Raw genomic sequence first — 284,520 nt, 5'->3', positions numbered from 1 at the left:
CATCGCCTCTCTCTTGATTCTTTCTTTTCTCTTTCTGAAATCAAACGTATTTCACGTATGGTTTAAATCATAATTTGGCCATGTGTCGTGGCACAAGGTGCATGCATTGCGACACATGACATAGCAAGTGCCATATGTTGTTTTGTCATCGCATTCAAGCCCGATTGATCCTTACACCATCTTAACTCATTTTTAAGGCTGTTCAAATATCTAATAACTTTATTAGTGTCCCAAAAAACACCATGAATTTATATATCACCTAATTTGACCAATTTATCATTTTGAAATTCTGAGAGCTTTAAGTTAAAAACTTAGAATGTTACAATATTAATTTCTATTATTTTTTAAACCCTGTAAAGCAAAATGTCATTATAACAATTCTTCCCTTCGATTAACTACTAACTGTTATTAATCAATTAGAAGTTTTTAATTATTATTTCTTTAATAAAAATAGCGTGCAATTTTTTTTCTTATGAACATTGATTGGCACCACGGTTTATTTATTTTGCATGATTGCAAATGTGATTTCTTTTTTCTTTTTTTTTTTCCTTTTTTGCATGAAGGATATCCCTTAACCGACAATCATAAACAAATTCCTTTTTGAGACGTGAAGATTTTGGAAGAGAATCTTGCTTCTTCCAACAAAGTCCATAATCAGAACTTCAAAACTTTTCACATATTTATAAGACCCTATATGTCATATATTCTCCATCTATAATACAATTAATAAGAGAATTTATGAAAAAATAATTTAATGCTATTGCTTTTGTTTTTTAACAAAAAGCCTTATGTTTTGAACAAATCTAACTAACAGAAAATGTTGTATGTTTTGGACCGGCGATGAAAACAAAATGAGGGGGGAAAATTGAAGTCATTATGTATAAAGCAAGACTTCTATCGTATCAATTTCACGGGACAACTTAGCATTGATTTTTCTTTTGGCCAAATAACTTAGCATTGATTATTATAACCAAGAAGCCATATTCTCCCGTGAATGGTACTATCAACGTGTATTATTTTTTCTTCATTAATTTTTTTTCTTATTGAGTGTTTCTAATAAAATTATAATAGAACACATTATTTATTTATTGACATTTATAATAGAGTGTTGTAAATGTTATTATATATTGTGGATCTCCATATCCTTAAAAGTTTTTTAAAGTAATTATATTTGCCTTGGAAATATTGTGAAAGAGCAAGTGACACCCTGGAGTGTAATAATGTTAAGCAATTAGTATGTTTCTTCACATATGGTACCATGTTAACCGGAAAATGTCTAGTTGATTTATTTTTTAAACTATCCATTGACCCATGACAACACTATTAATTGACAATTAGTACAGGTTGACCATCCTTTTTTTAACTAACAAATGCCAATTAGTAAGCCGAGTATCATTCATATTTTCCCTTCTTCTTCTTCTTTTTTTTTTTACCAAAGCATGCATGTGTTAATGACTTAATGTTGACCACTAATTTGAGATGAATTTTTTCCCCCAAAACCAACTTCAAACACTTCCATGAGATTTGGACCGTTTAGATTTAAAATGTTTAATTTATATTTATATTTTACATTTATTAAAATAAAAATTATAAAAATTAATGAATATGTTTATCATTAATGGGAAAAGTATAGACTATACTTGGTGAATCAAATTTAATATTAAAATTTTTTATAATTTTATAAATTGACTATCTAAATTTACTTTAGTCAATCCAAATTTAAACTTTGTAACTTACATGTTTTTTTTTAAATATTTATTTTGAAAGTGCCAGTTAAGATATTATTTTTAGTTTTAATATAATATTTATCAAAATAAAAATTTTAAAAATTATACAAAAATTTATTATTAAATCTGGATGTTCAAAGTATCTGAATAGTTAATTTATAAAAATTATAAAAAAATTAATATTAAATTAAATCTATATTGTTCAAATAGATAATAAACATATTTATTAAAAAAATTTTATTTTAATCATTGTAAAATAAAAATAAAAAATAAATTAAAATCTTTAAATTAAGATCTTCCAGATTCAATCTGGAGGGCCTATAAAATTTTGTTAGAGAACTACTTATCATTAAATCTAAACCGTACACATTTAACCTGGAGGGTCTAGTTTTTTTTTTTTTTTTGGGGGGTAAAATGAAATGTTGTGCAGCCTGATGAGCACGTTGTGCTGCCACCGAAGAAGACAAACCCTTTCTCCTTCCTGATTGATGAATTCGTAGTTAGCAAAACCGGGCAGACGCCTATAAATATATGATAGCACCGTGAGTCGTTTGATAGCACGGCTAGTCGACTTTTTGTTGACATAGTAAATTATATGGCATTCTAAGCATGACACCTAATGTTTCAATAAGGAAGAAAAATGTGGAAGTACCAGCGCACCTCAAACTTTCACCCAATCGTCTAAAGCTCTATAAGAATTGGAACACATTGCGCCATTTGTGAAACGTTGAAGAAACATATCTCCTTTCTATACTTGCGAATACCGATTACTTCCTCCGAAATACTTGAAGAACAAAAATATATCATTTACCACTCCATTTTGTGATCGCAATAATCTCTTATTTGTTTCAACTTTCTTTTCTCATTTTTCTTCAACCCATATCAGCTGCCCCACATGACAAAGCAGAGCATAGACATGATCACATCAGATTTACCCAACTGAATCCACGTAAACGCATGAGAAGAATGTTGAACTGACATATTGAACCACGCTTTCAATTCCATATTCCATAAAATGAAACTTGATCAGTTTACATATATCAAATGAAAAGTTGAAGCTCAAGACAAGAACCAAAACCTTGTTTCCTTGTCATCACTCAACATTCAAATTACAAGCATACACCTTCAAAGTTTATAAATGCAGTATCAGTGTATCACTCAAGCGCATGGCTCCGCGAAGTCTAAAACATCAAAAGTTTAAGACGAACAAGAATCACACAAATCTTCAAATTAACGTTCTCCCAAACAAGAAATGAACCCCTAAAAAAGGTCCGTGTTGTCAGCCTGTTCTCATAATAATGTGGACTCCACTATCAGTATCCACGATGTCACTAATCTCACCAACTTTAAGGCCATAAGTTGCTTCTTCAAAAGGCTTCTGCATCTGCCCGCGACCAAAAGGACCTGCAACCAAGAAACGCACGTATAGAATTTAGTTCGTGGAGTATTTCAAAGCTACGGAGACAATTGAGGATTTAGCTCACTTCGGAGATGAATGTGACATCTATCCGGGAATCCAATTCTTTAATATCATGGAAAAGTTGGACTAGAATAGAAATTTAAGATGTTCGGACAACTTCATTTTCGAAAGTACTGTTACTCCTCTAATTTTATTTATAAATCACTTCCAACATGCTTATCAGTACTTAAAAAAAAAAATCTTAAAACTTATTAACTCTATCTTAAAATTTAACAAGTTCTCAACTTTGACCCTATTAAATATACATATTTCAATAATATATTTTCTCTCTCCAACATTTAATAGAAAGTAAAAGAGGAAATTTATGATGAAATTTTAATTACGTGACTCATAAATAGGACTAAAAAAACTCTTCCCTCTCTACCCTATAAATAAGACTAGAGGGAGTAAATCTTAAGCACTATTGTTAGTTTTAAGCAAACTGAGATGTGTTTATTATCTTGGTAGGCATTTGAAACTAGAACTAAAGTAGTCAGCAGCCACCTAGCACCCATGTTAAAGCCTAATGGGTTATACCAATCACAGGTCTGTAAAAAAAAAAAATAAAAAAAAAGGCCCTTGCTTTTAAGCATTATCACCTGGCTTTAGTTCTTCCTGTTTGTATTTAAATACAGCAACATGAAATCGATCACTCGAGATCCTAGTTTATATTTAGTTCTTCCTTGAAGGGAGGATCAGAGGACAAACTCAAAAGTGCCGCATTGACTTTACACTCACTCAGTTACACATCTAAGCCGTGTAAGCATCGAACAGATCAAGTGATATGATGAAAGATTTAAATTCAAGACACTAGTTATCAGAGAAGTATTAAGTGAGGATGCCCTTGTCAGTGTGCATGGGAAATAGAGGTGGGAGGTAGTACAAAAACCATAGAAGTGAGCTTTTGAGTATTTCATGATTATGAAAAACTTGAAAACGTGCAAATGCTGCTATCTTAAATGTACCATCAATAAGTTACACTGATGTTCAAAAGCAATGCGAAACAATAGATGAATATGAATAATATATGTGCGTATTTAAAGTTCATAATGGAAGAAAAGGCCCAAGTTGAAAGAGTACATCATATATATAGATCGTTAATGTTCCTACAGCAACAGAAAGAGCGCACATTAGTAAGAATATCTTCGGGAGTTTAAGTCTGATGTTCTGTTAAACACTTGGAATTCTGTAAGTGACAATATACAAAGAAATTGCATCATTGAAAATGGTGCCAAAAGCAACACTGCTTGCTAAGCATTATCATAAGCAACCTATTCGTCTAACTCTTATCTCTCTGGGGTTGTGGAAGGAAATTCGACAGTAACAACAGAGAAGTTGCAACTTCCATGTCACCCACCTTTTCAAAGTTCCGTTGTTTCAATATTGGTCCAGGGCAAAATAAAAAAAAAATTAATACAGAAATATATTTATCTAGGTACCTGCAACTTATATTCAATTTCATTGAAGCAAATTGTCTAAAACACCACAGAACATACAGCTTCTCACTTCCAAATCCCTCGGTACAATACTCAAGGGATAATGAGTTAGGAATGACGTGTACAACCAAATGTGGTGTATGTTAATCAACAGCAAAAACAACTTAGGTTCATGGCATAAACTTTACGCTGTTTCCTTCAGTTAGCATTATACTGTAGGTTCAAGAAGAGAAAAAAACTCACTTTTCACTTCTCAAGTTATTGAACTCAGGGATCCTAACGAGTCTATGATCCTTAATCATGGTAAGATAATCAAACCCTAAAAGATTCTTCAGGGGATCCTAATCATGATTTGAATTTTTTATATGGATTGCCACTCTGCCCTTAACATCCTCAGAAAATTAATGATAATTACATATAAAAGATAACAAGTCACACAACTCACAGGAAAATTGCTTACTGAGATACTGTTTAAGCTCAAAAATTGATCAATAAGAGATACTAACGCTATGTGAACTTGTAAAAATGCAAGAATACTTCTTCAACGGCCTATACAATGCCAGGTCACTCTTGATTACTAACTGACAGATGTTTCTCTAGGGTTTACATAAAGCCCCTCTAACAAAGCTATGAGATCATATAACCCTGTGAGATGAAAAAAAAATAAGACCATATTCGAATCCTCAGAAATGATATCATTTCTTAAAACCTTGAAAAGCAATAAAAATTCCTGACATGATTTTAATATATTAAATTTTTGGCCAAATGAATATATGATTTTAATCGCCACCAGGAAGGTTAGCATAAATAGAAAAATTCGAAAAAACATGTACTAAATACCGTTAACGAAGTAAGTCTCTAGTCTTTGATCGAAATAACCACGTTTGTTAAAGGAACTAAACTGTGGTAAAAGATTAAAAGAACTAGTTTATTTCGTAGATCTTCCTAAGAGAAGGTCCAACGCAAAAGAAAGAGAGACAAATATCACTGACCAAGATCTCCGCCACGCTTGGCAGAGCTGCAATCGGAATAACGAGAGGCGACATCCTCGAACTTAGCCTTCCCAGAAAGGATGTCGTCACGGAGGGCCTTGAGCTGGGAAACCGCGGTATCTTTGGTCGTATTTTGGATAACACGGCCTTCGGGATCTTTCCAAGAAGCCTTTCGTCTAGAACCTTGGTGCTTGATCAATATGTGAGATGCCCTAACCTCACCACCCTGCCTGTTAGACGAGGACATTTTCGCAGCCTTCCTGTGCTTCTCCTTCTTCGTTCGATCTACCGCGGAGATCGAAGCTTTCTTTCTCTTCCGATCGGCCTCTATCTTCGCAGTTAGAATCACCGATAATTCAGAGAAGGGCGCGGTCAAGCGACTCAACCGGTTACGAGCTTTGGCAGAAGGGAGCTGCCTGCATATGGCGATAGTGGTGGCGGACTCAGAAAGTAAAAGATAATAATAATTAAAAAAGAAAAAGCAACTTGAAGAATTGGAATAGGATACTACGCAATCACCGGCACAAAACAATCACCCGCATCTCGAACGTTCACGATTTGGATTTTAGTTCAAGATCCACCATTTTTTTGAAATCTTGTTTAATAAATAAATTATTATCTTACACTGTTACAAAAAAAATGAAAATAAAATTTATCGAAATATATAAATAATAATTAAATTTTTTGAATATATCATAATTTCTTTAAAAATTTTGAATATTTTTCTAACATTAATAATTAGGTTAAATGATTAAATTATTTTTTGTTTAAAATAAAATAATTGGTTTAACTCTATTTTCTTAAAAATAATTTTTATTCTGTGAATCTTAAAAATTAAATAAAAACAAAATTTTTAAGTGAAATTTTTTTATGATTGATAAATAAATTCTAAAAATAATCATTTTCCGTCATAAATTTTATTTATTATTTATAACTTTGATTTTATGAATCGTAAAAATTGAATAAAAATTACAACTTTTCATACAAAATTTTTTTATTATTGAAGTTTAAGTTTTAAAAATAACTATTTATAATTTTTGTTTAAACAATCATAACTTTTATTATGTGAATTGTAAAAATTGAATAATAAATCAGAACTTTTCACCTGAAATTTTTTTATCATTGAAGTTCAAATATTAAAAATAATTAATTATAATTTTTGTTTAAGTAATCAAAATTTTTATTTTGTATAAATTGCAAACATTGAATAAGAAATTACAACTTTTTCCTTGAACCCATTAATTTTTTATTTTGAATAAAAGATAATTTAATTATTTAACCTAAAATCATTAATGTCATTAAGGTATCAAGAAACTTTAAAAAAATTATGACATTTTAAAGGACCTGATTGTTATTTATATATTTTAGTGAGATTTTATTATCATTTTCTTGTTACAAATTGCTATATTATATATTATACTACTTATTTTTATCTTCTTTTTTCTTTTGTAATTTATGTTTATGTTCTATTCGAGTCTTATTATACTACTTATTATCATTTGTTGCATGGAAGCAAACAATTCATGTTTTCCAATTGTTGAAAACACAACTACCTTCACATGTAAATTAATAAAATTAAAGACATTTCGATCACATACATTCTAAAATACAGTAAAAGATCACTCATTCCAAGTTTTGAAATATCTTATGATAAACTACATTTAATGTTATCCCCTTATAACTACTCTTACGGTCGTGTAGAAGTATCTTCAATTCATTAACTAATTTAATCATTGGTAATGCAACATAAAACTATCCATTATCATGTTGAATATGTGTATATGTATATATATAATATAATATACATATTGCTCCCCTTTCACTTGGGATGAAAGTATTAAACCATATAATAATTAATAATAAAAATTCTTCATTGTCGGCTTTCTTATGTTTTTAAAATTACTGATTTAATTTAATTTATCATTATTTTAAATTCTTAAAAATCATTTTTATAGTAAAATAATGTTCACATAAAACTTACATGTAATTAATAATTAAGAAGTAAATGCATTAATATGATCATTAATATATTATGCAATATATATAATTTATTCCCTTTATTAAAAAATACAAGACTTTTTTAATTGAATCTCACTCAATAAATTAGTTAACTATCTTTCAATTAATACAATCCTTTATATTTACTCTAATTTAATAAGATATTTCACTAACATTTAAATATCAAATTATTTCTTTATTAAGAGTATTTTTTGAAAAAAACACATTAATTATAGGAAAAATGACAATTAAGGACATTAATCCTAGTTGGGGATAATAAAATATAGAAATTTCAATTAAGGACCATGGGATAAAAAAATAGCCAATTTTATAAAATTTTCTCTTCACTGAACACTAAAAGGTAATAGCAAAATAACTTATCTCATGTTCTCTATTTTCTTGTTTTTGAGCGTGAAAAATTTGCCTCAATGGTACCAGGTTCAGCCTCAACTTTGTTATGTAGGAGAGGTTGGAGGATTGAACCTGGGGAGGCTCTCCGCAAGGGGAATAATCCTGCACACTACTGCGGGAAAGCCTTTGTCTCCTGATACTCACTGTAAGGGGTGGGGTCGCCCTGTTGTGGGGCCTGGGGGGAGAGTGTCTTGCGCTGGAAAAAGACCTCGGAGAGGCGGGTGACCCAAAGGGCTGTTACAAAATGCTCTTGCACCACTCCTTGAGGTTAATTTAGTAAAATGGAAGGATTTATTTATGGGTGTTGGCTAGACATTTGATGATGCAATTGTATTCAGAAAAGTATATAAATACAACCTTACTTATAAATTTGGTTACATATTTGTGAGAAATAGCCTTAAGAAGATTATTGTCAAATGCAATATTAATGGTTGTAAATGAAAAATTTCAGCTTATGCTCTTGGGAAGACAACCTCTATATTACATGTGAAAAAATTTCACAATGAACACATATATTTTACTCAAGATAACCTCCTATTAAAGTAAAAGGCTAGCTCAAGATTGACATAATCAATCATCATTGACATTATGAGGGGGAATATGGAGAAAACTTCAAATGATATTAGATAAGGCCTCTACAAAGAGTATGGGTTGAACCTCACATATTGACAAGTTTTGAGGGAAAAGATAGAGCATTGGAGGAAATATATGGGCTTCCACAACAATCATACATGTTGATCCTATGACTTTGTGAGAAATTGAAGGAGATAGACTTAGACACAGTTGTAAAGTGGGTTGCCTCGATAAATTACAGATTTGACAGACTTTTTATTGCATATCTATGCTGCATCAAAGGATTTCTCTAAGGTGCTCATCCAATTTTTGTTATTGATGGAAGTTATTTAAGTGGTCCATATAAGAAAACTTTGCTAGCAGTTTCTACAATTGATGCAAATAATGACTTATTCCTTTTGGTTTATGCAATAGTAGGTGGAGAAACATATGATGATTGAGCTTGGTTTCTTGAAAATATGAGAGAGATCACACATCAAGTTCAATTGTCCATAGTGTTAGATAGGCATAATACTATTATTGGTGCAGTATGTGCAATATTTGATGGCAATTGACATGCTTTTTGTTATCATTATGTCAAAGAAAATTACAGCTCTAAGTTTACAAAAATTAATAGTGGCATACGAAGGATTGATGGGAAGGCCAAGGAAGATGCACTTAAGTTGTTGCATAACATTGCATATGCAAGGTTGGAAATAGAATTTCATATTGCTATGAGTCATTTGATGGTTTTTTTCCCACAGTTGGCAAGATGGTTAAAAATAAATAGGAATATAGATCGTTGAGCCTTAGCAAGATTTTTATATAAAAGATGGGACAACATAATAATAAATCATGTTGAATCTTTTAATGCTTGACTAGTGAAAGAGAGAAAACATTATACATGTGCACTAATAAATGAGCACAGAGCAAAATTAGCGAGAAAACTATATAATAGCAAGATAGAAATGACAAATTGGTCAAATAAAGTTAGATCTCATGTTGAACCCAAGTTGAGGGAGAATGTATTGAGATTTGAAATTATAGTGGCTGAATATTATAGTGTGAATATGATACTAGTAAAGGTGGGAAACAATGACTTGAATGTGAATCTAACATTGTGAGAATACTCTTGTCAAGAATGGCAGATGATAGGAATTCCTTGTGCACATGCATATGCAGCAATAAAATTAGTTCATAGTAATGTGTATTTATATGTTAAAGAATGCTACACCATCTATGCACATGAAAAAATTTACAGCTCCATAATGACTTCGATAGAAACCATTGACATGCCTCAGTTGACCGAGCTGCATTATGAAGATTATGAAAACAAAACCTTTTTAGAACTGCCATTAACTGCACGTCCTCCAGGATTACCACCCATCAAGCGAAAAGAGTCACAGTTTCAGAACAAATAGGTGTACCATTGCTCAAGAGGAAGCGTATTATTAAACTATAGCTAGGTTGCATAGCATAATCATTTTGTTCCTAAATTTGATTAATTTTGCTAATCAAATGTGTTCACTAATCAATGAGTATAAATATAACATTTTTGAAGTGTATAATGGAGTGGTAAAAGGAAGTTTAGAATTAGTAAAGAAGAAAAGAGAGAGGAAGTATGATTAGCTTTTTCTTTGCTCCCCACCCCCCAAATTTTTTAAGGGCCGGGGCGAGGTGAGGGATATATAGGAATTCTGACCTTAAAGATAGAAAATGCATTTGAAGCGACATCAAAATTAGGTGACTCTATGAATTAAAGAACAACTCAAGGCTTAGAGACTCTAAAATGTATCTAGAAAGACAAAATATTAAACATATAAAAAATGTAGCTAGCTTACTTTTAGAAAGACTACATGAGAAGGCCCAGTCTTGAATGCATATTGACAATCATTTGTTAAACTTACTATCTACACATCCATGAAAAAGCTAAATACTTGGATTTTGGGAGATGATCGCCAGAGTTCTATTTCTTTAATCTTTTTTTAGTTAATCATATTTGGAAAATCCTTTTAAAGACCCAAGTTTGAGAGAGAGAAAAACATTAAATGTGAAACTAATACAGCATGCATTAAGTTCCCTCTCTTTAGTTGACAGCATTTTCTGAATATGTTTGTGAACGTTCTAAAGGAATAAATTTCACCACCCTTAAGCTAGAGGCCAAAAATTAATAAAAGGTAACAATTTCCCAATAACATAATTTTAGTGAATCGCATATGTGAAGGATATGGCAAAAAAGGAAGCTATTACCAAAATTGGGTTTATACTCAATACAATATTAAGAACCTAACCCATTCAACTTTTATGCCAGAACAAAATTTTTTAAGTTATAATTCAGAGAAAATCCTAGGCAGATGAAAATCCTCACCTTTGTAGCTGTGCAGAGTACAATAGACCTCAAATGCAAGTAATAACAGTTGGAGCTATGACAGAGAATGCGAGGGAACAATGGCAGAGGGTGTGATGAAAATATAGGGACCAACACTGGAGTAGACTTGTCACCGGCAATTGATGCAACTCTGGAGTTGATTTGGACACACCGAGGAACGACAAAGAATAAGAATGAACAAGAACAATAGCAGCAATGAGATGCCAAAACAAAGCAACAAGAACGAGAATGAAAGTAGTAGCGAGATGCTAAAACAGAGCAATAATAGGGCTGCACTGCACGGGTATTTTAATATTTTTCTCCAAGGGGTATTGTAGACAATTTATATTTTTTTAAATACATGGTCTTTAATTGAAATTTCTATATTTTGTGATTCTCAACTGGGATTAATATCACTGTTTTGAAAACCGGACCGGCCGGTCGAACCGGTTGAACCGTCGACCGGTCTGGTTTAAAAGAAAAAATCATTTTAAGAGTTGAGTTGGTTTGAGCCGTTTCGAACCGGCGGTCAGACTGGGAACCAGAATTAAGTCGGGAACCGGATCCAGTTTTCAAAAACCGGACTGTTAAAAAAACTCTTTTTTTTATTTTTTATCAAATTTTTTAAAAAATGACAAATTTTTTTAATCATTTAATATTATATTATATCATATGGCTTTTTAAGTCATGATAAATTTAAAATATTTGATTTTTTTTAAGTTAAATAGCAATTTCATATGTATTTCTTATATTTAAATTATTATATACATATATAATTTTTTTAATTTAATTATTACGTCACCGATTGGTCCAACCGGTTGAACCATGCGAACCGTAAACCGCTAACTTTTCCGGTTCAATGTCCGGTCCGGTTCTGAAAACATTGATTAATATCCTTAGAGGTCCTTAATTGTCATTTTTCCTTGATTATATTTTAAAATACTAAAAATTTATTATATTTTTAAGTATCTAACCTCTAAAAAATATCTTGTATTTTAGGAAGAAGTAATTTATAATAAATTATATTATTCAAAATCTGACTTATTTTTAAAATTTCGTGTAATTCATAAAAAAGATAAGTACGTCAACTATCTATAAAACAAGCGACGTGGCTTGTTAGAAAATAGGAAACCATCAAAACGTCACAGCTCTTCTTTATTACTTGTCCATCCTATAACCCTTCCCCATCATTTGACAAACCCACTGAATAATTTCTAGTTCGGAAGCCGCATGGACAATGAACCACCCTGTAGTCCCCACACAAAGCAACTCTGGAAAAAAGTTCATGACTGAAGAACCAATCTGTTTCTCCCTTCTTTCCAGCTATTCGAATTTTGAATATTACAATTAATATGATCTAGAAACAAGTTTTGCGAGTTTAATTTTCACTCATGAATGAGATATTTCTTGTATTTCAACTCTTCATATGACCACACTACACCTCCACGAAGAAGAAAAACACTCGAACGTGGATGACGATATTGTAAATGTTAAAAGATATCGCCATAAGAACAAAGCCACAACACAACAAATTCAAACTTGCTTCTGGTATGTTCTCTTTTTGAAGTATTCCCTCTGAACAAGTGGAGAAATAAACTACATAAATATGGACTTTGGATTGATTTATAAATGACATGATTTATGATCTATGAATGACACGACCTGATGTTATGCTAAAAAAAAAAAAAAATCCCATGAGAATACGGTTCTTATACGACTAGAACTCTTTGAGAATGATTTCGACGCATCATGTTGAAAGGTTGTCATCAACTATGTAGACAGAGACAAGATTGCACTGCATTCTATATTCCAAATGCCCAATACGACGGGCTACGGTTAAGTAGGCGCAAAATTTTTAAAAAAGGAAAGTGCAACAACTTCTATTTGGAAATCTTAATTTCAAATTCTTTATAACCCAACAGAAAAAAGGTATCAAGAACAATTAAAAGGAAGAATGATAAAACTGCACAGCCAGATGATCTGGTTCTTCCTCTAATGTGTAATTCCAAGTCTTTCAACAACCGGAGCTCTTCATCTAAGCACCCAACTGATGCGTGAAAACAAGCGCTTCTTCCAAAGATGCCAACTAGAATTCCCTCAACAGGGGCCAACCCTTTTTCATAATCTCATTGATCTTCGCATCAATTTGTTTTTGTAGTTTTGGAGAGCAAAGCTCCGCCACATACCCGTTCAATCTTGTTGCCATACTTGACCTCTCAAGTTCCTCTTCAGGCAGATTACCAATTAGCTGAAGAAGAAAGGGGTTTTGCTTGAGTTCAAATTTCTGCATATTTAGGATAAAGAACGTCAGGCAGCGATTACAAGGGTTAAGGGTATAAAAACATCCTTGTTACCAATTTTCTTTCAGCTACAAAAATAAACCTTCATTATGCGAGCGCACACATATATATATAGAGAGAGAGAAGGAGAAAGAGGAGGATGAACCCAAACGATATTTGCATAGAATTTACCATAGTTTAGCAGTAAATCTCTTCAAGAAAATGAGCATTAGCAGATAATAATCCGAGTAGTCATACTCTTGAAATACATAAGCCAAACAGACAGCAGCTTACACAGATCTCGGTCTCATACAACGGTTTCTGGAATGCAACTAAAATTTGCTCAAGCATCAACAGATCAGAAAAGTGAACAGTCGAAGGAGCGAATGTGTTTCTAGATAACATCAATTTGGTATCACAAACCTGATGCTCAGGCTCCGCAGGATAAAATTCTCCAAGTTCCTGAATTTGGGTGGTCACGATGCTGCTTCTTGAACTGGTTTGTTCATTCTCTTTACTGATGCTAGCCAGTCTTGATTCTTCAGTTCCATTAGTAAAAATAACAGATCTGGTATGGTTCAGTGGTTTGCATAAGGTTCAAATGAAGACCATAGGAAACTGATGCCAGCATCATGATTCGTACCTGTACTGATTACCAACGTCAGGACCTTGGCCAAATACTTGCCTGGGATCATGACTAGACCAGAACACATTCAAAAGCTCCTCATAACTAATTAGCCTGGGGTCATACTCGATCTGCATCATCATATTAACCCATAATTTTGTTTAAAAATTGAAACCGTCAAGACCAATACGTTTCTTGGTGATGTGAACAGTGGTAAATGACCTTCCATTCAGTGTTTCATAAACGCCAAGAGATTGATATGAATAGAACTATGTGATCGCGCATCAATTTTATTCAGCTGCTACCAAAGACTCTGTAGCCTCTAAATTACAAGAAACTGCTTGCTATATCTGATTTTTTTTCCTACAGCTAAATCTGGTACTTTGTATGGTAGAAATTCAACAATAAGAAAGGAACAGAACTTATTGGTTGAATTGAGACTGTCAAACTAGGGGAAATTTCCAAGGAAACAGGACCAGACAAATTTTCATCTAGCTTAGCTATGATCCATTTATTTCCTCAACTCCAAGAAACAGAAGTCGTTTGACATGCTTAATTAAAAAGATCATTTTAGAAAGTGGGAATACCTGGACGGCTTCGGCGTGGTCACCCAGGTTTCTGTATTCAGGGTTTCTCTTGGATCCGCCGGCATATCCAGCCCTGGTCCGAATGACGCCAGGCAAGCACCCGAAGACGGCCTCAGACCTCCAGAAGCTTCCCATAGCAAAAACTGCGATCTTCAAGTGTTGTTCCTGGTCTGGTAAGTCCTTGGTGGATTCAGAGCTCCGATCCGGATTTCTGATGCACAGAGCCTTATTAACGATAAACCCAATGATGACCGCAAGAATTAAGTGGCAGGGGATACGTGCATTTTTCTTTGAAACAGCCATTGTATTCAAGCAATAAAGCTATCCGAGTATGCGGAGATGAAGGATAATCCAGAATCAAAAGGGTTTTAGAACTGGAAATCACAGGGTGCTACTCATTCACGCACGGGAGAAATGTCAGTTGTCGTTTTAGAAGTGGAGTACGCGAACACCCGCCCCGCAACACGTCGTTTTAAAATACGGTATGCTTGCACGATGGATTTCTCCAACCGAAACGATTCGGAGCCCCCTTAGTGGCGACGACCCAAATAGCGTTAGCGTTTCTGCGTTTAACAATGACCGCTGGAATCTTTCGCTTGTGAGTGCTTCTTTAGAGGGTTCTCTATTCCGCAGATGCTGCCGTTTGGTAAACGATAATTATTTTACAATGATCAAATTTGACATTGTAATTCAAAATAAAAAAATTGCCGGAAAAATGAAAAATAAAAAATAAATTTAATCCAAATATCCTTTTCTTTTGGGGAAGGCCTCCCTTGCTTCCCCCTCTTTTGTCGGTCATTTCAAGTCCCTCGTGCCAAGTGCTTAACAACCATTGACCTACCTTTCTCATACTCTTTTATCTCAAGACCTAACAATAAATTTAGAGAAAATGATAATTAAGGATCCCCGATATTAATCCCAATTAAAAATTATAGAATATTAAAATCCCCTTAATTGGTATTTTTAAAAATATAAATTGTCATAAATGTCCCTGAAAAAAAAATCAAAAAATCTGCACGCACTATCCTAACCTTTCTTTCTCTATTTCACAAAGTCTCCTGCTTTTGCATTCCTCGACGTCTCCTTGTTAGCTCTAATGTTGCGTTAATCGTTGGTGACAACTGTGCTCCAATGTTGGTCCTCATATTTTCGTTGCACTCTTTGTCGCTATTCCCTTGCACTCCTTGCCATAGCTCCAATGGCCATTGCTTGCATATGACACACCTTCTGTACTTCGCACAGTTGTAAAGGTGAGGATTTTCATTTGTAAAGTATGAAACTTATAGTATTTTGTGGTTTTTAATTTCATATCCCCATAAATTCTATAATTAACATTACTTAGAATCACACTTTAAGTTCTCCTTGTGTATGCTAGACATTGGCTACGACAGTGAATTGCATATTTCACTATCATAGTCCTCACCAACTTTATATAGCTGGGGGGAATTTTAATTGCAAGAACTAATACTCAATAACTACACTTCTCCTGTTCTCTCTATCCCTCTTTCTCATGTCATATATCCCTCCCTCTCCCTCTCCCTTTCAGTGATTGTCAAGTGAGATAAGCATGCATATATTAACGCCCATGCATATTTATAAAAGAGGGATTTTATCTATAACATGCATGCTTAGCATGAATTGATTAAAGTCTGTATAATAGATTGAACTGTGAATCAAGATTTTGCATAGGTGACAAAACATTTATAGTTTTTATACTGAGAAGTTCTATAAGAGAATTTTAGATTTGATAAAATGTGAGTTTAATAGTTTCATCTTGTGTATTCATTAATGATGGTAGATATATTCAATAGTGTTTTGTTTTTTCTTTACCCATAATCTTTTTGTGTGCAGGACAATGTCTAGGATAAAAAGAAATTCATTAAGGTAGAAAAGTAGTTAAAGTAAGTTTAAAGAGGCTTACCTTAGAAAGTATACAAATCCAGGTAATGATTTAAAAAAAAAACTAAATGCAGAAGCTATAACAGCATGAAAAAAGTTGTTATCAAAAGAACAAGATTTATTTTAAATGAAGTAGTTTCACAGGTAATGACATTTATTTCAAATGTCAAGCACGGAGGACTACAAAAATTGAAAATATAGATTAAAAAATTGTGATATGAACTTCTACAAATTATATTTTAATTATATGTATGATGTAAATTAAAACTTTATGTACTTAATATTTTCTGTAACTCAATGTATATAATACAACAAATTAATCTAAAATATTTTTGACTAAATGTATAAGAAATTTGACAAGCTATTGATGAATTTTTTTGACTAACGTTAATCAATTCTCAAGTTATGTTAATAAATTTTCAAGTGGTATTAGTAAATTTCAATTTACATTTATAACATCCTAAAAATCTAAATATGATTAATTAAGCTTAATGAGAATAATTAGTGATTTGATGAATAATGTGGAGTATAATTTTAATTTCAGCCTAAGATGTAGGTTCAAAATGAAATGTCGAGTTTGGATCCATAGAAAGCAAATTCTACATAGAAATTGTTTTTAAAAGAGCTGCTCCCAGTTTGGTTTGTGGTTTCTTATAGTGCAGGAACTACTCTGCAACTACTCTATAAATTGTGAAAACCTACCTGCCCTGAAAGAAACGACTCACTGTAATTAGCCTCGGTTCCAAAATCGTTCACAAGGGCAGGCAAACGCGTCTGACCAGCTACAACAACCGGATAAGATTTTGGCCTAACACTTGAAATGGTTAAACACTTGAACCCCGAAAATGACACAGGATGAATATCACCAGTTTTCAACAATGCATGTGTTCCTACTCAACAGCTAAAACTTAAAACGATCATCCATACCCTAGTTACCATAACCAGATGCCAACCTTCTCTAGCGCTTGAATAGGATCACCAGATTCCGTAAAAATGCAACAAATTGATACTAGCAAAGGAGATAAACTGCTTAATTCTATTGCATATTAAACAAATATAACAGGCTGTCCATTCAAAACTCCATATTTTGGGGAAATATGTTCTCAAAACAGTGCCAAGGTTGGCAGACAAACTATCAAAGAGACAAGATCAAAAAACATGCAAATGAACAATAATCTAAGACACTCCTCAAGCAGTTTTATCAGCTTTAGCAGCAGTTGCAGCTGCTTGTCCCCTAAGACGACCAGTTCTCTTGGCAGCAATGAGACCGACCTTCTGGCCAGGAGGAGCATCACGCCTGACAGTACTTGCATGTCCAATGTGTTGGTGATTACCCCCTCCATGAGGATGCTCCACAGGGTTCATAGCCACACCACGCACCTTAGGCCAGCAATTTCTCTTCACCCTAAACTTGTGGTAAGCATTGCCAGCTTTAAGAAGGGGCTTCTCAGTTCTCCCTCCACCTGCAACCTGGCCAATCATGGCACGGCAGCCACTTGGAACAATCTTCTTTGCACCCGATGGCAGCTTGATCCTGTTAATAGGATCAAGTAAATTATAAAGTTATAATTCTCACCAGAAATATGCTTATTTCACAATAAAGAATAAATGACCTAAATTTTAGGTAACAGACTCAATTCTGATCCTTTTATTGTCGGTAGTTATTAATAGTGCACATAATAACATCGAGCGAAACAAATGAACTGATTTTGAAAATACTCCAAAAATCCATCTCAAACGTTCCAGTGAGGAGCAGCACACAACACTTGAAGCTATGATGTAGATCATTGTATATTTGCAAAGCCACAGTGGCAAAACAGAATACATCGATCAAACAGCAGAATATTTTTAAAAATACAAACTAAACGCTGGATAAATCCAAATTTACATGGATACTCATTAGGGCTCATCCTTTGTCAGAGATGAGCCATCCATATTTAGTTTCGATACACATCACAGTTTTTCAACTATGATTTTGAAGTTGAAATGTCTTTTTCTAAAAAATTGAAAGCCATCTTTATTCTATAGCCTTATCCTACCAAAACAAAACTAATAAAATTGTAAAACTACAGTGAACTAAAATCTACAATGTCCAGTTTTATTATAGACAGTCCAGTTTTATTATCATTGATCTAAATTTTTGATGAGCAAAACAAGCTCGCTCATGAAGGGCAGGTTTACAAACTAATCAACACGATTTCAACATGCAATTAAATCAACCCACTAAACCCATAAAAAACAATTCAGAATTAATATATAACATGAGCCGCAGCTGCAACATGAAATAAAGTAACAGAGGCATACCTAGAAGTGTCGTTATCTGGGTTGTGGCTGATAACGATGGCATAATCACCAGAAGACCTAGCAAATACGCCACGGTCACCGACGTGGTGCTCTACATTGCAAATAACAGCTCCTTCGGGAATGGATCTCAGGGGCAACACGTTACCGACGACAAGGGAGGCTTTCTTGCCGCAGTAGACGAACTGACCAGTATACACACCCTCGGCTGCAATGAAGAGCTCAGTCTGCTTCTTATACCTGAAGGGGTGGCGGAAAGTAACCTTGGCGAGAGGAGCTCCACGACCAGGGTCGTGAATGACATCGGTGACCACACCTTTCAGATAACCGTTTCGCTCACCGAAATCAAGGCTTCTGAACCTAGCCGCACCCTTACGGTGGTGCGTGTGAGACTTGAATACCGAACCAGCACCCTTCCTCTGAGCACGGATGACCCGCCCCATGGCGCCTCTCCTGGAACGAAAGCAAAGGCAACAGAGACTGGCGGTGACTGAATAACTAGGGTTTGCAGCACGATTTATATAGAAAACACATTCTGTTCTTTTTGGGCTAGCGTGGTTTTCTTGGTTTTTAAGACAAGCCCAATTATTCTCCGGAAGAATACAAGCCCAAGAAAATTTTTGGAAGATAGCCCAAATATGCTTTACGATCTAAACATGGAAATCTCATCATTTTTTTTTTATGAACATGGAAATCAGATTATCTTACTTGCCAAGAAAAAATCTCTTAATCAGTCGCCGGTCCAACTGTAATTGGAGTTGGCCCATGGCTGAAACCTTAATTTTGTAGCTGGAGTCTTGGAGACATCAAAGCAGAGGGGTAGGACATTATGGGAGAGTTTGTGTAAGATTAACAAATAAGTAATTTTTAGATAGTTTAAAGATTTTATAAAAAATAAATTTTTTCAAAAAGATTTTATAAAAAATAGATATTATTTTATATTTGGTTATAATAATAAAAAAGTGATTATTAGTTAGTTATTTTTAAATTTTATAATATTTTTCTTGATATTTATTTTATAAAAATAATTTACTATTATATTATTTAAAAATTTTATGATATCTTCATGTGTTTTACCTCTTTAAAGCACTCTCTCTTATTTACCGCACTAAATTATTTTCAAAAATTATTTAAAATAGCTTCTTAAAATAATTAAAAATATGATTTTTTTTATTTTGATTATTTTCAAAAGCTTAAAAAAATATTATAAAAACTCACAAAATAAAATTTTAAAAAAATAATTAACCTTATAAATCACTTAATGGATTTTCAGTCATTTTTTAATATTATTTTTATTTAAAATTATTAATTATGATGAAGAATGTAATGGTAATTTAAAAATTTTTATTTAAACATTAATAAAATAAAATATTTATTAATTTTTTAAAAAATTAATGATTTAATCGCTTCTTTTGATATTTGTTAGATAGTTAAATATATTTTATAATTTATGAAGTATAAAAAATTAGTTGACATATCATGGCATTGTATCCAATATTATAATATCACTATAGGCCGATACTTCTTCAATTGGTATGTATAAAATATTGGATAATTATTTTTTAATTTAAAAAAATTTAACTATTGATGCATGTTCGGCGCTCATAAATGGCGAGTCGATACTTCATCATTGGCACTTTGAAGAAAATTTTTTAATAAATTGTTTTATTAAAGATAGCCATATTAATCTTTTTATTCCTACTTTTTTTATTATTCGCTTTTAAAATTAAATATTAAAATTTCATAAAAAATAGGTCTATGATAACTTCAAAAATAAATATTTTATCCATTTGCTAGTATCTTTAACTATTTACTTATAAGTACACTATTTTAGGTTGTAATTTATGTCGTAGTCTCTTTACTTTATTTCAAAATCTCCTTTTTTCGGGGCCACTTTATTTCAAATCGTCTATAAAACGAGGAAAATAATATTTAAAATAAAATGATTACATTCAAATATATATACTTTTTTATTTTTTATGAGTATGTGTGTGCATATTGTATCGTACACTATACTTTTAAAAAATAAAACTGTTGATATATCATATATGTATCATATCTAGTGTTATAACTTATTAAGAAGTGAATGAGTATATTAAAGAACTGTGAATTTTAAAGTTTTAAAATCAAGAATCATTAACGTCTTTGGTGGGAAATAAAGTATTTTTTTTTAGTGGACAAAAGTGTCCACCGCTGGCAAAGCTACCATCACGGAGAGAGTCTGAGATATTGAGACCGTGTTTAATTTTGCAGTCCGTGCATTTAGTTTGTTTGTTTGTTTTTTTTTCCCCAAATATTCAATTGAAAATTTATAAAGTCAAAAGTTAATGCTGAAAAACAAAGATGACTTCAAATTGAAATCTGGTAAAAACTAATTATTCTAATAGGATTTGTGGTTGAAAACATTTTTTTTAAATTTGAAAGGGTGAAAATAGGTTGTTAAAAGTAAAGAGATACAAGAGCTAAGAAATGAGCCTGTTGAGCAAAAACAATGTCATCAAGAGACCTTTACGGTACAAACTAGAAAGAAAGGGAAGTGTTAGCTCCGACTGATGAGGACGAAGTGGAGTTGTAGAATGTCGAGGTTGGTGTTACTATCAGATTTGAATTGCAAATGTAAACTGTGAGAACCGGACAAGAGTTTTGCAGGTACAAGGGATGGCACCAAAGGAGGCAACACAAACACATGCATGGACGAGAAGGGGATGATGGGAGCATAGAAGTCAGAATTTTGGGAGACACAGCTGACATAAGGAGAAAGACGAATGGCTCAGAATCTCGGGGTTGGGTATGAGCGAGTGCGAGTGGCACGTTGGATGGTCCTCTTCTTTATTCGTCCACCTAGAAACTAACAAATCACAATTCTTCTGCCCTGCTTCTCCCATACCCATTATTAATGTTCCTCCACATCTTCATTTGCCTAACAACTCTAAATCTCAGGATCTTATTCATTCTCTTGTAATTTCAAAAACTCCAACTATTCACACCGCATGACCTCTTGATTATGGGTGATTTGATTGGATCAGGAGACAAATGATGAGACCTGCATAACCAATGGTCGTGGAATTTGAACCCGTGGATTCCCTTTCGCTTGTCCCGTGAAATGATCGGCTCATCCCATAATTACAACCAAATCACAACAAATGCCACCCTACGGATTATCATACACTCTCGGAGCCTTGGTCAGGAGCGTGTGCGGGGATTTCCAAAGCCCACTTATCCTCGCATAATGTCTTGACAAAGGATTTATCAACTTTCATTCTCCAGATTTGTTTTCCCCAACTTTTTGCATTTTTATGAGGTTCTAACAATGATTTGTTCATTTGAAAATATTCTTACGAATTTAGAAAATTAAATATGAATATATTTTTACAATTTTTTATTAAATAGATGACTAATAATCATATTTGATAAAAAAATTATATTAGGGGCATTATCATCATTTGATCATTTCTCCTATTCTTGTACTATTTTTATCCAGCCAAATATAATGTCATTATTTTTTGTGCTAACCTTGATTTGGATGGGAATAAGAAGAAGAAGGATATAATATTTTTATTATTCTTAAAAGCCCCCCCTTCAAAGTATGCTCTATTCTCGTCTCTCCCTTCATCTATACCAAGAGTACTTTTTTTTGGAATAAAGGAGAAATTATTTTAATCAAACCAGCAAAATACTAAGTGCATGAGGAGAAGTTTCTTTTTTCTTTTTGAGTAAATTACAATTACGTCCTCTCTATTTTTAAAATTTATATTTTAGTTTGTTAGAAATATTTCATTAAATATTATAAGATAATTTCATTTTTATTTTTAATTATGTTAAACAACTTAAAATTATTAATTTCCCTTACAATCTAATGTTATATCCTCTCCCCTCAATTTAGAGAACTTTAAATAATTATGAAATAGTTAAATAAATAATTTAAAAATATTATGTTTAAATTAAATAAATTTAAATAAAATAAATATTCTCTCCGTTTAAAAATATAAGGCATTTTTAACCGAATTTTACCTTCCAATAAAATAATTATTTACTTTTTAACTAACTATATCTTTTCATATTTACCTTTATTAAATATCCTACAATAAATATAAAATTATTATCAATAACGACACTTTTAAAAAAAAGGTAATAATTACATTTTAAAAGACTAAAAATGCCTTATACTTTTTAACATTAAATTCCTCAAAAAATATCTCACATTTTTTTACGGAGGAAGTATAAATTATATTGACTAATTATTAAACGTCACTATTTCATTATGTTTTTTTATATAAAATATTATTTTAAAAATTTTGTATTTAAATTTTTTAAAAATTACTGAATAAAAATTTATAAAATTAATTAAAAATTTTAAAATATGAATAAAATTTTAAAAACATAAACATTAATTTTTATATTTTAAATGATTTTTACATAATATTACAAAAAGGTAATTTAGTTTAATATACATGACTTAATGATTAATTAATGATTAAGTGAATGAAAATAAATTTTAAAAATATAAAGAAGGTTTGTATTTTAAAACTATTAAATCTAAGAAAGGTTCAAATAGAAGAAATATATCCTTAATTAAGATAAATTAAAAGGAAAGTAAATGTATTTTAATTTTTTTTTTTCCAACGCAAGAAATTTCGCCAAGTACATTTTTCATCATTCATCACCTGACAACAACAACGTGAATGACGATAAAATCCCAAGAAATTAGATCAGATTGATAAGAACCTCTTGCTCAAAAAACAAGTATTATTATTTCATTCCATAAATGCCCATCGCCATCTTCACTTTCATTTACGTTCTGACAAAAATAAAATATGCAACATCTTTATTGTAAGGGAGAACGGAAGTTGATTTAACCAGAACATTATTGAACTACTGAAGCATAAATCTCCGTGATTACCTCCAATAATTCATCAATCAATTCCGGAGGACAGAGAAAAAAGGGTCGCCCCAATAGTTTATGGCATTTCCTTGTTTGTACGTTCAGAAGTTTAGCATGTGAACTGAAGCGGTCATGTTATTTCCAGACAAGCACTATTGTTTTCATTTCACTTCGTTGTCTTTTCCTCTTAAAATGAAAAATCATCATCTTGAAAACCATTAGCGATTCTTATCTTGGTCATTACTTTTGCTGTGTCTTCATCACAATCAAACGGTGAACAATTCCTGATTGATTCTTCTCTCAATAGAAGTAGACACCTAAACGACATTATGAGGGAATACTAACATCCGAATCCAAGGTTCCGAACAATTCAAGATCTTTACACGACTATAGTTACACTTGTCACTTAAAGACACGGGACAACATAAAAGAATGCAAAAACATTTGAAGTGTTGTGTTGTATCTTACATAGATTTCTCACAAGAACGTGGCCCTCTTTTTAAAAAGTTTCTGTTTCATGGCACGTCACAAACCCACCCAACCATATATAGCAATAGAAGCCTAGCATTTTGAATGGAATAAAAGCGAATCATTTCGCTTTATTTCTGTGGCTAAGGTAATTGGACTATGTTATCTGATAAGCTAGAGGAAAAAAAAAAAAAGCATTAAGAGCTCAATCGAGCAGGGGACCCCATTTGAAGGACAATGAGACCCCATGCGCATGTGCACCAAATGGACAAAGCACAAAGCTAGAGGGAGATTAAGCTTGCGTTTGTCAGAGGATAATCTACATTTTGAATGTGATCAATTATGGATGAGTCTGCAAGTACCGAGTGGGCACCACGTCATACGCTTGAATTCTCATATAATGGAAAGGGAATTGCAAAAAGAAAAAGCAGAAAAAAGGGGTTTTGGTACTTGTAATTGTATGGACAAGTACTCTGTCCTCTGTGGGTGTGGAACCTCGGAAGGGTTAACAAAACATTGTCGATCGAGGATGTTCATTGTTGGATGATGACTCTCTAACTCGCAAGGTGAGATGAGATGTGTAGCAAAAACCGGCAAACTCTCCCATGCAAGACAAAACATGCATCTGAGTACTTCTTTCTCTGCTTGGGCTATTTGCTGACAATTTCTTCGGTGAAGGAAACTTCTGATTATTCAGCAAGAAAAAGGGAATCTGATAGAGCTGGTGATTCCCAAAAGATTTTCCTGTCATTTCCTAAGGCTTATAGTAGACAATCTAAGCAGGGAGGTGATTTAGAGAAGACTAAGATCCGTGGTCAAGAGGTTTATTTTAAGGTTTATAATTGTAAGATTCAAATGAAAAGTCAGGTTAAGTGTAGCCTAGGATTATGTACTTCCGTGATGAGGGATGGAGAGAATTGTTGGAGAATTATGGTCATGTGAGGAAAGTTCTAGCCTCTCGAATGCCAAATTAGGTGTGGAGAAGATCATCTTTTCTTCATCATTTTATCTTTCTATTTTAGTTTGTATTTGTGAGAGACCAGTGTTCGTGTTGCTGTTCGGAGGATGTAGTTTATGTTGTTTCATGCTCTGTAATTGCCATCTGAGTGTAGTTTCAGTCTTTATTTTGATTGTAATCCCACTCTATTGTTCAGCAATAGTAATTGTTAGCTACATTTACAGTGTATTTTCTGTTTTGCGTATTTTTAAGCTTAATAGAGTAGAGGGTTCCATCAGAATCTATCGCTCCCCATGATTGTAGCTTAAAGCGTGATGTTAGGGGATTGATATGACAGAATCATCAATTATACACAAGAGATGACTGATTGCGACGCATTGAACCAAGTCACCAACACCAAATTTCCCATCTGATCATCAGTAAAATATAGACCATGCAGTAACATTCCGCTTTTTTGGATGATGAAAAAATTCTGCAGTACGAGGATTCGCGAAAGAATACAAAAATGTTAATCTTTCATATTGAAGACCCTTCTAATGAAGTATCTGGAAACAATTATCAAACATTTTCAATTCCACTAACGGCTGTGTCAGTTTAGAATTAGCTCCTCCATGGCATCATCCTTTAACAACAAAATCCGTAACTGTCAAAAAATCACGGCTAGTTAATACATGAATATAGGTTGTTTTTGGCTCTTGAGAAACTGTGACATGTGAGATATAAAAAACCATTCTTATACTTTCTCATCTTCTCATTAACACAAAGCAGAAACTACTTTTGCTTGATTTGACTGTCGAAGACATAGCCTTTCAGTCAGTCGAATACTTCTCCAAGCCTTATAGTGATGTTAGCAACAGCAAATTAGTAATCATGTTCAAGTTACAGAAAAGAGGACTTGGAAAAGAAAGAAAGAAAGAAATTAAAGCGGATGAATGCCCAACCAATAAACATATCCTCAAATAAATCATTGCCCATGAAGTATACGAATGGCATTTCTGAGGAAAAGAAAACCTTCAGGGACGTCAATCTATATACAAATTACAATACCATATGGCAAATTGTTAACAATGTCCCGGTCAGAACCAGCACTAGAGAAGGAGATTCATGATGTAAAGCAACACCACATCCACGGTGTCGGAGAGTCCTTCCCACTTTATCTGATCATCGAGGTGAGGTTCTCAAAAGCAACTTCATCACAAGGGATGGTAAGACCAGTATCATGATTGAAGCCAAACTCCTCCTCAGCTCTCCGGAGCAGTGTTTGAAACTGCGGGTGAGCCAACCACGAAATGGGGATGATGTATCTGGTTCTGTTTTCCCCAACATAGACAGCAAAGTGGCCTTTTGGAACATCATCAGGAAGACCCACTTCATGATACCCCTGCTTCTTTCCAAAACTCGAGCATCTCTTGAGGATTTGCTTCAGCACAACTGGCTGCGGTAGCTTGTTGGCTTTTTTGATGGCCATGAATGGCAATTTCTTGAGCTTTGAATGTTCTTGGCGGGGAGGGAGATATATATATATATAGAGAGAGAGAGAGAGCGAGCGCGATTGAGGAGGGGGTAGAGAAGAGAGGTATTTATGATTGGGTGGATGAGGAAGAGAGGAAAGTGTAAGAAACAAAGGCATGTGGATGTGGGGGCAAGGAGCAGACCGCGAGTGTCTAAGTCTAACTGTTTATAGGAGAAACTATTGACAATGGAACGCAAGTTCCAACCCCACTGGACTTTCGCTTGTCTGCTGTTTTCTCCATAGACATTAGACAATGTGCAATGTGGGCCTCTTCTTTCTTCCACAAATTTTCTACCACTCAGTCTCCACTCATTCTTCTATTCACCCCCTGTCCTCGCCTCTCTCTCTCTCGTCTTTTCACTTTCCATCATTTCTGGCTCCTACTGTCTTACCCTCGTATCATCTTTTGCTTTTTCTTTACTCAACAAACACCCGATGCGTCACTGGAAATTTCTTAGCAGCTGAATCATAATTTTAAATGATTTATGTCTTTTGAATACTGTTGGCCGAAACTCGTGTCAAAACACAGGTTAAAAGGATGAAGTATCTGCCGTGTTCTATGATTAAATTTATAGAACGAGAACTGAAAATAATCATCTAGGCTTCAAAGATGAAGGATCCGAATTCATTACGTATTGACCAAGAAAGAAATTGAAATATGTCTATGTAAAGAAAAGTCTCAGATGGACGAAGTTGCTGGAGCGGTCCTAATGAAGGAAGAGCAGTTCTATTGTCCTCCTCTGCACAGTCTCCAAGCGGTAGTTTTGATAAGACCCCGAACCAAATCACCTCACAGTTTGGAACTTGAACGAGAGGTTCACATGACTGGCTCTTTCTATTTATTCTCTCCTCTTTATCATGTCATTCAAGATACCAAGGAATATAATTTTGAAAACAAAATTGTAAACAGCCCTAATTCATATGCGAGAAATTCATGGCCAATATCACTCTGAAAAGGAATCTAACTTGGACCAAAGTTCATTTTTGAAAAAAGGTGTAGCAGTGCCAAATTAGCTTGTAATTGAAAGCCCAAAAGAAAGTCGTAGAATTTTTATGATACACGCAAAATTCTTCTTTGGAGGTAAAACACGCTTGCTCTGGCTTGTCCATTTCTTATTTCTGTTCTCCCCTTCATTTCATCTTCAGTAATCCTTAATCTTTCCTCTACCAATGAAAATTTTCATGGTTTATGACAAGTTCCTTTCTTTCCTTTACAGATGAAAATTTTGAATTTGTTCTTATAATTATTGTTGCCCCCATACTCGTCACGACAAAATCTTCAAACCGTTTCACTGGATGACAGCATCATGGATTTTAACAATTGTCTCTACAATTTGCAGCACATCTATTTTAACGGTTCACTTGTTAGAGTCCCCCCACCAAAAAAAAAAAAACACGCAGAGAGAGAGAGAGAGAGAGAGTGAACTTCTTCGTTTAATCCTACAAGATCAATTCATCAAATAGTGGGGAAAATAACTCTCAAATTAATTTTTTTTTTCCATGTAAGTGTACATTCAACATTCTGCAAACAACTAACAGAGAAGTAAAAGGCAACCTGCAATTAAATTGAAGTTGATCTAATAATCAATGACAAAATACCAGATTTGGCATGTATTTAAAAAAATAAAAATTCAACCCTTTTAATCTTTTTGCATTTGTTTTTCTGTTATCTAATGGCTAAATCAGCTCTATCATGGTGTAAATTAGTTTAAAACTAAATTAATGAAATTGAAAAGCGACCTCAACTAGCTTAGACAAAATCATTACTAATCAATTGAACTGTGTGCCTATGTCCTTCCAAAAGAGATAAACTCTCATATGCATTAGAAATACCCAACCAAAAAAAGGAACGGTTACAGCGCCCTCCATTTTAGTATTGTTGGATTGAATGTTGCTCCTAATGCGAATTATTCAATGCAGTAGCTACTATATCCTGGGTCTGACATATTTGGTCAGTGTGTGACGAAGCAAAAGTTTGGAGATACACAATACTGACACTTTTTACTATCTCACTAGATTGTACCTGGTAGCTCAATAACCAATCTCAGTCCTAAACTTGTTATGGTGATTAAAAGCTCACTTGACATTCAATTTGCATCCACGTTTGGAAGTTTTCACTCCATGGTCCATCATTTCTATCACATTTCCTATATTCATTTCTTTGAATAGGTAGATTCTCTCAACTCACACAAACAATTAATCGAACATGTAGAGTAGTGCCATACTTAAACAGTAATAGTTAATACTTTTAGGTTTTTATTGAACCTAATTAAAACCGGATACTCCAGAAACTGGCACATGTGCATGGCTATGGGTTAGGGTTAAGCTCCATATTCTTCGGAGATTTTCACTGCAATTTTTCCTATAAAACCCACTTTATAGTAAATTCTGCTATTTTCTATGCTCACATTGAGTGCAATTGTTTTTTCGAGAATGTCTCACGTATACAAACTGCCCCATGTGATGCTGCTGAAAGACAGGAACATAAGAATTAAGTATGGAAAAAGGTTCTGAAGGAAGAAGACGACATAGTTTATAAAGTAAGAAGCGCTAGTATCTGTAGCCTTATCGATCATAACAGGGCTCATTGGCAATTTGGCTTGTTCCGAGGCCCTAAAAAGATGCATTCGACGACCACATCACGTGATCACCTCATCTCCTTGCATTGGTTTGTGCATGTCCAGGGCAACTTCCACTGTTACATGAACATTCAAGAACAAACTGGCAATTATCATCATTGTAAATATAAAATATAAAAAGGACAGGGAGCCACACTTCTTACAAAGATCATGAAAAATAGTTTGGCTTTTTTATAAACTCCCAGCCACATTCTACTCTAGTTTACACTATTACATTCACAGCTCTTCCAAGTTTCAGCTCTATATTCCTTTGCATTTCAGGGACCAAAAGGCATGCATGAATATATGTGTGTGTATATATATATATAACACTCTAGGATCCAAGAATATAAACTAATTTTGGAACTTTAAAACTACTTTAATTAGTTTTAAATTCGTTGACTGGCATATTCATTAGAATAATACTATACTTATATATGCATGTTTGTTAACATGTGATAGCAATTATGTCATGGAAAAAGGGATGAGTGAGGATATGGTCATCTTTGAATCTGATTATCAAGTACTTGTTCTGAGCATTCTTCAAGGCCGCTGTAATTTGGTGACTGGAGATGCAGTAGTATCATTGAAGATATTTTATTACGGATGGCAACCAAGGCCGGGTATTCTATTGTCTTTGCTTCGTACGAAGGTAACTGTGTAGCTGACTTTATCGCAGCGTCTTTTCTCAAGGAGGTGTGTCCAATCAGATGGGTTCCTTCACCAGCACCTTCTTTCTTGGGTCTTCTAGCTAAGGATGTAATCAGTGGTATGCAATCTTCGAGTGATACTGGAGCTTCTGGCAGCTTGGATGGCGGTGGCTAGTCTTTTTCTTGGGTATGGAAGGAATTAACTGAGTCATGGTTGAATCGTGTTGCTTAAGCATGACCAAGTAGAGGAAGAGAGAGCCTGACACTGATAATTATAATTTTTAACTTAATATTAAGCGTTTGACCAAGGAAGTGATGTCAAAATCAAAACTATATGGACATGTTTGATTTCTGGCGGGGCAATCCCATAATAATCTTACTGTCATTCTTATTTTGTCTCTCAAGTCACTAATTTTGACTGATAATTAACTATCTCATTTCTAAAACAATAACCATCTACGATTAGAAAATATATATTCATTAACGGGTTCTTTTTTGCCGAAACATATTCAAAGCTTTTAAAGTACATCTTTTCCACATAAAGGGAACCTAGAAATAATGCAAAATGGACAAATGTGATCAAGGTTTTGAAAAATAGGAGAACAAAATGAAACGCCCAGTTCTTTAAGTGAGTGCATGTGCAAAGTCTTTCTGGATTCTGATGACTCGCGGAAGAAACCTTCCGATTAGATGCTGCAACAAGGGGTTGGGTTGTGGGATAAAAGAAGAAGACGGTCTTGTAAAAAGAGTTTAGGTTTCAACATTCTTCAACCAACAAATGCAAGTCACTAACTAAAGTTGCACAAACATTATTCTTTTCTTTTTAAATTAATAGACAAGCAGAGAGAATAGACAGTTCATCATTGTCGAAAGCGGGGGCAGAATTTAATACCTAATCAAGAGAAGGCATGCTATAAGACAAATGCTTCGATTTAGACCAATCAAGGCCCTCTCGACTCACAAGCAATTCTGTCTGCATCAGTTATTGGGATGATCATTATAATCTCTCCTGGAAACTTGTCAAGGCTCTTCTTCAAGTGTATGGTGTTTCCGTAAGTATCTCAATTCATATAAGATAAATAAAAATGAGGTAAAATGAGGTGTGTACTTAAAGAATTTATAACTGATTATAGTATCTCGATTACTTCAAGTATAAGCAGACACCCAATTTAGTAGACCCTCGTAGCTTTTAGAGTGAGTACAGAAATAATACAAAAGACGGAAAAGAGTTGTATGTATTAGTTATCGACTGATTGCATCATATGGATCACATCAATAACCACTTTAATAATTAATTAATTAATTAAATCTCACGTTATCCTTAACTCAGTTAGTTAAAAGATAGAAAATAACTGACTACTATAGGATTGTAAGTCGGGCCTCTGCCCATTGAGCTTACTTGTGTGGTCCACATATTATAGCCCACACAAAATTATAAAAACCAATCTGTCTGGACTTAATATCTAATTAATGCAAATAATATATATATATATATAATAAATATTCCAACAATCTCTTATTTGGATTGCATTAATTAAGTAAATTGTATAAACAAGCCACAAACAAAATTCAAAAAATGAAACCTCACAAAATTATTGAATCTTACGGGAAAACAAGCAATATAATGTCTCATAATTTAAATAGAAGAAAATACAAAATTTTTATTTCAAACACAACTCAGTAAGATAACATAAGGTCACTAATTTCTATGAAAAAATAAGTGACATATATAGTATACTACAACAGAATCATTGAATTTTATAGGGATATAAATGATATAAACACATCTAATTGGATTGAACATAGAATGGATTCTTTGACTACAACTCGATAAAGAGACAACACAAAGTTACTAAATCCTATGGGGAAACAAATGATATAAACCACCATAATATCTCTGAACCAAAACTGAAACTAAGTAGAGAAACAATATAACATCACTGAGTCCTAGGAGAAAACAAGTGATACAAGATGCATAAACATGAATTATTGAATCCTATGAGAAAACAGATGATATAAAGCATCCCATTGTTTCTAAAACAAAATTGAGCATAATAGCAAAATGGCTTTAAACCATCAATTGTCCTTAAAAGGACACAACTCAAACTCTTACTGAACTAATACTATCTCAAAAAGATCAATAAAACCCACATGAGTAAGCCTTTGGTCATACAAATGCATAAACATACATTCACCATAAAAGTGAACTAAATAAGTCTGAGTGTAATATCCTCTAACAAAATCTTTAAGAAAAGCTCAAGGTAGACAAAATATCGCGTTCATAATTGTTGAAAACAAAACATATATGTCCAATAATGATTTTGTCAACTATATAACCTAATGAAAGGCTTTAATACAAGCAATATATATATTTTAAATTTTAAATTTTAAATTGAGGTAGTTGTGAGTGTCTTTAATACACTCATTTTTACAAGATAGCTCCTCTCTATATTATGGAATAATAGGATGCACATTCTAAATCCTCATAATCATAAATTTAAAAGAGGATCAAATTTTTAACAATCAACATTAGGTATCATATACCTTTCGGTTAAAATGGTTCTCCTCACCATTGATTTTGAAGATGTGAAAACTTAAGCAACCTTACACCCCTTAAACAAATATCAAACTAGGAATATGCATTAGATGTCTAAACATTCGATTAAAATAGGTTGCTTGAGACAAAATCCAAGTTGCACTTAGACATATTAAAATAGATATTAATCCTTGAATAAAATATGGCAGACGGAAGAATTTACATCAAAGTGGCATGATCACAAGTACGTTGTCTCATTTACTTGATCATAGCTAGTAATAGTTACTGACATAGAGCATAAGAGGCAAAAGACTGCTCTTCCCAACATTTAACAAATATATACAAATCTGAAGTATTTCAAGTAAAATTAAAGGAAGTTAATAGCCTCATCAAACTTTAGATATCACTACTTAGATATTTGCTTATTCCCATAGATGGTTTTAGATAGTTGCACATTAAATATTCTTAACTAAATTATACAAAACCATCTTATTAAGTTATTTCAAGTCTTCCCTCAAGTCTCTATTTGTTTGAGATAATTTAATGGCAAATTATGATGACATCTATGAGTAGTATGATAATGTCCTCACCATGTACAATAAGAAAGGTTTGTACCTTGTAATTGTCACCATTATTCATTTGGTCAATCATAAATGATTACTCTCAACTAGGTATTACATTTATATCAATTCTGTGAGATGATCTTAATAAAACCAACTCTTTAGTATATTTCATGGATTGTTTTAATTTAGTAAGTAGATTCTTGATAACCTCATCCTCATTAAATGAAGCTAATGAACAAACATGCTTAGGTAAAGGTACTCTTAACAAATAGGCCAATGGTCTAGCCTATGACTCTCACTATTTATTTGAAAGTAAGATTCAAATTTGATTAACTTGACAGTGAGAAACAAAGTTGGCACCTTCTTGATCCCATGCAACAATAAACAATGAATCCTTTAATAAATTTTAAAATTAAGCTTCTTTAACTGAAGATTTCATTTATGATTTCCAGCCTAATATAAATAATTTGTCTTATTATATATCAGATATTAGATTATAGGGCATTCAATTCAAATATGAATTAAGGACTTTATCAAAAAAAAAATTCCAACAAAATGTATTTAATGCCACCATAGCTATAAGGTAAAAGAAATATCAAAACATTAAAACCTTTATTTGCAAACTTGTCTAAGTAAATGCCTAACTACCAACAATAGCAATCTTTAATACCGACAATGTCCTTTACCAATATAGTATTTATAGATAATTCTAAAATTTAAAACATAAATTATATTGATAATGACATACATATGGGGTGGTAAAATTCATTTTCAATATAACATTTTGAAATATAATACACTGTCATGATTTGACACACTATAGGTGAGCACACAATCACTAAATGTAAATAACTCTTACAATATGATAGAAATATATCACTAATTTTTTTTTGTAAATGCCCTTAGTATATGGGTGGAAATGAAAATTTTAAATATCTATAATTTATTCATCCCTCTAATGAAGCTAGATTATTAATGGTAGAACATTATATACATGGTTTACAATATAATGGATTTTACATGCTCGAAGTATCAAGAGCTCATCATAAATTTAAAATTGTATAAGCTCATAAAAAGACAATAATCTAGCAACTCCACTTAAATGAGCCTTAACTTTCAAAATTGTTCCAAACTTGAAACACTTCACCCCTGGGATTGAAAGTTCTTATGGGCTTTTGTTGATATTATATGATCCATCAATCTCTCCCTTTTCTTACATGAAGAAGAAGCTGTTAAGAATTCATACTTAAGTTGTAACAATTTTATAAACCAAGAAATACTCTTAGGTCAACCCCATACAAGTTTAAGACATACCCCTTTTAATACTAAATGTCTCGTTATAACTGAGTGCTATCAAGCATTACATAATATATCTCACCAAAAAAATTATCCTTAATTCCTTTTTTTAATGGTGAATTCAATCATTGCCAAAGAGATTTGATTGGACTTATAACAATATTTATTATAGGCATTGTCTAAAGCATTAGAATGTAAAGAGAGATCCTCTGGTTCGGATTCTCTTAAAGCTAACTAATTTTTAAAGTTGTAAGGTATATACTTAAGGACTCTCACAAGTGATCATAATGAATCCCATAAAGAGCTTTTACAAAAATTAGTTGCTCAAAATAGAAACTAAAATTGCAAAACAGAATATGAAAAATAATAATTGCGCATGCAAAACATAATTATAGCATAGAATTTTCAACAAGGAAATTTCAATTATACAACTATTATCATGCACTAGTAAGTCCCATTAAAGGCCTTAACAAAAGATAGTTACTCAAAACACAAAAATTTAAATCGCAAAACAAAATATGAGAAAAAATAATTATACATGTATAACATAATTATAATACATAATTTCCAACAAATAAATTTTAATTATGTAACTATCATTATTATGCACCAGGAAGGCTCTCATATCACATAAATTTGACTCACACAAAAGTCTGTACCTAAAAAATGTATTAAATTTTTCATATTTATGGGGTATAACAAACATCTAATATATCAAAAAATACTATTTGCCTATTCTCAAAGACAACAATCAAAATCACATTAATAATATCACACCTATGGGGTATGTCTGTTACCAATACTACAAGATCTTAAGTATCACCAATAATTCACAAAATTACAAGCTTTATGATCTTAGGACAAAAAAGCAAAATAATTTCAAAAATCCTTAAGGTACTTTTAGGAAGTAGAGAACAAATTTGGGACTTAAGTAAAATTTTAAAAGATATCCAAGCATAAATTGGTAATTCTGGAAGAGACTTGGGGGCAAAATGTAATTCTAAAAGTTAAAGATCAACTTATAATTTCTAAAAATTTCATGAGGTCACGAAGTAAACTCTATAAATCTTGGGTTAATGAGGTAGTTTTAATCTAGTACATAAAATGCAATTTATGATTTTTTTTTAAATCGGGCACTATGAAATTGAATCCCCAGGACCTGATTTCTAACCCGGTTCCATCTCCTCTCCAAGCCATAAACCAAAAGCAAGAGGGAACGAATGTTACCAATGATGCACTAGCAGCCATCTCTAATAGTCCTAGAGCTCTCTCTACCGATAGCCATCTCCGACAAATCCACAACATTTTCTGATAATACAAACTAGACATTACTGCATGACCTATGAGGCTGGGAGACTAGCGTTGCAAACCAAAAGCTTTTGGTGATTGACAGTGGCAAATAGAATAGCAAAAAAACAAGAACCTTAACTCAATTATGCCAATTTCTGAAGACGCAATGGCAATGACAATAGAGACAGATGAAGCCAAAAAAGGAAGAGAGAGAGAGAGAGAGATAATATACTCATGTGGCCTAAAAAACTACAATAAGAGATCAAGATTACAGCAACAATAGGCATCAAGCTTATTTGTAAAGGATAATCGAATCTCTTATGAATTTAATTTTCATTGTCATATTTAATAATAATGGAAATGAGAACTAAAAATGCATAAATATGATAAATAAATCAACGAATTTCTATCTAGTTTCTTATAATCTCTATAAACATATTGAATTGAAATATTGCAAACAAACAAACAAATAAACAATATGTGTAACCTAGTTTTAATGCCACATGTTACCATAAGTGTCTCAATTCATATAAGACAAATAAGATTTAAATAAAGTGACGTGCGTACCTGAAAAATTCATGACTCATTATGGTACTTCGACTATTTTAAGTGTAGGCAGACACACAACCTAGTAAATTCCCATAGCTTTTAGAGTGAATATAGAGATAATAGAGAAGATGGAATAATCGCATTATATGGATCACATTAATAATTACTTTAATAATTAATTAATTAATCTCACATTATCATTGACTCAGTTAGTTACAAGATAGAAAATAACTGACTACTACAGGGTTATAGGTTAAGCCTCCACCCATTGGGTTATCTTGTATGGTCCACCTATCATGGTCCATACAAAATTATAAAGATCAATATATTTGGGCTTAATATCTAATCAATGCAAATCTATAACACACACACACACATTTTATAAATATTCCAACATATGGATTAGGAACAATCATCGCAAGTATGATACAAATGGATTTGTATTTGGTAACTATACTCAATATACGTATTGACTGAACCATTGAAATCTAAATCAATGGTTATAAATTTATACTTCACTTAAGATTAATGAATGATTGAGTTTATTCAACTGTTGATTCAGATTTTAATGATTTTTATTGTACAGGCACTCATTGCCTATACTAAATACAGTCATCAAATTCAAATCCTCGTACAAATCATGTTGCTCTAATAGAAAGTACATACTTTGATTTTTGCAATTAATAAAATTAACTCTCTTTCCAGAAAAAAAATTTTAAAAAAAACCAAAGAAAGAAGTAAGGAAGGAAAAGTAGTTTTCAGACAGTCTCTAATATGGTGTTACTCTTGCTTGTAGTTGAATAAACCACATATTGGATTATTTATGTATTATTAGAAAATAATATTAATCAGCGAAAGTAGAATTGAAAATAATGGTAAAGATAAAATATTCAAATATTTCTGATTTAACCAAAAAATATATATAAATCAATACATAAATGAGAAAATTATATATATACACACACACACATATTTATATAATTTATTAAAGATAATGTTTCATTAACATGTTTCGTTCATGGTTCATCAATGTTACTCCCTTTGTTCCTATTTGTAAGAAAAAAAAATTATATCCCACAGTTTAAGAAAATCAATTAATAATATTGATTGTGTTTGAAAATAAAAAAAATTGAATTACAATATCTTTTATTAATTGCATTAATCAAGCCTTCACTAATTTTTTATTTTGATTATGAATAACAAAATTATAAGAGGTAATTTATGAAGTTTGTAATAAATGCATATTGAAAAATGTAATTTTACTTATATAAAAAAACAAAGTAAAAGTGATAGTTTCTCCTATAAATAAAAATAGAGTAAGTATTACTTATTAGGACATTGCTCACAAATGGTGATCAAAGGTATGGTTTGGTTCGATTTTGATCAAAACATTAACCGAATCGAACCAATCGATTTGCACAAAGAATGAAACTTGATCGATATTTTATTAAGGTCGGTTTGGTTCATACATGAATCAAGTTTTAATATTTTCTTGAATCTTTTTTTTCCTTTCATATTTCAAGATCAAGTCACATTCTCAACTTTATTATTTATGAATGAAAATGAATATCATATCAAAAATAAAAATATTCAAATCTTATTATTAGTAAACATCAGAGTATATGCATTAATAACGTTAACACGAGTTAAATTTAATTAAAAATTATCTTAATGTCTATAATGAAAAAAATTGTTTTAAATCAATAAAAGAAAAATGTGTTCCAGTAGCATGTCGTGTTGTACTTCCTCCGTTTTATATATAAGAGAAAAAACTATATCATACGGTTTAATAAAATTAGTTAACTATAATAGTTATGTCTGAAAATAAAAAAATTAAACTAAAATACCCTATGTTAATCAACATAAACATGCATTAATTATTTCTTGTTAATATAAATTATGAGGGATGATTTAAGAAATGTGTAATAAATGCTTCTTGAAATATGTAATTTTGTTAATATAAAAAAAGTAAAAAGTGATAGTTTCTCTTACAAAGAGAAATGAAGTAGTATTTGATTTTTCCTAATCAACAACGGCAATACATATCTCCTTAGTTTGGACCATCTTTTACTCTAAAAGTAATTAGCAAAATTGAGAAAAGTAGGGTTAGTGATTCTATTAAAGTTTCTTGAATTTGGACTGAACTTTAACTAAGGTTAAAATTTAAAAATAATATATACTAATTAATAGTCTAATATTAATTATAAAAAAACACACTTAAAAATATAAAAATAAAAAAACATGGTTCAAGTTTGGTTAAGATTTCAAATGAACAAAATAAAAACTTGAACCAAATCATTTAATTTTTAAATTTATAAAACCAAACCTTACTAATGATCAGTTTTATTTAATTTTGATTGAATTGATTTGGTTTGATCAGTTTTATTTAGGTTTGCTCACCCTTGCAGCTTACCTAACTTTCTGTTATTTGTCAGCAACTTGCTTGAGAATTTGCACACATTTCGTTGCAGCAAGTGTGAATTCTGCTGTGATGAAATGCATGACCATCTACAAGTATCTAAACTGAATTTAATTTTATAGAATATTATTATTGTCATTGGCAAAATATTCCTATTCTGGAAATTCAAAAATAATAATAATAACTTGCATCTCATATAGTATTTCCTTTTATTGGCCATCATCCCTCATGGTATTGCCGATGCATAGTTATGCAGAATACCAAATCAAAAAAAAAAAAAGGATAATCTATTTTGCTACACAACTGCCACGTACCATATGCTTTGCTGAGAAATAACGAGGGCAATCTCTTGCCTTCTACAAATCGAAAGATTCGACTCAATCTACAGAGTCTTTCGTGTTGAGATGATATGCATATTAACAGAGATGATCATGTAGAACCAATATTCAATATTGTACATATTAAAAGATATTGACTCCACAAATTTTCAACAGAAATCATGTACATTCAGAAATCATAACCAGAGGCTGGTTTTGACAGCGGAGTCAACCCGTCCATCAAACTCAACTGTCTTCTCAGCTTAACAATGTGAGCTTGCACCTAGCACATTGGAAATATTACCAGCTCAGAAACCCCAACCATGTTTACAATTACAATATGGTCTTGCACGTGAGATATTGATTCAAGATGAAAGAGGGAATTTTCTTTTTTTTTTTAATGCAAAAAGGGAAAAATTGAATTTTCCCAATAGAAATAGAGGTCCACATGTGCCAATGCAACAGGAACAGAAAATGGGTCCTCATTTAGTGCCCAATCCCCGAAAGTGCAAGGCAGGGGAAAAAGCAAGAGCCACACACTTCACCAAATTCACCGTATGATAAAAGCCTCCTAAAATACTTGGGACAACATAATGCAGGCAATTCAATCATCTCAGAGTATAATAAAATAGCTTACGTTAAATACAAAAATAAATAAATAAAAGAGCTTATAAATAACAAGTAGTCTTACCAAACAAGTGAAGAATGGATCAGGGAATCGATGATGTTTTCAAATAAATATAATTACCATAACATAATGTTGCTCTAAGAAATGCTTTCTAACACAAAAAATGAGGTAGTTAGTAACTTCGACCTGCTGGCGTGCCGCTGCAAGCTTTAAAAGCTCATCAGCCTCTGAAAAATTCATGAACCACTGGCTCAGAGGATGGTCTTTGGTATCAGTTCCGTCGTTTTCACTGACCCTCTCAACTGGTACAGCAAGAGGGGGGGTGGGGGTGGGGAATCGATCAAATGAATACTTCTGGAAAATAAAATATTGCCACAGCACTACTCACAAACTCACCACGACTGGGTAGATTAACGCTGGCAGGAAGCCGAGGCACAATAACCGCAGGGTGATTCTGCGCACGTGCCAGAAAAGCTTCATTCGGGTCAGGAAAAACAATTTCATTGTAAGATTCAACTACAACAGGTTTCTTGGTGGACTGCGGACCCGATTCATCCTCTGGATATAATTTCAAATGGTGGTACCTAGGAAAAAAATCCAGTAATCCAGTAAACAATATATACCTATATATAAAATTTCAATCCGAGGTAACTGCGTAATTACTGTGCAATTATTCTTTAAATTTTATTGATGGTCGTGCTTTTTAAAGATTTTATTGATGTTCTAGTTACTTAAAATATGTTAAAAAATTAGTTCTCGGCTAATCAGCCAATCTAATATCGGAAATTCAGAGCAAATGACTCACAAATCCAACTGCTTATCGCAGACATCATTGTGAAAAAAGAGGGTGATGGCGATTTCAAATTCACCCCAGCCGCATTCCGATAGTTCGAATGGCGGTGATTCAACAGCCCTCGTAGGGTTGCTAAAACTAGGATGCAATTGAAATACAACCCGCTTAATGACCGCCCCAAGATCTTCGTTCGACGCCCCACGTACATAGACCATCCACTTATGCGATTGAGACCTGGAATCAGTGAGGCATTAGAGACAATTGCAAAATTCATAGACGCATAAAAAAAGAAGGGACCCAGACAATCAGCGATCGAACTTACTCGCTAGCCTTCCTGCCAAGATAGAAAGCTATAGTCCCATATACTATTGGAACACAAATTTCAACATCTTTAACTCTCTTATTTGCATTCTGCAACATCCAGAAATGATAACTATCTATAAAAAGAGAAATCAAATTTCCAAGAACAATAAACCAAACTTCTCGAGTCAATTCAAAACGAACATGAAGCGAAACAATAACGTAGGAGTGATAGGGTTGAGAAATTGTAAGCAAAAACTGGAGAGGGGGGGAGGGAATGATCACCTTCTTGTCAGCGTCATCAGAAGGTAATCCAATTTTGAGACGAGATAGCTTAGAGGCAGAGGAGCCATCATCGGGGACGTGATCAGCTTGTTTTCTGAGGGGCAAGGGGTGAGACATTATGCAGTAAAAATTGTGAGAAATACAGGCAAGGGATGATCGGAAGAAGGGTAGGAGTTAGGGTTTTGAGAGGTTAGAGAGGAGACAGTGGAGGTGGAGGGCGTACTGTGCTGCGTTTGCTGCGCCTGGCTTTCCTTTGCCGTCTTTCTGTTCTTGCTGACATTCTAATTTTCTGTAGCTTTTCATTTTTGTCCTCCATACCAAGTCAGCGCCCAAAAATTACTACCACTTCTACGTATGCGAAGGGACTCCTTCAATTCTCTTTATAAATTATTTTTATTAATTTTATTAATATTAATATAAAAAATTAAAAGTATATAAAATTTTAATTATATTATTATATAATAAATTTAAAAAATAATATCATATTATTTTTTATAAAAAAAATTTAAAAATAATTTTTAAATATTATTTAAAAAATCACACCATAATTTAAAAATAAAGTTAAATAAATTTTTTAAAATATTTTTTATAAATAAAATTAAAAGGAGTACGTTCAATCGCCCTCCAAGGCTTTCCTTTTTTATTATTTCTTATCTTTGTTCAACTGTTTAGACAAAGCCCCGTTTGATTATTAAAAAAAATTTATGATGAAATGGATTGAAAATGAAAAATAAAAATAATATGACTAAAACAATAAACCATATTTATATAGGAGAAAAGATAATTAATTTATGAAATTGAGAATCATGATTTATAAAATTTTTAAAAAGTGTGTTAATTTCACATTTATAATATATATTAATAAATTTTATTATACTTACTATGAGGACAAAGGAAATTTGGTTTATTTTTGTATTAATTTTTTTAATCTATTTTATTCCATTCCTTTCTACTAACCCAACATGATCTAAGCATGTTCAATCTTGCATTTGTTCCAACTAATCTGATTTTATCTCGATCATATCAAAATGAATCTTTTCTGACCTAAAAAAAGCAAGACAGGTTTTGTGGGACGAGATAAAATAAAGGATTACTTTGAAGACATCTCGTCTTGCCCCGAATAAGTTATATATATATATATATATATATCTATCTATGTATGTATGTATGTATGTATATTAAATATATATATTAAATATATTAATTATGTTAACAGAAATTATATTAATTATAATTTCAATATTTGCAATTCCTTTTAAAAAGTAGGAAAAACATAATTTCAAGTCTCTATACTTTATTCGTGTTTTGCTATTAATTCCTACACTTTTTTTTAGTATTTTTGGTTCTTGTACTTTTATTTTTTCATTATTTTAAGTCCTTTCAAGGTTTTAATATTTTATTCATGGAGGGACCTAAATAATAAAAAATAAAAATACAGAGATCAAAAATATTAAAAAAATATAGGGAATAATAACAAAATACAAGCAAAGTATAGGGATCAAAATTTATATTTTCCTAAAAACTATAAGTTTTTCATACTTAAAATTTTAATGAGATCGAGTATGCAGTACAAGGTAATCTCTCTTTTTTTTAACAATATATTAATTATATGAATATAATTTATTCTTATGCTCTTAAATATAATCTCTTTTACAATATAATTTTTTTTACAATATATAATTTTTATGCTCTTAAATCTTGGTGAGTCATTGCAAGCTTGCAATATTAATAATTAAAAAAAAAAGTGCTCTTGAAGAAAAAATTTCAAGATATTTTTGTCTTTTTAATTCATAATTTTATGCTCTTGAATCTTGATGTGTCATTGCAAGCTTGCAATATTAATAATTCAAAATTGAGAGGCAGCTTTCTCATCCAAATTAATAAGATTCTCAAAAATAATTGTCCAGTTCTAAGATTGAGTATTGTTCTGATTACATTATTACAGTAGACACTAGGCATTTGGGATCAGGGAATGAGGCGTGTGTAAACTTCGTTGTCAAGTCAAAATACCCTTGAAGACTTCGACAAAACCTCATCTTACATATGGAGAAAGAAAGCAAGATGACAAAAAACATTTTTGGCTGGGGCCGTGGTTCTACCATGACTCATGAGAATTGAGGGGATGAGATCAGAGTTGGCAAAAAAAGCTGAATCTATCAAACTAGTCCGTTTACATCCTAAAATAATTAAGATTGTGCTATTAAATTAGAGGGTATAAATAAATTTTGAGTTTGAAAAGAACTGGTCTTAGGTGTGATTATTTATTTTTTTTAAAACATTAAGTGTTTATCATACTTCAAGTCTCTTATCAATAACTACAATCACTTTTGATGATACATTTTATGTATATTTTAAATGCTTTGTCAATTAAAATTATTATTTTCTAATCTTATTTTATTTTATTAGCATTTAAGTAATATTTTTTTAATCTTTTACAAATTATAGTGTAGGATTATCAAAATAATTATGAGTATGTATGATTTTTTATGGATAAGTTTGAAGTAAAGAATTATTTGGGTAAATCAATATCAAGTCTCATAATTTGATATTGAACTAGTAAAAGAACAATCGACATCAATTTTCAATTCTTTCAATGATAATTATTGATATTTTTAATATTTTAATTATTACTATGGCTAATGAATTAGTTTTTAGTATTGGTTCATATATTTTGATAAAATATTAAAGTTCTTTTCTTTTAAATAATGTTGCCTATTGTTTATACTCATAATTGATCGCACAATTTTGATAATGTAGCTATGATATTGAATTTAAATGTTTAAACTTTATAGATTTGTTATGAATTTACTTAAATTTATTTTTTAGATTTAATTTTATGTCTAATGTCTTTTTTTTAGAATTATAAGTGTATTTATTAAGCTTTTTAAATTAAAAAAACATATTAGAGCTGAAGCCCATAACCCTACAACTTTAAAGGCTATGGATAAGCTTCAAAATTAAGAATCCTAAAGCAATTTCTTATTCAATCCTTTTAGATCCTAACTCTTTAAGAGCCAACTCTAATTGTTAACCCTAAATTATATTTATCTTGGTCAAGAAAATTGGAAAACACACCCTTGTTAGAAATGAACGGGACAAATGCTTGTGTTTGAAATGTTGGCATCAACATTAATCTCATCTTCAATATTTGTTTATATATTTCCCAAATCTGACAAAAAATACATATTTCTCAAATACTTTAACTTTACGTGTTAAATTTATCATTCACATCAGATAAGTTGCGTCCCCACCGCCCCCCGCCCCCTCAAAAAAACAAAAAACAAAAAAAAAAAACAAAAGAAAAACCAAAAACACCACCCTTCCATTTACGTTACCCCAAATGAATAGCTTCCTTGGTTCCTTCTCTAAAGACAACTTTTGCAGCGCAATGATTCACAAACATTGAGAACTCTCCTGATTCAAAATTTGATGCTACAAGGTATAACTGGATGAGCACAATTTTGATTTTAAATTATAACAAAAAAGTAATATTATAAGCTTGTTAAATTTAACACCTTCAACTCATTCTTCTAGAAGACCAATGCAAAATAAGAATTTCACTTTTAAATGTCAGTTAAAATTAGAACCCAACGATTCCTTTTTTGAACCTGAAACAAGATTGTTGGTTCACTCATGACTCACAATTATATCAACATGACCGCGATCTATGATGTGGTCTTCAACATTTGCTGCAAATATTGACAACTTAAATCTTTTTTCCCCTTATAAAAGAGCAAACCCAGTTTCCACTTCAAGTACAAATTGTCTTTGACGATTAATTTCAACAAAAGGCACAATCATGGCACCGGAGAGTGAAACAAAGGCACAAGTGATGAAAGTAGTCCTTCCTTGCTGCTCCTTAAGGACGAGAGGGCTTCAATCAAGTTGATAAGTGCAATACCCAGTGAAGCTCCCCTTGGATGCCTTCCGCGATAAGCCGGAGGCGCATATCATGCAAACAACCTGTAAGGTACAACAGCATCTACAAGTTTGAAGCGCTCAATGCCATTACCTTGCATTGTTCATTCAATGCCAGAAGTTGAGCCTCTTTCTTGTCAAGCAGAGAATTCAACCTCACATTCTCCTCCATGAGTTTCTGTACTTCGGCCTCTTTTTGCATTTTCTCACCCTCCAGTTGTGTAGTCTTTTCAACTAGCCTGATCCAGAGCAACGCCAAGCAGTAAGACAATACATATCTAGATAAAACAGAACTTCATGCAAGAGGCGCGAAACCAAATTTGTATATGAGAACAGATCAGTTAATGAACTGACATAGTAACAACTAACAAGCTTTAACCTGACATGAGAGCTTAAATTAACGTTTTAAACTGAGATAGTAACCACTGAATGTATTTTTAAAAATCAATTGTGCCTTTGTGACCAGAACTTGTTTCCATTTGAAAAACCCCAGGAAACGCCAACAAATTCAACCAACTTTGAAGAACGAAATTATTTAAAGAATCCATGAAAAGCAGCTTGAACAAAGGACTCACGTTCAAAGGCACGATACTAACATTGCAAATGCATGGATCAACATATTGAAACATTTTGTATCATACAAGAATAAATTCCATATATCATATATTACCAACGAAAAGTTAAGAACCCATGTTTTCAGTTGCTACTGCAGGCAGTAAGAAGCAGGACAAATGCAAGCTAAATTAATCCAAAGTCAAACATGGTAGACATGCCTAAGTACAAGGACAAAGATGGAAAGTTCCTAGAAGCTGATATATCATATATCTACAAATAAACATAGCAAATCCTGTAGGATGTTCATATGTTGCACTCAAAAATTGCATCATTCAGCAAAATGCAACAGGAACATTATAGCTCATTGGAGGATGAGATCTTCAAATAAAAGCAATAAACACAGCACATATAACAATGTTTCTCACTCCATCACAAACGATCTCTTGTTAAACAAATTGAAAATAAATGGAATGAAAAATAGAACAAGAAAAGTAACCTTGAAGGTAGAAAATGACTCCTGTGTCCCTACTTATGAAAAATATATATACATAGTTAAATAATGATTATGAAGATACAATGAACATTGCACAGAGGAGTTCCCATTTTCTAACTAAACAACCTGTGATGCTCCGAAAGTTTTGCCAAAAGAATAAACAATTTAACAAAATTTAAGCAATTAGTCCAAAAACATGGACATGCTGTCAAGCAAACAATAGTTAGCCACAGAAATCAAGCAAGAAGTTTACTCTGGCATCAATAGTTGATGCAGATCAAACACTTGAAAAGGCATAGAATGAAAGCATATTGTAAACAGCACATAGATACTCACCGTTCAAACAGCCTCTCAATAGTTTGAAATTGCTTTTCTGAAGAAAGTAAGGTTTCTCTTACAGATATTAAACTGCTGACATATGATTTCAGAGATTCAAAGTCTCGTTTCACTCTGCTGAGCTCCTGCTCATTTTCAGCAGCTCGCTGTCTCTGTCTGGTGGTTTCTTCCACCAAATCCTCAACCCTTTGCCGCATTTCATTCAAAATACTATTTGTTCCCACAGCAAATCGTTCCATCTCCTCTAATTTCATAGACATACTCTCTAACTGGGCAGACTTCCTCTTAATTTCCTCGTGACCTAAGGTTACTTTTTCCTTCTCAATTGCAGTTTCAGATTCCGCCAACAAAACCCTTTTAACAAGGGTTTCCATCACATCTGCAACCATCTGAACGGACTTAAGTATTTCACCTACATAAGCTGCATCTCGTTCATCCACTGAACCATGCTGCCTGTTCATTACTATCCAAGATTCTTCTTCTGGACTGTCAAATGAAGAAACATCAACATTCCTAGACCAACCTGATAATGGTATCCCATTTTTGTCCACAAGCCCTACCCCCTCTAGTTGTTTGATGCCACAAGATGTGTGGGCTAAATGAGGAACAGCCATGATTCTAGCCTTGGATTTTAAATAGGTCAATAATGTAGCAGTAGTTTTGACTCTCCGCCACAGAACATCTAACTCCTTTTTTGCATCTTCCTCTGAACCCTGTATGCAAGCCTTGACCTCCATAACTTTTTCTCGCAGGACATCCAGCTGAGATTGGTTTCTTTCCACCTCCTGCTTCCACAATTCATCAGTTTGGCTTGGCTCAGGCTTCGAAGCTGGCATGTCAATATCTTCATTTGCTGCCATGCCCTGTCTTAAGTTGGATAGAAATATGACAACTTGACATTTTAAATAGTCATGATAAAAATAGTTCTAGTCATGAAGTAAGTGTATCAGCACAAAGATAAGCCTAAAGAATCTATGGCGTGAAAAGATGTTATAAATTTACAATGATACCAAGACAAATGATGTATGACAGATTACCACGAAACACAAAGGAAGACATGCATAGCATAAGTATTAAACAGTTCCAGGACTAAAAGAAAGCAATGCAATATGATGAACAAATATTGGAATAAAACAAATCAAAGCACAGCCTATGGCATATCTATATTATTCTAAACTTTAATTATACATGCAATTTAACCGTATCAAACTCATCAATACACTTCAGATAGTCTAAAGCAAAAGTGTATCAAGCGTACATGCTGCTGTTTTGAAGCTTCAGAAAATTTACACCATCAAACTATATACGAACTCTGGAAAAGAACTTAATCGATATAAGACATTAAATGTTCAATAGACTTCAAATCAAATTGGCAGGACGTCTGTATCCATCATTTGTCCAGTTATCACTTCATAATGTCTTCACCATACAGCACATATACTATAATAGTCCTTCAGATACTGAACTTTATGATGTTCGCTAGCACAAGTATATCCGAGTACACCTATTGGTGAAACTAGATGTCACTGGGCAAAGTAAAGCCACGGAGTAACTGCTGTGTAGCTGCGCCTTTGTTGCCAAAAATTACTTCGTTTCTAATAATACAAAGCATAACATGAAAACACATTTGACATCGAAGTATTTTTCATTGATAGAACCATTTTTTTCCTATGGAAAGAAGCTAAAATTTGAAGCTGTTACAGTTCAGAGTTCCCTCAAAGCATTCCAAACAGCACCCATCATCAAAGCAATACATCAATCAAGTTATCTCAATACAATGAACTCACAGAACATAAAATAAAAAACTAAAAACCCTAATAACCACATTGACAGGAAAAGGAGAAACTGAGATACCACGAATTTGGGTCTTCGCTGCTTCAAAGTGATATAAACAAATGAAATTGAACCCTAATACAGAAAAATGAAACGGAGAGATCAGAAATTAAAATACCCATCAAGAGTAGCTAAAAAATGATATGGCAGGCTGAGAACGCTAAAACAAGGAAGGCGGGGGGAAGCAGAGAGAATTGAGAGGGAATCTTGCAAGGGGCAGCGTACCAATGGGATTGAAGAAGAGAGAATGGGAGGAAGGGAGATAGGGGGCGTGCTTGGATGAGAAGCGAGGATCGTCCTGGTCGGAGTTGGATCGTGCTCTTCCAAGCGGCACGCTTTTCTTCTTTCTTGTGGAAAAAAGAAGGCAATCTGAACCAAAAATCTGAAGATGACCAGTAGGTGCTTCCTTGCCCCCCCTCCCCTTTTGGCTTTTCAGTTTTTACCTCTCCCTCTCTCTCTCTCTCTCTCTCTCTAATCTCCGTTTCCCGGTTTTTAAATTAGAAGTGCCCATATGCGATGATTATTGAGAATATATAGACAGATATTGCCATACACAATGCCTTTGCCATCAATTTTGTATATCAATTCGTCTTTTACGTTAACTTTGACTTCAAAACATGGTAATTACTTCCAACAATTCAATTGCTTCCGTTCTCTTTTCGATATCATCCTTGTCAAGGAATCTTAACATTCCAAATTTAAAAATTTTAATTTATAATCCTTTAATTTTACTTATAAATCACATTTAAAAAAAATTAATTTCATTTATAAGTCAAAGTGATGCTTTTTATATAATATTTAACAAGTATTTTTAAAATTATCTTTCACAAAAAAAATAACATGGTATTATTTTTTAGATTTATTATATAAAGATATATTTAAAATTTTACACACTTTCATTCTTTATATATATTTTTTGCATTGATATTAACAAAATTAATAGAAATAATTTATAAAAATAATTGGAGAAGTAACATTTAAATAATAAATTTATTTTCTTTATTATCAGTTATATTTAAAAATATTATCTCTAGATTCAGTCAAATGTAAGACGAGTTGAGAAGGTCTGAAATTGTTTCCATTAATTTAAAAAACATGTTAGTCATCCATTGATATTCCAATGATAGTAAGATTTTCCTTTATATTTTTTGGGTGGAATAAGGGGAAGAGGGGATTAGAGTGCTGCCCATAAACCTTTTTTTTTTTTTTAAACTCATGACTTAATATTTAGAACTTCCCTGTGATATTTTGTTTGAAAAATTCAAGGTTCAACTCATAATTTAATTTGGACTCATAATAAATAAGGATATCGTGTATTACATAAATGAAATTTAAAATAAGTTGTGTCCTTCAAGATTTATTTTTAGATAATTGTCCTATAATATAGAGTCTTAATTCAATATATTATATGATTCATGAACAATGCAATTTGTACTATATAAGCAATGACATGGGAAATGGAAAACTAAAACCATGTACATCAAAACTCTTCTCTGGCTAGTAGCGGTAGAAAAAACTCTTCTCTAGTCAGTGAAGAAGAAACGAAAATTATCATCTTAATAAAACGTTAGCGGTTGAAAAAAACATTCAATATAAAAACTGGAATCTTTTTAACTCATTTCTCAAATTTCTACGAATTTTTTATTTAATGGTTATGATACGATGACATTGTTTTTTTTTTTTTGGAAGACTATGAAACTTTAAAAAAGAATAGAACAAGTAAAATATCATAGGTTAGGTGGAGAAAGTATAGCAACTAAATTATAAATCTACCAAACATGTAATGTAACTGACAAGAATGGCCATTGCAGCCGCAGCGGAGGGATTTTGGCGGAAGAGAATAACATATCCGTTTTGCCGCGTTCTCCACCCTGACTTCCCAAAATGCCAAAGCCAAATGCCCTCATTTTTATTGCTTCCCTCCCTCGCTCCGTACGCTTCGTTTATTCTGAAAGCGTGTCGTATTGATACGGATCAATGAGAAGAAGGACTGGGATTGCTGTGGCTTTGATATTAATAACTGAAACCATGCCTTTATGCGGTTCTGCTTCTGCGATCATTTTATGAAGCAATCCCGCCTTCTGTTGCTCTGGTCGGGAGTCTAACCAACCGCCCCCCCCCCCCCAACCGAAAAAAAAAAAACAAAAGAAAAGAAAAAATTGCCCCAGTTGACACTACAGAATGGAGATCGAACAAGCACAAATTAGGCCCTCGCTGTTTACTTTCCCCTCACTGTTTCGACGTTTCTCTTATACTTGACTTTGAATTTCCAGGGTTTTGAATCTCCCTCCACTCTGACCCCTTCTTTTTCCAGTTCTATGAAATTTTTTTAGTGTGCTAGTCATTTGTATGCAGTGGTCTGCTTATATGGGATCCCAGAGAGTAAATTTAAATGATGAGTTCAGTGACGGATTTAGGGGGGACAAGCAGGGGTGCCCCCCGGTACAAAAGTTGGGTTTAATTTGCATTGATTTTGTTCGTTAAAAATGCTAATATTAACTTTGGTCCCCCATTATAATATAGTCTTGCATTCCCCCCCCCCTTCAAATTTTGAATGGGTTCTGGATCCGTCCTTGGATGAGTTGATGTAGTGCTTGTGACTTAAAGTTGGCAGGCCTTTGATAAATTTGGCATGTATGCTAAGGTTCATGAGTCAGCATTCATTCCTTGTTTATGAGATGGCCTTCATACTAGCCATCTTTCTTGTTCCTATTTAAAGTATGGTTTTTCCTTTGAGGTTTAGGGGTGGTTGTAGGGCCATTAGATATCTGTTTGTGTAACCTCCTCCTTTTTGGTGTGAACTATGCGGAAAGGAGTTGGAATATATTGGCCTTTAGTCATCTCGTGGTGTATCATATGACCATATGAGAACGGTCTCTTTCATAATTTCACCGTGGCTTACATCCGGAACATTTATTAGCTTGGAACTAACAACTGAGCGCTGTTTTACAACATGGATAGATGCTAGTTAGTTGCATGCTATGAGTTTCGAGACAAAGATTTGCACGGTTAAAGCTTGGCTTGATTCAGATAGTTTGCTTTAAGCTGGCAAGCTGTTCGGCAACCATTTCTCTTGCCCACAGTGATATTAAATTCTAGAGTCGTATTCGGCATACTTTCCCCCTTCTCTTATTGTACTATACAGTATATCACTACAACAAAGTTATCTCGCTCAGCTCATTAATTTTCTGCTGCTGTTTAATTTTGCTTTAGAACCTTGTAACTCTTCAAGACAGTTCTAAGCATGCCACCAAGCATTAAGACATGCGCTTTTCATAAATTGCTGGCCTTTTCCATCAGCAATAAAACAATGCGCTGTATTAGTATGGCTGTTTGATATTTGATATCATGTGACAAATCGAGAAGAAGGGCTTGCTGTCAACTTGTTTGAGATTCCAGGTCAAAAACTTGTTTGACATCTTTTTGCTTTTTGTTTGTGCATTTGTTGGGCGTTCGACATGACGGTCAACATATGCACGGCATCCTTTTGTTCTGGCCGTGTTCTTAACATTACTGACGCTTCTGGGAGATTTGATGTATACAGATTGCAGGAAGGACAATTATCTTTTCGGATTACAGCCTTTACAGGTTGTTCTTTAATTTGACAATAAGGCTGATGCCATGATGCTAGTGGATGACGTATTTAATTGGCTCTATGTATATGTATATGAATTTAAGATTTCCCTCCTCCTGTCATTAAGCTCATTAAGAGATGGCTCTTTGAACTCAGAACTTTTCTTTTGCAGGCTTATCAGACTTGGGTGGATGGGATTGGTTATATTGTATTATAGTCGGTAATCAAAATTGAACTGAACAGAGATTGACCTTTATTTCCAGTTGTCAAACTCACCGCAAGGCACCCATGCAAGCAGTCAGTGTTGTGGTGGAACAATATTGGATTTCCAGCATTGAATTGTTTTTAAGTCTTTGAAAGATGTACACTCGCTACATTTATTTTCCATTTACTATAAACAAGATTTTGGTTGGGCTATTGAAGCTATAGGTTATCTTCCATTCTTCATTTGTTATGGGCCGCGGATTAAAGAATAGGATATTTGGACATGAAAATCATATATTCTATGCGACTTTAATCATGCAGAGAAAAAGGAATATTTGATCATGAGCTCCTGATCATTGTACTTCTACTTCTGTGAAGAGTAACATAATCTTGTTATGTGCATCAAGATGAAAAGCAAACCAATATGTTCGTCCGAGGAAGCAGTACTGAGAAGTCACAACTCTTGAGAGATCACGAAGATCCCTTGAATATAGAAGAAGGGGAGAGCGGAGGAGAATCCAGTTGGTAAAGATTAAGGGACGGCCCCACAAACCTGAACAAAATCCAAGCCCCTATCATTATGAAGATGGAAGCGTATGCAAACTTATTGAGCCAAAACAGTAAACCCTTCTCTCCCATGTACGACTCAATTGCCTTCTCTGTCAAGCTCATGTCCTCCCACTTCTTTGGGTTACTCCCTGAAACCTTCGCCTTGGCAGATTGCGCGGCGTTCGAGGCGGCTCCGTCACCCCTCTCTTGCCTGGCCTGCCTTCTTGACCTTCTTCTGAAGCGTACTTCCACAGCTCCTGGCGGTGGCATGGTCGGTGACTGAACCGAGTCCGGCACGCCGTTACCACCATCGTTAACGCTTGTGTCGCCACTATCAGGGGCACTACAAGCGATGGGATTGAGTTTGAGCAAACGTCGTCGCGGAGGGAAGAAGGCGCCAGAGTGCTTGGGCGTCGATAGGATGGTGAGGAAGGGTGAGATTGAAGAGATGGAGCCGGTGCTCGAGTGACATGTCCATGGCTTCATGGGATGGTAGGAAATGGTGAAGCAGATGAACGAGTGGTTGGACTTTGCTCGTCTCTTCTTTCTTATCCTACCTTTGGGTTGTTTTGGAATTTCACAACCTGTTGTTTCATCTCATCTCAGGGCTACTTTTGTTTGGGCTCAGGCTGGAAAATCAATCTACAACATGCTCGGGCTTCATTGCGGTCTCACAGGCCCAAACGCATGTCTTATATGTTTAAATCTCAATTTTTACGGCCCAAGACAAAACGAAATCAATCTGCAACACGCGCAGGCTTCGTTGCTGCCTCACACGCCCACACGCATGTATATATTTTTAAATGTTAATTTTTATTCACGCGCCGTCTCACCCTCGTCGTTTGATCATTGAGCTAATTTCTTCTTATATTTCTAAATCACTTCACATATCCCACTCAGTACTCACATGTATGGGTTTCTAACTTTATGGTTCTTGCTGTGAGCACGTCCTCTATGTTTCTTGGTACAATATCTTTTGCTTGAGGCATTTATATTTTGGGAGAATGATAAAAGAGAGCCCTTTTTTAAAAGAATTAATAGTGTTAAACTCTATAAGTTTATAATTATAACTCTCAATTTTACAATTTTATTATGATAAATTTACAACTTATTTTTTATATTTTAACATAATTAAAAAATAAATAAATTTATTTTTCTACTAAAATTTAGAACACAAATTGTAAAATTATTATAATGAAGTTGTAAAATTTAAAAATCAAACTTTTAAGTTCTTGAAGTTTAAAAATTAAGATTAAATTTAAATTAATTAATTAATTATTTTGAAACTTATTTATCATTTTCCTTTATATTATCTCCCTAAATAACCTCTGATTTGATATTTCCTAAAAAAAGAAAACTAAACGACGCCATCTAATTATCGAATTTTATTGAATATGGTTTTTTAAAAAAATACTAATGGGGATGAAGGAAAGAACAATTGAATCAACAACGGATGAGGACAAGATGAATAACAGATATCTAGAATTTTCAGCTCTGCGAGATGCCTGACTAGACTGCTCAAGGTTTTCATCAATCTGAAATCAAATCTTCAGGGGGCCCGACTCTGCTTTCTTGTTTCTTTTTAAAATAAAAAAATAAAACAGAGAAAAAAAAAAAAAAAAAAAGCTCAGATGCTCCGCTTTTGCTGATTGGAATCGCGCATTCCAATTTTCAAACTGCAAATATTAGTCACTTCCTGTATAATTTTAAAAGCATTATTCAAGTACGATCGAGTGTGCCAAATTTTTTACAAGTAAGAATACGCGCGCGCTAGAAAATTAACCAAACAAGACCGCACTGGTTAACTTTTGTTGGGTCAATTAGGTTGGGCTCCCTCCCATGCCTGGCTGTCTCGCCTAATAGGGACGAATATCAACAATTTTCTTAATTTTCAAGTTTGTTTCAGGTTTTTTTTTTTTTAACTTTACCAATACTTTTGAAAGATGTATTTTACATTAACTTCATCACTCGGTTAAAAAAATCCCTCCCTCTATTGTATTTTGCATCGAACCATCCGACCTCTTTTTTTTTTCTATATTCAATGAAAATAAAGGATTGTAACGCTTTATAACAAGGTGGGTATGGGCTCATAATGGAAAAAATGAGTAATGTCTATGAAACCAATATTAAAAAATATTTTTTTTCTAAATCACAATATATGACAATTTGTAAAAACCTTATTTAATTTAAAATGCAGGGTATTGAGTAATTTTTCTAATTATATAGATAAGTGTGGTTTAAATTTTGTAAGTAATTTTATTTACTTATTTCCTTTGCATTTTATCTATATTGAAAATTTAATCTTCCACTCATTTTAAGAAATCAAACTCATTAAAATCGTTTATCCCCTCCTGCTCTCCATTCCTTTATATTACAACTAAAAGTTAATATTATGCGCATTGCACGGGTATAAAATCAAGTTAAACTACTAATTTTGAAGAACAAGCCATCTATATTGGATCAGGATAAGAGCTTCTTTTGACAAAAGCTTCTGCATTTATGCTAGCTATGATTAATTAATAATCTGGACAAGACAAGATTATATATATGCCAGTTCTGTTTTTTTAGGGAGAATATCATTGGAGGACCTTTGAAATGATATAATATCAACATCTAACAAATAAGCATTAACAATTGACAAGTGAAGCTTCAAGTTTTAACAAGTATTCAATTTATTCTGATCATTTTAGTGGTTCTTCATTTCTATTATCCCTTTTTAGACCAGAGTCAAGCAATCTCTTTATTGGCTTCTTTTTTCTTGTTTCTATAAAAATCATTAAGGAAAAATTTCATTTAAGACCCATTGACCATAGTTAATAAAAAAGAATTCCAGAAACTTTGAAAATTCACTTCAATCCAAGGGTACTAAAATGAAATTAAAATGCTGTGGAAAATGACAAAACCCTATCATAAGTTAATAAAATAAAGTAGTAGTTAGTAGGAAAATAGACAACATTACATAAGTGAACAACTTGTCTAATTAACACAAAAGTAAACATCTAGAATAGAATTAAGTTAAAGTAATGCTATAAACAACTCCACTAGACCAATGTATAACAATTCATAGAGAAATAAGCAACAATACGTAGGCAAATGAATAACCTGTCTTAACGTAAAAGCAATGCTTAAAATAAAATCAAGTTAGAACAATATTATAAACAATTTTAGTAGGCCAATAAACAACAGTTTATAGAAAATGACAATAATTTGTAGAGAAATGAACAACAGTACGTGAGCAAATGAACAACTCGTCTTAACATGATCAACACTTGGAATAAAATCAACTGAAAGTAATATTATAAACAACTTTAGTAGGCCAATGAACAATAACTTGTAGGGAAATCAACAACAGTATGTATGCAAATGAACAACCCGTCTTAACATAAAAGCAACACTTGGAATAAGATTAAGTGAAAGTAACATTATAAACAACTCCTGTATACCAATGAACAACAATTTGTAGGGAAATAAAGAATGGTACGTACATAAATGAACAACTCATCTTAACATAGAAGCAACGTTTGGAATAAAATCAAGTGAAAGTAATGTTATAAACAACTTCAATAGGCCAATGAATAACAGTTCATAGAGAAATGAACAACGGTGCATATGCAAATGGACAACTTATCTTAACATGAAAACAACATTTGGTAGTGAAAGTAACATTATAAATAACTCTAATAGACTAATGAACAACAATTCATAGGGAAATGAATAATAGTACATATGCACATGAACAACTCTTTTTAATATGAGAGCAACATTTGAAATAAAATCAAGTGAAAGTAACATTATAAACAACTCTAATAAATTGATGAACAATGATTCGTAAGGAAATGAATAAAAGTATTATGCAAATGAATAACTCGCCTTAACATGATTTAAATAGAATAAAATAAACATTAAGTCATGGAACAAATAATGAAGGTAAGGCAATTAACATCATCTTGCATGGAGATGAACAATATTATGTAAGAAAATGAAAAACTTGTATTAATAAACTATCAGTTACATGAAAGTCAAATGATTTCATTTAGGTATGTTGTCTAATTTGTGAACAAGTATCCACATAAAATCTTTTCTTGTATAAATAAACCACTTTGCAAAAGGCATGCCATACCATATAACCCTATATATAAAGATCAACCATATCAGCAGTGGTGAGTAAACAACTTATGACCTACCAAACTCGCCTAGACCTAATTAAAAAGGGCAAGCTAAAACCTACCCATTAAAAAAATATAAGCAGGCTAAATTTACGGGCCAACCCAATTTTAACGTAAGTAGATGGGATAGGTTACAAGTTAACTCTTGGGCTGCTCATCCCTTCACATTTATAAATTAATACTAAAAAATAAAAAAAATATGGAACTGAAGTTTGAACGTTGCATTTATCAAGGGAGGGACAAGCAAACAAAAGAGAAAAACCCTTGAAGTGTCTTACTCAACCACCCTTTCTCTTCTCAATTACTCCTTAGCCACTTGGTGCTTGCAATCTTGTCTCTTAGTCCCAGTCGATCTCGTCTCCTTGTCCCACATTGAATTCACTCTTGCTCTTGTCTACCTGCTTCATCGTGCTCGTGCTACCCTCGTCATCTCATACTTGTTTATACTCTGTAGTCGTGACCATGTCTTGTTCTCTATGACTCCACCTTTTGTGATCATGACCATGACTGCCAGTGAAGTGGACCTCACCCCCGCTGCAATTTGACAGCTTATGGGTAGAGGTTACCTGATAAGATCACACGGAATAAATGGAAGAGATTGAAGATGAAATTTAGAAGGTCGTGCAGCGAAAAATGAGAGGAATCTAATAGCAATTTCAAATCTAGAATTTGGATGGAAGACAGAGGAGAAATGGAGGGGAGAGGGGGAGAGAGAGAGAGAGGAAGAATGTAGAGAGAAGGAGTGGAGTATACTTTCGCTAACTTATGACTTCTTCTTCTTCTTTGCTTTTTTTTTATACTCCTATTCAAGATTGGAGATCAAGATTTTGCCTTCTTCGTCTTTTTAACTTTCTTTTCATCATCTTCTTTCCTTTTTTCCTTGTCAATTTATTGATGTTTCTTACATTCATAAGAATGTTTTGTGATCTTATTAGTTTTTGATTTTATTAGGAATATGCTATACTGTTTATGTTTTTCATTTTTTTATTTTACCTCTGACTATTTAATGTTAGTTTTTTGTAGTTGGTTTTTATTTTGATTCTTAGATTTTTTTTTCTTTCTTGTTTTTTTTAATTTTATCTAGGATATGTTATACTTTTAAATTTTTTATTTGGGCATACACAAAATGGGTAAGCTAGCTCAACCAGTCCATACTTGTACAGGCATGAAAAGAGCCACATATGAGTACGAGATGACCCAATCAATTTTGTACATAACGTGACAGGCTACAAGCTACCCTTCAGGCCAGCCCATCCCACTCATTGTGCAACCCTACGTATCAATAAACCCTTTTTGCAAAAAGCAACCTTATACAGTAAATCCCTTTACATAAATCAACCAATGTGAGGATTGGTGTTGGCAAACTGTTTAGCAAAACTTTCTACATTGCAAGATCTTTGTATGCTTTAAATGCCTAAACCTAGTGGCACACTATGTAAGGGAGAAGGAGTGTTTGATGTCCACAATTCTTAACAACTTTAGTATGTTACATTAACAAGTGTAAGAAGGAAAATTAATAACTTAATGTATGTCAACTTACAAGTTTGTTGATCTGAATTTTAAAATTAGGGAAAAGCTAATTGACAATTTACTCTTCTTGAAAGTTAAATTTTGGTGTTTCTCCAACATACACATGAACATTGGTTTTGTTGTCAAAAATTAGTTGTTCAACTCTAGCATCATCTATAAGATATCCAATATCTCTCTAGTTAGAATCACTTTGTACTTCATGTTAAAATCCTTACATTTAGGCTATAGCTCATTTACTACCATATTTCTAAGTCCTTTGTTTGTCATCACTTTACTTATCCATCTTCCAACTATAATGCTGCCTTCATAAATCATATTTCCCCTTACACTTTTAAATTCTCCCCTTAAATACAAGATGCAGTATAGTTGGTCTCATAAGAATTATATTGCCTATTTATCATACATCTTTGTACATGTACACGTTGAAATTTAAATTACTAAGCAGCACTTTATAATTGGACATGTAAACAACTACGTTAGGTAAATTTATAACAACAGTTTGCAAATGAATTGCAACATTTGGCATATTTACAACTCATACCATCATTAATTTTACAAGTTAACAACTAAAGTAGGCAAATTTATAACAACAGTGGGCATATGAACAACAAAAGCAAATATAGCGAAAAGGGGGTGATAATGACAGTAAACAAAATCATTTTTCACTATCAGAGGGAAGAGAAGACAGGTCAAGGGGAAGAGAAGACAAGTGCATGAAGACCCAAAGCAACTCATTCAATCGATTATATATGCAAGAGAGTCAGAGGGGATTTTCAAAGTCCATTATAGAAGAGAATTATAAGTTAGAGAAGTTACCAGCTGCTCATGATGTTGGAAAAGGCAAAAGAGAGGGGGAATGAGAGGGAGAAAGCCTTCCTGTGCAATTTGGTCTCTTCCACCACTTTGCTTCACTTACATTAAGCTATTTTATTTTCTCTTTCAATAGGGACAATCACGTTATTTTATTCTGGATTATAATTTCAATTCAGTACCCTTGAATTGAAGTGAGTTTCAGAGTTTTTGAGATTTTTTTTTAATTAACAGTCATTAATAATTTTTGAAGAAATATCAGCAGGATGAATAATACTAATATATAGTACATCACTCAGAGACGTGACTTATATATATATATATATTTATTTTCACTGCCAAGGCATGCGTCAAGTAGAAACTTTAAAATATAATAAAAATTCATTCCCAACAGATATGATATCTTGCTTTTGCTGCCCCAACTGAAAACTATCAACGAAACTCAGATGTAACTCGACAAATATATTTGTCCCGTAAATCATGTACTTCTATACAATATACAATACCTCTCATTTAGTTAACTTATTTCCCTGCGACAAATAATTGGACAAGCTCAATGGATGGCGATTGAATGGAAATCAAACTGAGTACGTCTCTGAGGAAATCACAATAGGTTTCCAGGTGGAGTAAGGCAATTGTAAGTTTGTGCTTTGGAATATGCAATCCATGCTGCCTCTTCAGTTCTCAGCTCACCACTCTCCTATATGCCGCACACTTTTATTCTTTTACGCTGCTTCTTTCCCGTTTTGCTTTCCCCACGCATAATAATTCGCTGGCTCTAATATTTTTGGATGCAGCCAGGGATATCTTTCGCTGCCTCCAAAAAGACGGATTAGCATTTAGAGCCACAAATGAAACGGAGCTTCCAAACAGCTGTGGTCGGCGTGGTCCTACTCTAGCAGCTAATATATTCCGAGTTATAAGCCAAAGACTTAAATTGAATCATAATACGGGTCCACTCTACATTCCCTCTTGGTATCATAAAACGCATCACAATAAACTCACGAAAGTAACCTCCATCGGCCCTGGCAGCTCCAGAGCTCCTGCCCTGTATATACGCTGCGATAAATACACGTTATAATTATAATGAAAAACTGGAAGAGCCGAGAGAGAGAGAGTTGTGTGGCTAGGGTTTACTCTATATGGGTGCAAAGTCTCTATCTGGAACCGAGGGAGTAAGAAAGCAAAAAGAAAGCGAGACCAAGGATACAGAGAAGGCTAGAGAGAGAGAGAGAGATTGGAATGATCTTGGTGATGTATCATTTAGAGATACGGAGTGGAAAATGAGGGCAAGAGGATGATTACCCGTAAGACTAGGGGAGTGCGTGTGTACCCCGCGGCTGCCAATCTCTCTAGGGCTCTCTCTCCTTCACTGAGGTAAGCCGCTGAGCATTTTGGGTAAGAGACTGACTAATTTACTACTTTTCATCATTTATCATATATATATATATATATATAGCCGTAGATGGTAGGGGGGGGGGAGGGGGGGGGGAGAGAGAGAGCGTGTGGGTAAATGCATGAGAAGGAAATGTGATGATGATGGAATTGTCAAAATCAGAGTTAAAATGCAATAAAGAAAGTTGAAGGAGAGAGTATCAAATGGACGAGACTGTTGCAACAGAATGGTGTGGAGGGGGAAAGATTGAATAGTTCCATCCATCCCCACCCCGCCTGACTGCTTCTTTTTCATGTATATCTCGTACTTTTTACCCTCGTACACAAGAAATCATTATTCCCCCTCAAATTCTCTTTATTCATTTCATTCAATCTCCCCTTCTACTTATAATAACCAATAACCTTCATTAACTAGGAGCTTTCATTTTGTGAGATGATCCAGTTATATAATACTTTATTCCTGGTCATTTATTTCCTCTTCAAAGGAGACGTCATGGACACGTATAAAGTGGATATAGGAAATTCCAAGTACTTGTGCGGACAGAGGAGTGAGCGAGTGTGGAGAGGGCAAAAAATGATGAAGCTTTCAAGAGGTGAGATCAGGCAAGACACCGTAGAGTGGAAAACTCCACGAGCCATGACATCCGCCAAGCATTTAATTTTTGGGGCGCGTGCTTCCTCCTTTTTCTTTTCACGACTACGTTTCTACGTGCTGCTGCCCCCTCCTCCCGCTTCTTTCTTCTCTCCTCTCTATTAATTCACATCACCAGGGCACCAACCTTCGTTTATATCATTGCGCTTTCATTGCAGTCATATTCCATTAATTTCCCTAATATCTTTTTGCAACTCAAATGCTTTACCCTGATTCACGCCTCACATGTACTATTCTATACATTTACCTTCACCGTATTTTAGGCCTAGCCTGGGGAAATTAAATAAATGAGCTGCTCCTAAGAGCGTCCCTGCGTGCAAGATTTATACAATCAGAACTAATGTCCCTCTGTTAGTATTTCTTTTTATTTTTTTCCATGGATAAAATAAACGTAGGCACTTTATTACGATGATGACAATACGTAGGAAAATGTAGCATGTTTTTGAACCTCCCAAATGTTTGATAAGAATTCCCATTATATTTGCTTTTGAGGACACATACCAGATAGTTGTGAATTCAGTTTACTCTGTACGACATTTTTATGCAGAAAAAAAGGCAAGAACAGAAGGAAATTACGATAAGTTGATCTCGCCGGATAAACTATGACGAGAAGGGTGAAAACTGAGAACAGAAGAGAGCCTTGCAGTTTCTGTTTTCTCTCTTTTTTTTAAAAGACCTTATTTTCTATATTTGGACGTTGCCCCAGCTCTGGTCGAAAGCTTGTGCAGGTGATTAATACACCTACGAGTTCTCCCCTTCACTTCTAGAGACTGAATGCCAAAGTCATCATCATTTATTCTTTATTTCTTTTCTTTTATTTGGAAAACCTCTTATGTAGCCTGTACGTACCATCTCGCACAGTTGAGCAGTGTGTTTCCCTCGCGGCATATGTAAGCCCGGGCATTATATTATTCCCGCACCGCCCCACAAGTACAAGCTGAAAAGGCCCTAAACTTCAGAAATTCCTATACAAGATGCGAGCCAAACATACACATGGCTGCTCACCAAAATGCACAAACCCTAATGGAAGCACCTTGGACTCGTGTGTGCGGTATCATTGGTCTTGGGACCCATGAGCTAGGGATGGAGTCAATTTAGGAAGAATTCGGATTACATTTGTGCCCTTGACATCCCCCAGACAAGTACAAGAATATCTTCGTATCTCCTGATTCGAATTAATGAGAGTTTAGAAAAATATGTGAGGCCGGAGGGCCATATCTCCATCAAAAGAAGATCCCTATTGAACTCCACAAATCTTCAGTTCGCATCATTCTATTGCCATTCATTCATTCATTCAGAATAAGCCCTCTACTTTTTTTCTTCCTTCCATCAAATTGAATATACCATCTCACAATTTTTTTCTTTTGGGTTTTTCATCTCTCTCTCTCTTCCCCTCACCCCTCGGCGCAATAAAAGCGCTTCATCATTATTTTGATATACCTGGTGATACCTTTTGATCCAAGTAAATTCTACTGATACCCCTCACTTTTGTAAGCCCTCTTTTGTCCCTTCCCTTTTCGATGAACTCGTGTCTGTCAACTTCAGTCCTTCTCTCTCAGATATTTCTTTGATTTTCTCTCTTCATCACTCCATGTGCCTTCTATTATAACCCATCCCCTCCTCTCCCCTCCCTACCTCCATTCCATACACACCAACCCCTCCTTCTCTTCTATCTCTCTCTCTTCCCCCATCCAACAATTGTTTTGTTGTGTTTTGTTTGGTTGTCTTTGATTTTTGTTGCGAGTGAATCCAGTATGGAGCCTCAGCAGCAACAAGCAGCAAACGAGGATGCTGGGGGGAGTGGAAAAGGAGGGTATTTGTGCAGGCAAAGCAGTACAAGGTGGACTCCCACAAGTGACCAGATAAGGATACTGAAGGACCTTTATTACAACAATGGAGTTAGGTCCCCAAATGCAGAGCAGATTCAGAGGATCTCTGCAAGGCTGAGGCAGTACGGCAAGATTGAAGGCAAGAACGTCTTTTACTGGTTCCAGAACCACAAGGCTCGTGAGCGCCAGAAGAAGCGCTTCACTTCCACCTCTGACCATCTCCCCGGTCCCATGCATTTGCAAAGACCCCCTTCTTCTACTACTACCAACATTCCTCCACCTGCTAATTGGAAGCCTGATCACGATTCCATTCTTCACTCCAAGTATTCTAACATGCCACCATCTCACGGTACTATATATATAAATATCAACTAACCATCTCTCTCTGCATGTTTCCCTGTATATATATTTTTTTATATATATGCTCAACGTCATCTTCTGTATATCATTCTACGTATGTTTTGCTGTGCGATAGGCGTTTCTTCTGCATCATCTTCTACTGCTGGGATGGTTACTCTGGGCCAGATGGCGAACTATGGGTATGGATCTGTGACTATGGAGAAGTGTTTTAGGGTAAGTTGTATTGTATATATATGACTGAAAATATGGTTATGAAAGATTCATTCATACGATGAAGGTTTTTTTTTTTTTTTTTTAACTGCTCAATGGGTATGTATACCTACTGTAGTGATGCATTGAAATGGAAGCAACCATCACAGGTTGCATCGGTTTGAGGTTTGGGAGTGCAAGAAGGTGATAGTCTCCCACTATATCGACGACTAATATTTAACCACAAATACGATGGCTTCATTGATTCCTTGAAACTTCCAGAAAAGGAAGAACCTTGTAATGCGAACTAAAACGTTTCACGGGGCAAAAGCTTCATTTCGTCGACCTTGAGCTTTTAATTAATTCTTGTTTTCTTCTTCTTTTTTCTCAGGACTGCTCAATATCAGCAGGAGGAAGCAGTGGCACCATAAGCCACAATTTGGGATGGGTAGGTATGGATCCGTACTCAAACTACACTAACTTCTTGGACAAAGTAAGGCCTGGCGATCAAGAAACCCTGAAGGGAGAACAAGAAGGAGACGATGGAGCTCCTGAGATTGAAACCCTCCCTCTGTTCCCCATGCACGGCGAGGACATCCACGGCTACTGCAACCTCAGGTCTGATTCTGCTTACTATGGCGGTGGTTGGTATCACGCCGATGAATATGGCTTCAAGAACAATGGCTCTCACCGTACTTCTCTAGAGCTCACTCTCAACTCCTACACCCGCAGATCTCCAGACTCAACTTGAACCATCGATTACTTTCCATGTTCCACTTCTTAAGTTAGAGATGCTAGCTTGGCTTAGCTATGTTCCTATATTCAGGTTCTGTATGTGAATTACTGGTTAAGGTCCATTAACGAGCACATGAACCATTTAAGAAACATGTTCCATGTTAACAGTCTTGTTCCCGACTCGACACGTGTCGCGCAGGGAGCTTAATGGATATTAAAGTTTGTTACTTTTGTCCGTTTCCCAAAAACATTCCGTCATTATTTTGCTAATCGAAATGATTGCCTTAAAAAATGAGCATAATCATGCGAGTTTATACATCCCCGCAGAAAAAGAACCCAATTTTTCAGATTTTTAAAACCCCTCCATCTCTCTCAACTTCATTGTCATATTTGGCTTAGAATGGAAGATGCGTCGCTCTCTCCATTGCTAGAACCATTTTAGCCATTTCCCAAGATCAAAATCCAGAAAGAACGCAAATAAATAAATTATAGTTATTCGATCGTGTGAATGATCCGATTCTCTACTGGCAGCTGCGAACATCTTTTCCCCCAAAAGAGCAGAGAGATTTATGTGGCTTTGAACTCTAGACAGAGATTTGGGTAGGGACCACTGGAGAAACCCTGACAACTTGTACGGTAAGCTGGCTTCTTGTTTAATATTTATTTTAAAAATTGTACGGTTAGATATAAAGAATTTCATTTAAAAAAATAAATTCTCTAACTTAAAACTTAAATTGCACAACAAATCACTTGCTAAAGACGTTATTAAAAAATTCAAGATAATGTTTTTAATATATACTTTATCTATTAAAAAATATTTTTTAAAAATATAAAATACTTTAAATTTTTTAAAGTGTAATTATTATTTTTTAAAAAAAAATTATTGATAATAATTTTATATTTATTATAAAATATTTAATAAAAATAAATATAAAAAATAGAGTTAGTTTAGAAATAAATGATTATTTTATTAAAATAAAATTTAATTAAAAATATTTTATATTTTTAAATGGAATGAATATGAGTTATGTTATTGATTTTGTTTGAGTAAAGCGTTTGTTCCGGCGAGCATTTTATGGTGCTGCGGAGCGAGGGTGATGATGTAGGTGATAGCGACAGACCATAAGAAATGAAATGACTATAACTTTTTTGAAAAATAGGACTGCTCATATGAGTCCATAACTATTTACACGTGAAAACTAATGTTACAAAATAGAAAAAGTAACAATTTACAGGATGAGATATCCCAAGGGGGGGGGGGAGAGAGCATTGCAGGAGATCATTGGAAATGGAAATGCTAGGGCTAAGAACAGGCAAGAAGGGAGTTGAGAGAAGTATGATGAGGAGGGAGACTGAGGGCAGGAAGTCTGCAGGTATGAGAGTATATATTTTGAAGTTTGAGCCAAACTTCGTAAATGCTGCATAATTATTCTACTGCCCGTACCTACTCTATGATGAAATGGGCCACTCCCTCGGCCCAGTTCTTTTAATGCCAATTCCTGTTCTCACTTCAACATGCCTCCCAAATCACGCGATAACTGTCGAATATTTTGGACCTGAAAATCTATTTTAAAAATAATTTTTTATTCTTCAAAATAAAATAGTAAAAAAATTTATTTAATAACATGTTTTTAAAAATATTTTAAAAAATAAAAAAATAAAATATTATTCTGAAGAACAAAAAAATAAAAATAATTTTTAAATATTTTGTGATTATTATTCTAGAAAATAAGGGAGAATGAAAAAAATATATATTTTTATTATTTTTTATTCTCAAAATATGTTTTACAGAACACCAGTTCTCAAAATAATAAAATAAAAACAGTTTCAAACAACATCTCTATCCCCGGCAACTTGACCATTCTTCGAAACATTCTGACTCTTGATTTTCTACGTTCATTCCTTATTATATTTAGAGTTGGCGATTGTAAGCATTAAGTAATTATATTATTTGAATAGTTACAATTTATATTAATAATTTAGATAAATTCACTCCTTTAATAATTTAAAATGAAGTATAAATTTAAAATTATTAGTATGAATTTCAACAATTTATATGATAATGCTTGTATTAGGTACAACCATATGTACATGCATGCAAATTTTTCTTTTGAATTTTCACGCGTTAAACACAAATAATCATTCAAAAGAATAACATATATTTGACAATTTAATTTCCAATTCTATCACATCTTCTTCCTTTTTACTTTATACACGAAAAATGTCTCAACTCTCAACGTGGTGCGTGAGATGTTGGTGAACATTTTCCTTCTTTTATTTTCCCCCTTCTTTGTTTCTCTCTGGTGACAAAAACATTTTCCCGTTTTAGTTTGATGAAACGTCGCACTTTCGTGGCTCAGGACGGCGTTATGTGGAGTTGGGAGTAATAGCAAATTAGCAATCTAGAAGTAGGTGTGTGCACGAGGAAAACCTAAACAACTGCATTATTTTTGTTGGACAGGGGGGAGAGAGAGAGAGACAGAGACAGAGACAGAGAGATTTAGCTGTGAATCTTTGAAGCATTTTAAGGCCCGTTGGACGAAATGTCTAATATCAGCAGTCGTCATGCATGCATCAAACTCTCTATAACCATATCCATAACTTTTTTTTGGGGTGGGGCGGGGGGGTGCAGTGGTGCTGTTATCAAAGGTAAGTGAACAAGCTGTGAGCCTGATATTTATTGCATTCTGCAAACGTAAGTGAAAACGAGATACAAAATTGGTTAAGGAAAAGAAAAACAAATGTTGATCTTCGTTTGAATATGAAGAAGAGAGATAAAGTGAGGAGGCCTCCCGAAGACAGGCATAATAAGGATGAGAGGTAATAAAGACGCGAGAGTCATGAAGTTCATGGACGGGGTTTTGTTCTAGCAAAAAGCCATCGAGCGAGCGGCATTGACGGCCTCGTTTTGGGCTTGGATGGAGAAGGAGGCGCCTCTACGGGTTGAAGTGCAGCAGAAGGAGCAGCGAATTTCACGTATCTTTTCTTGTGCAAGTCCCCAGCGTCCTCCCGGGCAGGCGCATTGGCAATGAACTTGAGGTCCTCAATCTCCGGATCGTCCCTCTGTTTCAGTAACCTCAACTCCCTCCCCTTCACCTCCTGCAATTCTTTCCTGGCGTGCTGGAGCTCCTCTTTCAGGGACTTGATGCAGTGAGACATGAAGGTAGCCTCCTCTCTGGCTTTCTCCAGGCTCTGTCTTGCTTCTTGGATCTCAGCCCTCAATTGGGCTTCCCTGGACTGAACACTTCCGGTTTCAGTCTGGGCCGCTCGCATCTAGTGAGATGAGATGAAATGAAGGCAAATGAGGGGAGCAGAGGGACAGAAAGAAAAGGAGGAAGGGGGATGAGAGAGAACCTGTTGAAACTTGGGAGCGTAGATTTCGCCGACCAAAACTCTTTCTCCAAACAAGGAAACGGCTTCTTTGACGGACTTGAAGGGGGCTCGAGTGTCGATCTCAGAGGGCGCCATGATCACAGACAGGGGACCTTGGGAAGTTGATTAAATAATAGAAGAGAGCAGGGGAGAGTGATTTGGGGATATAGTTAGTGGGAGATGAGGCAGCTTTAATTAAATTTACTTGGCGTCCACTTCACTGGTCTTTTGTTGTCCTGAGGTTGGTTGAGGGAAGCCTATTGGTTCCGTTAGTTAGTTTTTGTTGTATCCTTTCGACAGGGACCTGCCTCCTTTCCCCATCCCCGGGTTCTTGAAGGTTTTCAACTCTTAGGTTGTTGTTGCTTTATTTATTAAAATCCCATCTCAATTATTAAAACCCATGCCCTTTCTTGATATTTGATTTAATAGTGTAAGATTTTATCATCATTTAAATGGTTTTAAAAATAAGATCATGAACTTTTTTATGATGTGAAATTCCCACAATAAAAAAATGAAAATGTAGTAAAATAAAGAATGACAATGGAATACAATAACTAAAAAAAATTTCAATTATTGGAATATTCGGACCACGCAATTTGTGGTCCCTATCAGAACTTGGGAGGCTCCCAAGAATTAAAGACAAAAAAAAAAAAAAAAGTAAATTCCAGAGACAAAAGCTCGGGTCACACAAGAAGAAAGACAACGAATTACAACCTCAGTACATGGATCACAAAGCGAGATCCGCTTTGTCTTCCGGTCCTGCTTCGTCCTCTTGAAAGCGCAGGTGCTTTCCTTTTGGGGTTGGCAAGCCCTTCAGGCGAAGCACGCTATCCGATGCTGCTTCCTTTTCTTGTTCTACTTCTTCTTCACCCACGAGCTCATCATCACTGTCGTAAACAAACCTCGTGTGCTTTCCCTCGAACTCGGGAGCTGCCCTTTCGTTCACCTTAATCTTGTTCAACCCTTCACACAGTTCATCAACGAATCCTCCGTCTTCGTATCCTTCATCTTCCTCTTCTTCATTCTCATCATAATACTCTTCCTCCTCTTCTTCAGCTATTTCGTCCTCGTCCTCGTCGTGCGTACTTGCATTGACCTGTATTGACCAGATAGATGCATCATCATCTTCGGTGGCGTGCTTGTCTTTACCTTCCACTGCTTCCTGATATGTCAGCTCAGAGGAGCACTCTGATAGATCAGAAATTTCAGATTTTTCTGAAAAGTCCATAAGCAGCGACCTGGTTATCTGGTTCTTTTCAGAGTCAGGGCTCCCTTGATTCACCACCTGCCAATATGAAACAAGATTCCCAATAGACAATTTCATCAAACAATCTTATTTCCATTGCAAATTTAATTAGTTTCCCGAGAATCAGCCGGACCTGAGAAACCGAATGTTCTTCGATAGCCTGAGGTGTGATTGAAGCCTCTCCTGAAAGATTGGAGATTTGGGGGGTATTAGCGGGAGTTGGGGCAGTTATTCCAGCGGGAGAGTTCACGAGTTGAAGAAAGGGACGGCTTTCCAGCGATATTCTCGAGAGCACGGCTTCTTCTTCCACCTTCTGCAAGAGGGTCTTGACCTGACCCCTGAGCAGAGCCTCTCCGGACCCCGGTGTCTTCTTGACCTTCTGCTTCGCCACGGAAGAAGATGGCGTCTTGAGATTGCCGCCCGCAAGCCCCACAATTGGAGAATCATTCGTTATGTCGACGAGGACCGATCGGTCTTGCTGCTTCCCATTTCTTTGCCTTGATTTTGACAGTGTCTTCTCAGAATCTTCCGTCTTTCCTGAAAGACAAGAAAAATACGTTAGCACAGCCTTTCAATGATAAATTGATAAGACCGATGAAAACTTGACAGAGAGAATAGGATCTAAAAATCTGGTTGTCAAGAAAGTGACTCACTCGAAACCGGGATGTTGTTGATGTGGCTGGTGCTGTTAGAATTATTGCTGAGAGCAGCCAGGGCTTGAGATCTGGTGACTCTTCTTGTCGATGAGGGGGTTTCCATTCCTGATATTGATTCAAAGATTGCACAAACTCTTGAAGCCTTGGCAATAACGCAAAGAGAGAAGAAAAGCAGAAAACTCGAGATTGGAAAAGGACGACGATTTTGGGAGAAGATAGTGGGGTTTATAGAGGAGATGGGAAAAATATGACCGTTGGTTAAGAAATGGACGTTATCGGCCAGAGAAACAAGAACTAGCCGTTAGTGCTCCTTTTTTGAATTATGCGTCTGGTTTGGGCCACATTGTCCATAGCCCAGCCCATTGGACATTGGTAATCCTAGCGCCGTCAACATTGAATTTTCCTTTTCCGTAAACTTTTCCATAAATTTAATCTAAATTATATAGAGGTCATGAATTTCACTCTTATGTAAATAATCTTTATGAATTTCGGCCAGAAAAATATAATCTTTTTGAAATTGTTTCAAAATCCTTCTAAAATCTAAACTTTCAATTTTTTTTTATAAATAACCACCTAACATCTCAAATTACAAATATATTAAGACTTTCTTTTGTATATATCCAGTATAAGGAGAAGCTCCACTAGCAATGGAGATTATCTCTCTTGAGATATAGAAGTTAAATAAAAAACCTCTTTCAACTAAGTTGCTAACTATATAAGACTGAAATTCAAATTTCTAATTATTTACTTAAGTGATGAGAGCCTTTATTAGTGCAGCAATTTTAGTTGGTCGCATTTAGACTTTCTTACATGCATTATTTAATTATTTTTTTGTCATTTTTTTCAGGTGTACTTTACTTTCATGTATTCAGTTGTTCTTTCTCTGATTATAGTTCTTTATTTCAAATAAACATAGCTATATTTTTAATCATATTTTATCATTTGGTGTGCAATTAATTGCGGTTAAATTGATATCAATTCTAGACTACCAATGGATAAATCTCTCAAAAGAAACTGAATTATATTCTCCTCATTCATGCACCTATTGAGTATAGAAATGAAATATCAGATATATTCATATATAAAAATTTGGAAACTGAATTGAACAGGCTTCCTAATGATCTTATGATATTGGTTTAAGGAGGGCAATATTTTTTTTTTTATTGCCATTCAAATGAGAGAGATGAAATTAATGGTTAGCACTAAATGTTGTGTGCAAAAGGACAGAATTAATTTCATATGCAAACTATATAATATATCACCGGTTTGGGGAGGGGGGGAGTTATTGTACAGAAAATAAAAAGTTTCGTTTGATATTCAATAATGCGTGTTATGTTGCCCCAGGAACTTAAAACTACTGGGTCGATTTGGCAAGGTTGGGTTATGGATCCAAGTTTACGGTTTGAACCCTCCTGATAATATAATTTAAAAAAAAAAAAAGGAACACAAAAATGTAGGAAGGGAAATAAATTTTCATTAGGTCGACCAAAAAAAAAATTACATCAGCACATTTTTTTTTTACCTGATTTACATCAGCACTTAGGAATATAGTGATTGAGGAGAACATAGAGAGAGACTCCATTGGAGACATCCAATCAAATTGGGACGAGGCAAATAAGATTAGCATAACCTTTATGCAAGGATAACACAAAGAGGAAGCACGCCAAGAAAAGGAACTGTCGCGACGAGAAAAAATGGAATTGAAATTTCTTTTAAAATCTCTTTCAACCTTGAGACATGCTCACACGAGCTCCCAGGATCATCACACCTAAATTTTTTTAATAAAAAAATCTTTTTTAAAATGAATCTCCCTAGGAAATGAATCAAAATTTGTTATTTTTTCCCAGCCCAAAACACAAATGAGAAAGTTCACTTGCGCATGGGAATTTCGTTTGGTCTCAATCACAAGCAAAAGCCACCCAAAACTGTCAAAGTTTTTCTTCGGGTGTTAATATTATAAGCAAAAGTTACCACCAATTTTTTGTCTGCATTGAGAGGGTTTGAGCTTTTGATTTCTACAGGCATGCATATCATCCCACTCTTATCACCTGAACTGGTTTCATGTAGCTAAAACTGAAAGCTATTCAATTTTAAGTGTAGTACTTTTTTCTAATTGTGCCTCTTATTCGAAATTAAAAAATAAAATAGTTGAAATTATTGTAATAAACTGCCATCATTACTAATAGGGGCATTTAATTTTTTTTTTAATAATCTATCCCATTTAAAATTCTGATTTACAATTTGAATCTTAATGCCTAGTAATATCCTTTCGAATATACAACTAGATTTTATACTCTGTGTATTAATCCTCAATTTTTATTTAAAATAAACAAAAAAAAGGAAAGATAATATTTTAATGAATTCATTTTTTTAAAAAATAGATAAATATGTTATAAAATTTTATTTGAAAGATGTAAAAGAAAAAAATAAAAAAAATCATTAAAAACTTTCTAACCGCAATTCTTCATTTTTTTTAAATTGAGGTCAGCAAAATTTAAAATCTGACCTCCCAATCATTTTCTTTGGTCCAGTCAAATTATAAAAATTGATATAATTTAATTATGAGTAAATATTAATTTGATATTTTTTTAAAAATAATAGTTTATAGAAAATGTGAAATAAAATTGTATTTGTGGTTATAGATAAATAATTATAATAATAAACATTAATTATATGTTTTTATTTCCCTACCATATTTGTGATTAAAAATAGAAATAAAAAATAACTTTTTTTTCATAAAATTTGTTATCCCATGTATAATCAAACATAGACAATAATTTATTTTAATATATGAATTATTATATCCATGTAAATTAATATTCTAAAACATATAATGATAAAAAAAATTTGAAACATATACCTTGTTTTAGAATATTTTTCTTTTTAAATTGTATGAATATCTTATTTGATTTTCGCATTGGATATGTATAACAAACGAAGAATAAAAATTATTTTTTATTGAGAGAGATATCCACATTTAATATTCAATTTTATCTCAAATAAAATTGCTTCTAATAGGAAAGTACTTATTTGCAATAAAAAATTGATAAAATTTTATTTTATTCTTACACAAATTATTTTAAAATATCATATCATGTGCATATAAAAAGTATAAACTTTTTAATATGTGACCTAGACATAAATTAAAATTTAAAAAATATATTCTAGTTAAAAATTTATTACTTGTAAATACAAATAACCACATACTTTATTTAAGAATTTGTTATATTTATGCATATAAAAAAAATGCAAATAACACACTTTTTTTATATAATTATCTAACCAAGTCAAATTCAAGTATTGTTCGACGCAATTTAAAATGGAACAATAGCAATGAAGGACTGATACAAAAATTTTATATCAATCAAGAATTAGTTGTTATCAAAATTTAAATAAAAAAGCTTGAATGAACTGTTGTTAATTTATAATTAGTTATTGTTAAAATCTAAATCAATACTTGTTAAAAGACTAATTTAAACTAACAAGTATCCATTCTAATTTTGATAACAAATAATTACTGATTGATATAAATTTTTTTCAATGGTCATCGATTGATATTTTTTTATTTAAAATAGCTCTTTTAAAAATAATGTTTGTATTCACACAATTTTTTATTATAGAATTTTTCACCTTTTCATCATCTTATTTTTTATAGATTAAAAACACAAACAACATTTTATAAACAAAATTTATTACCCGTGCACTTTGTTCTTAAAATTTTTAAAAATAAAATTATAATGTACACAAACAAATAGTATGTTAAAAATGTTATCATTCAATATAAATTATAACTCATTCTAGTTTATAATTTGTTATCCAATGCATATTTAAAAAGGAATGATAAAATTTACTTCAATAATAATTTAGTCTTTCAAGTTTACCTCAATAACAATTTAATTTTTTAAGTTTTCTTTAATAATAATTTAATCTTTTAAGATTATTATTAAAAGAAGAGATAACATAAAAATCTCTCCTCCCTTTCTTTTCCTTTTTCTTTGGACTAAACAAAGTTTAAAGAGGCAGTGGTGCCAGCGAGATTTCGAATTAAACAGGTTCAGGGGGAAGAAAGGGGAACGGTCAGGTCCATCAAGGCGGGCTTGGAGGGTGAAGCCCAGTTATTGAATGAATGGCAATGCACACCTGGCCCCTATCCCCTCATCCCCTCATCCCTCATCCCTCATCCATCAGCTTCGCTCTGCTCAATATTCCGATTCCGTGCCCCCTCTGACTTGGCTTCTCCCTCATCATAACCTTCTGAAATTCGCCACCTCAGGAACGTTCAATTGCACATCCACTGCTCCCCGTCTTTCCTGCATCTCATGTCATCCGTTATCTTTTTCTCGCGTTTCCCCGGTCACCCCCGCTTACTTGCGATGCTGGGCATGCAGCTACATACTTAATTACGTGAGCCCACTACTCCTTTGTTTAAAAATATAAAATATTTTTAATTTTTTTAAAATGTAATTATTTCTTTTTTCCCCTCAAAAATACTCAAATTAAATAAATAACTATATTTATTTTAAATAAAATATTTTATTAAATAGAAGTAAATATAAAAAGTGATGATTAATTTAAAGATAAATAAATAAAAGTAAATTTTGATTGAAAGTTCTTAAACGGTGGAGGAAATATATGTTAGATGTCATGATGTCATCCGGGATACAACTTTCGGGTTAAACAATTCGTAAACGCCACCATTTGACTCCTTTCATGCATGTGATGCCACTGCACTGCCTTATCATCAGCTATCTCCCCCTCTACCTTTGAACGTTAGGTCATCCTATTACTGTATCTCTCTTCTCATCTTCAAATTAGCTCTCCTCTCCAAATTTCTTACCAATGCCCCTAACAACACTTCATCTCACGCCTTCATTTGAATCGCCTTTTTCAAGTATATATACTGAATCTAATATTGCGACTAATTGAGAGGTTGGATTTGGATCGATCCAATCAATAGTGATCTCCTTTTGATTAAATATAAAATTTAAATTGCTCCCATTTAACATATAGATTAATTGATGGTTGAGGTTCAACTGTTGGGTCTGGAAAAGAAATTTAAAATATATAAGAAATTAGAAAAAATTAAAACGATCAATGGGGCTGGCTGATGGGGAGGTAAAAAGGGGGAGCACGTATTGTACCATTTTGTATCGTATCGTCCACAAGAAATAGGGGAGCACCGGGCAGCATTAATGATAAAATTAGGCTTCTAGAAAGAACGTGGAGAGAGGGCCGGTAGCTAGATGTGTGATTTTATGAACACAAACTCATGGCCTCTCCCGTGGTAGTTAGAGCTGTCCATCCCGAGCCCCTCCATATATAGTCATTACCTTCCCTTCCTCCCCCCACATCCACTCTCAGACTCACCCCCATCACTCTTCCTCAATTTCTTCCCTCACAGCCTCGCAACTTTCCCCCATGGCGCCCGCCAAGACTCTCACTTCACTTTCTGACGAGAACACCTTCGAGTCTCGCTTCCTCCGCGACGAGGACGAGCGCCCCAAGGTCGCCTACAACCAATTCAGCAGTGACATCCCCATCATTTCTCTCGCCGGCATAGACGACCTCCACGGTCGCAGGGCCCAAATTTGCGACCAGATCGTCGCCGCTTGTGAGGATTGGGGAATCTTCCAGGTTGTCGACCACGGCGTCGACTCTAAACTCATCTCCGACATGACCCGTCTCGCCAAGGAGTTCTTCGCCCTGCCCCCCGAAGAGAAGCTCCGGTTCGATATGTCCGGCGGCAAGAAGGGCGGTTTTATCGTCTCCAGCCATCTCCAGGTAATTCATCCTCTCCTTCTATACCTATATCTTATAATATCGTGCATTCATTCCTTATTCTCGTGCACAGTATATTAATGAGGTCGGCATTCACTATTTTGATTGTGCCGTGGCTGCAGGGGGAGACTGTGCAGGATTGGAGAGAGATCGTGACTTACTTTTCATACCCGATCAGGAACAGGGACTACTCCAGGTGGCCGGACAATCCGGGAGCCTGGAGGGAGGTGACGGAGCAATACAGCGACAAGCTGATGGGATTGGCTTGCAAGCTGCTGGAAGTTTTGTCGGAGGCCATGGGTCTGGAGAAGGAAGCCCTGACGAAGGCCTGCGTCGACATGGACCAGAAGGTGGTGGTGAATTACTACCCCAAATGCCCGCAACCGGACCTCACCCTTGGCCTCAAGCGTCACACTGACCCGGGCACCATCACCCTCCTCCTCCAGGACCAGGTCGGCGGGCTCCAGGCCACCAGGGACAACGGCAAGACATGGATCACGGTCCAGCCGGTGGAAGGTGCTTTCGTCGTCAACCTCGGGGATCACGGCCATGTGAGTACACCGGACACGACACTACTAATAACTTTTCCATGATTGCGTCTCTCATAAATGCGACAGTGCCGTTCACCCACCAGGGGTGTTCCCTAATGGCTCGGCATTATTAGCTAACAATTACGGTGTGGTGACAGTTTCTGAGCAATGGGAGGTTCAGGAACGCGGATCACCAGGCGGTGGTGAACTCGGAGCACAGCCGCCTGTCGATAGCGACGTTCCAGAACCCGGCTCCGGAAGCGATAGTGTACCCGCTGAAGATCAGGGAGGGCGAGAAGTCGGTGATGGAGGAGCCGATCACGTTCGCTGAGATGTACAGGAGGAAGATGAGCAAGGACCTGGAGCTGGCGAGGTTGAAGAAGATGGCAAGAGAGGAGAAGCAATTCCAGGAGATGGAGAAGGCTAAATTGGAAGGGAAGCCCATCGAGCAGATACTGGCCTGATTCAACTGCGCAACCCATTTTGGAAAGAAATCACCGGCATGAATTTCGATCTCTTTCATTTAGTATGTGGGTTGTGCTATGTGAACAACAAGATATATATAGATATATATATATATATATCTCTCTCTCTCTCTCGTTGCCGTTGGTGTTTTGCTGGATTTATTTCTGGGTCATGTGACAAGTGTTGTCACCTCCCACGCACCTCTCTCTTCGTCTCAGCTTTAATTTTCCCTGTAAACCACATTACTTAGTCTTAAACATGAGCAAAATAAGTTGTGCCCCCTAGTCTGTTACATTTGATCTTTCCAAGTACAAGGCATTTGAGTATACACAAGTATATTCTAAGTAAATAATCATGGTAAACCTAGATCATGTAAGAAGCTAATTCTATTAGTGTAATATAGTTATTTAAAGGAATAAAAAGAGACTCGCTCCCATATCATGAGCAGATTATGTGTGAAGAGAGGCAAATGGTGGTGAGTTAACAATGTACTATAGCGAGGACAGAAGCATTTCATTGGATGCGGCGTCGCTTTTAGGATCGAGCCCCTTCCTGTGGTCGGACAGGATTGGCGGAAGAGCTGAGACCACAGAAATCTTCGAGGGACATTGGGATTGGGATATATTGAGACGTTCCTGCTATGACGTCTCCGTGGGAAAAAGTGCGGTGACTTCTTCTCTCTTTCGATCTATTTCCTTTTTTCTTCAAAAAAAAAATAAAAAATAACATGTTTATTGAAGTATTGGCTCTAATTAAAGCGAAAGAAGCCAGTTCCGTGAATCATTTTTAATATATTTTATTGATAAAATTTTTTTAAATCTAATTAATTTTATTTAAAAATTAAACAAGTTTTTAATTTTATAAAATAAAAAAATTTATTATAAAAATTTAATAATGTAACTTATAAATGAAATGAAGTTTTTCATTCTATAATATCTCAACAAACTATATGCCTAAGCATCTTTTGTGGAAAAATTGCCACCACGTTATTAGATGGAATTGTTTTTTTTTCCCTTTAATAAGACGGAATCGGTAACTTTAGTAACTATAGAATGGTGTTAACAATGCCATCGTCAAAAAAAAAAAGAAGAAAAGAAAAGAAAAGAAAAGAAAGAATGGTGCTAACAATGAGTGACATATATATCGAACTCAATCTTTACCAAAAAGAAGGTATCAATCTAAAATAAAAAATATTTAAATTAATCTTGATTAATTTACTTTATTCCGAAATTACAAATCCTTGAGTATGACTGTAAACAAGGAATGCAGCAAGTATGCATGGGTCAATATGGCATCCCATATTCAATGCTTGATATTCCATTCCATATCCAGATCATATTTCTTTTAACAAATGAATGTTAATAATGATGTAAATAAATCATACACTGCATTCATGGTGAATATTGGTATTTCGTGAGATGAATGTTGTTCATACATCTCCAGTTCGGTCTCGCAAGTTTACGGTTTATGCAGACTGGACGCGGAGCTTACGCGACTTACTAGTTCCTTCCTAAATATAAAACTTTTTTCTAAAAATCTTACATCTTAATGTGCAATGCATTTCACATAATTTGATTTCTTCCTCAAACGCCACCTTTCAGTTCGTTCCAGTGAAGCCGAGAGTGACCCATTTCGTGGTTCCATACTTCCATCCAACCTTCATTCTCATCCATCAATGGGATGATTTTTCCTGCACTCCCCATGGGACTCGCTTTTCTGGACAGTCTACATTCTAGAATGCTCATTCTAACCTTCACGGACAGGGATAAGCTTCAAATGCCCCAAAATTAAGAAGCAGCCTGAACTGCTGGAGCTCTAGATTCCCGAAAACAACTACATAAAAAATTAGAGGGGATGAAGAAAGAAGAAGAATCCTCGTGACGATAAAAATCTTGATGTCACCCATACTCAGATTTTACCAAGAGATCGAAGGAATGGAGAGAAGAAGCAACCATAAATCCCTTGATCTTCGCATTCTAGAAAAAGAAAGGGCCAAAGGAAGAAGAAGAAGCAAGCTCGTCGTTGATACTGAACAAAAAAAGACCCAAAAAAAAGCCAAGTTAGAAAAAGCTGAATATCTGTTCTTGAATATGGGGAAAAAGGTGAATCTTGTGTTGCATTGATCTGGTGGCAGAAAATGTTTGATTTAATCAAATTCTTAAAGTCGAGATACACTGGTTCATTATTTTTTCTTCCTCAAACGCCACCTTTCAGTTCGTTCAAGTGAAGCCGAGAGTGACCCATTTCGTGGTTCCATACTTCCATCCAACCTTCATTCTCATCCATTAATGGGATGATTTTTCCTGCATTCCCCAAGGGACTCGCTTTTCTGGACACTCTACATTCTAGAATGCTCATTCTAATCTTCACGGACAGGGATAAGCTTCAAACGCCCCAGAATGAAGAAGCAGCCTGAACTGCTGGAGCTCTAGATTCCCGAAAACAACTAGATAAAGAATTAGAGGGGATGAAGAAAGAGGAAGAATCCTCGTGACGATAAAAATCTTGATGTCACCCATACTCAGATTTTACCAAGAGATCGAAGGAATGAAGAGAAGAAGCAACCATAAATCCCTTGATCTTCGCATTCTAGAAAAAGAAAGGGCCAAAGGAAGAATAAGCAAGCTCGTCGTTGATACTGAACCAAAAAGGACCCCAAAAAAAAGCCCGATTAGAAAAAGCTGAATATGTCCATGTTTGGTGACATTGAATTGATAAGGTAAAAATGGAATTAAAGATGAAATTTTAATTTAAGCATGATTGGTATGTAAGAGTTGCAATTCTTAAAAATACTAATTTCACCAAAAATATTAAAATTCAATTTCATTATATTGATCATGGAATTGCTTCAATTCCCTTGAATTCAATTTGTGAACCCCACTATCCTCATTTTTTTATCCATTTATAATAAGATAGGTCTTTTTAATTTTTAAAAAAAGGGCAATTTAATCTTTTTCTATTTTAAGTACATATATAAATTAATGTTATATTATAATTTTATTTTCATGCTAAACACATTTTTAAAATTTAATTTTATTCTAATTCTAATTTCATTATAAATTTTTTCATCACATCAAATGAGGCCTATTTGTTCTTGAATACGGGGAAAAAGGTGAATCTTGTGTTGCATTGATCTGGTGGCAGAAAATGTTTGATTTAATCAATTCTTCAAGTCCCTCCATGTGTCGCCAGACATTGCGGATCCTCGTACCAAATCCAGATCCACCTCCCACCTAACAAATATGTGAAATTGTGAATAATGATTGATGGTTTTAAAGTTGGAAAAAGTTTTGAGATTTTAATTATCTCACATTTTCTTTTGGATGGATGTGCACTGAGTAAAATACCTTATTTTTGGAACGAAGGTGGTATATTACAAAGAGAATTACATCCAGCATCCTTTCAAATAAATTAATCACAAATAAAAATCAATAACAAATTCTATTAAAAAAAAATCATGTTCCTATTTTAATAAAAACTCAGTCCGTATTGGTTGTTATTTATGATTAATCCTCTTAGAAGGAGGTTGAATGTGATTTTCCTTATGTTATATGGAGTTTGAGGTAAATTATGTCCTCTGTGATTCATAAATAACATGAATCATTATAAATTATATGTATTGATATATTGATATCGAGATGGGTCTGGGTCTTTAAACGAGTGCCCTTCAGAATTGGGTCATTACTGGAAAGCTACACCACAGAGCTCAAATTGGTTCCTCATCTGTTTCCATTTCCAATTGAACTTTTTCTTTGGGATAAGATTTCCAAACGAATGGTAGCCCAAAAACTAACAACATGTTGGGCTTCTAGGCCCATTCAAATGAAACAAAATCATGGAGCGCAGATTTGCGTCAACGTAGCAGTATTAATTCAGATTAGGGCCTTGGAATTAATAATCAAGAATTTAATATATTCTGTGTGACGGCATCCCTCGACTATATATTACTCATTATCGACTGTATATTACTTATTATTCACATTGCAGTCGAAGCGAAGAAAGCAAGCAGTTGACCCGTTATAGCATAATTAGAGTTTGGAAATTCACAGCAATCATGTCGGCCCACCTCAGCGCGAGGACGAATTCTTTTGCTTTTGTTCTCTCTCCCTCTTTGCCCTCAGGCTTCAGCGTAATGTTATTATTCGCGATTCTGAACCAGAACAAGCATGTCAAAGACGCGGTATCTCAATGTCAACAAGGATCTTCCAGCTTCCTTACCACAATTTTGTTTAGATGTAAAGATGCAAAAATAATTGTAAAAAAAAAAAAGCCTTTAATTGATAGTGTAAAAGTTATAGAATTACAAAAAAAAAATTAAAGAAGAATTAAATTCTAAATATAAAGCAAAAATAAAAGATAATTTGAGCAATGAAATATTTGTGAGTCATTTGTTATTCATAGTCCGTTGCCTCCTCTTTTCTGTTTTATAATGTTGGTTTGAGGTTGTTATATCTGCAAAACCAAAAGCCCAAATGTTTCATGCCAAAATATCTGCTCTTGTTAGGCATGGTCTTGTGAGACTCGAGGCACGTTCAAGTAACAATCCTCTTAGTTCAATCATTTTAAGTTTTAAGAGTTATGTTTTTTTCATGATTCAATGCTTGCTTAGTCCAAAAGTCTTTTCTCAAAAAAATAGATTGAGTCTGTCTTTGTGGATGAATTATTGGGTCTAATGTTTTCTCTTTATACTTTTGAACTATAATCAAACATTACTTCATTTTAAGTCCAAACAATTATCATAGTATTTTTATCGATTTATCCATGTCATTCTTACATAAGAGCTATGCTAATCTTGGCCCAATTTTGTATTCAATGGTCCCAAATTTTCTTGGTTGTGAAATTGAGGTGAACAAATCCATATATTTCCACCCTTAACTGAGGGTATCTCAAGAACAAGTTAGCTTACACGGCGGTGTTTGATATATCTTATAAGGATGTTCATGAGTTTGGTTTGGTTTGATTTTGAGAAAAAATCAAATTGAACCAAACTAATTAGTTTAATATAGTTTATAACCTCTTTGATTTTTTTCATCTTATATGTTTGATTTGGTTTTTGAGTGGTTTGAATTGATTTCAAGTTTAAGCTTTTTCATGAGATATTATTCATAATCACTAGTATATGTTCATATTCACTGATAATTGTTAACTATTAAATTTTTCTTTGCAGTGAAAAAATCTCTTGAGCATGAAAAGATATTTTTTAACAATTAATTAGCATATTCAACTATTAATAATTAATACATTATCCTTAAAAACTTGATTATAAAATTAAAAAATTATTAAAAACAATAATAGATAATATCTAGCTAATTGTAACATATTTTTATCAATGATTTGTAAATAACTAAATTCAGAAAAATGAAAAAAAAAAACTTAGGCAAATTTATGAAAAAAAAATATAATAAATATAACAAGATTTTATCCCTTTTGGTTTAAGTTTTCAAAAGCAAAAACTTTAATCGAACCAAATAAATCGGTTTTGCTAAAAGAAAGCCAAACCAACATAAACAAATCAAAATCAATTATCTTTGAACACCTTTAGTATCTCATATTTAATTCGGATCTTCACCAAAGCATCTCATTATTGTTTCCCAATATAAGAAGCCTGGATTTTCATGACGCCAACATTTTATCCAGACGTTAAAAATGGTATTTTGTCTAATTCTATCCCAACCTCAATAACTGGTCTCCTTTGGCATGTATACTGAAAAAGGATTTAGTACAGAAATATCAAAGTCAAGGAAAGTGTGATTCTCGGGAGATAGAGGGACCATGGCTTTAATACAGACTATGGTCATTGTTAATTGCTAATACCCTCCCATTCTCTTATTTTCTAATCCAAATATAATCTTATGGGAAAATTTTAGTTAACCCACTAAAATTCTGAAATTTCATTACACATGTGAAGGATTTAAATAATCTTATTATTCTTGATGGAATTAAATGTGTGAATAATTTGTGTAAACAAAATGAATAATGGATGTGTGAGAAATAAACAACACACGTATGTAAAATTTATAATTCTCATTAACAGCATAATATTATTATAAATTTATAACTTTCATTTCACTTGCATCAATTGTTCATTTTTTATTAATTAGTTGTTCATTTTTTTAAAATGAGTTAATTATGTGTCTAACTTCACTTGTTTATATTTATAGGGGTGGGTTATCTCCTTTGCTTCTTTTTTTTCCTCTACCGTTTCTCCACTGCAAATCCAAACTGTTCAAATTAAATTTATATTTTTAAAAATTATCAAATATAAATTTTTAAATTCAATTATCCAAATCTGCACTTGCCTCTCCTTTGTTATCTTTTGTGGAGGAGAAAATTCAATTCCATATTTATAGTAGTATTATATTATTAATAAGAGTTAAGAATTTTACTTTTATCAATTCTTCATTATTCACACATCATTTATTTATTTTTTATATATTAGTTGTTCATTTCGTTAGAGACAATAAAATTATTTGAGTTAACTTTTTAATTTTATTTTAATTTTCTATATATACAATAAAATTTTAAAATTTTAGGAGAGTCGATTGAAATTAAGTTAAGTAAAGGGGTTGATTGAAAATTGTCCTAATCTTAGTCCTTGGCCAACGTAAACTGAAAAAAAAAAAATAGATATGATAATTAATTATGTAGTGTGTGTCCTCACTCATACGTCGTGAAATTTCTTCGGGGAGTGCAGTGGACTCGGAGTCCCATCATCAGTCGCTGACCAGGTCTTCCCTCCAGTTGTGACACGTGTCCTTGGTTTGTTGGCAGAGATTGACATCACGTGCTGTATCATTACAAAAAAAAAAAAAAATCAACTTGGAAAAGAAAACCCTTCCGACGTTGCCACCCCACCTCGAACTTTCTTCCTTCTCGTTCTTCTTCTTTTTTTAATTTTATTAATCAAAACCCAGAGGTTATTATTAATTCAATTTCTTGAGCAGAGCAATGATGCTTGTGTGAAATACGGGTGGGAATTTTGGGGAGAGGGAAGCCCTCCTCCGCTGAAGAGGTTCGAAATTTGAACCATTCAAATTACTCAACAATTCAGATTTAATATTTTTTATTTAAAATTTTTTAAAATAAAATATAAATTTTAAAATTTTTAATAAACTTGTTTACCTATTTGTACCATTCAAATTTAATATAAATAATTTATATTTAATATTAAATAAATTAAATTTTTAGATATATTTAATGTCAAAATTTTTAATAAATTTGTTTACCTATATGTATAGTCTAAATTTAATATAAATGGTCCATAGTTAATATCAAATATTTTATAAATTAAATTTTTAGATATATTTAAAAAATTTTAATAATTTGTTTACCTGTTTGTACAGTCTAGATTTAATATAAATGATTCATATTTAATATCAGATATTTTATAAATAAACTTTTTAGATGTATTTTGAACAGTATAATTTTAATATTAAATTTTTGGAAAAACATACCATTTGTTCCTGCACTTTACTTGTGTTTTGTTACAGATTTTTGCACTTTTTTTGATATTTTAAGTCTCTATACTTTTATTTTTTAGTGTTTTACATTCATTCAAGGTCCCTACACTTTTTTTATTTAGGAATCTATAACACCAAAAAATAAAAGTATAAGTATCTATAACAAAATATGAGCAAAATGCAGGATCAAAAGATATGTCTTTTTTAAATTTTTTAAAATTTTTATAAATTAAATATGGACTATTTATATTAAATTTGAATTATTCAGACTGATAAATTTATTAAAATTTATATATTTTTTTATTTTTAAATATAAAAATAAAAAAAATAAAAACAACAAATCTGGTGGGAAGGGCGAGCAAACCAACTAGAAGACTGAGGCATATGCATAATTAATTAGTGTAATTTGTATGTCAGATATCTGAGACATGTCTAGCTCACTTTTTCTGTTTGATTTGCTCCTGTCCGATTCGTACTATGTCTTAATTTATTTTATTAACCTGTTTTCAGCATATTTGGACATTTGCTTTAAATATTTTATGAATATTTATTCTTCATGTTAAAAAATATAATTTAAACAATTGAATATTTAAAAATATAATATATTTTTATTTTTTAAAATATAATTATTGTTTTTTAAAGCACTTTTATTAAATAAATAACTTTATATTTTTTTAAGATGAAATACTTTATAAAATAAGAATAAATATAAAAATATAAATAATTATTTATTGAGGTGGTATTAAATGAAAAGAGTATTTTATTCCCACTCCTTTTTTCTTTTCCTTTTGAATTTGGATATTGAATGCTTATATTATCTAAACTATTGTAATTTAAATTAATAATTTTAAATTTATATTTTACTTAAAATTAATAAATGAATAAATTTATTTAAAATATTGATCTATATTTCAACGATTTACACAGCACAAGCATTGAATACCTGTAACACGTAGAGTTCTTTTCCCAGGCAATCGAATATTTTCGATCTCCCTAACAATTATATACCAGTTACCACAGTTCAAATCCTTTGTCCACCAGCGCAAGCAAGATTAACTAGTGCTCTCGCAGAATTTTTCTTAGTATGGCACCGAGTTCATCCTGATGAGAACCCGTGATTTGATTGGGTAAAATTTGTTGGCCAGGAATATTTTAAATTTGACGTGATTTTCTTAAAAGATACCGTGGAATAAAATATTATAAACTTTAATGTGTTTTCTTCTATTTCTATGAACCAATCCAAACAAGTGTTTCATTTAGAGAGTGCATGGTTATAAAGCGGGGGGTTTTATTTTAGTTATGGCCGAATCATTGCTCGCGATTGGGTTGCTTTAAAAATTCGCTCACGTGGATTTATAATTAACCACCGACATTGCCAGATCGTCCACTTTTCACACAAAACGTGCAAATTTGTTTATCCTGATGCGTATGAAGCGTAGCCCATTTCACACTTCTTATATTGACAATGACAATGAACGTTATGATAATTTCATAAAAAAGGACGGACGCATTCTTGCGAAAACAAACGCATCTCAATACCCATTTCTCGGTCTTCTTATAATTAATATAATCCCTCCGTTTTGTTTAATAGAATTAAAATTACACAACAATTCTCTTGTATTAAGTTTGGATATATCTGAATTTGAATCTGTGCCAAATCTATTATTTGCATAATTAAAAAAATGTGTGGATTTGGATTTAAGTCTTATTGCTCTTCATAATTTTAATTTTTTTTAAATCCTTATTATTTTAAATTTGCATGGTAGCTTTTCTTTTTCTTTGTTGATGGTAGATAGGAAAGTGAAAGCAACTTGAGACATGTTAAAAACCACTGTCCTTAAAAACTATTTAGTACACTGGTATGGCAGATTGGCAATTCCTCAAAATTAAATAAGCATGTCTTGCAAGTAAGTAAGGGTACAAAATAGCACAGACTAACAAGAACAAATACTCAAATAGCATAGCATACAACACACAAGGAGGAGGAAAGAAGGCAAGCAAAGTGTTCTATATGCATGCATGCCTATATATAGGCTAAGATCTTGGACGTGAACATTGGGTCTTTAATCACCGAAATAAACCACCATTAGACCCTAGTTACACACATAAACCACAATTAAACCTCGGTTACATGTATATTATTTTTGAAGCCATGGGGGGACAAGACGATAATAAAAATAGATTAGTAAAATCCATTTAAAAAATTGCTTAAAGCCCAGAAATGGTTAAGCTTCAAATTCAAATTTCAATCAACCAAAAAATAAGGTTTTCTAGTAAGCTAATTTAAATAAATAACTATTTATTTTTTACAAAAATAATTCGATAAAAGAAACCCAATGCCTGTTTAACTTGTGTGCAAGGGAGATGAATTGGTTGTTTTCAACTAAGATTGTCCCAAGTTGGCCTGTTCAGTGTGCTTAAGCCCACTTTCCCTTGAAGTTTATTTTACTAGTCAATTTCATTTCTTAGTATTTATACATGAGGAGTTCTCTTCATGTGAGCAGCGTGAAACTTCTTCTTTTGACACACACACAATAACTACAACATTCACTTGTCGACTTTGATTATCAGCGTTGTCTAATACCATATTTTCGATACCAATCGAGATTAGATTGTTGGCACCCTCGAGATAGGACTGTCAATGTTGACTTGGACTAAATGACCAATTTTGACAGGTACTTGATGTAACATCCCAATTTAAATTTTAATAATTGATTTAGGTTAATAGAAATTTTAAAAAAATATTTAGAGGTAAGCAAATTAGTAGAAAATGATTATTAAATCTAACTTAGGATATAATTCTAAATTAAATTTTTTTAAAAAAAATTATTAATTAATTAATTAAAAAATAATATTATTAAATTATTATTACTATTATAAAAAAAAGAAAAGGTATGAATAAAAAAAAAGAGGAGAACAAAAGACTTTCGGCTGCCGCATGCATGATGTGTATAAAATAATAAAAAAAAAGAAGAAGAAGAGAGAGGAAAGAAGAAATAATAAAAAAAATGTGTGGGACCCACTAAATTTTTATAAAAACTCACCCGTTTCCTTTCGTTTCTTCAATTCTTTTCCTGTGCGCGAGCTGAGGCGGAGAGAACGCGAGTCGCTGGTGCGAAATATCTAAATTTTTAAGGTAAGAGTTTTTAATAGGATATTTAGGGTGTGATTTTAAACTTTTCAAGATTAAGTAAGTGTTCTAAAAATTTTTCTTAGTCATCCTTCTTCTTTGATTTCTGAGTTTGTAGTGGTAGAAAATTTAAGATCTGGAAGAGGGATGAATTTATGTTGAATAAATATAATTTTTGAGGTTGTCAGTAGTATAATAAATGTTCTAGAGTATAAATTTGTTGATGATCTTTGAATTTGTGACTTATGGATCAAATTCTAAACTAGATTTGAAAATATATGTTAATTTATCAAGGTTTAGATGATCATTTGGGATGAGAAATAAATTATTATGGTTATAGGATTATGATTCTAAGCTAGAGACTCAATTTTTAATTTTTGGGTATTTTAGGTACGAATTTATGAAATAAAAAGAAAATTTTGATAATAGAAATTAGTTTAGAAGTTAATTTTTAGATTATTAATGTTTATTGATAATTAAAAGAGGAGTTAAAAAATTTTACGTAATAGTATTAACTCTAGATTTGTATTAAGATTGAGATTAAAAATTATGTTATATTTTTAATTCTATTATTAGAATTATTTTATTAGTTTCAAAAATTGAAACTAATATTTATAAATAATATGTTATTTGTAGATTGTATTACTGGTGAAGATTGTGGTGAGAGAGAAATTTTAAAAAATAATTTATTGAAAAAGTCACAAGGTAACCATGCTTTTAATTTGTGATTAGTGTTACTTCATGTTAATTGGGTGATTATTGAGAAAATTATGAATTTGTTTGATTATTGTGGGAGGTATTGGGAGACTTGCTATTGTTGTTATATTTATGTGCCACGTGGTACGCTCCTATTGGAGCTCAATAGGTGACTTGTAAGGGCTCGGGCTAATCTACCTTTGGCCGGGTAATTTAGCACCGAGTGAGGGCTACGGCTCGAGGTTAATGGAGGGATATAAGGATGGTTATTTGTGTGTATTGTAATATTTCTTATATTTGTTGGAATTATATTATTTTTAATTCTCACTTAGTAAGCACACACTTAACTGTTTGTATACACTATCATAAATTAGCTTTGGTTACTGGGACTTTTGAGTCTCATTATGTGGTTAACAATTTTCAGGAGAAGAGCCACGAGTGACACGTGAAGGAGTCCCAGAGGCTTAGTGGTATAGATCCACTGTCTCTTTTGGGTATTTAATTTATGATTTATAATGTGTTATATTGCCAATATTAGGGCTTTTTGTTTATTGTCAATTATATGAATATATAAATGTAATCATGCCTTTCAAACTATTTCTATTTTTGGTACAATTTGGATGACTGTAATTTTAATATTTGATTTACTTTGGATTGATTAAAATGGCATGATTATAAAGTCAAATAACTGGCTTGTGTTGAAAATTAACTAAATTGCTTATTTTACTTGTTGGGAGTATAAGGATGGACAAATGTGATTTAGTTTACTTGTTGGGAGTATAAGGATGGACAAATGTGATTTAGCCTAATAGCATGTGGGAGGTAAAAATTTATCTGAAATGTTATAGTGTGTGAGTTGAAGGCAATTATAAAATATTTTATATTGAAATTATTGATATAAAAATGTGTTGGATGATTGTAACCCAACTATGGTTGAGTTAAATTATTTAAAAAAAAATTTTGGTGTGTTACACTTGACCTTCGCCATCGACTAGGAACGAACCATCGGTGTCGACTGGGACCTGACCATTGACGTCAATAAGGAACGGATGATAAGTGCTGACCAGGATCGGACAACTAACTTCGATCGAGAATTGACTGCTAATGTTGACCAGGATCAAATTGCTAATACTAATAGGGACCAGATCACAAGTCTCAGCATGGAACGGATTGCTAATGCCTATTGGAATTAGACTGTCGGTATTGATCGGGACCATACCACATGCGACGATTAAGGATTGGAATGTTGATGCCACCCAAATTGGACGGTTGATGCCAACTTGGAACCAACGGTTGATTTCTATCGAAACTAAACTGTTCGCATCGATTGGATGAATTGCAAATGTCATTTCACTTTCAACCACCCTCCTTTGCTACCCAGTGCCATTTGCTGTCGACATCGTCATTCGATGCTGGTCCAATACCATCATCCAGTGTTAGTCCATTACCACCATTCAATGCTTGTCTGTCACATCTAATCGATGTTGGTCCACAGCCGCTATAGCCGTTTGGGACCTATAGGTGATCACCATATTCAATATGTCCTAACACTGCTATTAATAGGGAATGGTCTAGTGTTGTCATCTAGGTCAAATCCACCTCTTTCAAACTGTTGTAATTGTCTCGTGCTAATTTGTAAGCATTGTTTGGAATTGAACGACCAATGTTGACTAGGATCGGGATGTCACTACTGATCAAGATTGGACCGTTGATGTCGTACGGGTTCAGACAACCAAAATCAACCAAGATCGAGTTGCGACCCTTGATTTGAATTAGACTACTGACTCTGATTAGGACCAGACCATCAATTCCATCTAAGTGACTTTTAAATTCAAACATAAAATTTAAAATTTAGAGTTTTATTTGAGATTCAAATAAATAATTTTAATATTATAATTTAAAATTTTTTATATCATCTAAATAAAGAATTTAGAATATACATATTCCAAATATGAGATTTTAAATATAAAATTTTAAATTTAAATTTCTAACCTAAATTTAAATGTAATCTTAATTTACTTTGCCGTATGCATTGGGGATGCGGATATATAGTCAGTCATACAAGGCCCCAGCATGAGGGCTCCGGCATGGTCTTTGGATACAAAATCCCAAAAAGATGAAGGGGTGGGGGGCCCTGAACTGTGAAGTCAAAGTGTGTGTTCATTTTCAGTAAAATGATTATAGAAGTTGGGGTATATTCCAACGGCGAGGTATATACCGGGCCAGACCTACGCTCTTTCCTGAAAGGACTAATTATAAAATCAACGACAGGAATTTGAACATGCATGGTTATGGGTGGATTGATCAAATGGTGAGTTTGTCAATAAATTTGGTTGCAGCTATATGCACCTAAAATAGTTGGTGCTCCAACGTTGATCATGTCATTAGATGTAACCAAGGTACGTAAAACCGGATCGGTCATTGAACCGGTTATGGCACTGGGTCACGGGTTAGTGGTTCAATCAGGGTTGAACCGGGGGTTGAACCGGTGGCAAACCGGTCATGATTAAAATAATACAATCTAAATAAAAAGACATTAATTATAAAAATATTCAACTAAATTCAACCACTCAAAAGTCTAACAGTAATAAAATACAATATTTTAAATATCTATCATTACACTTACAACTCTTCAATCTCAAAAGTCTAGAGAAGAGATGGAAATAGAGTTGGAGAAGAGACGGAGATTGAGCTAAAAAAAGACGAAGAGTCAGAGACTAAGCTGGAGAAGAGATGAAGATAGCAAAGACAGAGATAGAGTTGGAGAAGAGATGGAGATAGAGCTGGAGCCTGAAAAAGAGACGGAGACTAAGCTAAAGAAGAGACAATGATTAGGTTAGGGTGAGAGAGGAGAGACACAGATGAAACGCCGAAATAAATGCTATCTGAAAATCTGAATTGGACTTAGCGTGCTCTATCTCTAATTTTTTATTTTTTAACTTTAGTTTTACTTTTTATTTGTTATCTTATTTCTAAATTTAGCACTCTAAAAAATAAAAAATGAAAAAAAAATTTCAAAAAAAATAACCCAGTTAACCCAGTCAATCCATCGGGTTAACCGGGTTATATCGGGTTGAACCCGGGTTGACCGGGTTACACCGGTTTATTTCGTCACCGGTTTAGGAGTAAACCCAGACCGGACAAGGGACCGGGTCACCGGTTTCTGGAATGACCTGGCCGGTCCGGTTCGGGTTTCAATACTATGGATGTAACCTTATCCAACTTTGTTTTTGTGTTGATCTTTGATTAGCCATTCACCCTTTGTGTATGTATGCCAAGGCCATATGTAGACAGCGGTTCACCATCCAATTCGTTTACTCGAGTGTCTATACCCTGTTTATAGATGACAACACGCTCATGTTGTGCATCTGCGCCCAGCTAGGGTATCCTCGCAGTGACTGACATATACTTTAAACAGAAGAATGCGATGGTCAAATGAAGTAGGTTTTTTAACTGGCGGGATATTCAAAACTGGGTTTCTTTTTCTTCCATTCGGGCAGACTTTTCTAATCAAGTAGCAAGAGTCGAAAAGCATGTTAGTGAAAGAGCGATTTTTATTTTATTTTATTTTTTTAAAAAAATTAAAAAGAGGGAGGATCTGACATCCATTTGTTGACTTGGTAGCTTAATTTGAACATTGTAGTAATGGTGAATGGATAATTAAATAATGGAAATATAAATAGATTAAGGGGGCGCGTGAAGGGGAAGACCGGGTCAACATATTCACTCCATTTGGCATTTCTGAATCTCCGTGGGATTCAAAGCAATAAATCAATCAGGGAAGGGAGTTGGTAGTTTCGTGACATGACTTCATCACTCCATCAAACTCCCTGGTCCCGACCCTGGCCCCCACTAGGCACTAGCCTTTGGCGCGTCCTGGCCCCTCATCTTCCAAACATTACACTGTCTTATGTTCTAAAAATTATCTATTTAGCCCTAAGCTTACCTTCTTGAAACATAGTCCTTTAATTTTCTTTCAAGCAGTCCCTCTATTTTTACAAATGTTCAAAGGTCAATCCTTGCCCTGCGGTAAGAGTAAAAATCTTAATCCTTCACCTTCAAAGATGTGATTGACTAAATCATTTAAATACCATTCTTCTATTGAATAACCAGATGCTCATCAATTATCTTAAATTTTTTATTGGATTAGGATTCTTCATATGAAAAATATTACACACACACACAAAATAACATCCTAATAGTTCAAGTAAAAGTTCCAACTATATGCTTCAAAATGTATATGTATACAACTAAAACATATAATTATAAGCAACATTACAAGCATCCTGTAAATCTGCCCAAAGTGCAAATTTTAACTTTCATAGTCCTGCTTAAATTTAAAATACAGTAATGCGTGGAAGTATTGGAAATATATGTGCGCCTTGTGATATACATTATTTTTCTCAATAGAAAAATGTATAGGGAAATTTATGATTGTCCTCTCTTGTGCCTCAAACATTATTTTTCCATACTCCCTTACATCCTTTTCTTTGATATATTTTCTGTCCTGAATTTCAATTTCAAATGCTTGTAAAATATAGGGATTGATTTTTTTTTTAAAATAATCTATAGGGACTGAAATGACAACCTTGCCAAATTACAAGGAACAATCACCAAACGATGATTTTTCCCATAAAACCATAAATCTAATTCATCTTTATATTTTACTAGTAACAAAAAACGAAGTGTTTATATTTATAGCCGTTTCTCATTCATTAAATGCATATATTTTTACAAATATAAAAAAAGTTAAATGATATAATGTACTCCTGCCCATGCTGACGAGTTATTATAATAAGATGATATCAATTTTTGGATCAATTGAAATTATATGTTCTGAGAGCATATCTAAAATATTACAGCGCGAAACACTTAAATTTAGAAGTCCATGGGTTAGCCACTCAGCCTTGGATATAAATATATTAACAGAAAAACGAACCCTGAAAAGAAAAGAAATAGGACGAAAAATAGAAAAGAGAGACTGGAAAGACAGGTGCTCTCCACTGTTCGGCTAATCAATATGTATTAATGTTAGTTTGTTTTAGACTTGTAATTCTAAATTACTAGTTTAAGATATGAACGTGAATTAGCCGTGTTCACATTGTATCACATTGTCTGAAACCAAACCAATCTCGACCGTAAAATCACCCTCCGACAACATTTTGATTTTTTTATTTCTATCTGTCAATCGCCTTCGTCTTCGTGGGAGCTATCGCAACTAGCATTATATATTGAAAATTTCCAATGCAATTGCTCTGTCAATAGCGATCATGGGCACCTGCTTCTCTTCCACGAAAGTGAGTGGCTCCAACAGCAATACCACAGCGAACGGCGCTACCGCCGCCGTCCACCACAATCGCAAAGAGACCGCCAAGCCTCAATCCCGCACAACCGCGATTAAATCTCAAGCGACAAACGATCAACGGCCTAAAGCACCGAAAGAGATCCGCAGCGCTCAGCCGAACAAGAATCCCCAGCAGCCCAAGCCCAAAGACAAGCAAAATCCCAAACGCCAGCCGTGCGGGAAACGGACCGATTTTGGCTATGACAAAGATTTCGATGCGCGTTACTCGCTCGGAAAATTGCTGGGACATGGTCAATTTGGTTACACATATGTTGGAGTAGACCTAGCAAATGGGGATCGGGTGGCGGTGAAAAGAATTGACAAGAGCAAGGTATGAATTCTTTGCATTTGTGAGTTGGGCTGGTCATTTTTGGGTTGATTTTTCTGCTTCTTCTTTCACCTGTATCCATTTGACTATTTATGAAAGAGTTTGCATTCGTCGTTAAATTGAGAACAAGTTAGTTTTTCCTTTAATCATTGTATCTCTAGTTGCAGCTTCGTCACGGTCAATGGATTAGGTAGAATTCTGGGACTGAGTGCTAAGTGCATAATTCGTTTTGGTGTTGAAGATTATGATCGTTATTTGGACAATCCGATAATGATAACTTTGTTTTAATTAGCTCTCAACGGCTGTGCACTGTTTCCCTGTTAGCTGTTACGTCTATATCGTTCAATTCCCATGTTGATCTCAGTTTGCTTGAATTTCCAGTGTTGAAGTCACTTAGATGTTTGGTCTCCTCTGTATCGATTTCCTAGATTCTTATTCCATATACATTTTTGTTGTTATTCGCGCTAAAATAATCTTTTATATCCGTTGTAGTTATTCTTCGACTTCTTGAGGATCCGCATTTCTGGTTTTTGAGGCTGATGAATTTAGTAAATTTTCTTACCAGGAATGTAGTGCTTGTGTGGTATGGTTGTATTGCTAATTCTGTTGCTTATATGCCAAGCCATTCCTCGTGCGCTTGTCTGAGAGTGAGTGAACTTGAAAGTATGGTCGAGCATTATATATTCCTTCAAGTTTTGTAGATGCTAGCATTTGTCCTGAAATAAATGTAATTTGGATTTGAAACTTATAATATGTTTGTAATTATTCCTAGTTGCTATTGGCTTGTTGCCGTTGTCTCTATCTAATCCTGAAATATGTGGCAGATGATTCTCCCTATTGCTGTTGAGGATGTTAAGCGAGAGGTAAAGATTTTGAAAGAACTCACAGGCCATGAGAATGTGGTTCAGTTCTATAATGCTTTTGAGGATGATTCATATGTATACATAGTTATGGAGTAAGTTTCCTTTTTCCCCCTTAGTTTTTATTTTTTAGCTTCTTAAATGATGTTTTATTATATTTCATCTGATCTTGACCAACGGTTGACTGCTATTTTTTTCCCTTGATATTTTGAGAGAGGGACTTATTTTTTGAGAACAGATTTATCAAATGACTTGTAATGTATTTGCTTTCATATTCTTTCTTTTTTTCACTTGTCCACGTGTTCGCATGCATGCATGCATTTATGTACCTTGAATGAAGAAATGCATCTATGTTATCAAAAAATTAACCTTCATGTTATGACATATAATTCTCAGGTTATGCGAGGGTGGTGAACTATTAGATCGTATACTGGCCAAGTAAGTAACGTTTGAGCTCTTAGATATGATTTACTTTTCCTGGCTAATTGGCTCCTCATAATGTCTACTTCTGCTCAAATTTCAGAACTGCAATGACTAAATGACCTTAAAACTTATCTATTCTGTCAGATTTCTGCATCAAGTGGAAATTTTTGGTATTAAAAATTACTCCTTCTTGCTTTGTTTTAATCAGGAAGGACAGCCGATATACAGAAAAAGATGCGGCAGTGGTTGTAAGGCAGATGCTCAAAGTTGCAGCTGAGTGTCATTTACATGGTTTGGTCCACCGGGACATGAAACCGGAGGTATGGTTAGCATGTCTGGCATGTTTAAACTATATGGAGTTGTGTTATTGACAATGGATTCTTTTTTAAACTTTCATGCAGAATTTTCTTTTCAAATCAGCTAGAGCAGATTCGCCTTTGAAGGCTACTGATTTTGGCTTGTCAGATTTTATTAAACCTGGTGAGGACACATTGTTATCGTAATCGTTGAAGTGTTCATTTTATCTTTGTACCAGTCACTTTCTTGCAATGTTCATTTTGGATTCATATTCCTCTTTTATTTGAAAATTTGCAGGAAAGAAGTTTCATGATATTGTTGGCAGCGCTTACTATGTTGCACCTGAAGTGTTGAAGCGTAAGTCAGGCCCAGAATCAGATGTATGGAGTATTGGTGTAATTACATACATATTACTTTGTGGGAGGCGCCCGTTTTGGGATAAGACAGAGGATGGTATTTTTAAGGAGGTATTGCACATTATTATGTCATGCTGAGTTTCTTGTTGATTATTTGGGATGTTTTTCATTTTATTTTCCTCTATTCACTGATAATATTGCATCTTCGGTCTCGTTTTCATCCTCTGCATGGAGGTGTGAAAAAGAAAATGTTTTTCTTTTTTATTCATATTACCTTCTGATGTTTTAATTCTAGATCTAATATATGCAGGTATTACGTAACAAGCCTGATTTCCGGCGGAAACCATGGCCATCTATAAGTAATGCTGCAAAAGATTTTGTAAAGAAATTGCTCGTAAAGGATCCTCGGGCTAGATTAACTGCAGCCCAGGCTCTATGTATGCATCCAATTATTTCTTTCTATATAGGAGGGCTGTATGCTTGTCCTGTTTTAGCCCTTCCAAATCATTTATCTAATAGTCACCGCCTGAATTTTTGTCTAGCTGTGTAGATTTTCGTTTCCTTTTAAGACAAAAGCTTCCCAGACATTGAATTGTTTTAATGAATTTCCATATTTTCAGCTCATCCATGGGTTAGAGAAGGAGGAGAGGCATCAGAAATTCCTATCGATATATCTGTCCTAAGCAACATGCGGCAATTTGTGAAATTCAGTCGGTTGAAACAATTTGCACTCAGGGTAGGACATTTGATTGAGGTCTTTGCATGTTAAACGGCATAAAGCCTATTGCTTCACCGTCTTATTTGATTACCTTGCAGGCACTAGCTAGCACGCTTAATGAAGAAGAGTTGGCTGATCTCAGAGATCAATTTGATGCAATAGATGTGGACAAAAGTGGTGCTATTAGTCTAGAAGAGATGAGACATGTAACCCATAAACTTTCTTTTTGACTAACTTGAATCTGAGCACATATCACTTGCTTATTAGTAATTAATAACCCCTTGCATATCAAGTTATTATCCTCCTGGTCTAAAGGGCAGATTTCTTGCAGGCTCTTGCTAAGGATATCCCTTGGAAGTTGAAAGATTCCGGCGTTCTTGAGATATTACAAGCGGTGAGTAGATGTGATCTTTTGCAGTTTCTATCCTTGTACTTTTTTGGGTTAACATTAGTGCTTATTTACCATGTTTAAATTTAAATTTTAGAAGACATGGATTTTCTCTAGATACAAACCTCACCAGTGAGATAAGACTTGTTAATTAACATTTAACTATATTATTTGTGCAGCTGCTATTAGAATAGATTTATTTTGCCTAATGATGACTGCTCTATCCTACTCTGCCATCAGCATCTTTTATAAGATTCACTGTCTTTTGTGCCTGTAGATAGATAGCAACACAGATGGGCTTGTGGATTTCTCCGAGTTTGTGGCTGCTACATTACATGTACATCAGTTGGAGGAGCATGACTCTGAAAAGTGGCTTCACCGGTCACAAGCTGCTTTTGAGAAATTTGATATAGACAAGGATGGCTATATTACTTCAGAAGAACTTAGATTGGTTGGTTAAGCTTTCCATTCATTTTCTATGAAAAATTCTCTCAACAATTAGAAGTGGTCCAGTGGTATATACGATTTTTTTTTTTTTTTTGGTGGTGGCGAATAGGGGAGTGGGAATGGAGGTGGCAACTGGCTAGAAAATCTTCTTCCCCTTCAGCTCTGCATATATTTGTTAACTTTTTTCCAAAATCATAAACTTTAACGGCAACTAATGTTGCTTTTTGGCTTTACAGCATACGGGCTTACGAGGATCCATTGATTCGCTACTGGAGGAAGCTGATATTGACAAGGATGGAAAAATCAGCCTCCCCGAGTTTCGTAAACTCCTAAGAACTGCAAGCATGAGTTCACATAGTGTGACAATCCCACGGAGGATGCTAGATTAGAAGTTTTTCAGAGGAAAAGTAAGTACGCAAGGGTGGCGCTGTGGTGAAGTTCTTTGGTGCAGATTCTCCTCAAGCCTTCATATCTTTCTCTGACCATTCAATGACACTCTCAAGCTGCACTTAGTGGATGTTGAGTCCCACGGATTCCATGGACACGAGGACATCAGGAAGACTATCGTCAAGACTCAAGAGGTGTTTGGCAGAGTTTGTGTAGGTACAGTTTATTTGGGCCTTCGTGGATTGGCTTTTGTACCAATCTCACCTGTGTACATTTTGAAATTAGAGGGCTTCCTTGGTTGTGCCATTGAGTGATGCATTAAGTGTAACTATAAATGAACAAACGAAAGTTTTAGTTGAGAGCTCAGTTGTCTTCCTATTGTCCAGCCCTTAATTTTAGGGAGAATTGAGAATTATGTTGAATTCTTACACAATAAAATTAATTACTGTAAGATTTATTTTTATTTCAATTGTTAATGAACTTTGCAGTAATTAATTTTTTGTGTGTGGGATTTGGATTTAATTATCTCTTAATTTTATGATATTCCTCAATCCCTTCCTGAGACTTCTTTCCCCCTTAAAAAAATTGTAAATACTATGAAATTAGTTGTATGCATTTTTGATTTTTGGAACCTTAATTTCTTCCAAAAGAAATATAATTTTCAAAAATATTTTCCATTTAGTAAGGGGAAAAGAGATATTTAAGGAGTGTAAAAACGACAAGTATTTTTAGAACAAGCTTAATTAATGAATTTTTTTTTTCTTATAACATCTTATACTACAAAATATTAAATTAATCTAAAATAAATAAATGGGAGATTTTTATTAATTTCGTCACCATGATCCCGAGCATTAATCAATTGAATCAGTTTTTCCCCCCAACAATTCGAATTTGTTAATTTATGACAGATGTTTAGATTGAAAAGATAAAAATAAGTACATTGGTTAAAAGACACTGGATAATGAGGAATCTAATGCGGTTTGAAAATTCAAGGGGATCTAAGGCCCAAAGTTGGTGTGATTGATTTACTTGACCTGGCACTGTTTACAAATGAGCACTACTTTAAGTCCTTGATCATAGCAGCACAAGTGCAGATTATCTTCGAACAAAAGGACAAGACAAAATCTGCACACTTCTTACTCCGCAGTCTCTATGTCGAAGAAAAACAGGCAAGAAAACAACCAGCGTTCTCAATTCCAAGTTCCGGGGGTCTTTAAAATGAGTCATCAAGGTGCCAAGAAGAAAAGTCAGTCCCAGAAAATGACATAAATTAATTGTGATGCGCATGGCTAAAGGCAAATCATCTTGGTAATTTACGATAACCGCTTGCTTATCTATTTACACATAAGGCCAGGATAGTTAATAATGATCTAGTACACAAAGAAGGCTGTAACGCATCTGTAATCTATTCCAGGAAAAGAACTCTTCCATGAATCATTTTGCTTATTTTTGGTGGGGAGAACCATGTACATTTTCATTTATCAGACTTCGGGTTGTCACCCACGCTGTTAGAGCTATCTTGAGGTCCTTGAGACGAAGAATGCCTGCTTGAAGTACTCCCATCGGTGATGTTTCTCGCCCTCCTTAATGAATGCTTGCCCTTCCTCGCTCCACAAGATGATTCCTGCAGAAACTCAATTAGAGATTCGATTATTTGAGTGCTGCTACGAGTTTGCTTTTAAACTACGATTAACTCACCTGTTGCGATGATGATCCAGGAATCTTAAGTTCAAGCTTGGTAGCAACATCGTTAGACTCACGACATCTTTCAGCATTGCCAGTCCTTTCATGATCTGGCGACTTACTTCTGGAATCTTGTTTGCTTGAAGTGTTGGACGTCGAAGCATACTGGCCAGTTGGCTGCTCGACTGGGGGATTAACTGGAGCAGAAAAGGGGACATATGTGGAACAAGGATTGGGAATCGGACCTGGACTTTGGTTTCCAAAGAAAGGAAAAGGTTGAAGTGATGGATGGAGGGAAATTGGACCGGAAGAAATGGGTATAGGAACTGGATATGAATACGGTGGAGCCATGACAACTGAATGATCAATTGCAGTCCACGGGAACGTGACTCTGACTCTCTGCTGATACTGTGAATTAAGATTTTCAATGTCAGATTTTAGAGATATCTTCTCTTCTCTGAGTTCATTTTTCTCCTGCATTAGCTGCAAACACAAAATAAACAGACGCAGTAAGCAGCTGACAAGCTTTGTAATCTCGAAGGTAAAATTTAAATAAAAACAACCTTACTTCATGTGATTCTTCAGAAAGTGCTGCATGCTCAGCTTTTAGTCTATCGACTTCAGCAGATAAATCTTTTAGCACCTGAATTGTGTCTGTAAGGATAGTGGCCTTGTCATTCTTTGGCCTATCTGGATCTGCGATGTTTAGTTCCACAAGAATATCTCAATCGCTTTTTTAACAAACTGATAATGCATCTAAAGATGGAAAAAGAAGCAGCAGATGTGTTCATCCGGTACACAGAAAATCGCAAAAGGTTGGTGTTTCATCCCATCATCACTCACATCAGAAATATACATCTTTCTCAAAAGGAAAACAATCCGTCATCAATGAAAAAGTAAACAAGCTAAACATAGAGGGCGCATCATTTCAGTTCCCTGTGCTGACAATACTACCCATCATTTAAGACACTATTGTTTACTTAAATAACAATGATTTTCTTCATATGAGATGACTACTAGCAATGCTTCATCTAATCAATATCGATTTATCTTTCAAATTATAATCTCTATAACATGGTCATTGCTCTGAAAATGATAAAAAGTAACGAAATCTAGAACAGGCCTCTTTAGACATCACTTTTTTGTAATAATAGTTTTTTGGTGCATGCACAGTAACAGTTTCCTGTCGTTAGGCAGAGATGAAAAGTCTCCCAGTGTGATGCTTAGTGGATTTTCTTTGCTTACTTCTGTTCTGTTCCCCTCGACCTAACCCCTGCTAAGTCCTCTGACCCCTCTCATATAAATATATATATATATATTTGGCCAGACTGACCTCCCTTATAATCAAGAGAAAGTAGGCTCAGGTAAAAAAGTAAGAATCAATTCTTAGAATCATCACGTGAAGATAGCATGTTCACTATTGTGAAAGCTGCTTGGGTAAGTGGCTGGAAAGGAAGTTTGAAAACGGAGAGCATATTTTTGATGAAGGGAAGGCTTTACATAAACAGTTTTGACCATCAAGGTGCAATCAAGTGTGTTTTCAGGCTACCAAGAAGAGATTGCCTTAACCTTGGAATTCTAGGCACAGGAAGAAACTGCACCAAAACGAGTTTCTTAACATCAATTGTTAAGTAACGAAGACCAAAGACATAAAATTTACTCAATAGGAAGAATGCATTTGTAAGCAAAGGTCAACGACATAGTCAATGAATGAAGTGCGCAACGTCGCATGACAGATATAAGCAGACAAGATTCCCATCTTGTGAAATCAATTAGTAATATCACTATCAATTACATATGACCCATCTAATAAGTAAATATATTTTTTTAATCACTTCTCCTATTTTCTCCCTTCCTTTTCCTGTTTTCCACACGAGAGAAATTGTGGTTAAAAAGCAGCCTGCAGCCCTGCACCTGTGTGGGCGGGCTCAAAAGTTATTTTGACTAAAGAATGCTTTCCTAAAAATTAATTATTTCAACTATTTAGAAAAAGATAAAAGTAGTATTTTAAGTGTTTTTTTTTTCCCAGAAACTAAAAGTATTATCATCTTTGAAAATGCTCTTTTCTTAAGCCAAAAAATTGCTAATCCCACTTCATATTTATTTACCCAGAACATACAGCAGAACGACAAACAAATCACATGACATTACGAGTGAGGTTACTCTAAGCAAAAAAGCAATCTCAGTAAAAATAAAGTTTCAGAAAGAGTTCTAAGTTCTAATCAACAGTATTTGCCACCCTATTACAAAATTATTGGGTTAACGATAAATAAGGACCTTGTAAGAACATTAATGTCAGATTAGAATTTTTTAACATTGACGTTTCTAAATTTCAATACTCCTTTCACCATGTTTCAGTACTAAAGTTCTCAATTTGGCATTAATATTCTCACAAGGTCCTTACTTGACATTCTCCCAAAGTTATTCATGCATGTACAAGTATCAACAATAGGTTTCATATTTCAAGGCGCTTGAAATCAGCTAATCTGAGAAATGGATGTATGATGGGCCTATGATTCATGAAGCAGGAATTGATTGTTCATCACCAAAAGAGTGCTGCAGTTAACCTAATGTGTTTCCCAGCTCTAGGAAATGCTCATTTAGTCGATCCCTCCTCAGTTTCTCGCGGTCCGCCTTTTGAAGTTTTCTTGCAGCAACTGGATCCTGTGCTTCAGCTTCAGGCCTGTGCCTACAGAGAAGTAACCCCACAGTGGATATAAATCATCAGACACTCACATTTTTGGGAAGGCTGCAAATGCGACTATAACAATCTGAAGCACCAACACAAAAATCTTGATTCACTCTCAATCCGATATTCTCAAATTTCTAAAACGTATTCCATAAGAGGGCACTTTAACATCACACAACTTTCAATTAACAATTATTATTATCTTAATAATTTGTTCGATGGTTAGTCTGTCGTAAACCTTAAAAGCAGTCGACGGTGATAAAAAATTATAGCAAAAGAGGAGGAAAAACAAAAAAAAGAACCTGGATTCGGTATGCGAATTCTGCAAGCGGTTAGAGGTGACAGTAACAAGTTGAGACTGAGGCTGAAGCGAAGAAGGCGCTAAATCTGCTGCAACAGATGCGAATTTAGACAAATCTTCAGGTTTCCACCGATCCATTTCAAAAAAAAATTCAACCTTTTCTTATTTTTCTAAAGTTTCTCTTTGACATAAGATACATTCAGCTCTCTACGGCGAGCCCTTCATGATAATCTCATCCAAAAATTTTCGGCAAAACTGCGAGAAAGTGGCCCAGACAAGGACACTCCAACCCTTCAAACTTGTGCTCTCCACGAGCCACTCGGGGATAACGACGAAGACATCTGGAATTTTCATTTTTTGCTTGTTCAAGAAACAATTTTGGGAGGAAAATGAAAATTGGAATGACACTTAAGGACCACAACAGTAAGCAAGGTCGAAAAGCCAAGAACAGTAAATTGTACCCTGACTCCGAGATGTTTGTTTTGTTTATTCTTATTATTTTTTTTTTGGGGGCAAAGTATTTGAGATTAATATTAAGATTTTAACTTTAACCAGAAACACTATTAAGATTTTATATAAATAAAAAACATATCATGAAATATCAAATCACTCAAAAACATATTAAATAAAAATAAAATTGGGGAGGAGGGAGTATAATGGTCAAGTAAGTTTTGGCCGATGCTGGGTGAGTTTGGATTCCAATTTCCGGACTCTGGAACCGAAACAAGCTCAGAAAGAGGGACAATGAAGATAGTAACTTACAACGTGAATGGCTTAAGACAGCGCATAGCGCAGTTCGGCTCTCTTCGGAATCTGCTGAATTCGTTCGACGCTGATATTATCTGCCTTCAGGTGCTTTATCTAGTATCTACTCTGTTGTAGCCCCCGCTGTCTCTGATATTCTTCGCATCCTTAATACATTTTCGAGCCATCGCAGGAAACAAAGCTGAGGAGGCAGGAAGTGACAGCGGATTTGGTCATGGCTGACGGATACGAATCATTCTTTTCGTGCACCCGTACCTCTGATAGAGGTCGAACTGGATATTCCGGTGAGTTGAATTTGTTCCCTGCCTCAACCACAGCCATATTATATGTTCAGGAAACTTTGTCCCCCGTAGTTTCTACAGCTTGTTACTTTACCATGGTTGATATAGTTTTCTGGGGTTCTTTTGCTTTTGCCTATCAATTTTACAGAGGTTAAGGTCAAGTAGCACCCATGTGGTGGCATTTTAGAGCTCCTATTATGGTTACCTATAATGAAAAGAACTAATTACCCTTGATCCCACTGCTTGTCTCTAATCTCGAGTGCATTTGAAAATCATTAATTTAAGCACGAACTTCCTCTGGGTATACAGGCGTTGCCACGTTTTGTCGCGTAAAATCGGCGTTTTCAAGTGACGAAGTAGCGTTGCCCTTAGCGGCTGAGGAAGGATTCACAGGTCTTAATGGAAACTCTCTCCCTGGGAAAAATGAATTGCCTTTCTTCATGGAAGGCCTACTAGGGTTTTCCAATGAGGAGCTTCTTAGTGTTGATAGTGAGGGACGTTGCATCATCACCGATCATGGTCACTTTGGTGAGTTTTTTGCCCATTACTGATAAATTTCAACTGGAATCAATCAATTATAAAGCCTGGTTCTTTATTTATTGAATTTCCTTTTTGTGCGTGGCCAAGTTATATGACATTAAAGCTTCTATAAGTTTGACTGTAAGGATGGATTTATTGTTCATGCTAAGTCTTGTGCACTATCTGTTTTCTATTTTCATAACAAATGTAGTAGTTTTGATAAAATTTCGCTTCCATCTGGCCAGTTCTTTTCAATTTGTATGGGCCTCGAGCTGAAAGTGATGACTCAGAGAGGATTCAGTTTAAGCATAACTTTTTCAAAATATTGCAGGTATTTTTTTTTAATGTATATATGGTCTTAAACCAATAGAATTGTAACTAAGTTTTTGCAGTGCTGAATTTTGTAGTTGCCTTGAATGGGGCATTTTGTTATATGTGCTGAAACATTTGGCGTGTTGAAATGTAGTTTTATGTGTGCTTTAGTTGCCTACCTTACCTCTTTACAGATGTTCTTCCACCTTTCAGTTTTCATTTATTTACCTGGTATTGTTGGATTGATTCTGATAATTTTCTTTAGTAGAAAAGATGGGAGTCTCTCCTGCTTCAAGGAAGGAGAATATTTGTTGTTGGTGATCTCAACATTGCACCACAAGCAATAGATCGCTGTGAAGCAGGACCTGATTTTGAGGATAATGAGTAAATTGCTTACTGAATTTCTGTGAAGTATTATTTGTTGGTGTCTAATATGATTGTCAATTTCTCAAATGCTTACCACCTTACCGATCTTTTCTTGTGTAGATTTAGAAGATGGTTCAGGTCTATGCTACTTGAAAATGGTGGCCAATTTTTTGATGTTTTCAGAGCAAAGCATCCTGATAGGTTTGGACTTATAGCCGCCTGAAATGTTGAGTGTTGAATGCCTGATGTGTTTGTATACCTAGAAGTCTAATCCCTGATACATGATAAACATTGCCTTCTTGCAAAGTAGAGAATGTTTCACTCTGTCTCTTTGAATATATTTTCATTATTCCCATATTGGATTTTTATTGCTTTCAAATAGAAGGGCCTTTTCAATTTGCTAAATTCACTCCCGTTATTGGTTTATTTCAGAAAAAAAGATTTTTTAAATAAGTGATTCATTGATTATTTGTTTAAATATTTTATTTTTAACCTTCAATTTGGCACATTATTGCTGGTAGTATATGCATTATCCTCCATAATTGTTTCCTTTTCAAATTTAAGCAGTGATTTTCACTATGTGATTAAACATTGGTGCATGTTGAGATTTAATGCAGAAAGGAAGCATATACTTGTTGGCCCCAAAATACAGGGGCTGAAGTATTTAACTTTGGGACAAGAATTGACCATATTCTGTGTGCGGGATCATGCTTGCATGAAGCAGATGACCTGGGAGGCCATAATTTTATAAGATGCCATGTTAAGGAGTGTGACATTTTGTCACAGTATAAACGATGCAAACCTGGAAGCAGCCTGAGGTAAAGAACCTAACAACGCTATCAAATAGACGTATCATGTGTATGTCTTTAAGCTATTTTCTCTATCCTGGACAAGTGACTCACATCAGAAATATTTTATGATGCTAGATTATTGTTTTCGCCCTTTTGCTAGACTAGATTATTGATTGTATTATAAGATGTTTTATGCTTTCAGGTTTTCTGTTTTGCCCTTTTTGTATTGTGTATATCATATTTATCATGCAAATTCTCATGTTCTTTGAAGCAAGAGAGACCAGTTAAGTATCATGACATAACCTCCATACATACAAAAAGAACTCATCTGATTGTTTACCATTCCTCATTAATGTTGCTTATCAGATTCATATTTGTATTCTCTCTCTCTCTCTCTCTCTCTAATTCTTTTTGAGGTTCTTTAATGGAGCAGTGGCATACTGCATTCCATGGTTTAAGATTTGCAATTGCATCCGTCTCTGCTGCATGTCTCTCCTTGGAATCAAGGATTTAACTTTGGTCCTCTTATATGTTCAGTGCCCAGAGGTGGAAAGGTCGAAGCATTAAACTTGAAGGATCTGATCATGCTCCAGTTTATGTTACTTTACATGAAATACCTAATCTCTCTCTGCATAGTACTCCCTCCTTATCTGCCAGATATGATCCCATGGTTCGTGGTTTGCAGCAAACACTAGGTACTAAATGTTGGTTTTTTTTTTTTTTAATTATAATTTCTGCACCTTCTATGATTAAATTGCCTCAGAGCTTTTGTGTTGCAGTGTCTGTGTTGACAAGAAGACAAGTTTCTGAACAAATGAAATCTTGCAAGACGTCAGGCTTGATTTCAGGTGAAGACATTGTCAGTTGGAGAAGTTGTGAAAGAGTAAAAGAATCATTCGACAGCAGGGGTTTGTCTGTCATGACCACCAGTGAATGTGATGTGCCTTCAAGCCAAGATTCAGAAACTAGTCTTGAATCAAACAAGCAGTCTGGTGGTTCTTCTCAGGAGGCTGTTTGTAACAATTTAGTTTCATTGGGCATTGAATATGATAAAGCAATGCCTGGAAAAGGTACTCAACCTAAGAAAAAAGCGAGAAGTAGTGTAGGGTCCCAACTTTCATTGATGTCCTTTTTCAAAAAAAGTGCAAACGTTGACAGTGCAGAATCCTCACAACTTGACCATCACCCAAATGAAGCGTCTGCAGTGGTTGATCAGAGTGGCGGTTCCAAGCAACATGAGTTGTGTACGGACGTCTGTGAAGATGTATCTAAATTTACTGATGATTCTGCGAGGAAAGAAACTAGTAATGTGGCTTTATTGGAGTGGCAGAGAATACAACAGTTGATGCAAAATAGCATACCGCTTTGCAAGGGTCATAAGGAACCTTGTATTGCTCGAGTGGTGAAGAAACAAGGTCCTAATTTTGGTCGCAGATTCTATGTTTGTGCTCGTGCTGAGGTAATTTGTTTCATTGGATGATCTTTCGGACTGTCCTAGATTTCTTGTATGAACATTGTCTAGCAAGCTTAATTCCAAACACTGAAATTCTGCTGCTTTATGAGGGTGGCAAATTTCAGATTGAAAAATCTAAGTCTTGGGGCTTTAATCATTAAATAAGGTGTGCTCAGACTATGCCCATCCAAGAATCACGTAATTCTGGAACTCTCAAGTCAACCTCTTCATTTGTTTCGAGAGGGGGGGCGGGCTGTTTCAGTTCTGCCCTTAGATACACGTTAACCTCGGCCCGTATTAACATGGCCAAACCGTCTTCGGTTCTGTTTAGGTTAATTGACCATGTTATTCTGCGAAATAAATGCGATTTCTGGGAGCTAAGACTCATTTTTTCCTCTCTGCAGGGACCTGCATCCAATCCCGAAGCAAACTGTGGTTATTTTAAATGGGCTACATCAAAATCCAGGAACTGATTCTCAATTTGATGTTCTGATTGAAGGGATGAGAACCTAACTATTGCCCTCTTCCTAACTGATTTGTAGCTGACATCCCAGTTTTGCAAAATTGCGGTCAAATTTGTGTAGTTTCTTTCTGCGATTTCTGACATTTTATTATTCAATATTCACAAAATGGTTTTGTAAACTTTATTCATTCGAACTAGCACACGCAGCTTGTGCATAAGGCCATGTGTGGTTATTAATTTAAAAGTGAAACTCTGAGGTCTCAAAATAAGGGTCATTTTACAGTTCTAGTAAGTTTAACGGTTTAATGTTCGTCGATGGTAATAAGGGTATGCCGGGATATTTGCCGACGTTTTCTGTTCTATGAGAGGAATTCAAAGTTCTTTGCTCACTTGCAGAGTTCTATTGATGTTCATATTATTCGAGTAGATTTATTTTATTTTGGAGCATTAATTTCTTGCCTGCAGCCATACAAATGGCAGTGGTGTGTAATCCCGTCGCCGGGTGAAGAGACGTGCGCAGCCATATCATTAGCAGTAGCCAAAACCTAACGGCTCACTTGGTATTTTGAAAATGTTTTTAATAAAAATAAAAATGAATATAAAAATGAAAATGAAGGTGGAAATGAGTTTTAAAAGTATGTTCGGTTTGTATATGAAATTATGATATATTTTTTATTTAATATATGCATTTATCTAATCAATATATTAAAATATTCCTGTTAATTTTTTTAATTATGATATATTTTTTATTTAATATATGCATTTATATAATCAATTTATTAAAATACACCTATTTATTTTTTAAATTATGATATATTTTTTAATTAATATATGCATTTATATAATCAATTTACTAAAATGCCTCTATCTAATTTTTTAATTATGATATACTTTTTTATTTAATATGTGCATCTATATAATCAATTTACTAAAATATCTCTGTCAATTTTTTTAATTATGATATATTTTTATTTAATATATGCACTTATATAATCAATTTACTAAAATACCCTGTCTATTTTTTTAAATTATGATATACTTTTTTATTTAATATATGTATCTATATAATTAATTTACTAAAATACCCCTACTAATTTTTTTTAATTATGATATATTTTTTATTTAATATATGCATATTTACTAAAAAAACTTTTGATTTGCTTCAATGATTGATGAAGGGGCAAATCTGTCAAACAATTTCATAATTGAGGTTATTTTTGTCCAAAAAAATTCACTTCCATAAAACCTATCTTATTTTCATGGGTCTTATTATGGAATCCAATTCAATTTATTTTGATAGATTTCATTTCAACATGGAAATCCATTTCATGCATATCAAACAAAAAAAAAATGAATTGTAATTCCATTTTCATTTTTATATCTCCATTTCCATGGGCATAAGTTTGTAATGGGTGGCCTCTTAGGCAAATTTTTTATATTCTAATGAAAACTGTCCTATAAGTAACATTGTTTACAAGGGAGAATAACATTCAAGGCCCTTAGGATGAAAGAAAATATTTGTAGGGAGGGTTTAATAGATTCTAAATATTTTTTTACAGGTTTAAGATTTTCATTTGCAATTATGTTTATTGCTAAAATGACCAAGTTACCCCTCGCATAATTAGCAATGCTTGACTCTGATTTTTCCCCCTTTGCTTCTTCCGCGACGACAGAGAGTATGTTAAGAGGGACAGAGGGAGAATGACTTGTATTAGGGACACGCAAGGGTACATCCAAAGGAGGGAATTCATGGGTTTGACACCGATACTTGTTCTTTTATCAAGTAAGGATTCGTGCAACATTAGCTGTGTTGTTGTGAGGTCAAGAATGGTAGTCCAACAAATTGAGCAAGCCCTGGGTCCTATTCAACTGAAAGCTTCTTATACTTGATTTTGAATCTTCAGCTTTGGAGAGTTCGGAGTTTTTGAGGTACAGCATAGGTTCAATAACTAAAATGCACTCTAGCCCATATTGCGTGTGGATTCATGGCCAAAATAAATCATATGATACTCAGTTAAGTAGTCTCATTGGAATTCATCCGGTTCTATCTGCTCACTATCCTCATTATTAATGCATAATTTTATTTCTAACAATTTGTGTGCTTGTATGCCTAAAGTTTTCTTGATTGTATGAGATGAATTTTTTGTTGTAAAAAATGCAATGTAATAGTATTAAAATTGAAATTATGACTGTGACTTGGTTGTTGATATAATCCAACTTGATTGCTAATATAATTTAATTTGTTTACTGATATAATCTAAGTTGGCAGTGGATTATTTATTGTGAAATTATCATAGTTTAGTTGTTCATATTGAATATTAACATGTAAATTGGGAAATTCATAACTTATCGTGAAAATGCTCTATTAGAAATATTAGATTATATGTTGTGAAAATATGAATGTTATCTTATTTATATTGAATATTTGGTTGTGAAAAATAAAAGTTAGGTTTTTATATGTAAACAATTTCTTAAATTAATTCGTTCGTTGTAGGTTCATACAAGAAATGGCATGGTAGGTGACAGGACTACCATGTTTTCTTGCATGTGCTACTATAAAGCTTTCACATGGCAATGTATATCGAGAAAAATAAAAGATTGTACAAGAAATTAACAGACTCAAATGATATGTTAGCTAAAATTTGAAACAAGATGAGTAAAGAGGAGAGGGAGCCTTACAGTAACTGCTAAAAGAAAACAAAGACAAGTAGATGACCTGATTAATAGAAGCATTAGAATGTAAATGCAATTAGGATTATTCTAGGATTGTGTATGTGCTATCTTAAGTTGCTTTTTTGTAAATGAATGTAGGACAAATATTGTGGTGTATGTTTGGAGAACATTTATTTTGGTGTGATGATTAAATTATTTTTAATGAAATATACAAGTTACTCAGGTTGAATTTGTAATAAAACATCCACAAATAATATGATAATGTCCATATATTAACAATGCATGGTCTACACTTTATACATTATCTATGTGGTTTGGTATAGCTCAAGAATGTACAAGTTACCTAGGTAGAATTTACAATAGAACATCTATAAATAACATCAAAAGGTTCATATATTAGCAACAAAATGTTCATACTTTATATATTGTCTGTGTGGTTTACTAGAATAAGAATATACAAGTTACCTTGATGGAATTTACAACAAAACATCTACAAATAATAGCAAAAGATTTAAATATTAATAACACAATGTTCATGTGGTTTAGTAAAACTAGAATATACAAGTTACTTTTGTAGAATTTACAACAAAACAATCTTAAGTAATATAACAAGGTCCATATATTAACAACATAAGATTCATCTATATAGCACAATTATTTAGCTGTCAAAATCACATGTGTCTAATAAATGGACATTTTGTTAAAAATAATTGAATTTTATTCATTATTTACGAATAATCTATTGTCAATTTTCTTTAGCTAACTTGTAAATTTTCTGGATTCAAGTAAATAATTAGACTTTTCTTCTTGTTTATAGACTTTCTATTATTAATTTTTTTTGTTAACTTGTAAATTTTTCCTGTTTAAGTGAAACACCAATGAATTCTTGTAAATAAATGAAACTTTCATTGTAAATAATTAAACTTTTATTATTATTATTTATGAACCATCTATTATGAATTTTATTTGATGAATTTGTAAATATTTTGTTTCAACGTAAACCCCCACGGACTCTTTTGAATAAACAGGCTTTTTATTAAAAATAATTACTTTTCTTAATAGTTACATACTTCCTAATATTAATCTCTTATGGTTAGCTTGTACAACACACATGTTCAACTATCAAAATCACATTTATTCTAATAAATGGACATTTCATTGAAAGTTAATGGACTTTGCTTGATTATCTAGATTTGATGTACTTGTTCTTGCTAATTCAATGAAAGCATGTTGTTATTTATGGAGTTTATGTTATATAAATTTTACAATTAACTTGTGCTGATATTCATATGTGCTATATAGACAGACTTTCTCTTGTTGATAAATAGACTTTCTCATGTTATTTAAGGATGTTTTGTTGTGCATTCAACTTGGGTATACATTTATTTGAAAATAATTTAACCATCACACCACAGCAAGTGTTCTCCAAAATAATCAATCGCTTATATGAACTTGCAACGAACAAATTAATAAAAGAAAAAGTCCACATGTACATAAACTCAACATTTATTTTCACAATTGAACATTTAATGTAGACAAAATGACATTTATGTTTTCACAACATATAATCTAATATTTTTGATAGAGCATTTTCATGATAATGTACAGGTTATGAATTCCTTAATTCACATGTGAACACCCAGTATGAACAAGTAAATCATCATGATTTCATAAAAAATAATTCACTCCAAAATATCTACTACCAACTCAGAGTTCAACAAAAAAGTCAAATTATGTTAGCAACAAAATCACAACTATGGAATTTAGAGGAAAATCCTACCATTATAAATATATATATATATATATATATATATTATAATTGAATACATGTATTAACAAGACAACTTTCATGTTTTCATAACACTACATTATAGTTTTCACAATTGCAAAATATTTGAGATCATAGGCAATATCAAATCCAAAGAATTTAACTTTCACCATGTGTAAAACAAAAATTGCAAATTCATCATTCTTCACCTTGATATGTTCTTTTGAGTGTTACAATCTATTGTCTAGGTATCAATAATTTCAAAGGAAAAATCACTTGGTACGTCTTCAACCTGTCTCCGAAAGGGAAAATTAGGGTTGTAACCAAGCAATCCATTTAAAATGCAATATTGCATAGTAGATAAATATTGATTCTCAATGAACTATATCAAAGTATGTCACGGTAACAAAATTGACAGTTCTATAAAGATAAAAAGTAATATATGTATGGGCTAAAATCTAATTTTAACCTTTAGACTATATTTGGCCTAAGCCTATATGAGTCTTCCAGGAGAAAGGTGGTTGCTTGTTGAGAAAATGAATTGACGCACCACTTTGGAAATGCCAAAGAGTAGGGAAAGTTATAGGAAAAACTATAACTAATAGCCCTAAAACAGTAAAGCATGGAGCCATAAAAAAACTACCACCTCATGCCTATAAAAGGACAGCCGCCACAACATACGAATGTCTCTTCAACTCTTTACCTTAACACATAATCGCTCTAAATACTTCAACAACTCAATAATAAAATCTACTTGCCCAGTATAAAAACATTGACCTCATGTCATCCCTTACTTTTCATAGCATGACTTATTTTATTCTTTAGCAAATTCAATTATAACAGTGGGCTTATGCTTTTCCTTTTAGTTTTTCATCTTTTATTTCTAGCAATTTCCTTTTCACCATTATCAACATCATGTCTACTTTCACCATGCAAGTCTCACATATTTCTCCATCTTTGTTTCTTCATTCCCTTCACTTTTAAGTACTTATATCTAGGGAAATTATTGTAAAGGACCTCAGGAACTTACCGTTTGATTTTAGAAGTTAGGAACATTACACTTTTTGAAGACACTCTCCTTTGCTACCTTGCACAAAAAATCACTGAAAACAATTTTGGCATGCCTGGTAGGACTCATGCATGTACACTAATAGCATCATCATGAGTCATATTTTCAATACGAGGATGACTTTTTTAAACCTGATGACTTAGAGGATTATCCTGAGTATTGGATTCTTTAAGATCTAGCAATTTGGGAACTAAAATACCTAAAGAGCCACTCATAAATCACCATATATGGAGATCTAATAATCTATGCTTTAATAGAGTCATGGATTAATGCACCCTCAAAATTAGAGTATTGGGCTCCCTAAGAGCCAGTGATCTAAGAACTAAAGTACCTAGAGATCTACTTACAGATCAACACCTATGGAGAGCCAGAGATCTACATTCCAACAAAGTCATGAATCAATACACTTACCGAACTGGAGTATTAGGCTCCCTAAGAACTAATGATCTTAGAGCTAGAGTACTAAGATTTCCACTCATGAATCATCACCTATAGAGAGCCAGAGATGGAACCACATCCTTGTGGAACCAACATGGAACCTCAACTTTAAATAGAAATATAATGATAAAAATTATGTCAAATTTTAGGTTCTAGAATGTGATATTATAAGCACAGTATACCAGTTAACTCTATTACAATCCAAGAATGAGTATGATGAGTAGAGCTTTAAGGTGTAGGCTAACTTCGTAGCTGCATATTGGAATCTTGAATAGACATTGGCAACTTTGCATCACAACACAGAGTATCAAGAAGTGATCCAATAGGCTCTATGGAAATTTATCACAACTATAGAAGAGCACAGTAAATGTTTCGAGCAAGAGATAAAACATAAAGCTAAGATCAATAAGTTAAAGACCTAGCTATGTCAAGAACGCTTCAAGGAAGAAATACTTCTAATAAAATAAAGGGCTTAATAAAGAGATAAAGCTCATAGGAGTTATAATGAATCCCTCAAGAGTACTTGAAAAGCTCGGGGGTACTCTTTTTATAACTCTGAGGATGAGCTCTACAAGGATGATGAAATAGAGGCTGACTTTTGGCCTTTAGAACTAAGCATATTTGAAGAGCCTAGGGGCACTCCTTTTATAGCTCTGAGGATGAGCTCTATGAGTGCAATGAGCTTAAGGTTGACTCTTAACCTTTAGAACTAAGCCTTTTCGAAGAGCTCGGGAGGCATTCTTCTAATGATTTAGAGGATGAGTCCTGTGAGGATGATGAGCTAAAGGCTAGCTCTTAACTTTCAAAATCAATTATAGATGAAGAGCTCGAGGGAAACTTTCTAAGAATACCTAACTATCATGGGCTAATAAACTAAAAGGGAAGTCCATACCTTTGGGATCAAATAGAGAGTAAGATCCACACCCAAAACCTTTCAGTGAGCTAGTTCCTTAAGCCGATTTGCCACTTGAAATGTGGATTAAAAAGGGCTAGCACCCCAAGTTTCACACTATGTACAACAAGAATGTATAGAGGATAGAACAATTTAAATATTTATACAAACTCAATCTACAACGAAGTCAGCCAAATTTGTATGTAAGGAACATTATTTAGGCTAAAATCTAATTTTGGCCCCAAGCCCAACTATTTAGGCTAAAAATAATAATTTTAACCTAAGACATGTGTCTTCTAGAATTAAGATGGTTGCTTGTTATGAAAATGAAACAATGTACCACTTTAAAAATGGAAAAGAGTATAGAAAGTTTAAGGAGAATGTTAGTAAGTAGCCTTAAAAAAATTAGAACATAGAGCCACAGGGAAAATGCCACGTTGTGTCTATAAAAGGAGAAGTAACCAAATACACAAGAGCCTTCTTTAACCCTACAGAAAACTCTACACATATCTCTATAGACATCTTTTCAACAAATCAATCTACTTGCCCAGTGCAAAACTCAAACATTGACTCTACGACATCTTTTACTTTGCTCAATGCCACTTCTTTTATCCTTTAGCACATTCAACATAGCACCCTTAACTGCACATCCAATAAAGAGAAATGAGTTCTCTAGCCACTATCTAGTAGAGTGCCAGCTCCTAGTAGAATAGCAGTAATAGCCTGCTGATACTTTTTCTTTTTTCAATCTTTTATTTCTTATAATTTATCTTTTACCATTATCGATATCATGTATACTCCTACCATGTAATTCATCTTTGTTTCTTCATTCCCTTTACTTTTAAGCACTTGCATTTAGAAAAATTATGATAAAAGATCCCAGGAACTCACTGTTTGATTTTATAAGTCAAGAACATTGCACTTTTTAAGGACAAGCTCCTCTGGCATGTCCACACAAAAAACCACCAAAAACAATACCAATAGAAGCATGTTAGACGAAGTACAATTTTCCAATGGCAAACTAAATAGTCTATGAACTAAGAGGGGAAAAAGTTATAGAGAAGTCAACAACCCTTTTTTACTAAAGAAAACAAAGGAAAATGATCAATATGATTGCTTGGAAAGGAAACATAAAATAGAACCTAGACCAATGCCCTTTTCTCTCTTAGCATCAAAGCAAAGTCTTACCCAGATACCCTGGGTTCACCATCTTCACAATTTTAGGCTAAACCATCCTCTATCCTAAGATTGAATACAAGATCTGAAGTGAGAGAGAAGGAAGAGTGAGGAAGAAGAATGGTGATCTAAGACTCACACATCTTTTGCTTTTGCCACCATCAACCCAATTAGTGATCAATGCAAGACAAGAGGAAGAGAGAGAAGGAAGAGTAAGGAAGAAGAAGAGAGTCGTCGAATAGTAGCTGATTATGGGATGGGTGAATGTGTAATTTCAATAGAAAACATAATTACAAATAAGACCTTTGGCCCGTTAGAATAATTTGAGATTTCATTGGACCTTGTTTTCAAATTTCTTGCTTTTGGATGCCTTGAATGGGATTCTCCCTCGTTGTTATCAGTATATCCACGATCTTAAGCTAGAGGCAAACATTAAGGCTTATACTTCAAGACAAAGAGACCTCTACTCCAGATGGATTGCTCCTCACAATGGTTGGGTCAACCCTGATACAGATGGATTCGTGAATGAAAGAAATTAAAGGAGCTACAACTTGTGCTGGATTTATTTGAAATGAACATGACAATTGGATAAAAGAATTTATTGTATATTTTGGCCTTTTCTCTAGCAAAGAAGCGACATTATTGAGTATTCTTGAAGGGTTAAATCTTAGTTGAAATGAGAATTTTACCAAAATAAATATTCATCGTGACCCTATTAAAGCTTTTTATATCACATCCAAGATCCAACATGAATATTTCCAGAATCACTCTCTTTATAGTACCATCATTAAAATTAGAGACCTTAAAATGGATAAACTGGATCATGATCTTTGATCATATTTTTATGGAAGCTAAGAAGCGGACGGATTTAGGGTGGCTTGCCCTACTGTGTCACAAATTTTTTGTAAAAATTACCTAGTTTTGACTTGTAAAAAATGCTAAAATTAATTAGTTTTGACTTGTAATGTTGTTGATGCTAGTAGCAGAAACACCAAGAACAGCCGGAAAGGGCACCCATTGCCATGGGTTGTGCAGTGTGTTTGAGCTATGTCCAGTCACGTTATCCCATGGGCGGTAACTAAATCGTTAACACATTTTCGTCTTACAAGGAAATCGATAGTTGTTTTGTCAACGTTTACGCTGCATTGAAATTTTGGAGAGATTCCAAGGCAGATAGACAAACAAGACGAGCAATGGTTGCAACTGTATGTTGGCAACATTAATTAGCTAAAGTAGGAAGGTGACGTCAAGTCTAGGATGCAACCAACCATCCTAATAATGATTGAGCTGGAATTATATTGAAGATTGATTCTTTTGCCTCGTTCTTTACCTATTTTCAACTGCGGTGTTGTTTATTTCATGAAAATATATAAAACTAGAGGGAGATGATAAACTATCATCATTATGATAATTGGAGCCACAATTCTTTATAAGCAATAGTACAAAAAGTCATTAGTTGCATAAACAACGAGTCAATCAAGGAGGAGTCCAACAACACGTAATTAATGCTAACGGTGTTAGTTTTAATTATTTTCGTAAGGTACTGTAATATTCGTTTTGGGTCAATATTGCAAGACTCGTCATGATAAAAAGGAAACAGTTGCGGCGTCAGTATTTATTTGAATTTAAATTTTCTATAGTTGAGATTCTGCTCACAAGTTAGAAATTAACTGACCGATGGGGAGTAAAGGTGTGGAGTTGGAGGGGGTGGGAAGGGAATCACCTAGCATGCTCTGCTAGAACATATACGTCTTGTCATCATATCAGATCGAACCGGAAGGAGGACCCTATAGATTACAGACGTGAGCAGCATCCCACTAGTCGAGTTCAATTCATGCATGCTCTTTCGCTCTTCTTAAATAAGGAGCAAGTTCTGGCCGATGATGTACCGATCGAAAGAGACATCATTTCATAATTGATTGGAGAGTAATGGATGAACCTGAGTGTTTTGTGGTGGTGGGATGCTGCTAAGATATTTTTGGTAGAGAAGGAACACATAAGAATCAGAAAAGAATACATAAACGAATGGTACAGACTAGAGTATGTGAAAATTGAAAAGAATGGTAACAACGCCGTGGTGGGGCCTGCCTCATCAATCTTTGAGAGAACTCAAGTTGGGTTTGGGTTTTATTGGATATTTATAGGAATGGGCGAGCAAAAAGAGAGGTCTGCTGTTGCCTTTTCTTCATTATTCTATTTCATCTCTGGACTCTCAGTTCTGAGAATCTCTCTTGAAACTCAGTCCTAGTTATTTTTTTTCCCGTTAAATTTTATCAAATTAATAATATCTGTTTGAATGAAAACTGATAGCGAGCAATTTCAAAAAGATGTGATGTGACCCTACAACGTATAAGATGGATTGGATGGATGGAATATCTAATGAAGTCGTGCAACAGTAAGATAAAATATATGTGAAGCAAGGAGGTTGTAGCATGTTGGTTACTTAGAGAGGGAACAAGGTGTGTGGTGCAAGAAAGAGAGGCAAGGAAGTGCATAGCAACGAGAAGCACTTTATAAGGAACGAGAAAGTGTGGGCGTGATATGATGGTAGAGTGCAGTGAACAGAGTCAAGATTCAGGAAACAAGAGGAGGGCGAGACACGTAAAGTGTGTAGACACACCATGTGCCATTTGGTGGGGTGGCCACCTCCCTCTTCCAACCCTGTTCTACATCAGTCATTACACGCTCCAGCTTTCGCCTCCGGATTTTTTTTCCAATTTATTTATTATTTATTCGATGCCATTTTCGTGATCTAAGCTGCTCTTATATGCTTCTTGGGATCTTCTTTGATAGGCAAGGGCACTTCTAACAGGGATAAAGCCAGTCGCGTGCTGAGTCAGCTCCTAGGAAAATGCTCATTGAATAGGTCTTATTTTACTCCCGCACAGCTCCACCGCACTTCACCTGGGCCCCATTCCTCCATCCCGCATCCCCACCTCCTTTATAAATACCGCCCGATTCCTCTTCTGCCTTCGCCCGAGTCTTGGCTTACGCGTACGGCATCGCGTTGTTCCGGAACATGCTTCCTTTTTCTCGCCCTCCCCCGCTTCCCGCCACCTGTTTCTCCGGCAAGTCTGTTTCCCCTTCGCCGCCGACCTCTCCTCATCCCACCCCAATCCGTCTGATCGCCGCCTCCGCCACTGCGACGGAATCTCGCTCTGCCTGGACGGAGCAACCGAAATCCAGATCCTCCTATCTGAGCTCCAGCTGTGTGTCTTCGTGCACGTCGCTGTATGAGATTCTGGGAATTCCGGCGGGAGCGTCTCTTCAGGAGATTAAGGCGGCCTACAGGCGGTTAGCCAGAGTGTGCCATCCGGACGTGGCGGCGGTGGATCGGAAGGATTCGTCGGCGGACGAGTTTATGAAGATTCACGCTGCCTACTCCACCCTGTCGGACCCCGAAAAGCGCGCCACCTACGACAGGAGCCTCTTCGTCCGTCGACAGAGGCCTTTGTCCGCCTCGTCGGCATACTCCGGTTACAGCGGCCGGAACTGGGAAACGGACCAGTGTTGGTAGTGACGCGGCTGGTCAATGCAGATATTTCATATTAGACGTATAGGTTAGTTGGTGCGCAGTTATTGGAGCGCTTTGCATGTGGTATATATAGAAATTACTGATTAGTGAGTGATAATAGATGGCTTGTAATTACACTGTACATATTTTTTGCCCTCTCTCTGAGCTTGTTCTTTAGATTCTGCTTCTACATGGTATATAGTTTTCCCCGAGCACACTGATCAAAATTTACAAGGGAAAATTTGGATTCGTGGGTGTCGTGCAATCAAGGAATTAATAAAAAGAAAGGGCGATTAAGAATAGAATAGAATAGAATAGAATAGAATGCGTTGTTAGTCTGAAGTTGTGTGGTATGGCATCGATTTGTTTGTCGGGAGTTAATGGAAAGTGCAAGCCAAGTTTAATTGGGTTTCTTGGAAAGGAATTTGGGCAACTCAACGTGTGAGCGGATGAATCTTCGTTGCCATCAAAGTCAACTTTTGTAACGAATTTCTAGAAGCTCGTTTTCGTAGTAACTAATTCATCAAGGGAAAAATGTTAATCCAGGTTACAATATAAAACATTTTAAAATTTTATTTGTAAGGTACTATATAAATTTTATATTTATTTTTTTTAACTATATTCTTACTTCATTTATTTTTTTTAAAAAAATTATGTATTAAAATTTTATTATTATTATATTAAAATTTTAATTATTATTATCAAGTTTTTTATATAGGATATTTAATTTAATAAGGATATAAACGGAAAAATGTTTGCGCTTATAAGAATTAAAAATTAAAAACTTCAACTAATATTTAAATCATAAATTATTTAACTATAATTTATATTATAATCAGGAGTATAAGGCTTACCATCGGTTACCTTGGCGGTTGATTATCCCTCCTTAATTAAATTAATTAATCAAGCCCGTTGGTTTGATCAAGGGCGGATCAAGACAGCGGACAAATCTCAATGTGAAATAACCTGACGTATGTAATGTGAAATAAACATCGGGGTATTCCGGGGAGTGTAATTCTTGGAAAGAAATTAACATCAAAATACTCCTTCCAGTCACTTGAATTTCAGACACTATTTATTAAAAATATTATTAGATTGCTTTACCTTTTATATATAAAAATACACAAATTTTAATTTTACCTTGATGAATTAAAGAAAACATTATTATGCCTTGATCATGTTTTTTTAAAAAAAAAAGATCCTAAGATTACAGGACCAACCGATCGAACTACTACAAAACGATCGAACTTGGTAAGCAATGGATTAGAAAAAATTGCCCCTTTGACTTTGTCATGGAAGCCAGATGTGATATTGTTTAACGGCGTAAAATGAGAATGAAGCTACGCAGTACAGTCACACTAAAGCCGTAGCATATATTTCTTATATTTTCATTGCATCCAAAGGGCGTTTACAAAATCAAAGCCCATGAGTCAATGATCTTGCGTCTTCTATGTAACCCTTTTCCAAAGTTGTATCTCATCGACTTTTTATCGGTCTCTGTCTCCTTCTAATATTTTACTTTAACTTTTCGCCGACGGTTGGTTCAAATTTGCGTTGGCTGCTTTAAACAATTACAGTTTCAAGATTTATTTAATTTTTCCGATCATCTGATAAAACTTTTTTCATTCATCAGAAATTTTTTTACATGAACAGTACATTTTTTTTTGGAATAATGACAATTAAGGACTTATAGGACTATTAATTACAATTAAGACATCAAAATTATTAAAATCTCAATAATGGATCATAGTCCTATCTGAAATTAAAAACATATATAGATCTACAAAATTACACTCAGTTGAAAAATAAAAAAAATTATTAAAATTACTATGATGGATAGAGACTATTGTTAACTTTATTTGAGAAAATAAAGATCCACAATTGGGAATGAATTGTTTCCCAATATATAATTAAAATTCACTTGTGAAACTTTCGATAGGTATTTATGAATATATGATAGTTACTTAAAAATTTATCAAAGTCACTTTTGAAAATCACTTGTGAGTTTTTATACTTGTTAATAGATAAGTAAATTACTTGAAAAATTAATAAAAGATACAACTAAAATTACTATCATCAATTGGGACTATTGTTAGCCTCAATTGAAAAAACCATGATCCCTATTTATGAATATATGATAGTTACTTGAAAATTTATCAAAGTCACTTTTGAAAATCACTTGTGAGTTTTTATACTTATTAATAGATAAGTAAATTACTTGAAAAATTAATAAAAGATACAACTAAAATTACTATCATCAATTGGGACTATTGTTAGCCTCAATTGAAAAAACCATGATCCCTATGTTATGGGTTTGGACTATTGAAATTACTATTATGGGTTAGGACTATTGTGATCTTATTCTCAAGTATAGATTTTGATTTTCTCAACTGAGATTAATTAACAATAATTCAAACTCATCATATTAATTTCAGCACTCAAAGATAATTTTGTAAATTCATATATGTATTTAATTTTAAGTAACGAGCATGATTCATTATTTGGATTTCAATATTTTAGATCCCAAATCATAATCAATTGTCTTATGGGATCCTTAATTATCAATTTCTTTTTTTTTTTACTTGACGTTAGCACGCATAACCTTTCTTGTTGATCTAGCCTGGTCCCTCTTTTTTTATTGTGATTTTTTTAAAAGAAGCAATTTCTTAAAACCTTGAAGCATACAAGAAAATGTTCAAGTTATAGAATAAACATCACAAAACCAAGGAGAAAAATTAAACAGAGAAAAGAAAAAGCCCTCCTGAACAGCCTGAAGGATTAGGGGTTGAAATGAGGCAAATAGTACACGAAGATCTTCAATCACAACATCCCTATTTTTCCTGCTTGAGGGGATATTCTTGAGGTAATTCCTTTCAAAGAAAAAAATCTTCAAACTCAAACTGACTGATCCATAATTTTTTAGCGTAAATTACGAACCCACCATATAGCAACACAAAGACAAAGGAAGAAAAAGATTTGAATTGTGATTTTGCTTTCTAACCATAACCCATGCAAGAATTGATCATGGAGGAAGATCCTAATTTGATAAAGAACAAATCCATGAGATTTGGATTTGTTAATCCTAAATATCTTGTTCATGGTTGTATACTTCCAGATGTGCTAGAGACATAGTGTCTCAATACAGACAGGGGTTCCCAAATTTTCTTACCATAGATTACCCAAATGCAAAGATGTAGTAGACGTTTGAAGGAAAATAATTTGATTAAAGGCATAAAGTTACATAAAGTTGCAGAAGTTCAAGAAAGTGAAGAAGAAGAAGAGCTAAAATCCTAAGTGCAAAGCAATGTAAAAGGTACAGTGATGAAGTTTTAGTGTTTGTGTTTATTGTCTACCCTCTTTTTCTTTGGTTGAACCCTATTTATAATGCTCCTTTGATGACATTATATCTGCCAAACAAGGATCTTGGATACTCATGCTAAAATATCCACTTCCATTGGCATGGGCTCACAATATTCAGGGCACATCAAGTAATGGTCCCATGCCTAGATAACTATCTTTATGATTTAGTCATTCTGAGTCTTATAAGTTATATCTTTTTCACGACTCAACACTCACTTAGTCAAGGAGGTTTCCTTTAGACTAGCTAGGATTTGCTTTATTTGAAGACTTATTGGGTCTAACTTTTCATTTGTACAGGCCTAACGCTTTGTTTCTCATTATTTTGGGCTCTAATTAAACATCACCTCATTTTGGGTCCAAATATATCCATCCTGAATAATCATCATTGATAGAGGTAAAAGACTCAGTTTGGGGAGCTATTCCAAAATGATAATTAACATTCCAAGAGAAAACACATTTTCTAACACAAAACACTGTTTGTGAAAAAATCTAAGAAACCGACAGAGCATTGAGGGATTCCTTGGTGAATAAGCTGATTTCTAACGTGCCTTAGCTAGTAAGTTCAAGAAAACAATAATATAAGTAAGCTGTTCAATTGAGTTACTAACATATAATTGTTGAAAAATATGTAGTAAGCAATTTTTAAGATCACCACACGAAAATGAAGATGTCCTAAGAAGCAAAAAGATGGTCTAGAGTTTCAGCTGCAGAGCAACTAAAAGGACACTATACGTTGCAAGAGATATGATATTCAACCAACATATTGCCAACTGGAAGTGCTCTATGAATAAGTTTCCAAATGAAGAGAACATATTTGAAAGGCAAATTTAATTTCTACGTGAACTTCCAAATAGCATTTGTTAGTGGGGAAGTTGCACACTACTTGAAGATGAAAGAACTTTGAAACCTTGTTGAGTAGTATACTCTCCATGACTTGAACCAGTCCAAATGAGTTTATCCTCTTGATAAGTAAGAGGAAGAGGAATGTGCAAAGAAATTGATGATTCCCCTCATGATATTGCCTACCAAAAGAATGAGGTTGCATTAAATCCACATTTGAGAGAATTGACATCTAAAGCATGATTTGGCATTCTGAACAAGATACCAAAGTGGATTCTTAAGAGGGATTCTTGTACCGGATCGAACTTTCCATTTCAACTTTGAAACTAAAATATCGACACATGAGGAAATGCCTTTCCAAAATCAACAAGAATTGTAAGTCTTCTTGAGCAAAGGAGATGAATTCATGTTGATGAGTTTGACCTTGAGAGTATTAGCTAACATTGAATGAGGTTCAGCATCTAAGATTCTACAAAGTTGTTCAATTAACAATGACTTGTTAACAATGGCAGATGACTTGATACCTAGACCTCCTTGAGACATAGGAGCAAAAAAGTAATCCTTGTTTTCAAGATGCATTCTTTTCTTATCATTAGAATCACTCAAAAAAATTAGCATAGCCTAAATCAGTAGCATTGCAAGCCCAAGCAGGGAGAATTGTTTAATTGTGATTGATCATCTTCTGACTCAATCATCTACACTGTGTAGTGTTGAAGATGAATTTCAAAGAGAAACCTTCTAAAATAATTACTTCATACAGGGGCTTTTAGATATATACCTATCGAGTAGAGTATTGAAATTAATAGCAAATATGTTTCGTTTTATACTTTGACCTCTCAATATTTGAAGGGTAAATGGGTAAAAATACTTACCAAGTGATCGACCAAAAACATCCAATAACTTAAAGTGAAAAAAAAGGTAAAAATATTCATGATGTTATCAAAATTGGTGTAAAAGTAACCAACCATTAACTTTCTCTAACGTGCGTTGGTTTTGAGTGTTAAATGTTGATTGTGCTTACCACATGTTAATATTTACTGACAGAGTAAAAAAAGGATAAAAATACCTATAAAAGTATCGCCCAAAAACATCCAATAGTCTTAAAAGAGAAAAAAGGTATGAATACTTATAATTTTATTTTAGTAGATACAATGGTAACCAATCTATCAAATCTCTTAACTGTTGATCGTTTAGCTAATACCTAAGTAGAAGTTGATCATTTTTTACTAGTGTGGATAAAAAATATTTTCAGATAAAATTCTATAAAAGTTGATGAATTAAGGGTACGTGAAATGTTTGCTCAGAAAAAAAAAAAAAAAGGGGTACGTGAAATTGTACAAAAGACAAGTGAATGAAAAGGACTCAGAGGAGACTACCACGTGGCTTGCTCATTACAGTACTCGGACTCGCATGTCAGATCAGCTCCAGTTTCCAAACATGCATGAATATTTGGTGTAGGATTATTGCTTCCCATGGCATCATGCAACGTTGCACGTTGGCGATGCAGTGCCGGAAGATGAGATAATTAATTTTAAAAGATGTCCCTCCACCTTCTACCCCACCTAGCCATCAAATGAAGCCACGACGTACGACAGAAAGAAAGAGACTCGGAAACAATGGCACGGGCACGCACTTGATGGATTCGCAGAGAGTCATTCAGGAGGCGTGGGGCCCGGCCGGGGCATGAATAAAGTCAGAAATTGATGAGAGAAAAGGACGAAAGAAATTAAATAGCATTCGAAGAACAGTTGGGGAGGGGGCTTGGACAGTGATTTGGAGGAAAGACAAATATAAATGAAACCAACTCCTTAATTTCTGTAACACACACACAGTAGCAAGACTCGACTTGCGGGGGCAAACAAGTGGGCCAAGCATGCCCCTTGATTCCTCTTTTCAATTGGCAGTCAAAGGAAACGAAGGCATTGTTTTCAAAATCTTTTCGAAATACTGAGTTACTGACTATGTGTATTACATTTTTTTTAATAGTGAGTTACTGACTATGTGTATTACATTTTTTTTTTTTAACTCAATTCAACATTTCGTAAAAAAAATGTTAGTGCATAAAATCCTACAAACTAAAATGTTAAAAATTTAAAACACGCAGGACAGTAGTAATAATAATAGTAGTAGGGAGAAAACAAGACTCGTGGACCTGATGAACAGTTGAGTAACAATCCCCACAAAAAGGGCACACATTAATCCAACCACATGACCATCACGAATCAGCTATGAAGAGACTTGAAAAAGGAGGTGGTGGAACGATGGAGTTGTGCCATCGGGAGCGTGATGGCCATGCATGCATTTGCAGGGTTTTCAAGTGATCGCCTCTTAATTTTCCAATTCAGCTTTCATCCTCTTCCCAGCTTCTCCCTCACACTCAAGTTGTTCTACTTCTGGTTTTCTACACACTTGGGTCTTTTTGTCAATTTGCTTCCTTTAATTTTATGGGACGGAATGGTTGTGTTTCAGCCCCAAAAAGATCTCATAACCTCGTTCGTTAAATTATTACCATTATTAATAATTAGTACTCCATCTGGCCTAGGATGTTATTTATTAGAGGTGAAATATAGAAATCAAAGCCAATTTTAGACAATTTCAATAATGTAATGTGATTAATTGATTTGTGTGAGTTACTTATTACAGTTTTCTTTATAACACACTTTCTAGAAATACTTCATCATTTTTCTCATAAGCCACTTTACATTAAAAGATAAATTATTAAGTGCTTTTTTCTAATTTTACCATTTCACAATTTTTGATAAATAGAGAGTACTTCAATTAGTCCAAATTATAAGCAACTTTAAACTATAATTCACAAACCACAATGAAATTCAATTATATCCATTGTTTTCTTTTTTTTTTTTAATCTTGAGTCTCAACTGCCAATGATGAATTTAATTAGAATGGAAGTATTTATATCAATAAATTTTTAATCAGGGATGTCATATGAAATAAGGGTGTTTAAAGTTTTGATTTGGTTTTGATTCTGAGGAAAAACAAAACCAAATGATTTGCCAAAGTGTGGGATCTGTTCAGTTTTTTTAAAAAAAAAAAATTGGCTCAGTTCGGTTTTTAAGCTGTTTGATTCTGTTTGGTATATATTTGAGTTAATTTTGAGTTTTTATTTTTGGAAAAATTTTTCATAACCAATATATATGAATATTTACTATTGATTTTTAACCATTAATTACTATTTTCAATGAAAAAAATCTCTTAAGAACAAAAGAATATTTTTAAAAATTTATTTAGCACATTTAATTATTAAAAACTAATTTTTTATCTTTAAAACACTTGATTATGAAATTAAGAAATTATCATAAAAAATTATAAACGACATTTAAGTAATTGTAATATATTTTTCACTAATGATCTATATATAACAAAATTTGGGAAAGTGAAAAAAAATTAATAAAAACGCCTTAAAATTTGAATCAGAGGGATAAAAAGTTACCAGAGAGATAAAGTCTTTTAAAAAACGATATATTTAATAAAATAAATTAAAAAATATTTTTTAAAATAATATCAAAACTAAATGGAGTGTACTAGAGAGAGAGAGAGAGAGAAGAGGCCCGAGGGGGTTGAAGGATGACGGTGAACTGGGGTTGCACGTGGCGGTGACTTTTCTGCAGCTCTGAAAGTGAGGAAGGATGCCATTCTTCTAGAAGAAGATGGCTGCGTAACACACGCTGATTACTTGGCAGCAGCGCTGCGACTTGCGGGCCTTGAAATATTTAAAAAAGGGGAGGGCTTCACGGATTCGTTAAAACACTGTTAATTAATAAGTTAAAAAATGATTAAAATAATCGAAGGACGCAATCATAGATGAGAGAGAAATTGCGCTATCTTCTCAAAAGCAGATCAGTTACACCCGCCGTCATAACCCTTCCTCATGAAAAAGGCGACGCGCCTAGAGTCAGATTAATCTGATCTGTTAAACCGATATTTTGATTAAATTTAATAAAATATTGTATTTACGAACAGCCTCACAATATTTGGACGGGTTTGGTCCCACAATCTCCCATATTCAAGAGGAATGATGGTGACAAGTGGGCAGTTAGTTATGGATGAGGCGTCCCATCAGTTTCTAGAAGCTAATAATTGACGTGGGTACCATCCTCTCCCTAATTAATCGCATTTATCTCCTCAAATCTGAACAGCCTTGATTCAATTAAGACGGATTGTACAGATGTTGCGGGGAGCCGGAGATATCTTAACTGATCAGCGGTGATGAAGGCGTGTGTGCTTAATTAATCAGATATTAAAGTGGATGTCAATTTGCTTAATTGGATAGCACAAGTAGCAAAGTGGGGAATATAATAGTCGCATTATTAAAGCCCCCGGACCACCACTTCTTCCTTTTTTTTTTTTTTTTTTGATAAAGACCACCACTTCTTCTTCTTTCCACGCATTCCTTCTTCAATCCAATTTCCTGATTCTGGGCCTTTCTCTTTCTTGTAGCTTGACCCAGGAGGAAGTGATTGCGTACTTTTTTGTGCCCGCTAAGAATTTGTTGAGCACCTGTGTCAAAAAGAAAAGATGGAGGGGCATCTCAAAAGTGCTGGCGTAAAGGGCAATTTATCGTTTATCTGTTTCGGGTTTCAGGTACTAGACTCCCAGTAAACAGCACGTCAGTTTTTTTTTTTTGACATTTTTTTTAAACAAACAAAAATGGGCTGTTTCGCATCGTATCATTAGTCCTGAGCATGAAGACGGTACTTGGACAAAACATTAGAGGGGTACGAAGGACGAAGCTTGTAAAGCAGAGGTCAATGACATTCTCCCAACGAGTCCTTAAAAATCTCTACCCGCTTCAAAAGGACACCACCCATTTTCGCCCAGAGAAACAGGCACTCCTTACATGAATTACCGCTCGTTTATTATAATGTGAAGTTAAAAAAAAAATCACAAACGACTTACATCCGTTAAAAATGTAACATTCCAAAATTTAATTGAAAATTAAATCAATTAATTAGACAATTTAATTAATTAGTTATATTGACTTGTAGTTGACTCTTGCGCCCAGGTGGTTATTTGGACCCATAGAACTCTTTAGGAAAGTCAAAATAGGAATTTTGGGCCATTCTAGGTCCAATGTTGTGAACTTAAGTGGATCTGTCCGCTTCGAACTGTTCACTGAGGCAAGTGTGATAAAATTTTAAAATTAATGAATTTAAAGTATGTTGAGAAAGTAATCAAAAAAGGCGGTGTCTAAGCTCCGTTAGGATTTATTTATGGTGAAGTTTTAGAAGTATTTTAAAGATCCTGCATCTTGAGTAAGCTTCCTACTTCAACATCCTTTCTCCTTCCTAATCTTTTTTAGTAGTTTTTGGGGTTGTTGGGGGGTGGGGTGCTTGAAATTGATTATATTAATGAGGCATTTGATGACTTTGAAAGAGCTTGAGGGTGCTCATAAATACCATCAATGAATGGGTTTCGGTAGTTGCTAGCATTAAGTGTCATTATTAGATGTTAAAGTGTTGACCCTAATATTAAATAATTAAGTTAAAAGTTATGAATGTAGCTAGATGTGATAGTTGAGTTTAGTAAGAGTGATAGAAATTAGTTTTGGGGTTCAAAAGGCTTAATCATGATTGACAAAGAGTTTAGACTTCAATCACAATTAAGGATTAATTAATGATGATTAACCATTAATGAATGACTTGTTAGCCTCTACATGTAGATTTAAATTGTAACTTATTAGATGGATGAAAAGCTCCTTTGGGGGTCGAACTTTTTGCTCTTGGAAATGATTAAGACTTGAGTTTTAAGGTAACCAAGCATAACATTTCATTATAGTGAATAAATGGAAATAATTGTAAAATAACCATGTATCAAGTTTTGATTAACTATTGTGGAGAGCCTCGAGGAAAAAGGCAAGGTGGAATGTGGAAGATATGAATTTCGTGCTTAGACTAATTATGTTTATGGCTTATGGAGCCAAATAGGTATGTTGATGTATTTAAGTATAACCTCGACACATTTAGAGTTGCTTTACATGAATGTTGTAGCGAGGGGAAAGATTCAATTGTAGAAATTGTCTTTGGTTGAATTAGAAAGTATGACATTTTCTAAGATACTTGAGGCGGAGAGATTTGGTGTTTATTTGGTTGAAAATTATATGATCATAGTCATTGTCGTATTGTTAATTGAACTAGGACTGCATAAAGATTGTTCTGTATTCGGGAATTTAATTATTGCATATCATTGTATCTGCAATTGTGCTTATCTGCTATATAATAAATGACTTAAAATGAGTAGCATGGTTTTGATATAGGACAGTGAACTTGAGATTATTGCTAAATGATAAGTATGCCTGGACTGGCTATAGCTGTTGATGTAATTATGAAATGTGAGTTGTGAGCCTATATTGGCTTGTGTCATTGATGATATTTATATGATGGATTGTATGCTTAGACTGGCTATATTGCTAATGTGATCATAAGGTGTTGTAGTGATTAAGCAATTGCGTGAACTGTAATAGTGTGCAAGTTCTGCTGTTTATATGAGGTATGCATGAATAGATTTGCATAAGTTGTTTTGAGCTGGCATGACTATGATGGTGGGAGTTTACTCTAGAATGGTATAAGGCTATTTATTAAAAAAATCCACGTGGTGTGGCCTCTACTGAATTGTGCATAATGGCTAGCATATTTTATTACTAATGTATTTAGTATTGTCAATAACCTATGGGTATGGCATGGATCGGGCATGATGCTTAGTACCACTAATCCTATATTGGACAGTGTGGGTCGGATACTTATGACATCCTAAATTCAAGAGAAACTCATAGTTTGAGAGTGGGCGTGGGAGCCTTTAGCCAGATAACTCCTCGTACTTGGAGAGTAGAGCCCTAACTCTTACCTTATTGCCTCTTTATACTAAACCTCTTTACACCGAACGAGACTAAGATTCTCTTGTAAAACTTTTCTTTCCTGGAGTCCCAAAGTTGCTGAAGCCATAACCAAACTTCTTCAAAGTTCTACTTATAAGGCCCAATTGAGATGAAAATCTTACCAAATTGTCTCTTCTCCTCTTAGCTTTTGCCTCAACCCCTTCTAGCAACCACTCTCAAATTGTGACACATCTTGTGACATCCTAAAAAATTTAATTTAAGGTTAATCAGTTAATTAAGGATAAATTAGATAATTGAGAGTTAACTTAGATTAAAAGACAATATACAGAAGGCTAATAGGTTTATTATACCCTTATTAAGGATTAGAATTAGACCTTAAAAAATATTAGGCCACATTTAGGCCTAATTAAATGGATAGTGTTTGAAATATGAAATTTTGATCTTTGGTCATAGCCAAAATTCGATTTTTAAGCCTTCAGAACCATATTCCAGCTCCAAAAATTAAGGAGTAAGTGGGAGTCTGAAAGTGAATAAGGAGAGCTCTGCTAGGGTTTGTTGTGGGTGTCCAATTAAGTCTATTTGAAGCTTCTAATCACTTGAGTAAATGCTTACAACCTATTCTCTTCTTCTTTTGTGCATTTTCATCATGGTTTTTGGGAATTTGCAAATGAGTTGTGAGTTTGCCTAAAATTCTGACTTCAATGAGATTAATGAAAATTTATTTAAGTGTCTAACCTTTAGGTTACGATGCTATCAATGTTTTAGGATTTCAAAGTGGGGTTTGGAGTAAACTCTAGAGCTAATTAGTTGAGCCAAGGAGGTCATGAGTTATTAATGGTATTAATTAAATTAATGAGAGTCTAAGTGAACTAAGGGAACTTAAAAATGGATTTGGCTGTAGGTAGATTACCACATTGGAATTTTTAAATTTAGGCTTTAATTAGAGTTAATTAAAGATAATTATTCATTAATGACTATTTATGTGTTTGATTGTAAATTGACCATTATTGGTGGTATTGAGCTTCTTAGATGTTCCATTAAATATATACGGGTACTCTTAGTTGGTAAACCAAGAGTTGAGGTAACCAAAAATTTAAGGATAGTATATCATTGTATTTGCATTTACACTTTAAGCATTATTATGGATGGCTTGAAATGAGCTTATGGATGAATATGTTGATTTTAAACTATTATTCAAACATGAAATATGACTTATTGTGATGAAGTGTATGGTGATCATATTTATATAGATGTTATTTGGAATTTGAAATATGGACTGGGCTTTGATTGGTTGTGAGTTCATTATACAATGAGCCATTGTAAACTATAGTATGGTGTAAACTACAATAAGCATATAAGTTCTAGAAATTATGATGATAATGAATCACTATGATATGCATGAGTTTAAATTCACATATGTTGACTAAACTTGTATGATCATAATGGGTAAGAGATCACCCTAGCATAATAGAGGGATTATAATAGAAAATTCATATAGTGTAGCCTCTACTGAATTTACGCACAGTAGTTGGCATACTTCATTATTATATATGCTTAGTATTATTGACAAACTACGATTGCGGCAGGGTCAAGCACAATGCTTAGTATTATCGATCCTGAATTGGACGATGTGGGTCGAGCACTCATGACACCTCAAAATTCAAGTAAGGAGAATCCATGGTCCAAAAGTGAGCATGGGAGCCTTTGGTCGGGTGACCCTTCATAATTGGAGAGTAGGCCTAGTCCAGTCACATGAGCTAGACCTATATGAGATAATTTTCATGTCACAACACGACCTCTGATACCTTAACAGTACCAAGGTTGGCCATAATTTCACTAAGGTAGGAGAGGTTGAGGGCTCGATCTCGAAAAAGGTTCCAAAAGATCTCTTTGGTAGGGTGAGGAATAATTCATGCACTACCATGGGGAAAGTCGCATGTGGGCTCGTAAGAGGACAAATGTAGCACCACATTCACCAATGTAACGGGCTAGGGGTTGTGCTATTGCATATCCTTTCATAAGTGGTCACATCAAATAAAGCAATCTGCTAATGGTACTCTTAGTGCATTTTCTCCAACAACCTCTCAGCCTTCCACCTTGTGTAACTACTATGCTGAAAATAAGTAGAATAGGCTGATAACTCATTAAACTTCTTGATAAATTCTTCCTTGTCTAGATCTTCCTATCTAAAAGCATGAAACTCCTCCTCTTTCTCATCTCTAAAGGAGACTGGAAAGTGGTGGTTGAAGAAAACCCACTTGTATTCTTCCCAATTTAGCTATGTACCATTTGATGGCTTAATTTGTGATGGGAAATATAAGTATAAAGGGAGGTACAAAGGAGGAGGCAAGGAGTAGTATATAAAACTCACTGAATGAATAAAGCATCGTAGTTACTAGCTTCTTACTCATGTCTTATAATTTCCTTATTCTTTATGAAAATCACATCCATCAACGCCAATTAATCTTCCAAAGCTTTCTCTGTATATTCATGTCATCAAAATTACCTATACAATTAACTAAAAATGAATTCTTTACACAAGGGATACCATAATTTAATAAATGACTGAGTCAGGCTGATGGGGATTGTAAATTACAAAATTACATGACTCTGTGAAACAAATAGACATGTAAATGGAAGGCAGGTAGATGGAAAATTGAAGGTGAGTGGATACACAATTTGCTTCACGGCTTTTGGTTGAAAAACAACAAAATGGAAGAATACATGGCCCCTTTCAACTTCCATATTTCTCGCTGGAGACATTATCCCTTCCTCACCATAGATCGCCTCTCTTCCTTATCTATCACTCTTATTGTAATATTCTAATTTTTAATTTCCTGATTTACTAAGATTAATAAGAATAATTAAGTAAATTGATGTGGTGTGTGATTAGAGGAGAATAATAAGTGTTTTTAGTTAGATTTTCAGGCATAATTTAGGTCCAAAATTAAAATTGGGTCACTTAGAGACTAAGTAGAGAAAAACAAGTTAAATAGCCTCTATGCTATATGCCACAGCGCGTGCTCAGTGTGTTATGGCACATGAGACCATCAGGCAAGAATTTCTTTCTCTGTACCATATGTCACGGCGTATGAGGACAGGCACCACGGTGCACGGATGCAAAAAACAGAGAGAAAGAAGAGAGAAAACAGAAAAGACGTACTAAGCTCTATTAGGGTTTTCTTGTGAATGACATTGGGAGTATTTTAGAGGCTACAAACACCCAAGGTAAATATTACACTCATTAATCTCTCCATTTTTTTCACATTTATGAGTTTATAGTTAGGGTTTGATAGTGAAAGTGAATTTTCAATCCATATGAGTTATGGGTCCGAATTTATTGACTCAAATGAAATTAATGGGAATAGATTAAAGTATCTAAAACTAGTATAATGAATTTTCAGTGTCTTGAGTTGTTGGGCACCATTAATATCTAAAAATCTCATTTATCATGGGTGGTTGGAAGATTGTAATGCCATTAATGAAAATTTAATGGTTCATTAATATTATTGGGGATTAAAGTTAATTAATAAACCTAAGGGATAAGCTCAAATTCTTGTGGAGTAAATGTTTGGCAATTTAAACGTGAAAATTGAGGGTTTAATGCTTGAGATGGTAATGTTGATGAAATTTAACTTGGTTGACTGTAGTGTTTGGCTCTTGGTCACCTATTGGATTGGAAAATTCAAGCTTGAAAGCTAGTAGATTGAGGGGTAACCATTTGACCTCTCAAAAGTTTGAGGTAATAGAGGGAACCCTAATTTGAGTAGTTACATGTTAATTGATTGTTAATTAATTGTTAACTGTGAATTGTGAATGTTACGTACATGGGTTTGATTGTTAATGTGAAAGCATGTATTAGTTCAATGAGTGTATGAAAATTTAATGTGCATAATGTTATTGTGGTTTAAAATCCAAATGTCAAATCAAGATGTTTTTGAACTATGAATATGCATATGTTTTTAGAAAGATGAATGTGATGATATGTAGTAAATGAGTAGTAATTGATTGATTTGATAAAGGTGAGCAATTGTGATTGAAAAATAGGTGTATGTGATATAAGTGAATGATAAAAATCAATGTACACTTAGGCAGTGCTTGGTTGTGAGCCCAATGTGTTAATTTTGATAATGAGTAAAGGATAAAGTGAAAAAAGTGAGTGTTGTCTATGGTATGATCAGTGGGCAAGAGTTCGCCTAGGGATTGGAAGTAGAGAAAAACATCCACATGGTATTTAAGCTGCTCTCCGATGCACGGAGCTATAGCCTTGTCCTACAGTTTGTCGAGGAAGTGTCCCATAGTTTGTCGAGGGACTAAAACCTAGCTATCTTTGCTAGTTTAACAAGGAGAATAGTTTAGGGTATGAGATACCCTAGAGATTTGAGAATGGGAGAAGCCGTGGTTCGAGTGAGTCATTTGATCTTTAGCCAGGTCATACCTTATGATTAGTGAGTTTGGGTAGTCCAATCACACAAACGAAGCCCTATTCAGTGTTATAGCCTACGGTTCCAGTCTGAGGAAATAAGAAGAATATAAGGTTGGTTGATCATTGCTAAAGTACATATATGACATGTCACACATGTTAAGTTATGATAAGTCGTGTGAAAAATGGGTCATGATCTCATATATGAGAATATGATGACAATATACCTAGTATATGTGAGATAAAGAAATTATTAAATGATAAATGATAAATGACAAGTTATGATATGTGTGAGCATATTTTACTTACTTGATTTCTTATGCATATGCCTAGTTTATGATTGATATATAATTACATATGATATGTTCTACCTTGGTTACTGAGTGGCTAGACTCATTCCTTTTATTTAATACTTTTCAAGCTCTAGCTCTTTTGTAGAGAGGAATAAGGCTCAAGAGGTTAGGAATTATCACATTTCTACTGTATGCCTCAGGCTTAGATTTATTTTGTGTAATAATAAATAAATGTCAATTTTAGGATGTATGCCATTACACTTATACTATTTTGTTATTGCAAATGTTAGATTTGTATTTTGAACCCTGAATATTTGTGTATATTGAGATATATATGTTTATAAGGCCAAAATATTAGTGCAAGTATAGAAATGATGATTTGAACACGTTTTGATTGATTTGGGCAAAATGTAATGCCAATTTACCTCCCCCTCTATTTTTTGTGAAAAGATGTTGAGGAGTGAGTTTTTGTTATATTGAGATTTTAGTACTTGTACATGTTATACTGGTAGTCTTGAGTCTAATGAATATAGTTCAGGTGTTAAGAAAGGTTTTTGATATATGTTGAGGGTTTTGGACACCCATTTTTGTGTAAAAGTTGTGAAATGGTTAAAATATGTTTAGGTGTCCAACTTTCTAGTGTGACTAGTTTTGAAAGTGAAATCCATGCCATTAGTTAGTTCATGTAAAGAGCTTTTCATAGACACCTAGATCACGTCATTCGAATGTCGACGGAAAATCAAGGCATATCAGAAGTCCCCCGATTCTACTGTTAAATGATAGTAAAATCTGTTGAATTTTCGTGCAACATGCTGCAGCGTATGGCGCTTGAGCCATCACATGTGGCACAGAGAGCAACACACCGCAGCGCAGTGTGTACGAGTTGCAGCGCATTGCCCTGTATCACAGCATATGTTTTGTTTTTCAACCATTTTTGACTTCTTTCACTCCTTTGAGGCATCTCATGCTTTCAAATTTTATTTTTACTTTGATATAAAAGATTTTGATTAATTTAAATTCATTGTTATTTAGAAAACTTGAGATCCCTTACTTTTAAACTAAACCTTGATAATAACTCTTTGAGTTAATCCTTTGATTGTCATGAGTTTTATTAGTTAATTGGATTTAGTGGAGTGAGAATATTACACCCATCCACTTTTAGCGCTTCTTTTTTTTTTTCCTTCATTTTTTTCTTAAAATAATTTTTCAATAGGTAGTCTTTTGCCTTTAATATTTTGAAATATTTTTTAACAATCCAATCCATATTATTATTATTTTGTTTTACCAAAAGCACATTGAAATACATTCTAAAATGGATGATAAGGCAGGGGGGGAGAGAGAGAGTTGTTCTTTAATCCTATTTATAAGTGATTTTCAATATATTTTTATCAAAAAACTTAAATCTCATTTAATCTATTATTAAGTTTCTACCTCTAACCCTTAATAAGGACAAAATGAAGTAATATTTTTAATAATGTTTCTCAAAATTTAACAAGGACAGCAAGATAAAGATATAAAATATAAACATAAAAAATAATTAAGTAACTTATAGATTGGATTAAAATTAATTTTTTCTTTTTGTCTTATAAATAAAATCAAGCAGGGCGTGTATCATTTTTTTTTTATGTATTTTAAAATGTAACCATTAAGATTTCAATACTTAATGTTTTCTTTTTGATTGCTTTCTATCTGCATCCACTATTACTTAAAGGGATACCTGTCAAGTATTATCATTACTGTGCAGAGATATAATTTTGAACAATTTCTAGTATTGCCCTCTGGCCTAATTAATCAGCCTCACTAGAATTGTTCATGACTTCATATTGAGACCAGTGGAGGTAGAGAAACGTTAACATACATTGAAGGCTAAAAAGGCATCTTTGCAGGAAAGCATTGTTATGAATTATCATATCATTCGTTTTCCCCCATTCTCATTCTTATTTGTATTTTATACCAAATGGAGTCTTAATTTATACTATACACATGTAAATTAAAAGTACACACTGGTAGTGGTGGAAACGAGCATCCATTGAAATCTTTTGACGAATAGAAGGGGGAGCAAAAGCAGAAAGTGAAAAGCAATGGAGAATCGAGTATTCGCATTTTTACGCAAATAAACATGCGTTGTACGATTCAACTACTTTCAAAGTCGTCAAAATTTCAACCACGGCAAGTTGGGTCTAGGTTATTAGACGACGAAGGAAGCGCGTTTGACCTTGTAAATTCCGTCCGCCGTGACAGACTCGTTCTGCAGTTGCAACTTAGTGCTCGGACGCTCCAGCCCCACCATCCCCTCCATCATCTCATTCTCCCAATCTTCTCTTTTCACAGACAACACCGCGCCCATCATCTCCCTTCATCACCGCCAAATTTGAAGGCCTAGAAACACCCACCCTTCTCCTTCCGTTCCTTTTTTATATCCCATCGTTCTCTCAATCAAAACCCAGAACTCGGGGCCCTGTTTGCTGCCATGGCGGACTCTCTGAAGCAAATCTTGGCAAAACCAATCCAGCTAGCCGACCAAGTAATCAAAGCAGCCGATGAGGCGAGCGCTTCCTTCAGGCACGAATGCGCGGAGCTCAAATACAAATCCGAGAGACTCGCGGGGCTTCTCCGGCAGGCCGCGAGAGCCAGCTCCGATCTCTACGAACGTCCTACGAGGCGGATCATCGATGAAACTGAACAGGTCCTCACCAAAGCCCACTCCTTGATTCTTAAATGCCGCGCTAATGGCCTAGTGAAGCGCGTGTTCAGCATCATACCCGCCGCCGCCTTTCGTAAGATGTCTACCCAGCTCGAGAACTCAATCGGAGACGTGTCCTGGCTCCTTCGCGTGTCCGCTCCGGCGGGGGATCGCGGTGACGAGTATCTGGGTCTTCCTCCGATCGCGGCAAACGAACCGAATCTGTATCTCATATGGGAGCAGGTGGCGACTCTTTACACGGGTTCTCTGGAGGAGCGATCTGATGCGGCGGCTTCGCTGGTGTCACTTGCTCGGGACAACGATCGATACGGGAAGTTGATAATCGAGGAAGGTGGGGTTGGACCGCTGCTGAAATTGCTCAAAGAGGGTAAGATAGAAGGTCAAGAGAATGCTGCGAGAGCAATGGGCCTTCTGGGTCGTGACCCCGAGAGCGTCGAGCACCTGCTCCACGCCGGAATATGCTCTGTGTTTGCCAAAATCCTTAAAGATGGTCCCATGAAAGTGCAAGCTGTGGTGGCCTGGGCTGTGTCGGAGCTGGCGGCGAATTATCCCAAATGCCAAGATCTCTTTGCTCAGCACAATATAATCCGATTACTCGTCAGCCATCTTGCATTTGAAACCGTTCAAGAACACAGTAAGTATGCCATTGATCGCATCAAACCTACGTCAATCCACGCCGTTGTGATGGCAAGTAGTAATTCTAACTCTAATAACACCAATACCAAAAAGTCCAACGAGGAAGACGAGAATCAGGTTAAGAGTCGGATGCTGCATCCATTACATCCATTGGGTAATGGAACAGCTTCTGAGCTGCATCGAGTGATCACAAGTACCATGGCAATGAATGCTACTTCCAAGTCTGATGAAGGAATTCAGAATCAGAACTCCCAAACCAATCAACCCAAGAGCAATGGTCTGAGTAACGGGAAACAAACTCATCAACCGCATCACCAGCCTAGCTACTCACATTCGGGTATTAACATGAAGGGAAGGGAACTGGAGAACCCTGAGACTAAGGCCAATATGAAAGCAATGGCGGCGAGAGCGCTGTGGCACCTAGCCAAGGGTAACTCACCCATTTGTCGTAGCATCACAGAATCAAGGGCTCTCCTGTGCTTTGCAGTTCTCCTTGAGAAAGGACGTCAAGATGTGCAGTTCAATTCTGCTATGGCGGTGATGGAGATCACTGCAATGGCAGAGGAAGATGCGGATCTGAGAAGATCTGCGTTCAAGCCTAACTCTCCTGCATGCAAAGCAGTGGTTGATCAAGTGCTTAAGGTCATAGAGAAGGCAGATTCAGACCTGTTGATTCCTTGCATGAAGGCTGTTGGGAATTTAGCGAGGACATTTAGAGCAACGGAGACAGGGATGATTGCTCCCTTAGTGCGACTCTTGGATGAAAGAGAAGCAGAGGTATCAAGAGAGGCATGTATAGCCCTCACCAAATTTGCCTGCTCGGAGAACTACCTTCACCTGGATCACTCCAAGGCGATAATAAGTGCTGGTGGGGCAAAACATTTGGTACAGCTTGTGTATTTTGGAGAACAGATCGTTCAGATTTCAGCACTAGTTTTGCTCTGCTACATAGCACTGCATGTCCCAGACAGTGAAGAACTCGCCAAGGCTGAGGTGCTCACGGTGCTGGAATGGGCATCCAAGCAATCCTCCATGACGCAGGAGGAAACAATCGAGGCGTTGTTGCAAGAAGCCAGGAGTAGGTTGGAGCTTTACCAGTCTAGAGGTTCAAGAGGATTCCATTGATTTCATCAATACAAGAGTTTGTTGTTGGCCGTGTAGAGGTTTTCATTCATTCGTTTCTTTTCCATCATTCTCGGGGGTGTATATACAGTCAAATGCATTCTTCAATTCTTCGTGTGTATTTTCAACTGTCATAACAACATGTCGTAATTTATTATTTGTTCCGCTCCTTGAAGACTTGAGTAGTTCAGTGTAATCAGTAACCATTTTTGTTTTGGTTACCACCTGGTAACTATTTGTTATTATAATGACAATGACCTTGACATCAGGTGATAATTTCTAGCTAAAACAAAACGATAGCACCTATTAGACATAGCACTTTGTTGTGATAACATGCGACTAAAGGGGATTTTATAGGTCAAAAACTCAAGGGATTTGTTACCATTGATGAATGATGACTAGCAACATGTAACCAACAACGGTTAGTTTATTTCGAATTGGTTATCAGCACGATGAAGCATTATTACTGATTGCTCCATTGGTACTCTTGATTTTAGAATTCGCCTGGAATAGAATACTGTAGTTTTGAGCATAAGAAGTGTTGAACCTGAAAGCTCTTTTTGAAGGTAATGAGGAATTGGCCCTGCGACAGACTGTAGACCCCAACTGTCCTGCTCATCAAAGACCCCACTTTTATCTCGAGTGTAGAAGACATTTCCCAAGGGTGAACCATGAGTTGACGGCTCTGGTGTCTCAACTTTTGGTTCCTGAACTCTTGAATGTTATTCTGCGCTGCGCCAGAGACGAGTGTGTTCAGAATGAAGGTACAAGTTTTGTTGACCGGAGGCTTGGTTCTGGATTATGGTCATCCCTAACCAAAGTTTCAAACGTTTTTCAAACTTCTTGAGGATCTGCATGAGGTTGATGAATAATGAATTTAGTAAATTTTCTTACCAGGAACTAGGAACAGAAATAGATTAAGTCGAGTTGGATTTTAATTAAATAGGTTTGAATTTGTGTAATAAGTTTGAGGGTTAAATCTAACCTGAGATTTTAAGCCTAAACCTATCTAAAGTCTAGCTTAATTTAAAAGTTTAAAAGTAAGTCTTTTAAATAGACTTACATTTTAATTTTAAACATCTCAAATATACTTTAAAACTATTAATATATAATATATAACTTAATTTATTGGTTATAATGTATAATAATTAAAAGGATTTACCAACTATAATACAATACAATAATAAAGTAATAACATTAAAATTAATATATAATTAGAAATAAAAAATAATAGATTGATTAAACATTAAATAGTGAAATTGATGTGTGTATGGTATACTCCTTTTGTTCAAACATATAAGACATTTTTTAAGGAGTTGGATGTTAAAAAATATAAGATATTTTTGATCTTTTGAGATATAATCATTGACTTTTTTTCAAAAATGTCCCTATTGATAGTGACTTTATATTTATTATAGGGTGTTCAATAAGGATAAATATAAAAATATAAGATTATTTTAAAAGTAGATAATTATTTTATTGGGAAGTAAAATTTAGTTAAAAATACTTTATATTTTTTAATGAACGGAGTATTATATAATGTGTGTGTATAAATATGTCGACTTGTTGGACTTATAAACAAGACCTTGAAAAAATAGATTTAATCAATTTAGTTAAATAGATCTAATTAAAAGTATGAATTTAACCTAAGTCTATCGTAACATAAAAAAACAAAACTACTTAAGCCAATGAGTTACACGGCTTCATCAATCATCATAGCTCTTCTCACAAAACACTGTTTCACATGAACAGTGCCATCTTCACTTGATTCGATAGCTAATGAGTGGGGCTCCGTGCATGCTCATTTGACTGGATTTTATCCAAAGCTGCGTGTGATTTAAATTTTTGATCTGCTGCATATATGGCCTAAGAAAAAGTTCCCGCTTTTTTTTTTTTTTTTTCAAGTTTCAAAACTCCCTCCAAAGTCTCTAATTTCAAGGGAAAAAAAGCTGATCACTCTCTGGCTCTCTGCAACTACTGCCCCTGTTCTTTCTTCTTTTCCCTTTTCTCTCTTCCTTCCACCTCCTTTCTTTTCTGGTTCGAGATCCGCTTTAGCATCCCACCCTTTCTCCGTTCAACTCTCGCGTCTGTGGGTTACCAAGGGACAGGGCTTGGGAATATGAGTTCTCACGGTGGCTGCCGCAGAGCGACGAGTTCACGCTTTGGGTGTTTTCGGATTTATTTGCATTGCTCTTTGTGTCTCTCCTTACCGCTTCCTCCGTTTGGATCTAGATGGGGAGGCCGTCGCACCCTCCATTTTTCATGTTTGTCGACCATCTTTTAGTGAGTAGATGGAGCTTCAGGTGAATAAAAGGCAGTAAAAACATCGAAGCTCATAAGAGATGGATTAATTCGTGAACCTTGGTGGGTTTCTTTTTTCTTTTCTTCTATTCATCTTTTTTGTTGCGATTTTGACTCTTTTTCTTTGAGAAATGGTTGAATCATCAGGTTGGAGAAGTTGTTTGAAGCGGAGCATGATGTTCTCAAGGCTCTCAGGGGAATTGGGATTCAAATCATGGTTGGACTCCCCAACGAGATGTTGTCTCTCTTAAGATCTTCCCCCTTTGCTGCTAATTGTGGGTTCTCCAGAATGTTTAGTCGTTTATATGAAGCTGGTGCGGATATCAGGTTTATCTCTATGGTTCTTGATTCTCATTATAGTTTTCATTTTGTTTCCTGAGAAAGCAAAAATTCCATTCTCTCTTTGTTCAATATGCTTAACTGCTTCATCTAAGATTAACTTCTGAAATAATAGTAGTTACTATTGAGATCATAGAAGCGCCAGATTATATTTTCATTGCTTAACTACTTTATCTAAGACCTCTATTATTGGGTTTTCTTTGCTTAGCTGCTTTATCCCACAATGATCCAGAGCTCTACATCTACCAAGACCACTGGTGAGATGTCGTTGGCAATCAATTACCTCGTTGGGCCTCAAATAAGAAGGGAAAGATGAATATCTATCTCTCAGAGCAGGAGACTTTGGAGAAATCAGGTTCCCATAAAAGGTATTCATCACTGTTGTTCTTTCCATTTTTCTTGCTCTATCATGATATATTAATTAATAGTACATTCGTAACTCGCAAAGCTTATGATGAAACTGAATAATAGAGCTATATCCTTTGAAATTACTTTCGCATGCATTGACACACACACACACACACACACACACGAGTTCTAGGCTATGTATCTTAATGTGCCAATTTGCCCTGTCAATCAATCATAAAGCAGTAAAAAACTGCTTATTCTTTCCCACCTGCCATTTTCTCTCCCCATTCTATGAACCAAACTTTCAATTTATGATCTGCCTTAAGCATATGCCTTTTCAATGCATCATAAGTGAACAACAAAAGGAAGTGAATTTAAAATACAACAACAACAACAACAACAAGCCTTTATCCCACTAGGTGGGGTCGGCTACATGGATTGCAAGACGCCATTGTGCTCTATCATTTATTAAGCTTTTAGGAATATTATTAATTAAGAGATCACGTTCAACAACTTCCAAGAGTGTTCTCTTAGGCCTTCCTCTACCTCTCTTAATCGGACTCAAAGTTATATGTTCCACTCTTCTCACTGGTGCCTCCCTTGGTCTTCTTTGTACATGCCCAAACCATTTCAACCGATTTTCTACCATTTTTTCCTCAATAGGTGCCACCCTCACTTTTTCGCGTATGTGCTCATTTCGAATTTTATCTTTACGTGTATGTCCGCACATCCATCGTAACATTCTCATCTCTGCTACTCCAACTTTATGCTCTTGCTGTCCCGTTAAAGCCCAGCATTCACTACTATATAACATTGCCTGTCTGATAGCAGTGCGATAAAACTTTCCTTTAAGTTTATTAGGCACCTTACGGTCACAAATAACTCCTTTAGCTTTTCTCCAATTAAATCACCCAGCTTGAATTCTATGTGAAATATCTCCATTGATTTTGCCATCATTTTGAATAATGGCTCCCAAATATCTAAACTTTTTCATTTGAGGTATAATTTGATCTCCCAATTTCACTTCCAAATTATTTTCGAATAGTCCTTTACCAAATTTACAATATAAATATTCCGTCTTACTTTTACTAAGACGAAAACCTTTCGACTCCAATGTCCTCCTCCATAACTCAAGTTTGCAGTTAACCTCTTCTCTTGTCTCAGCTATAAGAACTATATCATCCGCGAAGAGCATACATTTCGGGATTTCCTCTTGAATAGGTTCCGTCAAAACATTTAAAATTAAGTTGAACAAATAAGGACTCAGAGATGATCCCTGATGTAGTCCAATCTTTATAGGAAAATCCTTTGTTTGACCACTAAGCGTTCTTATACTAGTTTTTACCCCCTCATACATATCTTGTATGGCTTTAATATAAGCAATCCGTACTCCCTTTTTTTCCAACGCTTTCCAAAGCACTTCTCTTGGTATACGGTCATAAGCTTTTTCTAAATCAATAAAAATCATGTGTAGATCTTTATCTTTACAACGATACTTTTCCATTAATCCCCTTAATAGATAAATCGCTTCTGTAGTTGATCTACCTGGCATAAAACCAAATTGATTCTCAGAAATACTTGTCTCCAATCTCAACCTGTGCTCAATTACTTTCTCCCACAATTTCATTGTGTGGCTCATGAGTTTAATCCCTCTATAGTTAGTACAATTCTGAATATCTCCTTTATTTTTGTAAATAGGAATTAATGTACTTCTCCTCCACTCATCAGGCATTTTCTTGGACCGTAAAATCACATTAAATAATTTAGTTAACCATCTTACCCCTTCTTCACCTAAACATTTTCACGCTTCGATAGATATACAATCAGGTCCGTTGGCTCTACCATTTGTCATTTTCTTAAGAGCTTCCTTTACCTCCTTATCACGTATTATTCGATAAAAAGACAAATTTTGTTCTCCTTCACCAGTTACTAAATCCTCTAAGTTACTAGATGAATTCTCTCCATCATTGAAAAGTTTAGAAAAATAAGTCTCTCATCTGTTTTTAATTTCATCATCTGTAACTAAAATTCTTCCCTCTTCATCCTTAATACATCTTACTTGTTCTAGATCTCTTGATTTTCTTTTCCTACTCTTGGCAATCTTATAAATATTTTGCTCTCCTTCCTTCGTCTCAAGGTTCTTATACAATTCTTCAAAAGCTTTAGAACGAGCTTCACCCACAGCTCTCTTAGTTTCCTTCTTAGCCATACGATACCTCTCCCAATTTTCCTCATTGTTACACAAATGTATGGCTTTAAAACAGTTCTTCTTATACTTGATTTTATCCTGTACACTATTATTCCACCATCAAGACTCCTTATCTCTCGGACCAGAACCTTTCGATTCTCTCAAAACTACTTTTGCAACCTTCCGTATCTTTTTAGCCATATCCTCCCATATGATGTTAGCACTTCCCTGAGAATCCCTAATTCCTTTATCCAAAAGATTTCGCTTGAAAATATCTTGCTTCTCACCTTTTAATTGCCACCACCTAATCCTTGGTGTTACTACTTGTCGACGTTTTTGGGTTTTACTCATAATACACACATCAAGGATTAGGACCCTATGTTGTGTCGTTACAACATCTCCGGGGATCACCTTACAATTTTTACAAAGTTTTCTATCTGTGTTCCTAACCAAAAGAAAATCAATCTGTGACCTTGAGGCTCTACTTTTGTAAGTGATGAGATGCTCATCTCTCTTCTTGAAACAAGTGTTGGCAATCTTAAAATCATACGCCAATGAGAAATCAAGAAGAGTTTGTCCTTCATTGTTTAGCTCTCCAAAACTAAAACCACCATGCACCCTCGCATACTGACCAACTTCTCTCCCGACATGCTCATTAAAGTCTCCTCCAATAAAAATCTTTTCACTTTGTGGTATGTGTCGAATCAACCCCTCCAGATCTTCCCAAAATAATTCCTTAAGACTGGCTTCTGTCCCGACTTGCGGCGCATAAGCGCTAACAATATTAACAGTCTCACGTCCAATTATCATTTTTAAAGAAATAATTCTGTCTCCAATTCTGCTAACTTCTACAACATTCTTCTTTCACTCCTTATCTATAATGATGCCTACTCCATTGCGTGCCCTTACTTTTCCTGTATACTAAAGTTTGAAACCTTGAATATCCTTAGCTTCTTCTCCACACCATTTTGTTTCTTGCAAGCAAAGGATATTGATTTTCCTTTGAATCATAACCCCTACAACTTCTACAGATTTACAATTTAATGTCCCAACATTCCAAGTACTAAATCTAATTTTGCTCTTATGGACTAACTTCTTTAGCCGCGTGCGTCCAGAATGATGCGGTAGCCTTTGCTCATTTAACACTACATCCGGGCGCCAATGTAGCGGCTCTAACTCACTTATCACTGTACTCGAGCCATGCAGCGCGTTACTTACGGGCAACGACCTAGCATTAACATTATAACGTCTATTGTCCATGTTCATGATAAATTCAACAAATTTTTACATTGGCTGTTGATAGCCTAACACAACCCTCCTCCTTTACCCGGGCTTGGGACCGGCTATAAACATAGGCGGAGTTTGAATTTAAAATACAACATCCCTACTAAATATGTGTGTGGTATTTCTAAAAGTATCTTTTCTTGATGCAATTTCTATGCTTCATGTTTAATTTTTATTTTTGATGACTTGAGAGCTGATGGTGGCCATCCTCATGAAGAAAGTTGCTTTGATTGTTGGAAATCCTCAAAATCACACGGTCTTCTAAGGAAAATGTTGTTTTATGCTAAAACATATTAATGACTAGTCTTAAACTTGCTATTAGCCTTAATTAGTGAATAGTGTTTGCTACTCTGTTTCTTGGATTCTGTCTTGAGCTTGCTCAATTTCCCTGTAAGGATGATAGGTATTTTTTGTAGAGCACAAGGTTGTTGATTATTGCATCTGATCATTATTCATTCAGTGTGGAAAGTCATTGTCCAATCACCATCTCTCACTATCATGACAGTGCCTATAGTTGTTTTTGTGCTTGGGGTAGGTGCAGAACTTGAGGTAATGAGCTACATGATGCTTGCAATCATGTCAGTGATTAGTTTATGGTGTTTTAGTGGCATCCTTTGGGGAGATAAATATAAACTGGGTTGGAGTAATTAACCAAATGGGTGTTGTTGTTGAAGCTGTAAGACCTATCTTCATGGAAATTTTCATGAAGAGGAAGGGGCTGAAGTTGAATACTAGCTCTGTTATGTATTACATTAGTCCTTGCCTGTAAGTGTTGCACTTGAAAGATTTTTTCTATAAGAGTGCTACTCCTAAAAATTTATCTGTTATAAACTCATCTTTTCTCAATCGAATGTGCAAAAAACCTAATGCATGTGAATATGTTGACAACATAGCAACTTTTGCTTCTATCTCATCAAGGGGATCTGTAGTACAAACTCCAAAGTACCAAAGTTGAGATGTTGGTCTGAACTTTGGACCCTAAACTATGAAGTTTGAATCACTTATTGGAGTTCAATTCTATGTGAGGGCTTCTTAGCATGGCCTGTGCTTTGGCATAACATAAACCGCACTTTCCTTTTTGGGTCTTGCTCAGGCATTAGAGATGTTTATGCGTTGCCTTTTTATATACTACTGTTGCTTTTTAATGTGTTTTACAGACTGTCATGACAATGGATGCCATGCTTGGGCTTTAGTTTTCATGGTTTCTTTTCAAAAAGAGTAGTTTCTTTGTACTCATGGATGTAAATAGTTAGGCAGGTGGTCATACTGCTAAAAAAAGTTTTAGTTAATTCCATTAATTTATTTAAAGAATGCTTTAGAGTCTCTTTTTCTTTAATTTATAATTCAATAATTCTTGCAAGAAAACTGATTTCTCTCTTGGATTCTGCCATGAGCTTGCTCAGTTTTCCTTTAAGGATGAACGGTATTGTTTCTTGAGTACATGGTTGTTGATTATTGCATCTGATTATTATTCCTTCAGTGTGGAAATTATCTGTATAATCACCCTCTATATCTGTCATTGGGCAAAAAATAAAAAAGGCTGTTTCCTTAGTTTCCCTTCAGAATTAATATTTTGTGAAGCAACGTTTTCTTTTGAACACTTTCTAATGGTTATTGTCAAATCCTATGATACAGCTTTGCAAGAGGCAGCTTGAAGTAACACATGTCATATGGTCTAAAATATGGAAGTTACTGGCATAAAGGGTCAAAACATTCATCTGGCTCATGGTTAAAGGACGCCTACAGACTAATGCTGAGAGAGCTCCAAGGAAAATGACACTTGGCCAATGGTGCTCACTTTGTCATGCTTCGGTTGTGAGCATAGATCACATACTTAAAGAATGCCAATTTGCAGCGAGTGTTTAGAGGAAAAAACTCCCTACTAGCATGTGCACTAATTTGTATGGGATTGATATCATTACTTGGCTTACTCTATGCTCATAAAAGCTTCATCTTGACACCTCATGGAAGATTGGGGTAAGCATAGCGTCCTGGAAGTTATGGGGAGGGAGGAAGATGCATTTTCTATGATGAATCCTCTGCTAACGGCATCTTATTTCAAATTTTCAAGTTATGGCTATTGTTAATCATACACTTAGATCTTTTTCTAGCTTTAAAGCTTTGATCTAAATTCCCAATTGTGTTCTCTTATATAGTTTTCTTATAATAATGAAACCTTCCTTTTTACTAAAATTTAAAAGAGGGGGAAGTATAGTAGATGTAGATTATAAATATTTTAGATTTATTTCTCTTTTAATGATGTTAGTAAAGTTTAATTTTTATTGGTGTTAATTTTGATATTATTTGATATTTGACTTAGATGTTTAAGTTTTAAATATTTGTTGTGATGTGAATTTATTAGATTTATTTTTCTAAATTATAATCTTATGTGTAATTTTCTTTAGGATTATAAATTTTTTTATATTTTTAAATTTAAAAGAATGGATTGAGGCCATGAGGGCTAAGCTAGGCTTTGCAAAATAGTGTCATAAGGTATAGTTGAGTTTATTAAAGGTAGTGTGTTTAGGTTTTGGCCATTCAAAGGCCATCTTAATTAATAGTTCTAAAAAATTTAATTTGTTGGATTTTGTGTAAATTATTATTTTCAATTAAATATTCAAACAATTTTAAGTTATGTACATCATACTTAATATTAAATATTATACCTAATAAGTGTTGGTATGATGAAAGAGTTTTTAATGGAATTAAAATTGGAATTGGAATTGGAATCAGAATCGGAATAGAATTAAGTTTTAAAAGTGTGTTTGGTATGAAGATGGAATTTTAATATAATATTAATTTATATGTATTTAAAATAGGAAAAGACTAAATTGTCCTTTTTTTAAATTAAAAAGATTTATCTTGTTATAAATAGACAAAAAAAATGAGGATAGTGAAGTCTACAAATTGAATTTAAGAGAATTGAAGCAATTCCATAGTCAATATGATGGAATTGAATTCTAACATTTTTAGTAGAATTAGTATTCTTAAAAATTACAACTCTTGCATACCAATCATACTTAAATTAGGATTTCATCTTTAATTCTATTTTCACCTTGCTAATTCAATGCTACCAAACATGACCAAAGTATTACATTAAAAAAAGTTTGCATGAGAATAAATGGCATCTCTTTTTATCAAGCAAGATATAAGTATCACACAAGAGAGTAAACCCTGGAAGATACACGGAGCTTAGGGGACTTAATTTTTTGCTCAAAATATTTTGTCAGTCGTGATGTTAAGTTTAATGTATTTAAATAAAAATAGTTTTGTTTTTGTTTTTTGGAAATTCATGTGAACTTTTTACATCTATGACAATCTTTTTTTACTTTTGATTTTTATATGAGCAAAATGTATACGCCAATTGCCACATCAAAGCAATTCTTATAGTTTTTTGCATGGTTACTCATTTCATTTAATATAAGTAGTCATAATTTCGGCTTTCCTGGAGCAATATTGTGTAATTGGACAAGTTAAGTTGTTATTAAACAAGGTTCGGTGATTAGATAAGTTAATTTAGTGTTATTTTTTTGTAATATCATTTTTATTGATAATCTATTTTTTAATAAAAAGTTATTTTTACCTTTTTGTAATATTTATTTGTAAAATTCCGATGATTGAATATAAGCATATGCTTCTTGTGTATCACAAAGGAGGAGTAAATGCTAGCTGTTGTTTATCGAGAGATCTTTTATAATTTGGAAGCGCCATACCTGTCATGCCCATAATTGATATAGAAAATAAATGTTATGTTATTTATTAAACTTATGAATTGTGAGTCAATTTAAATTTCTTTGCAATATTTTTCTCTATTCTACAAAGTTTGTCACGTCTTTTCAAGTTATCCTTCTTTGGATAGTACTTCCTCATTTCATCCTTTTCCTCTAATCATGTATTTGGATAATAATCATGCTCATTATAATATATTATATTTTGTTTTGTTTTGATGTAATGAACACTTGAGATGTTATTTGAACAAGCAATATTGTTATCATGTAATAATAATATGTAGTTGATGTAATTGCACGAGGCTAAATACTAGTTTAGTAAATAGGTTGGGTTAGGCCTAAAGTAAACCAAAATATAAATCCCTGATAAGGACTTGGCTTATTTTCACTCCTATCAAGAAAGTAGTGTTTGTCTAGCATGGTTGTATTGTTAATTTTGTTGCGTATCTGCCAAGCCATTCCTCATGTACTTGTTTGAGTGTGAGTGAACTTGAAAGCATAGCCGAGTATTATATATCCCTACAAGTTTTGCAGAAGCTACCATTGGCTCTGAAAGCAATGTTTGTAATTTGGATTTGAAACTTTAATATGTCAGTAATTAGTCATAGTTGTCATTGGCATGTCTCTATCTAATCCTAAAATATGTGGCAGATGACTCTTTGGATTGCTGTTGAGGATGTTAAGCGAAAAGTAGAGATTTTGAAAGATCTCACAGGCTACAGGAATGTGGTTTAGCTCTATAATGCTTTTGAGGACGATTCATATGCATAAAGATTATGGAGTAAGTTGTCATTTTATTTTTTTACAAGTTTTTATTTTTGAGCTTCTTTATCATGTTGTTTTATTACACTTCATCTGATTTTGACCAACAGTTGACTGCTATTTTTTTTCTTTGATATTTTGAGAGAGGGACTTATTTTTTGAGAACAGATTTATTAGATGACTTGTTCAGTTAGATTTCTGTATCAAGTGGAAATATTTGGTATTAAAATTCACCGCTTCTTGCTTTGTTTTAATCAGGAAGGACAGCCGATATACGGAAAAAGATGCGGCAGTGGTGGTAAGGCAGATGCTCGAAGTTGCAACTGAGTGTCATTTACATGGTTTGGTCCACCGGGACATGCAACGGAAGTAGATGGGAGTTATGTTATTGACAAGGGATAAATAATGAAGGGAACAGAAACTGCCTCAAGTGACCACCGTGAAAAGCACTACCAACCTAAATCCTGTACTTAAAGGAGTCAAGGGAGCAGAAACTGGCATGACATTGGAGGCAGTCTAACCTTGTTGATTAGGAAGGAACGGAACAATAGAAAGACATTCTGACAGAAAATCAACATCCTATCCACTCCGAGTTATATAGTTTAGGAGAGTGGGATGGGAAGAGAAGGTGGAAGAACAAGCATGAAGCATGATGTTAAGCTGGGCCTCTTTTTGTGGCAAAGATATGACCGTGAATGGCAACTGGGCAATTGTAGAATCTCCCAGACAGCGGCTGTAACTCCCTCTCGTTGTTCAAACTTCGAAGCCTCAATTTGTTCAACCTCGTCTGAGCTTGCTACATGAACCTCACCGTTTTAGGATCATCCTCTCTCTTCCCTTTTCTTTGTTTTTTTTATTTATTATGCAATTGTATTTTCATATTAGAAGTAATTCTGTGTGAAGCCATGTGGGCATATTTTCCGACTCGTTCTCTATGTTTTTGGTGAACGGTTTACGGTTAGCACTTAGCATTCTCTTTCTGCGACAGGGCCTCCCATGTAGTGTTGAAGTTCTGAGCCCATTTTTTTTTTTATTTTGGACTGGGCTTCACTCCTGGTCATCGTTTGTACAGCTCATTCTTCAGCGCCACAGAAGGTTCATAACTAATTGCCATGAATTATCAAAGTTCTTTTCCCACTGTGTTTTCCGGGCCTAGCCCTCTCTTTGTACCCAACAAAGAAAAAAAAGAGCAGTTATTCCCCTTTTAATCTTTTATAATATTATTTGTTTTCACATAATCCCGCGAAGAAAAAAAAATTGATCTTTCAACGAAATGATGTTGGAAATTTCAGATATAAGCAAAACGTCTTGAAAATGTATAATTTGTTTTGTTTCCAGAAAAAATCACTAGTTCTGGCAGAAATGAAGAGTGGGGTAGCTTTCTTTAATCCCTATGTATTGCCCGAGCGTGGGATTGGGATGGAATAGATGAAGAGACAAGTTGAATTGCGAATGTAGTGGCACCTATTGACAAGAGAATCTCTCGACAAAATGGCCGTCTCTCACTCCCGTTGAAGTCAATGATATTTACGATTTGAGGATTACATACATCCTCAATACCCCAATGCCACAGAGAACTACTATACTACAGCAAAGAGAATCCTTAAAATCTAATAATAAACCCCAAAATATACATTTTCTGAAAAAGAAAAAAAGAAAAATAAACAGGGAGGTGTCCTGGAAGAGCTGAGAGTCATACATCGCTCAACACCTTATCCTCACATCAACCACTGCATTCCCTTCCAAATCTCATCCACCCAATCTTATAATCCTCTGATCGCATCTGCATCCAGACAAAACATACTCCCTTCCTTCGCTTCTCCCTCTTTTTACATATTTCACCAACTCAGCAAAATATCATCTCCTTCATCTATCGTTTTTTTTCTTTCTAAAACATGGCTTCTGGAGTAACTGCTTCGCTCTCCTTTCCTTCCTCCAAGTCCGCCTCTCTCTCGACCAGAACCTCCATCGTTTCCCCTGACAAACTAGTATTCAAGAGGGTATATCATATGTTACTGTGATAGTCTAATTTTAGCATCATGTATGTTTTCCCCTTAATTATGGGATGAATTATGAATCTAATGATGTGCTTTGTGGTCTCTCAGGTTGCATTCCAATACAGGGATGGGTATAGCAGCGGGAGGGTAGTTTCTATCAGAGCCCAAGTGACCACCACCGAGACAGAGGCGCCTGCTGCTAAGGTAGAGAAGGAATCCAAGAAACAGGAAGAAGGAGTGGTGGTGAACAAGTTCAAACCCAAGAATCCTTACACGGGGAGATGCTTGCTCAACACTAAGATCACTGGGGATGATGCTCCTGGAGAGACGTGGCACATGGTTTTCAGCACCGAGGGTTCTGCTCTTTACCTTCCTCATTCCTATTATTAATCTACCGAGCTCATGCTCATGTTGTCCGTGTGTAATTATGTCCCAGGAGAGGTTCCCTACAGAGAAGGACAGTCAATCGGAGTGATACCGGATGGGATTGACAAGAATGGCAAGCCTCACAAGCTCAGACTGTATTCCATTGCCAGCAGTGCCCTCGGTGACTTTGGTGACTCCAAAACTGTGAGTTTTGAATTTCGCCTTGGGCTAATCGTGTTATTCCTTCACACTGTTGTTGTTGTGGTTCTGATTTCAGTCTGACCTTACATTCCAACATTTTATTTATGGCCTGCGTGACGCTTCAAATTCATTAATTTACTGTGTGATATGATCTCATGCAGGTTTCTCTGTGTGTGAAACGGCTTGTATACACAAATGAAAATGGAGAACTCGTCAAAGGGGTGTGCTCAAATTTCTTGTGTAAGGATGGAATAGTTCTAGTTCTTATGTAGTTTGGAAGGAATTTTAGCTATATGTCTGGTCTTAAAGAGATCTCTATGAGTAGGTGATTTGAAGCCTGGAGCTGAAGTGAAGATCACAGGCCCTGTAGGGAAAGAAATGCTGATGCCTAAAGATCCTAATGCCACCATCATAATGGTATGTAATCTAATATTTATTTCAGTAAATGGATACGTTTGGATCCTTTGGGCAGTTATCGTTGTTTTTTTTTTTTTTTTTTGATTTGACTGGAGATACTTTCTTTGTAGTTGGCAACTGGAACTGGAATTGCTCCATTCCGCTCATTTTTATGGAAAATGTTCTTCGAGAAGCATGATGATTACAAAGTAAGTGTACCAAAGAAAGAGTAATTGCATCCTTCTTGAACAAGGCGCCTTTCTTATAACTACAGTGTAGCAATTTTGTGTAGTTGTATCGCAACAAGAACTAGGCAACAGTAACGTCATTTCACATGATTTTGCAAAGACTACTGCTAGAGATTCATTAGATCCATCTTTGCAGAATCACTATTGAATTATTTATGTAGTTTCATTATAATTACAATAAATGATATTTCTCATCGGCTGTTATAAGACAATAGTTGGTGGAACAAATGAGATCACCAGAAGACAAAATGAATGCTAGATCAGAAATTAGAATAGCTATAATACTTTAGATTGGTGAATTGTACAAGTGACTTCTTTTATCCTAACTGAGTTTTGCACGTATTTGCAGTTCAATGGTTTGGCATGGCTCTTTTTGGGGGTCCCCACTAGCAGCTCGCTGCTTTACAAGGAGGTGATGCTATGAAAACCTTCCCTCTTGTGGTCTCAGGAACCGAGGGGATTGATAACATTTCCCACTGACTTATATGATACTGTCTGCGTGGGACAGGAATTTGAGAAGATGAAGGAGAAAGCTCCAGAGAACTTCAGGCTTGACTTTGCCGTGAGCAGAGAGCAAACAAATGAGAAAGGGGAGAAGATGTACATCCAGACCAGAATGGCTCAATATGCAGAAGAGTTATGGGAATTGCTCAAGAAAGACAATACTTTCGTCTATATGTGTGGGTTGAAAGGAATGGAAAAGGGGATTGATGACATCATGGTCTCATTGGCTGCAAGGGATGGTAAGAAACATTTTCCTTTATTCACATTAGACTCCCAATTTGGCTTTTGCCTAATTTTTTATTGAAACCCCTGCCTGGTACCTACTCTGGCAATCTGCTGCTTGACATTTGGATAGAAACTTTGCTAATCGAGTTGTGCTACTCATAATGTGCAGGTATTGACTGGGTTGAGTACAAGAGGCAGTTGAAGAAAGCAGAGCAATGGAACGTGGAAGTCTATTAATTTCCCTGTTCAGTTAGATGTATGGTCATATTCGTGAAGCAGCCATTCGATCATTTCTCGTGCATTCTGTAGATAAATGAGCCCTCAGTGATTTTTCTTCGATGGTATTCTGACTTCCAATAGTGAATCAACCTCATTTCAATACATTGAGTAATACTTTTTGAGGGATCTATGCAATCTAGATGAAGCCAGCTTCCTTTACCAAACATTAAATAAGTTCATATATCATATTCCACTGAAGTTAAACTTGTATGTATATTCAATAGGGAATTTGTAGCGTTCGCTACTTTTTTTCTTTTATCTTTTTTTCTGAATTGTTAAGTTTAGCAAAGGATCATGCATGACCTTGACCGAGTAGCCGGAAAGCTTCTTTTGTCTCCCTGAATTGTGAAAGGTTCAATTCAACATGGCATAGTTTAAATTCTTGTCAAGTGCTATCATGGAAGTAGAGGTCATGGTCGTAATTACTTGATAAGCAAACGGTAAGAACATCACATCCCCCTTCTAAATTAAGTGAAAAAAATAATTAGTTTGTATATGGTATCATCAAAGGAAGCCTTTGAGTTTAATTGAGCATTTCAGTTGGGACTCCGTGTCAATACAGGATCGTTTTGATCTTTGAGATGTGAACTTTTTTTAAAAAAAAAAATGCATTAAAATATTAAGTGGGTTGAACTATGCACCTCTGCCTATACCCCATTCTTTTTAGCAAACCACCTGGTCTTTTATATCGTTGGTTTTCAAAAATAAAAGCTAATGCGAATTATAAAGTATACAGTCAAAATATTTAATGATATTTTATGTTTATCCCTGTAACTTTGATAGCTTGCTTGTAACTTCGAACAATACAATGATAAGGCATCAAGGGAGTATATGTTACAGTTACTGCACATACAAGGGATTTCATGTGTTAATGTGCGTGAGAGGGAGAGGAGATAATAGAGAGTTTTGGTATGACTTTTGATTTACGGTTGATTATTTTTAGTTGAGAGAATCATTGAATATAGTGAAACACATTGAAATTCTTTTTTTTTTTTTTTTGAGGGGGGGTGGGGTTAGGGGACAAATCTAAGCACATACAACTATAACACTAAGACACAAAACGAGGGACCAAATCCCTCATGGAATCTCGATATAGCAAAGAAACAAGTTTTTTCGGAGGCATTTCAAGAGTAAAACAATTATCAATTTGATCCACACTTTTCTTAGCAAGCACGATCTCTTACCCTCTTTAAGTGGCTAGCCTTTTTAAAATAAAAGGAGGAGGTGGAATACTACAATTACTCAATAGTTAATCTGGAAAATCTAAGAGAACAGGATAGAGGTCAATTTTCAAAATAATTATGCACTCAAGAGATAGATTTCAAAAAAGCATCAACTGGCATCCACTATCTGTATCATGGGCATATTTCGCCAATATCTTCTGTGACGCCAAAAGCTAGATGTGTTCTATCTTGGATTTTTAAGATAATGGCCATAGCTTCCATTGATTCCGTAAACACTACATACAACTAGTCCTAATATATTGAAAGCATATAATCTTTCACATACATGTGCTGTGATATTTACCTGAAGAATGGCAATGTAGAAAAAATTACTAGTTTGATGACAAAATATAAAGGTCTGGATTTACATAAAGATTAAATTTTAAGATCAAATAGTTTGACAAATTTAAGAGACAAAATTTTTTACTATTCCTACAAAAGTTCCCATTATTTTTATTATTATTTATAGGTATTCTTTGTTGGAAGCAATCTATTCGAAATAAAATTAAGTATTAAATACAAGTATTTTTTTAAATAAAAATTTAAATATTGGTTCGCTACATTTTTGAGAACTAACTTTTTTTACTGGACCCATCTTGTTGGTAAAAAAAAAATTTCATTATTATTTGGCTTTGTTATTTTTTTTTTGTCTTTTTTAATTTGTTGTTGTTCATTTGTAGTCTGGATGTATTCCTTACTTTTGCTAATCCATCACAATTTGTTAAATTCAATTATATTTGCAGACAGTTTTTATTTCTAAATTTACAAAAGTTTTAGCATTCATCCCTTCTCTTTTCTTTTCTTTTTTGAAATGGTAACATATATATTTATTTTCCAATTTTTTGGCCAACATATTTATTTTATAATTTATATATGCTAAAATTTTAAATCAATTAGTTTTGTTTACTACGAAAATCATGCTTACAAAATTACCCTACTCAAATAAATAATGCCAGCAAAATATTTTTAAGTTTGGTTTGATTTATTTGGATTTTTTTCATTATAAATCGATTTAATCTGATTTGCGAAAATTTTCTCTTTGATTATTTCCATTTCCATTTTAACCGGTTTGAAACCAATACATAATATACTCATTCGGTCATTCCTAACTCTCCTTCGTACGTGATTTTTTTTAAAATGTTATACACACACACAAACACGTACATAACTATCCCTCTTATTATTAAAAAAAACTCCTTATTATTTTTTTGGAAAAATTAACAAAAAAGACTTCAGCAAATTTCATTTTGCTAAGAAAAACTTGAGAGAGATTTAATATTGAGGCCCTTCACCAGCATTAATTCGCTAGACTAATGACCATATTGCTCCTACTAAAATCTCACTCCCTCAAAAATTCTCTCCTCTCATGAGAGCTTCTCTAGCCCTTGGTAAGTGTTTGCCTTAATGGCATCTCCCCAACAACTACCAAGGAGAGTGAGCCTATGTCTGAGTGCTGTTTTGGTATGTGAATCGTGCCACCATTGTTGATGCTGTGTTTCAGTGTTGTTTATGAAAGGTGAGAAAACTATTAAATGGCAAAAAAGCAGTAAAGTGATCAAACTCCACTGTTGCCATGCCATCCTTCTTCAGGGTGGTGCTTCCACAATCTTCTTATGTTTTCCATACTTTTTTGAGCCTCAGGATCTGTGGCTTTTGTTCAAGTTTGTTATTAAAAATATGGTTTCCATGAAGTTCATCGAAGGACCACAAACATCTTGGTAATTAGTTTTCATTTTATGATTATATTGATTTTTATCAAGTACATGACTTAATTGAGTTGAATTTGGGTTTGATGTGGTATTCAAAGGAATACTTTTTGTTTATTTAGTTAAATTACGTAAAAAAAATTAAGTTTATGGAAGAAAGTTGCAATGGATTATTCAACTTGTGATTTCTCTTCCGATTGATTAAAAGATAATGGTCTTTGTGTTTTATTTAGGAGCTTGTACATATCCAAAGTTATTGTTAATTTAAGTGAAAGACTTTTTATAAAAGGTTAAGATCTAATTTTACTCATGTTCTTATTTTCAAGGAATGCTGGTACTCTATACTTTTAAGTAGGATAATTCTTCCCTTGAATTATTTTTGTCAAGCAAAAATGTCCTTCTATTAGTGTATTGTGAAGTCATCCATTTTCTACTTATCTATCATTCTATAAGGTTTGATATCTTCTAATTTGGCACCTAACTTGGCTTTGACCCTTTGATGTGGCATCCTATGACGAGTCACATGGCTCTCCACTAATACATTACACGTGCATGTGAGACTTGAAGAAATTAGAAAATGAGATATTTTTCTGTCACCATTACTAAAATATTCATCTTATCTTTGTATATGATGGTTTATTGCCTTCATTTCTAAAAAAAAAAGCTTCAACTAAGATATGATTGATTCCCCAAGAACACGTGCTAAAGAGCAACTCAACAAAGGTGATCAAGTTGACGGCTTGTTATGGAGTAAGAAGACCCACCACACTCTTGAGGACTCTTAGCCAAAGATCGTCAACCTTCCTTATGATGCTCCCCAGAGCTTCCATCTTTGCCAAAACTAAAAAGTTACTTGTAACATTACCTAGGTGAGAGAAAGATTGGGAAAAGAAGGAGGAAGAGTTTGAGGTTCAAGGAAGTTATGGGGTTGACTTGAAAAAATGAAAAATTATGGTATTGCATTATAACTGATTGACTCATTAGAATTGAGAGAGGGTGAGATCACTGGTATCAATACTTGTTAGAACTGAGAGGTGGATGAGATCATTGGCACCAATGTCAAAGAAGACTTAGTGTAGACGAGGTGGAAGGTGAAGGTGGGATGCCAGCTGATGACCTAATGGAGAGAGCATTCAAGGGTTAAAAAATAGAGATTTCCCTTTCAACGTGGGCTAAGGGATATCATGTTGACTAAGTTTGTAGGAGGAGGAGGAGGAAGATTCAACAAGAGCTAGCATAAAGGAAGAATTGTTATGAATAAAGCTTTCTGAAATGTCACATACTGGATAATAGAAGAATCCACGACACATTAATAGAAGGGCATTTTTGCTCTCATAAAAAATTGTTTAAAGGGAGAATTGCCCTACTTAAGAGTATAAAGTGCCCAACACTCCTAAAAAATAAGTATATGAATAAAATTATACTTTAAGTCTTTTATAAAGGACTTTTGATATAACTATATCAGGTGCTTGCTCGGTCCTTACAAGTAGGAAATTTACTTAGTTATTTTAAAAGCTTCTTGTTCAAGTAGGAAATTTGTTTGATTATGATGGCAAGATGTGATTTTTCATCTCGGAGCTTATGTTGTTGCTGAAAAACCCTTCATTAAGAAATATTTTCATGAACATGTTTGGCACTTATTTTTCTTATCCTATATTTCAATTCAAAAGAAACCTCTAATTTATATCGGTATTTGTTGCAAATGATGCCTAAGACTAAAATTGGTGTCATGTAAACTATTTACTCATGCAAGTGTGCATATGTATCAATGTAGAATTCTAGTAGATTTGTTTCTGCCTATATTAAGGTCCTAGCTAATTGTAACACTCTAAATTTCACACTTATTTTTTTGCAATTTATGTAATTTCCCAAACAACTTGATCAATTAAACATATATTTTGGTAGAAAAGAGTCTACCATGGTAATAAAAGGTAAAATTTACTTTTCAAAACACTACCATGGTAAAAAAAACTTTAAATAATATTTTAAAATCCTGCTATAGTGAAAAAAAAAGCTACCATGATAACTAAGAGTCAAAATTATTTTTTTACAAAAAGCATATCATGCTTGAAAGAGTTTTTCTTACAGATAAAATATTTTTCAAATTAGACTACTATAATCGAAAAGGATATATTATGGTAGAAAAGATTAAATATAATAAAATAGAACTACCATGGTAAATAAGAAAGTAAATAAATTAAATAAATAATTGATGAAGAAAATCTAAAATAAATAAAGTGTACCTTATAAGATCCCATTAAAAAAAGCATTTAAATCTAATAAAATTATAGAAAAGGTAATTAAAAGTTAAGCATGGTTTCTAGGAGGTTAAATTATCCAAAAATAAGTTTATTATAAGTAAAAAAGTCTAAAGGAACCATTTCAAAAGTTAAAGACTTAGCATGGGTAATTTTAAAAAATTTTATGTTACATGCCGAGGCATATAGCACAAAGAGAAAAATTCACCCTCTCTATTGTATGCTGCGGTACACGTTGTTGCATCAACACAATAACAACATGAACAGTGACAATGAACTTCAAACGGACATAACTTTCTATACACATATCCAAATTAAGTCATTCACACGAAACTTATTAAAAGATCTTGCTAATGGATTTGTTTGGTATAGAAATTCCTCCAAATGAGGATTTTATCCATAAAATTTTCTTTAGGAACAAAACACACTTTTACACTTTACATACCTAAAATGAAAGCCAATGGCTAATGTGTAAGACACTTGATCAACTCAATCAAATTCCAAATAATGATTTCATATCAATAAATTGATACATGCATATACAACTCCTATAGTTAGGTTATAGCCACCTAACACACTATGTGTGTGGTATAATGCTATAACATGTGGCATAGAAAATTTTATTTCATTAAAAACACCTAAAGAAGCTTTTAAGCATATCAAAGCCATGAATGTCGCCAAAAATACTCCATGGCAATCACATAGGGAGTTATCAAAAGTATGAGAGTTACATATTCATTTACAAAACAAATGCCTTAAGGTTGGAAATTATCCATAATTTACCAAAAGAAGGATGACTAAGTCTAATGGTGTCTACTGATACCAAGTTACACTTCCAGTACTCCTCCGACTAAAATCTTTCCTATAAAAATGTTAACCACGGGAAGTGAAATACAAAATTCCTAGTAACTAAAATTAACATGCAATTATGCATGCAATATAACTAACCGTGCAATCGCTAAGTGGACATACAAGAATGATTTCTTAACAATGGTTATCTGAACAATTCCAAACAAGTTATACTTTGCATAACAATACTTTATATCCCTCTAAACATCATGCATAAAACCAAATCACTTAACCAAAGGTAGGTTGATCCAAACTAATAACTACCATTAATCTAATAAGGGCTTACTGCGTGGTAGAATACAACTCTAGAAAAAAATTTCAACAATACATTTTTTCAAACAAGTCCCAACATGTCATGCTTATTTCCAAACAATTTAGACAAAAACACAACTAAATAATTTTCATGCTTTTGAACAAATTTTGATTCCAAACATAACATACATATATTATTCATCCCACTTAGAAATTATGTTTCAAACAATAAAAACATGCTTCTCAAACAGAACTTGCTTCTAAACAACATAAAGCACACATAGCCAACCATAATGCACACACAATCACACATTAATAATAGTTACCTTCTCTTAAAGCTCCCCTATAACATCCTAAATCTAAATTAAAAATCAAATTGATTAATTAGATAAATTAATTAAGTAATTAGGGTAATTAAGAGCTTACTTTTGGGCTCGAGTAGTTAGTTGGATCTATGAAGCCCTTTAAGAGAGTCAAATGAGATAAAAAAGAGGGTTTTGGGTTGTTTTAAGCTTACAATGATGGGCTTTAGTGAAACTACTTGTTTTAACCTATGTGTTACAACAAATGACATAGCTTACCTTAGTAAGCATGATAGAATTTTAAAACCCAATTCTACCATTATAGATGATAGGTCTAAGGTGTCCTTGAAAGAGATCTAAGGGGAAGCATCTAAGCTCTGTTAGGATTTAACTATAATGAAGTTTTGGAGACATTTTAAGGTTTTATATGCCTTGAATAAGCTTTCTACTGCAATATTCTCGCTTCTTCCTAAATCCTTAGCTAGTTTTTTGTTTTTGGGATATGATAGGGCTATCTTAAAATTACCATAATAATGGAGCATTTAACAATTTTGATGGAGCCTTAGGATGCTCATAAATGTTATCAATGAATGGATTATAATTGTCGCTATCATTAAGTGTCATTATTAAGGGTTAAAGTGTTAATCCTAATAATAATTAATTAAAGTAAAATTTATAAAGGAAACCAAAAATTATGGTTGAGTCTAGTGAGAGTTAAATAAACCAACTCGCCTTAGTAGGCCTTTACTCGCTTAACGAGACACTTATATAACTATTCTCTAAACATACTTTGAAATCAAATTGAATAATCACAATTAAATGAGCCAAAACCTAGCTCCAATTCTTAAATCTTTAAACATTAATCTAGGCCTCTTTTGAACTAGTTTAAGTCAAAATGCCACAAGGTTTTAAACATAAATTTCACACGCAACACAATCCTGAATCTATATGCCCTTATAGTTGGCAAATAATAATAATCATGATGATGATGATGATGCATTATAGAGAAGTTCACCTGAAGCCTTAGCAACTTTAGTGTTTTGTTCCCTAGACTTCGCCTTTATCCCTGCCCTTATTATCTCCTAGAAATAGTGAAAGTAACAGGGTGAGATTTCATACAAAATTTTAGTAACTAGGATATTTAAATTAATATAAAACAGTGGTAACATACAACTTATACAATTTATATATTCAACTTAAAACCACATGCAAGATATATTTTAGAGTTTATATTAGTCATTTAATTTCATGATGATTCACAGGAAAATATGTATTAAATGATGCATGCTTAAATCCCCCTTATCACCTCTGACTAAACTCATGGGCAACTCACTATAGCTCTAGTTTATATTACTAGGCTAGTTTTGCTCTCTAAATCAGGACGGGTTACCCAACCAAAGGCCTCCTTACTCCATTTTAGACCACAATTCTCCTTACTCAACCTTCAAGGTGTCATAATATGATTGACCATCACTACCAATCCAAGCAGTAAACCTGAGCAAGTGCTTGACCAACACTACCAATTTAAGCACTGAAACTAAGCACATATACATTCATATAAATCACTACTAAGGGGCGACCTCAATAGAGTAGACTATAGATTTTTCATATTATTTACAACTCTCCTGTAGGTGAACTCCCACCCTTATGCATGTATCCAAATCAATAAATTCATATATATACAGATAATTTAGAGCAGTTTCTCAATTCAAAAGTAATATATATAATCCAATACTCAATATATAGCAATTCATCACATATATTATTACTTATTAATACACCAAATAACAAATAAGCATGCTACACATACTCAGATCAATTTCATAGCATCTCACAAAATTAATATGTCTCATTCAAATTTAAATTTCATCGCTCGAATGCAATACATAGTTTAGCAAGTGAAATAGCATAAATAATTCCTCAAGTAGTGTTACATAATATATATTAATTACAACTTAAATTCTTAGTTACCTTAAAGCTTTGAGAGATTAAGGGTTCAATCTCTCACTCCTGAGTTTTATTGTACTCGAATCCCAATAGTTTCTAGGATAAACTTATACCATAGATAGGTTTTATATCAATAATTGAACTAGTCAAAACTCATTTTGAGATTTAGATGGATAAACTCTAAGAATTTATATCTAAGATCCAAGCCCAGGGCAAGATCTCAAACATTAGATCTATAAAATAGAGATGTAAAAGATGCAAATCGGTCCTAGAATACTTACCTTGGTAAAATCCGACTTGATTAGGGCTCTTTAGGTTACTAAAGGCTAACTTTAATATAGAGAACTTAGAAACCACACCTTTAAAATGTTTAAAATGAGTTTTTGACTTCTACTTTTAGCTAAATCATGTATTTATAATTTTTTTTGAAATGTGCTGCTCGTCTTGGCAAGCTGCTCCACTTGCCCCAGCAAGAATATCACTTCTCACCCCAATGAATACTCCCACTCACTTAGGTGAGTAACATAGTGAAGCTCTTCTACTCCTAGCTACTCCACCTCTCATTCAGCCCCAAACCTAATGTCATTACCCCATTTTAGGGATACTCAAACCAAAATTCAACCCCCTTAACCTTTAAAATTATGGTTATCACTTGGCTCTCCTTTCTCGAGATGTTACATATTGGCTGTGGTGAGTTGGCCATTATGACTTATGTCACAATGAATATGTCTTTAGTCGTAGTGAGTGGGTCAATGTACAATTAGCCATGACTAGAGCTGGGAATACGGGTGGGCCCGGCCCTTAAGGGCCTGAGCCCTAAAGCCCGGTTTCCCATTTTGACCCCCATTTCTCAAGCCCGACCCTTATACTCAGGGCTCAGGGCCAGGCCCGTAAGCCCTTTCTTAAAAAATAAAAAAATTAAAATAAAATTAAACATTATAAATAAATTAAAATATTTTAAAATTAAAAAAATTAAAATCATTATAATTTTTTAAAAATTAAATAACATACATTAGAAGTCTAGTAATAAAATTTAAATCTTCATTTAAAAAATAGTTCATTTTTTTTATAAATATACAAACATAATAATTATAGAAAAATAAAAAATATCATAAATTTTATACTATACACTGATATTTATTAAATTAGATTAAATTAATTTTAGAATAAATTAAAATTAATAATAATATAATGTGTGTAGGATCAGGTGAGCAGGTCATTGATTTCAAACACGTGCTTTACTAAAAATAATAATAATAAAAATAATATAACAGGGCTTGAAGGGCAGCCCGGGCCCGAGCCCTATTTTACAGGGCTTATCAGGGCCAAGCCCTCAAGCCCTATTACTTTTAAAAAAAATTATTTTCAAAGCCTGAACCATTATTTAAACAGGGCTTTCAGGCCCGGCCCTTATTCCCGGCTCTAGCCATGACGAGCTAGTACAGTCTTCTAAAATGACTATTTTATCCTCTTCGTTCCTTTTTAATGCTATGTTTTATATTTCCATATTGCTGCATATTTTCAAATACTCTAACCTTATAAAAGCATTCTATTTAATCTTTAATGATTCCTCAAGAATCAAGATCCTAATTTCTGCTATCATTTAATAATTATTTTCAACTTTAAAGTCATGGTTGATCCTTTCATTTAAAGATATTTGTTAGTGGAGTTATTTAAAGGTTAATGATGGAGATCATTACATCCCCGAACAAGTGAACTTTCACCTTTAACGATGTTTCTACCATAATCTACATACAATGTAATACTAATTATAATTAATAAAGTGCTAATTAACACTAATTATGATATCTACACATTAATAATACCCTAATCTTAGGAATAGGTTCATTAACCTAATTAAACCATAGCTGTCCAAACCATTCAAACCTTTAAAAACCCTTAAAATCATCATCATTATACTCTCTTAACACTTATTTAACCGTTATATACCCAAATCATTACTATAATCACCCAATAAGACATAAGATTTCGAATCCAACCTACTATAACCATAAACAATAAAATAATTCAAACTACACTTATTTAATCTCAAAACGCCTATAAAATTTGAACCTAAGGGTTGGTTAGCATAATGAGACCCTAACAACACACATGAAGACATTTACTTTAAAAATGAACAAAGGAGGTCAAAGAAGAGGTTAGGATTATTACCTTAGGGTTTTTAAAGTTCAAATTCATGCACAATAATAGCTCTTAACTAGAGCTTAACAAAAGAATAAATTTTTGCACTTAGCCTCACCCAAGACTTATCTTTCTATCTGATTTTGAGCCGAAGCAATAAGTGTTAAAAATGGGTAGTATGCTACAGCATACGTGCACACACTGCAACATATGGCACAATGCCAAGAAAACTCACTTAAGCCCAATAACTTGGGCCCAAACAAGCCTAATACCTATTTTGAACCCCAAATAACTTTATATATGATTTTAAGCCCAATTTAAATCATAATTAAGAGTCTAAATAATTGATTAACATCCATAAACCTCAATCAATATAAATCCTCAAAATATAATTTTGGATATCCTGAAAATGTAATTTAGCTTTTATTTATTTGAGTAACTATTTTGGATATCTTAAAAATTTACAATTAGTGTCATGTTTTAGAACCACGGGCTAGTATCTTCAATTATATCTGACTCTTCTTTCACAATATGCAACCACTCTTCAAGGAAATGCAATTTTTCTTTTGTGATATCACAATGCATATTCAAATAAACAAAAGAAAATTTGCATTTCGTTGAAGATCAATTGTATATCGTGGAAGAAACATTGCATATGTATTCAAAAATATTCACAAAGGATTTTAACAAGGTATATTCAAATATGCAAAATTAATATTTTAATATATAAAAGAAAATTACATTTCATGAAAGAAATATCACGTGTACATCTAAAGGTGTCTATAAGCAATTTTAATAAATGATATTTGAATATGCAAAAGTAATATTTCAAATATATTGAAGAAAATTGTATTTCATTAAAACGCAGTCGTATATTGTAGAAGAAGCATTACGTATGCATCTGAAGGTGTCTGTAAGGAATTTTAACAAGGAATATTTATGTAAGCAAAAGTGATATTTTAATATATGGAAGAAACATCACATATGCTTCAAATGTATTTCATAGCTCACTAAATTGACACCAAAGAACTTTATTTGACATATTAACACTAAATGACTATGTTACATATTGACATTTAATTATTGACAGCAAAAAACTTGTGACGTATTAACAGAGAAGGACTTTATGTAATATATTAACAACAAAAGATCTTCCTCAATTTTTTTTTTAATCATGGAGGGCATTTATGTTATTTAACTTTCACCAATTATTGATAAGGAATGACCTTATTTATAAAACATTCATAAGCCTCTTCTTAACAATTAGATTTATAGTGAAGTTTTCTTAGCATTTTTCTTTTTTTGACCCCACAAAACTTCCCCTATTGAAAAATCAAATAACAAAGCCGCGCAGATCGATCAGTGGTTAACCAGATATATTATTATTATTATTATTATTATTATTTTTGGTTGCCCGAATTTATTATTTTTGGTTGCCCGAATTAATTAGGGTTTTTTTACTAGCTGATCTTTTTGGGCTTCACGAATAAAGATCTGATTATTCGTGTTATATATAAAGCTACCTGTCGCTGTTCCCAGACCTCAGTTCTCACACATTCCCCAATCTAAATTCTCTCTCTTTACTGTCTAGGGTTCTACTCTAATGGCGGAGGAGAGATCAACTGGTGTGGTTCAGTGGTTCAGCGATTCTAAGGGCTTTGGCTTTATCAAGCCCGACGATGGAGGAGAAGATCTCTTCGTTCATCAATCTTCCATCAGATCCGAAGGATATCGTAGTCTCTTAGAAGGCGATCGTGTCGAGTTCGTGATTGCCTCTGGTGACAATGACAAAACAAAAGCCATTGATGTTACTGGCCCCAATGGAGCTCCTCTACAATCCAAGAAAGATAATTACGGTGGTCGCGATGGGGGCTATGGCTTTAGCGGTGGATGGAGAGGCGGGGATAGGCGTAACAGCGGCGGAGCTAGCGGCGCTGGCTGCTACCAGTGCGGCGATGTCGGCCACTTAGCCAGAGATTGCAACCGGGGCAATAATGCTGGTGGCCCTTGTTTTAAATGTGGTGAAGTTGGGCATTTGGCTAGGGACTGTTCAATTAGAAATAGCGGCGGCGGCGGCGGCGGGGGGGCTTGCTTTAGGTGTCATGAGTATGGGCACATGGCGAGGGACTGCATCAGGGGAAGCGGTGGGGGCGGTGGAGGTTGCTTCACGTGTGGTGAAGTGGGTCACTTGGCCAGGGATTGCAGTAAAGACAGCGGAAGGCATGGCAGCGGCGGCGTCGGTACCCAAGGAAATACATGCTTTAATTGCGGGAGGCGAGGGCATTTTGCGCGAGAGTGCCCTGAAGCCTCTGCATGAGATAAACTTTGGTAGAAAGAGAAGGAGAACTTATTCTCGCTCTTTTTTTTTTTTGACAGTTTATCTACTTCTTGGCTCCTTTTAAAATTTATACATAGGTTGTTCGTGCAAAGGATTATGACTTTGTTTCTGGTATCAGCTATAAGCTAATTTGTTACTGCTTGACAGGCAATTTTCCGTAAATTGCTCGGTTAGAGGAGGAATAGAATCCCTCTGTTACTTTCTTTTGTTCATCAATGACTATGAGATAAATTTCTAATTTAGCAGTTGTTTTTCCCCCTTATTGCTTTCATTGTTTGACATTTCCATTATTTTACCCCTTTAGAAAGTAATGCAGTGAATGTAGCCATATAACTATAATGGACCTACCAGACCTTGCATCACGTATTCAAGTGTATTATTTACCATTGTCGCCCGAGAGCTGCTAAAATGCCGTGTGCGGTACTGAAATGTTCATGTGATCTTAATTTTAATGTTGCGTGAAACTAGAATGCAGTCCATTGAAGATCGTAAAGTATTACCCTTTTTTCTTGTTTCCTTGTCTTTAATCATTATAAAGATAAGAAATAAATAGAAATGCTGTTTCTCTGGAAATTTTCTCCGGTATATTAATTTGTGAGTCAACAATCTAAACTCTAAAGCTTTATTCCTTAGCTGTCTGGTCATATGCCTCTTTGAAGCTGTATTGGAGGGACTTGGACCCAATATTTGTTTCTTATGACAATTTTTGGATTGTGTCTTCAACATATTTGCTGTTGGCAACAGAACTTTGATTAAAGTGTTTAATGTTGATAAATTGAGGAAGGTATTAAACAAATATAATAGAAGAGTAACTATGACAATGGTTCCGTGTCATGTCAAGAGATTGCTTCTTGAAAGCATGAAAAATAATGGCAATAGTTCTTGCTCATTGTCCTGTAATTGACTTCTCTCCCAACTCCTTGTCTTTTATGTGAAGCTCACTTTTTATTTGTTAAGGCCCTTTTATGTAGTACTATTGAATGGATGTATTCGTATGATAATTCTTGCTTCGGCATATCTCCAATTGATCTAATTCCGGAACATATTTCATGTCCCTTCTAATTTAGTCTTGCATTCATTCCTTAATGCTGCTTTATATATATCTCTATATTATTCCTTTGTTTTCATTTTGGGTTTTTTGCATTGGAAACTCACTGTTCCTGTCACCCTGTGTTCCTGGAGACTGGTTTTTAGAGTCTGTCTTGTTGATGCTAAATGTTTCATAGCAAGTTAAGCCACTTGATTTTCAGGTGAATTGCGAGCATGTGATATGTTTTAGGTTGATTTACAAATTTAGTCGCAAGCGGGAGAGTTTCTCTCTTCTCTCTCTACCATTGGAAACTATATTGCTGTCTTATGCTATTTAGCTTTGTAACAGTGTTATGGCACTCTTTTAAGAATGCTCATCAATGTTCGGCTTGTGCTCTCAATTTATTTGTTGTGGGGGTCTGAATCGACTTGCCCACAATTGAGGGTTACTTCTGCGTTTACTCCATCTTGAGGTTTACTTACTTTGTGGGCTATGATAGGGGCTGATGAGGAAGATCTTTGTTGTTCAAAAACTCTTAGATACATGGACCCCGATATAAATTACTGGCGCTTTTGTATGAGACTATTGTCTAAGAAATTGTACAAGAGAAGCTTGTAGATTGGTTTCTGGTTATAATTTTACAGGAGGCCAAGATTTTTTATTAATGGGTAAATGTTCATTGAATTTATAAGATATATATGCATCTGTGGAGGGGGATTATTTCTCAGGTTACATTGAGATACATGGACCCCGAAGCACTTTAAAGCTTAGACAGTGAAGTCTGTTCTCAGATCTCTCAAATCTTTCATGCACTCGGATTCCGGGGAGGCGGCTTCTATTAAGATTTACCATTTTGATGCTTTCTTTCCCTCTGCCTCTTCTGTGTGGAGCATCTGGTTTATACAGTCCACATCAAGTGGATGGTACTTAATGGAAGTCTAGACTAATTCAAATAAAGTCCTGATGGAACCCTTTCAGGCAGAAGCTACACCACCACCAACGATGTCGGGGCAAAACCAAACGGTCACTGTTTCGAGCGCTAACTCTTTCGCTGGTCATCTTTGTTCCATAAGTAGCGGGGATACTAGCATTCACGCTCTTGACACAATAATATGAGCACTCAGCACTTATGCTGTCAGGTTATTTAAATGTAAATGAATTATGGATTTTGATTGATGTTTGAATATATTGGATAGAGTTAGGGCTCACAGTAAATATATAACAAAGAGGGAGTGTTACCTTGATTACAGGAACAGGGAGCAGGGACTTCGTATTTGAACGTAACCTTATTGTGTAAGTGGATTTGAGGCAATTAAAAAAGTATAATTGTCCAAATGTGAATAGGTTTTAGTCAATGTAGAAAGTCTGACATTGAAGAAAATTCAATTTAATAACTAATATAATATCTCTTTTGATTTTATTTAGAAGTCATTTTTAGTATTTTCACCAAAGTCAAAAAAGAACATTAAATTTCATCGATTTTGTTTAAATATTCAACAAGTTTTTAATTTTATTCTATTAAATATATATATATATATATATATGAAAACAAAACACTCTTAACATTTAATAAAGACGAGATTAAAAATGGATACAATGATTATTATGATATCTTATGAATAGAATCAAGGTAAATGTTATTTCTCTACCCTATAAATAGAATCAGAGGAACAAAGAGAAATAACTTGTAAACTTAAACTTTAAATTTTTTAGTAAGATATGGCACTTTATTGCTACTCTTGTCTCATTTGTTCTCTCCCCCATTTTTGAGCAATTGCTCTTTATTTATAACAAGTGATATTAAAGCTTGATTTGGCTTGGGACTTGAAAGTTTGTTACCTATAAAATCGAGCTAGCCCTTATTAGAAGCATAACAGAGACTTGATGTTTGGAGTGTTTTTGATATGGGGAACTTCCAAACTTATACTTGATGAGGGATTATTAAGTTGTATAAATGTGAGTAGATTTGAATCAATGTGAAATATTGAATAAAATTAAATTTAATAATTAATATAAAATAGAAAATATTGTAATAATGATCTTTGGAGCAAGTTTTCACAAAAAGAGACCAATATATTTTGATTTTACACTATAAGTCATGGTTGGTGCTGACAATTATTGGATTAACTTTTTTTCAAAAGAAAAAGTATTATTATGATTTTACATTTAAATTTATTTACATTTAAGGGTGCGTTTGGGTAATCAAGGTTTGGCATTTGAAATCAAATTTTATACCTTTGGAATGTTAAATGTTGTTTGCATAATTTTTAAGTGAGCAAAATGACTTTCTAAATATAGGTTAAGATATGATTGAAATGTAGATTTGCCAGTTCTATTTTTTGATAGATTTGAAATTGTAAATGGGAGTTGGGTTGTACTACTTCTATAAATGACCATGATACCCGTATTATGTTTTAATTTTTTTCTAATATTAAACCATATACTCCCTCCGTTAAAAAATATAAGACATTTTTAATCAAATCTCACTTTAATAAAGTAATTATCTATTCTTTAACTAATCCTATCTTTTCATATTTATCAAACACTCTACAATAAATATAAATTCATTATTAAATATGGGCACTTTTGAAAAAATAATAATAATTACACCTCGAAAAATTAAAAATGTATTACATTTTTTAACATCTAATTCCTCAAAAAATGTCTTACATTTTTGAACGAATAGAGTATTTTCTATTCTTATTATTTAACATATTAAATTTTATGTTATTTTGAATTATTTTACATTTTTAAACATTCTTAATATATTATATTTGTATAACAAAAATTATTAATTATCATGAATCAATGTCCTTTTTGATCATTACATATTTTAAAGTATATTTCAAAAGTACAAATAATTATTAATCTAAACAACTTACATTTTACTAAACTAACTTTTAAAAAATATATCCAAACATGAATTTTGTTGCGATTGATTTTTGCAAATAAATTTTCAACAAATAGACTTTTGATAAATTAAAAACCAAACACACGCTCAATACTCAAGTTTTATAACTCAAAATCAAAATGTGTTAGTCCTGTTTGTGAAAAACTTACTTGAGATTTTGGATTGGGATTCTTTTTATAAAATAAAGGAAAAAAATACATAAACTTGAACATTGAAATTTTGAACTAAGATATTATGTCTTTCTGTTACTCTTGCTCGTTAGTCCTTGCCTTTCTTGCCTTTCATTTTTGGACGGTTGGTTCCCGTTCTAAATATACATAAATTGAGAAAACTTAATCTTTGCTCTTTATAGTTTTATTGAATTTTGCCTTTGGTCCTTGTAGTTTATTTCAGTATTTTTAATTTCTATAATTTTAATAAAATTGGGTGACATTTGTTACTTAAATCTCTATAATTTTAGTGTTTTTTCTCATTGAAAATACTGAAAGAAAATTTTAAAAATTAAAAATAAAATTTGATAAAATTATAAAGATTAACGAATATGTTTTTTTTTTAAAAAATGGTTTGATGAAAGGACTGACGTGCAGTTTAGCTGCAAAACATGAAAGGCAATTTTCTTCCGGTTAGGGGTTGTTATCATCATGGTTGTGCGTGATTGAGTTGGGCTGTCGTGTCCAAAGTATATGACCTGATCTTCTTAATGCCCCAGACCCAATATGGGCTCCTGGCCATCTTCCCAGGTCGAAGAATCTCGTCTGATGATATTTTTAGGGCTTTTTTTTTTCTTCAATTTAATACTGTTTTTTAGGGCATTCATCCCCACCTGTTGATGTTTCCTAGTGTTTTGACAAACCGAGAAATTTTAGACAGATAGGATACGCTACATCATTTATTATTTATTCAATTAAATTACATTAAATCGTTTCAATAAAATTTTATACAATATTATTTTAATTAATTTTACTTTCATAACAAAATACATATTTAATTTTTTATCTTTTCTCTCCTTACTATCATTAATCTCAAAATTAATTTATATTAAATTTTATCTAAATGTCATATTTTTATTAGATAGATTATAAATGATATGGCACATCTAATCTACTTAAGAATTTCTCTAATAAAACTGATACAATAAGTTGTAGTAAATATGAGATATATTTATTTTACCTTGTCTTTCCTTCTTTTATTTTTTTGACCTTTTTATCTAGGGCTAAACAAAAAACTGGACGGGATTGGATTTTAGCCTAATTCAAAGTTTGGTCTCTTTTATGAAAAAAAATTGAGTTAAACAATCCATAATTCAGTTTGATCCAGTGATAATTCAAAAATTAACAAGACTAGGCTTAGTCTATAGGATTGGGAGACTAATCCTGTTAATCTCATACTCACTTAACTTTTTTTTTCTTTATGAGAAGCGATAATCTATTTCAATCTACTAAACTCAATTATAGTAATAAAAACAGTTATAATTATAATAAATCTATGATAATTTCTAACAAGAAAAAATTTCAGTTACAACTAAGTTGTCCAAATTATTAAATTATTAGCACGAACATGCAACCGTGTGAGAAACCAGGCTTGTTAAATTATTAATGGTCTTAATATGTTATTATAAATAATTAATAAATTAATTATAATTATATTAAATAAATTTAATAGGATCAGACTAAATCAAGTGGTCCAAATGCTCAGTTTCCTATCCAACCAATCCGAAGAAACAATTTGATCTATTTAATCTTTTAAATCTTAAAGGATTAGTTTTTAATAAGATCGGACAATACTGAATCTTTTTAGGTCAAGCTAGATCAAACAGAATTGGAGGTTCTGCATAATCCTAGTTTTATCTATCTGCACAAACAAACAAACAAACAAAAAACAAGGTGGAGTGATGAAGGATGATGATGCATTACCAACTTGGTTGGTTTCGTCCTTCAGTAGAAAGCAACATAATATTTCATCTATATACATTACTCTCTCTATCTCTCTCTCCCCAGATATGGGAGGGACGGACAATTCACACAATTTTAAAAAATTGATTAAGTATAATAATTATATTTTAAATTTATGAAGTTGATTAAATTGTCTTTATAATTAATGAAACAAATGTGTTTGATAAAATCAAAGATTGATTTTATGAGAGGCAATTTAAAAAATATGTATAATAAATGCTTCTTAAAATTTGTAATTCTATTTATAAATAAAAACAAAGATAGATATATATATATATATATATATATGATAGTTTCTCATATTCGAAAATAAAGGGAGTACATTATTATTTTTTATGTTTGGTTAAATTGACGTTGTGGTTGTCAATATAAAAGAAGACGTGCACGTGCTTCTTTTGCTTTAAAAACAAGGTTGGCCTCTTTGCAATTTTTTTCCATATCTTTTTTCAACTAAATGAGTAATACTTTTTATCTGTTGATTTTGTTCTCTATATCGACTGTTTTTAGAGGGTAAAATGTAGCTTTACAGAGGTGTGTCTAAATTTTTGTGCTCACTAAAATTATATGTTTTGAGTCCAACACTAAGCCATACCCTGGCCAGCATAGAAAGTAAATGGATTTAAGATAGTTTATAAATTTAATGAACAGTGATTTCTGTTAAAAAAAATTATGAAAAACAGAGACTATTTTGGATTAAGTTACCATAATGAAAATTGATATATTATTAGTAACCTTGAGAACTTTTTTTAGGGAAGTTGAAAGAAAGAATTTATGAAAATATGTAAATAACAATGAAATTTTATGAAATGCTATAATTTTTTAAAATACTTGAAAACTTTTCTGACATTACTGATTTTTGATGAAGTGATTGAAATAAACTTAGTTTAAAATTAAAAACAGTAACAGTTACGGGTTTAAAAAAGTAAATATTAATAATTATTTTAATTTAAATAATAGTTACTTTTTTTAGTAATAATTAAAAGAAAACAACTAATTATAATTCCCCTATTCAAATTTGTTATTCACTACAACGGAACAAGTAATCATAACTTTTTTTGTGTAACTTTTTCTATTCAATAAAATCTAAATGGGGTAAATATCAATGACTATTTTAGTTTAACAAATGATTTTTTTTAGTAATGACTAAAATAAAATAAGTAATTACAACTTTTCTCATACAAATATTTGTCTTGTTAAAGTCAAAGTGTTGTGAATATTCACGACTATTTTAATTTAAACAGTAACTATTTTTTTTTAGCAATGACTAAAACCAGATAAATAATTTTTCTAATATAATTTTTTGCTTCATTAAAGAAATTTGTATTGGTAAAGCTTTAATTGGTTATCCCTTTGTAATTGATTAATCTAAAATAGCTGTTAGTATTTACTTTTTTGGATTAGAGCTGTAAATTTTTTGATTTTGAACTGAAAATATTTTAGTCATTTCTCAAAAATTATTAATGTAAAAAAGGTTCATAGAAATTTGAGAATAATTAAAATGTTTTGCAAGTACTTTTTGTCATTGTATATTTCATGGGATTTTTTCTATCATTTTCTCTTTTCTTTTTCCTGTTTATCTCTATCTATAAAAATAATGTTTTATTACACCTTGTCCTTGGATTTAGCTCAGTCAAGGTTGAGTCCGCTTGCATTATGGAGAGAGTTCGAATCTTGGGTTGGTCGAGGTGCTGGAGGAAGCATACCAATCCTAGAGGGCAACGGGTAACACCTGAGGGTAATACATGACTCGCCCTGCCCGGCATTAGTATTTCCGTGAACTTTGGGGATTGCTCTCTGCTCTTGGATCGTGGGCGAACCCAACACCTTTCCTAAAATTACTCTATAAAAAAAATTTAATAATTTTAAATTTTGTGATATCCTTTCACGTCAGTGTATTTGCATCTTTATGAGTACTATTTTTCATTTATTATATTATTGAATTATTTTAAAAAACTATTACAAAATAATTAAAATATTGCAAAATAATTAGAAATAAGTTTTATCAAATTCTCATTATTTTACAAGTTTGAATAACGTTCCTAAAATTTCTCAAAAATAGTTTTGTTTTTTTGTTTTTGGAAAAATGTTTCCTTCATTAGAAAAACTCAAGGAAATCTACGTTAAATCCAATTTGGCAAAAGCTTAGCTCTTGCGCAGCCTTCTTTATTTCTCTGCCCCACCCCCGCCCCCCTCCCTCTTTAACCGCAGATGATTAAAAATATGATCTGGCTAACCAAATTATGTCCAATGGTAAGTTTAGTTGTGCAATAGTCACCCGTTACTTCTATTAAAAATCATTATACATTTCTCATATAGAGATATATTTCCTCCATCTTAAATTATGAGATATTTTTGAAAGATGTGTAATGTTTCAAAATATAAGGCACTTTAATAAAAATAAAATTTTATTAATAATGTTTTTTTAATATTATGGTTTTTCATCATATTCTCTTTCTTTAATATTCTTTTATGAATTGGATATTAAATGAAGAATATTTTTAAAAATTTATATTTCTATTTTGAATAAATAAAATTGTAAAGTTTATTTGTATTTATGCTTTTGTCTAACCCATATTTAGTTGGAGAGGAGGGAAATTGTTTGGATGAGAGCCCCCCATTTGTTTGGCATTATTATAGTAGAGGGGGTAAATTTTCCTTCTTTCCCCTCCAAATTGGAGAGATTTAGAGGAATTCTCTTCCCTCCCTTTCTCTCCCATTCCTTCCATTAAATTCATCATCTCCAATTTATCAAATACTATAATGTAAAGGTATTTTATAATTTGATAGAGAAGAAATACAACTTTTCAAATTTACTTTTATTAAAAATCATTATTCATTCCCACACAGAAAGGTAAAACAGGGGAGAATATTAAATACCCATGCCACTAGGAGAGGCATGAAGGCGTGTGGGACTTGGAGCAAGGAAGAGGCGTCAGCCATGGCCTGGGAAACGTATTGCACATTCAGGCAAGCGTGAAGCATGTGATGATTGCAACGGTAGCAAGCGTCTTGAGGCAAAAATCACGTGCAAATGGAATGCTGTGCAGACAATTGTACTCCACACCATATATAGAGGTTGACCCGTCATCCCCCAGTCCAAGACTTCTTTTTTATTTTTATATTTATAAATTATTTTTAATATATTTTATTAATATTAAAAAAAATTAAATTTTATTAATTCTATTTAAAAATTTAATGAATTTAAAATTTTTATTTATTAAATACGTTGACGCATAAAAAAATATTTTCTTATTTTATAAATAGAACAGGAGAAGTAAATACATGCTCCTCTGGTACAGGTTCATGTGTCGGCTTGGCCTTCATTTCAAATAGAGCATCTTATTGTTCATTCCCACCCTCTCTTCGCCGTCCAAACTCCCACCCCACCGCTTGTGACCCTGTCCGTTAGTGTCGGCCTTCTCTCGATTTGTTCAATAAGCCTGTCTCTCCCCTTGTTATTCTCTATCTATTCATTGTATTTCCTCGCTCTTTTCCATCTCAAACTAGTATATCGTCTTACCATCGCTACGTTTCATTTATATATTTTATACCGAATAATCTATTCGTTATGACCGATGAACAATCAGACACGTCGCCGACCTCCTAGTCTTCAGTGCCAGTGATCCGTGCGTATCTGTTATCAATGGACCCTTCCGACCACATGGCACATGACCCCCACCCCTCGCCAATGGGCTCTTCCCTCCATTTTCTTCCATTTCTCTTTTATCACTTTTAGATTAAATTTTTTTAATAATTTAGATTTAATTTTTTAAAAAACTGTTATTTTAATTTTATATAAACTATATAAACAAAATATTATAATTTTAAATAATTTAGATTAAACTTAAATAATTTAAATTTATTTATATATCTTTTTATAAAATAAAATAATAATTTTATCAAAACCTCAATTTAAACTGTTAAATTTTTGATCTAAAGTTGGGAGGGAAATGGAGGGAAAGAAAATGGAGAAACCCTCTTCCCCTCTCGAATCTATATATAAAAATATTCCCTCCTCACTTATGAGTTATGACCTTATTCCAATCCTCGTATCTCTCAACCATGGCCACTTCTACTCCCTTCGCCACCACCTTCTTCTCTCTTCTTCTCCTCCAATTCCTAATAGGTAAACATGCTCTTCAACTTCAAGATCATCATTCTCACCAAATGCTACTCCTCACTACTCACTTCCTCTTCTTAGTCCAGCACTGCACATGCATCCCACCAAATGCATGTGCTGTATGCTTCCAGAACAACATCTCCAAGTAACGAATTAATCCGTCTCTCCTTTCATTAATCAGAGATCGTCTTGTTTGTGATGTGCAGGTTCCTATTCCGCAACATTCACCATCGTAAACGAGTGCAGCTACCCTGTATGGCCCGGCATTCTGTCCAACGCCGGAACTCCGCAGCTCTCCACGACAGGTTTCGCCCTCCAGCCGGGGGAATCCAACCCCATCACAGCCCCCGCCGGCTGGTCAGGCCGCTTTTGGGGTCGCACCCTCTGCTCCCAGGACTCCGAAGGGAAGTTCTCCTGCGCGACCGGGGACTGTGGGTCCTCCGGCGTGGAATGCGCGGGTGGCGGTGCCGCCCCTCCAGCCACGCTGGCGGAGTTCAAGTTGAACGGAGCCGGGGGAACGGACTTCTACGACGTGAGCCTGGTGGACGGGTACAACCTTCCGATGACTGTGGAGCCGCGAGGGGGAGCCGGGGGAGGGAACTGCACGGCGACGGGGTGCACGGTGGATCTGAACGGGGCGTGCCCGACGGAGCTGAAGGTGACGTACGGGGCGAACGGGTGGGACGAGGGGGTGGCGTGCAAGAGCGCGTGCGAAGCATTCGGGGAGGCAGAGTACTGCTGCAGCGGAGCGTACGCGACGCCGGATACGTGCAAGCCGAGCAGGTACTCGGAATTCTTTAAGGAGGCATGCCCACGCGCCTACAGTTACGCGTACGACGACGGGACAAGCACGTTCACGTGTGCGTCGGCCGATTACGAGATCACATTCTGCCCTGGCTCCAGCACAAGGTAAAGACAAGGGCGACACATGACGTACTATATGAGTAATGCTTGTGTTGTGATATTTGGTAGTAGTATCGTAATATATATGAGAGAGAGAGAGAGAGAGTAATGTGGAGTGTTTGAATATTGATGCAGTTTGATGGAGTCAGGGAAGGAGAAATACGCGGACGCGGTGGAAGCGTCGGGGGAGCATGGCAGCGGAGGAGGTAGGTGGAGGCTGCTGTGGGTGTTACTTGAGTTGATGGCATTTCGGGTGCTGAGTTAGCATCATTCTCTCACCTGTGCCCTTCCTGCTTCGTCCTGCCTTCCACTGCTAACCTCCTCTTCATTATTTGCATTAATTACAGAGTGATGCGTGGGACCTTTTTAACTCCACTTATTATGGTTTCCAGTTCCCATACTCACTCTCCTTCTGTAATTGTGTGTGTGTGTGTGTGTATTCTCACTCTAATCCAATAAAACCATGCACTCCAATTTTGCTCTCTCTTCTCTTCTGCTTGTTTTTTTTAAGATCATTAATATCAGTGACAATGTTTATTTAGTATTCATTTAGTTTAGTGACCCTCTTCAAAATAAATATAATTTGCGTTGGTGAGCTGCGCTGTTGGTGAAGTTGGGGTTTACAGTCTGGCTGTCCCGCAAGCTTTGGCCCTGACGGTGGAATCAGATATTAATGAAAGGCGAGTTGTTCGTTCCTAATATTCCTGACGCGATGTTGGGTGGATATCGGCCGCCAAACCTTATATTCTTTCATATTTTGAATCCAATCCCAAAAGACCGCTTTTCCCTAATGGCCTTCCGCACAACTCCTTCGTGACCCCATTCCTCCTTTTCTTTGCTTTTTTATTATTCGCCTGCTGTGTTTTACCTGCGAGTATTCCTCCCATGTATTTCTTATTACGTTGAAACCATCAATTTTCACCCTCACCGTTCCTCAAATTAAATATATGCATGGCCCAATGCTTCCCCCGATATCATAAATCTCATGGTTGCACCGCATTCCATTTTTAATATTATTTATTATTTCATTAAAAAAAAATATTGATGCCATCGCTTTTATAGGATGACTTTCACTATGTCATCTTAATTTTCACTAGCGTGTATTTGTCTCGTATACCACCATGGGTCTACAGCGCTCTAGTGTATTAAGCAGACGAAATGAGACTAATATACACTCCCAGGTGGCTATTTCTCCTCATAATTTTGTATTGAAAAAGAAAGATATGATTTTGTGTTGTGAAATAGGTGTTATTTCAACCAAAAATTGATCTTGAATTGACCGAATGCATAACTTTTGTCAAATTTCAAATGATGCTCCGTCCAGTATAATAAAAAAAAATGAAGCGTGAAATAAAGAACGCTGGGAATGAATTCAGCATCCAAATACCTTTTCTTATGCTTTTATCAATGGAGAATAGTTTTACCAAAAAAGCATGACTTTGAAAGGCATGAAAGGCTGGTATTTATGTTGGGTGCGTATTACCAATTTACCAGTGTGTTTCCTTCTTCTTCTTCTTCGTTTTTTTTTTTTTTTTACAAGCCAATTTATCAGTGAGGTTGACGGATGCAATTATTTGAGCTTTTTTTTTTTGGGGTGACATAAAGGGGCCGAAGCCCAATAGAAGTACAATTATAAGAGCTTTAGAATACGAATAGATTCCTCGCGCATGTGAGAATCTGTGCTTGTCTTTTGTTGTGAGCCCCAGATGCAGTTCCGTCACGGCTCGTCACAGCCTTTAGTAACATTTTAAATTAAATTTGATGGCTGTATTTAATATCATTTAAATTATTAAAATTAATATTAATAATTTTAAATTTATATTTTATTTAAAATTAATAAATAAATGAATTCATTTAAATTATGTTGATATATATATTTTAATAATTTAAAGAATAGAGGTATCTAGTACCTGCAGTCAACCAATCCAAATCTGCCTTCAATACGTCACCGCCCCCGTTCACTGATTAGGGATTATTATTAATCCATGTCATTACCCGCACCCGATACCACCGCAATTTGCGGACTGAAGAACACTAGGAAAAATACTAATTTAAAAAACAAAACAAGCAGAAAGCCACACCCTGAGGAATTTTATGCTAGATTTAAGTTAGGTAGGATTTCAATTAAGGATTATAGAGATTTAATTTTAAGTAGGCTTAAATTTTTTTTAAAATTTTAATTCAGTTCAACAAAAAAAGTTAAAATTATTTTCACGGTGAAAAGACTGAATACCTTTTACTTGTTATGTATAATCTTTTTTTTAACGAAATTGTTATGTATAATTTTTAGTTGTCAATTTTTTTATCACACTTATTAATTTAGTAATATTACTTATAAATTATATTCGTTTTTAAAACAATCAATGATATTAGTTGTTAATTTATTAATTTTACTTGTTAATTTACTAACACCAATTGTAAATTACTAATAATTTATAATTTATGTTAATAAATTACAAGACATATCAGTAATTTATAATTGATGTTAGTAAATTAATAAATAAAATTAAAAATTTAATAATTGATGTTGCTGTTTATAATTAAACAACTAATGTCAAGTTTTATATAATTACTAACATGTCAATTTATGTAATTTACAACTCATATTCATAAATTAATAAATAGAGTAAGAAAATTAATAATTAGTGATTCTACATAGTAAATGAAGAGTATTTTAATTTTTTTACCATCAAAATTATTTTGATTTTTTTAAACTAAATTAAAATTTTAAAATTTTTTTAAACTCACAAATAACTATATTTTTACTGCAGTATTTAACTAAAATTCTCTCTTTAAGATAACTTTATTGGATTTGAGATTTCAAGGAAGATGCATTTATTTCCGTGAAAAAAAATAAAAGAAAGAAAAAGCCTAAATTGGAGTTGACAAAATTTATCTTCCAAGAATTAGTTGAGTCTTTTTAGTGACCGATATTGCCAAAAGGGACGCACTTTCATGCGGACCTCAAATAATTTAACCTCAATAGTTATTTATTAACCATCCGTAGAGCATGTGTTATTTATTAACCTAAATTTTTAAAAGTATTTACATTTTTTATTTATATTCTTATTAAACGTTTTATATAAAAGTCTTGATAATAGTAATTAAAATTTTAATGTATAATTTTTTTAAAAAAAGTAATGAATGAAATAGGAATAGAATTGAAAAAATAAATATACAAATTATTTAATACTCTATATTTTGTGCCAGATAAACGTAACTTAGCACTATCATTTGATGCGACGTATTTCAAGTGAGAATAAATATATACAATTTTTTAACCAAAAAAAAAAAGAATTAATGTATACAAATAACAAGGGGGAGTTAATAGTTGAAATTTGCAAACACATACAAGAATACAAGGAAGCAAGGACAGTTCCAATTTGACTTGGGGCAAAAGTGGGGTGCAGATTGAAGAAGGACGATCAAAATTTGAGAGCTCTTGTGAATGGATAAGATAGTTAATTAACTTTAATTTAACGTAATGGCCTCCGTGTCGGGTCAAATTAGAACTGATCGAGCTTCGCACGTCAAAGTGGCGGAGATTGATGTTGGTGGGCTTGCAGCATTTCATTCAGAATCAGTGGGCTCTTGATTGCTGCTGTGCATCCAGCCATCCACCCTGTGTAATCTTCCCTCCGCTCGCGTTGCTTTTATGAGCACGTGATAATATGAAAGAGAGACACGCATTGATCATGTGTGTGTGTGTGTGTGTGTCATGAAAGGCAGCTTTAAATAAATTAACGATAAGCCGAGTTATTGATCAAGCAACCTTTCCTACTTTTCCCCATATCCTTCCTTTCATCTTTCTTTCCTTTCGCTTGACTCCTTTAATTTTCATCCTGTGACCATCTTGTTCCTCTTTTTTTTTTTTTTCCCTGCTCTAAAAAAAATTAAAATAAATGACAAATTTCTCCTCACTCACGTCCACATTCTGAGTATCAGATCGCCCCCTTTGCATACACAAACTCATGTATTATTGGATCACATATTTTATCTCTGGTGACAAACATTAAATAAAATGGCCGGAGACGTGGTCTGCGAAGCCAAATATTTCACAAGAGGTACTCTCTCTGGAAAGCGAAGATCAACTCGGCCAACATTAGCTGACGGGAAACTTTAAAAAAGAAGGGACAGTGCATATGCGAAGAGAGAAAAGAAAATAGGAAAAGGGCCCCTGTGATTTTTCAAAGGTAAGACATAGAAAAGGAAACAAATCTTATCGGCACTGTCTGCCATCGCTGCTTTCCACGGACGACATCGATGGAGGACCAAACCTTAGATTCTTCCATATGTTTTCTTTTTTTGTTTTTGACTTTTCCCAAGGTTGCTGTAGGAAGATCAATGCCGAGAGTGTTGGCTTGGTGGTGATGCATTCCCAGATCCCAGTAGGACTGAGTGGCGCGAACATGATCGTGGATAAATTTGTCACTTTTGGGCTCACTCTCTGACATACCTAAAATTCAGTGCCATGCCCTGCCTACACCGAAAAACAAAACAAGTGATGGGTTAGGTTAAAAAAAACAAAAAAGAAAAGTTCAGAGACAGTTTTGACTTATATAATATAATTTGAACCCACGACAAATTAATTAACCTGTAAGATGACAGGTTAGCTCACAACTTTTTTTTTTTTAATGTCTCAGTCTCATTTTAAAATAATTTACTTTTTCATGTGGTTTGAGCTTAAAAAAAAATTCTTATTCTTAAAAAAACATACACATATGGTAGTAAAATATTTAAAAACAAGTTGATAGAGAGCTTATTGTGTGGTCTTTGGTTTTATGCTCTAAATTCAATATCTTTTTGGGTCATCATTATTTTTTCCCCTTTTGACCATATAATTTATTACAAAATTCAGTGCCATGCCTTGCCAATCCCCAAAAAAAGTGATAGGTTAGATTAAAAATGGTTCATTTAAAAACAGTTTTGATCTATATCATATAATTTGAACCCATGCAAGTTAATCTGTAGGTTGACAGGTTAGTTCACAATTTTTTTTTTAAATGTTTCAATCCTACTTTAAAATAATTTGCTCTTCCATGTGGCTTAACAAGGAATTTGCATTCTTAAAAAGAACATATATGTATGGTAGTAAAATACCTGAAAATAAGTTGATAACGAGCTTTTTGTGTTTTCTTTGGTTTTATGCTCTAAATTCAATATCCACCTGGGTCATCATTATTTTTTTCCTCTTTTGATCATATAATTCATTACAAAATTTATCTTTCTTCCCCCCTTTTTTTGTTTTTGTTATCATCTTGGCATTTCATTATGGAGTGTGATGGAGCTTCCTTTGTTATTAATTTTTTCATTGCAAAGTTTATCTTTAAGCTTTGAATTGTAATTTCAACCTCTTACTATATTTGTTTGTGATGGAGTATATAATTATGTTGGATTGTATTAATGTATTTTAAATTGATATTGGTGTTTTTTAATGATTTAGAATGAGTTTTATTATTGTTTGGATAACTAGTTTTTAAGAGAAAAATATAATTTTCTTTACCGCAAAAAAATGAAAAAAAAAGGAGAATCTGTAATTTTTAAAATTGGAAAAGTTATTAAAAAAAATATTTTGCTAGTGTGTTGGCAACTGTTGTGAGTTAAAAGAAATATAACCTGTTATGATATGAGTTATGCTAATTCATCGCGCCAATCTCACAATCCATTGTGAGGTAATCCACAACTTATTAGAGATGTTCGTTGGAAAGCGTTGAAGGAGAAGCCACTCTCACGTCACAATTCACAAGCACATGCACCCCTTACTTAAATAATTAAACAGATTGTTGATTCTGGCTACTGCTGGCTACTTAAATAATTCACCCTTACATAAAAAGCATAAACGATGGTGTCTTTCGTAAATGACCAAACCATTGTCATGGATATAGAAGTTAGCTAAAGACAGTTTAATTTATTATTCTGAAAAGATCATGCCAGAGAATTTAGCAGAATGACTTATATTTTGAACCACACTAGGGCTACAATAAAAGACTCGCGTTCAGGAGTCGAGAGATCAATGATATGCCTAGTCAGCACTACTGACACGACAGGGTATTGAAATTAAGATCTGTAAATTAAATGTTTACAAGCAAATGCTAGGCTGAGAGGCGAATGAAGGGAACAAGGGCGGCAAGAGTACGGGTGCGTGGGACGTGGAAAGGCTTGGCAGTGACTGTGAGGCGACGTCGATTGCAACTGCTGCATCACCCCCCACATGATTCGGCCACCTTTCCCTTTCCCCTCCTCCCAGCTTCAATCCTTTGAATTGACTTTGGTTACTCATTGTTGAACTCCCTGTTCGTCTTCGGCCTGCTGTCGTCAATTGATTAACAAGCATAATCTCCCAGATCCGACAAGACACAGGGAGTGGCTCTGCAAGGTTGATTGCAATGGCTTGATAAGTCCGCAACCTTCGCCCCTAACATGTGGCGGTGCCGCTTCTCGGGCTTCTATTCAAGCCACGTCATCGCGTCCCCCTCCCACAATCTCATTTGGTGCTTTTTCATGCATTCATAATAATCCTATTTCCAGCCAGCCACACAAAGGCTTACCTCTTAACTTCACCGCACACATGGAGCCTCCTGACGCCGCTATTCTCTTCTTTCATCTCTCCCCGCCACTCCTTCCTCTTCCTTCTTGCATCTCCTCCTTCTCGTTCTTTGTTTCCTTTTCTGTTCTAAGAAACCAGAAGAAGGTCCTCTAAGGCGCGCTCACATTTCAATATAACTAAACTAAGGAGGACCAATACAGCATCACCTTCCCAACACCCGATGCCAAGGAGTCTGCTAATCGTCACTTTGAAATTTTTTCTTCTTTTTTTTCCCTTTTATCTTAATGGAATTACTCACCCCGTACAACAAGCGGACATGATATCTTTCAATGCCCCCAAGCAAGAATTGATCATTAGAGTTTGTTCGTGGTCGAGGCATGTGCCAATTAACTCGTCCATTTTATTAGTATACTCCAATCTTCTCTCCGGAGCCATCCCAGTTTGATAGTAGGAAGGAAAAAAGAAAAATTGAGCTTCGGTGAAGATCAACTTCCGATCGATTTAACCGACTCGTAATCGCCATGGTACATTCATCAGTCATCACTCTGTTAGTGATGACGACGAGTCGACGGCTGTGTGCCGTGGCATCGAGAAAAATGTGCATCTTTCGTGGACTAATTATAGTTTCCCACCAAGCCTAAGATAGTACCGTCAGAATTATGTAGCAAGCTATGACAGCAACTAAACGAAAAAACTTTATATACTTAATATATTTATATTTAATTAAATTATGATAAGTAAATTTTAATACATTAATAAAATTAATAACAAAAATTAATTATAGAATGTGTAATTTATAAAAAATATATGTCTTAATTTAATTAAAAATTAAATATTAAATATATAAAATTAAGTATATAGAATTTTTCTTTTCAAAAAAATATTTATATACAGTATTAAGTCATATGAAAACCTCTAAAATTAAAAACTAAGTGCTCAACTCTAAATTTAAAACTCCTTTTAAAAACATTAATAAAAAAATACTACTCCCCACATCTTTAATATAAGACAAACTTGTTTAACCTGTGCTTATTAAAAAAGTCGTAGTTATGTTGTTAAAATTATTAAAAAATATATTATTCTTTACAATTAGAAATTACATTAAATTATTATTTAAGAATTCAAACTATAGTAAATAAAAAAGAGTATTGAAAAACTAATTTTGGCTTACATTAGAAAAAAATCCTTTAAAGTTTGTACTATGTTAAAGACACGAAGAAGAATTGATACAGTGAAATGATTGTGTAATATATATATATATATATATATAATGATAATTATTCTTTTAACCTCTCATCAGTTATTGAATTGAATATACTAGTACATTTTTTTAATCAACAACTGAAATTCATTCAAAACAGTGAATAACAATAGTACAAAGAAATGAATACAAAACTAAAGAAAATAATCTCAATCATCATTCACCTGCTAATATAAGTGAGGAATGATAAAAATGCAAAAAGAACTTTTCATAAAGTAAGCTTCCTAACAAGAAAGTGAGTATGACTATTAACTTACTAAAAACAAAATTAATAAAAATATATCAATCTCTTTAGAAAAGATTGCAAGCACATTAATAGAAACAGATCAGGCATTTTGGATGACAAATGGTAAGGGTATTCTTCATGAGTACATTTTTTTTAAAAAAACATTTATGTTTTCTCAAGCTAAAAGAGTTGGGACTCCTTTGAACTTCTGGTGGGCAGGCAATAAGATAGAAACTTCGCACCTTCTTCTTGCCCTTTATCTGAGCCATAGCTAATTAGCTACAGTGGATAAGTGTGGCGGTTGTCACAGGTCTAACCTTTTTCTGTCTATAAAAATGATGCACACCGCGACCCCAAAACTCCCCTTGCCACTTCCTCTTCCTCTTCTTCCTCTTCCTCTTCACTCTTTTTCTCGGCAGAAAGAGAGTGAAAACATATGTAGTAGCAGAGGATCATTGGCACTTCAATACCGACCTCTGCTTCTTTATCCATTCACTCTTGTATCTGAGCCGCAACTCTAGCACGCCAGTTCAACTCAAACATCGGAGGAAAGCCATCATGGATCTGTTACCATACTCTCCGCATTCTCCTCCTCAATTGTTGTTCGGTTTCTTCCTTTTTCTCTTTTTCAAAGGTAAATTCCTTAACTTGCAAAATCTGGGGAGTCTAACCTAAAGACACAAGTTAATGAAACTGATTCCCTTTCTTGCTCTGCTCTACAATATTCATTCAGGAATTTCAGGGGCTACATTTACGTTTGTGAATAAGTGTGATTACACGGTGTGGCCTGGAATTCTAGGAAAACCAGACATCGGCAGCACGGGATTCGAGCTGGCACGTGGGGGCTCTAAGAGCTTCCAAGCACCCACGGGCTGGTCCGGAAGATTCTGGGCCAGAACCGACTGCAAATTCGACGAGTCCGGCCGCGGAACTTGTGCCACCGGCGACTGCGGCTCTAGCCAAATCCAGTGCAACGGCGCTGGCGCCACGCCTCCGGCGACACTAGCCGAGTTCACACTCGGCTCATCCGGCTCCCAGGACTATTATGACGTCAGCCTCGTCGACGGCTTCAATCTGCCGATGGCAGTGGAGGCGAGCAGCGGCTCGGGATCCTGCTCGAGTACGGGCTGCGTGGCGGATCTGAACCGGCGGTGTCCGTCAGAGCTGAGGGTGGAGGGCGGCGACGCGTGTAACAGCGCATGCGGGGCGTTTGGGAAGCCGGAGTATTGCTGCAACGGGGAGTTCGGGTCTCCGGCGACGTGCAAACCGTCGATGTACTCGGTGATGTTCAAGTCGGCGTGTCCGAAATCGTATAGTTATGCCTACGACGATGCTACCAGTACCTTTACTTGCACGGCTGCCGACTATACCGTCACATTCTGCCCTTCTTCCCCTAGGTCGGTGCTCCCTTTCGCTTTCCCCCATTCACTTTCACCTCTCTGTTTTTATTGTTATTCTACCGTCACACTTCTATCCCGGCCACCGTCATTATCATTAAAAACTTCATCTTTTTATTAATTTAACTTATTCTAATAAAGCATCAACACACGCGTGACCAGTATAGAACATCGCATGATGCAATACATTTAGAATTATATTTAAATAATTGATATAAGCATATGCTTTCATAGTATGATATATTCTGTAATACAACTTGTGTGGTTTGTAATTAAGGAGTAGGGTTTGTGTTTATGTGTTGCAGTCTTAAGACGGGTTCGTCGCCAATAGGAACAGATTCGTCTTCGGGATCGTCAGTGGAAGAAGGTGCACTGGCTTCGACTTCATGGCTAGCTAACATGGCGACGGGGGCTTCTATGAGAAATCTTCATCATGGAGCTCCACTATCTGCTTTTTTTGCGGCTCTTACTTTCATTCTTTCTTTTTTTGTGTTGTAGTCTCTAGAAAAAATGTCCTTTCTCACATCACTTGTCATCGTCTTTACTTTATCGACCTTTCTGAGACACAGCAATAGAATCGACCACCACGTCACTGTGGGGTTGAACAATATTACCAAGATCACTTGCATTTTCTATTTATTTTCTTGCTTTGTGATCCCCTGAAGTGATTATAATGTAATAAATAGCAAATTTATCTTGTGCATTAACGGGGACTGAGAGATCAGTGGGTGTTGACTCTGAGCAAAAAACTGAAGAAGACGACTTAAAAGAATAGAAGTAATCAGGAAAGGCTCTTATCTTCCCTTCTTTATCTTTTGCGGGTTTTGCAGATTATGTCACTCTCTGACGGCAACCGCCGGCACCAGTTTCTGTCGCTTTCTGAGAGTAACAGCCAGCGCGGCAACTGTTAGATTTAATTAAATGGAGATAGATATGTATTGTTTTTCTTTTAAAAGAAAAATCTGAAGCCAAATATCTTGCAAGTGAAATGTTTCTGATGTGATTATACATTTCTGTTTAATTAGTATATAGTCTAGATCTGTCTGATCAATTTATCCATAATATTTTTGTGATGTAAATGTTTCGCGGTAGTAGATATTTCTCGGATTTTTAAGCTATTACAGGCAAAATGGTAGCTCTTTTGAATTATGGTTTGATGAAGAAACAGATAAGGCAAATTAATTGGCCAACAAGGAGAGGACGCCTGCAGACAGAGACGTGTGCTAGAAACTTGTAGTGTTTTCAAAGGCCTTTTTATGAAATGTCATCATGAAGGAACCATTTAATTCTATCCGCGCACTCGGCAGAAATTATAGTTAAAAAGGCTTAAAATAAATAAATCGCTACTACTAACTTTTTCTTTTGGGCCAAACAATTGATTGGTACTTATGTAAATTTTTTTTTAATTTGAATTTGGAGTATCCTTTTTCATTGTATTTGTAAAATAAATTATCTGATCTACAAATTTCCAAGTTTTGTCTTCCAATTGAAATCACCCCTAATTTTATGATATATTTCTTCCTCCTAATTCTCGCTTTCTGTACATATTTATGTCTATTGGCTAAGCAACACCAAGACATCTTTAAATGAGAAAGATCATGAGTTTAAACTAGATAAGTTTAAGTAGATAGTGAAGAGGGTACATGCGAATTTCTCCATAAGAGAAGTGGAAGGTGTGCAAGTGAATAAGAAACAAAATGATCTGGAGATTTTCACTATCAAACCCAAACATGACAAATGATGACGAAGGAATTCTGGTTTCTTGCGCACTTCGGGCGTACGAATCAAATAATGGCAACGATAATAATTTTCCATTGCACTCATCATGAAAGATGGACCGACTAAGACAGGCTCCCAAAAATCATTAACAGTACAGCACAACAACATGCATATATGTAATTTTTGTGTTTGAATTTCATTTGAAGCACTTCATGTTGCTCCAAACTTTCTGCTATCACATTCTAAAAGTGAAAGTTACAGTGACCTCACTGGGATGCTAGAGAAAGGCTTTTGCTTTTGCCTTCAGGGAAGAGATTACGAAGGTGATGTCAAGTCCAGTTTGCAGACACAAGGAATGCGAGTAATTGTGGGGAAGTGGAACGGCTTGAACGGAGCAAAGAAACCAACCCACTTTTGGGCCATTCCTCAGTGCTTGTTTACTTTCCATCTTCAACTTTTGCTCCCTTGTGTGTTCCTTAACCGAAGGGGAATGTGAAAAGGGAAGCGACACCCACCACTGGTTATTTTGTTATTTAGGAATAAAGCAACAATATCTCAACTTGGGCGGAATATTTACTGCTTCACGAAGATCAATAACCAAGTATTTTCGACAAAATAAGCGTAAAATTACCTGAAAAGTGGGTCTACTACTAGGGAGAGAATAGATCAACTTAAAAATTATAATGGAAGCTTGAGGCATTGGTTTACTTTGCCTAATAGGAATACGTTGCAGGTTTTTGTGTACCTACTCAACTACCACCATACCAATTGGCAACCGCAGAATCTCCAGCTCAAGATCACATTCCCATAATTGGAGATTCTTTACTTTCTTATTTTGATAACAAGAGATTCTCTACTTTCCACCCCATTGTGATGTTATGAATACATAACATAAACACACGAGATTGTGATCATCATGTGCTGCATCCATTACAGATCCGAGAATGGCATATGCATGGTAGTTGAATCAGTTACTTTCGGGTGGAAACTTTGCCATGACCAGTCATTTTAAGGTGAATTTTCTATGCTCCCCTATTTGATATGAAATAAAGGCGCCAATTAGACAAAATCCAACCAAATGTCATTGGAAGAGCCTCTTGCAAATAAAACAAGCGCATAGACCATAGCATAGATTAGTTAATTTGGTAAAGTTCTAGAGACAATGAGCAAAGTAGCTTGTATTGCACTAAATAAAACCCAACAAGCGCTGTCCTATCGCTGTTTTTAGCTCCCTCATACTTGGCAGCAATACTAACGCAACCAAGAAATCTTTCAATCTCAGATAAGTAAATGAGAAAATTGGCAAGTGTATACGGAAACAACTTCAATCAACAGAGCAACAAACGGTTGCTTCCGTAATAGCTAAGAATTCCCAGTTCCATAGAACATGGTCACCCTCCGAAGACAAAGCACGTTCCTCGCAGTTACACTAATACAATAGAGGAGGGGGGGGGGGAAGCAACCTGCACTTGGATTAAAATTCTAGTTTAATTGAACCAATAATGTATCTGCTAGCTTTTGACACAGTTTCAGCTCCATCCCACTGGTGGGGCTGCTTTATTTACTCATGGACAGCCATTCGAAAAGCTTCTTTCTAGTTATTTCGACGCCTAAATGAAGATAACAAAGCTTTTTCAGCCAAAAAGTTTCGGTGCAGGAACCAATGCAAATCCCAAACACTATCACCGGGAAAGGGGGAAAAAACCACATGCATGATTCATCTGAACAACCATTAATAAAAGGATGCACAATAATAATGGTAGGAGTTTTGTCACAATAACACACTACCATCTACCAACTACAGATTTTCTTAATATTGGCAGACAAAGAACAAGTGCAAAAGTTTATAATGAACTATTGAACTCAATATATGCCTTTGGTCCTTTTGGGGCCAAAAATTCTTGACCAGATCAAGGGAACCGTCGAATATTCTTAATATTCATTATGCTGATGATACGAGCCCAACAATAGATTTATCCAACGATGCTTTGTTATTGGCAAGTATCTGTACTAGCAGATTTTATGTATCGGAGGAATGCATTTGCATGTGATCCTCGTCAAACATGGCTCAGACAGAAATGGAAAAGAGGTCACAGGCAAAGCATTTGAATCAAAGAAGTGGCTTCTAAAAGTTCATGGCGACATTCTGATTAATAGTGGATAGCAGTGATCTTTCTCATAGCTGGGCCAAGAGTCTCTATCCTTGCCATCCATGAATTTCTTATGACGGTTCCAAACTTCTGCCTCATAGTTCTCAGTTACAGTGAATTGCAAGCCATATTCTTTGAGAGTCTCCAAAAACATGTCTAGTGAATTCCCTCTTTTAGGGCTTAAAAAAATTGCTTCAGAGGATCCCGTTTTTGATAGAAGGAGTTTGACAATCCGGGCCAGGTCTCCATGGAAATCCTTAAAGAAAGTGCTGTCAAATGACCAATCAAAGTCATGAAAATAGTAGAAGATAAGTAGAGATTAGAAGACTACTGTAAAGATCACAAAAAAGCAAGTCAAGTTGCATGCATGTGAATGTGCTCAAGCTTTACGTACTATGTACAACACCCTTTTGTCAACTAGTGAATAACTTTAGACATCTAGACGTATCCAACATTTTGCCACTAAAGCAAAAAAGAGAAAAAGAAAAGCAATCCCATTTATCAACCATGCCAGGAATGAAAAGGTCTATTCATCACAAGACAAGAGAACATAACTTACAGCCTTCCACCAGATAATCAAGAGATTTGGGGCTTCATGACTGCCACCTCATTCTAAAATCACGTTCATGCATCAAATTTATCCAATAGAATAATAAGGACAAATGCAATTCAAGGAACATCAAATTTATCTAATATGACAAGTATTGGGATGGCAGTTACTCCAACTACCATTAACCATTTTTTTTTTAAAAATGACATGATGGTGTAAAGCATCATAAGCAAGAAGAACATGTTTATTGTCTAAGGCTGTCCATTGACCCTGTATTGAAGATAACCTTACCAATCACTTGCAACAATGATATCAAAAGTATTGGCAATATCAAAAGGTTCTTCCTGATTCCAGTGAAGCATCATAGGCTTCACTGTTGTTTCTCCAAATGCTCCTGAATTAACCTCAATGTTGCGCTGAATATCTGATTGTTGAAAGCTCAGTCAAAGTTAAGCGGAAAACATTTTATGGAAAACAATATTTTGCACTGGGGGCATTGCCTCATAGTTTGCAGAATCAAACCAAAATTGACCCTTTATTGTTGTGTTAATATTGTGTGAGCATAAATAATCGGAAGAAAGATTGCACATTTAGAGCATCAAAACCTTATACTCTCATATTCAATAAAAATCAACGATCCAATTGACAAAGCTTTATGATTCAATATTAGCTGGCATTTAAGCATATATGCATAAAATAAAAAATAAAAAATAGGAACCCAAATTAGGAACATTAATGGTGAATTGGGATAAGGGAGCATTTGAATTTACTACATGCAACCTTCTTTTGCCAAATTTTTGTACATTTAGCAAACACATTTTATCCAGGCAGTTGATAAAATAGATTTTTATTTGTATATCTTTTTTCAAGTTCTAAGCAGCTATTCCTTTCTCAAGAACAGTTTGAGGGTTGAGATAGAGAAAACTATCCACTCTTTATACAATTGCTGTTGTTTTAGCAATAGTAAGACACGTACATCTAAACATAGTTGGACAAAAACATCACAAAGTTGCTGCTAAACTTAAATGAATTCGTTAAATTCTACTATCTTGGTAAACGTCTAAAATTTCTTGTAAATGTTGTTACTGTAACTCATAATTTCATCGATCCCTGCCATTGGCATTTGGCAGACACCAAATAGCACTGCAAGAGAATTTTTGAAATTGAATTCAACAAGACTTATACACAACTTGCAATGCAATCAAAGAGTATCCTCAAATTAGACTTTGGACATTGAGTCTCATGGGCCTCCCTTCCTTTAAAAACAAATTTTGAAAAAAAGATAATTGAACAAAAATATAGAAGTCTGCTGATGCGTCATATTGCCACTACTTCAAAATTTAGAGTCATCATCATCTTGAAACATAAAAAATGTGAGCAAACAAAAAAAAAAAACCAAAAGGATACAATTGACTACTACAGGATTTCCATCTGAGATTACAACCTCTGACGCCTCCGTAACAGCTGCAATAACAAAGCCAGCCAAGCCATAGCCAGACCCAAGCTCAACAACTTTTTTATGCCTGATAATATAAAGGTAATACCAAAAAAAAAAATCACAAATGCAGAAGAGTTGAAGAACATAGAAAAATAGCACAGAGTAAGAGAAATGGAAGCACCAAAACACCAAAGAATTAAGAGAAGTGACGATTAATAATGAATTAAATTGTCAGGAAAGCAACAAGGAATCATTCTCTAAACCTGAAAAGATCTGCATGTGACAAGCAATAGTAAGCAAGAACATCTTCTGATGGCCAGCTACCTGCAGAGGAAATGCTAAATTTATAAACAAACTGGGGAATGAAAGAACAAAATCATGTTGAGACAAGTGTGAACTGATAATTTCTTTAATTTCTAAAAGTAACCACTGATTCCTGTAGATTTCTCCAAGGGCAACTTAAATCCGATTGACTAGCACTGAAGTGCACTACAAATAGTACTTGATAAAAGCAACCTATCTGTATTAACACTTTCTGAAAGAATGGCGATAAAAATTTGAGGGCAAAACACATCCTGCAAGACTGGCCATTCACTTAATAAAGGCTAAAGGCTGGTTTCGAAGATCTAATACCAGAATCTTACTTCACCTTGTCATTCAAACTTTATTGATCCATCTTGTGAAAGAAATAGTTCCTTTCATTGATTCCAGTAACTTAGCACTTCTTTACATGATCATAAATGTTTTTATGGAAAAAAGTTCATTCATTTTCATGAACTGGGCAGAGATTTTTCCAGATAGCCATCTAAGTCTGATAATTAAATAAGATTAAATGATGAATGCAACGAGCATGCATATATACATTAATGAACAAAATAATATGTATTTTAGACCCCTTGGAAAAAACACTTCTTGTGGTTTTATCATATTATATAACCATCTTAGCATAGAAGTCATGACAAATGCAACTTAAAAGAAGCACTATTGGGTCTTTGACGTTGAAATTCAGGAGAAAAAGGAACTATCGAAAAAAAAAAAGAGGGGGTGAGAGCAATTTCATATGATTACTTAAATTTGAGAGATGATTTTAATTTTGCGCTTACAGTGAGATCTGATGCAAGTAGTTTCAGTCCCTGTAAAGTTGGAATATAAAATCTTCCTTGAGTAAGATAACAGCAACTTACAAACAACTCCTGTGTTGTCAATGTTGTATCTGTTGCAGATCTCAAAATCACTGAGCTGAGCACGGTCGACTACTCTTTGTCTGCATAAATTGTTCACAACAATGGACAGTTTTGCAAAGAATTTAAAATTTAAAATTCAATGATTATATAACACTGGTCCTGTAAAGTCTGGCATGGCATGGATATCATGCACGAGCCCACAATATTCCCATTTCCCAAAAAAAAAAAAAAGTCCACCAACTATTGTTTTCGAGGTCTAAGAGTACTTTTTATATATGTATTTATCTCACTGCAAAATAGAAATCCAAATAGTTTCATATATTTTAAAGGAACATAGGAGATGATCTACCTATACACATCTAGTGAAAGAAGAGATAATGACTAACTCAGTTATTTTACTAGTGGCTACATTAACTAAACACAGGGTGATGTGATACGGAAAAGACACACGCACACACAATCTCTTAACCAAATCTAACTGTAAAGTCAATTTCCAAAAGAAAAAAGAAGCGAAAAGAAAAGTAGAGAATGAAATAAACCCACATCAAAAGTATTCTCGGAGAGCCATGGATGGGTATGGTGTAACAAAGGCACGCATCCCTCGAAGTCGACTCATCGCAGTCATCAGTTTCACATTTGTCGAGTAGACGAGAGGGAATTAAGTTGAAGCCATAAATGGTCCTTCTTGAAATGCGCTTGATGTCCATTTGGGCTTGATTATCTGCAAAGCCATGACCTGAATCAATTTGCTACCAAAATTTTGCAATCTAAAGAAAGGCGCGGCTGATGACGGCCAAGAACATCTCATACTCAGGGGATAGAAAGTGAGAAGCTAAAGAGCGCAAACCTGGATTTGGCGGAGAAGCTCGAGGGAGAAGGGCCTGGCGAAGGATTTTCCATCTCAAAGATGAAGCCTTCTCATTCGTTCTGTTTTCCATCACTAACTTCTCACCATCGTCTTTCACCTGAGGACTGTGAAGTCTGAAGTAGTTTGCTTTCTTTGTTCAGTCGCCGAGCGGAGCTAGAGCAAAGTGGCATTGTGGGTTGCTAGTACATTTCAGTTTGAGAATTTCTGAATGGACTGTTGGGCATGGCAACACAGCCATCGAGTTAGAGGGCCCAACGCGAACTGGCTCTAGGCGTAAGACCATGAGAGGAGCCCATTGTCCGCATTCACGGCCGGTAAATGACGAAATATAATCAGGAAAACTTTAGAAAATGCTCTATATTTGACCTTATTTTAAAAAACGGGTTATGATTAAATTATTGGCTGAATTAAGCATTTAATGATCAATTTATTCTTTTTTTTCTTTTTAGACAATCTTATTCAAAACACTGAATAGTACTTTTTTCATTACGGTGGACTAACTCTTGTAGTAATTTCATTGACATTAATTTATCTTTCTTTAACAAAATTCCTCGATTTAGAATGTGCCCTAATGTAAAAGAAGACTTCTTAAATTTCTCAACCTTCTTTTTTTTTTCCTTTTCTTGACAATTTTCCATTTCTTTTTTTTTCAGCTTTCTTTCTTTCACAATTGCACTGTTTTTTAATTCTGTCTCTATTTTTAATTGTTATTTCTTCTCCAATTTAATATTAAATATTTTTCTTTGGTGGCTTGAGCAGCAATCTATTGCCGCCCCACTTGTGCCTCTAAACTTACAAAACTCAGCAAATTATACCTATAAATAATTACAGGTAGACTTAATTTATGGAAATGCTGAAGTCATGCTGGTTATAGAGTAATGCAACTTTTCACAAAAATTATTCATGTTCATATTGGTAATGATAATGACACGTTACTGTTACTATAAAGAGAAGGTAAGGCGTCGTGCAATCAAGCGCATGTATATTACTTGTAATGCGAAAAGCCTCTCAAATTCCTCCATCATTTTAGTCGCTTGGCATTCCAATTCTTGATCATGTACTCTCTTGGAAGGTTTGACCCTCTTCATCGTTTTTTCCCTTCGCAGGCAGCTCAGGAGCAGAGATTATCACTGTTGACGACTTGACGTGCACAGGGCCAGGGCTCTGACCCATGCTGGCCATGTTTATCTCGATGTCAGGTAGAAATCTTCCTGTCCTCTGTTTGGTCATTTTCTTTAAGAAAATGGGACAAACAATTTCTGATTTTTTGGGGGCAACTTAATAATTTTGATGCCGAGAAATTGAACCCAATCGTGAAACAGGACGTCGGAAGAGTTCGAGAAAGGGCATCCGGCTATGGACAGGATCATAAACATTCCTCGCATGTTCAACAAGCCAGAGGGTAATGGAATTTTAATTTCTTCTCTCAGGACACCTTGTCTTTATTCCTTAGTTGAATCTCTGCTGTTGTGCAACAGGAAGGATGAAGAATCCAGAGTTTCTGAGCAAGGTTTGGTCAGTCTGCAACAAGGAAGATCATTTGGTAGTGGTAAATATTTCTTTTTCTTGGGAATTCTATTTTCAGAATGAAGAAATACAAGTGGCTAGTTAAGGGCAAAATAGCTGATGAGGTGTGTGCAATGAGCAGGGGTGCCAGAGCGGGGTGAGGTCTGTGCATGCGACGAGGGAGCTTGTGGGTGACGTAAGTGAAATCGCTTGATATACTTGAAGATCACTTTATTTATGTAGGAACATGAGAATAGTAATGATGAATGAAGATTGAAATGGCACTGGCAGGGATACAAGAATGTGAGGAACGTGTGGGGAGGGTATCTGGAATGGGTCAAGAACCAGCTACCCGTGCAAGCAGCAGTGGCCACGAATCAGCTTATCTGATCTGAACTGCCAAACTTATAATGCCTTCTCTGTAGTTACTATTTAGCTTTGCCTCGTCACTTCATATATCCACATCCAGGGGCGGAACCAGCCTTGATGTTGGGGGAGGGGGGCAATTTTTGTAAAAAAAAAAAAAAAAATACTGCTTCCATATTTAACTGAATCATTCGTCCAAGAATTTAATTAATTATTTTTAAATTGATATCATCTTTTCATATTTATTCTTATATAATACGATATCTCTCTTGAAGGTAAATGATTGGGTGGTTTATTTATTAAAGGTATTTTTAGAAAAAAAAAAACTCATTAAGTACACATTAACAAATAAAAATATCTTGTATTTTTCAAGATCTACCCTAAAAAAGTGTCTTATATTTTTAAATGAAAGGAGTATGTACATGTATAAATTGCTAATGAGGGATAAAAGACAAAATGTATTATCAAAATTTTAATAACACAACTTATAAATAAGATAAAAAATTATTCTCCCTCTATCTTATAAGTAGAATAGAGAGGAATATTACATAAATATATGTATATATTGCATCTAGGTAATCCATAAAAATATATGGGAAGAGATGGAGAGTTTTGGGGGGGGGGGGATGGCCCCCCTCACCACATAGGTAGTTCTAACCTTATCTACATCCTCCAACTCTCTTCATATCTATGTTAAATTTAAATTTGATGATTGTATTTAGTATGAGTATTGAATACCCGTATCATTTAAATCATTAAAATTTGAATGAATAGTTCTAAATTTATATTCCACTTTAAATTAATGAATGAGTCAGTTTATTTGAATTATTAATATGGATATCGACGACTTAAATAATATAGGCATTCAGTGTCTACAGTTGCCGAATTCAAATCCGTTAATATCTATGCTTGTGTTTATGTTTGGTCATTACTTTTATTTTATCTCCTTTCCTTATTTGTCACACTTCTCAATTAAATAGAGTTGTCTCAGGTAGTGTTTGGTTAGAGGAGAGGGGAGAGAAAATCTTTTAAAATTTTCCCTCTCCTCCAACCCCCCCCCAAATTAGGGGATCCCCCACTCTCTTCCCCTCCACTCCCCTTACCTCCCTTCCCCAACATTCCCTCCCCTCCCCTTCAAGCAAATATAGTATTAAGGATAAATATAATTTTCATTAATTATGAAATCCTTGTAGCATCAAGGATAAATATGATTTTCATTAATATAAAATCCTTGCACCTTAATTCTTCTTCTATTTTGCTATTCTGTTTTATATAATCTTCAAAAATTCATGATTTTTAATTTATCATTCTCTCTTATTTTATTAATTTCTTAATTTCTTAAATCATACCGTGTCTGTTTTAAATTAATCAGCTCATATTTTTTACTGTTAAATTCTATGCCCATTTCAGTTCATTCCTACCAAAGGCCTAATATCCATTGTATGAGTCAAACTATATTTTTGAAATTTAATTCATTCAATCTCCATCCAACACAAATGTCGAGAATTGATTGAAATGCTTATCATATTTTTTCCCTTAAAAAATGCATACTTTATATTTCAAATGGTTATTATTTTTTGTCAAGTGTTAATCGTTTTAAAGGAAATGCCACCTTTCTTCCTTGAAAGAGTTCCTAGATTTGAACATATCGTTGATACGATTGTGTGCCTACATGGGTGGCTATGTCTTGGGAGTAAAATTTAAGGAAAAGGTAACAAAACAAAAAAAAAGGTTATTATTTTTTAATTTTTATTTTGAAAAAGGTCAATGTCATATCATTGTTGATCCAAACTGTTAGGCAATTGACATGATTTGTCTTTTGTTTTCCTCCCTTATTAACTTGACATGAACTATTATAATGATTTTTTGCTTTAGTTTGAACAAATCTTGAGCTTACATAGATAATTTACTGATTCTTGCAGCAAGAAAAAAAAGGGATAATTGCCTAAGTCTTATAATTACAAAAAGGTCATACCTACTAATAAAAGATAAGCTTATGATATAACATAAAGATGCGTGGAATGGTTTGTTCATACATGGAGATAAATATCATGAATTTATAACCATGCTCAAGTAATAGCAATAATCAATATCAATCAATATAAAATAAAAAATTATCATACTTATATTAATGCGCAACACTTTCTAACAAATTGACCCATGGGACAAGATGCAACCTAAGAATTGACAAACTAATCGAAACTGCCATGTTTGAGTAATGAGTTTATGGGACCTCATTATGCCCAAACCGATTCATGACAACACAATCATGTATGTGTGCTCATTTTTTCCTAAACAAAGCCTTATCGTTCTGCCTTTGCCCTCTACAAACCTCCAATGACCACATGCTCACATTAATGGCTTTCCTTTGCTTCATCAAGCTAACCTTAAATCTGTTCAAGTTAATTGTTCTTGTGTCATGCAAAGAACAAACTCAAAGGTTGAGCAGGGTGAGGGTTATGGGATAGAATGCAAGCAATGGTGGCACTAAGTACCACCATGTCACACTAAGTGTCAAACAAGGACCTTTTTCTTGCCCAAAAAAAAAGGAAGAAAATGCTAAGAAAACCTTTTTTTTTTGCCACCTATTTTAAAAGTGTTATAGATTTATGAAACAATAATGCTAAGGTTTTAACTAAAAGCCTAAAACATGTATTCAGTTTTTAAATTTGGATAGTTAGTTTTAAATTTTAGGTCTTAATCAATAACAATGACTTTTGGCATGTTGATTTGCAATTTAGTTGATCTTGTAATTGGTACTAAACTACATCGGGGTGGTGGTAAAGTTGGTTGTTGAGATAATGGACCATTACCCCTATATAAAACATGCTTAATTCAACTTATGAGATAAGCACTTCTGGTTTGGGAAGCCTAGTCTTCTTCTATGGTTAATCTAGCTCATATCCTTCTTGGTCAATCAGTAAATTAGATTTTTTATAACTGATAGATCATACATACGTCCATTGCTTTCTTCTTCTTCTTCTTTTTTGATGAAAAGCTTTCATCTTTTTAACTTCTTCTATAATCTTGCAGAATGCATTTGAAATGGCATAATTCATATGGTCACTAGTAAGAAGCTAACATTGCTTTTATGTTCTAATTTCTAAAATTAGCATCTACAAACATCTCACAGCACCACAAATAAATAGTTAATCCATTTGTGTGGTCATATAGTCACCAAAAGTGTATTGTTAGGGGGTAAGGACATGTTGTTGATTGTGATGGTCTTTGATGTCTTTTTGGTTGTAGTAGAAAATTAGAGAACCATCTTGTTTCATGGAAAATCGTACCTTGGTTGTAATCCACTTGTCATTTAAGTAAAAATTTCATAATCTAAACCTCAAGAAATGATATTGATAAATCCATTAAAGTCATGTGATTGATTGCTAACACAGGGTCATCTCCTAAATCTGGTGCAGCTTCATAATGTTTCCTTTTTATGTTATCACCACGCAGGTTCAGCTTCTTCTTCTTCTTCATCATAAGGCAAGTATTTATTCTGTCTTCAAGAGTATTGATTATATCCATGAATGTATATACAGATGGGGTCACAATTCAAGAAGTTTGTGATATGTAAGGATATGAGAAAATCGTTCTCAAATTGGTAGAGGAGAGTAAAAGGTAGACAAAGTCCCTTTGCTTTAATTCTACAAGGCATGATAACATCAGTGACAACTTTGTCCGATTTAATGATGATTGAGATGGTGAACTCAGATTACATTGCAACGAACAGTGAGGAAGGAAGCTCTTTAGGAACTAAGGAGTCTAGTTTCTTCCATAATCTTGATTATTCCTCAGGTGCCCACAAAAGTAAATCATTATCACCTCATTAGAATTATCATGAACATCATTATGATCCTTCTCCTTCACTAACTTGAGGAGTTGAGATTCCTTCTCATGAAACACATATTGTTCTACCAAAAGTCCATCCTCTTCACCCCTAACACAGTCAAATATTCTCTTTGCAAAGTCAATTTTTAGGGCAATTTTTCTCACTTTATTCTTATGGAGTCGCTCATGTTCTCGTGTATGTGTGCTCCAAACTAGTCAATGCATAATAAATTAAATAAAAATAAAAATTTTATTTTTAATTATAGAATAGCAATGATAGAAAACGTGAACATTAATAAGATATGATGTGAACATGTTAAAGAGGGTCAATATAGTCTGTAGATAATAGAATGCAAGTTCTACCACCTCAGGGTCATCTAATCCAACCAACTCACCTTACATGATCAAAGTGATATTACAAAAACTATAGATAAGATTAATCAATTTCTAAATACTATGTAAACACATCCTCAATAAACTTCTTTAGATGTGGCTGCCATCTTTGTGAAATGATCATCTATCCCAAATATATTCTAAGAAGAGTTCATTATATCTCATCTAAAAAAAAACAATATAAGGTAAATGTGCATTTTTGCCCTTGAAGTATTCTCCAAGGAGTACCTAATGCCATAAATTATTAGTCGAAATAATTTTAGCCTAAAGTAATTAAAACGAAGTATTTTTGCCATTGCTGTCAAATTCCCAATGTTAACTGTCAAAAAATACTAATTGAAATCAATGCTGATTGCTGAGGAATTTAATAACAAGGGTAAAACTTTCTTGTTTTAATTAGAGTTGGGAATTTAGGTGGACACCAGACCTGAATGGTCCTAGCCTAAACAACCCAACTCCCCAAAAAGCCTGAATAGCTAATCCCAACTCAAATTTCTTTGGGCCTCAAGCAGCTCGAATACCCAAATTTTATTTTTAAAATCATTTTAATTAATTTTTTTACTTTAAAATTAATTATTTTATTTTATAAAAAATATAAAATATATATTTTTGATATTTAAATGATGCATAAAACTCAAATATATGGTATTTTAGTATCAAATGATTGAAAACTTAAAGAATTAACTAATATTTTATATATTTTATAAAAATAATTTTTTTATTGTGGTATTCGGGCCAAGTTCGAACCCGATCGGGCTTGGCCCAAATTTTTTTGAGAGCCCGAATAGGCTAGAATATAAAAAAATTATATTTTTTAAGCCTGGTTCTAACTTTTTTTTTGGACAAGTTTGGGCTTAACCTAAGTTATTGACTCTAATTTTAATTATTTTAAAAGAAAAATTACTTCATCTAATAGTTTAAGATATTGGGTGTTCCTCATAGAATGGCTCAGGAACAAAAATATACATTTACCTTACAAAATAAAGCATTCAAGTTTAGCTTTTTCATTCATGAGTTCTGCATCTTGTGCTATCCTGATTCCAGTCCTATCCTTTTTAGGGATGTTTAGATTGTGAAGCATATAGTTTTATTTCAAAAGGTTATTTTCTTCCCTTCCAAAATCATAATATACTTATACACTTGTATAGAAGTTTAATTACAATAGGAGGATTGGCTAAACATAATAGTGATACCGTATGCAATGAAAAATAATAATTACATAATAATAATAGCTGGCCGTTGCGTTTACAAAGAATTTGAGACAAGTCTAGTTATGAAAATAAAAAAGTCTGACTCCCTAGTATGTATTGCATTAATATTTTTAAATATTTTCACTCATATAATATTTTAATTTTTTAAAAATAATTAGTATTTCACAAATTGTAAATTTAAATTAATTTATAAATTTTTTTATTATATTTTAGTTACGAAAGAGAATTCTAATCAATTTTTTAACTTAAAAATGACTGTTTTAAAATACTAACTATAAAATTACAAAGTTATTATTTGTGAGTGCTGAGAGAATAATTTACCTTGACAATTTGAGACTGCCTAGATTGAATGCTTATTTTATGTGCTAAATCTAAATTTTGTTTTTGCAATTTTTATTTTTAAAAAATTAATATGTAAGTAATTATTTTTATATTAAAATAAAAATATATAAAATATAAAAAAACTTGGATTTCTAAATGTTATTTGGAATTGGAATGGAATTATTATTCAGGTTAAAATGAGCGTCTCATCCTCAATGGTTTTTTAAGTATGGGTTCAATCTCATTGAGGACGGAGCTCTGGGCTTGATCGAGTTTTGTCATGGCAATGGGCTTAATCGAATCACATTTCATCCTTTTTTTCCCCCAAAGATTTCTTTCTTTTCCTCTCTCTCTCTCTCTCTACATTTGAAGGATTTTTGAGAGAATTACATTAAAATCAACAATGAATCCTTTAATATTTAATCGTGTTGTTTGAAACTTAGAAGTTGCATGTGCCTGTTTGAATAGGTGCCAAAATCGATTGTATAAACTAAAGTCATAGTTTTGGTCAAAATCACTTAAACATTTCCATTTTCATATAATGGATTTTTTGTATTAAAACTATCATTTTGCTATAAGTTGAGAAGACTGGCTTATCAAAATCGATTTCAACATTGGCTCCCTTTATCAATTGTCAAAAAATTTTGCCTCCTAGGAATACCCCTTCAGCAAAATTTCAGATATCCTTTGAGTTTCAACTCTATTTTAGCTAGTTGTATATTTTGTCCTCCTATGTCTTTCTAGCAACCGACTTACCTCTCCCACCTTTTGTGAGTTTCAAATCTCCTCTCATCTCTTCATCATCCTCCAACCTTTTCTGTCGTATTCTAATTTGCTTTAATCTGTCTATATCAGCAAGTCTGTCATCTCTCTTCTTTGATCTAATTGTGCCAGCGAGTTCATTGCCTCTCTATTATAATGTGCTCATATCTCATATATGGTTGCTCGTCCTTTGCTGTTGGTTATTATTGTTTTTTTAAATATGCCTTTCTTGATGAGTGTCGTGGGAGTGGATGTTACAATTTACCACAGTGTCGGATCCCTAGAGGGTGAAGGGTTTGGCATCTTTCTCTGATTTTCATATTAACTACATTTTATTTTGTACATGTTGTTTAATCAATAAATTCACAAAATTTATATTATTATTGAAATTAACATTAACATATTCTATTCATTAAATAGGGTTCAACAAATTTTAAAATATTATATATGATTTTATCAATATTTACATCTTAAAAAACGATGTCTTTTTATGATAATTCGTACATTTAAAATTAATTTTGAACTGAATCATTTAAACATTTTTAATTTTATCAAAATTAGTCTTAAAAAATATTATCCAAACACATCACGTACTAATATAATCAATTATAATATAAAATTAAAATTTATTATGGTAATTTTTTTTTTTTGTATAATTAATCATATACCCAGCCGAAATGAAAACAAGCCTTGCATAATTCTCCTGTGTGTTTCGTCTAAACGGAACTTTGGTGTCGCCGTTACTTAATGGCTCCGTCAGCAGGAGGAGGGTAGATTATCCATGTTAACTGGAAGCAACCCTCTCTAGCAAGGAAACCTCAGCTGTGTTTCGCCTTCGTTTCTGGTACAATTCGGAGAACTGTCTGTCTATAGGGTGCGGACTCGCTCTAGATCGTTCGCTCCTAAAATCTACGACGATGGTGCTCGAGGTAAATCTCTCCTTCCCGTGTTCTTCTTCGCAACGAACCCTAGCGAACCTATTTCTCGTTCTTTTCTTTTTTTTAGCCTATCAAAGTAGGGTTTCCATATTGTTGTTGGAGCACTTTTTCATTAGATCATTTTCTTCATAGGCAACAATGATCTGTATTGATAATTCCGAATGGATGCGTAACGGGGATTACGCACCTTCTCGATTTCAAGCCCAAGCAGATGCTGTCAATCTTATATGCGGTGCCAAAACACAGGTGAAGTTGATAATGAATGTTTATTCTCTTTGACACTTCTTCATTCTCTGTTTACTAATTCTCCTGGTTTCCAGTGAGCTAAAAGAAAACATGGTATTATTATAGGTGGCTTGTAACGGGGCGACTTAATCATTAATTGTTGACGATCTTTTTTGTTAGAAATATGTTCCGTCCTGTAAATTTTTCCTTCTCAAGATTGACATACTATAACTTTATTTAAAATTTCATTTTGTCTGTGGATCATTCCTTCTTGACATAGGAAATCCTTGTTACAATTATAGTTGTACTTCCGACATACTTTTTCGGGACTTATTTGAACTCTGAATTCTGATGAATATATTTACTGGTTCACAGTCTAATCCAGAAAATACAGTCGGAGTTCTCACAATGGCAGGGAAGGGAGTTCGGGTTTTGGTGACTCCCACCAGTGATCTGGGCAAGATCTTAGCTTGCATGCACGGTCAGTTTATATTAATTGAGTGCTTGTGTCATTACTACTCTTTGTCAATTGAAGCATATGCATTATTTTAACTAAAGCAGTTGAATCTAGGATCCGGTTCCCTTATCAAGATGGTGCCAGTACTTCTACACCAAGAAGTTGCAATATTTCCTTTTCAAGTTTTGTTTCTTCTTGTTACAAGATGTTGCCTCTTTGTTTTCCATTTGATGATGGCGCACGTTGATTGTTCCACTTCAAATGCGATAAGCTTAGATGTTAAATTTGCCTGTGGGAATATATATATATATATTTTTTGTTGCCTTAAGCCTATTGACCTCGGTTTTGATTTTAGCAGCTATATAAGATCATTTGTTGAGGTGCATGCTTATTTGTGGGTTGAACTTTTGTGAAACTCACATCTGTAAATGCTAAAAATGAATTGCAGCAAATTTGCAGCTGATAACATGTTTTGCTCTACTTACACTCTTCTGTTCACGTTGAAGTTTATTTTTAAAAATCTTTTACTTGTAAATTAGGACTAGAAATAGGTGGGGAAATGAACCTAGCTGCTGGTATTCAAGTGGCACAATTGGCTCTCAAGCATCGGCAAAATAAGAAACAGCAGCAAAGAATTATCATTTTTGCTGGAAGGTATGCTTGGCTATATTTTATACTTTTATATGTAATCACATTTTCTGTAGCTAATTGGATTTTTCTCTAATACTTCCCCCCATTTCCTTTTAGTCCTGTCAAACATGAGAAGAAGCTGCTGGAGATGATTGGGAGAAAACTAAAAAAGAACAGCGTAGCCCTTGACATTATCAATTTCGGTGAAGAAGATGAGGGCAAGACAGAGAAGCTGGAAGCACTTCTTGCGGCTGTTAATAATAATGATACAAGCCATATTGTCCATGTTCCAGCTGGTCCCAATGCTCTTTCTGATGTACTTATAAGGTTTGTAGATTGAATATTTAATTGTTTGTTTTTCTCGAGTAAGAAGTAAAGTTGTGATTTTGAATATTTATGTAACATTGTTTTGTTGCAGTACACCTGTGTTTACTGGGGATGGGGAAGGTGGAAGTGGTTTCGCTGCTGCAGCAGCTGCAGCTGCAGCTGGTGGTGTATCTGGTTTTGAGTTTGGTGTGGATCCAAACTTGGATCCTGAGTTGGCTCTTGCTTTAAGAGTTTCAATGGAAGAGGAGAGGGCCAGACAGGAGGCAGCTGCAAAAAAGGCTGCTGAGGATGCTGCCAAACAGGAGAAAGGAGATGAGCAGCAAGCTAGTGCACAAGATGCAACAATGACAGAGCGAACAGGTGCTGCAACATCTGAAGCTGATAACAAGACAAATGATTTGATGGTTGGTTTCTTTTCTGCTTTTAGCCATGTGTACCTATTATATGCTTTCTTGGGATGTAGTTATGTCAACACATTTGATTCAATGAATTGCAGGATTATATGATTTGATATGAGAAATGGAGCCATTTCCATTTCCTGCATACCAACTTCAATTTGAATTTGACTTGCTAATGTGGAGTTTTTGTTTTTGGCCATCATATTACTGCCATTTTTTCATTGCCATCACGAGCACCCAGAATTAAATGCCATTTATTTTTTCCTTTTCCCTTCCTGGTGCTATGATATAATTGACCCTTTATTCTCACACCCATGATTGTCAATTTATCATCATGACTTAACATATCTTTTATGGTGACCCTCTACTTTCCACAATCTGTTTGTTCTGCTTTTGTGACATTATTAGTTTATGCGTCAATTTTGTTTTTTTTCTCTAGCTCACCAGCAATGTATTCGTTTTATGTGATCTTTTGGGAGCGATTAAAAATAATGTTGGGGAGAATAAATGGGAAGGTCTATCTTGCCCATTCTTAGCCTTCCCTTTCACTTCAGCAACATTTTTCAGCCATGTGTTCACAAGTAAGACATTAAAAGGAGGAAATATTTGAGACTTATTAGTGCTGTTTGAAAGGTGTCTTGAGGGATGGGATCTGAAGTGTTAGTGCTTTCTTGTTTTACATATGTATATATGTATTGAAACTCGAATTTTCCTTAAATAGAATTGAACAATGGTAGTAGTACTTTTGCTGTTGAAACTGATCTTCTAATGGAAACAGGATGATGAGAATGCTCTCCTGCAGCAGGCGCTTGCAATGTCAATGGATGATCCTGCCATTAACCATGACTTAAGAGATACAGATATGTCTGAAACAACTGCAGAAGATCCTGATTTGGCGCTTGGTTAGTTTTTATGCTGTTCAGGAACTCTTGATTTATGCTTGAGATAACTTGCAACTCTATCCTTTACTTCTGGTCTCTTGATTCATGAGAAATGCCATGTGGTTTCATTGCTTGGTGATTGAACTAATTACCAACTTGAGAAACATGAAGCTTGGATTGGTGAGGAAAGATAGAGGGTATCTTGTGCGTGCCTATAGTGAAGAAGAGTGGATTAACTTTTTAATTCATTTGGGTTATGGGACTGAGTTTTTAGGACCTCATGGCATCATCGTGTTGCACAGGATTGCTTGGTATGCATTTATTTTCTCAGGTCATGACCGCATACTTGCTCCTTAGTTTGACCTAAGTTGAATGGTTGTATTGTAGTATTCTCAGCTATGAGAAGCCGAGCATGACCTGGACATGGGATCTAATTGATTTGCATCTCTTCTCAGCCATGGTTGCCCTGCTTTTTACTGATTCTTGGTTATTTCTTGTTTGTAGCCCTGAAACTGTCAGTAACAGACAATACAAAGGATTCAGCAAGCCAGTCAGACATGAGTAAATTGTTGGCTGATCAGTCCTTCGTATCTTCTATCCTTGCTTCAGTATGTCTGATATGTCCTGTATTTTTCTTTGTTCTTTATTCTATATGTTCCATACTAAGTAGTCATTCATTGCTATTGCAGCTTCCCGGGGTTGACCCTAACGACCCATCTGTCAAAGATCTTCTGGCCTCCATGCAAAGTCAGTCTGAGGTGAGTCTTTTTTTAAAATATTGGATTGTGAAGGACTTTAGCAGAAAAGTTCACTAGAAACACAATTGAATTTGATCAGCCTAGATGAACTTATTGCATTTGTTGATTGTTTATATATATATACACATCATATTTTTGACTTGAAGAGAATTTTGCCTGATGAGATCCTAATATGATAACATAATTTTTTTTTTTATAGCTCAAAAGAGAGAAAGAAAACATAGTGCCAGATTCTTTAATAAAAACGATATATAGATTTTTTTTCCCTTTTAGAGAATTAATCTTTCGTTGAGCTGTAAAAAATTTCTTATGATGATTTTTTATCGGAAAATTTGATTGTGTGTGTGTGTGTGTGTGTATACAAAAACTGCCTAGGTTGCGTCCCAATGTTTTTGGAGTACTAGTTTTTGGTGGATTTTCATGTATAAACTATAAGATAGGAAGAGATATGCAAGCTACACATGCTAGTAATAAGTATCTATCACACATTGCTAGCATTTTTACATATTGGTGGTATTTTGATATATTGTATGCACTGCTGCTGGTCTCCTAATCGCTTTTTTAATAACCAGCCCCAGCAGAAGAATGAAGATAAGCCGCCAAATGAGGAGGAAAAGAAATAATCTTGTGGATTTTATTCTCCATGTCAGGCTTTATATTTTGTTCTTCTGATAGACAAATTTATTAGCATGTTGGATGGTGGTTCAAAATAGGGCACTATTTGGAACTGAAGTTTGGTCTCATGACTGAGTTCTAGATGATTGTGAAAGTCACGCGTTGCTGCTCGCCGTGCTTTGCAACGTGGTCTCTCGGGGAGGAACATTCGAACCATTTTTATGGATTTCAATGTCATCTTCAAATTTATGTAGATCCTTCCGAAATTGATTTATATTGTTTATTTTGGTTTTCATGCTGGCCATTTTATGCAGGTGGATGCATAATTTAATTTTAAGAACTCCCCCCCCCCCCCAAATTTCAAGTGCAAAATGTAGTTATACGGCAGTTAATTGCAGAATAAAATGTATCATTTAAAATTTTAATATAAACTGGTAAAAAATTTATAAAATAAATATATTTTTGAATTGATTTTATGACATTATTTTAACATGTTTTATTCTTGTACTTTTTACATTAAATTTTAACATTTAAATAACATATTACACGGGGGGTATGCGCAATTTAACGAGATGTTACTTAAGATTTCCACTTGCATGGGGAAAAATATTTAAAATAAAATGAATTTTGATTTATTTTTTTTATTATGCCCGATAAGAATCCTAAAATCAAACAAGTGATTATTTATATGCATAGGTTAATAAACTTTAAAATGAAACATGTTATTTAAATTTTAGTTTATGTGAGGATGACGTATCTTAAAATTACATTTTTTTTATATTTTTAATGTACATGTGGTAACAAATTCTGAAATAAGTTGTATGATATTGAAACAAGAAGTTTATATTCTTAATAATCGCATGTAGAAAATTATCAAAAAAATTTATGTAGGAATGAAGCCAATTGTTGTTCACTTTTTTAATTATGCGTGCGATGGTAAATTTTAAAATAAAACAAACTGTTTGTATAGAAAATAAACAAATTCTAAAACAAAACATGTTTTAGAATTATGAATTGCATGAATATAATAATTGTAGACTAAAATAACTAATAATAATAATTTATAGACTAAAATAAATTATTATCTACATTTGAGTATAAATAGAGAAATTTTTTTAAAAATCTTTATTAAAATCTTACTTGTCCGTCTTATTTTAGGGTGAATTCATTAAAATCTTGTTGCTTTTCTCTTTTTTCCCCTTAAATCAAACAAGTCTTCAACACACCCGTGCAATCCAGTTCAAGTTATTTCCAATCAATCCCACAAATTGCAAAGCTCTTTTCGGTTGTGTGTTTTTTTTTTTTGGCCAGTCTTTTGGGTTGTGTTTAAAGCCTGTAATCACCAGTGGACTTGTGATAAAAAAAGCTGACCCTTTAAATTATCCTCGTGTTACTGCAATGAAGAGTTATAACATACTCCCTCCATTAAAAAAATATAAGATATTTTTATTTAAATTTCATCCTCAATAAAATAATTATCTACTTTTAAATTGATTCTATCTTTTCATATTTACCCCTATTAAATATCTTATAACAAATATAAAGTCACTATCAATAGGGGCACTTTTGAAAAAAAAAACAATAATTACACTTTAAAAGAATAAAATTTTTTATATTTTTAAACATCTAATTCATTAAAAAAAATCTTACATTTTTGAACAGAAGAAATAAATGTTTCATTAATTTTTCAAGTAGTCTCATGCATGTATAGGATGTTAATTATAAATCACTTTCAACATAATTTATTGAAATTAAAAAAAATTTTAAATTTCATTAACTCTATATTAAAATTTTTAAGTTTTGACATCTACTCTTAACAAGAATAAAAAAAATTATTTTTAATTTTGGTTGTATTTAATAAGGGCAAAAATATAAAGATAAATATAAAAAATAATAAATTATTTTATAAATAGGATAAAAATTAATATTCTTTCTTTACCTTATAAATAAGATCACATCAATATATCTTCAACCTTTTTAGAAGTGAGTTTGTGTAAATAATATTGCTGAAAATGTATACATTGGGTGTGAAATTTGGTAACCTTGCTATTAAGAAACACTAATTTCACTTCAAAATTCACCAATTTCAATGTTGACTAAATTATTTTTTTTAAAAGAAAAGTTAAAGCAAAAAAAAAGACTTTGCCATTGATAGGATCTTCCATCTCCGTCGAGTCTCCAAGAAAGGGCATTTTTATATAGCAGAAAATTTTTAAATAAATCAACCAAAAATTTTGGTTAATTTTTAAAATCATGAAAATTTGCAATTTTTCATCATAATCCTTATAATTGCTGTTCTCTCCCGTGAAGGGAAGAAAAAAGCATCGATCCATCCAGGAAATCTGGAATTTGAGGTTGAAAAAGCAAGCCTTTGATTTAAGTTTGATGATGTGATCTTTTTTTATTTATTATTCGTTAGATTCACCAAAAAGTCATACTCCAAGCGCTTGATTTTTATCGCAAAATAATTTCAAATTTTGCGTTTGTCCTTAAGAGAATAAAACTATAAATAATAATTTTTTTAGTTTTTCAAATTTGATTCAATTATTAGTTTAATCTCTACAATTTAATTTTATTTTTGTTTAATACCTTAATTTTTTAAAATTATAATGTTAATCTTTAAAGTTTTAAAACGTAATTAATTCTTAAATTAATCTAATGCATAAATTATATTAATAACTTAACACACACACATCTCTAACTAAATGAAAATAAATCAGTCCTTAAATGAATTTAATTTTTATCCATGCAATATTTTATGCTGTGTTTTGTTCTCTTATTTTCTAAAATTCTTTAATATATCTTTTATCTAAATAATTATGCTTCTTTAATCAATTTATATAACTTCTATCAATATTCTGTTATCTATGTTAGCATATATTTTCTTTAAACAATAATGATCAAATTAATACTTAAAAATAGTTTAAGGTATAAATCAATAAAAATTAACTCTAGAGTACCAAATTAATAATTGAAGTAAACTAGAGATACTAAAAGTTTCATTATTCATATAAAACTGTTAACAAAAATAAAAAGACACATATTCAATTTAAATCTCACCGCCACTAATATTTTCTTATAGATTTGTTTTTAAAGAAACTAGACTGTTTCTCGTGCGCTGCATAAGTTGAATTTAAAAAAATTGAAATAAAGACTTTAGATATTATTTATATTGACACATTTAAAATTGTTAAAATTTTAAAAATTTTTCTATTTAATCATTTTTCTTTTAGAATATTTTGTTCATATACATCTTATTTTTGTTTCTCAAACTTATAGTAAATTATAAATATAGTTTGAAAAGATTAAATTTTTAATTATTTCATCATACATGATTATGGTGTGAAAACTTTTAGATAGGTATCCTTTCTTTTTTAAAAAAAAATGATGTAGAAAATTTGAATTATGTATTTTTTTATATTTCAAATATGTAAAACATGATTATATTTGCTATTTTGATTTCATGTTTACAGCATATTGTCAAAAAAATTATAACACAAATGTTTTGTCATTAAAATTGTATATAATTATATGTCTAATAACTTAAAAGTAAGAGAATTAATCTTTGTAAATTGTTAAGGTTTGATATAAGAACACTGTAAGTAATAATATAAATATAGCTAAGTAATATAGATAAGCACTCATCAACAATATGAAAAAGTTATACAAATTGATATATTTTTATTCCATTTTGTGGTAGTGGAATACAAGATAATTTTCTATTGTCCAGCACAAGTGACAACAAAGCTGCTCGCTAAGAGGTATAACAAACTTCCTTAGATACTTCAGCCCATGTCATTGGCACTCCATAAAAAAGTTGAGACAAATGGAATTATTGTTCTTGTGAAACTTAAATTTTTATATTTAAAATTTAATAATGAGATATATAAATTCTTAAAGACAAAAATTGAAGAATATTGAGAGATGCCAAATAAATAAAAAAACTAAAACGAATGGAGTTATTACTGTCGTAAAACTTGAATTTTATATTTAAAATTTAATAATGAGATATATGAATTCTTAAAGATAGAGATTGAAGAATATTAAAAGATACGAGATAAATAAAAAAGTTGAGACGAATGGAGTTACTGTTCCCGTAAAGCTTAAATTTGATATTTTAAATTTAATAATGAGATACATGAATTTTTAAAGATAGAGATAGAAAAATATTAAAAGACACGAGATAAATGGAAAAGATGAGATGGATGAAGTTACTGCTCTTGTAAAATTTAAATTTTATATTTAAAATTTAATAATTAGATACATAAATTCTTGACAGAAACTGAAGAATATTGAGATATGCGAGATAAATAAAAAAGCTGAGACTGATGGAGTTACTACTCTCGTAAAACTTAAATTTTATATTTAAAAATTAATAATGAGATACATGAATTCTTAAAGATAGAGACTGTAGAATATTAAAAGATACGAGATAAATGAAAAAGTTATGACGGATGGAGTTACTATTCCCGTAAAACTTAAATTTGATATTTAAAATTTAATAATGATACATGAATTCTTAAAGATAGAGACAGGAGAATATTAAAAGACACGAAATAAATGAAAAAAATTAGACGGATGAAGTTATTACTCCCATAAAACTTAAATTTTATATTTAAAATTTAATAATTAGATATATAAATTCTTAAAGATAGAGACTTAAGAATATTGAGAGACGTAAAATAAATAAAAAAGTTGAGATATATAAATTCTTAAAGATAAAAACTGAAAAATATTGAGATACATGTGATAAATAAAAAAGTTGAGATGGATGGAATTATTGTTCCTATAGAACTTAAATTTTATATTTAAAGTTTAATAATTTGATACATGACAAATAAAATGAACTAATAAATGAAGAGAATTAAAGTTTAATCAAAGTTAATTGATTAATAGAATTAAAAAAATTCTGATCAATTAGTGATCTTTTACAAAATTTGTATATACATATTGATGATTTGATGCAAATGCAAATGTGACCCGGGAGTAACAATCTGCCAAACGTTTTATAGCCAGCACATCACGAGTCTCATCAAATTTTAGCTACATAACGTTAACAAATAGTGATGATCAGGGGATGATGATGATAAAAACCATGGACCCTGATGCTTTTTTTGTCCTAAATTATAAAATACATTGAAAAAAGATTATATATATTAATAAAATTTAATAATAACATTTTATAAATTTATTTTTTCAGAACAGAAATATAAATTTTTAAAAATATCATTTATTTAATGTAATTTTAAATATATAATTATTGCAATTCTTTCTTTACTTGAAGGCTAATATTTGAAAAGTATTGCTAATAAAACTTTATTTTTATTAAATTATCTTAAATTTTAAAATAATGAAATAACTTTGAAGTTGTTTTATAATTTGAGACAAAGAGAGCATATAGTAAAATATAATAAATTTCACCATTCATAAAACAGTGAAATTATTTATTCAGATTTAAAAAAGTAAAATTAATATTATTGTAACACATATCATCGCCTTTTATGTTCAATTCAATTATTTTGTCAATGTTTTCTACAATATATTTTGCTTTGCCTGTCATTTTTAAAACATGTTAGACGGTGAACACTATTATTTAAAATTATTTTTATATTGTATTTTTATGATGTCATATTAACATACTTTATATTCATATAATTTTCAAATTATTTTTTAATTTTGTTCACAAGTAATCAGTTTAAAAATAAAAAAGGTGTTTATATTTTTAGCATGTGTAGAAGTAAAATAATTTTTCTAAAAAAAGTTGTTTTACCAGTATAAACTTAAGTGAGGTTGATGTAATTCTATTTGAGGTATGATAATAAAAATTTAAATTCAATTCACAACTATCTTTTACTAGATTCGACTTTTCTGTCAGTAAAAAATAATAATAATAATAAATTATTATTGAAATAACTTATCATGTGTTTGTTGTGCTGATAAAAAATACTACTGATATCCTTTTTATCAAGATGCAATGTTTTTTTTTTTTTTTACAATTTTTAAGTTTATCATGTTTTTCTACTTTATTTAAAAAAAATTAAAGCTTACCTGATGTCCTGATCATGACTATTAACATTTAATACAATTTTTATAATATCATATTAGCATTTTTTTTATCTATGACATCATATTAACAAATTAACATATTTTGCAATGTATTTTTTTGATAAAATATTAACATATTTTTTATTCATGTAATTTTCAAATTCCCTTTTAATTTCTTCATGAATAAAAAAAGATGTTTATATTTTTATTATGTACAACAATAATAAATTGTAAAAATTACTGAGTTATTATTAAAAATTAATGAGATGTACAAGAATGATAGTACTTATTATTTTGTGAGTTTTACATGTTTTTTGAGTTTCATATGAATGACTTTCATTTCTTTTTTTCCCTCTCCAATTACTTCATCCTGTATTACACTAAAGCATGTAAATTTGATATTTTAATGCATATGCTATTATTCTATGAAAGATCCCCCAAACTCAAAGAGCAAATACAAATATTTACTCTATTATTTTTATTCAACTATTGTAATGATTTTTACACAATATTTATCTAAGGGGGGTGAAAATTGGTTAGAAAAAAATAAAATAATAATAATGTATTGTGGCCTAATAAAATACTCTCTCTGTTAAAAAATATAAGATATTTTTTAAAAAGTTATATGTTTAAAAATGTAAGATATTTTTAATCTTTTGAGGTGTAATTATTGCCTTTTTTTTCAAAAGTGCTCCTATTAATAGTGACTTTATATTTATTATAGAATGTTTAATAGAAATAAATATAAAAAAATAGGGTTAGTTTAAAAGTAGATAACTACTTTTATTAAGGGTAAAATTCGATTAAAAATGTCTTATATTTTTAAACGAAGAGAGTACCATACATTGCATGTAAGAGTATTTTTCTTTTATGAAATGACTGTCATATTTTATTAAGTTAGAACTTCTCATATATATATATATATATATATTAATACGGATAAAAAAAAAGATATACACCCACATAATATCCAGACACAAACAATAAAAAAAGTGAATTTTTTCACAGTTTAGTAGGGGTATTTTCTAGTTATAAAATACTTTTTTCTGATTCAAAATATAAGATATTTTTAACGATAATTTAAATACTAATAAAATTCAGTTATATCCTTGTTTTCAGTTAAAAATATTACAAATTTTTTTTTACCTTTTTCCCTCACATATCAATAATAAATTAAATGAGAGAAATAATATTTTTTTAATGAAGTATAATGACATGAGAAAATGTGTTTTTTCTTATCGACTAATAAAATTTTAGCTGTCAGTAAAAAAATGTAATAAATGCTGCACAATAAATTAAATTAATAAATATAAAAATAAAATTCAAAACCTATCAGGTGTCTTGTACTCCGAAGGGAGTGAGAACTGAGAACACAACCCTCCATGAAATGTGTGAATTTTGTAGTCATGGAAAGACGATCGACAACCAGTTCCATAATTCCACGTTTAAGTAACCAACAGGTGCCTTGAATAATCAGTTAATCACTGCTGTCACTGACACCAAAAAAATCCACTTTCCAGATGCAACAAAGCAAAGCCAGGCTGAACCGTTTTATTGTACTAAAGTTTTAAGAAATTTAAAAATATAAAAAACTCGTTTTAATTTTATTTCTAAATTATTTTTATTAACATCACCAATATCTATCAATATAATAAAAATATGAGAAATAAAAGTAAGTGAAATTTTAAATATAATCCTTGAGTAAAACATAAAAAATAAATAAATAATATAATATTTTTTTTATCTTTTTCACTCTTATTTTTTAAGGATAGTTTAAAAATTTTAATTTAATATAAAATAATCCCATCAACTAATGACTTATAAAGTAAATCAAATTATGTTTTTAGAAAGTGACTAATATACATGATAGAAGCAGTAAGTCACATTGGTTCTTAATTGATTTTATGATTATATTGAAAAAGATTTAAATACTCCTAATGTATATAAAAATTTGCCACTTATCTTCTCAAATTTGCAATTCCATTTTTCTTAATCTACACCTTAGTTTATCAATTTTCTCTACAAATGTAATATTTTAATATTAAATTTTGAAATTATGTACAACTTATTTTCTCATATTTACAACTCTATCTACTCAAATTTGTAACTTCTTATCCTGATTTTATTTTATTTTATTTAAAGAGAGGAGGAACAAAAAAAATATTTTTAGTACACAAAAAAAAAATATTTGGAGATAGAAAGCCAACAGATCAGGAGAGGAAAAGTTTTACTACAAAATCAATAATTTTCAAAGAAAACTTCCAAGCGACTATCCCTCCAACAAAACAAAACACATAAGAGGAGACTAGCAAAGTCAACTTGTCTTCATGTTACTCACATATATAGCAGGATTGGAGTTCTTCACAGGTAGGTCATGGGAGATGGCTTTCTAGAAGGAGGACCCAATTATCCCTTGTTAATCAACCAATTTGAGCAATTTGAGCCATGAGATCGATGAGAGAATACTTCAGGGCGTGAACTCTTGGGTTTTCTACTAGTGACTTGCAACTTCCCACCTACGCCGACCTCGGCTCCTCCTCCTCCTCTCTCTTCTTCTCTTTGAACAATGGAGAGATAAATCGAACCCCCTTTGATAATGATTCTGGAAATCAGTGACTTGGGTGGGAAAAAGAAGAATGTTAAAATTAATGTTCAGATCATGACCTCACCGCTCATGTGTTCATAAACAAAATCAAGATAAGGAGTTGAAAATATGAGAAAATAAGTTATAAATAATTTCAAAATTCAATGTTAAAATACTGCATTTCTAAATGAAATTGGGAAACTAAATTGTAAATTAAGGAAATTGGAGTTGCAAATTTGGGAAGATAAGGGGCAAATTTCTGTATTCGTTAGGGGTATTTGAGTCTTTTTCAATGTAATCATAGGATCAACTAAGGACTCATGGGACTTACTTTGCATTTTTGAATTCCCCAGGACTTTATTCGAATAAAATGGTTCTTCTCGACTTGATTGTTATTCTTATTTTTTTAGAGCAAAAACAAAACTTATATACTCAAGTATATATTTTTAATATACTTTTCTCTAATGTATTATTGCTAACTGGATGTTTTTCCCGGCTCCATCACTTCTTGACAGTTTTTTACCGTTGGCTTTCAAAAAGGGAAAGAAAATAAATAAACCTAATTTCTTGTCTCAATTAACGCTAAAAGTTTTTGACCCTCACCTAATGAACCCCTGTTGCTGCTGCAACTTTTCCACGAAACCATTATTCACCTTCCATCGTCTGAGGATCACAAGAATTGTTTGGGGTAAAAGGGAATTGACAAGTGGTGAGTGAGGAGCCAGGAGGAGCAACACTTAATGGGCTGCAACATTTATGTTGTATGAGCAGAGCATGGGAGAGAACGAATCTGATGTTAGAGTTTTTGACTTTTTGTGTGAGTGTCAAGACGATTCAAAATGATTATAGTAAGATGAAGGTGGAGAATGAAGATGAGTGTGACAGTGTGCCAATCCGCGAGTGAGGTTTTAAGGGAGGGGGAGTTCAGTTTTGAAGGGGGAGAGAGAGAGAGAGAGAGAGAGAGAGAGAGAGTGAAGAGGTTGAGGAAAGTTTGACAAGAAAATTTGACGATTCAAAAACTTGCAGCGTTAGTTGAGAACAGAAATTGAGTTTATTTACTTTCTTTCCATTTTTGATAGCCAGCAGTGGGAAACTCTATCAAGAAGAGTTAAGTAGGGTGCTGGAAAAAAACATCCAGGTAGCAACAATACATTGGAAAAAAGTATATTGAGGACATAAGTTTAAACACCTAAGTTTTACCTTTTTTTTTATTTCACCACACTCTTCAACTTTATTTATAAATCACTTCTAACTTATTTAATAAAAATTACAAAAAATATTAAATTTTATTTATAAATTTCTACTTATCCTTCAATAAAAGCAAAAAAATGTTTTTAATAATTTTTTTAACATTTCATAAAAATATAAACATAAAATTGAGTATAGAAAATAATAAAATATCTTATAAATAAAATTAAAATTAATATTCTCTACGTACCCTCTGAATTGGACCACACGAATAAAACAAAGCCCCCATCCTTTTCACCGCTCTCTCTCTCTGCCACTTGCATCCCTTCTCTCTCTTCAAATCATTGTGTCATGTTAATATTAATATGTTCTACTCCACACGGGTGGAACTGCAAATACACATAATCTCATTCACTCTCATCAAGACTTGGCGTTGCTACTCTGCAAAGCTGCTCCTCCATGGCTCCACTGCACTCAAGGAAAAGATTTGGACAGTCCGACAATTTAGATTTAATATTTTATTTTTATTTTTAGTTTATATTTATTAAAATAAAATATTTATAAAAATTATAAAAAATTTAATAAATCTTATTATCAATTTGGGTGGTCTGGATTTTTATTACCAGAATAAAAATGTATAGAAAATTTAATATTGAATCTTCACTATCAAAAATTTTTAGATGGTCAATTTATAAAAATTATAGAAAAATTAATATTAGAGTGGACTATTCATATTAAATCAGTATTATTCAAATTAGTGATAAGCATATTTATTTATTAAAATTTTTATAAATTTTTAGTTTGGTAATACAAATCTAGATAATTTAAATTGGTAATCAGATTTATTAAATTTTATTTTTTTATATTTTTATAAATATTTTATTTTAATAAATATAAAATAAATTAAAAATTGAAACATTAAATCTGGATCATCCTGATTAATCTCCATATCTCCTCCCTGGCTGTAGTAGAGCTGCGAAGGAGCAAAGCCAAGTCTATAACATCCTAAATTTTTATCCCTTTAGTTAATTAAGTTAATAATATTTTAAGAGAGTTTAAGAGTATTTAAATACATCTGGACATGATTGTTATAATCAATCAAGGCTTAGAAGAAGATAAAAAAATGAACTGCCTTTGTAATCAAATATTTTCAAAGGAAAATGATACTATTTTTAAATAATTCTTTTATTAGAAAGTAGATATCTCAAACTTTTTATAGAGTCCTAATTTATAATTTTTGAAGATGTGTGAAATTAATTATGAATTTTTAAGTTGGGCCAGTGAATCCATACCGTTGGCCATGACTAATGGACAAATTTTTCGTGATGGATGACATGTTTTAGAAAATTTAAATTTCACGAATCAAGTAGCAAATGGAAGAAAGAAATGAAAAGAGGAATGAAGAGAAAAACTCAAGGCTTTGCTAGCTCATACTTTAGATGAGATTTTTGAAAGGTTTTACGCTTCAATCCTCAAGGTAAATATCTTTTGTCATTTTCCTCCCTTTATACACCAATTTGAAGTTAGGTTTTATGTGGGAGGTGATGATTTTAAGAGTTGTAAGGGTTGGGTTCAAACTTATTGGTTCTAATGGGACTAATGAGAGTTATTTTAATCTTCTAAATTTAGTTTTGATGATTTTATAGGGTTATGTAAATGGGTTTATTGGTTTGAAGAAATATAAAAGAGAAGGTAGTAAATGGGAGTGATTTAAAGGTATGAACTAGTATTAATTTGATTGGTAGAGAGTTGGTTTATTATCATAGCCTATGGGTTATGCTTTTATGATAAGATGAATCATTTATAAGGGCTTTATATGAGTGGGATTATGACTGAGAGTAATCGACGATGTTTAGAATTATAATAGTGTAAAATAAGCAAATAAAAGCTAGAAATGAGTTTGGTTGTGATAGATTATCACAATGGAGAGTTTGAGATAGTAAATTAATTAGAGAAAGTGTGATTTTGAGATTAGAAGTTGTGGAACCAAATCAATATTGATGATTCTTTGTTGGAATACTGTAGACTAATGTTGTTGAGTATTGATTGAGCTTGGAGCAAGCTTGAGAAAAACAAGTTGTTGAGGGATAACCTTTGTTAACCTAAAGATTTGAGTTAATCAGAAGAATTTATTTTGTATTTTTGCTTGTTAAAATAATTATAGGTATTTGTGAACTTTGAAATTATGTTTTATATATCTCCATGAATGTATATGGTCTTGGTTTTGAAAATATGCAAGTGTGGCTTAGTGTGTTGAAATGACAAATGGTTGATAATAAGCATTTGAGCTCCTTGAAATTTTGTAAAGAACTTGATGATCATGAGCATGCTAATACGGTGAAATGCTACATATTGATGATAGGAGTTTGCCTTAGTGAAGAATTGTGATTTGTGTCTGGTGGATGTGCCTAAGTTATGTTGACACTCAATTAAACTAAGATTAATTTAATACAATATAGGCGAACCTTAGGTTATTTTTTCTATGAAGCAATTTAGGGGTTAATCTTAAGTTAATTCTAGGTATTTAAAAAATAATAAAAAAATATAAAACTAAATGCTAGATTTTTACACTAAAATGCAAATGAGAAATGCAATTGATGTCACTAAAACTACCTAAATGGATGCTAATGCTAAAGTCTAACAAATAAATTCTATTATGCAATGCATGAGTTCTAAATTATGATTTGGGGGCTTTGTTTTAAGAAAAAAATGAAATGAAAGCTAGAAAAATTAATTAAATGACAAAAAGAATTAATTAACCAAAAATTTAAAAAAGTTAATTCAATTTTGGTAATGGGGATAATTTAAGACTTCACATGAAGTTAATTTTCCTAGCCCAATTCAATCAGGGAGACCAAAGGCAAATGAAAGGAAAGTGAAATTAATAAATTTAATTACTTAATTAAAGCAAATAGAACTCATAAGCACAAAATTTGACACTTAATCCATTAGAGAACTCATAATGAACCAAATGTTATAACTTAGAATTAGGCAAATTAAATTCATTAAAACTAGCGACAATCAATTCAAAATAAATTTGAAAAATATATTTAAATTATATAATTATACAATCAGACAAATTATCAACTTAATTGAACAATCAAGAGGTAAAAGAAAAAAAATCTAAATTTGCAACAAACACCACAAATGGTGCAAGCATGTATATGTTCATTCAAATTGGGTTTATCGCATGGATATTTGGTATGAAACTTCTCCTTTGATTACTTTAAAAAGTTGAGATTGAGAGTCGAAAATTTATATATGTTGTTTGGGGATGAGTGTGGTTTAGGGGTTGTATTTTTACTTTTAGCACTTGCTGTGTATTTTGAACACCGTGGATGAAACATCCATCATTCATATACTAGATTTATTTAGTATTAAATATTATTATTATCCAAAATTCAAATTTTTAAAACCTTTACTATGGTAAAAAAATGTATACCATAATAATAAAGACTGAAAGACATTTTTTCAAATACTATTCTAGTAATAAAAAGGCTTATTATGGTAAAAAAGATAGAATCAGTAATTTAGAAACATTACCATGATAGCAAAGAGTTTACTATACTAATTAAGAGACAAAATAATTGTTTAAAGAATATGTCACCATAGAAAATAACTTTTCTCTAATTAAAATATTTCACAAACATCAGCTATCATAATAGAAAAGAATCTACTATAATAAGAAAAGAGTTTCATAAGTTAGCTAAAAAAGAAGTACTAAAATGAGATCTTATTCAACAAGTCTTAAAAAAAAGATATAAAACCTTAAAAAAAGTAAAATAGTGGATAATAGTTCCCAACAACTTTAAAATAAAAAAATTTTAAATCTTAAATAATAACTGTATTTTCCAAATAATCAAATAATAATATCTTTGGACCATAATGGGTAGATAGAAGTCTCATGATCAATACAATAGCATAAATAATCTCAAATAAAATGTCCAAACTACAAGAGGCAAACATAAATCTCATGGCTAACATATGCAAAATAATTTAAATTTAAAGGCCTACGTGCTTATAATAAAAAAAGATATCCTAAGTTGGCATTTTATATATTACTTCGATAAAAAAAAAAGAGGCCACATAAGCCAAGGGTGTTAACATACACCCAATTACTCCCCTTCCTGATGCTTTTTCGGCTAGACCCTTTTCTATAAAAACAAAACCATAGGAAATGAGATGCGATAGTCCTAAAATAAAGCATGCAAAGTAATTAAATATGTGGATTGTTAAGTGGGAACAAAATACATTTTAAAACAGATATATATAAGATTGCAAATATGACATAACAACTTCTTATTTGTTCCAAACACCATGCTCGGTACTTTAATTCACCCAACCAAAAATAAACTAGTATAGGCTATACACATGCTACCCATTGGGCATAATGGGGGCATACTATATGATAAGATTTATCTAACACATGACTCTTAACCATACATAAGCATGTTATGCACTTAATAACAGTTCCAATACACATAAATATATAACACATTAAAACTCATGCTTTCTATTATACTTTTTACTCCCAACACTTTCTTATAAACAATTAATATCCCACTTGGAAATACATATTCTTAACAAAATAAAGCTTAATCTAACACATGGGTTCTGAACACATATATTATATAAATCAAAATTCACATAATTAATAACAAGACACATAATATAGCATCAAGAAGTGGTTACCTCTACTTTTTGATAGAAAGGTTCCATGAACACAAAAGTGATCACTTATGGTGTCCACAACACAATTTACATAATACAATTATGCTAATCTACAGTAACACATATTAATTATAACTAATTACAACACCTAACACTAATCTCATACTAATCCTAGGGTTAGATTAGTTAATCTTATTAATCTAAGCAACGAATCAATGGTCCAACTATTAAAAATAACAAGTTAGATGTTACAAACCTGCTGATTAAATTTCAATCCAATATAATTGTTAACGAATTCATAAACACCAATTTACCAAGACTGCCCTGTAAAGATATGAAAATAGCCTTTTCTTCTCTCTTGAATGGCTACAGCTCAATGTTAAATATAGCCTCTTTCTCATGATCTAATCTAATTTCTCTATGTTTTACTTAGTGAGACATATAATGAGCTTTGATATTAGGCCTTTCTTTACATATGAAGGGAGCCCAACTCATTTACCTTGATTTTCCACAAAACACAATTTAATTCTCAATTAAACTTAATAATTTTTTTAATTAAATTCCTAAATAAAACTAGAATACTATACTAAATGTGTTTAAGTGTGAAAATGTGGTGAATGGGGTTCTGGGTGTCTAGCGTAGTAACTAGAAATAATTTGGATATAAAATTGATGCCATTAGCTAGTTCATTAGATTATTTTTTTCATGAAAACTTAGATCATTTTATTCGAACATTGGATGGAGATGTTTAGCCCTCAATTCTACTTGTCAACAATCTTGCTATTAAGGTTTTGTGTGGGGCATGCATGCTTCACTATAGAGGATGGCCTTTATGATGTTTGCTATAGCGAACATATCTGGGTTGTGGTGAATGAGTCTGTTTTGTGAAAATGATATTTTTAAACCCAATTTTTATTGGTTCTCAAATTATATTGATATCTCATGCTTCTAGTTGCTTATGAACTATGATAAGCAGTTATTTAATGAATGTTTTAATTTAGAAAATGAATTTATAAACATGGGATCTCAAATTTTTACTTTGTCCTTTTAAAAGGTGTCACATGTATACTTTTCTGTCATAGTATCTTTTAACAATTGGTTTGACTCTTTATATTATGGTAGAGTTTATAAATTTTCATTTCAATTTTGAAGCTAAATCTTTTTATGATACAAATCAAGGGACGAGTCAAAATTCAATATTAGCCCTTGATCTGTTGCAGAGCATTTAAAGATCATTGACCAAATCCAAAGCTAAGAGGATGAAGAAACCATAAATTCATTAATTAGAGATGTTCTAAATGATCAAGAAGTACTGAAGCAATTAGAGTTCTAAAAAAATCAAAGAAATGCTTTTAGCATATTAGGTTTAACTCAAGATACTTAGGTCTATGGGTCTAATTAGTTTAGTTATTATTTTCTTAAATTTAAAAAATTAGTTTATCTTATTTTATTTTAAATTTAAGTTTAGAAAAATTAGTTTATTTTGTTTTAATTCAAATAAGAATAAAATATATCCATTTGGAATCCTAAATTAACCAGAATTACATCATTTAAGTTTTTAGAAGTCTATTTAAATAGTTAAGCCATTTGTATTTTAAAGACTTGATTTGAATGTATGAAATAAATTTTTTCAATTATGAGGCTATTTCAATTAGTGTTGTTTTTCATGAAATAACATATCGTGAGATTTTAAATTATTGTGAACTATCGTCCGGTTGCCTTGTATCATATTAGCGATAGTGAACTTTTAACTTAAGTCTTTTTTTTTCCTACTATGGCTAGCTATTTTTAGCTACAGTTGAGTACTCTCTAGTATGGTTAGATAATTGGGATTGGTTACTTTCTAATTATCGTGATAGAGTTCAGTAATTGTAGTTAAGTCTATGGTTAAGTAAGGTGACATAACGAAGTCCCTCTCGTAAAGTCTCATTTGCATCCCACACCTTACATCCTCTCTCACAAATTCAATTAACTTCGTGGTTATTAGAAGAATGATAATTACTCACATCTAGCTATAATATGGGGCATATTTTTAGAAGCATTATTTAATCTAAAATAGAGGGCATTAAGTAATTTTTATAATTATTTTTTCAACTATACTCCTACTTCATCTATTACTCTCTTTGAAAAATGATGTATTAAAATTTTAATTGTCATTATCAAGACACTTATATAGAATATTTAATGACGGTATAATTGAAAAGATGTAACTTTTTTAAAAAAGTTAAGATATCAACTATCAACTAACATTTTTTGAGAACTATAAATTTGTTACTAATACCTTATATTGTACTCCCTCAATCTTAAATTATAAATCACTTTTAGGCAAAATTTTATATACCAATAAAACTCATTAAATACACTTTACAACCTTACTTTTTTAAGATAAAAATATAAACTTTTAAAAATATTCTTCATTTAATACTCCATTGATAAAAAATATTAAAGAGAGAGAATATATGGGAAGGATAATATTAAAAAAGTATCATTAATGAAACCTTATTTTTATCAAAGTGTTTTATATTTTAGAATTTTAAATATTCTCTAGAAATATCTTATAATTTGTGATGGAGGAAGTAATATATAGGGAGTATATGCTTTTTCTGGATCACAATATAATGTATTGATGAAACTTTAATCTCTTATAATATTTTGTGTCTATTCAATTATACTCTTATAAAATATCTCATATAAGTGCATTCATAATGATAATTTAAATTCTAATGCATCATTTTTCAAAAATAGTAAAAAATGAAATATGTGTATAGTTAAAAAATAATTATAAAAATTATTTAATATCATATATTTTGGACCAAACAATATTTCTATAAAATACCATATATTGCGATCTTAAGAGAGTATTTAAATTTAAATTTGTTAAGACATACGCAACTTTTTTAATTTTACTATTCTTTATAATTAATATCGTAATTAATTGATTCATAAGAATTTAAAGCACTTAAAAACAATTTATTGTAATTATCTATAACGGCACTCAATTCTCATAAATATAACTAGTCCCTTGATGAATAAATAGGAGATAAATTTTTTAAAAAATTAACTACTTCAACTTCACCTTATATCCAAGACAAAAAAAAAAAAAGGAGTTTCTGAAAGTTTGTCCTATAATTAAGATATGAGAGAGTACTCCTTAAATTTAAATTTACCCATTTAGTTATTGGTTTTTTAGGATAAACTTTTTGTTTCATGTTAAAAGTATTTTTAAAATTTTAAAGTAATATTTAGTAAGAATTTTCCTGTTTTATTTGTATTTAAGCTAATAATTTAAATATTTTTTTTGAAGCAGATTTAAATATTTTATTTAGTATAGTCAAACACCTACACATATTTCAAGGCAATCAAAGGATGAGTAAATTTGATACAATGTATACCATATTTTTATATATTTATTAATTTATTAATTATTAATTTGTTGGTGTGAGTATCTGTTAGCGTTTCCTAAATCTGAATGTACACTTTAATTTTAGTGTATTTTGGGACTTAACTCACTCCAACTTTGTCTCCTGAATCTGAATGTACACTTTAATCTTAGTATATTTTAGGACCCAACTTACCCCAACTTTTTGTATGAAAAAATAAAATGAATAATTCTCATAATCAAGCCTTTTGGGTTACACCTAAGGTTTACTTAAAAAAAAAAAGTTACACCTAGTCATCTAAATTTCAGGCTTTTTCAGTGAATTTCTCTGTATAAGAAAGAAGTGAATGTCCAACGTGAGCCACTTGAATAAATTCTATATTTTTTCCCTTCCAACTCTTCAACCAGTCTTCTCTCATGATTACGATTTGGGATTCCGCTTCCTTATTCTCTATGATGTGCCATCCTAGGAGAGAAATAAAAAAAAAAAAATTATAATTCACACTATTCATATTTATTGAGAAAAAAATCATCATTCACCCTTGTCAACACCTCATATCATGCATAAATAAACGGATGTCAGTCCGGCTGTCCGGAAGCAAGACATCGACGCTTGGAAGTTAGCGCGCGGAATCAAAGTCGCCCGTTCCAAGTCCAACCAAAGAACAGAAAAGACAGTTTTAAGTTCATTGAACCCTCCACCTCCAATTGAGTGGGGCTTCATTGTAATTGTATTATGCGGAAATGGTCCCTCTCTCGTTCCACCTAGCCTGGCAATTGTAGGCGGAACCCAAAGTCCTTCCTCATCTCTTCTCATTTGTCAAGCTCTATCCAACTCTTGTCCTGGCCTTCTCTTTCCCCCCACGCACAAATTAAACAGAGTATCACAAACCCGGAGACACTTGAGACTGGTCCTTGAGGGGTGCCTTAGACATGGGAGGGAAAGCTGCCTCATTAACTTCACTCTCTCTCGCCGTTTTTCTCCTCTTGCTCTCTTTCTATGGCTTTGTAGCCTGTGCCAACTACATCAAGTACAATACCGGGGCCGGAGTCGTGGAAGGCAAACTGAATGTTCATTTGGTGGCACATACCCATGACGATGTTGGGTGGCTCAAAACTATTGATCAGTACTACGTTGGATCAAATAATAGTCTTCAGGCTAGAATTTAATCTCGCTGATTTGCCTCGGTCTTTCGTCTTTAAAAGTTTTCAATTTTCTTCATTCTGAAAGTCCATGCTTGTTTTCTAGGGGGCATGTGTTGAGAATGTGCTGGACTCGCTTGTGGTATCTCTTCAGCGGGATCCTAATAGGAAGTTCGTGTACGCCGAGATGGTAAAAATCCGCGACTTTCATTCCAAGAGCATTGGATGCCTGAGAGTCAACTCAAATTCATTCAATCTGCAAATTATTTTGATCTAATTTAAATTCTTCAATAAATGACAGGCCTTCTTCCATCGGTGGTGGGTGGAACAAAGTCCAGAAACGCAAGAACAAGTGAGAAAACTAGTAGATGCTGGTCAACTGGAATTCGTGTAAGTGAGCCGTTCGTTTCTTAGACTTGTCAACTGCTTTTTGTTCTTCGTCTTGCTGTTTCTCTGTTTGAGAAAAATCACCATCTATCAGACTATCATGTAAATTTTTGTGTCGGCAGAAATGGAGGATGGTGCATGCACGACGAAGCCACGTGTCACTACATAGACATGATTGACCAAACCACACTGGGGCATCGCTTTATCAAGCAAGAATTCAATAAGACTCCTCGCGCTGGCTGGCAGATTGATCCATTCGGGCACTCTGCAGTTCAAGCTTACCTACTTGGTGCCGAGGTGGGCCTTTCGGTTGTGGTCACTTTTATTAGCGTTCCCCAAAATTACATATTTACGCATTCAACGCAAACTCTTTTCCCCCCTCTTTTAAATTAATTATACCGTAACCCTGGACATTAGAGAATCTGGATTCGCATTCTAGTTGTGTGATTATAGGCTTTTTATGCTTCTGCAGCTAGGATTCGACTCTGTACATTTTGCTAGGATTGATTATCAGGACAGAGCTGTTCGCAAAAATAATAAAGCTCTTGAAGTTGTTTGGCGTGGGTCCAAGACATTTGGTTCTTCAGCTCAGGCATGGATGGCACTTCTGCTTAAAATGACTGACAGCATCGGTTTAATTGATTTCATTCCTTTTCCCCATTTTTGGGATTTTGCAGATTTTTGCCAATGCCTTTCCTGTTCATTATGGTCCGCCAAGTGGTTTTGGCTTTGAAGTCAGCAGTAACTACGTCCCCGTACAGGTTCTACCACTTAACACTAAAAGAAGTTTAATCTCGAAAAATTTGTGGAGTACATGGCCCATTTCTCACTATGCACAAATAAATTACAGGACGATCCTCTTCTATTTGATTACAATGTTGAACAGCGAGTCAATGATTTCATTAATGCTGCTATCAGCCAAGTAGGCTCTTTAACTTGGAGGTTTTTCTGAATAATGTGTGCATTTTTCTCCTCAAAACTTTTAAGCACTCAATTTATGTTCTCTATCACAGGCAAACGTGACAAGGACAAACCATATCATGTGGACAATGGGTGATGATTTTCAATACCAATATGCAGAGAATTGGTTCAAGCAAATGGACAAGTTAATTCACTATGTTAATAAGGTAAGAATTGAACTATTGATGGCTGTGTATGATCAGGGAATAAGCAAATGAGATGAATGCAGTAGTTCAAATACATGTCTTATGTGCGCTTAATCTTGTCAGGATGGCAGAGTGAATGCCTTGTATTCTACTCCATCTCTCTACACCAATGCAAAAAATGCTGTAAAGCAGTCATGGCCACTGAAAACTGATGATTACTTCCCGTAAGAATATGTTAAAGTTTTACTATTTATGAACTAGTTTGTGTGGGGTCAACTGCTTATTCACAAGCCTGCGGATTTCTGACAGTTATGCCGATAGACCAAATGCTTATTGGACAGGCTTTTTCATCAGCCGCCCAGCCTTGAAGCGATATGTTAGGGCACTAAGTGGATACTATTTGGTATATTATCATCATCGCTCTAATTTGTTACTTAGGTGATACTGCTTTGAGGTGGATTTTGTACTTATGATCGAGAATTTTCAAATATTGATATATAGGCATCCAGACAACTTGAATTTTTGGCGGGACAGAAGCCTACAACAGACCACACTTTTGGCCTCGGAGATGCTCTAGGGATTGCACAACACCATGACGCTGTCACCGGAACTGCCAAACAACATACTACAAATGACTATGCCAAACGACTGGCTATCGGAGCCACTAAGGTAAGGAGCTGGAGCTTTTCCACAGTTGATTTTTTGTAATTTGTTTTGTCCTTGAACTTATTCTTTTGTTTGTATTCTTCTAGGCTGAAGCTCTTGTCAGTTCTTCTTTGGCTTGTCTTGCTAGTAAAAAACCAGGGACAGAATGTTCATCACCTGCATTTACATTTTCCCAGGTAATGTTTTTCAATAAATGATTCTGCCTTTATATCCCAGGTAATATAATCCGTAGTTCTCAAGCTGTCTTGCTTATTTGTTTTAATATTTTTATTTGATTTTGACAGTGTCAATTACTCAATATCAGTTACTGCCCAATAACAGAAGAAAATATTCCCCAAGCAAAGAGTTTGGTAATATTTTCATAATTTCTTCTAATTTCATGAATTTTTCCTCAAATCTTATGTGTCATATATTTATAATATCTTCCAGGTAGTAGTGGTATATAACCCACTTGGATGGAATCGTACTGACATTATCAAAATTCCAGTGAGTATTCATCTCTTGCCCCTCACATCATAAAGTTGACTCTAGTTTCACATAAAACTTTTAATGGTGTGTTTGGATTAATAAAGATTTGAATTTGAATTTGAACTAAATCCCTCATTTGGATACATAAAAAATTTTGAATGTGGATTTGAATGAAGGATACATAAAAATTTTTGAATGTGGATTTGAATGAAAGATACAGAAAAATTTATGAAGTTGGATTTGGTTCAAATCAAAATCTATTTCAAGTTATATTTTTTTGTATTTTTCTCTACATCCTAGTCATTTGAAATTCTAATCACTCGAAACATCTTATTCTCTTTACATTTTTACTATTGATAGTTCTATAATTCTTGTATCTTTTCTCATCTTTGGTCGATTAAAAAATAGAAATAAATATTTTTTTATTTTCATTTCGAATCTCAATTCATCTCTCTTCTTCATTTGAAATTTTTTAAACTACCCAAACAAATGATTTTAAATATATGGATTTGAAATGTGAGATTTGAAATGCAAGATTTCTAATTTAAAATTCAAATCCAAATTCATTAATCCAAACACTACCTAAGTGTCTTTATTTAGAGTAATCTTATATTTTAGGGACTGTTACATATTGCCATTTACTTTTTTAATTTTTTAGCTTGTCTGAGTTGTCTCTTGGTAATAAACTCAGATGGTATTTTTAGGAGCCGTAAATTGATTACCACAGAGTCACCTAATGAAAAACTGCTTTAGAATCCTTGTGATTGACATAAACCTTAAACTATCACTATAAATTTAAGATCCCAAGAATTTTTAAGCCTACGAAATATCATTAACCTTGCTACCTCATGATGCATTAGGTCATTTGTCATATGCTAAGTTGGATAAATTAGAGAGGTTTTCATTCCTTCTTGTCTGTCAAGGATGAATGCTAGGACGCAAGCCAATTTTTAAGTTTCTTGTTATTTTTAGTAATGAATGCATAGAATAGCTTTTGTTATGGATTGAAGCAGTTATCCTCAATATATTGCGCTGACTCACTTTAAGCTGACCAGGCATTATGGGGGGTATTTTTCTTTTCTTTTTTTTTTTTTGGGAAAAGCGCTGTTACATTCTTTGTATAATATCTGTTCATATCTGATGGTCACAATTTTACAATAGGTTAATGATGCAAACCTTGTTGTCAAAGATTCATCAGGGAATAATCTTGCAACACAATTAGTGGAGATCGATAATGTAACGCTGAATTTAAGAAAATTGTATGTGAATGCTTATTTGGGATTGTCACCAAAAGAAGCCCCGAAATTCTGGCTTCTTTTTCAGGCATCTGTGCCTCCAATTGGGTGGAGTACATACTTCATTTCTAAGGTTCCAGGAAAAGGTGAAGTTCTGACTTTCTCTTTTTTTCTCCTTTAGGCTCGTTAACTGATTAGTGAATAATTTTTATTATTATGATGGTAAAAAAAAAAAAAACTTACATTAATATTTGGATTTTCTTATAATTTGGCTAAGCAAGAGAATTGCACTAATTATGTGAAACCACAGTGGAACATAGAGACTACCTCCTTCCTTTTATTGTTATTTTTTTATTTTAATATTTGATATGCTTTTTTGGTTCTTAAATATATTAGGTGGAAGAAGAAACGGCCTTCTCTCATCTGGCAGTAGCCTCACAAGAGAAAACATTGAAATTGGACCAGGAAATTTGAAGTTGTCCTTTTCTTCAACCTCGGGACAACTCAAACGGATGTATAATTCGAGAACTGGAGTGAGTAATTTTGCATCTTCATCTGACATAGAGGAATGCCGACAGTTTTTGTTGAGTGAACTATTACTTGCAATAAATTGATAAACTACATGCTACGGTGACATGCATGCAATTATCTTCACCAATAAAAGTTCTATTTATTCGTAAAAAGTACATATTAGTAATGACTATCTTTTGATGAATTCTCATTTTTAATTCTTAACATAGTCGGACATTGCGATGCATCGGCCAGTCTAAGGGAAACTATGCTGCTGATATGAGTTTAGCTCGACGTTCTTTACATTGAGATATTTTTTAGGTAGTGTAATGGAGAATATTTCATGATTTGCAAATTTTATTAGGTTGATGTACCAGTACAACAAAGCTATCTGTGGTATGGTTCTAGCACTGGTGACGATGATGGTCAGGTGTGTGGTGTCTCTTCAAAAGCAGAAGCACTGATTGAATTTTTCAACCTCATTGGCGTGTTTTCTCATGTGTAGGCATCTGGTGCATACATATTCCGACCTAATGGTGCCCCTCCAACAATTGTTTCAAGATCAGTAAGTTTTTCTTTTCCAACGGGTCAACACAACCAATATTTCAATGTATTAAGGTATTTGTCATTACTTGTGAATATAAGATGACGCAAGAAATGAGGTTAAATAGCTTGACAAGTTAGTCATATTTTCTATATCTCTTCCCCCTCCATGAGTTTTTTAAATTTCTCACAAAATATCTACTATCGTTGATGAATTTTGACTTAATTTAAAATACAGGTACCTACTAAGGTTATCCGTGGACCAGTAGTACATGAGGTTCACCAGCAGTTTAATCCCTGGATTTATCAGGTCAACATCTTATACGATATTTTGTGGTTTTCACTTATTTGTAGACTTTTCTTATGGATTTTTTTTTAGGCAAAAACCGTGGCCAATGTCTCTTATGGATTATTTATCTGTAGGTTACCCGGCTTTACAAAGATAAAGAGCATGCTGAAATTGAATTCACTGTAAGTTAAGGACGGCCTACTCTGGAGTTCTTTTAATCACAAGTCAGCTTCTGATACAATTTTAATTTTTGAAGATTGGTCCAATCCCTACCGATGATCAAGTTGGAAAGGAGGTGATCACACGCTTAACAGCAAACATGGTCACAAACAAGGAGTTTTATACTGATTCTAACGGAAGAGATTTTCTGAAACGGGTAACTCTAATGTACACTAACGATCCTGAAGAATGTTGAACTGTAAAGGCAAACGTGCAATGCTCACTGGTGACTTGTTCTGCTGTTAATGCAGGTTCGTGATTTCCGGGAAGATTGGCCCCTTCAAGTTACTCAACCTATAGCAGGAAACTATTATCCAGTAAAATTTTAACCCCATTAATTTCATTTGGAACTCAAGGCAAAGAAAAGAGTTTCTAGCAGAGGGAATGAGCTAAGAAAATATATATATATATATTTTGCTGGTCATAATCAAACTCAAACTTTCTCCATTTCCAGCTTAATCTTGGAATTTATATCAAGGACAAGAAAACTGAATTATCAGTCTTAGTTGATCGTGCCACGGGTGGAGCCAGTATCCAAGATGGTGAGGTGGAACTCATGCTTCACAGGTACAATATTAGCCTAAATTATACTTTCCCAGTATAGTTCCAGTTTCCAGACTATATTATCTCCCCTAAATGTTGACTGTTGCCTTTTACTACTCAAGGCGGATTCTCTTTGATGATGGTAGGGGAGTAGGTGAAGCGCTCGATGAACAAGTTTGCATGAAAAACAGATGCGAAGGACTAACTGTATGACATCGTGGATGATTACTTGTATTTTGATGCATCTTAAGTCTTAATTAGCACAACTGCTACCGTTAGGAAGGTGGCCACCATTAGATAATGATTAATCTACTGACTCATAGCATGTCACTCTAAATTATGTATCAGGTCAGGGGAAATTACTATATGAGCATCCACCAGCTTGGAACGGGTGCCCGTTGGCGCCGTACAACTGGCCAGGAGATTTACTCCCCGTTTTTACTGGCTTTTGCTCAAGATGTATGGCCTCACTGTCACTGTAACATCTTCATATATATTTAATTTCAGTGTCATATCGCAACTGCTAAAATATTTCCCTTTATCAGACATTGGAAAATTGGGAGTCCGCGTATTTGACAAAAGGAACAGTGGTGGATCCAAACTATAACTTGCCTCAAAATGTTGCATTGATAACCCTTCAGGTAGGCCAATCAGTAGCACAGAACATGTATAAGACTTGACATATACTTTCTCTCTCCGTCAATCTCATGCCCATAAGTTTTGCAGGAGTTGGACGATGGATCGGTTCTTCTTCGATTGGCACATTTATACGAGGTAAAAATTAGCTATGATCACTCATACTTCAGATGAACCATGCTCGTTCCAAGCTTTGAATCACTACATATTTTGATGCAATAGTCGTCGCTTTTCCCAGTTATTTTAGCAGTATCCTGCATCTCATGGATGTTTTTATGATATTTTTCTCAATGAGGTCAGCCGAGTGAAGATGCTGAGTATTCAAGCCTGAGCAAAGTTGAACTGAAGAAGCTGTTTGCCAACAAAAATGTAACGCTTCTGTGGTTTCTGTGACGAGCATTAGTCTGCGCAAGTTTAGTCAATTCTTGTGAAGATGTTGTGAGTATTAATTGTGGGTAATTCGTGTTGTCTTTGGCAGATAAAGGAGTTGAAGGAAGTGAGCTTATCGGCGAATCAAGAGAAGTGGGAGATGAAGAAGCTGAGTTGGGAGGTTGAGGGGGACAACGGCCTAGAGCCTCAGGCCGTAAAGGGTAGCCCTGTGAACATGTCTGATTTTATTGTGGAGCTTGGTCCCATGGAAATACGCACTTTCTTGTTAAAGTTTTAACAACTCCATATGATTCAAGATTATAGGACCTATATGTTTGTATCTGTTAGACTTTAGCTTGCATCCCAATTCACAACAACGTGGGCTCCTTGTAACAGTCTTGTTCACCCTACATATGAAAAAAAAAGTCTGATATTGTTCTCATTTATTTTGTATTTTTGGTTTTCAGGTTATGATTAACTAGGTCTATCAACTATGGTTTTACTCCTATCCACTATGTATTTGTTGTGGAAGAGGTCAAGGCTAGTTTTAAAATTTAAAAATGATATGCTTGTTGGTTGGGTATTCATGAATATTTTTATAAACAAATTCAAACGTATACTTCATCATGTATGCCATTATAAAAATTAACGAAACATTGATAATTAACTAAAATTGTAAATTTGAACTTTCAACAATTTCTTTTCTCAATTTGATGTAAATAAATAAGATGTGTGATCAATAATACTATCTTTACTCTTACTAAAAAAAAGTGCTTATCTTCATTTGTATGGTAGAACAATCTCTCAACTCTTGTAATTTTTTTCCTCAAAAAAGCATTATTTTGCTGAAAGTTTTGTGCAATCTTTGTTAGATCTCATGAATATATTTGGCCAAAATGCTATTCCCTTTATTAAAAAATGTAAAGTATTTTTTGAAGAATTAAATATTAAAAAATATAAAGTATTTTTAGTATTTTGAGGTGTAATAATTATCTTTTTTTTAAAACTATCTCTGTTAATAATGACTTTATATTTATTATAAGGTGTTTAATAGAAGTAAATATGAAAAAAATAGGGTTAGTTTGAAAATAGATAATTACTTTATTGAGAGGTGAGATTTAATTAAAAATATCTTATATTTTTTAAGGGTAGAAATATATTTATACACCCATCTATATTGAAGATAGAGTTTATATAAAGAAAAAATAAAATTAAAGAATTTAATTTTATGTGTTTATATATGTATAGTTGTTTCATACCGGTATGCGCGCGGGAAGCTTTTCAAGGCGGTTATAAACAACTCTTCAGAACGGTGATCAGCACGACGTTGCCACGTGTCGTTTCATGATTTGCCCATTTCATCCCGACACAGGGCTCTCTCTTTGTGATTTGATTTTCTTCCTCTCCGCTTCCAAATTTCCAATCTGAGCTTGCAAGTCACTTTCATCAACGCCAATGGCTTCTACGAAGCCTTTTGAAGGTACAAGGTCAATGTACCCAGAGGTAATCGAGTCGAAACCTGAGGCATCGGCACCTTCACTTCCAAATCCTAACCCTAATTCTTCGCCACCCTCCTCTTCGTCCAATCTCTATCCCTCAATTGACCCTAGCGATTTCGCCCAAAACCTAATTCCTTATGACTATACTCCCGGCGCGCCTTCTGCCCCTCCGTTGCCTCATGAAGACGACCTCTCTGCCCCTCCATTGGTTCACGACGAAGAGGCGTTCCCGGCTTCCGGAGATGTTCTTCTCAAGATTCCCGGTGTTGTTCTGAACCTCATTGATCAGCAATACAGCGTCATGCTCGCTTCTGGAGATTTTACGGTCATCCGTCTCTGCCAGGGTGGAAGCGCTGTCGCTGTTCTCGCCCGCGTTGCCAATAAGATTCAGTGGTCTTTGGCTAAGGAAACGGCTGCGGTTAAAGTCGACGACTCGCATTATTTCTTCTCGTTCTTCTTTCCCGATCAGTGTGACGAGGGAGAGGTCCGTAAAGGGGATGTTACTAGCTATGTGTTGAGCTATGGGTTGACGATCGCGTCCAAGGGGCAGGAGGCTCTGTTGAAGGAGTTGGATGCACTTCTGAAGAGTTATAGTAACTTCTCTGTGCATGAGGTGTCTGAGAATGCGAAGAAGAAGGGAGAGGCTTTGGATACCTCAGTGGCCAAGGAAATGTCTCCTGCAGATTTGAGTTCAGGGGAGAAGAAGGAATTGATGGAGGGGACTTGCGCTGCATATTGGACCACAATAGCTCCAAATGTGGACGACTATAGTGGAGCAGCTGCAAGATTGATTGCACAGGGATCTGGTCACCTAATTAAGGGCATACTTTGGTGTGGCGATGTGACGGCGGAGAGGTTGAAAGTGGGAAATGAGGTTTTGAAGACGAAGATGGCTCCAGGTGAAAATACAGAAGTTAGTCCTGAAACATTAAAGCGGATTAAAAGGTATGCGTAATGTTGTTTGGTTCTTGAGCATTTTTAGTCACAAATACTTAAATTGAATGATTTGCTTAAACACATTATCTTCTTGGAACAAAGCAAGTAGCAATTTATTCTTATAATTCTTTTTTTCCCTAAATATTTTAATTCGACGTTCAAACATGTTTCCGAAGCAAAGACATTCAAAATTCTAATAATCAAAATGGAGATTTGACTACAGCTGTTTGGTGGTTTGGTGGTTATATAAAATGTGAAAATAAGAATGGAGTGGATCGAGGAAAGAGAAACTTCACTAAACTTATCTTTGAGGGTCCCAAATGTTCATCTGGCCTTATCCTCTTTTTCACTTGTGGTGGGACATTCTTTTGGCTAAGGAGCATGTATGCTATTTATTGGGACTAAAGTCTGAGATCTATAGTTAATATTATGATGGATTTGGAATTGCTTACTGAAATATGGAACTGAAGTTTTTATCCTTCTGTATTTTATATGGCCATTTTATTAGGGAGTTAATTACTTTGGGACTTTTCTACATCCTGCTGCGGAGTACATTTAATAACCCATTAATTAGTTAAGAAAGTTAGAGTTTGCTGCTTTAGGTTTGATGGAGTTTTTTTTTCTTTTTCTTTTTTTTTTGAGCAAAGGAGTTTTTTTTCATTTTGGTATGGTTGGATCGATTTGCCCATTTACCTTCTGACATTTTCCCCTTCGGCTTGATATTTTTTAAGGGTTAAGGCTGTAACTAAAATGACAGAAAAAGTGGCTAGTGGGCTTCTCTCTGGGGTCGTGAAAGTCTCTGGACTATTTGCTAGTTCTATGGCAAAGACAAAAACAGGAAAGAAAATAATCAAGCTTATACCCGAAGAAGTTTTACTTGCATCCTTAGATGGATTTGGTATGTCAGCTATTTTATTCCCCGGTTTTAGTGTGTTCATATAACATTAGTTACTGAATTGTGAGTTCTCAGAGTTAGACAAGCATCTACCAATAAAGAAAGAAGGGATAACCCTCTATAAAATTCAAGGAATATTAGATAACCCTCTATATTGCAAATTCTTCTGCAGTAAATTTTATTTTCAGGTGAGTGTAAAAAACACGCATTCATTTAAAAAGGCATAAGACATAATTATGCAGGAGTATTAGGTCATTTTATACTTAGCAATGAAGCTACTTATGAAAATGAGCATAAATTCCACCTGTCGGTATGGAAAATAAAAAGAAAACATGAGTCATTATTTTTAGTTGTGAACAGCAATCTGAATATATTCATACCAAAAGAAAAATCTAAATATGTCATGGTGGACAGCTTTTATGATGTTCTAATTAGTTTTATTTTTTAAAAAGAAAAAAGAGACTAGAAAGATCCTCCGCGGGCAATAGGGACTAATTGAGTTTATGAACATAAAAGTTTGATGGCAAGGCTAAGCAGTAAATCCAAGAACTTTAAGAACATGCTCTCGGTGAAATTGCAATTTAAAATAAGTAAGAAGTAAAAAAACATGGATAGAATTCATGGAACTTTAGTTTAGTTTGACTTCATTTCTATCTATGAAGAGTTTGGATTCTAAACTTGACATCATGTTTCTCTTGTAAATAGCCAAGGTGTGTGATGCGGTTGAGGTATCTGGAAAACATGTCATGTCAACAACGTCTACCGTGACAACTGACCTTGTGAATCACAGGTGAGGTTCCATTGATGCCATCCCTCAAACATCCCCCCTGGAAAAAAAAAAAAAAAAAAACGCACCCACACACAAAATGTTGGTGACTTTTGTGGGGACTTGGTTCTCCAGTAACTTTACCTCTAATACGTAAAATACCTTGGCATCAGGTTCAAGGAATTCAAGGTAACATTAGAATTTCAAGCGTTTGCATCCTACATTAAACGCATGTATAGTGTGCCAAGTAAAACCTAGCAAAGAAGCAAGTGAAGGTTGAATTGGGGTAAGTAGTGGCAATTGATTTTGCTTTTGCCTTCCTCGTTTGATGCTCTTGGCATCCAAATAATTCGACTCCTTTTACATTAATATCATAAAATTAAATTATACTTTCCTAGATTTAAGTTCGGTTTACAAGGATCACTTTGTGAATTTAAGCATGCATAGCGGGGACTATTGTGCCATCATGCTTTCCTATATGTTGACTGTAAGTCGGATGAATGTGTGTCATGCAGATATGGAGAAGAAGCTGCAAAGGCAACGAATGAAGGGCTTGACGCTGCTGGTCATGCCGTGGGGGCCGCATGGGCTGTTTTGAAGATTCGGCAGGCATTTACTCCGAAGGGTTTTCTTAGGCCTGTTATGGCTAAATCTGCTGCTGAAGCTGCGGCAGCTGAATTAAAAGAAAAGGAAAAAAAGAAAAAAAATGAATTGCAGAAAAAAAAGTGAAAGTCCAAGCGACTTCTTGCAGGAGAAAAATAGTTTTGTTTTATTACTATTACTATTATTATTATTATTTTAAAAGGTGGGGGGAGGGATTGGGGAGGAAGCTATAAAATAATGCCAGCAGCCACGGACACCCTGAAATTGCCAGAGTGATCATCATTCTCCTCGTAGGATCAAAGCTAAAGATCATCCACACCAAGAGCTAGCGATGGTGACCTTAGGGCCTCGTTAGGTTAAAATACCAAGGATATAAAGTACGTGCACTGAGATTAAAAAAATTACTAAGCTTGTTCGCCGTGTGCCCTTTAACCGTTAGTCTCTGGCCATCACCGTCTCAGATATGTGTCTCTCGTGGTGGACCCAGTGGCTATTGAAGTGTTGTTTATATATGATTGATTCTCAGCTGCAGAATCTGGGATACGTCGTCCTCATGCCACCCTTAGCGGGTGCAGATGTTTAATAATCCCCCCTTTTTTCTCGGTCGCAAGGAGCCATTATTGGAGCATTTATCTTCTGATGGTGATGTTCCCCTTTCGTTTGTACCGCAAGCCCTACAACTTCAATTGCTATTAACTTTTTAAAATTTAAAGTCTTATCTGCGAATCGAATACTGCTGGTGTTAAAACTTAGTCTGTCCTCGTTGTATACTATGTATATCGATCTTTAGCCCAACCCTTTTTTATATTACTCACAAACTATTGGCTATGCTAAATTGGGGGGTTTTTGTTTTTTTTTTAAAGAATTTTAATTAAAAACCATGGAAGAGAGATATTTACTCTGGGTCTAAAAAAAATTTGAAAATTCTCTATAAGATTTCTTGACTCAATTGAAATAAAATGAGTAGTTGAAAAGATTAAAATGTCCTTCTATAAAATTAACAAATACTTAATTACTACTTAACTTTATTTGTTAATTGTTTAATTATATTTTTCAATTCATTAACAATACTTGTTAAATAATTAACTAATTAATTACGTGACATCATAATTTTAAGAACATTATTTATTAAATTATTAATACGATTTGTTAATTAATTAATTTGACTTGTGAATCTTTTGTGACACTTGTTCACTCAATTTGATTAAAAAGCATTAGCATTAGTTGTTAATTTTTTTGTTTTACTTGTTAATTTATTAATATATATTATAAATTATCTGACTTCACTTATCAATAATCATTCTAATATCAATTGTTAATTATCTAATTTTTATTTATTAATTTATCAATATCAGTTATAAATTACATGACTTGTCAATATCATACTATTTCAATCATTTTGTCCCAAATGTAGAATCATTATTGATTAATTCTCTAACTTTACTTGTTAATTTATTGATATCAATTGTTAATCATTTTTCTTTCTTTTACAAAAGGGTATTTCAATCTTTTTAATTTTATTTTAAATTAATCTAGAAATCTTGCAAAGAATTTTCAATTTTTTTAACTCATCGGTAAATATCTCTCTTTACTCATCGGTAAATATCCCTTTTCTATAGTCCCTAATTAAAATTCTCCCCCTTTTTTTTTATCTTCAGAATATTTGCTTATTTTTCATGATTCCTCCATGTTATTTATGTATAATTTTGTTCTTTTAATCAATCTATCCAGATTTGTGAATATATATGAGGCTTAGGACTCGTTTGGTTTGCTAGAAGCATTTTAAAAGAAATGGTACGGGAAAAAGAAATGGAATTGAAATAGAAAAATAAATTGAAATTTAATTTAAAAGTGTCGTTTGATATAACTAAATATTTGAATGAAACCTCTAAATAAATCTCTTTTAATATGCCAGAATTGAACATGAAAAAGAAACATGAACTTATTAAAAGATAATAACATCCATTGAAAAACAAAAATACGTATCATTCTTTTTTGTCTATCTCTTCTAGTTGATTATATTTATGATTGCAGCAGGTTTGAATTCAATAAAAATACTGCTGGTTTGCTGCCATTCATTTAATATGCTTAAAAGCTTGCTGTCATCAATCTAGCCTTATGCTTTAAAAAATACATAATTTTGGTTTTGATTAACACAGTTAAGGATAGCATTTTAAATTTGGGAGGTTCAGTCTAATCTTTGAAAATTTAATCCTAACTTAAGCTGACACACAAATTTACAATGCAATCTCACACTCATTTTTAATTGGGAAGGGTTTGGGGTATGGTTTTATTCTTGAAGTTGTCCATATCACAAAAATAGCTTAAGCTATTGTCTTATCACTTTTAGAGGTGGGACTGGTGTCTTTCAATGACCAACCTCTTAATTTACCCATATATATTAATGATCTTGTATGATGGATTCGTCCAGGATAAATAAATGGAAAACATACTGATTTTTTCAGCACACTACAGATTGGCTTGAATCTCTTGAATTATCATAATCTCTCACCGATTGACTAGCTAAGTGATTCCTGCAATTTCTTCTAATAAAGAGGACCGCTATAACTGCCCTTAATAGTAAAGGGGTTTTTGACTGTCGAAACTATCTTTGGAAACCAGAGAGTTTCCACTTTGTCTACGGACATCAGGAATTAGTTCCCTTTTCTTTTTTTTTTCTTTTTTTTTTTTTGGGTGGGGTCTCCCAATAATTTGTAACTGTATTCTGGGAATAGAATTACAAAGTTTTCTATTGAATGTGAATGAATTCGCACCTTTTCTCTCTTTTGTTAGGGTCCGCACATTTTACATATCAAATTTGCTAGTGCTTGCTTTCTTCATGCCGATATGTTTGTGCACTGCAAGAGCCTCTTGTGGGAACACATTTTGTGGCTCTACAATTTCTAGTGGTCAACCCACCTTGTGAATTTGGAAATGCTATTTTCTGTGTATCTTTAGCCTTTAAATATTGAGATAGACTCATACTGATTTGCAGCAGGATAGACACAAATTAGTACATGCATGGGCAGGATCAAATGACTCTACAAAGGAAGAATAGGCAAGAGTTTGAGTACAAGAAGTAAATTTCTCCACTTGTTTTTTATTTAATGACAAGAGAATATGTAGATGATCTTGCTGATGGATGATAATGTTTCTCATTCAGTTCTTCTTTTAGCCATGCAATGGAAATTGAATAGTGTGGAGATTTTTTCATTTTTCTTATCACCAAGCAGTTCAAACTTTTAGCCACTATACCTTTAAATAGAACTCAATCCTTAGCCTCTAGTGCTTCGTTTTGTGTTTTTAATTATATTCAAGCCTCACTGGAAGGGGTTTTTATGGATTACTGAGTCGGAGCACAAAGGCTTTGTTCTAGAGGAGGATCTCAAATTCAGCCAAGTCAAAAACACCCAGTGCACGCCTGCCAGGCCCACAGTTGATCAGCCATGTTTTCTTTTCTCAGCCACCCACACTGGCTCTTATTTTATGATGAGAAATTGATCACCAGCTACCGCCACTTCACACACAAAAAATAATACCCACCTCGCTAGGCTTTCTTGCTTGACATCTTCCACAAAGATTGTTTACTTTTATGAGTCTGCTTGGGTTTATCCTTTGCCAATGAGATTAGCTTAGTTTATACTTTATATGTACTAGCAGCCTTGATTATTGGCAAAGCCAGTATATTGGTAATCTTTAGCCAAAGACGTTTTTTCACATAAAGGAACTTCCAACTTTTAGAGCCCCATAAGAGACCGGCAGCTTTAGGCACCAGAAGCAGAACTGCTTTCTATATGTTAGGCATGGGATGCAAAAACACAGTTTTATGTGTTCATTTTTTTCATATCCATTTTAGCCCGAAATTGAACAAAGAGTATTAATGTACAAACCTTTTGGGTGCTGATATAGCTAGAATATATATGTGCATATTTTAGCTTTTGAACTGTGCTCACGAAGCAGCAGAAGCAGTACGAAAAGAGAGAATTTTTCTACAAACGATTTACTTATCTCTATTCGGGAGGAAGATTCGGATCCTATCATCCCGTGACGTGCCGCCAAAGGCTCGAACAGTCTCATTTCTGAATCAGTCATATGATTACTGCCTGAGAAGAAGAAAAAGAGCAAAAGACGCTCTTGAAAGTAGTTGGTGAAACCTTTTTACCAATCTTTGTAGCCCTTTTCGTTCACCTTTTTTATTGGTTATATATATTGACGTTTTCATCAAGACAAGAGTAGCTGTCTCTGAAGGATTGGCCTGAGGAAGGAAAGGACTACTTTGAGTTAATAAATTAATCAAAGTTTTTGGCTTGCATGATTACGTTTTATATGTTACTGGTAATAGCTCTTGAGGAAGCTATCTTGGGCGTTCATGAATGATCAAACCAAACGTGTTCATCATGTGATACAATTTAGCCTTGACTAGAGTTTATGATCTTGTATTTAGTTTTAACGGAGTTCGGTTCAAGCTAAATTAAAATAATTTTGTTTTAAAAATGAATAAATGAAATCCAGCAACCTTTGCCGCAATCAGTTTTATAAAAGTACCCGCGATGCGACGAACATTGAATTTCATGTGATTCGTTTTGAGACACTAACAGATGAGAAGGAAGGATAGATCTTACTGAAAGAGTGAAAGGTAAGATATATTTTATGCAACTGGCTATACAAGATATTTCCTTCAATCCCATTCAGAGGTATAAGTCACTCTTGAAAATGATGGGCTTTTCTTTTTACATTAAACCTAACTTTATTTAATATGTGATTTCTATATCGACTCAACTTCATTTATATTTGAATAACCCAACCATCAGTATTAAGAAGAGATAATTAAATTATTAATTTTGTTTAAAAAATTTAATTTGTCTTTATTAAATATATCACTTTAAAAAATATTTTCTCTTTCATTTGTAATTTTTTATTTGTTTTACAAATAAAAAAATTATTACTCTACTTATAAAAAATTGTGGGAGGATAAAGTTAAAAAATAACAATCCAAATTAATAATCCATTTTTATATGATTGAGTTGTATATGAGATTGCAAGGAGCATATCTTGTGCTGATCATTTAAATTTCAGGTATCATAATTATTCATTAATTTGTAACATTTTTTATTTTCTTTGTTCATGTTATATTGTTGTTGTTGTTATTATTATTATTATTATTATTATTATTATTATTATTATTATTATTATTATTATTATTATTATTTATTTATAAAGAGTACGCTTCATGGATAGCCAAAAAATATCTCCCATAAAATACTGATAGCAATGGGCCAATTGAATTGCTACGTACATGAAAGTTGGATTAACTGTAACCATTTTTTTTAAGAGAATCAAACTTTATAAAAAAAAATATTAGCTTATAAAAAATCATTAAAGTAATAAGTAAAATACTAATATTCAATCAAGAACCGATATATCGTGAAAGTGAAATTAAGCGGGTGCAACTCTTTGCCATTGAACTAAACCCAATCCATAGCGAAATATCTTGAAATTTAAACTTCCAGAACACTAACCACTAATCTAAACTCATTGTTTTTTTAAGATTAAGTTTGGAACTAGAAAGACGGAAGACATCAAGTACCAGCCTAGAAGTTTTATATTATATTAGGATATATAAATTGAGGGATGAGCAATGATAACAGTAAAAGAAAATGATGAGTGGCAGAAAGAAAGAGCTGCGTTGATCAAAAAGAGCGGTGCCATAACGACCACGCTAGAATTAGAATAGCAAATATTAGCAATGTTGTGTAAGGTATATAGAAGGTTAAATCTCGTACGATGAAATGCGTCCTATCTATACTTTTTCTTTTTCTTCGCCAAAAACATCATTATGAAACCCACCATAAAATAAACTTCCTCTGTTCTGATTGAAAGATACTAGAGTTATTAATTAGAGTCAAAACTATTACGTTAATTTTTTTAAATCCTAAAATAATTAAAACAGAAAAATGGTAAAAGTTCAAAAATAAAAGGACAACCCTTTTTAAACCTTTTTATTATTATTTTTTTTAAAATTTCAACATGAGAAAAGTGAAAGTTTAAGCATCTAACTAAAAGAAATGAAACCTTAGATTTATTTCTCCCTCCCCCATTAATTCATTAAGACTAAGCTAATCATATTATCAAAGTCTAATTTTTATTAATATTAATTTAATATCATTATTTGATATTAAATTTAAATGTTTAAGTTTTACATATTTGTTGTAATGTGGATTGATTTAAATTTATTTTCTTAAACTTAATATTATATGTACTAACTTTTTTTATAATATTATAAATATGTTTTTTAAGTTTTTAAATTAAACAAATAAAAAAAAGGATCGAGATTCACAAGACTGACTCTTTAACCTTGAGAGTCAAAGTTGCATCTTGTAAAATAAAACTGTAAAATATAATTAAATTTATCAAGACCAACTAAATTAGGTCCTAATTTTTTAGGGACCAGCTAGTCTTAACATGTAATTAAATTTATCAAGACCAATTAAATTAGGTCCTAACCTTTTAGGGACCAGCTAGTCATAGCGTAAACATGTTTATATATTCAAGACACCGGTGACAAGTGAAGTGTGGGGTTCTGAGCACCCACTTAAAAGTTGATTGGTGATAGTTTCTTGCTCCTGGTAATAGGTGGCTCCAACGGTGCCACGGTTGAGATTTGGCCAAATGGAAAGATGGGTTGGCGGATTGTGGTGGATAAGGAATAAAAACTACGCCCAAAGCACCAAAAAGTGGGATATGACACAATTCATCTATTTAAAACATTCAGCCTTAGTGGCTTCCGTCTGTCTGATGCGCGTACACTAGAGGAGCATAAACACTAACTGTTCTTCTTCATGTCTATTTTAAAAGCTTACACCCTCCGCTAAGTCATGGCAGCTAACGACGATATAGAGGAAATTTCTGCTGAGAATTCTGTTTATTCACCGGCTTCGACCTCACCAATGGGTAGCAGATGCAGACTTGTGTTTGATAGACTATGGGCTTTTACCTCTTCTTGGAAGAGAAGCGGCGCACCGCGTGGTCGAAGAATTTTCCACAGAGATGTCGAGAAAGAAGAATTCCAGTATGCTAGTACTCAATGCCTCTCTTCTTACTACAGTGTGTTCGTGGTTCGCCTAGCAATCATGGTCGGTGAATGTTTTCCATCACCCACCTAAATATCCATCCGCACACCATTCTGAGGAGTTTTCTTAATTGTGTAGTAGAATCCATGGTTAATGAATGGTTAACACAGAATGATACTCTTATTGCTATTCCAATGAGATTAATGAAGCCAGATTAATTTAAGAAAGCTAGTGAAGCTGAACCAGCTTCTGTGAGTCTTTTGAGATTGGAAATCACTGCCCGCGCTTCATAGAAAAGACAAGAACCTGACAATTGATTTGTTTTATGCAGGTCATGCTAGCCATCTTGATTGGGCTGCTCACTATATTAACATGGCATTTCACGAAGAGTTATACGGCAAAATCACTTGATAACTTAGCATATGGGCTTCGTTATGAATTACTGCAACGTCCCATCTTACGGATGTGGAATATTTTGAATTCTACTGCTGAAATTACAAAAGCTCAGGTTGAGCTGTCTGAATATGTAATCAGACGATACAGCAACCCCGCCAATCAAGCAGAACAAGTTGAGGTTGTTTATTCAGTCATTGTACTCTTGCTATGTTCTTAATATTTCTTATTATGCTTCGGACACTCGGAGTATTGACTATTGCTTGTTTGTGATGTTCCTACCCTTAGCAGCTGTACGAAGCTATGAGGTCTGTAACCTGGGCCCTCTTTTCCAGTCGCAAGGCACTCAATTCAATAACGATCAATTACAGGAATGGCTTTGTTCAGGCATTCCACAGAGATCTTAAGGATAACAATACATTTTACATCTACTCTGATCTTGCAAACTACTCTATAGGTGCCAGTGCCGCTAATGAGATGAAATCACTCTCAACACATCAAGCTTGGAACGATGAAGCCATTCGTGGTAACAGTTCTGCAAATTGGTATCGTGAACCACTTGACCCTCTTAGTGGTGAGAAGATTGGAAAAGCTAAGAAGATTGCACCAGAAGACTTGATTAATATTGCTGGCCTTTCTCAAGTCCCTGATGGGGCAGCTTCATGGCATGTTGCTGTGAGCAAGTTTACGGATTCACCATTGCTTTCTGCGGCGCTGCCAGTTTGGGACTCTTCTAATAAGAGCATTGTGGCAGTTGTGGGTGTCACTACCGCACTTTATAGTGTTGGGCAGCTAATGAAAGAACTAGTTGAATTTCATAGTGGTTATATCTATTTGACCTCCCTAGAGGGTTACTTACTTGCCACTTCCACTAATGCTCCACTGCTGACATACTCAAAGCCTCTCAAGCTTAAGATGGCTGTTGATTGTGAAGATGATGTGATACGATTGGGAGCCCAGTGGCTAAAGAGAACCTATGGGAAGAATTTTCCTCCAAGTCATGGGGTTCACGTCGAGAATGTTGAGCTAGGTCGTCAGCAATATTACATCGACTCATTCTTTCTAAATTTGAAGAGGCTTCCTCTGGTAAATTTGATGACAGTTCACCTATTCATTACATTTGATCTTTATGTATTGCTCATTTTGAAATGTAAAAATTAAGTATATGCCAGGAAAATTTTTTGACACTATATCATTATGTTGTTTGACTAACCATGTTGTTATAACTTCCCAGTGTTAACAATTTACCGGATTTAATTTTTGCAGGTGGGTGTTATCATTATTCCAAGAAAGTATATTATGGGGAAGGTTGATCAAAGAGCCTTCAAAACATTGGTTATTCTGATATCTGCATCGTTGTGTATTCTAGTCATTGGATGTGTTTGCATTTTAATTCTGACAAACGGGGTATCAAAGGAAATGAAACTAAGAGCAGAACTAATCAGTCATCTGGAAGCAAGAAGGAAGGCAGAGGCATCAAGCAACTATAAAAGTCAGTTTCTTGCAAACATGAGGTTGGTTTTTCTTGTTTGGTGTTAATCTGAGGGTAACTCTTTTGGCCACAATAAATTTTAAAGATTACTCACTTAACTGCTACTGAGGGAAAAAAATCTGAAAATCTCTGCAGTTTAGGTATTTATCATGTTACACAAACTTATGTAATGACTTTATCCAACTCGTAGTATATAATTTAGAGGACAAGAAACAATGTAGCCGATGGTTGATCAGAAGCTTATAGGTGTCTGATCTCGGTGAATTGAACAAAATGTGTTGCTTGACCTCCATAAACAAAATTCTATTATGAATTATGACAGTAGATGCAAGCAACTTTATACTAGAACTTGCCATAATTCTTCAATCATGTCAATGGATACAGCTACAGCCAATCATTCAAATTTTGGACAGGACCAGCGAATTGCCATTATATCTTGAGCAAAATGAATATGCAGTATCCTGTTTCATTTCATCATGACTAGTGCTCGTGGAGAATTGGTAATATTGATTGACTATAAAAAATGTTCGTTTTCACCTAATCTGCTAAATTTGGGTTAGACGGGGGGATTCATAGGCTATCAAACAGTAATAGGTGCAATAGGATTTTGTAACTAAACAGATTGGGTGATGCCTAGTGTCAGGTGAGGTGTGAGAGATCGAGCTTCAGCATTATCTTGGGAAGATTTGAATTATATGCGCTAGCTGATTTTTTCCTCTTGAAACCATGATCATTCTTTCATGCCACACCGCCAATTTTTTTGTTCTGGTCTGATTTTTTTCTTTGATAAACTAACTTTAACATTAATGCACTTCATTGTTTGTGACATTGGGTTCTTTCGTCTAAGAACATATTGCCTTTTATGCTCAAAATATATGTTCATATTTCTTTTTGGGTACATTGCAGTCATGAATTGAGGACACCTATGGCAGCAGTGATTGGGTTGCTTGACATTCTTATATCTGATGATTGTCTTACAAATGAACAATATGCAACAGTTTCTCAGATCAGAAAATGCTCAACTGCCTTACTCCGTCTTCTTAACAACATATTGGATCTCAGCAAGGTGAGATATGCATAAGCTGAGCCTTTCCTTTAAGAGCATCACACCGCCAGTTATCTACTGAAAATAAATTTAGTGTTTTTCGCCTCTAACAAAACTGCATTTTGGCTGAAAAAAAAAATTCCTAACAATCTATGGAATCTAGGTGGAATCTGGAAAATTGGTGTTAGAAAATGCAGAATTTGACTTGGGACGGGAACTTGAAGGGCTTGTAGATATGTTTTCTGTGCAATGCATTAACCACAACGTAGAGACTGTTTTGGACCTATCAGGTATGAATCATATTTTTCTTGCATTGAGGAATTTACTCACAGTAAAATTTAGATGATTGTCAGCTTCATGCGAAAATATTCTGATGCATGCAGCTGATAATTGTTTTTCTGCAGATGATATGCCAAAGGTAGTTCAAGGTGATTCTGCTAGGGTTGTTCAAATTTTCGCAAATTTGATCAACAATTCAATTAAGTTTACTCCATGTAAGTCGGACTTTTCCTTCCATCTTCTTCTTTCTGCAATAAATTGTTTAATACTATAACTCAAGAAACAGGGAAAGTATATGAAACTTAACTGTTAGACCTTATAGAAAAGTCTAACAAAGTTCCGAAGTTGGCTTTTGACTTCGATATTCAACACCCCAAAAGGGCAAGTGCCAAATTTTAATTATTTCTTGGACCCATTGCTTTTCTAAAAACATGGAGTTTGAAGATGATAAAAGGCTTCTTCTTTTCAGGCATTTATCTTAGGAGTGGGGCTACATAATGACTGCACCACAATTTGAGAGTTAGTTTTGGTTTTTATGTAGGTAGTTCCCACATTATGCAAGTTTTTATTTTAGTCGTAGCTTATCTGACCCCTCTTCTTTTAGAATGATGTCATTTTCTTACAATGAAAGAAATCCACAAGTGCAGTTAGCAAGTTCAAGCTATATATTCATAGAGGGAAACATGCGATTGCATTGGTGTTATCAGCACATTCCTTGACAAAGCACCAAAATTCTGAACGGAGATTAATCTTAACTCTTTGAAATGCTCACAGCTGGTCACATTATTCTTCGAGGATGGTGCGAGAACCCAAATTGTTCCAGTGATAGCCCAATTCTTCCTCTTAATCAGAAGTCCCGGACTCCACAAAAGACCAGAATGAAGCAACAAGAAAACCATGCAAAGAAGGCATCTAAAAAAGACAGCCAAATAATTCTTTGGTTTGAAGTAGATGACACAGGCTGTGGTATGAATCTAAAAAATTATCTGGAAATACTACATTGAGAAACATACATACATGCCAAAAGCGGGAAAACTAGCTTTAAGATTAACTCATTTGCATGCATTCCATGTCTTTTACAGGTATTGATCCAAGTAAATGGGATTCTGTGTTTGAAAGCTTTGAGCAAGCAGATCCATCAACCACCAGGCTGTAAGAAACTTCAAATTTAATTAAGTACATTATGATCCTTATCATATGTGATTGCCATTGCACTTTCAAACTTTTATGAAACCTATATCTATTAGTTGTCAAATATTTTAATGTTAATGGGTGAATATTAAGCAGTGGTTCAATCCTTTCCCGTTTCAGGCATGGAGGCACCGGTCTTGGGCTTTGCATTGTGAGAACCTTGGTATGTGATATTTCTGACAAATCAAGATAATTACTATTCACAATATCAACTGCTTGTTTAAAACTTTGGTTAGAGCTTTATGCTCATGTTCTTTAAAAAAATAAAATAAAATAAAATTTTCATCTCAGGGTTTTAGTATTTTTCTTGTATGTGCCTTTTTTTCCTATTTAAGCGACATACAAGCTTGCTAAATTGAATATAATTCTGTTGATCTTATTGGTACTCTTCAATGGTAGGTCAATAAAATGGGTGGAGAAATCAAGGTTGTCAAAAAGGAAGGCCCAGGAACCTTAATGCGGTTGTACCTGCTTCTCACTACACCCATGGATGCCACAGAACAACATTGTCAAATAGGTTATGCGGAGAGTGGCTTAGTGGTGAGTAGAATCGCACTCTTTTGCAAATACCATCTTAAAAAAAAAAAAAATTATTTCTGATTGTGATGGGCTATACATTCTTGAGAACCCAAGGAGGAACAATCTTATGCTTAGTGAATAGCAGAAGATCATCGCAGACTCTGAAAGTAGAAATTTCATTGCAGGTATTGCTTGCACTACATGGAGACACGAGTCGGTCTATCACATCTAGTTGGTTACAGAAAAATGGGGTTTGCACTCTGCAGGCATCTGAATGGAATGAACTGACACAAATTCTTAGGGAACTCTTCCATGCAAGTTCAGTCCAAAATAATGGCTTTGATGCACATTATGCAGTAAATAAGAGTTGGAAGTCCAAATTACTCAACATAGAAGAAATGAGGAACCCAGCATTTGTCATTATAGTGGACATAGGGCTGCTTGATTTGAGCACAGATATATGGAAGGAACAGCTCAACTTCCTTCACAAGTACTTTGGGAGAACAAAGTTCGCATGGGTGCTAAGTCACGATACCTCTAATACCATAAAGATGGAGCTTCGCAGGATGGGGCATATATTGATGGTCAACAAGCCCCTCTACAAAACCAAAATGTTTCATATTCTGGAAGCTGTCATAAAGGAGAGAAATATTGAGCTGCAAAAGAAAATTTTGACTGCTTCGAGAACCACAACGAAAGAGGATGATGCACACGAGTTTCTGGAGATTGATTCTACTCATTTTGATGGTGTTAGCTCTGATGGTTCTGACATATCCGAAAACGGTGCTTCTAATAGTGCCAATGTTGCTAAACAAAGGGAAAAAATTGTAAAATCCCATCCACCATCACAGTACAACATAAACAACTGCTTAGTTGGATTAGCCAATGAATATGCGGAAGATAACATTTCAAGGAAAGAAGAATCATGTCAGAGCAGCCCCAGCTGCCGTGACATCCTGGAAGACATGGAACCAAAATTACAAGGACCCTTTCCAACAGAAGCTCAAGGAAAAGATTCTGATTCTGTGAAAACATTTAGTGTCACTTGCTCAAGTAAAACTGTTAATGGAAAGAAATCTCTTGAAGGTTTAAGGATATTGCTTGCAGAAGACACTCCAGTGCTTCAAAGAGTTGCAACCATAATGTTGGAAAAAATGGGAGCTACAGTTGTTGCTGTAGGTGATGGACAGCAGGCTGTGGATGCTCTGAATTGCATGCTCGGCGCTGAAGATAGTAGAAGGGAGTCTCTAATGAAGGAGAGAAGCACAATATCTCAAACAGAAATTTTCAGTTGTACGCCTTATGACTTGATTCTAATGGATTGTCAGGTAACGATTATAAAGTATACATTACCGGTGCTTTGTTTTCTACTTTCTCTAAGTTTCTTCAATGTGGCAAGTAGCTATTTATTTTTATTTTTTTAATAGCTGGTATCAGATCAAACTTTAGCACTACTTCCTGATAAGATTTTATCGTGAAAATAGATGTGTAAAGGAAAAGCACACCTACAAGCAACTTAAGAAAAGACAACTAATTCGAGTCACTCAAAATACAATGAAAAATGGGACTTGTCTGCAATTCATGTTATTAACTATTCTTCCTGTTACTCTTTGGCTATTTTCGAAAGAGAGCAACGCTGCTTTCTGATTTGTAAATCTAATTGCTTCTGCCATTGAAAATTCAGATGCCGAAGATGGATGGTTATGAAGCCACGAAAGCAATCAGGAAATCAGAAGCAGGAACTGGCTCGCACATTCCCATAGTTGCTCTTACAGCCCATGCAATGTCATGTGATGAAGCTAAGTGCCTGGAGGTGGGCATGGATGCTTATTTAACAAAGCCAATTGACTTCAAGCTAATGGTGTCCACCATTCTTTCACTCACTAGAACAACATCCTGACTTCTCACCTTGTGCCCAAGTTAACCAAGGATTTGCTTAGGCTGCTGCATAGAGATGTAATGTGTTTTACCGCTTGGTAGCATTGATTAACATGTATATTATAGAAACATATTGGTCCAGGGCTCCTGTGACTTCACTCACTCTTTTAGAAATTAATATTGGAGTGTAAATGTTCTATTGCTCTCATTTCTTTTTTGCATGGCTATTATTTCTTAGCAGGTTATATACTAACTACATCCTCTGCATGTTTATAGACAATTAACTAAAGAGGAACATGGAGACTGCTTCTGTGGACGTTATAATTTATTAAGTTTTATTTGTTTTAACAGATTAATTGGAATATAAATTACGGCTTGTAGTGCTAATGATTATTGCATGTATGAATATCTTATCACAACATACGCATCCAGATTCAAACCTAAAATCCTCTACTAGAGTAACTCATTTCTCGACTAGATCATGATTGGAAATGAACACCAGTTAAATGCAAAACAATTATCCTTTTCGTTGGCACATTCTAAACTAGTTGGTAAATATATAAAATACATGCCCGGGATAATCCAAACAACCATGACTTGCTCTCCAGATTGATTTATTTTCTGAGTTTAAACAGTTGTCTTGGGGAAATTTTATTCAGCTCCCCTTGACCCAACTTAATTTCAATCAAACCCCTCAAATTATAAAATTTCACTGCATATATAGGAGATTGAAATGAAATTAAAGAGGTGACTCAAATGACCTTAAGCTAAGTGCATAAACAACTTGTATAGAGAAAATGAATAACTAATGTATGAAAAATGAACAACTAACATAGATGAAATTTGCAACTTACATTAAAAACATAATGCTACTATAAATTTATAACTTTCATTCCACCTACTTCAGTTATTCATTTTCCATACATCAATTGTTCATTTTCTCAACACAAGTTGTTCATACGTTTGGTTTCATTTGTTTATATTCATAGTTGTATTATGTTGTTAATGAAAGTTGCAAATCCTACCTACATCATTTATTCATTTTCCATATATCAGTTGTTCATTTCACCAAAGACAATAAGGTTATTTGAGTTAGCTCGTTAATTTTATTTCAATCTCCCACATATGTGGTAAAATTTCAGAATTTTAGAGAGGTTGGATGAAATTAAATTGAGTCAAAGGGGCTGACTGAAATTAAACTAAGTTAGAGGGGTTGATTAAAATTTTTCCTTTTTCTTGTCATTCTAAGCCTTGAAAAGATTAAATGATAAAAAAAATTATAATTCTTTGCATTAAAGTGCATTTTGCCCTTGTACTTTTCTTGAGAAGTGTTGGGCACCCTATACTAATAAATGAAGCATTTTTTTTTCATAAACAGCTTTTTAGAGGAGCAAAAATTCTCTTTTGTTAGTTATCCATTAATGAAGGGATTTTTTGGTTCTTTGAAAAAATTGTTTAGGGGAAAAAAATATTCCACCTACCAATACATGGTATTGGCACTAGGAGGTAAAATTATAGTTTGAGTCACACCAAGTTGATTGCGAGGTAGCTCTCCAAGATTAAATAGACTTTTTCTACAAAATGAGCAAGAATACAAAACAATGAAAATTCCTAGAATAAACCCAAGCAATACCAACACTGATATTGAAGCAATGAGATAGAGGAGAAGAGAAAGTCCATCTTAAAAGCTCTTCAACAACATGTGGCAAGTATTGCTTTTTATAGGAAGATATTTTAAAAATTAGGCAATAAAAACACATGAACACAATTTAAAAATGGTTTTATGTAATAATAGGATTTAATATATATATATATATATAACATAAATTTATTTAAATAGTAATTTATAATAATTTTTTTTGAAATACTCATAAATATTTTATAATATCCCACACATGGTGCTCAGCGCTCTTTGAATGAAAGTACAAGAGAAAATGTACTTTAACCCCTTAAAATATGCAAACGATAATAAGATCTTGTAAAATATCATGATTCTTCTCAAGTTTCTACGAACCTTTTAGGCTTTAATGATTTTTCATGAAATAACTAAAATACCTCTTGTTTAAAATAAAAAATAGATATTAGTAACTACTTTAGTTTAAATATGACTTTTTTTTTACAATGACTAGAATGAAAAAATCAATTATAAATTTTCTTGTGCAAATTTTTAATTCACAAAAATCTAAGTATTTTTAATTTAAGCAATAAGTATTTTTCTTCTAGCAATAATCAGAATGGAACAAACAACTATAACTTTGGGGAAGTTGTAACTGCTTGTTCCCTTATGGTCATTGCCAAAAAAAATATTTATTGCTTAAAGTAAAGTAGTGGCTCACATTTACTTTCAGATAAAGCGCATTTTTATACTTATACTTTCTTCTTATTAGTGTTAAGCATCTTATACTAATAAGTGAGGCATTTGATCATAAATGGAGGAGATTTTTGCTCCTTTAGAAAATAATTTAAGGGGGGAGTGATCACTTACTAGCAGGATATTGAAACCCAGACCGGTCGAGTCAACTCAAAAACTGATGACCCGATCCTTTGTTCGGTCTGGGTTTGCTTCTAAACCAATGAGGGAATGAATCGATACAACCTGATCAACTCGGTTTGAACTCGGTATAACCCAGATAACCCGATGGGTTGACTAGGTTAACCGGGTTATTATTTTTTCAAACAGAACCCCCAAAACAATGTCGTTTTGGGGGATTTTTTTCATTTTTGATTTTTTAAAGCGCTGAGTTTGAAAATAAGATAAAAAAATGTGAAATTGAAGTCAAAAAATGAAAAATTAGAGGCAGAGCATGATAAGTCCAATTCAAATTTTTAGACAGCATTCACTTTGACCTTTGATCTGTGTCTCTCCTCTCTCGCCCTAACCTAATTGGCGTCTCTTCTCCAACTTAGTCTCCCGTCTCTTCTTCAGGCTCCAACTCTATCTCCATCTCTGCTATCTCCGTCTTTTCTCCAGCTTAGTCTCCGACTATTCGTCTCTTCTCCAACTTTATCCGACTATTCGTCTCTTCTCCAGCTCTATCTCCGTCTCTACTGTCTCCGTCTCTTCTCCAACTCAATCTCCATCTCTTCTCCAACTCTGTCTTTGTCTCTTCTCTAAACTTTTGAGATTAAAGGGTTGTAATTGTAAGGATGGATATTTGAAGTGTTGTATTTTATTATTGTTAGACTTTTAAATGGTTGGATTTGGTTGAATGTTTTTATAATTACTGTCTTTTTATTTAAATTGTATTATTTTAATTATGATTCATGATCGATTTGCAAGTTGAACCATTAACCCGTGACCCAGTGTCATGACTGATTTAATAATCGGTTTGATTTTACTTACCTTACTTATTAGTATAGGGTGAGTATAGGATAAAAATCCACTTTACCTACAATTATTTCTACTTTTGTTTGACCCAATGTTTTATTGTTAGATGTATCTAAATGCATTAGCACGTGACCAGACTTTCGTGATGGGTGTTTGATTTCTGGTCAAATGATTTAAGCCCTTTGTTTAAACTTAACAAAAAAGAAAAAAAGTGATTTTGATTAAGCTCCGTGAAAGAATTGTTGAGAGAAGTTCTAATTAAATATGAGGGGTCATTTGAAGAAAATTCGTTTTCAACTTATTTTGATAAGCCAAAAATTGACCTAAAGAATCGTCTGCGAGCTATCAATCGGATTAATTTGGATAAAATGCTTGAGATACCATTACTCATGCAAATAATAATAATAATAATAATCATTTTTTGTTAATATTAAACAAATGGCTGTTATTTGAGTCAAATTTTTAGGGTTAGATTCTCTTCATTTAACTTTCTCTCTCTCACATATCTTAATCATTAGATTAAAATTTGAATGCTCCAAATTTAATAATCATAAAATATTTTTTCAAATTTTTTTACTTTAAGTATGAATGGTCTAGATTAGGTTGTAGTAATTTGCATTTATTTAATATATTTTTAACAATAATGTTTATAAAATATTAAATCTAGTCTATTCAAAATTTAGTAAAAGATATGCTTAGGAAAAATTGGAGAAAAAGGCAAATATTAATGGAGAGAAATCAAGTTTACTTTTTGGAAAATTATTCATAGGTCTCGGATAAGGGATGTATCAACAAACAAATTTTACAAATTTAAAAAAATACAGTCAAGTCTCTTAAGAATTGAATATAATTAAAATTTTAGATAAAAATACCTTTATGACCCTACTTACTAATTAAAAAAAACAATGGATAGAAGTCATGTTTACCTTACAATTACAAGCTTTACAATTTATATATAGGAGTTTTTAATTCACAAATCATATTTCATATTTTATAAATAATAGATTGAAGTCATATTCACTTTTTACTTATAATTGTAACTTCATAATTTATAAGTAAAAAATTTTTAATTTACAAGTCATATTTTATATTTTACAAATAATAAATTGAAGTTATATTTACCCTTATCTTATAACTTCACAATTTATAAGTAAAAATTCTTAATTCACAAGTCATATTTTGTATTTTATAAATAATAGACTGAAATCATATTTACTCTTATCTTACAACTTCACAATTTATAAGTAAAAATTCTTAATTCACAAGTCATATTTTATATTTTATAAATAATAGACTGAAGTCATATTTATCCTTATCTTATAATTGTAACTTCACAATTTATAAGTAAAATTTTTTAATTCAAAATTCATATTTTGTGTTTTATAAATACAAATACATTATTATTTTATATATAACTTGATGTATTTTAATAAGAATAGTATTATCTTTATACCCTAATCATAAATTATACTCAAAATTTAAGAAGATTTGACCATAATTTTTAAATTTCATGTGACTTGCTTGTAGATAAATTGGTTATTATAAGGGACTAATATATTAATTTTTTCGGGTTCTTTTTTTGTTTTTTAATCAAGATGATTCGTGGGTTTCTGCTGCCATGGAGGTATAAAGGTGGGCCATCACATTTAATACGGGCTTCTACTTAATAATTAAGCCTGTGTTATCAAGGAGACCGGGCAGACTTTTTTTTACCTGATTACACGCAAAGGCCTAGAGCCCATGATTTAAGCACCTCGCTGCCTACTTGCTTCTTAAGCAGCCACGCGCCGATGTCTTCGCAGTTTTAACGCGATCGTCCGTTGCCGTGTGGAGTAGCAGAAAAGGAGACCCTTGACTTTGTAAATTTGGAGGAGATACAGAGAGAATCTCATCGACATGGCGAGATACGATAGAGCTATCACCGTCTTCTCACCAGATGGCCATCTATTTCAAGTCGAATACGCTCTCGAAGCTGTCCGCAAGGGCAACGCCGCCGTTGGCGTCCGCGGCACCGACATTGTTGTTCTCGGCGTTGAGAAAAAGTCCACTGCCAAACTTCAAGACACCAGGTATTTCCTTATTTTATTGTCCATACATCATTGAAGTCCCCCCCCTAGAAACTCACTGATGTTTTAGGGTTCTGGTTATACTTTGATTTCAGCATGAAATTAACTTTTCAGCAGGAATTGAGTTTTTGTGTGATTGAAACTTATGTTGGGCCTCAAGGGTAATAGAGTGTGTGCTGGAGGCATTATTTTGTTTTATACATTTTATTCACAGACCACCGCTTCTGGATTTCCTTTTTATTGAAGTCCTCAGTATTGGCATTTACATATTTTGATTTGTTCCATTTCTCTAGTTTATTATGTGATTGAGAAGTCTGTTGTCACTGGATGCCAAAATCTTTACATGGACACACAGAAAAAGTGCCACATCTGTGTCCAAGCCTCCAGGGCGTGTCAGACGTTCATATTAGACTTACATGACTTTATGTGGGCATAGGTCAGAAAATGAGCCGTTTTATGTCTAACACATTAGACATATGGAAGTATTTTTTCCTGTATTGCTGTGTCTGTTTCTGCTTTTTGCCTTATGCCCAGGTTAGTATCCATGCTTCCTAGATAATTTTCCATTGTTCTGCTGAGTGAAATCATTATGTCGGACCTCTCTTGACAATAGATCTTGGCAAGACTTATCAACTCATCTTTAAAAATTTGAAAAGAAATTTGGAAATGCTACTTTGTTCACTTTTTCACGATGTTGCATTTTGATTTGCAGATCGGTGAGAAAGATTGTCAGTCTAGATGATCACATAGCCCTTGCTTGTGCAGGACTAAAAGCAGATGCCCGAGTTCTTATCAACAGGGCTCGAGTTGAATGTCAAAGTCACAGGCTTACAGTTGAGGACCCAGTTACAGTTGAGTACATAACTCGTTTCATTGCAGGTCTTCAGCAAAAGTACACCCAAAGTGGTGGTGTGAGACCATTTGGCCTTTCAACCTTGATTGTTGGTTTCGATCCATACACTGGTACACCGTCCCTGTACCAGACAGATCCTTCTGGGACGTTTTCAGCTTGGAAAGCTAATGCAACTGGCAGAAACTCTAATTCAATTCGAGAGTTCTTAGAGAAAAACTATAAGGAAACTTCTGGGCAAGAAACTATGAAGCTGGCTATTCGAGCCTTGCTTGAAGTGAGTCTTTTATGATTCTTTTTTTGTTTTTCATACCTTGCTCATACTTGAAATAATTTGGCTTTTCAGCTGCAATATGCAACATTTCTTAGTTAGAGGATCTTGTCTCTGTTTTTTTTTTTTCAATGCTTTTTACAGATATCTGTTCTCTGAATAATCTTTTGCCAATGACTTGAGAGGAACTTTTAGAGTCGAGCGTTTTCAGTTAGTTTCTAAGTCAATTAATTGGATGATACATTTAGAGAAGCAGCAGATACAGGAATTTGTATGCCTAACTTAGACAGCACAGCAGGCTGGCAACATTTGCCAAGAAATTTGACTGGTGCTAATTGTAGAAGGGTCTTCATCATACATATGATGTCTTAATTCTCTATTTGGACAAGGTTTTCTTGCTAGACATGGAATATATTGTTGTTGTTGGAATTCATCAAACTTATCATTCAATAAAGTTACGTATTCTACAGGTTTTAAGAATATTTATCTTTGCATGCAAGAAATAATAAATGATAGTATGATCAGACATGGACATATACCCATGCTAGTCCTTATATGCATAGCATGTATAAATCACGAATCAAAAGGCTTGTTTTTAACCATGAATCTTAAATCTACAAGACCATAAGATTCAAAGAAACGTTGAATAATAGTTTGGAATATATGATATAATGGATGGATGCCAAAAAAAAAAATGCAGAATTTAATTTGGACTTGTAGTTACTTTCTCCAGGTTTTCTCATGTTTAATTTGGAGTTGCTTCTGTAATGCTTCAAGCAACTAACTACAGTACTAATATACCATGTAACTAAAACTCCACCTTACTAATCAACTAAAATTCTAAATATTAGAGTGCTTATGGAAGTACAATAGGATGGCTGAAAATCATTCCCACCATTACTTTGTTTAGCATTGCTGCTGTGTTTTGCTCAATATGAGGATTGAAGTGTAGGCTTCTATGGTGCCATAGTTGATCTTGCCCAAGAGGTTTTAATTTGAGTCCTGTTTTTGGCTCTTGGGATGGATCATACTGACTGGAAGGCCGAAGGCATCATGCAGTCATAATATACCTGGGAGGAAAAATGACAGTTGCACACTGGACTTTCTGATTTTAAATTATTTTGTGCTTTTTAATAGTAGATCTAGATCTGGTAATCAATGTATTCATAACTCTTGTGGGAATGACAAGTTTATTGGCCTGATGATGCCTTGGCACAGTCTATTATCAAAATATTGGTTCTAGTGATGCCTGCATAAATGCTATCACATGTCAAAGGCTTCCTGTATTGTCATACAAAATCTATGATAAAACCTAATAATAATTCTGATTGTTGTAAATATCCAAAACTGTCAATCGTAAATGGATCAAATAAATTGTCTGTGCCTGATGCATTATTACAGTTGTACTTTGAACAATGTTGTGCATATTTTACATTTGAACTTGTACATCAGTTTTGATTTTTCCTCCTTTGCATCTGTAATCAGGTTGTTGAGAGTGGTGGCAAGAACATAGAAGTTGCTGTGATGACAAAGGATCATGGCCTGCGGCAACTTGAGGAAGCTGAAATAGATGCCATTGTGGCTGAGATTGAAGCAGAGAAAGCAGCTGCTGAGGCTGCCAAGAAAGCCCCTCCTAAGGAGACATGATTTGTTTCTCCCTTTGTGTTTTGCTTTACTGTCGCATTGTGTTGCTAGGCATTGGCCGGACTAGCTATGGGTTAAACTTATGCCATAAATGTCTAATGATTATTCTTATGGGAAAGAAAATGCTGATCAGGTTGTATTGCTTTTTATGCAAGTTGATGACTGTGAATTCAGATTGAAATCAGATGTTTTTTGAGATAAAGCCAACCGATAACAAGATGTTTTGACGCGGATTATGGTTACATTTACCATATCTAATAAAAGGCACGTGATTAGGCTGGTATTGCCAAGTCTTTTTCCTTCGAGCCAATTAGTCTACCGTTGGATACACTCAGCCTCTATTATCGATGGAGTCATCACAATCGATGTCAAATCCTACTAAAATCGAAGTTGTACCACTCCTTTCTTGTGTATAAGCGAATTTTTTTTTTAAAATAGTGATTTTATATATATTAAAAAGGTAATCATCTTGATAAAAGTAAATTGAATTTTTTTAAAAGACAATACCAATAATTTAATTATGTCTTCTCAATGCTGGTGCGATGATTAGAAGTAGAGGTAAAAATTTAAATTAAATTCAAATAAACCTTAAAAATCTTAAACTTAAGTTTGAAAGTTTACAGAATTTTTTTATTTGAAACTTATTTGAGTTGCTTGAATAAGCCTGAAGAAATTTTAGTCAAATTGAACTTAAATGGACTTAGATCAAATACTTAAATTTTTTTATTAGTAATAAAATGAAATTAACCTTACTTCAACTTTAACTTAATAGTCACAAACCCTTCCTCAAGCTCTCAGTTGGCACATTCTGCATTAATAAAGTTTTAATGTTTTCATGATTATTGGTTTTGAATATTTTTTAAAAGCCTTAAGAAAAAATAAACTTCAGAAGTTAATTCATGCATTTTCATTTTTTCAGTACTTGATCTCACTTTAATAAAGATGGAAAGAAAAAGGTCAATTATGAGGTTATGTTGCTTGAAAAATCTTAATTTTTAAGATAACAATTAAAATTGATTCAGAAAAAGAAAATAAAATATAATAATATTTAATAATTTAAGTATTTAAGCTAGCCTGAAAAGTCTTAAGGTGTTAGAGTTATGATTGACTTTATAAATTTTTTTATATATTTGAATGTTTTAAGTTTGGTTCGAACAAGTCCACACACACAAATATATAATGCCCTCCAAAAAAAGAAAAGAATTAAATAGTCAGATAATGTCTGTGACACCTTGAATCCAATCGCCTTTGACATGCTTTAAAATGCACCTAAATAATAATTGAGAGAATTATATTCAGGTTTTATATAAAAAAATTAATTATTATAAAGAGTCTATCGATAACTTAACTAAACTGTATTAATAATATAATCAATTGTCAATACAATTTAGTTTAATTATTAATGAACTTTACAGTAATTAATTTTTTTATATAAAACTTCAATATAATTCCCCCATAATAATTTTCAAGTTTCCATGGATCTTATGCTATTTCCCCCAATTTACTTTTTTATTTCATGGTGGTAACAATAATTAAAAAAAAATAAGTGCCTCATCATTTTTTAGGAGAATAGCACTTACTTCTTAAAATATCAATTTAATAACAATTAGCTCCAAAAAAACTTTGTTGATGATCTTCAAATATTAATTCATATAATTAATTGTAAATATGAGAATTATAGTTGCAAATCAGTAAGAATATTCTTGAGAATTAAATGCCTGATTTACAGCCAACACGCTTATGTTTATAGCTGTCTTTTTTTTTTTTTTCAAGTTATATTTATAACTGTCTGTATATATTTGTGTGTGTTTTCGCAATCGTTTCTTAGTAAAATTATGTAGGACCTAAATAGTTATTAAATTGATTTTTTGACATTTAAGTGTTATTCTCCCTCTTTTTTATCAGTAAAAAATTTAAAAAATAACAAAATTCACATTGAAAAGAGGATATTATGGTGGATTGTGAATTTATGTGGTACATGTATTCTATTTTTTCCCCAATTGATATCTCATTATTTTCATCAATAGTCAAATATGAGATTTCTTATCAAGGTTTGTTCATCTTCACAGCGTACGATGCCCTGTATCTTTCTACTCATTTCCTTCTAATTAAATAGATTCATCTAACCGAAAAGAGCATTGAACAAATACAAAAAAGCACGAGCAATATCACACACACACACACACAGAGAAAATTAAAGATTTAAGGTTCCATGAATCATGCACTGATACATGTACAACGGAAATTGAAAATGATGGAAGTCCCATCAATTACTCCTTTGACTTTATTTTCAAGTTATTTTCACTTTGCATCATAATCATAAATTTTATTAATCCTATTTAAAAATTTAATAAAGTTTTAATTTTATTCTTGTTAACTATATATATATTTAATTTAATTAGAAGAGATTTATTCATTATTATTTTCATATCTAATGGAAAATATTTTTTGTTATCGACAGAACCTACTTTTTATACTCATAAAAAAAACCCTAACATTTAATAACTTTTAGAGCAATTAATAAGGTCAAAAGATTAAAAATATACTTATTTTAATATTATTTATAAGTCATTTTTAATATTTTTATCAAAATTAAGGAAAATATTAAATCTTATTAGCTTTATTTAAAAATTCAAAAAGTTTACAATTTTACTTCTATTAAATATACATATTTTTAAAATTAAAAAATCTAACATTTAATAAACTTCTCTGCATTTAGTAAGGGAAAAAAAGTAAAAATATATGCAATAGTTATTGAGGTATCTTATAAATAGAACCAAAACAAATACTCTATTTTTACCTTATAAATAGGACTAAAGAAAAATTTTAAACTCTATTAATTCTATCTAAAAATTTAATAAATTTTTAAATTTATCCTTATTGAATATATATACTTTAAAAATAAATACTCTAATATTGAATAACCTTTCCAACATTTAATAGAGACAATAGGTTAAAGATAGATACAATAATTAGTGAGGTACCCTTTAAATAAAATCAAAATAAATAATATCTCTACCTTATAAATAGGACAGGAGGCACAAAATCATACATATATACTCCCTTTGGTTTTATTTATAGGAACCACTTTTTATTTTTTTTTTATATAAGCAAAATTATATTTTTTTAATAAATATTTATTATAAATTTTTTAAATTATTCTCATAATTTCATCACTCATAATCATAAAAAATAATTAATAAAAAATTTATTAATATAATTAATAAGGGATATTTTAGTTTAATTTTTATTTTAAAACACAATTAATATAATTAATTAATTTTTTTAAAATGTGTGATATGATTTTTATCCTTCGAAAGGAGTAAATAGGATCAAAGTAAATAAGGGCCTGTTTGGCAATATGTTTTAAAAATAATTTTTTGTTCTGCAGAACAAGAAAATAAAAAAACATATTTGATAACATGTTTTTAAAAAAATTTTAAAAAATGGAGAAACAAAATATTATTCTGAAAAATAAAAAAATAAAAACAACTTTAAAGTATTTTAAGATTATTGTTCTGAAAAATAAAAGAGAATAAAAAAATATAAATATTTTTTTCATTTTCAAAACATGTTTTACAAAACTCTAACTCTTAAAATAACAAAATAAAAATAATTTCAAACAGTGTCTAAATTCATTATCTTGTAAATGGGATCGAGGAGTAATAATTAATAATAATTGCAGCCGCTCGGCTCTACGATCTTAATTATCGTAATTAATGAGGCAACCCCACCTACTCGCTTATGTAATAACCAATATTTATATGTATGACCAGGGCGTGCATGTATAGGATTCATATACCGTATGAAGAAGAACGAAGGACTTGTCTCCTGAGAGCATGGAAGATAATTTGATGGGTTGCTCTGCTGCTCTTTGCCTTGTTATTTTTGTAGCTTGGAAGATCATCTTCCGAACAAAAGCAACATCCAAAAACCTCCCTCCTGGTCCTCCTTCTCTTCCTATGCTCGGCAACATCCTTCAAATACAACGACCTCTTTTTCGCTTCTTCCACTCCCTTTCTCTAAAATATGGCCCCATCTACACTCTCCGTTTCGGGTCTCAGATTGCCGTCGTCGTTTCATCTCTATCAGGCTGTCAAGAGTGCTTCACTAAAAACGACACCATCTTGGCAAACCGCCGTCCCCTTCTGAAGACCAAGCATCTTGCTTATAACAACAAAACCGTCGTCATGGCACCCTACGGCGATTACTGGCGCAACCTGCGTCGTATAATTTCCCTCGACGTCCTATCAGTAAAACGCATCAACTCCTTCCTGAGTATCCGGAACGACGAGATTAAGCTGTTGCTGCGGAAGCTGTGTCGGACGTGTCGCGAAGACTATGCGAAAGTGGAGCTGAGGTCAGTGCTTGTGGATATGTCCTTTAACGCGGCAATGAGAATGGTCTGGGGACAGTGGTTTTTCAACAACGAGTCTGACGTGACCGACGTGGAAGAGGTGAGGCGGTTTAGAGAAGTCATGAAGGAGAGCTCAGCTTTCGATCTGGGAAACGTCGAGTCCAACTTCGGGGACTTCGTGCCTTTCTTTCGGTGGATTGATTATAAAGATTACCAGAAGAGGTTGCGAGGGATCGAGAAGAGACTGGACGATTCATTCAACCAACTCATCGACCTGTATCGGTCCAAGAGGAGAGGGATGGAAGGCCAGAACACCATGGTAGAGCATTTACTAGCATCTCAAGAAACAGAACCCGAATTTTACACAGACGACGTTGTGAAAGCCCTTATTCTGGTCAGTTGTTGTTTTGTATTGTGTTGTTGCTTTTTGGTTATAGTCTCTTGGAAATGATTATGAAAGCAGTTGATTCTGCAGGTGATGGTAGCCAGTGACAATGCGGCCGTGGCACTAGAATGGATGATGGCGAATCTGGTGAACCATCCGGATGAATTGCAGAAAGCGAGGGACGAGATAAAAGCAGTGGTGGGAGAAGAACGGCTTGTGCAAGAGGCTGACGTGCCTAAACTAGGATACATTCATAACATAATCATCGAGAGCATGCGGCTGTGTCCGCCGAACCCATTTCTGAACGTGCACGTGGCCTCGGAGGATTGCAGAGTGGAGGGTTATGACGTGCCACGCGGCACGATGGTGTTTGTTAATGCATATGGGATCCACAGGGACCCGCGATTATGGCCGGAGCCGGCGAGGTTTAAGCCTGAGAGGTACGATAGAGGGGAAGGGGATGTTCGTAATCTGTTATCGTTTGGGATGGGAAGAAGGGCGTGTCCGGGGGAAGCTCTGTCCCTACGAACAATGGGCTTGGCGACGGCGGTCATGATTCAGTGCTTTGATTGGAAGAGGGTCGGCGAGGAAGCACTTGACCTGACTGCCGCTCACGGACTGGTGATGCGCAAAGCCACTCCACTGGAGGTCCTGTGCAAGGCTCGTCCCATTATCAACAAGATTCAATCGCAGCCATAGCCCATAAATGAATTACTTTAATTTAATTTCTCCATCTGCCTGAGTTGTGTGACTGTTCCCTCCTTTCATGGTCTTTTTTAATTGTCCCTATGTACTGAGCTATTGCCTCACTTTTCTGTTTTTCTCACCCAAAAAATATCACATATATATATATATATATATATATATATAAATTGATTAGTTTGACCTCTTAGTGTACATCCTTTTTTTTATCGAATTGAATAACGAGACTTTGAGTCTGGACTAAGCTGTAGGGGTTCGTTTGTTCAAATCATATGAATGCCGAGAGATTTTTTTTTTTTTTTGTGCAGACCTGAATTTGAGGTCATGAAAAGAAATGTCAAACCACTCCATTCAACCAAGTCATCATAGTTCTCGATCACTTTTAAAGTTCTGATGGTTTAAAATAATACATGCTTCATCCTAATTTTTTAAGAAATTTTTTCATCTTAAAATATAAAATATTTTAAATAAATTAATATTTTATTCAATATATTAATTTTAGTATTATTTTTTTTATAATTAATTTTTATTATTTTTATTTTTAATATATTAAATGATAAATATTTTTAAAAGTTTATATTTTTGTTTTAAAAAAATAAAATTATTAAGTGTATTTAATGAGATTTATTGATATAAAAAATTTTATTTAAAAATACTTTATAATTTAAAAAGGAAGGAGTACTATAATTTTGTTGGCAAAAGAGAATAATAACTTAAAATAATTTAAGAAATTAAATATATAAATTATTAATAGTCATGGTCAATATATTTAATGTTTCTTAATTGTCATCGTCGATGTACTAAACGTTATCACCAGTACATTCAATACACAAGCATGCATCTAATTTTTATGATTTTTTTTCAATGTTTATCATTATTCACATTATAGCATTACTCCAATCGAATTTAATGTATGCACTCAATTCAATAACCTTACAAATCGAGTACCAATAGAATTTCTATTAACCAAGCGATTTTAAATTTAATTGAAGTGAAGGGAGGACAGAGGAAGGAAAAAAGAAAGAGAAGGGAAGAAGAAGAAAGTCAATGATATTTAAAAATGTAAGCATTTTGAGTTGTAGCTGTTGCATTGTTGTTGTGGCTGTGAGCGTCAGCGCCGGTATTTCGCTTTCATCATCCTCCTGGATCTCAATTAATAGCAAAATAAGTAATGTTGTTGAAACCGAACCCAAATCGAATGGTCCGACCATCACTCACTGAATAAAAAATGATATGGTTTAATTAATAAAATCAATCTAGCATTTGAACTTAGTTAAAACGGATTGAATCGGTCAGTTTTGAGAGAATTAGTTTTGACTAAGAAATCAAAGCCAGGTCAATCCAGTTCAAAAAACAAAAATTATGTTAAGTCGTTTAAATTCACAATTTCTTTTCTTTAATTACTAATTCTCTCTTTTTTTTCTTTTCTTTAATCTTTAATCTATCTTTCATGACTTAAGCTTAATCTCTAACTTCTCCTACAAACTCTACTTTTAGCTCTAATAATCCAACCTTTGGCATCAAGATTAAAAGATTGTGAGTCATGACATGATATAGTGCCTTCAACTCCAACATTTTTTTTTTTTTTTGAGATCACGAGCTTGTGTTGATATGTTTCTGCCTTTAACTCCAATGGTCTAAGCATATAGCCTTTGAAGTCAAGATCTCAAGCACCATTAGCAAACTAATGTTTTATTTATATAGTTGTACATATAAATATTATTTTTTATTTAATTTGTATGTCACCGGTTTGACTACCGATTTAACCGATTAAACTATAAAAATTGCAACTTATTGCTCTTTTCGGTTTGATGTTCGGTTTAAGTTTCAAAATATTAAAAATAAATGCTTCTTTGAATTTTAAAATTCAAATTTAAAATTAAGAGAAAAGCCACCATAGTTGTAACGTATGCATTAAATACATTGACTCCTGTGCGTTCTATGGTGTGATTATAATTTTTTTAATTAATAACCAAAGGCTATAGTGAAGATTGTACAAGAGGGGAGGATTAAAAAATTAAACATGTTCTTTTATGACAAAACTTAGGTCCAATTCCCCAATCAAATCTTAGCATATTAATTTTGTAAATAACAAAAAGTCACATAGATAAAAATTAAAAATTCTGTTGTTTTAATTGGAAAATTTAACCTGATAAATTTAAGCAAATGGACTTAAATTTTACCTTCTATTTTGTCCTGATGTGATGAATAATCAAATTTTACCTGGCTCAAATTGTGTCTGCAATTCAAGACATAAAAAAATGACGCGCCTATCCTGCCAATGTCGAATTAAACCCTAAAAATAAAACATCATTAGATTTGTTATGTTGAAATTACAGTTGATAATTTATGATCAACTATAATTTAGACTGTGTATAACATCATTTATAATCTGTTTAATAAAATATGAAATTTAAATTATATTTAATATAAATTGATTATAATATTAATGATAATAAAAAGAAAAAATATAATAAATTAAATATGTATTTTATTATAAAAATAAAATAATTAAAAAATGTCAAGTGATGTGATGCATTCAGTTTATTTAAGTATTTATTTTTTGATAAACTATTACCAAGAAATTATTTTTTAATTATTTTTTAAGCTAAAATACAAATTATCTTTAAAGTTTACATGAAAATGCATCTCATATTCTTAAATTTTTTTCTTTTTACGCTTTAACATTTTTTCAATTCCATGCAATGTCGCCACACCGTTAATATTTGATCAAGTTGATAGTTAAATTAAATATTTTGACCGTTATTTATCTTCCTCAAGTACCATGTAGGCATCCACATCTGGTACCACGTGTTCATTTTTCTTCTCCAAATCTAAAAATCAGTTCTTTGATTTCAACCTACGATGAGATTTTTGAAAATCATCAAATAAAAAATATTTTTTAAAAAAATTTACGTTTTAAAATATAAAATACTTTTAAAAAAATAAAATTTTATTAAGGACATGTTTTAAATATTACTTTTATCATATATTTTTTAATAATAAAATATTAAATAAAAAATATTTTTAAAAATTTTTATTTTTATTTTAAAAAAATAAAATTATAAAATATATTTAATAAATTTTATTGATATGTAAAATTTTATTTAAAAAATATTTTATAATTTAAAATGCTGTTTCTCATTTGAAAATCATCACCAGAAGTCCTCTTCTCCACACAAAAATCATAAACCAAAATGAAACCTCGATCAAGCAAATCAGAAACAACAGGGGTTCAACAGATCTGATGAGTCGTCGCTATTTTCAGGTGAAAGCTGAATCGGTTTTTGTTTTTTATTTTAATTTTATAAAATGGCTTCAGATTCGTGATATCCTCTCGCCATAAGTGCTCCTCGAACCTTGATTGCACACAAAATTTCTCTGCCATGTCGAAGGAAGGCGCGAAGGATGCTGCAGAAGCCTTGGCCAATAGAGTCAAAGAAGGAACAAACAAAGCTTTAGAGAAAACGAGAGAGCATGCTTCTGATGCGAAGGACATGGCCAAGGACGTGGCAGACACTGTGACTGTTAATGCGAAGGATGGCCAAGAGAGTACGGAGAGTGCGCTCCTCGAACCTTATTTCTTCTTAATTTCTGTAAATAAAAATAAGTACGGAGAGTACGCTCCTCGAACATTTCACTCGCCTCTCATAGCTTTACCCTTGCTTCTTCTCCGTGCGGTTGTTTCTTCTTTGATCTCTCTCATGGTGGTTTGCAAAATTGCATTTGCCACACCAACCATCATCATCGAGGACGACGACAACGTGAAGACAGCGCCTTCAATTATGATTTTTTGTGTTCAATCTCAAATAACTTTAAGCAGCAATGATTTTGGGTTTCTGGGTTCGATCTCAAACAACTCTGAGCAGCAACAATTCTAGGTTTTTGGATTTAATCTCAAAAAACTTTGAGCAGCGATAATTCTGAGTTTCTGGGTTGAGTATGGATTTATTGATTTTATTGTTTGATTTAATGATTTTGACTAAAATATGAATGGGGAAAGGGAATGCTTGCTGAAATTTGTCATTGAAAACATAAGAATGCGTGCTGAAATTTGTTGTTCTTGATTTCCCAACATTGTTGTATGCATTATGCGCCGGGTATTCTTTCTGAGTTTTGTTTGTTCTTCTGCAGAAATGTTTCTCATTCGCATATTCTAGCGATAGTTGTTGATTTTTTATAAAAACAAATGAAGCAAATGATGCAGAATCGTGGCGGATGGCCATTAAAGGAGGGCAAGATTGTATTGAATTGAAAAATAGAGAAACCAATTGCATTAAAAAAATTTAAGAATATGAAGTACATTTGCGTGCAAATTTTGAGGATAAGTTTATGCTTTAATCTTTTTTTTTTTTCAAAATAAGGTATTCATGTATAAATATGTATTTACAAATTCATTTACGTATTGTCATGAAAACATCTTAAAAATAAACAGCGTGGTTCATGTCCGTGGCACATGTCAACTAACTAAAAATTATAGAAAATCAGAGAATCTGAAACTGGTCATTATAGCAAGGTTGTGGCTTGCTATTTAGGTGGGGTGGGCTAAATTAGCCTACCTCTTAGCAGGTTTGAAAAATTTTATCGTTGGCAAGCCATTTTTTTGAAAAAAATATTTTTTTATTTTCAAATTAAATTACAAATTTTATAGGTTAAATTTAAGTTGTTTTTATATTTTCATAATGTTGTAGGATTAAATTATTCCCAAAACTTGTAAATATAGGCATATAATTTATTTTATATAATTATCCTATCAATATAAAATTAATAAATCAATAAAAAAATGAAAAATTCGACATGAAACAAAATGGATCAAAATCCTCTGCAGTCTATTCTCTAAATTTTTATAAATTGGAGAACATATCAGGGTGTGTTTGGATTTCAATTAGAAAAAATTGATTATTAGAACGTGATGATGTTTTGATAAATTTTTAGAGATTGATTTTGATAAATTGAATATGTTTGGATGATTTTTTGAGAATCAATTTTGAATGTGCAAATAAATAATATAAAGAAAAGGAACCAAATGGAGTTTTGCAAATGAAAGAAATTTCAACTTTTCTAAAATGGAGTTTTCCAAACTAAATGAAGTTTTATAAAATGAGAGTGTTTGGATAAATTTTTATAAAATTATAATTTTAATCCCAAAATTAATTCTCAATGGATATCCAAACTGGTCCTCAGGCGTTCATTAAATCGATCCATAGGAGACTTCCCTGTCACTAAGGATTAGTGAACATTTTTCGATGGATTTCTTTGTCAGACATTTTGTAATACAATGGGAGGACCATTCAGTGGAGCCAGTGTGCATATGTTGCCACGAAATCACACCAGACACTTTTGCGAAAAGTCAGATATTTTTCGAAAGAAGCTTGATTTTCTTGGACAGAAAAGATCGTACAGGAAGTGGAGAGGGAGACAGAAAACAATCGGGATTTTTGACTGATGGAGAAACGTTATGGTCGAAACTCATATGATGTGTGAGAACCTGCATTTCCGGAGATCTGGGTCAAGCATGTGATGAGCCTCAACGCCGATGAGTCTGCCGATAGCTGCATCGTCAGAAGGGGAGAATGCAACGGCAGTCGGCAGGTACAATGACGTTAGGTGGCTGTTGCTCGGGATCACTTCATCGGCTTCCCCACACCTCTCAACAGTGGTGATGGTACTGTTTAGTTTGGTCATGGCTGGGTATCAATCGCCTGTGTTTGACATTGTTTAAAACTACAAGCAAAGATCCTTCAAGCCTTGGAGACTGAATCAGAACGAAATCGTATGGAGTTGGATTTGGAAGCTTTTGACTCCAAACTTACCGTAAAAATAAAGCAAAGATTACGCTGAAATGTAGAATAATTTTTTGACGGTGTAGATAGGGTGGCCTGTAGCGCCTTTAAATAAATTAGAAGGAAAAATTCTAACACAACCCCCCAATTTTTTTTTTAGTATGTTCACTATGTTGGCCGATCGGGTTTAACCTATTTTTTCTGGCACTATTAATCATATTACGCAAATTGAAATGTAATTACTAAATCATATACTGATACTTCTTTGTTTAAAAATATAAAATATTTTTAAAAAATTAAATATTAAAAAATATAAAATACTTTTAGTGTTTTAAAATATAGTTAACATGTTTTTTTCAAAAAATAAACCTGCCAAATAGATTATTTTTATATTTACTTTAAAGTAAAATAATTTATTAAATAGAAATAAATATAAAAAATAATATTAGTATCAAGATAACTAATTATTTTATTGAAAGCATAATTTAATTAAAAATATTTTATATTTTTAAACGGATAAACTATCATAGAGTAGTCCGGTTTTTTTCCCCTTAACCACCGGATACTTTAAAGTTTAAACTACTCTTCGAGAAAATGAATTGATCGTACTACAATTATTTACCGGTAAACCATAGTGGATTTTCAATTTTGATGGCAAAAATAAGAGTCTGCTTCTATCCTCCACGCATTTCCTCCGCTGCACCTGCTCTTAGTCTCTAAAGATATATGAACCGTCCAGATAAAAAGACTTGTATTTTATTTTTATTTTATATTTTGTTAAACTAAAATAATCGTAAAATCTTTAAGAAATTCGGTTATCATTAATCTTGATATCTATATCTAATCCAGATGGTCTAACTTTAATATTTTTTTATAATTTTTTATAAATTAATTACGCAGATTTACTTTAAACAATTTAGATTTAGAACTTTTAAATTGCAATTTTTTGAAAAAATTGGGAAGTGCCAATTAGAATATTATCTTTATTTTTATTATTGTATTTTCCAAAATAAAAAATTATAAACAATTTAATATTAAATTTAGATAATCTAAAATTAATATGCATATTCAATTTATAAAAATATAAAAAATAATATTAAATTTAAAATATTCAAATTAAATATGATTTATTCAGATTAGTGATGACCAAATTTATTAAAAAATTTATATTTTTTAATTTTAATAAATATAAAATAAAAATAAAAAAACTTTAAATTTAAACCATCCATATGTCGTTAGAGATTCAAAAAGGGCACAGGGTATAGATCGTACCGGGTAAAGAAATTTGACACCAGAAAAAATTGTGGATTAACTATTGCAATAAAAAAGAACATAATATATTTAAGAATAAAATACAGTGATTCCCTTCCATTTTGTTAAAATTATAGAGACTTTTTTTATATTTTTAAAACATACACTTTAGTCTAATTTTTAACACTATTAAAAATATTCTGTCAAAAATTTTAAAATATTAAATTTCTTTTGGCCAAAATATACTTTTAATCCTTTAACTTTATGTAAGATTTTAATTTTATTCTTTAATTTTATAAAATATTTTTTTAATCTTTTAATCCCAATATCATTAGTTTTAAATAATTATTTTTTATGTCAATAATTATTTTTCAGAAAAAATTAAACTTAATGCGTCATCATTTGATAATAATTTCTCAATATTTGAAAGTTTAAGGTAAAAATTTATTAAGATAAAACTAATAGTATTATGGTTAAAGTATTAAAAAAATATATTATAAAGTTAAGAAACTAAAATGAAATGTTGTGTAAAGTTAAAAGACTAAATATATACTTTAGCTAATTTTTTATTTATAATTATGTTAACATTTTTAAAATTATTAACTTATCCTTATGATCTAGTTGTCTTCTCTCTCTCTCTCAATTAAAAAAAATTTAAATAATTAAGGATGTCGATATTTAAAGAAATAATTTAAAAATTGTGTTAAATTTAATGAATTTTAAAGAAAAATAAATATAAATTATATTAAGTAATTTATTGTGGTAAATTCTTATTTCATAAATATTTTAACTCTTTGACTGCTTGAATATTATTATATATTTGATTTTTTAAAAATTACTAAATAAATACATTTAAAAAATCAAAAAATTTAAAATATGAACAAATATGTAAAAAAATATATACATTAATTTTTTTCATAATTTCAATAATTTTTAGATAGGGTATTTTGACCAATATATATAAATTAACAGTCAATTAATAATTATATAAATAAAAATAAAAACTTAAAAATAAAAAAATATTTATTTTTTGTAATTATTCATATTAAAAAATGTTTGTATGAGTTTTAAAATAAGAAGAAAGATATTTATAATTAAAATAAAATTGGAAGAACGTTAGAGTATTTAACTCTATTTCTTACTCACGGAACTCCCAGTCCTACGCTCTTAGTAGCCTTGGCCACAAAATAAATAAATAAATAAAATAAATAAAAAAAGACACGAGGAGGAGGAGAAGAAGAAGAAGAAGAAGACCCTTAGTAGCCGTTCAAGAGAGCCCCAAACCCGTTTTCAGGCGATCCATCCTGTGTATCCCAACGGCTAGTTTTATAACGGTAAGAAAGTTCAAACCTGCCCCATTTAAGTCAGACCGGCCTTTCGCTTCTCTGCCGCTTCGTCTTCGACGTCTCATCCTACTCCCTCTCTCCCTCTCTCTCTCGGTCCTCTGCTTCTAACCGAATCCACCAGCAAAGAATTGCTTTTTTCCCCCTTCTGTCTAATTATTTTTCTGTAGAACTGTAATCCAATCACAGATAATCTTCTTATTTCATAATGTTTCAAGACATGTGGAATGCTCCCCCTGGTTTCAGACCCTCCAAGTCTGCTCCATCTTCACCGGCGAAGCCTCTTGGGGTTCTCAGAACTCGGTCGGAATCCTTCCATGTGACGCACAAGGTCCCTGTAGGTGACACTCCATACGTCAGAGCCAAAAATGTCCAGGCAAATTTCTTGGGTTTCTTAAATTGACCCCTTCTTGGATTTTATAATGTTTGGACTCGTGAGATTCTCTTGTTCCTTGTTTTTTTAACAATTTCCTCGTTCAGCTGGTGGAGAAGGACCCAGAGAGAGCCATTCCTCTATTTTGGGCAGCTATAAATGCAGGAGACAGAGTAGATAGTGCTTTGAAAGATATGGCTATAGTAATGAAGCAGCAGAATCGGGCTGAAGAGGCCATTGAAGCTATTAAATCGCTTCGAAGCAAATGTTCAGATCAAGCCCAAGAATCTCTTGATAATATCCTCTTAGATCTTTACAAGGTTACTTGCTTCTCCCAATTTAACTTCTCTCTGTTATGTATCAGAAAAAATACTGACAAGCTTTCTCTTTGACAGAGGTGTGGGAGACTGGATGATCAAATAGTTCTCTTGAAGCATAAACTGTACCTAATCCAACAAGGTTTGGCTTTCAATGGCAAGAGAACGAAGACTGCCAGATCCCAGGGAAAAAAGTTCCAAGTCTCTCTGGAGCAAGAAGCCACCAGATTACTGGTAAGAATAGAACAAAAGCCGGGATAATTTTAACCCTGGTTTTCTAAGACTCAGGAAGCTAACTTGTTCTGTGCATGTTGTATAAATATAGGGAAACTTAGCGTGGGCACTGATGCAGCAGAACAACTACATCGAAGCAGAAGATGCGTACCGTAGGGCACTTTCAATCGCGCCTGATAACAACAAGATGTGCAATTTGGGCATCTGCTTGATGAAGCAAGGTAGAATTTCGGAGGCTAAAGAGACTCTGAGTCGGGTAAAGCCAGCAGTTGCAGATGGCCCTAGAGGCTCAGATTCTCACTTGAAAGCCTATGAGAGGGCACAGAAAATGCTGAAGGATCTGGAGTCCGAAATGATGAACAAGGGAGGGATGGACAGGGTCGAACAGAGCAGGCTCTTCGAAGCTTTTCTGGGTTCTTCGTCAATCTGGCAGCCTCAACCTTGTAAAGATTCTACCAATACCACTAGTAATACAAATAACAGTGCCAATTCCATCAAAACCCGATATGATTTCGCTGATGAGAATATGAATTCGAATATAGTACCCAATTTCATGCAAACGGGTGTTACTAGTAGCAAGCAACAGGTTATCCCACCATTGGGGAACTCCCTTAATGTTGCGGCTCCACCATTTTATGCTTCAAAATCCTTTAATAAAGAGCCTATGTTGTTACGAGAACCAACTGGGAATCATCCTCCTCCTCCTCCTCATCATCATCAATTCGCGGAGACTCTAAAGAGGACAAGATCTGGAAATGCTGCGGGAACAATGAGAGTGAACGAGGTAGGGGAGATTAATAATACGATACAGAGGGAATCAGGGGTGCCCGAGAACAAGACAAGAAGGCTTTCAGCGGAAAGTGATGGGGACAAGCTAACGGAGTTGTTGCCGAACAACAAGGACTTTGAAGATGCTATTCTTGCTGCGATTCTGGGGCCGACGGAGGAGTCAGATAACACTAGTACGTCCGGGATATTCCAGAGGAAAATTGACAAGCGGCTTAAGGTGTTTCAAGATATTACTTTATCCTTGAGTCCGAGGGCCTAAGCAAATTTTATTTTAAATTAATAAAAATATTCTCAATAAAAACTCTTGTAATTTTAGGACGGGAGATGAACTTGTTCTCCATTTAGTTCTGTCCCTTTAGAGGACTATGCAGCATGATAATCAGTTCTGCCAATAGCTGTAGCTACATGGCAGGTTACAACAAGTAGCAGTAGTAGTCGTCAACATGTCTTGTTCCCATTTATTTATTTGTTAAGCCTTGTAAACGAGGCACACCATTGACTTATAATATGAGATGGATGTCTTTGAGATGATTTCCCCATTGCATTAGTTATTTCCCAACGTTCAATTTAGTAATAGAATTTTTTTTTTTTAACCCATTTGAGTGTTTTCTGCAAAGAGCACCTTATTTGATGTTAAAAGGATTGCACAAGGGGGAACGTTGATGACATTTACAGGCAACAAACAAGTATTTCCATGCGCATGGGCAAAGGGGAAGGCGGAAGTCACCAAGCCTCTCTAGCCCTGAGTCGGAAGAATCTTCGAAAAGAGCATCCTAATCTTGATGAAAAAAATCTGGACTGAACAACGCGGCTTGAAGCCTAGCTCTGAGAGTTTCTTGTGGGAAGCTGCATAATCTACGAAAAAAGCATCCTCATTCTAGAGCAACAAATTACAGTTTTATCAGCGGAAGGTCTCAAGTATAGAGCCAAATGGGAAAGGAAAACTAATAATACCTCTGCGTAAAGCTCCACATACTCGCGGAACTCAGGATCCTCCGCCAGAGCCTTGTCTGTGGGAAGCTTCAATAAATTGTCGTCACTTGGCTCCTCTCTCAGCAATTCCCTGCGTACAATTTCAATTCTCGTACACTATATTCATTACCCCCAAAATAGCTGTTTATTCTTATCACCTCAGGCTCAGCGGCTTACTTAAAATAGGAATTATCAAACTTCATGTAGTCCCTGGTCCATGGGCCTTCAAAGCCTGACCGTTCTCTATGTGCCTTGCCCTAATTCCTTAAAATCAGATAATGAATTTCAAAGTGTTCTTCAACTATATGATTAAGTAGTTTTGGATGCTTCATCATATTACCAGTGTGTGGCCTCCGGAGAGAGCCACAATATCTTTATCAGTGAGACCCATGCGATAAAACACCTCCCTTAAATGCGTTGCACCTGAGGTCATACCATCACAGTTAAGTCAATCATCAACGAAAAGTTTCGAGCGACGAAAAGAGAATGATACCCCACACCATTCCCGGATAACGGGATAATTGGATTACGGGATCATTGACAATTGCAAGAACTATTGAAATAGAAACTTCTCTGTTTTTATTTACAAAAAAAAATTATCACTTTTTACTTATTTTTTTATATATCAAAATCACTTATTTTAATAGGTATTTATTATATATTTTTTAAATCATCATTTATAATTTATATTAATAAAAAATAATTAATACATGCTCGCATGGATTGACATAAAGCATTTTAATCTAATTTTTTTATCTTTAAATATAATTATTATGATTAACATAACTGATATTTTCTCTTAAATATGAAAACGGCGAGAGTATTTAACAATTGAGGTGTTGATTGAATTCAATCAACGAATCAAATATCAGCCATTAAATATCACAATATACTGTTAGTTTTAATGTAAGTTATCTCAAACATTCAGAGTTTGCCCGAAAGGTTTAATACCTTGTTTAGCATCTGGAAGCCGCCCTTCTTCTGGGGACATCATTAAATCCTGTTCAAGAAAAGAACAGTCATTAAATGGCTACTAATTAATGAGCTAAGATCTCTAATGTGCAAAGAATAACAAGAGTCATAATGGCTATTAACCACTTTTTCTATCCCTATATGTATGAAGGGCAAAAGCTTATTTTGTTCTAAAATATAAGTAGTGTCATGATATTTTTAAATAATTAGATAATTTTATCTTTATCTTGAAAAAAAAAAAAAATTAATTGTGTACTTTACTTTGTCACTATGATATTAATTTCTATTATTAGAGGCAAAATTGAAAAATTACTTTGATTTAATGAGATTTCAATTAAATTATAATTTTTTATTGGTATTAAAAACAGCTTATATGTAGAGAGAGGGAGGGTAATGGGCTAAGGCTAAGGTTCTCTAGTGTGCAGAAGAGAATGATCCCCCACACCATTAATTATATAGTTAGAGCTGCTGCCATGACCTTACCTTTCTGCCTGGAATGAAGTCAATTGTTGGGCCCCCGGTGATCTCTACTGCAACAACACCAGCAAGCTAAAAGGCAATCATATGTATATACAAGTTAGTCAATGACTAAGCATATGAAACTCTTAATATATATGAGGTTTCTGGAAGCACCGTCCTATTTTGTTGGTCAGAGGACGAAGCTTATATGTCAAAGCCAGTAAAATTCTCGACAACAAAGAATAGCGGTTTAGCACTCCATAAAAGTTTTTAAATCACCTGGTACAGATCCGCATATGTGATTTTTGAATGTTTGACCTTCACATCCTCTGCTCTCAAAAAATACCACATAAAGTAAGGGAGGGGAAAAATGTATGTGGATCCAGCGAATTAAAGGAGAAAACTCACGGCAAAGTTCCACTGCTAGTTTTAAACCATTGTTTGCGCTGTGATTCAACTCCTGCTCGCTTCTGATTGACCCGTTAGGACCTCCTGTTTTTGTCTTGGCATCGTAGGTTCCAGCGTCATGCCACCTGCAAATATATACAATCTCGTCAATATCCAAAAAATGATTATTAACATGTAACAGCCCGGAATTTAATTCAAATCCGTCGCGAGGTCACTCAGTCGGAAAATGCCAGAAGAATTGATGATCATTTCATTTGTTTAAAAAATTTCGCCTCTGCAACCAAAGGGATCGAGCATGATGAGAAAAGAAGAGAGAAGCAATTACGCCAAACGAAGCATGAGAGGAGCGCAGTTCTTGCTGTAGATGAGAGCGCGAAGGTCGCGACGGGCCTTGTCGATCTGCTTGACATAATCTAGGTCAACACGAGGAGCCGCCATTTTCAACGCAACGCGAGAGAAGGCGCGAGAGAGGCATTATGAAGATGAAGTTGTGACTGACTTGAGAGTAAGGGTTTAGGCTTGCATGGAATCTAAGTAAAAGCATCTGTTCTTGTCTTCTCCGGCAAGAGTAGAATCATAACAACCTTTATCTTCACTGCAACTTTCAGAATAAAACTCCTTTCCATCTCTCTAGAAAACCTTCAAGGAAACGAATCGATTTTCTCTTTATGTCAAGCCAACCTGGCCGGAGTATACTCGATTAAACAAACCTCTAATTTTTTCTGCTTTGCACCAGCAGTGCTTAGTATTTGAAACCAAAAAAGATAGTTATCGAGCAATGCAGAAGGAAATACTTAAGCTTCGTTTGAATTGAGAGAAAACATGTTAAGAAAATAAAAACCTGATTGGTTTTTAAGATTATTTTTAAAATAAAATGAAAGTGTTTGATTATATCAATTAAAAAATAATTTTAAAATTAAAAAATAAATTGACAATGATAATTATATTCAGTTAATGATGATGCTTAATAAAAAAAATTGATTAAGATAATTATAATTTTTAATAATCAAATACAATATATATTTAAAAAAATAAAAAAATAACATAAAATTTTTTTAATTTTTTTTTTAAAAAAGAAATGAAAGCCATTTTAAAAATAATTAAATGAAAAACACTTATACAAACGGAATTTTAAATTTTTTTTGTTAAAGAAAACAGTTTTTAAAAATTGAAAACAAACCGGTCCTAAATTTTGCTCTATTTGAATAAAGAAAAAATAAAAAAGAAAAGAGAAGTGAAGTGAGGGAAAACATTGAGTGTGAGACTTATTATAATTTTTTTGAACGTTTCTTTTTATAAGTAGAGAAATTTTGGATGTAAAATTTTTTTTTTCTATGTTTTCACGGTAACACAACTTTTATATTTTTATTTTTCTAATTGTTTCCAATCTCAGGCATAACTGAATAAGACATTTTAAAAAGATCAGAGAAAAAACAGGAAGTATAATATCAAGGAAAACAATGCAAGAATTGAACTTTCGACATTTCTAATATAAGAACTGAGCCTCGTCGTTTCCAATCTCAAGCGGAGAAAAATCTCCAACCCTTGGCAATATACTGTGGAATCTTTTATTTAATTTTGAAAAGTGCCCACTTTTAAATTTTTTATTAACATAATCAAATTAGTAACGGTGAGAATATATATTTTTTACGTTATGTTATTTAATTTTAAAAAGTATACTTTTATTTTTAAATATAAAAATAAAATATTTTTATTAAAATATTTAATTTTAAAATATAATAACATGAAAATATATTTTTAACAACTAATTTAGTATGTTAATTTTAATATAATTTCTGCTTTCAATTTTTTTAGAAAGATAATTACATAAAACATGATATATTTTGGCTTTGACATAAAAGTATCATAATTATTATAATATTTATTCTTTTTTTTCTCTCATGTCCATCAAAACACAAGGAAAAATAACATTTTTTTATTTATTTTTTTTCTTTATTTATCTTCTTTCCAAATTTTCTTTCTATTAAACGGATAGCTGCATTCTTATTCATTTAAGGTGTTTATTTTCATGTTATAATAAACTCTTATTATTAATATTATTGACATATTAAAATTAACTTATTTTAATTTTACTAGATAAAAGTACATTGAATATGTAAAACTAAGTATTTACGTCTTAACCTAAGGTAAATACATACTCTCATTTTTTAAAATATAAAGCATTTTCTAAGACGTTGTATGTTAAAAAATGAAAAACATTTTTGGTATATCAAAGTATAATTAATGCATTTTTTTAAAAGTGCCCATAATAAATAAATTATTTTATATTTATTTTAAAGTAAAATATCATATTAAATAGAAGTAAATATAGAAAGATGTTGTTAGTTTGAAGACAAATAACTATTTTATTAGAAGTAAAATTTAGTTAAAAATGACTTATATTTTTTAGTTTAGAAAAAATGAAGTTCTTTGTAATGATTAGAAATTTATTTGAGCTTATAAAAAAATATTTGTAAGGTATTGGGATGTTAATTTATGATATATTTTTATGCAAATTTATAGAATAAAAAGGAGAAAAATGATGATACTAAAAATGAATTAAGAGCTAATTATAGCTATTTAGTGTTTATAAATTGTTGGAAGAGGGTTTGAATTTTGGTTAGTCATACTAACCTCAGAATTGGTATAAACAATGAAAATTAAAGTATAAGCTTTGCCCCTTAACTCTAAAATTAGAGTTGTTTTGTTAGTTTCAATAATTGAAATTAATATATTATAATACAATGCTATATGTAGATTGTATTGTTAGTGAAAACTATAGCGAGAGAGAAATGTAAGGGGTAAATTATTATTGAAGTTACAAAGTAACCATGTTTTAATTTGAAATTTGTGTTGCTTACTATTTGTGTAATTATTGAGTAAATATATTAAAATGCTGTTGAGAAAATATGTTGATATGTTTATTGAAAAATTATGAATATATTTTTGAAATTGCTTGACTCTCGTAAAAAGTGTTGAGAGACTTCTTGTCTTTGTATTTTGTGCTACAAAGTACACCTCTATTGAAGGCCCAATAAGTGACTTGTAAGAATTCAAGCTAGTCTGTTAGGTGATCTAGTATTGAGTAAGGGTTATGACTTGAAGTTAATAGAGGAAGATAAGGATGATTGTTTCACCACTTAGCAAGTATACATATAACTGTTTACACACATTATTATAAATTGACATTGTTTACTAGAACGTTTGAATTTCATTATGTGGTTAATAATTTTTAGGAGAAGAGCTAAGAGTGGCACATGAAGAAGCCCTTTAGGCTTAGTGGTATGGATTAGCTACCTCTTTTAGGTATTTTAGCTTATGATTCTAATGAAGTTTTGTCAATGTTATGACTTTTTATTTATTGTCAATTATATGGATATCCTTGTGTGATCATGCCCTCTATACTATTTGTGCTTTTGGTATATTTTGGGTGATTGTAACCTTAAAGTATGATTTATTTTGAATAGTTTAAAATGACTTGATTATGAGATCAAATGTTTGGCTTGTTTTGAAAGTGGTTTTAACTATCTATTTTCATAATAGGCTTTGGTTTGTATTGTTGAGAGTAGGTTGGAGAAATGATATTCTTGCCTATTGACATGTGGGAGGATAAATTTAATTGTGACATCATGTTGTGTGGACCAAAGTCAAATGTTAGATAATTATATTTCAAGTTCTCTTGACATAAATTATGTTAGGTGATTGTAACCTAATTATAATTATAGATATATGAGTAATAGTAAGAATTGTTTTGTGTTATTCCAAAAGGTTGCCAAGTGTTTAGAAGTTTTTTTGTGCAATTCATAACTATTTCTAATTTCCTAATCTATTTTGTTTATTGTGTTTCAATTTTTAAATGGAATTATATGGGCCTTTCATATTTATTTTTATTGTTAAATGCTTGAAATCCTAAATCTTGAAAATGACAATTTGAGAAGCTTAATTTTACTTACCATAGTTATCCCTTTTCTATCATGGTAGTATTTCCAATTAAAGATTTGTTTCAAAATAGATAGAGGATTAGTCGACTTCTGTTTATGATGACAGTGTAACATCCTAAATTTTTAACCTAGAACCTTAAGAGTATGCTTGAATTCAGCAAGCTACTAAGCCCAAGTAATTAAGAGTTTTAAAGATGCCATAAAAAAAAGACAGGATAGTTTTTAAGAACCAAATCATAATTTTTTAAAGACTTTTTGGGCAAAAGTGTAATATTTTTTGAGATTTCAAAGAAGTGCCCAAAATTGAAAAATAAGTAAGTTAAAGTCTAAAAGTGTCTAGGATAGGCAAAAAGGAGTAAATGAGACCTCAAAGGGTAATAGATGTATCTAAGACTAGTCTTGAAGAATAATTAATAAGTTGTTAGATTAAACAAAGGTAAAGTTATTTGACAATATGTCCAAAGTCTTTTAGAGACGTATCACAGTTTGATCCTAAGAATCAAAGTAATTTAAAAAGGACTCAATGAGATCGTAGTTAGATTTCAAGATTGTAGTTAGATCTCATGATCACAATAGACCTAATAGAAAGTTACTGATCCATAAAATATGTGACAATTATCTAGGAAGATAGTAGCCATAGACTTCTTAAGTTTGGCTAACTAATACAGAGAGAGTATACTTATCTTTTTTTTAGACATCTCAACTGTTATCAAGGCTAAAAAAAAAATAGAGAAGAAAAATAAGTAAGAGTAAAAGCTTATCCAAGACTAAATAATAATTATTAAAAGGCAAAGGGTACTTAATTATAGATGAATACTATGAGATTATGAGAAATTTCTTAGAGTTAAAATGAACAAAGAGTGAACATTAACCTAAAAATATCATGCTAAAATAGGTTAGAATGTAATTTTTTAAAAGTTTTGTGTCTTAAAGTGTAATTACAAAAAATTGCCAAAACTTAGGAAAAATTAAAGTAAATTAATATATGAAAGGAAGAAATATTTAGAGTAATTACACCAATTTTATTGGTTTAGAAGTGCTCATATAATTAATTATGAAATGTATTTCCTATTAAAACTAAAAAAAATGCAAAAATTATTGCCTAAAAATATCAATTAATCAAAGGTATCCCCAAGCCCATCTAAAGAGCATAAATGGCGTGAAGAGGGGCAGATTGATATAGAATTTTATGGCCCCAATTTATTAAATAAGTGGACAGAAATTTTAACAAAAACAGAAAGTAAATGGCTTAATTTGGACTCCAAAATAGTTTCCAGTGTGGTTCATTACCCCACCACCTTCCTTCACCAATAAATACCCTATTCCGCTCACTTGCTCCTCACAATTAGATTGGAGGTCTTGGCCAAATTAGAGAAAG

At 33.5% G+C, this 284,520-nt stretch overlaps 29 protein-coding genes, 1 long non-coding RNA gene and 2 pseudogenes across 46 annotated transcripts; 20 read left to right on the top strand and 12 right to left on the bottom strand.

Annotated features, from left to right (window-relative positions):
* Window positions 1-2,696: 2,696 nt before the first annotated feature.
* On the bottom strand, window positions 2,697-6,062 carry LOC129321298 (peptidyl-prolyl cis-trans isomerase Pin1). Its single transcript, XM_054967019.1, has 2 exons — window positions 5,615-6,062; window positions 2,697-3,131 (listed from the first exon to the last, which is right to left on the bottom strand). Exons 1-2 carry the CDS (start codon window positions 5,859-5,861, stop codon window positions 3,007-3,009), a joined length of 372 nt encoding a protein of 123 aa, XP_054822994.1. The 5' UTR covers window positions 5,862-6,062; the 3' UTR covers window positions 2,697-3,006.
* A 6,656-nt stretch (window positions 6,063-12,718) lies between these two features.
* Window positions 12,719-15,037, bottom strand: LOC129322362 (peptide methionine sulfoxide reductase A5). Its single transcript, XM_054968685.1, has 4 exons — window positions 14,435-15,037; window positions 13,866-13,978; window positions 13,646-13,790; window positions 12,719-13,227 (listed from the first exon to the last, which is right to left on the bottom strand). Exons 1-4 carry the CDS (start codon window positions 14,735-14,737, stop codon window positions 13,030-13,032), a joined length of 759 nt encoding a protein of 252 aa, XP_054824660.1. The 5' UTR covers window positions 14,738-15,037; the 3' UTR covers window positions 12,719-13,029.
* Window positions 15,038-17,350: 2,313 nt separating this feature from the next.
* LOC129322361 (60S ribosomal protein L8-3) lies at window positions 17,351-19,136 on the bottom strand. Its single transcript, XM_054968684.1, has 2 exons — window positions 18,638-19,136; window positions 17,351-17,867 (listed from the first exon to the last, which is right to left on the bottom strand). The coding sequence occupies exons 1-2, from the start codon at window positions 19,075-19,077 to the stop codon at window positions 17,522-17,524; spliced, it is 786 nt and encodes a 261-aa protein (XP_054824659.1). The 5' UTR covers window positions 19,078-19,136; the 3' UTR covers window positions 17,351-17,521.
* A 6,086-nt stretch (window positions 19,137-25,222) lies between these two features.
* LOC129322973 (protein SMALL AUXIN UP-REGULATED RNA 12) lies at window positions 25,223-26,698 on the bottom strand. Its single transcript, XM_054969456.1, has one exon. The coding sequence runs from the start codon at window positions 26,570-26,572 to the stop codon at window positions 26,096-26,098; it is 477 nt and encodes a 158-aa protein (XP_054825431.1). The 5' UTR covers window positions 26,573-26,698; the 3' UTR covers window positions 25,223-26,095.
* An 11,850-nt stretch (window positions 26,699-38,548) lies between these two features.
* Window positions 38,549-41,030, bottom strand: LOC129284337 (transcription initiation factor TFIID subunit 14b). Of its 3 annotated transcripts, none has more exons than XM_054919779.1 (6): window positions 40,700-41,030; window positions 40,437-40,525; window positions 40,127-40,348; window positions 39,718-39,905; window positions 39,508-39,548; window positions 38,549-38,976 (listed from the first exon to the last, which is right to left on the bottom strand). In XM_054919779.1, exons 1-6 carry the CDS (start codon window positions 40,814-40,816, stop codon window positions 38,884-38,886), a joined length of 750 nt encoding a protein of 249 aa, XP_054775754.1. In that variant the 5' UTR covers window positions 40,817-41,030; the 3' UTR covers window positions 38,549-38,883. The 3 variants fall into 3 exon arrangements, with proteins under 3 accessions (XP_054775754.1, XP_054775753.1, XP_054775755.1); XM_054919778.1 differs by having other exon boundaries at window positions 39,508-39,623; window positions 40,700-41,029; XM_054919780.1 differs by lacking the exon at window positions 39,508-39,548 and having other exon boundaries at window positions 40,700-41,029.
* Window positions 41,031-44,273: 3,243 nt separating this feature from the next.
* On the bottom strand, window positions 44,274-48,336 carry LOC129284335 (uncharacterized). 3 transcript variants are annotated; one of them, XM_054919774.1, is made up of 4 exons: window positions 48,060-48,336; window positions 47,856-47,909; window positions 46,002-46,868; window positions 44,274-44,856 (listed from the first exon to the last, which is right to left on the bottom strand). In XM_054919774.1, exons 3-4 carry the CDS (start codon window positions 46,859-46,861, stop codon window positions 44,682-44,684), a joined length of 1,035 nt encoding a protein of 344 aa, XP_054775749.1. In that variant the 5' UTR covers window positions 46,862-46,868; window positions 47,856-47,909; window positions 48,060-48,336; the 3' UTR covers window positions 44,274-44,681. The 3 variants fall into 3 exon arrangements, with proteins under 3 accessions (XP_054775749.1, XP_054775750.1, XP_054775751.1); XM_054919775.1 differs by having other exon boundaries at window positions 46,002-46,864; XM_054919776.1 differs by lacking the exon at window positions 47,856-47,909 and having other exon boundaries at window positions 46,002-46,864.
* A 3,552-nt stretch (window positions 48,337-51,888) lies between these two features.
* Window positions 51,889-52,689, bottom strand: LOC129284339 (uncharacterized). Its single transcript, XM_054919781.1, has one exon. The coding sequence runs from the start codon at window positions 52,645-52,647 to the stop codon at window positions 52,084-52,086; it is 564 nt and encodes a 187-aa protein (XP_054775756.1). The 5' UTR covers window positions 52,648-52,689; the 3' UTR covers window positions 51,889-52,083.
* Window positions 52,690-62,367: 9,678 nt separating this feature from the next.
* LOC129284336 (protein WUSCHEL) lies at window positions 62,368-63,987 on the top strand. The gene is made up of 3 exons (XM_054919777.1): window positions 62,368-62,892; window positions 63,019-63,116; window positions 63,484-63,987. Exons 1-3 carry the CDS (start codon window positions 62,469-62,471, stop codon window positions 63,841-63,843), a joined length of 882 nt encoding a protein of 293 aa, XP_054775752.1. The 5' UTR covers window positions 62,368-62,468; the 3' UTR covers window positions 63,844-63,987.
* Window positions 63,988-66,477: 2,490 nt separating this feature from the next.
* LOC129284340 (WEB family protein At2g17940-like) lies at window positions 66,478-67,511 on the bottom strand. Its single transcript, XM_054919782.1, has 2 exons — window positions 67,182-67,511; window positions 66,478-67,100 (listed from the first exon to the last, which is right to left on the bottom strand). The coding sequence occupies exons 1-2, from the start codon at window positions 67,293-67,295 to the stop codon at window positions 66,675-66,677; spliced, it is 540 nt and encodes a 179-aa protein (XP_054775757.1). The 5' UTR covers window positions 67,296-67,511; the 3' UTR covers window positions 66,478-66,674.
* Window positions 67,512-67,740: 229 nt separating this feature from the next.
* Window positions 67,741-69,310, bottom strand: LOC129323098 (uncharacterized). Its single transcript, XM_054969654.1, has 3 exons — window positions 69,099-69,310; window positions 68,579-68,982; window positions 67,741-68,484 (listed from the first exon to the last, which is right to left on the bottom strand). Exons 1-3 carry the CDS (start codon window positions 69,202-69,204, stop codon window positions 67,927-67,929), a joined length of 1,068 nt encoding a protein of 355 aa, XP_054825629.1. The 5' UTR covers window positions 69,205-69,310; the 3' UTR covers window positions 67,741-67,926.
* A 5,133-nt stretch (window positions 69,311-74,443) lies between these two features.
* LOC129322959 (naringenin,2-oxoglutarate 3-dioxygenase) lies at window positions 74,444-76,158 on the top strand. The gene is made up of 3 exons (XM_054969426.1): window positions 74,444-74,882; window positions 75,002-75,430; window positions 75,568-76,158. Exons 1-3 carry the CDS (start codon window positions 74,520-74,522, stop codon window positions 75,871-75,873), a joined length of 1,098 nt encoding a protein of 365 aa, XP_054825401.1. The 5' UTR covers window positions 74,444-74,519; the 3' UTR covers window positions 75,874-76,158.
* A 16,173-nt stretch (window positions 76,159-92,331) lies between these two features.
* On the top strand, window positions 92,332-97,171 carry LOC129284627 (calcium-dependent protein kinase 18-like). The gene is made up of 12 exons (XM_054920152.1): window positions 92,332-92,835; window positions 93,657-93,787; window positions 94,089-94,130; window positions 94,324-94,435; window positions 94,517-94,595; window positions 94,710-94,879; window positions 95,079-95,205; window positions 95,389-95,504; window positions 95,585-95,692; window positions 95,818-95,880; window positions 96,152-96,325; window positions 96,558-97,171. The coding sequence occupies exons 1-12, from the start codon at window positions 92,431-92,433 to the stop codon at window positions 96,708-96,710; spliced, it is 1,680 nt and encodes a 559-aa protein (XP_054776127.1). The 5' UTR covers window positions 92,332-92,430; the 3' UTR covers window positions 96,711-97,171.
* A 711-nt stretch (window positions 97,172-97,882) lies between these two features.
* Window positions 97,883-101,737, bottom strand: LOC129322238 (transcription factor bHLH121). 2 transcript variants are annotated; one of them, XM_054968410.1, is made up of 6 exons: window positions 101,538-101,737; window positions 101,383-101,467; window positions 100,959-101,080; window positions 98,960-99,087; window positions 98,407-98,874; window positions 97,883-98,332 (listed from the first exon to the last, which is right to left on the bottom strand). In XM_054968410.1, the coding sequence occupies exons 1-6, from the start codon at window positions 101,578-101,580 to the stop codon at window positions 98,183-98,185; spliced, it is 996 nt and encodes a 331-aa protein (XP_054824385.1). In that variant the 5' UTR covers window positions 101,581-101,737; the 3' UTR covers window positions 97,883-98,182. The 2 variants fall into 2 exon arrangements, with proteins under 2 accessions (XP_054824385.1, XP_054824384.1); XM_054968409.1 differs by having other exon boundaries at window positions 101,383-101,704.
* A 294-nt stretch (window positions 101,738-102,031) lies between these two features.
* On the top strand, window positions 102,032-106,693 carry LOC129322237 (DNA-(apurinic or apyrimidinic site) endonuclease 2). Of its 2 annotated transcripts, XR_008596230.1 has the most exons (11): window positions 102,032-102,233; window positions 102,319-102,430; window positions 102,737-102,955; window positions 103,192-103,277; window positions 103,527-103,642; window positions 103,745-103,825; window positions 104,242-104,442; window positions 104,953-105,110; window positions 105,195-105,485; window positions 105,574-105,874; window positions 106,273-106,693. XR_008596230.1 is itself a non-coding variant. In XM_054968408.1 (10 exons), the coding sequence occupies exons 1-10, from the start codon at window positions 102,060-102,062 to the stop codon at window positions 106,339-106,341; spliced, it is 1,896 nt and encodes a 631-aa protein (XP_054824383.1). In that variant the 5' UTR covers window positions 102,035-102,059; the 3' UTR covers window positions 106,342-106,693. The 2 variants fall into 2 exon arrangements, 1 of the variants encoding a protein (XP_054824383.1); XM_054968408.1 differs by having other exon boundaries at window positions 102,035-102,233; window positions 105,195-105,874.
* Window positions 106,694-117,299: 10,606 nt separating this feature from the next.
* Window positions 117,300-118,040, top strand: LOC129323046 (chaperone protein dnaJ 11, chloroplastic-like). Its single transcript, XM_054969585.1, has one exon. The coding sequence runs from the start codon at window positions 117,367-117,369 to the stop codon at window positions 117,862-117,864; it is 498 nt and encodes a 165-aa protein (XP_054825560.1). The 5' UTR covers window positions 117,300-117,366; the 3' UTR covers window positions 117,865-118,040.
* Window positions 118,041-135,698: 17,658 nt separating this feature from the next.
* On the top strand, window positions 135,699-138,360 carry LOC129284621 (uncharacterized). Its single transcript, XM_054920146.1, has one exon. It carries the CDS (start codon window positions 136,101-136,103, stop codon window positions 138,093-138,095), a length of 1,995 nt encoding a protein of 664 aa, XP_054776121.1. The 5' UTR covers window positions 135,699-136,100; the 3' UTR covers window positions 138,096-138,360.
* Window positions 138,361-139,746: 1,386 nt separating this feature from the next.
* Window positions 139,747-146,683, top strand: LOC129284323 (uncharacterized). Its single transcript, XR_008586843.1, has 4 exons — window positions 139,747-140,456; window positions 140,541-140,720; window positions 140,941-141,100; window positions 146,188-146,683. It is a non-coding gene; the product is annotated as an uncharacterized LOC129284323 (long non-coding RNA).
* Window positions 146,684-150,840: 4,157 nt separating this feature from the next.
* On the top strand, window positions 150,841-153,641 carry LOC129284544 (ferredoxin--NADP reductase, leaf isozyme 1, chloroplastic). Its single transcript, XM_054920060.1, has 9 exons — window positions 150,841-151,042; window positions 151,148-151,394; window positions 151,476-151,609; window positions 151,768-151,846; window positions 151,932-152,023; window positions 152,134-152,211; window positions 152,600-152,662; window positions 152,759-152,993; window positions 153,149-153,641. The coding sequence occupies exons 1-9, from the start codon at window positions 150,938-150,940 to the stop codon at window positions 153,214-153,216; spliced, it is 1,101 nt and encodes a 366-aa protein (XP_054776035.1). The 5' UTR covers window positions 150,841-150,937; the 3' UTR covers window positions 153,217-153,641.
* An 11,828-nt stretch (window positions 153,642-165,469) lies between these two features.
* On the top strand, window positions 165,470-166,531 carry LOC129323057 (cold shock domain-containing protein 3). The gene has a single exon (XM_054969599.1). The coding sequence runs from the start codon at window positions 165,541-165,543 to the stop codon at window positions 166,252-166,254; it is 714 nt and encodes a 237-aa protein (XP_054825574.1). The 5' UTR covers window positions 165,470-165,540; the 3' UTR covers window positions 166,255-166,531.
* A 9,621-nt stretch (window positions 166,532-176,152) lies between these two features.
* LOC129322902 (thaumatin-like protein 1) lies at window positions 176,153-177,676 on the top strand. Of its 2 annotated transcripts, none has more exons than XM_054969364.1 (3): window positions 176,153-176,294; window positions 176,495-177,197; window positions 177,341-177,676. In XM_054969364.1, exons 1-3 carry the CDS (start codon window positions 176,198-176,200, stop codon window positions 177,399-177,401), a joined length of 861 nt encoding a protein of 286 aa, XP_054825339.1. In that variant the 5' UTR covers window positions 176,153-176,197; the 3' UTR covers window positions 177,402-177,676. The 2 variants fall into 2 exon arrangements, with proteins under 2 accessions (XP_054825339.1, XP_054825337.1); XM_054969362.1 differs by having other exon boundaries at window positions 177,327-177,676.
* Window positions 177,677-185,526: 7,850 nt separating this feature from the next.
* LOC129321251 (thaumatin-like protein 1) lies at window positions 185,527-187,319 on the top strand. Its single transcript, XM_054966963.1, has 3 exons — window positions 185,527-185,859; window positions 185,959-186,622; window positions 186,928-187,319. Exons 1-3 carry the CDS (start codon window positions 185,784-185,786, stop codon window positions 187,118-187,120), a joined length of 933 nt encoding a protein of 310 aa, XP_054822938.1. The 5' UTR covers window positions 185,527-185,783; the 3' UTR covers window positions 187,121-187,319.
* A 2,738-nt stretch (window positions 187,320-190,057) lies between these two features.
* Window positions 190,058-194,755, bottom strand: LOC129284344 (calmodulin-lysine N-methyltransferase). 2 transcript variants are annotated; one of them, XM_054919789.1, is made up of 7 exons: window positions 194,511-194,755; window positions 194,207-194,384; window positions 193,583-193,743; window positions 192,743-192,803; window positions 192,449-192,564; window positions 191,333-191,465; window positions 190,058-190,760 (listed from the first exon to the last, which is right to left on the bottom strand). In XM_054919789.1, the coding sequence occupies exons 1-7, from the start codon at window positions 194,599-194,601 to the stop codon at window positions 190,475-190,477; spliced, it is 1,026 nt and encodes a 341-aa protein (XP_054775764.1). In that variant the 5' UTR covers window positions 194,602-194,755; the 3' UTR covers window positions 190,058-190,474. The 2 variants fall into 2 exon arrangements, with proteins under 2 accessions (XP_054775764.1, XP_054775765.1); XM_054919790.1 differs by having other exon boundaries at window positions 193,664-193,743; window positions 194,511-194,751.
* A 700-nt stretch (window positions 194,756-195,455) lies between these two features.
* LOC129321956 (thiosulfate sulfurtransferase 18-like) lies at window positions 195,456-196,633 on the top strand (annotated as a pseudogene).
* Window positions 196,634-199,113: 2,480 nt separating this feature from the next.
* Window positions 199,114-200,236, top strand: LOC129321955 (MLO-like protein 4; annotated as a pseudogene).
* A 3,439-nt stretch (window positions 200,237-203,675) lies between these two features.
* On the top strand, window positions 203,676-208,443 carry LOC129321334 (26S proteasome non-ATPase regulatory subunit 4 homolog). Its single transcript, XM_054967074.1, has 10 exons — window positions 203,676-203,850; window positions 203,992-204,105; window positions 204,460-204,565; window positions 205,081-205,195; window positions 205,289-205,498; window positions 205,590-205,902; window positions 206,675-206,798; window positions 207,282-207,385; window positions 207,467-207,535; window positions 208,108-208,443. Exons 1-10 carry the CDS (start codon window positions 203,839-203,841, stop codon window positions 208,156-208,158), a joined length of 1,218 nt encoding a protein of 405 aa, XP_054823049.1. The 5' UTR covers window positions 203,676-203,838; the 3' UTR covers window positions 208,159-208,443.
* An 18,316-nt stretch (window positions 208,444-226,759) lies between these two features.
* LOC129322865 (alpha-mannosidase) lies at window positions 226,760-234,573 on the top strand. Of its 2 annotated transcripts, none has more exons than XM_054969308.1 (29): window positions 226,760-227,175; window positions 227,267-227,350; window positions 227,462-227,550; window positions 227,670-227,844; window positions 228,020-228,139; window positions 228,225-228,308; window positions 228,398-228,469; window positions 228,561-228,674; window positions 228,777-228,877; window positions 228,963-229,056; window positions 229,155-229,322; window positions 229,406-229,495; window positions 229,604-229,669; window positions 229,749-229,805; window positions 230,949-231,168; window positions 231,419-231,555; window positions 231,897-231,962; window positions 232,038-232,097; window positions 232,314-232,385; window positions 232,499-232,546; window positions 232,621-232,740; window positions 232,835-232,900; window positions 233,038-233,150; window positions 233,273-233,333; window positions 233,475-233,585; window positions 233,672-233,767; window positions 233,853-233,900; window positions 234,063-234,131; window positions 234,241-234,573. In XM_054969308.1, the coding sequence occupies exons 1-29, from the start codon at window positions 226,951-226,953 to the stop codon at window positions 234,427-234,429; spliced, it is 3,015 nt and encodes a 1,004-aa protein (XP_054825283.1). In that variant the 5' UTR covers window positions 226,760-226,950; the 3' UTR covers window positions 234,430-234,573. The 2 variants fall into 2 exon arrangements, with proteins under 2 accessions (XP_054825283.1, XP_054825282.1); XM_054969307.1 differs by having other exon boundaries at window positions 226,763-227,175; window positions 233,249-233,333.
* Window positions 234,574-235,399: 826 nt separating this feature from the next.
* Window positions 235,400-239,582, top strand: LOC129322885 (protein EARLY-RESPONSIVE TO DEHYDRATION 7, chloroplastic-like). Of its 5 annotated transcripts, XM_054969334.1 has the most exons (5): window positions 235,434-236,575; window positions 237,298-237,464; window positions 238,167-238,251; window positions 238,401-238,513; window positions 238,743-238,882. In XM_054969334.1, exons 1-4 carry the CDS (start codon window positions 235,587-235,589, stop codon window positions 238,483-238,485), a joined length of 1,326 nt encoding a protein of 441 aa, XP_054825309.1. In that variant the 5' UTR covers window positions 235,434-235,586; the 3' UTR covers window positions 238,486-238,513; window positions 238,743-238,882. The 5 variants fall into 5 exon arrangements, 3 of the variants coding, with proteins under 3 accessions (XP_054825309.1, XP_054825310.1, XP_054825308.1); XM_054969333.1 differs by lacking the exon at window positions 238,401-238,513 and having other exon boundaries at window positions 235,450-236,575; window positions 238,743-239,582; XR_008596301.1 differs by lacking the exons at window positions 237,298-237,464; window positions 238,743-238,882 and having other exon boundaries at window positions 235,400-236,575.
* Window positions 239,583-245,579: 5,997 nt separating this feature from the next.
* Window positions 245,580-252,905, top strand: LOC129322634 (histidine kinase 1). 3 transcript variants are annotated; one of them, XM_054968923.1, is made up of 13 exons: window positions 245,580-245,963; window positions 246,232-246,474; window positions 246,585-247,379; window positions 247,560-247,807; window positions 248,692-248,851; window positions 248,994-249,120; window positions 249,235-249,324; window positions 249,884-250,075; window positions 250,192-250,261; window positions 250,421-250,463; window positions 250,700-250,840; window positions 251,005-252,147; window positions 252,504-252,905. In XM_054968923.1, exons 1-13 carry the CDS (start codon window positions 245,706-245,708, stop codon window positions 252,717-252,719), a joined length of 3,726 nt encoding a protein of 1,241 aa, XP_054824898.1. In that variant the 5' UTR covers window positions 245,580-245,705; the 3' UTR covers window positions 252,720-252,905. The 3 variants fall into 3 exon arrangements, with proteins under 3 accessions (XP_054824898.1, XP_054824897.1, XP_054824899.1); XM_054968922.1 differs by having other exon boundaries at window positions 246,582-247,379; XM_054968924.1 differs by having other exon boundaries at window positions 245,821-246,151; window positions 246,582-247,379.
* A 4,856-nt stretch (window positions 252,906-257,761) lies between these two features.
* LOC129321460 (proteasome subunit alpha type-7) lies at window positions 257,762-261,058 on the top strand. Its single transcript, XM_054967225.1, has 3 exons — window positions 257,762-258,094; window positions 258,804-259,218; window positions 260,698-261,058. The coding sequence occupies exons 1-3, from the start codon at window positions 257,922-257,924 to the stop codon at window positions 260,857-260,859; spliced, it is 750 nt and encodes a 249-aa protein (XP_054823200.1). The 5' UTR covers window positions 257,762-257,921; the 3' UTR covers window positions 260,860-261,058.
* A 3,637-nt stretch (window positions 261,059-264,695) lies between these two features.
* On the top strand, window positions 264,696-266,297 carry LOC129321954 (cytochrome P450 81E8-like). The gene is made up of 2 exons (XM_054967967.1): window positions 264,696-265,607; window positions 265,689-266,297. The coding sequence occupies exons 1-2, from the start codon at window positions 264,696-264,698 to the stop codon at window positions 266,295-266,297; spliced, it is 1,521 nt and encodes a 506-aa protein (XP_054823942.1).
* An 8,419-nt stretch (window positions 266,298-274,716) lies between these two features.
* On the top strand, window positions 274,717-276,921 carry LOC129321939 (protein POLLENLESS 3-LIKE 2). The gene is made up of 4 exons (XM_054967943.1): window positions 274,717-275,053; window positions 275,158-275,370; window positions 275,446-275,601; window positions 275,693-276,921. The coding sequence occupies exons 1-4, from the start codon at window positions 274,886-274,888 to the stop codon at window positions 276,647-276,649; spliced, it is 1,494 nt and encodes a 497-aa protein (XP_054823918.1). The 5' UTR covers window positions 274,717-274,885; the 3' UTR covers window positions 276,650-276,921.
* A 72-nt stretch (window positions 276,922-276,993) lies between these two features.
* Window positions 276,994-279,661, bottom strand: LOC129321941 (L-ascorbate peroxidase 3-like). Of its 2 annotated transcripts, none has more exons than XM_054967946.1 (9): window positions 279,527-279,661; window positions 279,202-279,326; window positions 279,073-279,122; window positions 278,818-278,883; window positions 278,314-278,362; window positions 277,703-277,785; window positions 277,540-277,619; window positions 277,345-277,453; window positions 276,994-277,267 (listed from the first exon to the last, which is right to left on the bottom strand). In XM_054967946.1, the coding sequence occupies exons 1-9, from the start codon at window positions 279,637-279,639 to the stop codon at window positions 277,127-277,129; spliced, it is 816 nt and encodes a 271-aa protein (XP_054823921.1). In that variant the 5' UTR covers window positions 279,640-279,661; the 3' UTR covers window positions 276,994-277,126. The 2 variants fall into 2 exon arrangements, with proteins under 2 accessions (XP_054823921.1, XP_054823922.1); XM_054967947.1 differs by having other exon boundaries at window positions 276,994-277,245.
* Between the last annotated feature and the right edge of the window lie 4,859 nt (window positions 279,662-284,520).

This window comes from Prosopis cineraria, unplaced genomic scaffold (assembly GCF_029017545.1).
Source record: "Prosopis cineraria cultivar Desert tree isolate PC_DT_omini unplaced genomic scaffold, ASM2901754v1 PC10, whole genome shotgun sequence".
NCBI classification, from domain to species: Eukaryota; Viridiplantae; Streptophyta; class Magnoliopsida; order Fabales; family Fabaceae; genus Prosopis; species Prosopis cineraria.
Note: the sequence above shows the minus strand (reverse complement) of the source record. Positions and strands in the feature narration are given on the sequence as shown.

Bases quoted from the DNA above. Each gene is read 5' to 3' on its own strand.
- LOC129321298 (XM_054967019.1), bottom strand. From the start codon at position 5,861: ATGTCCTCGTCTAACAGGCAGGGTGGTGAGGTTAGGGCATCTCACATA. The intron at 3,132-5,614 runs GTCAGTGATATT...TCTTGGTTGCAG, and splicing joins CAAGCGTGGCGGAGATCTTG to GTCCTTTTGGTCGCGGGCAG.
- LOC129322362 (XM_054968685.1), bottom strand. From the start codon at position 14,737: ATGGCTGTTTCAAAGAAAAATGCACGTATCCCCTGCCACTTAATTCTT. The intron at 13,979-14,434 runs GTATTCCCACTT...ATGATGATGCAG, and splicing joins ACCACGCCGAAGCCGTCCAG to ATCGAGTATGACCCCAGGCT. The intron at 13,791-13,865 runs GTACGAATCATG...GAACCATACCAG, and splicing joins GACGTTGGTAATCAGTACAG to ATCTGTTATTTTTACTAATG.
- LOC129322361 (XM_054968684.1), bottom strand. From the start codon at position 19,077: ATGGGGCGGGTCATCCGTGCTCAGAGGAAGGGTGCTGGTTCGGTATTC. The intron at 17,868-18,637 runs GTATGCCTCTGT...TCCTATTAACAG, and splicing joins CCAGATAACGACACTTCTAG to GATCAAGCTGCCATCGGGTG.
- LOC129322973 (XM_054969456.1), bottom strand. From the start codon at position 26,572: ATGCCTTTGTTTCTTACACTTTCCTCTCTTCCTCATCCACCCAATCAT.
- LOC129284337 (XM_054919778.1), bottom strand. From the start codon at position 40,816: ATGTCTCACCCCTTGCCCCTCAGAAAACAAGCTGATCACGTCCCCGAT. The intron at 40,526-40,699 runs GTGATCATTCCC...TGGATGTTGCAG, and splicing joins CTGATGACGCTGACAAGAAG to AATGCAAATAAGAGAGTTAA. The intron at 39,906-40,126 runs GTGAGTCATTTG...TTTTTTTCCTAG, and splicing joins TGCGATAAGCAGTTGGATTT to GTACCACCATTTGAAATTAT.
- LOC129284335 (XM_054919774.1), bottom strand. From the start codon at position 46,861: ATGGCAGCAAATGAAGATATTGACATGCCAGCTTCGAAGCCTGAGCCA. The intron at 44,857-46,001 runs GTGAGTATCTAT...GCTCTGGATCAG, and splicing joins ATTGAGAGGCTGTTTGAACG to GCTAGTTGAAAAGACTACAC.
- LOC129284339 (XM_054919781.1), bottom strand. From the start codon at position 52,647: ATGAAGCCATGGACATGTCACTCGAGCACCGGCTCCATCTCTTCAATC.
- LOC129284336 (XM_054919777.1), top strand. From the start codon at position 62,469: ATGGAGCCTCAGCAGCAACAAGCAGCAAACGAGGATGCTGGGGGGAGT. The intron at 62,893-63,018 runs GTACTATATATA...GCTGTGCGATAG, and splicing joins TAACATGCCACCATCTCACG to GCGTTTCTTCTGCATCATCT. The intron at 63,117-63,483 runs GTAAGTTGTATT...CTTTTTTCTCAG, and splicing joins CTATGGAGAAGTGTTTTAGG to GACTGCTCAATATCAGCAGG.
- LOC129284340 (XM_054919782.1), bottom strand. From the start codon at position 67,295: ATGGCGCCCTCTGAGATCGACACTCGAGCCCCCTTCAAGTCCGTCAAA. The intron at 67,101-67,181 runs GTTCTCTCTCAT...TCATCTCACTAG, and splicing joins ACGCTCCCAAGTTTCAACAG to ATGCGAGCGGCCCAGACTGA.
- LOC129323098 (XM_054969654.1), bottom strand. From the start codon at position 69,204: ATGGAAACCCCCTCATCGACAAGAAGAGTCACCAGATCTCAAGCCCTG. The intron at 68,983-69,098 runs GTGAGTCACTTT...CTTGTCTTTCAG, and splicing joins CAACAACATCCCGGTTTCGA to GAAAGACGGAAGATTCTGAG. The intron at 68,485-68,578 runs GTCCGGCTGATT...TCATATTGGCAG, and splicing joins AAGAACATTCGGTTTCTCAG to GTGGTGAATCAAGGGAGCCC.
- LOC129322959 (XM_054969426.1), top strand. From the start codon at position 74,520: ATGGCGCCCGCCAAGACTCTCACTTCACTTTCTGACGAGAACACCTTC. The intron at 74,883-75,001 runs GTAATTCATCCT...CCGTGGCTGCAG, and splicing joins TCGTCTCCAGCCATCTCCAG to GGGGAGACTGTGCAGGATTG. The intron at 75,431-75,567 runs GTGAGTACACCG...GTGTGGTGACAG, and splicing joins ACCTCGGGGATCACGGCCAT to TTTCTGAGCAATGGGAGGTT.
- LOC129284627 (XM_054920152.1), top strand. From the start codon at position 92,431: ATGGGCACCTGCTTCTCTTCCACGAAAGTGAGTGGCTCCAACAGCAAT. The intron at 94,880-95,078 runs GTATTGCACATT...TAATATATGCAG, and splicing joins AGGATGGTATTTTTAAGGAG to GTATTACGTAACAAGCCTGA. The intron at 95,505-95,584 runs GTAGGACATTTG...ATTACCTTGCAG, and splicing joins TGAAACAATTTGCACTCAGG to GCACTAGCTAGCACGCTTAA.
- LOC129322238 (XM_054968409.1), bottom strand. From the start codon at position 101,519: ATGGATCGGTGGAAACCTGAAGATTTGTCTAAATTCGCATCTGTTGCA. The intron at 101,081-101,382 runs GTTCTTTTTTTT...ACTTCTCTGTAG, and splicing joins AATTCGCATACCGAATCCAG to GCACAGGCCTGAAGCTGAAG. The intron at 99,088-100,958 runs GTTAACTGCAGC...TAAACATCGCAG, and splicing joins AGAGCTGGGAAACACATTAG to ATCCAGATAGGCCAAAGAAT.
- LOC129322237 (XM_054968408.1), top strand. From the start codon at position 102,060: ATGCTGGGTGAGTTTGGATTCCAATTTCCGGACTCTGGAACCGAAACA. The intron at 103,643-103,744 runs GTAAATTGCTTA...TTTCTTGTGTAG, and splicing joins CCTGATTTTGAGGATAATGA to ATTTAGAAGATGGTTCAGGT. The intron at 105,111-105,194 runs GTACTAAATGTT...TTTGTGTTGCAG, and splicing joins TGGTTTGCAGCAAACACTAG to TGTCTGTGTTGACAAGAAGA.
- LOC129323046 (XM_054969585.1), top strand. From the start codon at position 117,367: ATGCTTCCTTTTTCTCGCCCTCCCCCGCTTCCCGCCACCTGTTTCTCC.
- LOC129284621 (XM_054920146.1), top strand. From the start codon at position 136,101: ATGGCGGACTCTCTGAAGCAAATCTTGGCAAAACCAATCCAGCTAGCC.
- LOC129284544 (XM_054920060.1), top strand. From the start codon at position 150,938: ATGGCTTCTGGAGTAACTGCTTCGCTCTCCTTTCCTTCCTCCAAGTCC. The intron at 151,043-151,147 runs GTATATCATATG...GTGGTCTCTCAG, and splicing joins ACAAACTAGTATTCAAGAGG to GTTGCATTCCAATACAGGGA. The intron at 152,663-152,758 runs GTGATGCTATGA...TGCGTGGGACAG, and splicing joins GCTCGCTGCTTTACAAGGAG to GAATTTGAGAAGATGAAGGA.
- LOC129323057 (XM_054969599.1), top strand. From the start codon at position 165,541: ATGGCGGAGGAGAGATCAACTGGTGTGGTTCAGTGGTTCAGCGATTCT.
- LOC129322902 (XM_054969362.1), top strand. From the start codon at position 176,198: ATGACCTTATTCCAATCCTCGTATCTCTCAACCATGGCCACTTCTACT. The intron at 176,295-176,494 runs GTAAACATGCTC...TGTGATGTGCAG, and splicing joins TCTCCTCCAATTCCTAATAG to GTTCCTATTCCGCAACATTC. The intron at 177,198-177,326 runs GTAAAGACAAGG...ATATTGATGCAG, and splicing joins TGCCCTGGCTCCAGCACAAG to TTTGATGGAGTCAGGGAAGG.
- LOC129321251 (XM_054966963.1), top strand. From the start codon at position 185,784: ATGGATCTGTTACCATACTCTCCGCATTCTCCTCCTCAATTGTTGTTC. The intron at 185,860-185,958 runs GTAAATTCCTTA...ATATTCATTCAG, and splicing joins CCTTTTTCTCTTTTTCAAAG to GAATTTCAGGGGCTACATTT. The intron at 186,623-186,927 runs GTCGGTGCTCCC...TATGTGTTGCAG, and splicing joins TTCTGCCCTTCTTCCCCTAG to TCTTAAGACGGGTTCGTCGC.
- LOC129284344 (XM_054919789.1), bottom strand. From the start codon at position 194,601: ATGGAAAACAGAACGAATGAGAAGGCTTCATCTTTGAGATGGAAAATC. The intron at 192,804-193,582 runs GTAAGCGCAAAA...TTTCCTCTGCAG, and splicing joins TACTTGCATCAGATCTCACT to GTAGCTGGCCATCAGAAGAT. The intron at 192,565-192,742 runs GTTTAGAGAATG...TTATATTATCAG, and splicing joins TCACATGCAGATCTTTTCAG to GCATAAAAAAGTTGTTGAGC.
- LOC129321334 (XM_054967074.1), top strand. The intron at 204,566-205,080 runs GTCAGTTTATAT...CTTGTAAATTAG, and splicing joins GATCTTAGCTTGCATGCACG to GACTAGAAATAGGTGGGGAA. The intron at 207,536-208,107 runs GTGAGTCTTTTT...TTTAATAACCAG, and splicing joins CCATGCAAAGTCAGTCTGAG to CCCCAGCAGAAGAATGAAGA.
- LOC129322865 (XM_054969307.1), top strand. From the start codon at position 226,951: ATGGGAGGGAAAGCTGCCTCATTAACTTCACTCTCTCTCGCCGTTTTT. The intron at 231,169-231,418 runs GTGAAGTTCTGA...TAAATATATTAG, and splicing joins TTCTAAGGTTCCAGGAAAAG to GTGGAAGAAGAAACGGCCTT. The intron at 233,901-234,062 runs GTAAAAATTAGC...CAATGAGGTCAG, and splicing joins GATTGGCACATTTATACGAG to CCGAGTGAAGATGCTGAGTA.
- LOC129322885 (XM_054969333.1), top strand. From the start codon at position 235,587: ATGGCTTCTACGAAGCCTTTTGAAGGTACAAGGTCAATGTACCCAGAG. The intron at 236,576-237,297 runs GTATGCGTAATG...ATATTTTTTAAG, and splicing joins ACATTAAAGCGGATTAAAAG to GGTTAAGGCTGTAACTAAAA. The intron at 237,465-238,166 runs GTATGTCAGCTA...TCTTGTAAATAG, and splicing joins TGCATCCTTAGATGGATTTG to CCAAGGTGTGTGATGCGGTT.
- LOC129322634 (XM_054968922.1), top strand. From the start codon at position 245,706: ATGGCAGCTAACGACGATATAGAGGAAATTTCTGCTGAGAATTCTGTT. The intron at 245,964-246,231 runs GTCGGTGAATGT...TGTTTTATGCAG, and splicing joins TGGTTCGCCTAGCAATCATG to GTCATGCTAGCCATCTTGAT. The intron at 249,325-249,883 runs GTAAGTCGGACT...AAATGCTCACAG, and splicing joins TTCAATTAAGTTTACTCCAT to CTGGTCACATTATTCTTCGA.
- LOC129321460 (XM_054967225.1), top strand. From the start codon at position 257,922: ATGGCGAGATACGATAGAGCTATCACCGTCTTCTCACCAGATGGCCAT. The intron at 258,095-258,803 runs GTATTTCCTTAT...TTTGATTTGCAG, and splicing joins GCCAAACTTCAAGACACCAG to ATCGGTGAGAAAGATTGTCA. The intron at 259,219-260,697 runs GTGAGTCTTTTA...ATCTGTAATCAG, and splicing joins CTATTCGAGCCTTGCTTGAA to GTTGTTGAGAGTGGTGGCAA.
- LOC129321954 (XM_054967967.1), top strand. From the start codon at position 264,696: ATGGAAGATAATTTGATGGGTTGCTCTGCTGCTCTTTGCCTTGTTATT. The intron at 265,608-265,688 runs GTCAGTTGTTGT...TTGATTCTGCAG, and splicing joins TTGTGAAAGCCCTTATTCTG to GTGATGGTAGCCAGTGACAA.
- LOC129321939 (XM_054967943.1), top strand. From the start codon at position 274,886: ATGTTTCAAGACATGTGGAATGCTCCCCCTGGTTTCAGACCCTCCAAG. The intron at 275,371-275,445 runs GTTACTTGCTTC...TCTCTTTGACAG, and splicing joins TCCTCTTAGATCTTTACAAG to AGGTGTGGGAGACTGGATGA. The intron at 275,602-275,692 runs GTAAGAATAGAA...GTATAAATATAG, and splicing joins AAGAAGCCACCAGATTACTG to GGAAACTTAGCGTGGGCACT.
- LOC129321941 (XM_054967946.1), bottom strand. From the start codon at position 279,639: ATGGCGGCTCCTCGTGTTGACCTAGATTATGTCAAGCAGATCGACAAG. The intron at 279,123-279,201 runs GTGAGTTTTCTC...TTTTGAGAGCAG, and splicing joins ACTAGCAGTGGAACTTTGCC to AGGATGTGAAGGTCAAACAT. The intron at 277,268-277,344 runs GTATTATTAGTT...TTGTTGCTCTAG, and splicing joins ATGTGGAGCTTTACGCAGAG to AATGAGGATGCTTTTTTCGT.